The sequence below is a fragment of the Mytilus galloprovincialis genome, chromosome 10, assembly GCF_965363235.1.
Source record: "Mytilus galloprovincialis chromosome 10, xbMytGall1.hap1.1, whole genome shotgun sequence".
Lineage (NCBI taxonomy): Eukaryota > Metazoa > Mollusca > Bivalvia > Mytilida > Mytilidae > Mytilus > Mytilus galloprovincialis.
In genome coordinates this window covers 49,060,880-49,316,130 of record NC_134847.1, presented here as the reverse complement: position 1 = coordinate 49,316,130, position 255,251 = coordinate 49,060,880, and the positions used below count along the sequence as shown (strand labels likewise).

The 255,251-nt window shown below is 31.8% G+C and overlaps 2 protein-coding genes across 6 annotated transcripts; one reads left to right on the top strand and one right to left on the bottom strand.

Moving 5' to 3' along the window:
- The first annotated feature begins 37,473 nt into the window (after positions 1–37,473).
- LOC143047733 (glutamate receptor ionotropic, kainate 2-like) lies at positions 37,474–123,767 on the top strand. 2 transcript variants are annotated; one of them, XM_076220955.1, is made up of 15 exons: positions 37,474–38,921; positions 92,096–92,254; positions 94,982–95,236; positions 97,222–97,403; positions 99,278–99,331; positions 100,493–100,666; positions 102,931–103,083; positions 104,519–104,620; positions 105,559–105,654; positions 109,999–110,028; positions 113,274–113,486; positions 114,627–115,187; positions 116,470–116,695; positions 117,172–117,434; positions 121,756–123,767. In XM_076220955.1, the coding sequence occupies exons 1-15, from the start codon at positions 38,831–38,833 to the stop codon at positions 122,032–122,034; spliced, it is 2,838 nt and encodes a 945-aa protein (XP_076077070.1). In that variant the 5' UTR covers positions 37,474–38,830; the 3' UTR covers positions 122,035–123,767. The 2 variants fall into 2 exon arrangements, with proteins under 2 accessions (XP_076077070.1, XP_076077071.1); XM_076220956.1 differs by lacking the exon at positions 109,999–110,028.
- A 5,170-nt stretch (positions 123,768–128,937) lies between these two features.
- On the bottom strand, positions 128,938–233,709 carry LOC143047731 (glutamate receptor ionotropic, kainate 2-like). Of its 4 annotated transcripts, XM_076220953.1 has the most exons (17): positions 233,624–233,674; positions 183,246–183,312; positions 180,686–181,043; positions 166,052–166,207; positions 158,256–158,507; positions 157,485–157,666; positions 148,870–148,923; positions 146,790–146,957; positions 144,925–145,080; positions 142,819–142,920; positions 142,544–142,657; positions 141,204–141,413; positions 139,594–139,936; positions 138,800–139,017; positions 133,648–133,870; positions 132,621–132,886; positions 128,938–132,231 (listed from the first exon to the last, which is right to left on the bottom strand). In XM_076220953.1, the coding sequence occupies exons 3-17, from the start codon at positions 180,780–180,782 to the stop codon at positions 132,061–132,063; spliced, it is 2,712 nt and encodes a 903-aa protein (XP_076077068.1). In that variant the 5' UTR covers positions 180,783–181,043; positions 183,246–183,312; positions 233,624–233,674; the 3' UTR covers positions 128,938–132,060. The 4 variants fall into 4 exon arrangements, with proteins under 4 accessions (XP_076077068.1, XP_076077069.1, XP_076077067.1 ...); XM_076220954.1 differs by lacking the exon at positions 183,246–183,312 and having other exon boundaries at positions 233,624–233,709; XM_076220952.1 differs by lacking the exon at positions 233,624–233,674 and having other exon boundaries at positions 180,686–181,129; positions 183,246–183,318.
- Positions 233,710–255,251: the final 21,542 nt, after the last annotated feature.

Below are 255,251 nucleotides of genomic sequence, written 5' to 3'. Positions count from 1 at the left end.
TTTTAGCCATGGCGTTGTCAGTTTGTTTTAGATTTATTAGTTTGACTGTTCCTTTGGTATCCTTCGTCCCTCTTTTAAGAGAAAGTACTGCGGAAATCTTTTTTTTACTTTCATGTTTCAAGTAAGGAAATTTAAATATAATAAAAGGAAGCCTTTCATTAATTAAAAAGGGATTAGAGTAGGGAAAGGCTTAGGAAATGAATGAAAGCATAGCATCATATTATTTATACTCAACAATAGTATATCCTCTAAAACAAACAAAATCAAGCGAAACAGGACAAAAACATGAAAGAAATCAAAACAAATACATAAACGAAACAAAAGACACTAAACAAAGAAAACATTGGTTTTTTTTTTGTATAGTAAGTTAAATCTATTTATATTTTTGCCATTACAGCAAATTGAAGTCTAAAAGTACATAGAACAACAGCAATGCTCTTTAAGACTGTAAAACATGTAACATTTAAGTTATAGATATCCCTGAGTACTGTAAATGTATCGTTAGATGTCCATCAAATCAACTTCATTGATACTTAACAAAAATATATACTTTGAAAGCGCATATAAACATTAAGGTACGCAATTTGTTCTGTATTTCCGATTTACTCAAATAAAATACACTTCGGTACTATTTGTTGCGTATACTCCAGTTGATCCGGAATTGTTTCTGTGTCACTAATGCATCTGATAATGTTATACTTAAAGATTAAGACGTCTTAAACTCTTTCCAATGCCATTCATCCTTTGAAATGTAGGTTTTTGAATTTCAAAGTGTTTTCCGTTGACTATGGCTTCCTCCGTACCATTTATACAATGATTAATTATAGTTTTGTCTTTGCCATCTACTTGATTGTTTAATTCACTTAACACTTTGTGTGAGGAATGGAAATTCGCTTCCTTCTAGGCTGGAGATTTATTATATTTTCGTAGATTATACACATTAATTTTTTTTACCATTTGAAGTTAAAAAAAAAAGACAATATCGCTTCATTTTCTACGCAGTCTGGAAAATAATTCTCCCGATTTAGCAGCGAAGTTATTCTAGTAAGTAAGCATTTCAAATTGTAATCTACAAACAACACACAAAACAATTCTATAATGTGAAACAATACTCATATATAATGTGGCCTGATTATGTCTCACACACTCCAACTGTCATACAAGTGGGAGTTTTAGTTAGCTATAAAACCAGGTTCAATCCACCATTTTCTACATACGAAAATGCCTGTACTAAGGCAGGAATATGACAGTTGTTATCCACTCGCTTGATGTGTTTTAGCTTTTGATTTTGCCATTTGATTAGGGACGTTCCGTTTTGAATTTTCCTCGGAGTTCAGTATTTTTGGGATTTTACTTTTTACCGGCTATTGGTACATATATTAAGTATCAAGTAAGACATGCAGATCATACTCTGCTGTACACCATGTCAACGTCTTTGTATTGGAGACTACAAGAACCTGTTGTACACAATAGCAAAACAATTGTTTGAAATAATAATCGTAATACAGATCCTTGTATCTGTCGTAGTGGTATCCGGTAACTTGGCTGGCGGTCGCGACAACTTACTTTTAAAAAATGTTCTTTTATGAATTCAAAATTCAGAAATTTAAAAAACTAAGTTTTCAATTCCCTGAAGCAAAATTGACATTAGATGAATTTGGCTATTTATTTTAATGTCTATTTTTAGTCATAAAGCTTTTCAACATTTTCTGTTCTTTTAAACGTTCGGCTTTGATCATTTCCAATTACGGTTAATCCAGAAAAGCGCTTAGAACGCAATTGGAATTGGTATTCGTAAAGTGTTGTTTCATTTTTTCCTATGGTACAATCCTGCCTTTAACAAAATATCAGAATAGTTTAACGTAAAAACTTTTCTGACAACTTATCATAACGCATAATGTCTTTCTATAACTTTGTTTTGGGTGATAAATGATTAAGTATTTGCAATAATAAGTTTGTATCCCCAGATAATAGTCCGTACTCAAGTAATACTACTTTTTCATCATAAAAGAGATACAACTTGATTGGTGTAAAGCCCCTGGGAAATGACCCCAGTGACATATTAGATTTTCTTCGCTTATGTTTATATTTATTGACTTATGTCTAAGTTGTCTTACGTATTTTGGGGTTCATAAAAGTAAAGACTCTAAAGTGCATGTATCGTATGTCCATTTTAAAGAACGGTCATCCTTTTTCAAACCTAATATATTTCCTTAGTGGTAAGATAAAAACAATGATTTTGAATTGAATGTTATCCAAAATGTTTGCATTTTACATTTGATAGAGTAAATTTGCCTTTTTTGTTTTGAAGTTTACTTTTTAAGAAGTGTTCACATCCTACAATTCTTGTTTTGGATTAAAATGATCTGATATTTAACATGTAATACTGCTAGGAAACTTTCAAAGGGAATACAAACCAAACTTCTCAAACACATTGTTTCACTCCGAACTAACAAGCCTCTGCTTTTAACAAATGCTTATACGATCGAACATTAGCCATCCCACATATATAAGGCGAGTAGGCTATTACGGAAAAGGTTGCTCTGTTGCTTTTTTTGTTTCTGGTCGTATTTTTACTCATTGTAAATATGTACTTATTGTGATGACTGTCGTATATTTGCAAATGAATATGATCTCACAGTTCATGCGTTTTAAACGAGTTTTTTTTCAATGAAGGTCATCAGTGTGTGTCATTTGTGTGTCCTGTGTTAATTAATTAATCATAACTAAAAGACAAAGGAGCATCCCAACTTTACTGTGCATGTAAATTCATGAAGATGTGATATGAGTGCCAACTCTCCATCCAATTTCAATCCAAATTCCATTACAATTTGTAAAAAGTAAACAATTATATGTCAAAGTACTGCCTTCAACACAAAGCCTTGGCTGACACCGATCACAATCTATACAGTGCCCCATAGTGACTTTTGTAAACTAATTCAAGCAGGAAAGCCAACGTTCTAATCTACATGTTTGAAATCGTCTTTCTATTCACAGATGACCAAGTTAATTTTTCTTGCATCGTGTGAATTGTACTTTTGATAATTCATTCGTTCTTCTTAGAACCTGACAGTGCAATGACTCTTAATAAGTTAACGTCATTCATGTTTTGTTTAAATAACAATGATTTAAATCACTTAAGTAAAATTACATCGTTTTTGCCACATTAGACAAAAGATGCCGTTTACTTGTTTGCACATTGTTAAGATGATTTAAATAAGAATCGGAATTACTTCATTTGTGAGAATGTCCAGAAGAGAAAAATTACGTGTCTTGGTTCCGACGTCCTGACATAAATGTAGAAAGTAATTTTTCATCAGGTTTGAGAATGACCAGATAAGTAATTTAAGATTCCCGAACCTATATCCCAACTATATATATTACAAATCATTATATTCATCTATTGATCTGTGAAACGAAGTCTGCCTCATCTCTATTAGAAATCTGATTGAAAATCTAACAGTGCCAGCAACTATGCCAAATGTGAAAATGACTCGTTGATTATTTCTACAATAGAATAGACACAGAAGCATTGTTTATTGTTCGATCGTTTATTGCAGAGCTAATCGTCCACGTTTAACGTAGGATATCGATGAAACAGGCATATTAGACATCTCGATTAAATCGGAGCTTATGGTTCCGATAGAGATACCGTAAATTCTTCCAAAAACAAATATTCGCATGACTGTTTTAGTTCTTCTTCATTGTTAATTTGATCCTTGCAGTTTGATCTTTGATGAATACTAGTAGTTGTCTCTTATACAACAACCATATTCTAAAACTATTTCTGTTTACAGTAGTCTTTAAACATTTCTTACTAAACAATTTTAGAACTAAAAAACAGAAAACAAGCTAGAATAATAATCAAAGATTGTTTGCTTCAGTCATTTAAACTCATTCACGGTAATGGAAATTTAAGCTTGATAAAATTCGTGGACATATGGAAAATTTTCAATATCAATTTTCTGTGAATTATAAAGTTGTATTCTTTATTTCAAGGTGTTGCACTGTTGTATAGTCAGTGGTTCCCTCTACTTCTTTACTAATTATATCTGTATTTAAAATTATCACATAATGTCATAACACAGGTATTATGAGTGTTTCTTAAAGTACATGCGTTATTTACGTTCTCTTTAGACGATAAATGACTTTATAAATCATATTCTTAACACCCAGAGACTTAGGGAAATAGAAATTGGATTCATCTTAAATACATCTAAATCAATTTATTTCTGTATCCTCCAGAGTAAATTTTCTCATTCTCATTTGGGGGCTTAGCATATGAAAATCTTTTTTTTAAAAGCATTAGATATACTTATATTTTTCATCTTGCATAATGTACTGATATATTTTGAATTTTGATATGTGAATTAGTTTTAGACAAGAGCCAATAACCAATCTGCTCATGGTATGACGCCGTAGCAAAAAGTAAAATCATCAAATTACTAAACTCCGATAAATTTTCAAAAAGGAAAACCCGTAATCAAAAGACAAAATCAAAAGCTCAAACACATTAAACGATGATCTGAAATATTTTTTTACGTACATGAGCAGGATGACGGGTTCCACTTATGGAACAGGATCCACGGCTTGTAAAGGGAAAGTGCGTCTAACACGTTTTTGTGCTGTTCAATCTTTGGGTTTCTGTGTAATGTTATGTTTAGTTACTATAATATTTTTATCTTTTCTATAGCTTATAATACTACACGCCATTCTTCGTCTTACATTTTTTTTAACTTTCCTCTGGAATCTTCTAGATTCGCTTTTAAAATATTAAACACACATTTTTCATAGTAAAATGACGACTTCAATAAAATTTTTTCAATTTTAGTAACAATCATCCGTAATACTCCACACACAAATGTATTTCTTGCCGATCCCAAACAATCTAAAATTGTAATTTTCAATTATTTTTCTTTAAACTTATAATTGGGCGATCTTTGGACTATATCCATCCGAAATGTAGTAGAATGGTTCATATAATTTGCATCATACTCTTATTCATATATATAAATGTTTAAACTGGTAAAATATCATTTTTATTTATTCGGTCTCGCTCAGTCTACATTTTTGCGATTCACTATTTTTTTGTAAAATATATTATTGACTATTGAAACACACCGATAAACTTCTCTTTTATATGAAGACAGATATTTTTATACAGTCATTTGGTCACAGAAAAGATCAATGTCATATACATATTTAATAATTTAATCTATATTCAATGTCTGTGAAATTGCATGCCTTCTTGAAAATCATCTCGATGTCACAGAACTTCTGAAATATTAATGTGCTTCCTGTATTAAATGAATGGGCAACTGATATGGCACATTGTGTAAATCAATGAAATTAATATGAAAGTAATAAGGAGAAACCATACTTATAATACAATGAACCATAACAAAACCAAAAACCTGTTACCGTAATGATTCTTTGTTAACATCTCAATGGTAATAAGCCAATCGTTTAGGTTAAAAGACACGAAGACAGCGAAACATTATAGTAGTGCAATATTTTTTTGGAGAACTATACATTTGATAATAACAAGATAGTGAGCTAAATGATTGTAAAAATTAATCAAAAAGTAGGTCAGAAATACAAAATCATCAGGACGAATGTGTACTGTTGGAAATACGAAATGGATTAATTTTCGTGATGCAAATGTTTTGTCCACGCAGAATACAACAACGTTCTTGTCTGAACAAATATATAGAAACAGAGAGACACATTTCATCCTTAATTTTCAAATTAAATCACTTCGAGAGTTGAACATGAAATCTCAATTTCTGTTACAACTAAGTTGTGTTTTGTCCTTTACAATTCATTTTTGTCAATGTCTCTTGTGGTTATGCTGATCCTAGAAAATTAAATTTCGTCACGGCAAATTCGGTGAGACTTCGTCGTGCTATCCAATAAACAACCTTCAGCCAACATAATTAGTTCACTTATCTCACTGTTAAAAAGTAATTTCCCCAGCTACAAAAGGTTAAAATGACACAAACCATCTTAAATATTCTTTTAATTTGATTTCGGTAACGCGAAAAGATTATGGACTTGTTTTTCTTAGAAGAATTTTTATTTTTTATATTCTGTATCTCAGTCACATGTGTCTTTATTCGGGCTTATATGAATGCACAAGTATAGATACAACATTTTCAAGAAGGGGCAACAGTGGTATACCGCTATTCAAAAGTCATAAATCGATTGAAAGTAAAAAAAAAAATCCGGGTTACAAATTTAAACTGAGAAAAACACATCAACTATAGGAGTAAAATAACGAAGTTACAGAACACAGAAGTGCAACCAAAAACAAAACAACAATGCTCCATTCATAGAAACGAACTATGCCATAACAACTGCCATATTCCTGACTTGGTACAGGATATTTAAAGAAATAATGGTGGGTTAAACCTGGTTTTAAACCTCATTTTTAAATGGGTTTTGTACAGTTTATCTTTCCTATATATCTGTTTGTTTTGAACACACATATATAATAGAATTTTGCACGACTGTCATACAAGTCACAAGTTAAGCTAGCTATACATTAAGGTTTAATCCACGATTTTCTTCACTAGCAAATGTCTGTACCAAGTCAGGAATATGACAGTTGTTATTCATTTGTTTAATGTGTTTAAGCTTTTGATTTTGCCATTTGATGAGGGACTTTCCGTTTGAATTTTCCTTCAATTTCTGTTTTTGTTAATTTTTTCCTCGTGTCCATCGCCTGAGTGTTCTTATGGTATTGGACTGTGCTAGAGTTTGAAGTCTTTGTTAGGTTCTATCTTCTCTGATTCACACCCAGGGAACTAGAAGATATGTCGTTCACTTAGGTTTATGTGCAAAATCAACAATGGACTACCAAATTGTAGACAAATCATGTTTGTTGATCTTGTATTGATGATCGAATTGTCATTTTTTCCCTCTCTATTTTCTATCGTTCATGCTAAAATCACAAAAGAGAAAAAAAATCTTCATTTAAGAGCAATCACTCCTGTAAAGAGTGACATTCTACCAACTATTTTGGAACTTTTTTATTTGTTTGTGGATATCTCCTAGCTGCTTATTTTTGATATTCAGAGTTTCTATTTAACTATACAGTGGTTTTTGTGTAGTTGCAAATATTTAAACATAAAACATCAACGCATCCTTCCATCCTTAAAAAGCTGATATATAGGATAACATCAAATGGTATAATTCACCAAAAAACGTTACAATCTTAAATTTTAGAAGGAATCTAACAATATTTTTTTTAGATCAGAGTTTAGATTTTCATTTTCGTATTGAAATTCAACGGCGACCAAATGCATTGATTGATTAGTCATCCTTTACTAATCTCAGCATTTGGTAATTTTCACTACACAGCACAGTTAAAAGTATCATTTCGTCATTCATCACTCCATTATCACACAAATTATCATCTTGAATCAGCAGACATAAAAAGAAAGGAAATCCGTGGAATCTTTATTGTTTATGTTTCCGGACATCTATTGGACATAATCACACACCGGAAGTGAAATGATTGATTTTTGTTAGATGAAGTAATAAGAATTCCGGGGTCCGTAGCGAACTAATAAAGAAATAATGGACCAAATATAAGAATGACCACTCTTTCAAATGGATATTTTATTTTTCTAACATTTCCGAATAAATACGTTAGGTTGCATATTTCACCACTGCGTTTTCATCATAATCAGTCGATAAATGTTCCTCAAATCATAAAGATTAAGTTTTATCATGGGTGTATGTTTCATACTGAAAGAAACAATTAAACAACACCAGTACTTTATACCTATTGTATTTTCGCTTAGTATATTGTAGCCTAATAGATATAGGTGTGGTATGAGTGTCAATGAGAAAACTCTCCAACCAAGTCACAATTTATAAAAGTAAATCGTTAAAGGTTTATGATACCTTCATACGAAAAAAGTTCATAAAGTGTTTATTTGATTTACTAGCGCTTAATCAACACCACTTGTTGGTGGACTGTTAGTACCCGATAGTATCACCAGTTCAATGGACAGTGCTTCTTTATTCCATTATTTGCCATACCGTGTTGACACTGACAGGATTTATAACATATACTTATTTGAAATTTTCCATACTTCAATTAAAAATTATTAGGAAACTAAGACCCAAACTCCTTAAGATGAATTTGGCCAAAATATGTATTTGGCAATTGTGTGTATGTCCCTTTTTATCATATATTTTGCAGCTCGTAAACGCACCTGTTTTCAATAAGTTGAGTTAGAGCGTTCCTGATCAAAATCAAATTCAGAAAAGCTCCTTGACGCACGATACTTAGATTTTTTTAATTTAATTTAAACTATATAGGTTAATATAGCAAATATGTATCAGTCTCACCAAAGGTTATTTTAAATCTTTTTAACATGAATTAATGGAATAAGTATTTAAAACTATCGATCGGAAAGGTATATTTGAAAAGCGAAAGACCATAATAAAATTGAGAATGGAAATGGGGAATGTGTCAAAGAGACAACAACCCGACCAAATAAAAAACAACAGCAGAGGGTCACCAACAGGTCTTCAATGTAGCGAGAAATTCCCGCACCCGGAGGCGTCCTTCAGCTGGCCCCTAAACAAATATATACTAGTCCAGTGATAATGAACGCCATACTAATTTCCAAATTGTACACAAGAAACTAAAATTAAAATAATACAAGACTAACAAAGGCCAGAGGCTCCTGACTTGGGACAGGCGCAAAAATGCGGCGGGGTTAAACATGTTTGTGAGATCTCAACCCTCCCCCTATACCTCTAACCAATGTAGTAAAGTAAACGCATAACAATACGCACATTAAAATTCAGTTCAAGAGAAATCCGAGTCTGATGTCAGAAGATGTAACCAAAGAAAATAAACAAAATGACAAAAATACATAAATAACAACAGACTACTAGCAGTTAACTGACATGCCAGCTCCAGACTTCAATTAAACTGACTGAAAGATTATGATTTCATCATATGAACATCAGGCACAATCCTTCCCGTTAGGGGTTTAGTATCATACCATCATAACATATATGAGAAGAACATAACCCGTGTCATGCCAACAACTGTTTTTAAAAAAAAAAAAAAAATGTGTTTAGTTCCGATGCAAAGACCTTATCAGTGACTCAATATTAACGCCAAAATATGCAATCTTTAATGACTTGACAACAGTATCGTAATTATATCCCTTCTTAATAAGTCTATTCAAAGGTTTTGTAAGTTTCTGAGGTGAATACTGACACCTTTGTGCTTTATAAAGAATATTACCATAAAAAATTGGATGTGAAATACCTGAACGTATTAGAAGTCTGCATGTTGAGCTATATTTACGAATGATGTCTTTATACCGATGATAAAATTTAGTAAATGTTTTGACTAGTTTGTGATATCGAAAACCCTGGTGTAATAATTTTTCAGTAATACATAAATTTCTCTCGTTAAAATCTAAAACATTGTTACATACACGAGCGAATCGTACAAGTTGAGATATATAAACACCGTAGGATGGTGACAAGGGAACGTCACCATCTAAAAACGGATAATTAACGATAGGAAATGAAAAATCATCCCTTTTATCATAAATTTTAGTATTCAGCTTTCCATTAGTGATATAGATATCAAGATCGAGAAAAGGGCAGTGGTCATTGTTAGTATTAGCTTTATTTAAAGTAAGTTCAACAGGATAAATTTCATTAATATACATACTGAAGTCGTCATTATTGAGAGCCAAAATATCATCCAAATATCTAAAAGTATTATCAAATTTGTTTATCAGATGTTGTTTCGATGGGTCTTTGCTTATTTTTGTCATAAATTGTAACTCATAACAATACAAAAACAGGTCCGCAAAAAGTGGTGCACAGTTAGTCCCCATTGGAATTCCGATAATCTGACGATATACGGAATCCCCAAAGCGAACAAAAATGTTATCTAGTAAAAATTCAAGGGCATATATAGTATCAAAGCATGTCCAATTAACATAGTTTTTTTGTTTATTGCTACTAAAAAATGACCTAAAAGAGTTTGCACATATATATTCACATTCTGATTTTTTGAATGCCCATTTAATTAGGTGTGTGAATTTTTTCTTAATGAGAATGTGAGGCAATGTGGTATACAGGGTAGAAAAATCAAAACTTTGAACAGATTCAAAATCACCAATATAAGCATGCAATTTATCAAGTACTTCCAACGAGTTCTTGACACTCCAAAAGTAATTTATTCCACTTTTTTCGAAGGCCTTATTTGAACAATTTATTATCAGGTTTTTAATTGTACCAAGTGTGCTGGTAAGAAGAATAGACAATTTAGTAGTTGAACAATGGCTTGAAGACGAAATAAATCTATATTTGTAAGGGGTTTTGTGTAGTTTCGGAAGCCAATACATAGTTGGGACTTTCATTGTATTTGGCTCTGCTTGTAAAGCGGTGGCTAAAAGTTTATGTTTGTTACAGATTTCGTTTTCTGAAAATGGAGTCAGTTGGAATGTTGGTGAATTGGTGATTTCCTTTTTCAGAACCTCAATGTAAAATTACGTCAAACGATAATAATATTATTAGCAGCTTTATCTGCCGGGACAAAAACAAATACCTTGGCTAGTTCTTTTAGTTTATGTTTGATACGAGAAATAGGTTTATTGTGGTTATTGTTTATAGTAAAATGTTCTTCATAAGACCATAAAAACAATAAACAAGACGTTATGAATTTCATGCGTCCAAAACGCTTTCCTGGATTAACCTTCATTAGAAACGCTCTAAACTGAATATTTGAAAGGCGATGATGTATAAGAACCGAAGCAGTTGAAGAGCTATTTGACCTAAAAGGGGCCCAAAAAATTACCAAATCCATCTTAGGATCTTTGCTTAAAGGACCTGAAACCTTAGTTTCTTTATTATTTCAAATGTCTCTAAATGGATAATTTTAGAAAGGTTTGTTTTTAGTCACGCCAGTACCATATTACCGTACAAAATCAAATGTTCTGCTTTAAAAAACAGAATGGATGAAAAACAAGTACAGGTATTTTCCGTAAAAATGGTAGATTACATTTGGTTTAATAGCTAGATTAATCTCACACTTCTTCAAAATTAATAGCTACGTTATGATAATTAATCAAATTAGGTGAGCAATCAAAACATACATAAATAAAGGCAACAGTAGTAAATCGCTGTAAAAAAGGTTGATATGGCAAGAACTGGGATCCATCAGCCAAACTGTGTAAATATACAACAGACCGAAAAATTCAAACGAACATGCAATGGATTCATATTGAAATAAAAACCGTGAAAAACAAAGACGAAAAAAACTGTCGACTGAACGAATATCAGCAAAACCTTTCGGAATGTTCAGCCCTCAATGCTCTTTAACTTCGTTACGTTATTTGGCGTATTTTAGTTTTCGGATTAATGCAGTAATTATATATGACTCGGGCCATGGGTTCAACAATTTAAGATCGGTATCTATGAGTTTATTAAGCGCCAATGGGTTGAAGCTATTTCTGTTGGCGATTTCCTTCCCGAGGCTATTACTAACCAACTAGTTAGCACTTTGTTGTCATGGATTATCATTGATATGATCATAGTCATGGATTAACTTATGTCAAAATTTTAGAAACACTTGGACTTTTCTACCACAAAAAAGAATATCTGGAAACATTAGAATTCTTCTTCTAGCTAAAAAGTATAAAAAAAAGAAAAGTGAGAAGATGACATGCTTAAAGGCGTGGCAATATCTATTTGCAAGCTAGGCTATCTAAAATGTCCGATTATTGGTCAAAATTGAATTTGAATATAACACATGTTTTGATTTGAGGATAAGATGCCTTTATATTGCAAAATAAAATCTGCATGAACAATATCAATCTGAGAGAGAACTCCTCCGGGGATATTTGAATGAAAGAGAACAGAATACAGTAATTTTGTTGAAGAGATAGATTTGTTCGCAGTAGATAAGTAAGCTTAGACATTTTTGGAAGTGACATCACTCAATTATATGATAGGTGTGTGTCTGGGAAGGATACGTTTAATATAGAGACTATGGAAGTGAAAAAGAGTCAAATCATGGTTCCCAAAGGCACACCTAATATCATAGTAAAAAAGATGTAATATGTCTACTAGTTATAAGCCTTTTTCGCATTGTCATTTGTAAACATAAAGTTTAGGTAGAAGGATTGAACTCCTACTAAAAAACAACTCTAAACCAACGCTTTTGAATTTTTGAACGTTTTAAAGAGACAACAACCTGACCAATCAGAAAACAGTCTAACACCACTAATAGGTCTTCAACACAGCGAGAAAACCACGAACCAGGATGCGGGCTTCAGTTGTCCCCTTAACATAATGGAAATAACCTTAGTGTAGTAGCGACCTCATTATGATCCCGCTTTCAACATTATGTGCCTTCTTTTATATGATGTTTTATTCCAGAAGTTATCATGTTGCTGGAAAAGAGGGACGAAAGATACCAAAGGGACAGTCAAACCCATCAATCTAAAACAAACTAACAACGCCATAGCTAAAAATGAAAAAGACAAACAAACAACAGCACACATGACACAACATAGAAAACTAAAGAATAAACAACACGAACCCCACCAAAAAACTAGGGGTGATCTCAAGTGCTCCGGAAGGGTAAGCAGATCCTGCTCCACATGTGGCACCCGTCGTGGTGCTTATGTAATAAGAAATCCGGTAAATAGTCTTATTCGATAGGTCACATTCATGAAAGGGAAGGGGATTGTAGTTACGACGTATGGAACATATCTAATATCATTTGTGAAACGGTTATTCCATAACGGTCAACCAACTCGTGATGGCGTCCGTAAAATTTACAAAGGGATAATTTCAACTTCACCATTTGGAACTCTTGGTTTAATAGATTCCTTGTGAGCAGCAACCCTCTATCAAAAAAATCATGATAGGAAATGCAAGCACGGGAATATCGTATCAATTTGGAGATATATACTGCTGGAATGTTGCTACTTAGAAATGGAAAGTTCACAATTGGAAAGCTGAAATCATCTCTTTTGTCGAATAGTTTTGTTTTCAACCGACCCTCATTGTCAATTTCTAGATGTAATTCAAGATATGAGGCCGACTTAACTGTATCTGTAGTATCCTTTATCTCTAGCTCGATTGGATAGATGCGTTCCACATAGTCACCAAATTTTGAATTATTTAGTGAAAGAACATCATCTATGGAAACTGCATTTGCATGCTTTGGTCTATCTATTTTGATTTACTTTTACGACCAAACAAAAACATGTCTGCAGAGCCTTCCGGAAAACAAAAAAAAAAAAAAAAAAATACATGTCCTGTTGAGATTCACCAGTTTAACATGCGCACAAAATTACCTCTTTTTGCTAATTTAAATCGTATGTAATGAAAAATGATGTAATTAAAAAAAAACCTACAACATAGTGTTTACATTGATCGCTATCAAATAATTCGTCTCTATGTATGTTGGCGTTTGTTTTTATTGCACTTCAGTGTTTCTGTGGTTCCTTTGTTTTCCTGTTATAATGGATGTGTTGCCCTTGGTTTTAGTTTTTCATCCCGAATTTGTTTTCTCAAACTCGATTTAGGACTTTTGAACAGCGGTAGTATACTGTTGCCTTTATAACGCATTTTGTATAAAATTTTGAAATTTATATATGACTTTTCTATAACAATATTTCGAAATACATGTATATTGTCTGTCAGTTGGAATGTAAAAACATTTATTTATTGCATAAAAAAATTCTTAACCAGACTTGTTTTGCATAACTGCTTTTTAACAATAAAATCAAATTGAATTTTAGATAAGTAAGCTTTAACTGGTGTTACATCATAATAAGAAGATGCACCATGATTTAGTAATGCGAGAAAAATACTTGGCTATATTAACATTTATCATGTCGAAATCATGTTCTGAAAACGCATTTGATGCCAATCTAAAAATTACCACAAAATCATTTGCAATATAGCAAATTAATTCAAGGATCGGTATTTATCATTATTTGAAGTATGTATTACTTTTCATTTTTCTGTCTGACTTGGCATCATGTAACTAACTGTGTAATTATGAAATAAAATCTTTCAATGATCAAACGAGATTTTACAAAAATGTGCAAATAGTTTTAGATATGTAATAATATACAAATTGCTTTTGTCGAATTAAGTTTTCTGGGTGTCTTCCAATTGCTTTTAATGAAACATTAAAAGGAATAAAAAGGTAGCTGCATATCGAAATACAAATATAGTCTATGCTGTATGGTCAACATAGAATTGCTGACTACTTAAAAGTCAAATCATAAAAATACTTAACTCCGCAGAAAATTCGAAACGGAAAGTCCCTAATCAAATGGAAAAATCAAAAGCCCATACACATCAAACGAATGGTCATTGTACATGCATGCACGTAAACATCATGATCTTGAAACCTTCAGGCATTATTATAATAAGGCGAAGAACAGCAATACCAATTCTACTTTGATTTATACGTTATTGCATAGTATGCTATGAAAAAAGTAAAATCACACATACGATGGGCTAACCATGTTTTGTGAGATCTTAGCCTGATACCTCTCGGAAGGTTATCTGCCTCATGTTATGACCTATAATGATATGAAATCTCTGTCTAATGTAATTCTTACTAAAAATAAGATCTGAAACAAGAACAACTCTCCACAAGATACCGAAATGACACAGATAGTTACAACTAAAGTTCACCTTATGGCCTTCAGAAATACATAAAATACATAGCGCATAATGAGATATAAAACGCCCAGAAATTACAGTACTTAAGTTTAAACATTTCAAACAAGAAAACTAACGGCACGATTACATACAAATATGATATACTGGAACAAACAACAACCACTTAATAAAAGCCCCATGACTTACCACAGGCACATACAGAATATGGCGGGGTTAAAATAATTTGATGGCATTAACCCTCCCCTTTCTGGGACAGTGTGACATAGGATTTCAGTCTTAAAGTGAAATTTAATCTTAGTTATTCCATTGTTAAATTGTTTAACGATATTTCTTTTCTGTGCAAATCCCTTTTTTGTTCGAAATGCGATATCTTTCTGATGTATATGTATATCCTTTTCTCCACATGGGATTTCTGTTTCGAATTATTTCCTTGGATTCAATGAAATCGCTACTACGTGTTATTCTATAGGTTGACATCGGACGACTGTCTTTAACAATTACCTAGTATACTATGACATTTTTGTCTCATTATATTACCAAATATGATATTAAATTCTGTCTCATTGTATTCCCAAATATGAAATTAAATTCTTTCTCGTATTCTCGCAAATTATTAATTAAGTCACTGTTGGTTGCTCAGTCGTTTTGTAGTCTGAGTCATATCTGAAGACAGTGATAATTTTAGATTTTAGTTAAAAGACAACTGCTGAAATAAAATAAAATGTAATTATTCTCCACGTCGTTATTTAATTGCTTGATAAATGAATAAATGTCCAATGTTGAAATATAGAACATTAATGCACAATCCGTCGATTAGTCTCCAGTTTTTTCCTGCATTTGCATTTTTTCTCGCACATAAGAGTGGCAGACCACTAGTGATAATTCAAATATACTGTTTTCACCAGTTTAAGTCTCCTGGTTGCAAGTGTTTGGGTATTGGAACCTTTTTAAACCGAATAATTGAAAACGATACGATTGAGCGACATTAAGACTAATAAAAGATTCCTTAGAGCCCTATTGTATTCAATATTTACAAATACGAATATAATGTAGGCTATGATAAACAATAATTTCCTATGAGCCAAAAAATACCTTAGAGCCCGATTGCATTCAATATTTACAAATACAGATCTAATGCAGGCTATCATAAACCATGAATTCCTATGAGCCAAAAGATTTTCTAATACGGACTAATGTATTGTTACAACTGTTACATATAACAATAATAAATCAAAACAAACTAAAAGCTTTTTGTCATGGTTTAAGGCAGTTGCATAATGTCTGGAATGACGGCCATGCTAGTGGAAAGTTATGTAAATGATGCAGATCGGTGATGTTTTGTTTAATTAATTACCTACAGAACAAATATATTGTGTCAGAATTATCCCAATGTTTGTAAATATGACGGTGCAAGGTAAACACTGCATATATCTTTCAAATATCTTTGTATGTATGTCATTACACATAATTAGTTTACTAGTAAAGCACTTGCACAAACGAGGAAATACAAAATTAAAAGTCATTGTAAAGAAGTTAAAACTATAACTCTAAATCACTTAAAGAATAACCTTTTACACCCAACATCATGACAGTGGTCACAAAACAATTTGTAGAAATCAATTGTATTTGTAATATAAAGATGCAAGTACAAATATCATAAACTCAGAAACATGTACGACATACAAACAATCAAAACTGCATGATTCAAAACAGATGATAAGCATCTGTCATTCGATTCCGAGTAAAAAATGATAAGCGTCAAATGATGATTGCAGACATCATGTATTCATAACAGAATACTTTTTTTCTAGTAAACTCCATATTCAGATACTATTGTACCATATCAACCTACCAGAAACACCAATCAAGAACTCATAAAAAAGACAAGACAAACATAAGATATGATGGGTGCCACATGTGGAGCAGAATCTAACCACTTAAGACCAATACCGGTTTGTAACGGGGTTCGAGTTGCTCACTCTTTAGTTTTCTCTGTTGTGTTTTGTATACTGTGGGTTTTTTTTCTCTGGTCGAATTCCTTTTTCTTCCCATGGCAATTTCAGCTTATTTCGACGTATGAGATTGAATGTCCCTTTGCTGTGTTTCCTCTTTCTTGTATGACTACCAGACAACAATAAGGTCGAGTTTACGTCAGGAAGCCTGCGCTCTAGGTTCTTAATTTTTTTTAATCAATATAAAGATAATTTAAGAAAAATATGTTATAAATTGCTTTAGTTACATAGCAATGACGACAGTAATGACGATAACCTAGGCGTCCGAACCCATTTCTGTATATATGTTGATCAACACGTGTTTAGAAAAGATTTTCATTATAGATATCAGGCTTATAATTCGGTTCGCAGACACGTGTTTCATCTATATAACATACATCAGTGGTTCTCGAATCAAGGATTTGAAAGTCTTTTAAAATCAAGTACGTGGTTGAAGATCATTAAAAACCCGAAACGTCCGAAACACTGTTCCACATATATATTACCAAAGCTAGTTTAAAAGGAGGCGAAAAAAAAAAACATAAGATCATCGGATATTTCAACATTTTGTTTAGAGTAAATGAAAGGAAAATGACCGTAACAATTCTATTTTATGTCGACCCATATGTGCTCACGCTTGGCGGTTAATATCTTTGGGTACAAAACGTCCAACAACAGTAGTTGCTAAAATTCAATAAAGGTCACAAGCTTACTATTTGGTACATAAAAAGCGCGTTTCGTCTACAAAAGATTAATTAGTGGTACAAGAAACAAACCTGTAGAAAGACCAAATAAATACAAAGTTAAAGAACTTTGGGAATTATACATTCCGGAAAGTGATACCACTTACGAATTGAAAGAAATTGAATGTAATATTTCTGATGGTGCTTCTATTTATTGCATGCAAAACTGGTGTGAATAAGATATTGATTATGTTGTTGTTAAGAATTTCTCGTTGTTCAGAATTTGAAAGTCAACAAAGTCAGCTGAGGGCAATTGTATCTTCGACCCTGTATACAGGTAATTGTTACCCATGGAAAACAATCAGTTGACTATACAAGAACGTCTTATAAATATGAGATCTCGTAATTATGAGAAGTATTGATATAGAAAGCAAAAATCAAACACATGTCTTTAAAAATTAAATCATCAAATAATAGCGATGAGGAAACAGTTCAAACAATTAACAACACATGATTGAGAAACAATTTGAAATTATGATGTTAAAAAGACAACACTAAAAAGTAACATTAAACTGACGATACTACTCATACTGGAGTAAAACTCCTTTTTTCTTGAATGCGACCTACCAAATTATACTTATTCTAGGATTTGTACTTAAATAGTAACATGACGGGTTCCACATGTTGCTAAGAATAGTGTTACCCTTCTGATGCACCTGTCATCACCCCGATGTTTGGTCGGGTTCGTGTCGTTCAGTATTTAGTTTCGTTTTAGTGTTTTAATGGTTGTCTTTTTATCGCATTTCATTTTTCCCATGACCTTATTAGTTGTCATGAATGAATCATAAGTTTAAATATCACTTTGGTAAATTTCGCAAAAACATTTGTGCATAACAAAAATGGTCAAAAATTTATTTTCTAAATGTAAAGAACCAAGCGTAACTGCATGTGACATGTTATCTTCTGTCAAAGTGGTGTACATTTCATCCTGATGGGTCATCGTACTTAGCCATAGAGATAACTAAGTTTCGTATATGTCCATGGATAGAATCATAAAAAGAACACAATTATTATAGTAAAATGATGCTACTAGTATTAATTCAGTTTTGTCTTCTTCAGTTATTACTAATTTTCAACAAACCTATCATAGTCATACATAAACAATTTCCATTAGATATGAATTAACCAATAAATATCAATTTGTTCATGCTGTCGTTTTGACTTTAGAAATAACAATTGGGTGCTAAAGTCAATATTTATTTACAAATTGCCGCAATCTGCTTTAACATTTGCAAACATATTACTATTTTGGTATTTTAGAGATTTTTATGATGACGGTCGATATACTCACATCGGAATCATCAAAAGTTGTGCAAAATTGCAATGTAAAGAAATGCTCATTTTATCGCACTGCATGAACTAGACCATTATAATGTTACAAATTGAACTAGACATCAATTTATGATGGTCCGTTATTGTGCATACTATCCGCTTTTAATATATTCCAACAACGTTATAGACATTACCTAACAATAACAGATGACCATACACTATGTACTTTTGTTTGCACATCTTTTCTGATGTGACCTTAAGTAAAGTGTACCTTTAGATGGTTAGCTTTAGATTCACCATTAGACCATTTAAGTCCCCCTTGAATTTATAAAGGAAAGAATTGTGTAGCAGTGTCACGAAATAGAAGTAAAAAAAATCAAAAGCTCAAACAAATCAAACGAATGGAAAACAATGGTCATATTCCTGACATGGTACATGCATTTGCTATTGTAGAAAACAGTGGAATAACCCTGCTTTTATAGCTAGTTAAACCTCTCATTTTCCGTCATTCGCGTAAAATTGAATCAAAAAGTGTAAAGTTCACCGGTCAGTAGCGAAAGTAGCAATGATGCTATAGGAATACTGTTATCTTTGCGTTTATGTAGAGGGTATGTATATATATATTTTTCAGAACTTGTAATTGCACAATGTACTAAATTTAAAAATAAGAAGAAGTTCATTAAATATTTTTTTGTCATGAATTCAATTAACTGGAGATAAAGTATGATACGAAGTAAAATCACAAAAAATACTGAACTCGGAGGATAATTCAAAGCCAAAAGTCCCGTTTTAAATGGCAAAATCGAAAGCTCAAACACATCAAACGAATGGATAACAATTGTCATATTCCTGACTATATTCTTATATAGAAAATGGTCGATTCAACCTGGTTGTATATATCTAGCTTAACCTCTCACTAGTATTGCAGTCACTTCAAATTCCATTATATTGAAAAAGATGAAATGTGAGGAAAATATATAATTTTCAACACCATTGTAACAATTTGAGATTCCAATTCACTGCTACTAATGGTCTTTTGATATATGCCTCTACTATATAACTGTTGCTGGTTACATCTGTTTTCGTAATACATAACGGTTCGTGATAGATAGACACAGATACGGCACGTGAAGCTTTTGTCGATGTTATCGCATCCATTGCTACATATCTCGGTATAAATTATGTATAAATATCCCAGACAAACATTTCTATATCCATGTGTAATTATTTCATCATCAATACTTTTTATTGTGACAGATAATTCAAAGTAATTTTATAATTTTACCTAAATTCTCTGCATGTATATATCTCACCTACTGTGTGGCAAATAGAATATTAGTTCAAGCAAACTGAAATGTATTCTGAGCTCTGATAACGACAGAAACAGTACTTTCAATAGTTTAATCCAAATGAAACCACACCATTAACACGGTTGTTATAACTTTTGAGTTTGCATACGATGATTCTTTAATTAATATTCCCAGTTTGTCTTTTCATGATAGGTGATTTCTACGCATGAAGTTAGAACCTTTTTTTAATTCTTATTTCAGTTCCTGAAATGTATTTTGGTGGTTGTAAGAATACATGCATTTCTGTTGTATATTTCAAATCGATATGTATAAGTTTGTTACTTTTGTACATTATTGCGTATCAATATTTCACAATTATCTTTTCAGTGTTCAATTTTACCCTTTTAAATGCATTAAGAAATGTTTTGGCATGCATGACTGCATTTTTAAAAGATGGCAATGAATCTTGTTTGTGGTTGCATAAAAGGGGAAGTTGACAATTGGAACGTTGAATTCATAACGTCTGCATGTTACATTCTAGTTTAAAGTTGTCCATATATGTCAATATCGAGATTCAAGATATGGGGCAGACTGTCTACTTTCTCAGCACAAATAAAATTTATCAAGACATTTTGGAAAGGAATCACGAAAATATCTCACTATTTTACAGCCATCACGGATAGCACATAAATTCTTTGTACACAGTTGTTGTTTAATCAAATTACATACAGTAGTGTTACTAAAGTAGAACTCAAATCTGAACAATTGTACAATTAATGATATTTCATGCCTTTAACAGGTATAGAATATGACAGTTGTTTTCTTTTTGTTTGATGTTTTTGAGCTTTTGATTTTGTCATTTGATATTTGACATTCTATTTGAAATTTTCCTTGAATTTCGGTCTGTTTGTTATAATTTACACTTTTTTCGCATAAGATCGATATCGTCGAAATAATTGACAAGAGGAATAAGATAGATATAAACAATATTTTTCTAAAATAGTATTACTACAGGACGCAAGATTCTTTGCCGAGACGTACATTCAGACAAATCATAGAAAATCAGTACAAAATATCAAGAACAAATAATAAAACCAATTGCAATGTTGGTCATCATTTGTGATACAATAGTGACCCTGAATAAAACTTCAAACGGTCTGACCAGAATACAATAAAATGCACTTTGTAAATTAATTAAGAGCATCCTTATCTGTATCCTTTGGTTTTGATATAAACCAGACCTATTGTTACACAACATTTTTGTGCATCTATTGCACTGGTGCTAGAATTTATTGAATTAAACATTCATTGGACTGTCTGGAGTGATCCGTTGTATGACTTAGCATCTTATGATATCTAAATAGAAAAAGACAGCAACGATAATGAAAGTAAATGATGGACGCAAGTAAACAACGGCTTTCACACTTATTATTGAGGTGTTTTACGACCAAAGCGTAGTACGTCACATCCGGTTACATACGAAAAAGAGTCCAAAATATATTCCTCTGAATTTGACAGTTGAAGGAAATTAATTCTACATTTCATTGCAGTAAAAGCACAATCTGGGTCAAAAATCAAAGCATCCTTATTTTGTTTTATTTTGTGTTTCTACTTTGGAAACTTTAGCTTACATGGTTCTGGAACTGTTTTATCTTCTGCAGTTCACCTTTTTGCTGATGACAGTTTGTTAAACAAGCACATCAGGAATCAAGCAGAGTAACCTCCAACAAGACATGGCTACCATAGAGCCATGGGAACATGTATGGCCGATGAGCTTTCACCATGCTAAATGCACCGCCATCAGAGTTGGCACCAATCGAAAAAAAAACATCTTTGGGACACATTACCACCTTCATGGACACCAACTCGAAGTTGGGGACATCAGAAAATATTTTGGCGTAACTCTCAGCGAAGACTTAACTTGAAAAAGCACGCAGAGATAACTGCAGTCAAAGCCTCAAGAACTCTATGATGCTTGCGCGCAACTTCAGAGAATGTAACAGAAAAGTCAGAGAAACAACATACAGATCAAAGGTCCGATCAACATTTGAGTAAGCATTTACTGTATGGAACCGATACAAAATTGAAAATATAAACCGCCTTGACAAAGTACAAAGAAGGGGAGCCCGTTAAAACAAACAGAGATAAACAAAAAAAAAAAACAAAAAAAAAAACCTGGATGTGTCACTAACACGATGCGGCTTTTCAACTGGGAATCGCTACAAGACCGACGTAAAGACCATCGCCTGTTGATCATTAACAAGACCATCAATGGCATGATTTCCATACAAGAAACCGATAGCATCATCAAGAAAAGAGACAACCAAACTAGAGGTGCACACTAACTGAGACAGATCTACACTAAAACAGAAGTGTACAAACAATCTTTCTTTTCACGCACTATCCAGAATTAGAACCAGCTGCCAACAACGGTGATCAACTCAGCCATTCTGGACGACTCTAAGCATTGGTTGCCCTGAGAACAACCACACAAACCACCATTTGATGTAGAAATTTTTAACTGTAAATACCAATTTTTATTTGTACATATCTAAACCGGTGTGGAGAGTGGTTCCTCAGACCTACGTCTGGTCAATATTTGCAGTCGTCTACGACTCGAGACCAATATTGAAGATGATGATGATGATGATGGTTTCTAAAGGTTGTACAAGGGTACAAAAATGTGAAAATTTGATGGGTTAACTTCCAGTGATGATTATTTTCTTATATGCAAACAATGTTATGTGAAATTTTGTCTATTGTTCTGGACAGGATAGAACTTTACTCATGTCAAGTATTTATGTATTTCAAACAAAGATAATTTCTGCACAATGTTTTGAAAAGTGCAAATTTAACAAAGTCAAATAGGAGAAAATCAATGGTAGTATTACACCTTGAATTTAAATGTTCTTACTTCAAATTATTTAGATTCTCCCCCATTCTGTGTACAATTTTAAAGTAAACACATCTGAGAGTAAAAGGAACAAATAGTTTTACACAACCTTTAATAAACGTGCTATAAAAGATTGAACTCAGTGTATAACAGACAAGAGCTCACAACGTACCTGGTATAACAATTCAACAATATATGCCTCAATATCAACATCTTCAATTCAGTATTGTTACATAAAATGTGGATATCTATATCTATTTTAGATTTATCATTTTTTTTTTGTTTTCATAAAAAAACGTCATTTCTTTAAAGGAGTCGGTTTTACTATAAGACTTACGACTTAGATTGATTGTAAGTATACAGAATTGTTAATGACTTACGATTAATCTTTATTTTGATTGCGCATGACAAGATGGATGTTTGAATTTTTTCACTCGCTATGGAATATGTGAAATATGTGCAATACTGGAGTTAATTGAGTCTTTTTGGAGCACCCAACAGTATGTAGTATTTTCAGTGTTTTGGTTTTGGGTCCTAGACCTCCTGTTCCCACAGATAAGACTATTTCCATCAATTTCATCGAATGTTCTAGTTACCTGTGATCCCAGTCCGATCCGCATCGACTTATATATGAAATGAGCAAGAATTCTTGAGGGTCTAGAAGAGAGGTCAAAAAATGGGAGATAAAAAAAACAAAAAGTCGACAGCTGATATATTGCAAGAGAGTAGACATGTGCTATATGGAGATGAAGTCGAAGTGGCTACAGTCCTAGAAAATGTTTTAACACTGTTAAATAGAATGGACACTAGGCTTGTATTCATTGCGAAAAATACGAGTAAAAATACAAGTGCACTGACTCAAATGAACGATAAGTTAAACTCGTTGACAGCGAGAATTATTACTGTCGAAACCGACATAATAAATGTGAAAAGTAGGGTTTCAGATTTGGAGTCAAGTTCAGAGGGAACCGGTAATCTTTTTGATGAAGTCAAGAGTAAAACTTGTTCTTTAGAAAAAGAGATTGAACAACTTAAGAGAAATAACGCAGATGATAATGATACTCAGAGTATTAAAGACGAACTTAGAAAATTAGAAAGTTATAATGAGAAGCTGAAAGGGAAACTACTGGACATTCAATGTAGGTCTATGAAATACAATCTCATTTTCACGGGACTTCAAGAGCAAAGAGATGAAAACTGTGAAATGAAGATTAGACAGTTTATTCACAATGAAATGAAGATCACAAAACCGTTAGAAATTGGAAACATTCATAGATTTGGTAAAAGTGAGCCAGGGAAACCGAGACCAATTATTGCAAGATTTCTGTATTATTCGGACCTTGATAGGGTGAAAAAAGCAGGACGACATCTAAGAGGTACATATTACGGTGTAAATGAGCAGTTTCCACCAGAAATAGAAGAAAAACGACGTAAGCTGTACCCAATAGCGAAACAGGCGAGAAAAGAGAAATTAAAAGTTGTAATGAAAGGAGACAAACTTTACATTAACGACAAACTTGTTAAGCCAGATGAAATCGCAGACGATACCGAGCATAAAGAGCCTCAAAGATCAACCACCAGACCGAATAAACGTCCACGGGTGAACTCTACTCCTGAACGAGACGGGTCATAGGATAACCATGGAAGACATAAGTGTATTAATAAACCAATCGATATATATAATGATTTGTATAATGTAAATAAATGTTTAGTAGACAAAACAGTTATAAATATAATTAAAAACCAATTGTTCAGAGAACCATTGATGGTCTTTCCACCAGTTAAGATCTTTTTTATATAAAAATATAAAAATTTGGTTTAAAATGTCAATTTTAACGCCAAATGACAGCTTATTGAACGCTTATTCAAAAAATATATAGTTTCTATAAAAAAAATATATCGAAAAGGGAGATAATCTTTTACTTCCGGTTTAAAAAGGTTACTTCCGGTATTGTTTGATAGTTTACTTGACACTGATTCCAAAAATATATGGTTCTAAATACTGTTACATTGATTTAGTACAAAAAATAGCTACTTCCGGTTTACAAAAGGTCACTTCCGGTTGTGTTTTTTAAGGTCACATTGCTTACAACTTAATGCAAAAAGTCCCATGGCTTTATCATGTGTACATATGAGGTAAAAGCAAAGGTCAAAATCTAGAACGTTTAATTAGCATATGACCTTGAGCTCAATTTCAAGGTTATAAACCAAGGACTTCAAATCAAAAGACTCTAGTCCTCTACTTTATATTGTTAATGAGTTATATTACCATACGTATGATATTAGATATAAAAAGGGGAAAAACTCACGTCAAATGTCTACGTACCCTTTCAACTAAAATTTATGTGTTACGACATGTCGTAACTAACAATTGTGTGAAAATATTTTGTCGATATCTTGTATGATTTCTGAAAATAAGAGATAACAAGCCAAAATCAAAATTTTAATCATGACCTTGACCTTTGACCTTGACCTCATTTTCATTTTTTTGGACCAAGGACCTCAAATCAAAAGACCCTAGGCCTCTACCACTTATGGTTTTCCAGTTAAAAATGCATATCACTTATATCAAATATAAAAGGGGAAATAACTCTCATATGGAGTCTCCGGATAGCTTCGGTCAAAATGAATCAAATCATCCTGAGGATATAACGAGCAATTTGGTAAAATAAATTTGTCGGTTTCTTATACGGTTGCGAAGATTAAGCGATAACAAGAAAAACAGTGTTCGGGGAGATAACTCTTACATGGATAAGATTTTGGTTACGCGGTGTCAGTTTCAAAAGCGTATTAATTGTTCGATATCATATACCATAATATCTAAGCGACATCTTGCCAAACAAAAAAATTGCGAAGGAACAAAAAGTTGGCGGAAGAAAAAAAATAATAATTAAACTGTCAATTGTTCTTGAACAATTGAGAGGTCTTTCCTTTTGTAAGGTAAAATACATGTTCCAATAGATGTAGAATGAATTAAAAAGGTCAAGGTCAACCGGAAAAAGCTTTAAAACACACTATAAATCCATTATATGAGGTTAAAAACACTAAATTTGCTATTTGGGACATGACCTTGACCTTTGACCTTTTGACCTTTGTCAAGGTCATCAGTCCCCAATGTCATTGCCGAAGACCCCATGGGTCTAGGACCTTTGGTTATATAGTAAAAGCTGATTTTGTTTTTCCAGAAACCTAAAACAGGGGTTATGCCCCTTAAAAAAAGGTCAAATCTCTTCGGTCAAAATGTAACAAAGTTGCGCCGTAATGACCCAAACATTTTCCACTATTTAAAACTTCTGTAAGTATAATAGTTTCTGAGATTATTCCATAACAAGGTGATAGGTCAAAGGTCAAGGTCAACATACAAATTTGACCTTGAGGTATTTTTCAACAATACATCAATTGATGATCAATGGTGAAGATCCTAGGTGTCTACGACTTACAGTTTCTGAGTTTTGGTGGTCAACCGACACCGGTAAATTTTCATAGGGGCATAACCCTACCAATGAGTCGTTGAATCTTTTCGATCCCAATGTAACGAAGAACCGGGGTCTGGTCCTGAACAAATTTCACCCTTTGTTTTTTTTCTACCTATTACGGTTACGGTGTTGGAACGATAACAAGGTTTTTGGGTTTCGGAGGGATAACTCCGAACCGACAAAATATTTCGACTCACAGGGTGAGTTCCAGATAGGTATTCATGACACCGATACAAAGTGTCAACATGAAAGCGACACGTCTTACGGTTAACGCGGCTAAATTTGTCAAAGTTTGGCGGAAAAAGAATAATAATAATAATTAAACTGTCAATTGTTCTTGAACAATTGAGCGGTCTTTCCTTTTGTAATGTAAAATACATGTTCCAATAGGCGTAGAATGTATTGAAAAGCTTTAAAACACACTCAAAATCCTTTAAATAAGGTTAAAAACACTAAATTCGCTATATGGGACATGACCTTGACCTTTGACCTCTTGACCTTTGTCAAGGTCATTAGTCCCCAATGTCATTGCCGAAGACCCCATGAGTCTTGGACCTTTGGTTATATAGTAAAAGCTGATTTTGTCTTTTTAGAAATCTAAAACAAGGGTTATGCCCCTTATAGAAAGGTCAAATCTCTTCGGTCAAATGTCAAAAAGTTGCGCCTCATCCACCTCAACGCGTTTTTCACTATTTACTATTTCTGTAAGTACAATCGTTTTTGAGATATCGACTTAAAAGTGTTAAGGTCAAAGGTCAAGGTCAACCTTAAAAAGCTTTAAAACACACTGAAAATCTTTAAAACACATTGAAAATCCCTTAAATAAGGTTAAAATCACTAAATTCGCTATCTGGTACATGACCTTGACCTTTGACCTTTTGACCTTTGTCAAGGTCATTGGTCCCCAATGTCATTGCTGATGACCCCATGGGTCTAGGACCTTTGGTTATATAGTAAAAGCTGATTTTGTCTTTTCAGAAACCTAAAACAGGGGTTATGCCCCTTACAAAAAGGTAAAATCTCTTCGGTCAAAATGTAACAAAGCTGCCCCGTAATGACCCAAACATTTTCCACTATTTAAAACTTCTGTAAGTATAACGGTTTCTGAGTTGTTCTGATAACAAGGTGTTAGGTCAAAGGTCAAGGTCAACATACACATTTGACCTTGAGGTATTTTTCAAAGTCACATAAATTGATGATGAATGGTGAAGATCCTAGGTCTCTACGACTTACGGTTTCTGAGTTTTGGTTGTCCACCGACACCGGTTAATTTTCATAGGGGCATAACCCTACCAATAAGTCGTTGAATCTTTTCGATCCAAATGTAACGAAGAACCGGGGTCTGGTCCTGAACAAATTTCACCCTTCGTTTATTTTCTACCTATTACGGTTACGGTGTTGGAACGATAACAAGGTTTTTTGGTTTCGGAGGAATTACTCCGAACCGACAAAATATTTCGACTAACAGGGTGAGTTCCAGATAGGTATTCATGACACTGATACAAAGTGTGAACATGAAAGCAACACGTCTTACGGTTTAGCCTGCTAACTTCGTCAAAGTTTGGCGGAAAAAGAATAATAATAAACAGAAGAAATACAGTAAGGTCTTTCCCTTTTGTAAAAGGAAAGACCTTAATAATAAAATGTCAATTGTTCTTGAACAATTGAGAGGTCTTTCCTTTTCGAAATGTAAAGTACATGTTCCAATAGGCGTAGAATGCATTGAAAAGCTCTCAAACACACATAAAACCGCTAAAAAATGACAAAAACAATAAATTCGATAATTTGGACATGACCTTGACTTTTGACCTTGTGACCTTTGTGAAGGTCATTGGTCCACAATGTCATTGTAAAAGACCCCATGGGTCTAGGACTTTTCGTTCAAGAGTTAAAGCTAATTTTACCTTTTCAGAAACCGTTAACGGCGGTTATGCCCCTTAAGAATATGTCAAATCCTTTCGGTCAAAATGTAAAAAAGTTGTGCCTCAGTCACCTTAACATTTTTCACTGTTTACTATTTCTGTAAGATTAACCGTTTTTGAGATATCGACTAAAAAGTTGAAAGGTCAAAGGTCAAGGTCAACCTTAAAAACACTTAAAACACACTCAAAATGCTTAAAATAAGGTCAAAAACACATAATTCGCTATATGGGACATGACCTTGACCTTTGACCTTGTGACCTTTGTCAAGATCATTAGTCCCCAATGTCATTGGTGAAGACCCCACGGGTCTAGGACCTTTGGTTATATAGTAAAAGCTGATTTTGTCTTTTCAGAAACCTAAATCAGGGGTTATGCCCCTTACAGAAAGGTCAAATCTCTTCGGTCAAAATGTAACAAAGTTGCGCCATAATGACCCAAACATTTTCCACTATTTAAAACTTCTGTAAGTATAATGGTTTCTGAGATTATCCCATAACAAGGTGTTAGGTCAAAGGTCAAGGTCAACATACAAATTTGACCTTGAGGTATTTTTCAAAGATACATGAATTGATGATGAATGGTGAAGATCCTAGGTGTCTACGACTTACGGTTTCTGAGTTTTGGTGGCCAACCGACACCGGTTAATTTTCAGAGGGGCATAACCCTACCAATGAGTCGTTGAATCTTTTCGATCCAAATGTAACGAAGAACCGGGGTCTGGTCCTGAACAAATTTCACCCTTTGTTTTTTTTCTACCTATTACGGTTACGGTGTTGGAACGATAACAAGGTTTTTGGGTTTCGGAGGGATAACTCCGAACCGACAAAATATTTCGACTAACAGGGTGAGTTCCAGATAGGTATTCATGACACCGATAAAAAGTGTGAACATGAAAGCGACACGTCTTACGGTTAACGCGGCTAAATTTGTCAAAGTTTGGCGGAAAAAGAATAATAATAATAATAATAATAATAATAATAATAATAATAATAATAATAAACAGAAGAAATACAGTAAGGTCTTTCCCTTTTGTAAAAGGAAAGACCTTAATAATAATTAAACTGTCAATTGTTCTTGAACAATTGAGAGGTCTTTCCTTTTTTAATGTAAAATACATGTTCCAACAGACGTAGAATGTATTGAAAAGGTCAAGGTCAACCTTAAAAAGCTCGAAAACACACTAAAAATCCTTTAAATAAGGTTAAAAACACTAAATTCGATATCTGGGACATGACCTTGACCTTTGACCTTTTGACCTTTGTCAAGGTCATTGGTCCCCAATGCCTTTAATGAAGACCCCAAGGGTCTAGGACCTTTGGTTATATTGTAAAAGCTGATTTTGTCTTTTCAAAAACCTAAAACAGGGGTTATGCCCCTTATAGAAAGGTCAAATCTCTTTGGTCAAAATGTAACAAAGTTGCTCCATAATGACCCAAACATTTTCCACCATTTAAAACTTCTGTAAGTATAATGGTTTCTGAGATTATCCCATAACAAGGTGTTAGGTCAAAGGTCAAGGTCAACATACAAATTTGACCTTGAGGTATTTTTTAAAGATACATGAAATGATGATGATTGGTGAAGATCCTATGTGTCTATGACTTACGGTTTCTGAGTTTTGGTGGCCAACCGACACCGGTTAATTTTCATAGGGGCATAACCCTACCAATGAGTCGTTGAATCTTTTCGATCCAAATGTACAAAGAACCGGGGTCTGGTCCTGAACAAATTTCACCCTTTGTTTTTTCTCTACCTTTTACGGTTACGGTGTTGGAACGATAACAAGGTTTTTTGGTTTCGGAGGGATAACTCCGAACCGACAAAATTTTTCGACTAACAGGGTAAGTTCCGGATAGGTATTCATGACACGAATACAAAGTGTGAATATGAAAGCGACACGTCTTACGGTTACGGAGGCTAACTTCGTCAAAGTTTGGCGGAAAAAGAATAATAATAATAATTAAAATGTCAATTGTTCTTGAACAATTGAGAGGTCTTTCCTTTTGTAATGTAAAATATATGTTCCAATAGACGTAGAATGTATTGAAAAGCTTTAAAACACACTGAAAATCCCTTAAATAAGGTCAAAAACACATAATTCGCTATATGGGACATGACCTTGACCTTTGACCTTTTGACCTTTGGCAAGGTCATTAGTCCCCAATGTCATTGCTGAAGACCCCATGGGTCTAGGACCTTTGGTTATATAGTAAAAGCTGATTTTGTCTTTTCAGAAACCTAAATCAGGGGTTATGCCCCTTACAGAAAGGTCAAATCTCTTTGGTCAAAATGTAACAAAGTTGCGCCTTAATGTCCCAAACATTTTCCACTATTCAAAACTTCTGTAAGTATAATGGTTTCTGAGATTATCCCATAACAAGGTGTTAGGTCAAAGGTCAAGGTCAACATACAAATTTGACCTTGAGGTATTTTTCAAAGATACATGAATTGATGATGATTGGTGAAGATCCTAGGTGTCTATGACTTACGGTTTCTGAGTTTTGGTGGTCAACCGACACCGGTTAATTTTCATAGGGGCATAACCCTACCAATGAGTCGTTGAATCTTTTCGATCCAAATGTAATGAAGAACCGGGGTCTGGTCCTGAACAAATTTCACCCTTCGCTTTTTTTCTACCTCTTACGGTTATGGTGTTTGAACGATAACAAGGTTTTTGGGTTTCGGAGGGATTACTCCGAACCGACAAAATATTTCGACTCACAGGGTGAGTTCCGGATAGGTATTCATGACATCGATACAAAGTGTGAACATGAAAGCGACACGTCTTACGGTTATCGCGGATAAATTTGTCAAAATTTGGCGGAAGAATAATAATAATAATAAACAGAAGAAATACAGTAAGGTCTTTCCCTTTAGAAAAAGGAAAGACCTTAATAAACAGAAGAAATACAGTAAGGTCTTTCCCTTTTGTAAAAGGAAAGACCTTAATAATAATTAAACTGTCAATTGTTCTTGAACAATTGAGAGGTCTTTCCTTTTTTAATGTAAAATACATGTTCCAAGAGACGTAGAATGTATTGAAAAGGTCAAGGTCAACCTTAAAAAGCTCGAAAACACACTAAAAATCCTTTAAATAAGGTTAAAAACACTAAATTCGCTATCTGGGACATGACCTTGACCTTTGACCTTTTGACCTTTGTCAAGGTCATTGTTCCCCAATGCCATTACTGAAGACCCCAAGGGTCTAGGACCTTTGGTTATATAGTAAAAGCTGATTTTGTCTTTTCAAAAACCTAAAACAGGGGTTATGCCCCTTATAGAAAGGTCAAATCTCTTTGGTCAAAATGTAACAAAGTTGCGCCATAATGACCCAAACATTTTCCACCATTTAAAATTTCTGTAAGTATAATGGTTTCTGAGATTATCCCATAACAAGGTGTTAGGCTAAAGGTCAAGGTCAACATACAAATTTGACCTTGAGGTATTTTTCAAAGATGCATAAATTGATGATGATTGGTGAAGATCCTAGGTGTCTACGACTTACGGTTTCTGAGTTTTGGTGGTCAACCGACACCGGTTAATTTTCATAGGGGCATAACCCTACCAATGAGTCGTTGAATCTTTTCGATCCAAATGTAACGAAGAACCGGGGTCTGGTCCTGAACAAATTTCACCCTTCATTTTTTTTCTACCTATTACGGTTACGGTGTTGGAACGATAACAAGGTTTTTGGGTTTCGGAGGGATTACTCCGAACCGACAAAATATTTCGACTCACAGGGTGAGTTCCGGATAGGTATTCATGACACCGATACAAAGTGTGAACATGAAAGCGACACGTCTTACGGTTACGGAGGCTAACTTCGTCAAAGTTTGGCGGAACAAAAAGAATAATAATAATAATAATAATAATAATAATAATCAGAAGAAATACAGTAAGGTCTTTCCCTTTAGTAAAAGGAAAGACCTTAATAATAATAAACAGAAGAAATACAGTAAGGTCTTTCCCTTTTGTAAAAGGAAAGACCTTAATAATAATAATAATCAGAAGAAAACCAATAGGTCTTTCCACGGAAAAGTGGAAAGACCTAATTACCCTTAATGTTTGTGGTTTAAAGAGGCGTATACAATACCCAGAATTTTAAGAATTGATAAATGAATTTAGTATCTTGTGTTTTGTAGAAACAAAAACTGACGATTTTAGACGTTATAGAATTACCAGGTTATAAATTTGTAATGAAAAATAGATCTCACTTAAACAGAGTAAAATCAGGTGGAATTGTACTTGGTTTTAAAGAATCATTATCTGATCATATTTCTGTTGTTGAAACAGACAGTAAATATATTCTATGGTTTAAAATTGACAAACATGTAGTTAAACTACAACAAGATATTTTGTGTGGTATTGTGTATATTCCGCCTGAAAATTCTGTATATTGTGTTGGTGATCCATTTAGCGAAATTGAAAGTGAATTTTTGAATTTTAGTATAAGTCATGACAATATATGTCTTTTTGGAGATTTTAATGCTCGAACTGCAGAAGAGTCGGACTTTGACGTCGTTAATTTTGAAGAATTTTCAGAAAATGTTAGACATTGAAAATGAGGGTGTTTGTACTTTAGATGAGTTAAATATAAATCATTAAGGAAAAGTATGGATCACAAAAAAAAAAACAACTTTGGTAACTTGCTACTTGAATTTTGTAAGAATAACAATATGTTTATCCTAAATGGAAGAATGTGTGAAGACAAAGGTCTGGGTAGTTTTACATGTAAAAACACCAGTGTAGTTGATTACAATATTGCTTCCCCAAATTTTCTTAAGCTGGTTCAAAATTTTTCAGTATTAAATTCTAGCGTTTTATTTTCGGATATTCATAATCCGCTGTCGTTAAAGATTACTTGTTATGAAAAACAAAACAACGTCAGTCATGATGATGAAGTGCTTGAGGAGAAGATTAAGAGATGGGAAAATGAACAATTAGACACCTTTATTAGTAACATTGATAGACTTAAAGTAAATGAAATACTAGCTCAATTAACGGAAATGGTTATACTTAAAGTAAATGAAATACTAGCTCAATTAACGGAAATGGTTGAAAATACAAGTGAAAACTCAATTATTAATAAAGTTGTTGAGGATGTATGTCATTTACTTACAAATGCGGCAAAGTCTACATTCGGCACATTTACTAAAAGACGTAAGCATACACAAAATATAAAAAACTCAAAACCATGGTTTGATAGCGAATGTAAGGAAGCTAGAAAAAAGTTTCGGTTAGTAGACGAAAACTTAAGCGAAACCATACTGACGACAAAGTGAATGAAACAAAGAAACTAGAAAAGAGCTACAAGCGAGTAATGGATAAGAGCATTCGTAAACATAGAAAGAAAATTAGACACAAGATAGAAAACTTAAAATCGATTAACCCGAAAGAATACTGGAAAATTTTGAACGGTGGTAAAAGGGGAAACAACCCATGTGTACCTATTAATATTTTGTTTGATTATTTTAAGAATTTAAATTTAGGAAATTCTAAAGATGATGAGATTGTTTTAGAAAATCAGAACAATGTAAAAAATTTAAATGTTATATTAAACTCACCAATTACAGAAGAGGAAATTGAAAAATCTTTGAGAAAGTTAAAAAATAATAAATCCTCTGGTGATGATATGATTGTAAATGAATATTTAAAACACTCTTTTAGTGTTATGTCACAGGTGTTTGTGAAACTTTTTAATATTATATTTGACAGTGGAACTATTCCTGATAATTGGCTTTCCGGTGATAAAATACCTTTATTCAAGAATAAAGGTAACAAACACGATCCTAGCAATTTTAGACCTATAACAGTTATAAGCTGCTTTGGGAAATTATTTACTTCTATTTTGAATTCACGTTTGAATAAATTTTCTGATGATTTTTGTTTACTATGTCAGAATCAAGCTGGTTTCAGAGAAGGTTATTCTACTACAGATAATTTATTTGTTATCTACATGCTTATTAGTATCATGAAAAATAAGAAAAAGAAACTATTCTGTACATTCGTAGATTTTGCTAAAGCCTTTGACACTGTTTGGAGAAAGGGTCTTTGGCATAAATTACTTGTGAATGATATTAACGGTAAAATGTATAATGTAATTTTTAATATGTACACTGGTATTAAATCTCGTATTGTGTATAATGGTGAAATGTCAGAATACTTTTCATGCAATATCGGTGTAAGACCGTGTGAAAATATGTCTCCTTTTTTATTTTCATTGTATTTGAACGATCTTCAACAGTTTATTGAAGAAAAAAATGTATGTGGTTTAAATTGTATTACTGATGAAATAGAGAATGAGTTTGATATCTTCTTAAAACTGTTTGTGTTATTGTACGCAGATGATACAGTGTTATTTTCGGATAATGCATCCGATCTACAGTTGCAATTAGATATATTCTTTGAATATTGCAGTACCTGGAAACTAAAAGTTAACACAAGTAAAACTAAGATTATAACTTTTTCTGGTGGTAGATTACCCAAAATTATTAACTTTATATATGACGGAAATGCATTGGAGATAGTCAATGAATTGACATATCTTGGGTTGAATTTTTCAAGAACAGGTAGCTTTATGAGTGCTAAGAAAACTTTAGTTAGAAAAGCATATAAAGCAATGTATGAAGTATTGAAAAAGGGGAGGTTGCACAACTTGTCAGTGAAATCACAATATGATCTTTTTGATAAAATTGTGAAGCCAATTCTCCTGTATGGGTGTGAGATTTGGGATTTCAGTAATACTGATATTATAGAAAAAGTGCACTTAAAATTTTGTACACTATTATTAAACCTTAAGAAGTCGACACCGAATTTTATGATTTATGGTGAACTTGGTATTTATCCCATGTCTTTATATATACAGCTGCGTATGGTTAATTTTTGGTCAAAAATGGTAAATGGGGATGATAACAGGATTGCTAAAATACTATACAAATACATGTTCTTGAAAAGTTCTGACAACCAATTTAGGTCAGATTGGTTGAAATACGTTAAAGATATATTAGATAAGTGTGGATACAGCAATATATGGTTGTCACAAGGAAATTTTAATCCAAAGTGGTTGGGTATTAGTTTAAAATAAAAGTTATTTGATCAGTTTCAACAGAAATGGAGAGCTGATATTGACTTTTCGTCAAAAGGTTTGGCCTACAAATTGTATAAACAAAATTTTGAATTTGAGGAATATCTGAATATTTTGAGTGATAAAGATAGAATAACATATTGTAGATTTCGAACGGGTAACCATAAGTTACCAATCGAAACTGGTAGATGGAATAAGATTGAGCGAAACCTTAGATATTGTAACTTATGTCACTGTAACGAGATTGGTGATGAATTTCATTACACTTTGCAGTGTAGTTCTTTGGCAAATTTTCGATCCCATTATTTGGATACTTTTTTCTTGCACAGATGTAACATACTAAAATTTGAAAAACTATTTCAGTTAAAAATTAAAAATAAGTTGAAAAAGCTGTGCAAATTTATCAGGGTTATAACTTTTCAAGTGAGTCTTCCTGGTTAATCACCACTCTTCGCTACTATACTGTTTATTTTATTTTATTTGATATTTTCATCTCATCTTGTCATGTGTGTTTGTGTTATGTTATATAACTTTTGATGAACTTCTTTGTACCATTTTAATTTTATGGTGTTTGAGAAATAAAGAATCTTGAATCTTGAATCTTAGTCGTGAGTTGTTGCTGTGTAAACCCAATCCATAACCTTGTGTGAAATCATATCCGTAATATTATACCAGAGATTTTAGAAGCAAAATAAGAAAACTTCTGCTATAGCGAGCATTGTTAGACTTTGCATATATAGTTAATTACATCATGAAATGACTTTGTCACAATTTTACTTTACACATTTTAAATCTACTTCAAATAAACTGATCACATTATTGAAAGACGTGCATGAAATCAATGTTCTCGTCCCATAGTGTATTTTGATGTTTTGATGTTATGAAATATTCAGGATTGCACGTGCTCGCCATAGCTGTGTAACAGCAATACGTAGGAATATTATAAAAAAAAAACATAACCAACGAACAACTGTGATGTTAATCGATTGGGATAGAACGCATAGTTTTGTATAATTAAAGGGTTGTTAAAGTGTGTACATGCGTACATAAAATGTGCTTTAGTCACCTTTTTACAACCCTTTGAAAGTAAAACGAGAATCACTCATTTTTTAATTGTGAATTAATTTGTAATCAGGCATGTTACTTTGCAGGTTTTTGTTACATTTCAGGTGATGCAATGACGTACTTTGGCTTCATATGATCATACATCATCTTAATTATTTTGGCATTTGTAACCATTGATAGGGGTCGACACTGTATTCAAAAATAATTTTTCAATAAATACCAAATTCTTACACCCAATACCTTAAAATAATTTAGTTCATAATTATAGTTAATTAAGACCTTATCAAAATGACATCCAATTCCGTCCGATACAAATGTCATCAAGATCTCGTTATAATCTCACCACAATCTCCTGATCACGCGTATAGATACGAGTATCTGGTAACCGACTAGACCGTCAACAATGTACCTCTGGTAAAATGATACAGCCCTCTTTGAAACCAAATATCTGTTGGTTTTTGTAAAAATCATACGCAAGGTTAATCACACAAATGTTATTTACTGCCGCTTCGCGTTTGAATATACATTAGCGAAAATCAAATACGGCTTAGTTTACATCCTTGCGGGAAAATCATTATGAAACGCACACAAGGATGAGCGCTATTGTTTTTCCTTAATGTATGTTATATGTTAATTCAATTAATTAATTGACCGCATTTCATCTGCTGTTTTTTGTTCATTTTTTTTGCCAGACGAAATGTCAAAATTTTAGATCATCTTTCTTGCTAATACATATGCAATTCTTAATTGTTTCATGTTGTATAAAAATGAATGGTACATACATAATAAAAAAAAAATAGTATATATGTTGATAAATAAATAAATTTAAAATCACTTATTAAAACTGACAGCGAATATTTGTTACGATATTGTTACCAGTGATAACGCATTTGATACTTAAATAAAATTAAACATACTATAGATGTTGATAAATAAATAAATTTAAAATCACTTATTAAAAATGACAGCGAATATTTGTTATGATATTGTTACCAGTGATAACGCATTGCAAAGCCAATTTACAAATTGACTTTTACCATTTGATATTCACCATAGTTTTTACAAGCATGAAATACTTTATTGTCTGTGCACCGCCTGTATTACCAATTAGTAGGAAAAAAATTCCATGAAGATTTTGTTAGAAGGAATTCAGAAAACTCGCCTAATAGTTTCTCTGTATTAATGTCAAACGATATTGCAATCCGCGTTGAATTATCATTATTTAAAAAAAGGAAACAAAAATAGCAATTGGGATAATTCATGTTATATTTAATAATTTCCTGATATCAAAGAGAGTTACTGTACAACTAATAAAACGTATAGAGACAATTATCATCGGATTTAGTTGCTGGCTTAATCGTGTGTATTCGAATTAATAATAAAGCCTGGATCACGAAGATGAAAGAAGCATGTAAAAAGAGTTTGGAGAAATATTAGCCAGTTTCTTTTTGATATTGACATTCTAGTTTGATTTTATTCAAGAAGTATATAAAACGTTCTCATGTGTAGTTCTGGTATACATCAGGATCAATTAAACTCTTTGTCTACAGTAACTTTACTATTGGTGGAACCAGTCATGTAAAGAAATGATGGGAAAATGATTTGTACAATAGAATTCTAAAATCGGTAAATGGAGAGTGGGTGTCCCCCTCTTATATACGTCTAATACGATTTTCTCTACTCTATAATTTCATATGTTGACATATATAATTGTACATTGAAATTCGATCAATTGATTGAATATTTAGATACGATAAAAATATTAATATGTGCAACAAATTGGACAAGTAAGATCTTTAATCGCTTGTGTGATTTCAGTTCGATCTGGAGAAATTAAAGGATAACTATCCTATAACTTCAATTCCGATATTCCCATTGGTGAATGTCGCAGTTTTTGATAGCTAATTGTCAAGTTTTAGTTAATTCAATTTTGTCATTGTCTGCATCACGTTTTGGGATGTATGATGCTCTACTGGAATTCCCATGTGGAGTGTATCGTTTCAGATAACGCATAGGTAACGATCAAAGGCGTTATTGTACATTTTTTGTTGCCACGTGCTCGGAAATATATCGTTCTGGGATTCTGCATTACTTGATAAGTTAACAAATCGAATTTAATTGATCTTATATATTGGAGAAATGAACTTGATTCAACAACAAATAATCAGAAAACTTTACGGTGGAATAAAACAGCAACCAGTTAAGTAATAATAATAATATTCAAAGTACCTGAACAAAACACGTGTTAAAATAGAAGGAGGTATCGAATGACAAACAATGAGTAGTGTTTGTGGTAGAATGTGGCATTTTGCAGTTTCAAAAAGTGTATTATAAATTGGACTGTATGAGGATATTTGAAGTAAGCATTGGGGAGTATGCTACCCCTAATTCATTATGATATCACCTGAGAGGAATATTTTATGTGTTTTCCTGATCTGGTTGACATTGAGGTGTGCTAATTGTCTTCCTAAAGAAATCACTGTGGGTAAGTAATCTTGAACTTTATCTAATTTTTCTACTCTTGAACTCACTCTAATCAAAAGATCCAACTACCTTTTTGTACACTTTTATTTATATGTATGTGGTTCAGATGACAATAAATTGCAATTTGGTATGGCCCTAATCCGTATATTGTATTTTACGATGAAACAATAATTTAATCTTTTTCTTCGTCCCATTGTTACTTCTTATAATAACAGTTGTAAATATTTACACTTTTGTGTCCAAACCTAACCTAAAGCTCGTAAACCATTATTCTTCATTGGTTAAATATTTTGACTTCCACACATTTTTTGGTTTAAGGATTACAAATATAAAACAATTTCTAACAAAATCATTCTCAAAACTTTATAGAATAATAACAATAACACATTGAAACGAATTGAGATGGCCCAAAGGAAAGTACAAACGACCAGTTAACTTATAGTCAGTACATGTAGGTCACAACTGTTATTGATATGTATACATCAATTCAATCGTAGAATGTTTAGACTACAAACATGACACACTATTTCTTTTCTCTACTCCTGAAAGTTATACAAGATTCATATCGTACATTTCTCCCTTTCTCATAAATACAACATTAACAACACGGGGGATTAGATAATGTCGATTGAAATTAATGTTACTACTAGATATAAAGAAATTTCTCTTTCTTGTGGAGGCCATTAATTTTGTAAAAGAAAATCCGTACATTATTTTTCAGTTTCATAATAACAAAAATCAACAATTAAATAAAAGTTTCGTGTGGTCAACAAACGAATACTTATAGTCTTTTGAATAAAATATTTAAAAAATCTTCCTTCCTGAAGTAGAATGTACTTTTCTTATACTATACATTGTACCACACACTGACGCAGTCAATGTATTAATAGTATCGTGTTAAGAATAGGTTTTACTATTATACTCATCAAAAGTTTTGTTACTTTTACAATGTTTGCGACAAAGTGAATCCATCTATTTATCACATATCAAGATACTTTCTATCGTATCATGTAATGAAACTGTAACAAAATTTCCGGATTTGCTACTACATGTGTATTTGCTAATTGTATGTCCTTGGAATGGCCTTATTTTCCTTTAGAACATCTTAAACACATAACACTATAATAAACTAGCTCTAACCACAACCTAACCCTAACCTAGAACAAACCTAACCGTACCTTTACTATAAGAGTACCTTTTCAGTAACATCAGGGAACCTAAAGTAAGAGAAGACCATTGAAAACCAACGATGACATTGTATTACTCATTTAGCCACTATATGAAAATGCTCACACTAAAAAAACAAGAATGTGTCAAAGTACACGGATGCCCCACTCGCACTATCCTTTTCCATGTTCCATGGACCGTGAAATTGGGTAATTATCTAATTTGGCATTAAAATTAGAAAGATCATTTCATAAGCAACAAGTGTACTAAGTTTCAAGTTGATTGGACTTCAGCTTCATCAAAAACTACCTTGACCAAAAACTTTAACCTGAAACTCCCACTTTCATTTTCTATGTTCAGTGGACCGTGAAATTGGGGTCAAAAGTCTAATTTGGCTTAAAAATTAAAAAGATCATCTCATAAGCAACAAGTGTACCGAGTTTCAAGTTGATTGGACTTCAGCTTCATCAAAAACTACCTTAACCACAAACTTTAACCTAGACGGACGAACGGAACCACAGACGGACGGACGAACGGAGCCACAGACCAGAAAACATAATGCCCCTCTACTATAGTAGGTGGGGCATAATAAGGAAACCCAAGGTTGTGTGAATACTTGAATATACGCGATGAGATATAATGAACAAAACCGGGCATATGTAAAGCAACGCAAAATCCAATGAAAAGTTTAAACGAGAAGAAAATAGTACATCTCAGATTTAGATTAACTAAAGTCTATTTTCTAACTATCCACGCATGTGTCTTTCTAAAACTGAACTTCTGTCATGACTGTCGGGAATATCTGACAAATGTCAGCTCGACTTATGGATAAGAATGCGTTGATGTCAAAATAACATTCCATTTTAAGGTTAATTTTGGGTATATATTTCATTTGCATGTTTTAAATATTAAAGATGAAAATATACATCATAAAATATACCAAAAACACAATATATAATAATTCCAAAAATGTTTTACCAACATAATGACTAAAATTATAGTTATGTAAATTAATGAGGTAAAACATAGATGTGTATCTAAAGTTTAAAAAAAAAAAACAATGCACACAAGTTTATTTTGTCAAAACTATCACATTTTGGTGCTATGTTGATTGTGACTATTCCATTTTATACGTCCACAATCATTACAACTAATCAAATGTCGAGAAAGGTCTTATTAGCGACTTACTAGACATATTTATTTCAATAGGAAGTACACACAGTAGAAACTAATACAGACAATGTTAAACTTGAGGTCTATGGGGACCTCTCAAAGTTACAATCTTTTATTAACACAAAACTATCGATGGCGTTAATAATTTCAAAGAGCAAAGCTTATCAAGCGATTATATATATTAACTTTGTTCATTAACTGTGATCCATTCTTACGTATAAGAAATTTATAAATGCAGCCTTTTTAAATATTCATTTAAACTATTGTTGCTCAAGCATATTTTCCCAGACTTCAGAATCTCACGAGGGACAATACAACGTCTGTCATTTCCGATAATGTGCGAATTGTCCATCCATTCGACTGGATTCAATGTAATTTTTTACGCAACATTGTACCAGTTTTATGTAGCACTGATGAACGATGTAAGCTACAACAAAATACTGACAAATTCCAAAATTAACATTGTCATGCATTTGTTAATAGTTTCATTAGTATATAGTTGAAAGTGTATGTTTAAAATCATTAAAAAAAATTATTAAAAAATCAATTATTATTGCATTCTTCAAAATAACACCTTTTAATTCAAACATAAATTTCGTTTCGTTCACCTGATCGGCGTTTGGTCCGTTTTTGTATATAGTTATTTTGGTTTATTCGTTAACAAAGTGTGTTGATCTCTAAATATGATTATTGCCTTGACTTTTGGACCTCTGGAACTAGATTCAAACCAAGTCAAACCAAATATTTGACCATTTGTACTTGTTGTTTCTCTGATAAACATGCCACATTCAGCATTAACAAAAATAATATATTGGTTGATAAAGGTTAGAATAAGATGTTCGAGCTCGGTACATTCCTTCTTGACTTGTGGACTAGCACGTCGAAAATGCGGTCCAGAATATCGACCTAGTGCAAAGCAGGATTCATATTCACATCATATCGATATGTGCATTGTATTGGCAATGCCTGGTATGTATGTAATAATTGAACTCGGAATTTGAACATGACTCCATCTCCCGTACCATTCTCTTTTCTTCATTAAAGTAGAGACATTAGATATGCGAACTCTTCATAAGGCTTTTCAACGTAAAAAATAAAATACTTGTGTAAGAAATTTATACGTATATTTGATAATTCAAGATGCAAAGTTTTTGTGTACTTTAAAATGTTTATACAGAAAAAAACATTATCTTTCAACTTTAATCGTGTTTTTTATATTCTTAACGACCATTTATACTGTCAAAATTTGAAATCTAAGAAATGTTTAATATTATATCTGAAGATAACATAACTGCAGCATGTTGCAGCTTTAAATCAATAGTTAGTTTCTTGAACAACAAGGTCGGGTTTGCCCTCATTATCTTCTAATGTTCCAATTTTTCTTTGATATCCAAATTTATCAATTTTTCCTTTTATCATTTACGTAAATCTCTTTTAAGTATTAGTTTGAAGTAGCTTTGAATAGAATATAAATCTTTAATATTTAATTTGTATTTGAGTGGTAATCGGTAAATTTTACGATAATTTGAGCACTCTTATACAGACAAATTGAATACATATTGTTGACATTTATGTTTATATAAATGTTATTCAAACAAGTTTATGATTTAAAAGATTATAAAACAAGTCCACTTAGAATAACAGTTGTCAAATAAAATGATATTTAAACATTTTAGAAGTATTTTACGAGTAAACAATAAAGCCTGCAATTATATTTTTTGGTTTGACTAAGCATAAATCACAACATCGGATTTGTTCAAAAATTTCTTTCAATAGATACAAATAAAATCGGCAATGGAAAATGTCGAAATCTTCAAACTTCAGATAAGAAATGAACGACTTTCTTTTTCCCGTTTACAACCTATTAAATTTTCAAATTGCAAAAAAATATCTCGTTTAATTCATTCGCCAGAGGACCATTCTAAATCCGTTCAAATGCTTTAAATGTGGTAAGTTTGATATTGATTCCAAGTTTTGTTGGCGGAAAATGCATATCTGTTTAATATAGCAACAACAAACAAGAAGACCTACTATTTCTTTCATACACTACTTTTAACAATAAGAAGATGTGGTATGATTGCCAATGAGAGAACTCTCGTGAAGAAACAAAATGATATATAGAAAACCGTACAGTCTTCAACACTGAAAAGTTCATACTGCATATGATAGTCGGCCATAACAGGCAGTGAAATGACAAATGTAAAACAATTCGCTGATTTATGTATAAAATAATGAACGAAAAAAAAAAATATGTTACACAGCAACAAACAACAACCACTGAATTACAGGCTCCTGCTTGGGACAGGCTCATATAGAATTTGTGTGTGTGTGGAGGTGGAGGGGTTTAACTCGTTTGAAGGCGCGTACCCTCTCCTAACTTGGAACAAATCAAACTTTCAGTAAAGAACAAGGGTAGTACGCTTTATTTAACTTCTATAATCTGACAAATACCTGATTCGATTCTGCTACACTATCTAACTTTATATCTTGAAATTTTTGAACGCATTATTTTACTTCACCAATTTATCTTTACTAAAAAAAAGACTTCTTGCAACTTTTCGGTTCGTGTCATAGTTCATCAAGATCTTTTCATCCAAAGCTTGTATTTTTAAAATAGCTCTTGTTAAAAAAAATCGTAACACTTGCCAGGGTTGCGTTCAATTTTGGGGCGGCTACGAAGGGCTACTTAAATTTTCGTCTACTGAACGAGTAGCTATCCTAGTTGCTATCAATATCTTTTCAGCAGCTAGGCTAGTTACACGTTCAGTAGTCATAAATCTGCGTAGCCCTACAGTTGTTGCTGCTACGATATTGAACGCAACCCAGAACACTGCATGGTCAACACGTGAGTGTGTTCTGATGTTATAACATGTCGTAATGCAGACACATTCAAACAATATAAAGCCGTTTTTTTTTTAAACCAACGATTAGTGATATTAGCGGCATAGTCCATTGGTTTCGTTTGAATAGTGAAATGAAATAGTTGAAACTTATTTGGCGTAATTTGCGTACCATTCTTCTTTCAAATGATTAATTGAGAAGGTTATGCACTTTTTACTGTTACTTCAAACGAATTCTATATGCATCAATAATTAAAACATCGTTCAGGCAAGTCATTCATCTACTTAAGCGTGACTCTGGTGACATTTAATTTTGTGTAAGTTGGATTAAGCAGAAATAAATATTGAACAAGCATAAAAACTAACAGAAAAAAAAAAAGAATGGTTAATGCTTTTATTGAGACATTTTGATATTAACATTCTGTTGATGAAAGGAGTGTTGGATGTGACACAACCAATACAATTTTAACGCAACATTGAGGAATTCGCGACATAATGAAAATTGTGATTATAAGAAAATATTATAAATCGTAGACATTGAGCAGTAGTGTTAAACCGAAAACGGGGTACTGATGATAACAGGGCGTGATCTCAGGTTTAGACATTTAAATACTGGGATTTATTAGTACGTCATACAAGTTTTACTTGCGATCAACCCCTGTTAATGGTAAGGTTCGTTTTGCTAAATCTAGAGTTTTCTGTGCAGGGTTTTCGATTGTGTTTCGTTTGGCTTTTTTTCGACTGACATTTTTTATTGTCCATTTGTCTGTTTAGTCCATATGCTGATTTGTACATCCCCCCCAATATAATCGTTTCGGCCAAGGAAAAAACTCTTAGGAATGAAAAACTCATAGTTGAAGGTCGTACGGTGACCTATTGTTGCTAATCTTCTATCATTTGTTCTCTGGCGGAGAGTTTTCTCTTTGGCAATCATACCAAATGTTATGTTTATAACAATATGCACCAAACTTGAAACTCGTAGCTGAGAACCATACATTAAACAACTGGTGCTAAACTAAGAACTTGGCTTTTGAATTATCCACAAAGTTCAGTCAATTCGCTAAAATCCATCTTTAAGTACACTTTTATTTGTGATACATATGAAACTTTATGAATGGAATTAGCTGTTCAATGTAAAATCACATGTTCTGTGATATTAGATACTGTTTTATTATTTCCAGTGGATTGGAAAAAAAGATAATTTTATATTCGCTTGTAAGATTTTCTGATTGTTTGATATCAATTTTTTATCAACCGAAACTAATTATTAATACTGTCTGGAACAACATGTTTAAAGCTGATTTGTCCAGATAGTTTAAATCATTCATGGACAATGAGTTTGACGCTTATAAGGAGGTTGATGAGGGGTTATTACGGATAATACAAAGAGTAGAAGGATGGAGTAGAATATTAATTGAAACACTCATAATTTAAGCACTCTCAAATAGCAAAATCTTAATTATACTTCAAGAGTCTTCATTTGATAGTATGCCTTAATTTTTCCAACTTTTACAAGATATTTCCACAATTTATGGAAGGATTAAGAATAACTGGTGGCTACTATTAAACACTTTATAGGTTTTTGTTAACTTTTTAAGTTGAAAATCCACATAAATTTAAATATGACGTACATTTCGGTTATAATTATATATTTCTATATAGAATTTTTGATATTCTGCTTTAGGCCAAATAAAATTATACTTCGATAAATTTTCAGATCTAAATAAACTGTCAAATGACAGTACCATGCACTGATTACCATGTGAAGGCGGATTAAAGTAAGAATTACCGCGCCAGTAAAAAGTCTAGGATCTTTTAATGCGGACTTTCATTCAAATGTAAGACTGTGATGAACATCTCAATCCTAACAAAAATGTCAAAACGAAATTCTACAAATAGACCAAGAAGCAATATAATTTATCAATCGGTTCGTTGTAGGTTCTTACATATTTATTCTCAGAAGGACAACAGAAAAAACTCTTTTTTTGTCCTTTTTTTTTTGTTTTAGCTCTTCAGCGTTTATAGTGTGTTTTGCACTTTCGAATACTGTACCCTCGAACATCACCAAAGAGATATTAATAGTCAAATTGTGCATCTGGAACAATAAAAATGGTACTGTTAATGCTTTTACAGTCCGACATCAGTATACAGATACTTTATTTACAAATAACATAACTGTCATGTACGTGATATAGTTCGTACAGTAAATATCACTTTTGTCAAAAAAACCAATATGATTATAGTGCCTTTCTAATTCCCTATAAAGATGTCTACATCCAACGATAAGACAAACGGGATATAGATATGCAAAACTAGAGACTAAAATAGCCAACTTCATCCCATAAATAAACACATAACAATTGAGCAGGCAATAGATTGGCTTTAAACAATGTACCAGAAAATATCATTTGACTTAATTCATCAAAATAAAGTACCTCATCTCCGTCGACCTATCATTTTTGTCCGGCTAAACCAATTTCGGTCAGCTAATTGGTAATTGACTAAAGCAATTTTAAACATTCTGACATTTAAAGAATGTTTGTTTGTGTCTGCCGTTTAAATGTTAATAACTGGCTGTCATTTGTGTGCAGTATCGAACATAAATAAAAAGTATAAGTATTTTAAAAACTTCCAACAAGTGAGACTAAGTGACCACTGTCAATTTGACATATCACATAAGAAGTGGTATGATTATCAGATATACAGCTACATATCCTCCAGACCAAACGTGTAAAGTTGTGAATATCCGCATGTCACCTTAGTATACGCTTTTCAGCAAGGAACAAGACTAATACAATGTATATTAATATATAAAAAGGCCACAGGCTGGATGAAGAGCTCATCTAACCTTGGGCATGGTTGTTAAAGCACAACATAAGAACACAATTTACAATCGACGGGAAATGACTCGAATTATTAATTCGGAAACTAACTAAATACAAAAAAACAACAAAAAACAAAACAAAAAACGAACGATTTGACTAAACGGTGTTCGCAGTAATTAAAAGTAAGTTCAATGTCGATTTTCAACTATTTAGTAAATGAATATACGATTTCCTAGATTCAAAATGTCAATTGGATCAACTCCAACGTACTGGGTTAATTTTATAAAGCAATTGTTTCCCACTGAAATAAATATTGAAATAGCTAGGAGACAACGAAGGCGGAGATATATGATTTCAAAGTGTATCCGATGACAATTTACAAACTGGTCGTTTCCACCTCCGCAAATATAATCACGAATGATGTATTGTGCATATTCCAAAAGGAACAATTTTTCAACAAAAAGTCAAGACCGTCCGGCATTGTAAATTACATGAGACGTGACTCGTTAAGGACATCTGCACCAATCGAAAGTTCAACTTAATGTCATTTCAAATATACGACGCAATTTCAATTCGACCAATGATATCTAATTAGAATAAATTCTAATTAATAATTTGCACGATTTAGTAACTTCTATGTCATTTTAGTAGTCTAAGGAGTGAATTATACTAGATGGTTTATCCTATTCTTATTAAAACACATAAAAAAGGCACAGCATTTCAACATCATTTTACTTTGATGTCCAGATAAAGAAGGAACTTGAATGTTTACCGTTTGAGATATGTGAATACGTCTTTATTAGCTTAAACTTCATCAATTTATTCCATCACTATATAGCAAAATATCTGGAACTCCTGTCGATGAACATCTTAAATTATTAAATAAGTCCATCGATATATCATAGCCTTGTCATATCTAAACGATGTTAAAAACAATCACCACAGTTTTTAATGTGGTACATGTATACATCTTTAACTTATATCTCTATTCAAAATATTCAATTACAATTTAAATTCATTAAACAAGCTGAGAAACAATAAACATCACAGAGTTATTGACTTCCGCAAGCAAAGTAATCTTTTGTGAAATATCCCTGAAGGCAAGGAAAACCTTTGTAGGAAGAGAAACATTGGCACATATGAAGAGGCGTATGTTATAATTAATAGTATGTGAGTGCGTTATTTAGATGGTAGTGGTATTAAATTAGATAAAACAATGAAACACTCCTTCGATTTAAAAGTCATGAGCCGAAAGAGTTAGGAGTTACACATTATTGAAAAAAGTCACTGCATCGAGCTGCCATACATAGTATAATTAATCTTTCTGTTAATATATGTATGCGGTATCAATCGTGTTGTGGGTCAATGGCAATTGCAAATTGGTAAAAAGCCACATTCAATAATATAAAATGTTTAAAAGAAGAAAACGATGACTGGACTGTGTATACGACAACTGTAACGTGTCTTTTGAGTGGATATGCAAGAACTAAATACTTTTTATTATAATAGATTTGTAGGACTCGGAGGTGTGATGGGGACGCTGAAGTGCAATGGTCACGCCGAAGTGCGATGGTCTACGCCGAAGTGTGATGGTTTTCAAATACAACGTTATTACAAAATCTCTAAATTAAATGCAAGCAGGAGCAGAAGATGATTTGTAGCTGAAAATTTCATACGTTCAAAGAAACGGAAATAAAATGAAACGAACGATTCAAGTCCCAAACAGTTTTGATCATTGTGTGTGGAGGTTACCAAAATATGTAAATCAATGGGAACAAGGCGGCTAAAGGATAAGATGATCTTGGTCTCTAGATGAGCGTACCAGTGTTCGGAACTACAAACTGTATGCCGGAAAAGTTTTGTACGACAAGTAAAATGTCTTGATATTATTATTAATTTTGACTTTTTTAAAGTATCATTCAATTATAAGTATTTTTTTTCGTTATCTCAAATAGCGATAATTTTGTTTTATTCAGCGCCTTGAGATGAAACCTGCTTTGTAAAAAAAAATCACACAATCTCAGTAATTTGATTGTGCTTACAATATTAATCTTCTGGATAGGCAAAAAATAAACCCGATTGGTCCCAACTTGGTCCTGAGTGGAGAAGCAGCTAATAACCTGCTATGAGTCAATCATAAACAAACTGTTATGATATCAGATAAATGGATGACTGGGTGTTGTGAGCAATTTCTTAGACATGATATGACAAAAACAAGTTACTAGTATATTTGATCAAATAAGTTGGATCCTACTTAGTGAATCAATTTGTATAATCGCACTTCAACACGCAATATAAAGACTTATCTCGAAAACAACATCGGTGACTCCAATTTGTTTCGCTTAAAATTTCAAAATAAGTATAATCTATCTTTATGCAAAATTTCAATGATTTATTATTAGTAGACCAACTATAAATAGTGTGATTTCCCTTTAATCTCAGCCACCCAGTGTATTTTCTGATCCCATACTGCTGTCTGCTAATATAAGCGGATAATTAGCATATTAAAAATTAAAGTCTTTGGTTAAACCTGAACAGAAATAAAAACTCGATCAGTCAAATATGAGGCTAGCACGCTAACCACTACACCTCCACAAATAGGATTCCAACTTCAGACCGTCGCATTTAGCTAGAATAAACAACGTCAAAATTAGACCATCGCACTTCAGCGTACCCACAAACACACTTCAGCGTACCCACAAACACACTTCAGCGTTTCTAACAACAAGTTAGCGTCACAACGTCACAATCGCACTTCAGCGTTTTAACCAACGCACTTCAGCGTAGACCATCGCACTTCAGCGTGACCATCGCGGTTCGGAGTACCATCGCGATTCCGAGTCCTACAGATTTATTTGAATGAAAGTGCGTTGATCGACTAACAAAAAATGCGCAGTATAAACTTGAGTTTTAATACCCATACCAACACATAATGAGTAAGACCACATAAGACTATTTCATTTTATAATGTTTGATCAAATTTATCTTTACAAATTATTTCATATTGTTTGGTATTATTTTCAATTGCTATAAGTATAAAATAAATCAAATATTTAACTGATAACTCTTTATATGAATGATGTCTAGACCGGTGCTTTGCTTTTGCGACAATTGACATGAAATTTGTACTGAAATTTGACATTACAAAGCATTGGCGATCTTGTATTAATGCTAACGGAAGTTAATGCATTGGCTGGTGGTATCAACACTTTAACTGAATTATGAAAGAAAGAATACTGAATCAAAATGGATAAAGTAAATTATAAACGTGTGAAATTGGGTTATCGATATTCTCGATTGACAATTATCGTAGATCAGAAAGATACGATACAAAATTAGATAATATGAAAATATAACACAATTATAGCTGTCTAAACAAAAACATGCATGATTATTAGTTTTGACAGCTTATCAGTGAATTTCAACCTATTCGTAGCAACAAAAAAAAAAAAAAAAAAAAAAAAAAAAAAAAATCAACTTTGATTAAGAAGTCGCGTAATTGTTTGATTGAAATGACAAACATCTATAAAATGGCAGAAACAAAAATATGTACTTAAAATACATAATTCGGGCATACGATTCAGTTTTGATCCCATATTTACAGTTTGATGAAAATTTCCATATAGGCTATTTTTTGCCTGATAAAATTAGATATGTAATAAAAAAATATACCTTCATGTGCTACTTTTTGAGTTAAATGAGGTCGAAATTTTGTATATTTTCTCAAAATTCGGATTTGGGGCCGTATTTTTCCTAAACTCAAATAGTTTTTTGTTAAATAATTTGTAATTTCTGTATTTTATAAGTATCTTAAAAATATATGCACTTTTGATTCAGAAATAACTCACATTTACCGAATGGTCATGAATTGAGAAAAAAACGGGATTTTTTTTTTTTGCTGTATATTTATCAAAATTAAAAAAAAATGCACTATTTACAGTTTTATAAAATTATGTCCACATAATCTCCCTGCAAAATGAAACAAAATGTCGTTTTAAAAAATAGGGAGCCATGCACTCGTTTTCAAATTAAATCAGTTTGAATGATAAAAATTAGTCGAAAAATGCATCTCTTCCCGATATGTCACAGTTTGACGTCGCGAAAGTAACATTTAAGGAATGACTGTAATATTTTTTCTCTCTATGAAGAAATAACATAAAAAATTGGTTCACACTGAATAACGCGCGTAGCGGGTTATTCAAGGAATGACTGTAATATTTTTTCTGTCTATGAAGAAATAACATAAAAAATATGGTGCACACTGAATAACTCGCGTAGCGGGTTATTTAACAGTGTGCACCACATTTTTTATGTTCTTTTGAATAGACAGAAAAAATATTACAGTCATTTCTTATAATTTAATTCTAAATTTCATTTTAAACCGTAGAAAACCTTGAAAAAACGTTGATGACGTCACGGTCACATGACTAAATTATGTCTATGGTCTTAAAACAAAATAACGTCAGTCAATCAGAAGACGCGTTACATCCAAAATTAAATTATTTAACAGTGTGCACCACATTTTTTATGTTATTTCGAATAGACAGAAAAAATATTACAGTCATTTCTTATAATTTAATTCTAAATTCCAATTTAAACCGTAGAAAACCATGAAAAAACATTGATGACGTCACGATCACATGACTAAATTATGTCTATGGGCTCATAACAAGATAACGTCAGCCAATCAGAAGACGCGTTACATCCAAAATTAAATTATTTTACGATAGCAACGTCATTACCTTCCCATACCTTAATGTATCGTATGCCCTTGTTTGGATGTACTTAGGTGAGGTTAGGTAAAAATTAAGAAATTAAGAAATTAAAATTGATACTATAAGCTGGTAGAGCATCAATTAAGGATAAAGATAAACTAAAAATATTGATAGGTCATGGACCTCCTTTTCGAGATATTTGAGATTTAAAATATGGCGGGAAAACTTTTAGGCTGACTCGGACTTTTACCTTATATTTGCATTGGTATTATTTGGGTCTCAAAACAAAAGAAAGAAAATCAAGAATCTTCTAAAATTTTGAAAAATGACCTTTCATGAGCTATTAGGTCTTATATGAAAAAATAAATAGGTGTTATGGGGCAAAATATTTTACATTGTATTGTATGAAAAAACACCAAGGAGTCCGAACATTTGACACAGATTCCAAAACCTCGCCCAAGTACATCCTTAAGTCTAATGTAATTGGTGTGTGTCATTCCAACGTTCTTTGTAAGGTCTTTTGTCATTAGCGAACGTCATTTAAACGTTCCATGTTAAATCTTATGATATTGTTGAAGGTCCTTCCAACGTTCCATGTTAAAACTTATGTCATTAGTGAAGGTCATTCCAGCGTTCCATGTTAAATCTTATAATATTGGTGAAGATCATTCAAACGTTCCATGTTAAAACTTATGTCATTAGTGAAGGTTATTCAAACGTTCCATGTTAAATCTTATGTCATTAGTGAAGGTCCTTCCAACGTTCCATGTTAAAACTTATGTCATTAGTGAAGGTTATTCAAACGTTCCATGTTAAATCTTATGAAATTGGTGAAGATCAGTCAAACGTTCCATGTTAAAACTTATGTCATTAGTGAAGGTCATTCAGACGTTCCATGTTAAAACTTATGTCATTAGTGAAGGTCATTCAGACGTTCCATGTTAAAACTTATGTCATTAGTGAAGGTAATTCAAACGTTCCATGTTAAAATTTATGTCATTGGTGAAGGTCATTTCAAAGTTCTATGTTAAAATTTATGTCATTGGTGAAGGTCATTTCAAGTTCTTTGTTAAAACTTATGATATTGGTGAAGATTATCAAACGTTCCATGTTAAAACTAATGTCATTAGTGAAGGTCATTCAAACGTTCCATGTTAAAACTTATGTCATTGGTGAAGGTCATTTCAAAGTTCTATGTTAAAACTTATGTCATTAGTGAAGGTCATTCAAAACTTCAATGTTAAAACTTACGTCATTAGTGAAGGTCATTCAAACGTTCCATGTTAAAACTTATGTCATTGGTGAATGTCATACCAACGATCTATAATAAGTCTCATGTCATTGATGTGTGTCATTCCAACGTTCCATGCTAAAACTTATTTCATTGATGTGCGTCATTTCAACTTACCATGTTTAAACCTATGCCAATTTGTGTGCGTCATTCTTTGTTAAGACTTGTGTCATTAATATGCGTCATTCCAACGTGCTATGTTAAGTCTTATGCCATTGATATGTGTTATTATAACGTTTTATGTTAATTCTTATGTCATTGGTGTGTGTCATTCCAACGTTTTATGTTAAGGTCGATTTGTGGTATACCGCCATCTTGGATTGTACAATCACAGTAAAAAATCAGTCTAGTTATTTGCACAAATCAGCAAATTTGGAAACAGATGTGCAATTTAATGGTTAGACTGTTTATTATATAAAGAAAACTTGTTAATTTATTGTATTATACAAAATATTTTAACAAATATCAACCGTTTTGGTTTTTAAAATCATTTTTTTCAAATGAGCCATTTAAGGGGAGATAACTCTTTTAGTACAAAATTTATACTGGGCTAATAGGGAAAAATTTTATTTTTACTTGTGGCAAGAATACAAGTTCGGTGACACCATGTCTTCTTTTTATTTTCTTAAAACATATTATGAAACCTATCTTCTCACAATTTATTTCAAAATTATATCTCATAGAATTTTTTTTATGCTTTCTTATGTGTTTTTTCATGAACAAACTAACCAAATTTAGGCAATTTTCAACGACTCATAGCTTGGAAAATAGCACGGTGACCCATACTTTTTATTATATTTTTGAAAAAAAGCATAGTAAAATCTTCATTTTGGCAAATTATAAGAAAATTCTGTCTCAAAAAAATTTTTACTTATGATCTACCTTAAGTCTTATGTCATTGGTGTGTGTCATTCCAACGTTTTATGTCAAGTCTCATGTCATTGTTATGGTTCAATCTAACGTTTTATTTTAAGTCTCATTTTATTGGTGTGTGTCATTCCAATGTTTTATGTTAAGTCTCATGTCATTGGTGTGTGTCATTCCAACGTTGTTTGTTAAGTCTCATGCCATTGTTATCGGTCAATCTAACGTTTTATGTTAAGTCTTATGTCATTGTTATGGGTCAATCTAACGTTTTATGTTAAGTCTTATGTCATTGGTGTGTGTCATTCCAACGTTGTATGTTAAGTCCTTATGCCATTGTTATGGGTCATTCCAACGTTTTATGTTAAGTCTCATGTCGTTGTCATGGGTCAATCTAACGTTTTATGCTTAGCCTTATATCCTTCGGTTTCCAAATAGCTCTTTTTGGAACCGATTCCTGTCCCGCAATATATAATCGTGTGCGTCATGTCATGTTGATATGTGGTTTTATTTGATTGTGATTATTTTCTATTATATCTTTACTGATCAGTAATGAAGTTTATCTTAATTGTCACCTTTGGATTGAATGTTAGTGCATAATAGATTTATGAAATTCGATAATTTTGCTACCGACGATCACTATATTAGATAATCTTTAATGCAGTAGGTATGGAAGTGAAGTGACTTAGAATAACATGGCATAAACAAAACTGAATTCTTTAGATAGGCCCATTTTCATTGAGTTTTAATAACCGATACTTTTTTTTAATTTCTAAATGCTTCTGTATGAGTTATAACAGCATGAACTTAATTATTTCCTTATAAAAGAGTTTTCCAGGTTAATCGTCTCTAGGAATGCTTCGAGATAAAAAAAAAACAAAAAAAAAACAAAAAAAAAAACAAACAAACAAAAAAAACCAATTAAACACATTCAGAAATCCCTATTTAAGAATTATAACGACATAATAGCATTAATAAATATAACTAGAAAAATGATTAATCGTTGTTTGCTAAATTCGATTGGCAACTATTCCATGCATGTTAAAGGCGAGACCATAACTATTTCATGCATGTTAAAGGCGAGACCATAACTATGTCATGCATGTTAAAAGCGAGACCATAACTATTTCATGCATGTTCAGGACTAGACAAAAATTAGGACAATTTGTAGGTTCCGCAGTAGGGATAAGACTGATGAAGTACTGGAATGCTGCGTAACAAACATAGAAAGAGCGTAGACTCATCTTTACTCGAAGCATAGTAGCTGATGTCTCTCTTCTGGTCGGACACGGAGCTCTGCGAATTTATACATCGTAAAGAACCATTCAGCCACGTCGGCAAGTGTTTTACTACATGTAAGACAAAGACCAAGGGATCCCTAAAAATTCTCGATAACCATAGGATGCATTTTTGTGCGATTCTTCCAATTGGTATTTTTATATTACAGTTCAACCACACCGTACAACTTTTTGACTGACACGGAAAAAAGTGTTGTAAAGATTTTTGCTGATTGAAACCTGATTTTAAAGCAAAGCAAAATAAAAACCAATAAATCAAAGAATTTCAAAGACTAATATGAGAGCCGCACTTTCGTTGCTAATTCGGAATATGGATGAGCTTTTATAAAAGTTGGTTCTAGAAATGATTAAAATTACTTTGTTCGATAAAATACGTTTTTTTTCAGAAATTTCCTAATCTTTGTTAACATTGTTTTTGAAATACTCCAACATAAATATAATTGGATTTCATAAATAATGAATAAAATTTTATATGAAATGACGTAACTTATATTATCGGGGGAACTACATCATTTTGTCCATCTTACGGCAAACACGAAATATTCTATTTTTCATATTATATAATTTCAAGCAAGTTAATGTTGTAATAGGTCATATACGATACACCTACTGGGTAGAAATTTTTCTGGCATTGAATGGTGTAGTACATTCCCGAGTGGCTTTGTCCTATGATTTAGTCTTACCATACAACGCAATAATCCAATCCTATTTACTAGATTGGATTTGAACGTCCATTTTAATTGATCAGAACTGGAGAAAAAGCTGAACAAAAAGTAAAAAAAGTGGTGTTAAGTCTAAGACTTTCAAATAAGTTTTCAGATATACCTACTCCAAAATTATTTTTTTGCCAAAAGATCAATTCAAATTGCTACGTCTTTATTTTCAGACTTTTTGTTAGCCATATGTAGCTGTTATGTACCTAAGCCAAAACTATAATACTGAATTGACTTCTCATCATCGATTCAGTGGTACCAGTTTATGTTGCTCTCCTTTTAAGATTCTTTATAGTGTTTGAGAGACTTTTTGTTCGTGTTATTGCTTTTAGTCATTGGGCATGTTTCCATATTTTTTATAGACTTATGTTTTCAATTTACCTTCATTTCATCTTCTTCCATTTTTGCTATACATTTCTATTAAAAACTACTTTAGTTGTATTATTTCAAGAATAATACACATCCGACTGGCTAGTATCGTCTCCATTGATTAAGACCTATGGCTATGCCAATATCTATTTGTATAGCAATCATGAACAGATTTTCTGTGAAGTTTCACGCCAATAATTAGTTATACATCTATTTGTCAAAACTGTCTCTCTCCATAATCGGTCTCAGAAACAAATTGTCTGTAATCTAACGATAAACCACTTGTTTATCCATCTTGTAGAATTTTAAATGGAAAATAGTAAGTCTTTGATTACGTATCCAGTCCAGGAGACCAGCACAAACGTTATTTTACTGTCGGTTTGCTTCAAGCCATTTATTTGTCATTTTCAGACTAATCTTATCTCGTAGAGTTTTAAAAAAACGGTTTCTACTATAGGTAGTAATTTCTTTATGTCTGAAGTCAATGAGAAGTCAAAATTGTAAAATAATTCTCCTTTTCTTGAAAATCATGATTAAATTCATATGATTATTCTTGCGTAATGGAAATCATTTTCCCGCATAAATACACATCTCTGTTTTAATTCACAATTCAATATGTCATGTTAGAAGAATCTAGACAATGTAATAGTTGGGTGGCATTTTTAACCATAAGTTTATAGGAATATTAGAGAACTACTATATACTTAGAGTTACAACAGAGTTAGACAAATTATGAACAATTTCGATTTCTCTGTCTTTTCATATTTGCATGTTATTTCTATATTTTTTGTCCCATCATTCTGAACTTTTTTTTGCGAATCATTCTCAATTCTGTAAATTCCATCAAGATTCTTGAATAGGACTTTTCATTTATTGGTAAGTTGACCCTTAATGGAAAGTTTCTCCTTGCACCCACTTTCCCCCTCCATTTCTCCTTTTCATTAAAATTATAGGTTTCCATGTAAGGTGATATAACCTATTATGACTTTTTGTTTTGTTCGCACATTATTGTTATCAAAATAATGGAATTTTATGCGACTGTCATAAAAGTGAGAGGTTTAGCTTGCTATAAAACAGGTTTAGTCCACCATTTAGTCAACCAAGTCAGGAATATGACAGTTGATGTCCATACGTTTGATGTTTTTGAGCTTTTGATCTTGCCATTTGATAAGGGATGTTCCGTTTTAAATTGTCCTCGTAGTTAAGTATTTTTGTGAATGTTTTGTCCAAAGGAATATTTTGGCTTGTCTATTTTCAGTTCTGTCAAAATGTACAAGTAAATTGTATGTAATTATATGATTTAATGTTTTATGTAACACGTCTTCTGATTGGCTGACAGTCTTTTTTTGCCTATAAGCTCATAGCCATAGTTTTTTCATGTCACCTTGACGTCATCAACGTTTTTTTATGATTTACTCCCTAAAATGGAAGTTATAATTAAAGTTTAAGGAATGATGCAATATAATAGTAATTAGGTGTAGGAAGATGTGGTATGAGTGCTAATGAGACAACTCTCCATCCAAATAACAATTTATAAAAGTAAACAATTATAGGTCAATATACGACCTTCAACACGGAGCCTAGGCTCACACCGAACAACAAGCTATAAAGGGCCCATTGTTCATATACATGTAACAGAAAAAAATAGTATAGCATTCCTAAAATAGTCACATCAATAAAGTGATACAAAGGAATAAAAAAAGCATGCACAGTTTTCATACATTTATAAGAAGACGTCATAATCCTAGACAATCAACGGTTGACGCGTTCAAAAATTAAACTCGATTCCAAAATAGCTAATACATGAAAGAAGGATACTTAAAATATGTAACTTTGCAAATCCGGTTTTCACAATTCTCGATATATGGAATCCATGGAGCCCATGAACATGACCGTTCTATATCCATCTGCTAAATAATCATTACAACTTCGAGACTTCCGTTGGTAAAAATGACAGCGTATGTTATTTTTTTAGATGCACAGTCCGGTAAATGTGACTGGTTTATTTCCTAAGTCAAAAGATTTATCGATGAAGTAATGCAGACACCAATTGAATATTATTCAAATAAACAATAAAATTCTCAGTGGGAATTATCTGGAATAACAACACACTTCGCTATTCTTAAATACAATGGAGGTTTATACATTTTCATGCGTATTTGTTCACTACAAAATTTAACCTTTTCACTACTTGAATACAAAAAAAAGTATTTTAATTTATCAAATGGGCATTAGACATTAAATTGTCAATAAGACAGAAACCAGACGACAGAAAAAATCCAAAACAAGTCAGCAAGATCAGTCTTATATGAGAGATCATATATGTAATGTTTTTTTTTTAGATTGAAAAAATTGCGGTAGATCTTTTAGATGGAAAATTTCAATTATTCAAATGCATTTCAACATATTTAGTATTTATTGTATTAATTAATGCATGTTTTAATCTTACTATTGTTAAGGATCGTATTGTGACCTGCAGATCGATGTCGACTTTTTTCTGAAAATTTTGCTGTATATCATGGTTGTTTTTCGTTTATTGTCTTGTAATAATCATGCTTTTATGCAGTTTTGCCTATTGCTGTAGGCCGTACAATTGCAACCTTCCACGTCATTTAGATAAAAAAGTACTCATTGGCAATCATACTACATTTTCTTATTTTTATGTATATAGCAAAAAGATAAATTTTTTTGTATATCATCTATATTCCCATTATCATTTGCATTACTATATAATCATACTTGCATTCATCTCCATGTCATGTGACACATCTCCATTAATCCTTATAGGGAATGTACACGGATTCCACTGTACCCTCGCAGCAATCGAGGGGTGTTACGTTCATGGAGGGATCTTCGTACATGCATACATACATGTATATGTTCCGGACCATATGAGTATTTGGACCATACGCGTATGGTCATGACCATATGCGTATACTCATATGGTCCGACCATACGCATATGGTCCGACCGTACGCGTATGGTCGGACCATATGAGTATAATACTCGTTTGGTTATCAACGGGCCGGATCATATGAGTATTTACTCCATATATGTATTTATTTCAAATTACATTATAAACGTTTCAATAATACAAAACCTTTATCTAAAAAAACTATTATGGTAACATAACAATTTGTTAATTTTATGATTTAAAAAATACGTAAAAATCAAATATTGATACCATAGTTAGTTTTCATCTCTAGTTACATTCTTACATGTAGGCTTGGGTGACATTTACTTCCACACGGTATCATGTTTTTTTTTGCATTTGCAAGTTTTAGTTGTGCACGATCCTTTTAATGTACACCATGTACGCGTATGGTCCAAATACTCCTATGGTCCGGAACATATACATGGCTTTTAACTCTTTGATACATGTACATCAGTCGATAAGATGACATATTCAAAACCTGAAATACTCTAACTTATCTGTTGAATTGCTATGAAGTCTCGCTTTCATATTCTTACAATTGTTTTATAACATTCATATGCGCAAAAAACTTGACTTTTGCTTATACATGTATGTAACAGTTATTACAATGACATATTCAAAACCTGAAAAACTCTAACTAATCTGTTAAATTGCTATGAAGTTTCGCTTGCATATTCTCATAATTGTTTTATAACATTCATTTGCGCAAAAAAAACTTGACTTTTGCTGACAGCTATTAGAGTACAAATATATTTAATATATACTCTAACTAATCTGTTAAATTGCTATGAAGTCTTGCTTTTATATTCTTATAATTGTTTTATAACATTCATTTGCGCAAAAACATGACTTTTGCTGACAGCTATTAGAGTACAAATATATTTAACATATACTCTAACTAATCTGTTAAATTGCTATGAAGTCTTGCTTTCATATTCTTATAATTGTTTTATAACATTCATTTGCGCAAAAACATGACTTTTGCTGACAGCTATTAGAGTACAAATATATTTAACATATACTCTAACTAATCTGTTAAATTGCTATGAAGTCTTGCTTTCATATTCTTATAATTGTTTTATAACATTCATCTGCGCAAAAAACTTGACTTTTGCTTGAATTGTTGCGATGACATAATCAAAACATGAAATACTCTAATCTGTTGAATTGCTATGATATCTCGCTTTCATAGTCTTGTAATTGTTTTATATCATTCATTTGCGCAAAAAACTTTTTCTGACGGCTTTTAGTGTACAAATATATTTAATATATACTCTTACTAATCTGTTGAATTGCTGTGAAGTCTCGCTTTCATATCTTTATAATTGTTATAAAATTTATTTGCGCAGAAAAAAATTGACTTTTGCTGACAGCTATTAGAGTACAAATATATTCAATATAATTTATCAATCGACTCTGTCAAAATACAGTTAGCAATGGAAATAGACAATAACGAGGAAAAAGAATTTTAACTCTTCCTACAGATCAATGCTTGGCTGCAAATTGCACAAACCTAATAATCTGCTAAAATAATAAACTATGTATAGCTAGAATGATTGCAGTGGTTGTTCAGATTAATATTGACTATAAAACGTTACTAATATACTATCTTTAAATCATATGGCGATTTATGGTATTAGACACTTTTCATTTTGTGTTTTATCCTGCAAATCTTGTTTAGATAATTATCATGCCAAGCTTTAATAGTTTCATCCAAGACACAAAGAACATTGGATTGGTAATCACTTCCTTATATCTGTAAAAATATTTGTTCATGACATCTTCAAGGGAAAGCGATATTTGCGCCTCGTTTTGAGATCCGAATTTAGTACTGTTACAGTATCAGAAGTTAAATAATCAAATACACGACGAAAATTTTTTTTTTCATCAGATATATTACCATTTTATGGAGACAGTGAAAACTGTACCAGAACATGATCACACACCCTTCGTAAACGATTGATTTTCGTTGCATACAGAACTTGTAACAGAAGTCAGTGAATGTCAATGTCACAATTCCAGAGTTTACACATGAATTGGAAAAAATAACCACCTAATAAATGGAATGTCAGACATTAAAAAAAAAGTGTTTCAAGTTTTTTTTTGTAAATAATTTTTGTTATTGTAAGTTGCCCTGTGTTTCAGTTGCACTTCATAAAAAAGTTTTAAACTCTTTCTCTTAAATTTCCTTTTAAGGTTGTTCGCTTGTCTCGTTTTGAAATTTTCGTCAGATTTCGGAATCCTCTGGTTTTATCCATTTGAATGCCTTAAATTTTTTTGACCATTTACCTCCATTTTACTTTTTTATAAATCTTCTACATGTATAGTTATAAGCTATCTAAAATAATCTTATACAATCCTTGTTGATTTTTAATAGATTTTAAGAGCCTAAACTTGTCAATGATAAAGCTATGAAAAATCAAGAGAGGACATTTTCCCGCCACAATTGCAATGGCCCATATCTCGAAAACAAGCACATTGACCTATATTTTTTTGCTATTTTGGTTTCCTTTATTAATCCCCTATCAATATATACTAGAGTTACTTTGAAACTGAGTAGCGAACTTCCTTAACAGGATAAAGTTAGGAATATCAACATCCATCTGAGAGTCATCTGAGTCAGTGATTATATACTAGTATTCAAATTACAGATAGATTTTCTATATTTGCAGGCTGGTTGAAATATAAGTAATTTCAATGTAGAAATTTGTTCAATACAGTTTCAAAATTAAGTAGTTTCCTTATTTCAAGTGCAAAAGAACCTTGTTTTACGAAAAACACTTTCAAGACATTATTAGCTTTAAATATCTTTTGCATATTATGTTACAAGGCCACCAATCTGTCATCATTTGGTAACTCTATGAAAAGATAAACAGAAAATACGGAATTTCGTTTTGATATAATAATTCCTTCCTTGTGATTAAAATAATCATTGTTATTATATCAATTTTCAAAACATCTCTGTGATAGATTTAGAGCATGACATTTGTTTGATCGCCGTAATACCAAACTTTCTTATAGAAAATCTGCTCTAAAACAAATATTTTTATGTTCTATGTAACAACCTTGGATTAAAGATTCTCCCTATTTAACAAGGAATGCCATAAACGTCAAAAATCGTTCATATCATTATATCCTATCAAGTCGTGGCCTTATAATGATATGAACGATTTTCGAAGGGCTTACTAAATTTTTTGTTCAAAATACAAACAAGGAGGGGTGGTATGAATGCCAAAGAGACAACTTATTCCAAAGTTCAAATGAAGTGGATGTAAGCAATTATAGGCATCTGTCATCTCCTTTAACAACATTTGAGAGTATGGTCTTAAGGAAACGAAGATAGTCCGTCGGAAGGGACGATAAATGGCTGACACGTGTTAAGAGAGAGCCATATCTCTTGCACGTGAAAGACACCCTTGTAGATTTCCAAAAAGAGCAAGCTTATGCCGCTACAAGGCAGCACTCGCACCCGCAAAGTGGAAAGGGAATAATATAAGTTGAAAAACTTGTTTCCCAATCCACTATAAACAAATATGTTTAAACTAGGCATCCGTATGGCCTTCAACAATAATTAAAACATAAACTGTATATTCGGTAATGAAAGGCCCCAGCATAAAATGTATTGTTCTGGTGCCGTAGAAAGCACACAATAAACACTGAAGCGTTAAATGCCAATTCGAAGCTCCAAACTGTGCACTAAAAAGAACGCGACATTAACTCGATGAACGGTATTAAATTGTTATTTATTTTTAAGCATGCGTTTTCTGAAAAATCATGAGAGGCACACCACATGGGAACATACCTTCCACTTCATTTGAACTTTAAGTTGTCTCTTTGGCATTCATACCGCATTTTCTTATTTGTATATTTGAACAAACAATAGAGTATTAACATAAAGGCCAAGACTCATGTATTTCATTCTATGGGTACCAGTAAGACTTTGTATACTTTTTAAAAGGTTTACGAATGGTATCATGTCGTGCAGATAATTGCAAAACGCAAGGCTGTCTAAATATTCATGTTAAAGATATTCAGAAGTGTTTAAAAAATCTGCCCCCTCCAAAAAAACACCCCTGAATAAATGATCACTAAATTTCTCATTAATTAGGTCCAATGTCATCACAACACAATTTCCATTTTCTTAAATCATCTTTCTGTTCTAATCCAAACATTCAAATCAGTATTTGGTCGTTATGTTCCAATTTGATGATAAATGTCGATTCTATAAATGTCATTGTGTACGGGAAAGCAGCATTTGGAAACTTAGATCCTGTTATGGAATGGAATATTATTCATATTAAAATAATAATTGTCCAATATTAAAACGTCAAACCCTGGCATATAAAATATCGTATAGGATTGCCATATGAATTATATCAAACATTTGTATGAAATGTTGGAAAATCGCACTTGAAATGCTCCTTTATTACTATCAGAGGAAATAAACATTAAATTAGAAGAGTAGGCAATGTGCCTTCTATTTCAGCTCTAACTCAGTACACGAGTGTATATGGGTCATATCATGCGTGGTCACATTTGTAACAACAATGTATCGTGAAAATTTTAGACTGCTCATTTCAAGTACTGATTTGCCTTGAATAAGTACATAATTTATTACCCTATAAGGCTTTGTTTGGATCAATGTTATTCTTAAAATTATAGATATTTAGTTGAAAAGTAGTTTTCAATATGTAGTTCTAAACTTTCTTATTGCAATGAATTCTAAATGTAGAATAAGACGACAAGCTAACATTGAAACCATTGAAATATACGTGAAATTTTGCATGGTGTACAATTTTGAAAGATTGAAGAAAATTGAGACATATATATAATTTGATTAATAAAAGATTGCGTTGCATTAAAGACACGTTTATTTTACAGATATTATCGTTTTCTATTTTCAAGTTTGTATTGCAGTGACATTCATATCTATTGCATTTCATAAACGTAGCTCAATATATCTTAACTTCTGCATTAAAAATTGTTTTTGTACCGATTGTTTAGCATAGCTTATTACCCTTCAATTTTGTAAACAAAAGTTTATCTTTAGCTTTATCATTATCTGTTTTAACAACATTTTGTAATCCATTAATTCATTTGTTTAACTTCAACAACATTTTAGAGACATTGCATCAGTTTGACTCTGAAAGCTTTAAATTAAAATATTGCATAGAAACACGATTATAAAAGACAGGTGCGTGTTCCACCATTTGATTGTAATTAATGTAATTAACAGTTTTTATTATCATTTTGTTGAACTAGCCTACACAACATTTTGTAAGAAAGTTTTTAAAAAAAGTTTGACGGAAATTAAAATAAAAGCAGTCTGACAGTCAGTCAGTTAGTCAGTTTCTATTGTGAATTGTTAAAACTTATAGTGCTTGAGCAGTTGAATTAACTTAAAATATATAACTTATTTCATAACACAATTGTTACAATTAGTGATCAGTTATGCTCCAATGTGTCTTTATCAGTTATATCATACATTTGATTGTATTACATATTTGTCATATAATATTTCAAAACCTAGTAAATAACGACATCATCTGATTTTTAGTTACTTACCATTTATATGTCGGCTAAGAAACCGAAATAATTTTAAAAAAGTCCTTAAATAAGGTACAATTAGAAAAAACAAAACTAACAACTTTCGAATCTTTTATGATATTAATTATTATTCACATATAGATAAAATGATTGCCTAATATTAAAACTTCAAAACGTGAAGTATAACATAATGTATAGGTTTGTCATATACATCATATGAAACATTTATATGAATATTCGGAAAATTATACTTGAAATCCCCCTTTATTATCAAAAGAAGAAATTCGTATAATTTAAAGAAAAAGTAGGCAATATGCTTTCTGTAGGAGTTCTTTCTCGGTTCACAAATTAAATGTGCAAGGACAGTTAGATTTTTTTTTATGCCAGAGTCAAATTGATTAGTAAAAAGCAGTTTGAGATATATGTCTGATTGACACATAAGGCAACAGAGCAAACATTGACCATTGAAATGTACGTGGACATTTTGCATCGTGTATTACTGTGGATTTACTATTATTTATTAGATACCAATGTTCGTGGGTTTCGTGGGTACAGATGACTTCGAATTCAAATGTTCAACGAATAACTTATTTTCAATAGGCTTTGTATGCATAGATTTGCAAAACCACGCAATAAATATCCACGACTATGCAAGTTTTTAGCATTCCATGAAAATTGGTACCCACGAAAATGAATGAATCCACAGTACTTTAGATGATTGATGAAAATCGAAAATTATATATCGATTTAAAGATTGCTCGTTTATTTTAAACTGATCTCAATATGACTTATTCCTTAGATCGATTGTTTGGTTCAACGACCTTCCTTTTTAAATGGGTTTCTATCGTCAGTTTAATCATTATTTTTTTTGTCAGTGTCGTACCAAATACATTGTGAGATCAATTTCATTGTTCATTGATTTAAAAGAGGGACGAAAGATACCAGAGGGACAGTCAAACTCATAAATCGAAAATGAACTGACAACGCCATCGCTAAAAATAAAAAAGACAAACAGACAAACACTAGTACACATGACACAACATAGAAAACTAAAGAATAAGCAACACAAACCCCATTTAACTTGCAACAACATTTTCGGAGATCTAGTCATACAATGTATCAATTTGACTCTGAAGTTTTTGAAATGTGAATCACAATTTTAATAGACGTGTGCATGTTCCTTTCATTTCATTGAGCAATAATGTTATTAATTGATTTTTTTCACTTTGTTCGACCTGCCTGCACAACATTGTGTCAAGAAATTTTCAATTAATTTTCTAGAATTTGAAGGAAAACTAAATATAGCAGTAGTCTATCAGTCAATCAGTTTCCATTGTGACATTCTATTGTTTTACTCGAAACGAGCAACAACACTAACTTATAATTAATAATTTATTTTAAAGCACATTTGGTATTATAAGTTATCAGTAATGCTAAAATGTCCTAAAATTAGGTACACTTTCAAATTAAAAAAGAAAGAAAATACTTTGAACGACATAATTATTTAATATATCTTCCTGTGTGACGTTTACATTCTGACGTCAAACAAGCGACTCTATACTAGAGTTGTTGTGAACCTTGCCATTCAGTCACATGACTTCAACTATTTCAATTTATGGGTTGATTTGAAATACATATATTAGTAATAAATGTGATTGTTTAATTTGATGAATTGCATTTTGTGCTTCTTTGTTAAATATTTGTTTGTTTTTGTTCTTATTGAGATTGTGACACAGTGATGACTGCTGTTGATTTATTTTGACAATTTTACCTATTATGTCTGTTTTGTGTACACATTGTTGTAAATATAATCAAATTTGATGCGACTGTCATACAATTGAGAGGTTTGTCGCTATATATACCAGGTTCACTTCACCATTTTCTACATTTAAAAATGCCTGTACCAAGTCAAAAATATGACAGTTGTTGTCCATTCGTATGATGTGTTTTATCAGATTTTGCCATTTTATTAGGGACTTTCCGTTTTGAATTTTCATCCTAGTTCAGTATTTTTGTGATCAAAAACTTTTTATGATATGAAATACTATTCATATTAGACGCACTATGATTATCTAATATGTAAACCGTTTAAACATGGGAGTAACATAATGTAAAGGATTAGAATAGGAATTATACCAAACATATATATTAATATTTGGAAATTGTACTTAGAATCCTCTCTTATAACTATCAGAGGAAATTTGTATAATGTAAACAAAGAGTAGGCAGTATGCTTTCGATTTCAGTTCTTTCTAGGTTCACGAATGTCTATGAGCCATTTGATGTTTTTGTCATAGTCAATTTATAAGTAAAATCAGTTTTCAATATATTGCAGTAATGCTTTCGTAAGGCTATGCATTCATATTGAAAATAAGCAACAGAGCAAACATTAACCATTGAAGTTTGCGTGGAAGTTGTGCATCGTGTATAACTTTAAATGATTGATAACAATTGAGAATTATATATCGATTTAAAAATTGCGTTGTAAAAAAGACACGTTTATTTTACTGATAATATTGCTTTCTATTTTCAAGGTTACAGTTACATCCATGTACGACCTTCCTTTTTTTGTATTTCGTTTTTTGGCTTTATCATTTATTTGGCCGGTTTTAATCATTGTTTTACTGACTACTGCTTCTGAGACCATTTGATCATTCATTTGTTTAACTTGCAACACTATTTTTGGAGATCTAATCATACATCATATCAATTTGACGCTGAAATCCTTGAAATGAAAATATTTGAAAGAATTTTTTTTAATATAAGTGTGCGTGTTCCATATTTTATTGCGCAATACTATAATTAATTGAGTTTTTTTTATTTCGTGTTACAGGCCTACACAACATTATATCACTTAAGTTTCAAATTGAAAAATAAAGAAAGTTTCAATTTATTTTTCAGAAATTGAATACAAATCAGACTGAGTAGCAGTCAGTCAGCCAGTCAGTCAGTTTATATATTGAATTGTCTAACTTCTATTGCTTCACTCGAAAGCACAACAGAATTACATTAAAATACATTAAAATACATAATTTATTTCGTAGTTCAATTAGTATAATATAGTGTAATAAGTGATCAGTAATGCTAAAATGTGTTCTTATACTTATCTTATACATTTGATTGACTTCAGATTTGTTGTCTAATGTTTCAAACTTTGGATAAATATGAAATTATCTTATTTTTATTCAGCAGCCCGTCCTACCCATCCCATTCCGGCTTTGAAACCGAAATAATGTTAGGAGTAATTTGAATTCGTCCTTAAATTAGGTTCACTTACAAATAAAAAAAACCCAAAACTTTCAAACCTTTTAGGATATGAAATATTGTCATATTAGACACAATATAATTGTCCAATATCAAAACAACAAAACACGGGGATAACATGATATAAAGGATTACAATATGAATTTTGTTAAACACTGACATGAATAGTTGGGATATTTTACTTAGAATCTCTCTTATTACTATCAGAGGAAATTCGTATTATTTATAAAAAAAAAGTAGACAATATGCTTTCTATTTCAGTTCTTTCTCGGTTCACGAATGTCACGAATGTCTATGGGCCAAATGTTTTTTGTCAGAGTAAAATTTATTAGTTAAAAGCATTTTTCAAATTATAGCAGTAAGCTTTCGCAATGCTATGAACATGAATTCAAATTGAAATTTGAGTGGAAGTTTTGCATCGTGTATAACTTTAAATGATTGATGAAAATTGAGAATTATATATAGATTTGAAGATTGCGTTGGATAAAAGATACGTTTATTTTACTGATAATATTGCTTTCTATATTCAAGGTCACAGTGACATCAATATGTGTTGTTTATAAACTGAACTCAATATGACTTATTCATTAGACCGATTGGTTTAGCATTTATTTGGTTGGTTTTTATCAATGTTGTACTAACTTCTGATTGTTACATCCATATAATCGTTAATTAGTTTTAAATTGGAACAGTAGTTTCGGAGATGCAATCATAAATTCCATGTTCCCATCCTCAATTCTATGTATCAATTTGTTTCTGAAAACTTGAAATGAAAGTATCTTAAAAAACACAATTTAATAGATAGAGGCGTGTTCCACGTTTCAGTGCGACTTAAAGTAATTGATTGAATTTTTTATTTCGTATAAGCAACCTACACAACACTTTTTCAAAAAAGTTTAAAATTAAAAATAAGTTTATTTTCCAGAAGTTGAATGATAATCAAATATAAACAGCACTCAGTTTATATTGTGAATTGTTTTACTTTTATTGCCTCACTCGAAAAGGACAACAGAATTAACTTCAAATACATAATTTATTTCATCAATCAATTGTTGTAATAAGTTATCAGTAATGCTTAAGCGTGCTTGTATAACGTATATTATACATTTCTTATATAACTCATTTGTTTTTTAGTATTTCAAACCTGGCTAGTAATGACATTATTGTCTAATAATTTAACAACTCTTCCTTATCCGGCTATGAAACCGATATGATTTTTGTTGTAATTTCAAAATCGTCTTAAATTAGGTACAATTAGAAAAAAATATGCTTTTTCAAGGATGTGTGTTGAATGAAACATACAAAACCGGTTCCCAATGGAGTTCATGTGGAGGTAACGTCATTTATGGAAGTTCATTAGTTTGGAATAAGTTAATTCAATCGTAACTTTTAAATTAACAGAAAGCTGGATTGTATAAACTCCCTTAAGATTACAATAATAGCGATGCGGCATTAGATAATCAATTTCAAACTAACAAGTTAATTTCATTGTAAATGCATTACGTTTTGTATAAAATTGGGAATTTGACATCTTTAAGTATATTGTTACATTTGTTTATCAGCTTAAATAACTTAAAGGTAAAACACAATATTAAACTGTTAAACATGATAATAATTTAAAATTTAGAATGAAAACGGGGAATGTGTCAAAGAGACATCTAACCGACCAAAGAACAGAAATCAGCCCAAGGCCACCAGAGAGCAGAAAATAGTCCAAGGCAACCAAACGTTTCTCTCTGAGAAAATCCGGCACAATAATAAACGTTTTTCGCCTCATTGTTTATACCTGTCCAAACTGGGAACTGGGAACTGGGAACTCATCCGCTGTTGTCCATATTTGCTAAAAGTCTCAATGTTTTGTAATGTGCAGAATTTAGTGTTGGTTACTTACTCTCTGTTTTTCCCACATCTTTTTTAGAGCCTGATATATTCTAATGCTATCTTTTGAAGACTTCATAATATACAGAACCCTATTCATATATTTGGATTTATATTTTTCGTGGAAAGTCAAGCAATTCTTCACATAACATTATAATGTAAACAATCATAAGGGTTTTACGCAAACCTGACTGTTTAAGCAAAATATCATACACTCAAAGTGTCTCAACCGTCGACCTTAACTAACTGAACATATTTTATAAAGTTTCACTAACGTTTTGGAATCTCTAATGTATACATATTATCATTTCATCGTGCTCTCTTATAAATAAACTATTACCTCATCAGATTGAAACACTTGGATTGTACAATGATCTGGTATTGTTATCAAAGTCTTAGTAAATTATCCTATGTTATGGCAGGTTGGCATTTGTATCAAAGAGAAAGAAAAAACAATCCCAGCTAAAACCATGCATACAACTATCTACATTAAAAAGTTGCGCATGAATTCAATAGAGATACCATATGTATTTCCACTTTGCGGGTGCGAGTGCCTTGTAGCGGCATTAGCCTGCTCTTTTTCGATATCTACAAGGGTGTCTTGAACGTGCAAGAGATATGGCTCTCTCTTAACACGGGTCAGCCATTTATCGTCCCCTTCCGACGGACTATCATCGTTTCCTCAAGACAATACTCGCAAATGGTCTCAAGGGAGCGCCGAAAATTCAGTCCCTGAAATTTTGATCCCAGACGGGAATCGAACCAGGAACCTTTGTGTTAGTAGTCTGATGCACTAACCAGTACACCACGGCGGCTCTTAACCTACCAATAATAGCGTTCTTGTAGCGTATACTACTGTTGACTTTATTTATTATATTTTGATCTCATGTATATGTATAAAATCCTTAAGCTGTTAAAAGTATTTAAAATATATAATATTCAAATTACAGTACCTTTAGGGTTTATCTAATTTCTGATTTTGATCCTTTCAGTTACAAAATGGGAAAATTGGTTATACCTCTTAAAGACTCATTTTTCTATGTTAAACTATTACGTATCAACTAATAACACGTTTAACATGGCATTTAGAAAATAAGATTTATAAATTTGAGAATGGAAATGGGGAATGTGTCAAAGAGACACCAACCCGACTATAGAACAGACAACAGCAGAATGTCACCAATAGGTCTTTAATGCAGCGAGAAACTCCCGCACCCGGAGGGGTCTTTCACCTAGCCCCTTAACAAATATATATACTAGTTCCGTGATAATAGACGTCATACTAAACTCCAAATTATACACAAGAAACTAAAATCAAAAACCATACAAGACTAACAAAGGCCAGAGGCTCCTGACTTGGGACAGGCGCAAATATGCGTCGGGGTTAAACATGTTTTTTTAACATGCTTAATAAATATCATAATTCCCCGACCTTGACTCAGGTATCTTCATTGTTGTTTTGTGTAAAAAGAACATGCTTGGAATGTTGGTCTGACACGAAATGAGCAGTAACTAATTACAAAATTCTTTTGTGACTTCATGTGAAATCAAGTGAAACAGTAAAAAAAACTGACGTGTAGACTTGAGGAAGAAATCATCTGTATCTCTTGCTTTATATCAGAATTGAACAAAGTTTACTTTTGTGTTTAGTCAAAGGTAAAATGTTGAAAATAAAAGCAGATGTTCGACTTTTACCTTTTGATATTGTCTCCTTTCATCCAAAGCCAACAATAAAAAATTGTAATTTTGATGAATTTTTATCCTCTTTTAATCTCGTAGGAGAAAGCTTTATATTTGATGTTTGTTCTGGAAACAAACTTGTTATGCCAGAACAGGTTTATTTATTTCTCGAAAATCTCTAATGTAGGGTTCGAAGCTATAACACTTAGAAATTACGACAAAGGTAATACATTTCTTTGATAAAATATGTAACTCATTACTAATTATTAATTACTGAATTGTATATTTTGTCTTTAAATAAAATAAATTTATATTTTTTTTTATTAATATGCAATCATTTATGAATGAAACCAACGTAGTGCATGTATTGCATAAAGGACTTCACGCAGTATGAACATAATTTCAAAAGTAGTGCAAGTCGTCTATTTCTGAATGAAAAGTAAAATCACAAAAATACTGAACTCCGAGGAAAATTCAAAAAGGAAAGTCCCCAATCAAATGGCAAAATCAAAAGTTCAAACACATCAATCGAATTGATAACAACTGTCATATTCCTGACTTGGTACAGGCATTTTCAAATGTAAAAAAAATGTTGGTTTGAACCTGGTTTTATAGCGCTAAACCTTTCTCTTGTACGATAGTTTCATCAAATCAAATAATGTTGATAATGATGCGTGAACAAAACAAACAGACACGTTAGATAAAAATGTCACAAATAAAGGTGTAAAGTTAAATTCGGTACGTTATATTCGTGGAAAGGGAACGAGATTGTAAATACATGTGTATAGAGATGGAAATAATCCAGGGCTTAATATCATAATTGTATTTAAAGACATTTGCTGCTTACATGGAATAAAACCCAAGGGTTTACTGTGGATTCATTTATTTTCGTGATTATCAATTTTCGTGAATTGAGGAACACTTTTCGTGGTTATTTGATTTCGTGATTTTACAAATCGCTGCATACACATCCTATAGAAAAAGTGTAATTCGTTGAACATTTGAATTCGCGGTACACATGTAACTACGAAAACCACGAAAACTGGTATGACAGAATAATAATGAATCCACAGTAGTTGGATATTTTACATGATGTTTTGGTAAACTGTTTTGAATGAATGTGTACTCGATTACCATGGATCGGTTCTAGCTGTCATGACTGCATTAATTCGATATTTGCTCATTGCATCTCGAAATGTCATACATTCCTCACAATGTAACTGATTTAAACGTGTGTGTTCCTTCGGCTTAAACGTTCTATTTAATATGTTTTTCCAATGTCTATAGTGTCTCTTTTTCTGGTTGACTTGTCTATCTCTCGCTCTTAAGACTATCCGTTACCAACAATCGCTCGCCATTCAAAAATTAACAATCACATCGAAATGAAATGTTAAATTCGGGATTACACGTGCTTACACCAAAAAGTGCTCACATAAATAAAAAAAAAACTTGACAAAACTGTGATTGTAAGAAACGAATGCTTCTTTAAGTAATTTGATAGTGGTGTGAAAGTGTTGATATTTAACAAATTTTTAGAATAAAATGCTTCCCCAGAGCTTCATACAAAATGTGTTTCGGTCAAAACTATATTTTTTTAAAAACGAAGCATTAATTTCTTAAATGAAATCGTAAAATATATTCTGAAGCTACTTCCACAAAACAAACTTACTATCATATTTTACGTGCAAGGAGTGTATCAGTTTAATGCTTTGTATTATAATGATTCATAGTGGTATGTTACGTACAAGTAATGATGTATTGCTTATTCGAATACAACACAAAGTTCGTTTTGTTGATTAGTTCCAGTGATGATATTTTTGAAATTTACATTGTAACGAAAACAAATTTCACTTAAGTTTCAATATCTGTTTTTGGAAAGAACATCAATACACAAATCATAGTTAGACTAATAGAGAGTAAAGTTAATTTTTGTGGATCACATTTAAAGACAATTTTGTAAACATTGGGTTCACAGCGGTCAGTGAAAGACAATTAACTTCAACTTTTGCATTTATTGACAGTCAGTTCGAGTACTAATTGTTTTCTTGTGATTGAAATGTCAAATATCATGTTTCCAATCAAACATATTTGACAACAACTGTCTATTTTGTAGGAAAATACCGTTCCAAATAACCAGAAGACTAGAGTTAATTGTTCTCAAATTTCACATGTCATTTTCAAAAGTTTACATTTGACACCCTTCGGCAGTAAATCAGTACCTGGCTTCCGTTCAGCTCCGCAGTAAATGACTGATCGAATTTCTATTGATCGAACTTTATAGAAAAAGCAGTGTTTTCCGATGTATCTATTTGGAATACCTCCCCAAGGACTGTAATTTTACTTGTATAACTAGGTTTATGACAAGAACATAAAATTACCCTACCATAAACAGACATTATTTTTGTGAAAGAACGCAGACAACTATAAAATCAAACACTAACAGTCTACCGCATCAAAAACATAAATAAAGTTTATCATCATTTTCATTTCCCGAACGAACTGGTATTGGTTGTCTCAAAGGAGCGAAATATGTGTTTAAGTGATTCATTACCTAAGTTAACCCCAGTTAGTTACCATTAACCTTGTATACCATCTTGAAAAAACTGCACGTCAAGTTTTTATTGTAACTTAATTCAATTAGAGGAGCATGTCTTTTGGGATAACAGAAAAATATTCAAGGACAAACTTTTTTTTGGTTATACTTAATAGTGTTTTTTCCAGTTTATTCTAGTAATGGAGGTCATTCAATCATTCTTTTTCGGACCATACACACCAATCATCATGTTCAATGTAGAAATTCCATATACAGTCCAGACTTTACTATATTAAAGCAGGTTTTTTCAACCAAGAGATAGAAATTATTCAACTGTTTTGTGCTTGCCAACCGCTTTATGGTACATTTAGGTTGACTGTCATAAATCATATTCAAAATTGTTTTCCCTATCAATAAATACGATATAGCAACTAGTACCACTGCATTACAGACTCCTGACATGGATCAGGCACACCAAAATGTGGATTACCATGTTTAAGATAGCGTTACCCTGTGATAGTAATGTAAAACCATTACACACCATAAGAACACATTGTACAAATCAGTTGGAAATAGTTTGACAAATCAGATTGTCATGAAGAAAATAAAGAGATTTTTCAATTAAAAACTATTTTAGGAGAAAACAATGATAATCGAACAGCCTTAAACTTTGTGTGTGTAAAATTCGGAGAAAATCCACAATTCATAATAACACTATAAGTGGAGAATAAATATTTATAGTATATGTAGACAAGATTATATAGATATTTTTTTTTAATCTAATAACTAATGCGATAATGATTTTATTAAGAGCGTCACACCTGATGCTTAACACGACAGTTATATACGTGACAAAAATCCAAAACTAAACTGTATATTATATTTACCAAGAACATTAACGACAAGATCCGTCTATGTCGCAAGATTATCTAGTGTGTCTAAAGTTAACAATGCTTGTTGGTGCTATTGATTGAAGGAATAACGTAATATGTCACGGTCAATAACACTTATACTTATCATGTTTATAATACAAACTCATAAGTATGGCTAATAAAACATTAAATGAACAAGGTTTATATTAACATACTCTTGGCTAACAAAATAATCAATTATAATTAGGCATTTGAGGCACAGGTTTTCAGCAATTAAACTATTCTAATTATCAAATGAGGGTTCAAATAATTCATTCATTTACGTTGAAGAAATTATGTATGCATATGGGTGGATTGTTTTTTTTTTCTTAATTTTTCCTTTTCAGCTGTTAAATATATTTCTGGAATGAATACTAGCAGAAAATAGAATCTGTTTCAAACAATAATTGCCAGCCAGTGTGTAATTCATCTACAGTTTTCAGCCTCCAATTGTGTGCAGTAGCGTCTGCATTGCATATTGGGAAGAGAATATCTTTGATTCATCAATTCAATATTATGTAAAGAAATATTTAAAAGAAAAGGTCATTGCAGATCATTGAAACTATGTTTCAGAACTAGGTTTCTGCGATTGTAGAAGTATTTGAATTTTTAATGGTTAACCCGTTGCTTTATTTCTTAGGCCACACCAATTTGATTAATAGTTCTTTGGATTTTCCCGCTCCTGTTTTGGAGAAATTGACTTTTCAATAAAAAAAAAATAATCACCGCTTCCGCAAATTTTTGGGCCGCATGCCGCTCCGAATTTAGTTAATCCTTGAATTTATTTTTCCTTGTAGACGTTTTTCTTGTGCAGATATTGCTTCAATCGATTCAAACGCACGTGTAATAAATCGATTTTTTAAAAGGTCAAAAATCGGGATGCCAACATGAAGTTGTGTCAGATCATTGCAAAGAAGATAGGACAAATAGTTATTAAACACACAGTTATTTGAAATGGATTTCGTTTTATCTATGAAGTCTTGTTCTAGAAGACAAAATAAAAAATCTTTCGTTAGACCACCACGATCACAACAGTACTCGTTAGAACCATTGTCATTCCCGATCATTCGTTTCAACAGACATAGTCCGAAATTAGTCTGACGTAAAACGGTTGTTTAGCAAGACAAGATATGCTGTTGTCCAACGTCCCCAGCTTGTCAGGCAAAACAGCCGTTGTTCGTAAGAGTAATCTCGAACTACAACAGACAGAAAATTGATATTAAATTCACATTATTTAGATAAAAAATTACATATTAATCTTATTTTCAAATTGATGAAAACCAATATCCCCTTGTTAGTCTATTGACATGCACTCAGAACTCTTTTTTAATTTAAGAGTTCCAATATTCGAGACTAAAGTGGTGGTTGCCTGCTAATAATAATAACGCATGTATTATTGTTGCAATCACTTCCAGTTTGAGATACATTTAGATGTCATGGGCAAAAGGAAAATGTATTTTGCCAACTCAGAATAATGCATGTGAATTTGGTTTAAGTCTAATAAGGACATAATGTGTTTTAAGGGAATGTTTCATTACACTGAGATCAACATGCATAGCAATATAACTATTTTACTCAAGATGTTGTTGAAATATTCACCTCACTCATTATGTTCCAACTAGATGCCAAGCAGCCAATAAACAATCACGTCTATATATGAAAACAACTGTATCAAAGATATTTCATATTTTTCTAGGGCATTTTTTGGAATATATGCACATATTTTAATTGTATTCCATACAATATATTTACCTAACTTACATAATTCCTCTCGTTAAACTTTATCCGCTTTGCCTCCTTATTATATACACATGTGTGAATGTAAATAAAAATTCACACAGTAAGAGCTTATTTGACGAAAAATTATACCAAACCAAATTAAAAGCGAACCAGAAAGTTTGGTATGGTATAGACTGTACTACAGGCAAAAATACATCAAATTATATGCATAAGAGCATGTTTCTCCTCATTTTGCTTTGAAGTTACCTAGTTTTAACATGTACATAAATGTCTAAATTGCACAATTTAAAAAAAAAAATCTACCGCTCGCTCCACTTGTAGAGCACCCGCCTCAACAAAACTCATTTTCAAGAATTTTTTACAATCAAAAAAATTTCGTTCGCTCGCCCCATATTTTTTGGAGCTTTTGTCCAAAGAACTATAAATCAAATTGGTGTGGTCTTATTGTTTAAACGAACAGCCACAGAAAAGGAAAAAAGTGAAATACACATTACCAGCAAACTATCCAACAATCGAAGCATGTGTGTACATAAATCAAATTTGAAATAGAATGAGTAGAGATATATCTAATGATAATAATATGTTTAAAGATAAAATTCTAAAACTTAAATTTCTTTATGCAGCGCACATATTGTATGTATGATTTTACAAAAAAAGTAATAGTAATACACACTTGAAAGTTGAAACATTGAATACATAGCTACAACTTCGCGCTATTTTTCAAATACGAGTTGTTATATTGTACATTTACTAAATTATTCAGTTACTTCATTCAGCATTACGCTTGTAATAAATCTTAACTTTACAAAAAAAAAGAAGCAAATAATGAGAAGATCACGTGTATTATCGATAATTGGTCATGTCCGATGTCACATGCCAAAGTCGACAGTATCTAATTTCCTGAGCTAATAACGAACTGCCACAACTCCTTTTAGTCGATAAACATTCAATTCACTTTTACAGTTGTCTTCGAACACACGCAGGGAAATCAATTTAACGTTTTATAGAAGTAAAAAGGTCATCTAATAACACTTTCTGAAATAGTTAGATAAAAGGGCATGTGCAATTGGTTATTATAAAATAAATGTTGATTTCCGCAAGGATTTTAATTTTTATAATCAAAATTTCAACCGTACCGAATAAACTAAGTCAAATGAAAGAGCATTTTTGCTTGCAAACCATGCAATGCAGTGACAAAGTGGATCCCGAGGATTTTTGCCCATCTTCTTTAAAACTAAATAGACGACCGCATTTCTTTTCAAATAATTTAGTGTCGAACTTCAGTGTGAATATTACAGTTATAAATTCGTTGATAATTTCATTATTTTATTTAAAATAGGTCTCATTGGCAGATAGTGTATTGAAGGATGCACATAATTATATTAAAGGGTAATAAAGATGTAACTTATTGTGTTGTTTTAAGTACTATAATTGATGTAAGGTGATTAACCGTCATTGAAATATTTGCACCAAACTTGAAGCAACAGTTTTATGTTTGAAAAACACGCATTTTGCTAAATTTTAATAGATAATTAAATGTTGTGCATTAACTCATTAGACTTTTCTAATCGGCAGTTTTGGAAAAGGACAATTTGCATTTAAAATTCGGTCAAATGATAATGCTACTATAGAGAGCACATTTACAGTGAATCATATGAGATTTAAAGCAATCGTTGTCATTCAAAGAATTTAAATAATTTGAAAAGCTCGAGGTTTGACTAGCCGTAAAACCAGGTTTTTTTTTTTTTTTTTTTTTTTTTTTTTTTTTTTTTTTTTTTTTTTTTTTTTATCAAAATGTAGTTGTTATCTTACAGTTCTTTTCTGTGTGTATTGCATTGTCGTTTTGATTTTTTTTGTTGCACTTCAGTGTTTCTGTTGTTTCTTTGTTTTCCTCTTATATATGACGTGTTTACTTCAGTTTTAGATTGTAATCCGGATTTGTGTTCTCTCAATCGATTTATTACTTTGAACAGCGGTATATTACTGTTGCCTCTAATTAAGACATATACACCTAAAGTCCCCAAAGATACCGTGTTTATAGTTAAAGTATCCCAGTTGATGTGTTTGTCCATATAAAAGTCACCAGGGCGATGAAATCAAAACGTTGCAAGGCAAAATTAAATTTGAAGTTGAAAAGCATTGAAAATCAGAAGTTCAGGCTAAAGTCTTATTGTAGACAAATAAAAAATACACTATTTTACGAACAGTTAATTCACTGAAGATTACTGCTCATGCCATTTTACAGAAGTACTAAGTATTTGACTGGTGATACACTCGGGGTGTAAGTTTTCCACCAGGGATTTGAACCCATCGAATGTGAAATGTCATCAACGATACCAGGTTATTAGAATTTGCAAAATAGACTGACGAGCGATACTTCTATAAAAAGTAAAATAACAAACTAACCGACCTCTGAGGAAAGCCCCATATAGCAAATGGCAAAATCAAAAGCTCCAACACATCAACCGAATTGATAACAAAATATAGACAATATAAAAGACTCACCAGTTGCATTATAATTAAAACAATTGAAAGGTCAAATTTGTACGAAGAAGTACAGTTTAAGAATATATATATATATATGAAAAAAGACAAATAAAGGCAACAATATTATACTGTTGTTCAACAGTCATAATTCGATTAAGCACAAAAAAAAAAACAAAAAAACAAATGAAACGAAACACCCCCCCCCCCCCCCAAAAAAACACATTAATCTGAGAAACAGACTTAAACTGAGGTTAACAGATCAACTGTAGGAGAAAAACAACGGAACAAAAGATACGATGTACTACAACTAAAGCAAACGCCTATATATAGGAAAGGACTGTAGATAACAAGTGTCATATTAATCAAATTTTGTCAAAGTCCTTCTATTGTTATTCAAGTCCTCCTAAAACTTTTATTGTGTTTCATTCATTTAAATCTTGTTGTTTCACATTAACCTTCGTGTACCTATGTTGAGCAATTAACCTTATTGTATTCTTTAACGCGATTCAATGCTACATTTTCTCAATGTTGTTTTGTCTAATAGAATGGGTTCTAGTAAAAGCACAAAAACATTTGTATCACGTCATTCAACGGAAATATATCGCCAACACCTTCCTGAATTGATTAAAAACGTTATCTTAATAAGAAATCAGTGCAGTTTATGATTTCTGTAGCATGGACAATATTTATGAGGGAATTATTTTGACATTTCGGACGTAAAAATGCATTGTTATTGCAAAAACATATTAAAATTTATGAATATCGTGCCATTGACTTCTACAATGTATAAATATGTTGTAGCGGTTGTCCTTAGTGCAATTACTCTTACATCTTCAGATTAGATTATGGTAAATGCAGATTGAGGTTTTAAATAAAAAAGTTTTGACTCTGTTGAAAATATTGACAATGAATCAAATAAGATAAAAAGCAATTTTTTTCTTTCAAAGAAATTATATTGTGTTTATACCTATCGTAAAAGGTCAACGAAAGAAGACAAAATTAATAACGAGGGTGTGAACCATTGAAAACCAAAATTTTTGACAAATTCAATCTAGGATTGGCGTTACAAACCCATAGTGTTTTAAATGAATTTTACATTTTACGAAAGTTAATTTAGAGAATATGACCGCATCCATAACATTTCATTTGATTTCACCAAATAACTGAATATTTGACGGGTACTACACTCGAGGACTAAATCTAACAACAGGGATTTGGACTCAGCGGTAGTAATAGATCCTTGGCTAATAATTCAAGTAAACCAGACAGACGCGCATGCCGTCTACACGAATCACCAGTGACACTCGAACTAAAGCAATTACAAGGCCAGTTCTATTACAAAGTTATAAAGTAAAGACAACTAAAACTAAGATAAAATTTGCGTCATAGCTTTTCTTATATTATTCAAGCAGCAGATGAGCTCGACTCCAATATCAAAATACTAGGATTGATATTTGTTCTACCGAAGGTCGGTGGTTCTCTCCAGGTACACTGTTTTCCTCCAACAATTATAGCTTACTTCCACGATAAAGCACACTAATGCCGAAAGTTGCGTTAAACCATATCAACCAACTAATCAAGCACGTAAACAAGCAAGGTCTTCTATAATTTCACCGTGTTGTTTTAATTGAAATGTTTGTGTTTCACATTTACTTTCATATGCTTATATCCTGAGCAATCAACTATTCTTAAACGCGATTTCATGCTATATTTTGTCAATGTTGTTTCTGCTAATTGCATGGGTTCTAGAAGAAGCACGAAAACAATTGTTTTACCTCATTGAACTGAAAACTATCGCCAACACAATCCGGAAGTGATTAAGAACGTTATCTTAATTAAAAATCAGTGCAGTTTACTATTTATGGAGCGTCGGTAATAATTATGAGAGAATTATTTTGACATTTCGGATGTGAAAATACATGGTTATGGCAAAAAAATATTATATTTATTAAAATCGTGTCATTGACTTCAGCCAAGATGTTATAACTGTGTCATTTAGTGCTGTAAATCTAACATCTTCGGATAAGATTAAGGTAAATGCGTAGGGAGGTTGCAAATAAACAATTTAGACCTATTGGATATTACCATAAATTATTTTCTCATTTCTGTAAGAATTTGCTTACAGCTGTAATTTTTAAATGCACCGAAAGATTACAATATGTGTGCTTGATTAAACAAATCATTGTTCCCTTTAATAATGATGTGAATATATTCTTCAAATTTAAATACACATTTAAAAGTTGAACTTTGAAAATTATACCAATAAACTAAAATAAATATTGATAATTCCTTCTATTCGGATTCATACTTAGCCTAAGAGATGCTTTGCAACAGAAACTATAACAAAAACATATTAAGAAGTGGTTATTATTAGCCATTATACTACAGATATATGAATGTTATGCAATGAACCTGAAACTGCTGATCTTTACTTTATCTTCTTTAATAATACTATCGTGATTAGAATCAGTTACAAAGGCATCAATCAATTTTAATTAGAAAAGCATGAGTTTGTTGGTGCAGACACTGAAAAATGAATTGTAAGCAGGGGTCCATGAGCGGCTACCTCTCCCGTCCTGAAGCTGAACGATTATGTTACATGTATGTATGTTTACACAATTGTATCATTGCTGTATCTCAATTATTGCCACATTAACCATTTATATCTATTTAGGTGCTCACCAAATTTTATGAATGTAACGATAATATAAACAACTTTCATACAAGGGTTAGGTCCAGCAAATTTTATATTCAAAGGCATTTTATACAAAAGCATCTGTTTTTAATTTGTTCAGTAATTGTCAACAAAGAATGTAAAGAAATTGTCTAATTTATGAAAATATTTTAAATACGTCACAGATATGAAATGTATATGACAATCATTTGAATGACTTATACTTTGTAGTCTTGTCTCCAATTATATTTAAAATGTTATGTTATAGTTACATGTACAATGTATATCGTTAAAAGGCGGAAACGCGAAAGCGCGGAAAGGCGAAGTCGAAAACGCGAAATCGGTTTCACGCGAAATCGGTTTCGCGTTTTCGTTCTCGCGTTTTCGCCTTTTCGCGTTTTCGCGTTTTCGACTTCGTGTTTTCGCGTTTTCGACTTCGCGATTTCGCGTTTTCACCCTATAAAATATAAAAGGGGGAAAACGCGAAATGGCCTTAACCGGCCACCATACATAATTCATAACTTGTCATGGACATGAAGTTTTCAATACAATTGATTTAATGTTCGTTTGTGACACGTTATTCAACATTAGATCGACGTTTTGGATGACATGACTTATTTTAAAGCATATCCGCCGACATTTTGTATTCCTGATAAACAATCATCATATTTGTATAGGACTTTGAAATTGTCTCATAGGAGGTCAAAAAAGTATTCAACAATATCTTAATTTTTATTTATCCTGCAATCGGGTGTTCTACTATACAGATACATACAGCCTTACAGATATCGCTATGCTGTATCTGTATACTATACAGATATCGCTTCAAAGCTCCGCCGACTGCCGGACTGAGTATTGTATGAACCTGCGTGACCCCAGAATGTGTATTGCTATCGCATTCCAATGGCGATTACTTTTATACGTTCTGTCTGTTTTCAAACATTTCTTTAGAGCAATAAGAATCACACCAATTTTTTTAGAACATAAACACATGAACGGCAGTCTTTTCTATCGATTTCAAACTTGAATGTGTATGATTGTGTTACAAAAACAACCGTGTCAGTTTCACCATGCATGTTTAGTACATGTCGAGTCTGAAGCGTAGTACAACTCGTACTTTCCTGTTACAAATTGGACAATGTTTTGTAATTTGTTTTTACTGTTGAAATTAAATGTTATGTGAAAATAGATAATTATCCACCTTTAGCGATGTATTATTGTTGACCATTCGAGATTCTTTTTTTGCGAACACGTCTTCAGCAGCTGAATATGTGATTACTGTATCGTATTACTACACGGGCCTCAAGGGGTTTCAAATCGAAAATAAATGCAAAACATGTGTTTTTGTGTCTTTTAAAACACAAATAATATATAGAATCAATTGCATGATAATTAAAGACAATAACTGTTTAGTGTCTTTAAATATTAGCTGTATTTGTACTCGGCTCGAAACAGGTGTAATAGCTCGCTACTCGCATACACCTTGTTTCCTAGCCTCGTACAAATACAGCTGATATTTAAAGACACTAAACAGTTATTGTCTATATAAAAAATGATGGAAAAATCAAAAAAAGTGTGAAACAATTATATAACAATTTTGTCGACCTATTCTACCTTGGCCAATACACATCTCGTTATAAGTATGTAACGACCATACTAATGAAGATAAAATGGATACATCGACAGATAACGAAGCAAAAGATGCTAGTACAGATATCTGACATTTCGATAGTACAAATAGTTGTTATTGTTTGCCGAAATGTGTGTTAGGTATTGTCTTTCAGGGCAAACTGGTACTAAATGTCTATCAAGGCCTTGATGAAATATGCGGCTGGGAAAATGTTATATGGCAGTACACAAGATCGTTTCCGATAACACACATGGATATTCGGTCTTAAATGTCACTCCTATATTAGTTCTGGGTTGATATTGGGTTGTGAAAACACAATGACTGAATAGTGGATGGTTATTGATAAAGCACTTCAATCGTAATAAAGATTTTAGTTATTTGCATTTTATGTTGATGTCTCATTAATGTGTTCCTTATACTTTCCTTTCACAAGGAACTGAAAGAAGACGATACATTGATGATAAACATATGCAGGTCAAAATCAAAGGATCTGTATTGGGTCTGTTCTCGTGCTCATTTCTGTTACACACTTTAAAATGTCACATGGTTTTTAAGTCTCGCAAACGGTGCGTTCTCTGTCATATGTGACGATACAAATACAAGTATATATGATTTGTAAATCATGTTGTGTAGTCATGTTTTTTATGTGGATATTTTCATAGTAAGCCCCCCTATGGTTTCTTTTATACTGCTACTTGTAGTACATAAAAGGAAGAAAACGGATGAATTCAATGTAAACGATTTACTTGATTATTTGTCCTTGCGGTGGGGTCTGGAGTACTAATGGGGCGGGCGGTTTTCCTTTCAGTTTTCTTTTCTCTATTCTCTATATGTAAGCATCCCATTATTTGAATTATTTTTTTCTTTTTTATCATTATTTTCTATAGACACTCTTGGTAAAGATGTCTTATTGAGTGCATTGATTTATGTCATTCGGAAGCAGTATTTCCAAGACAAAACACCACTCCTAAAGACCATATATATAATAACAAAGAAAAGGTCTTTTCATCTGCCTCTATATTTAATTTTCTTCTTGTATTTGTATTGGTTCACTAGGGAATTATGTGTCGATTTTGCACAATTGGATGGTGGTTAAGTTCGGAAGCTGTTATTTCCCACAAGACATTTTATAGAAATAATTTTTTTACTTGAGCTTTAGTTTAAACCCCAACTTCGATTATATAATTTTGCATTCATTTCTGTATTTACATTTGTGCAATTTATTCAACATAATGCCAAATAAACGGGTTATTGTACAAACAGCTGTTCTTTGTGCTAAAGGGGATTAAATAGTATTTTAAAGAACGATAATTACTAATTTTGAATTTAAATACAATGCCCTTTTTGGAGTGCAAAGAAAGTGAAAAATTCTACGAGTAAATAGTGCATTCCTTTTTTAAAACGTATTACAAAGCTTTCTAGGTCAACCAATTCAAAAGCATAGGACGAATCGGTATCTGTTTTACTGTTTGTGAGAAAAAATCTAAATCATATGATATAATTGGAGAAACGAGATTGATGTTAGTGTAAATCAAATTATCATCCCTTAAATACGAAGAAATATTTTCAAACATAGTGATCCTAGTGCAGAAAAGTTATCAATTTAAATTTTACTTTCCACTACAGTTTTACAAAGAACATTTCACTATGTATTTAAAAAGAAAAAAACTATTGTGGAAAATGATATTGGAAATATATATCCCTTTTGAAGCTCAGACATATGAAATAGAATGAAATTCAAAACAGTGTGGCTGTGGCAATTGATTGACACATTAAATTCATCCATTGACTGGGACAATTTACGTGAACGTTTGTCTGTAACGACTACTGTTCACGACGTACCTACGATAGACATTTAAACTGTGGGGTCACCAAAGGTTTCTTAACGCCTTTAATTATAAAATAATTTGAAAAATTAATCAGGAATAACCTTTATGTTTTGACTTATATAATTGATATAAATCAAAACATCGTGTTATTTCTGATTAATTTTCGAATTACTTTATTAAGGTGTTGAGAACCTTTGGCGACTCCATAGTTTTAGTGTCTTTAAAAAGTACATAGTGAGCAGTGGTCGTTACATACAAACGTTCACCTAAATTGTCCCAGTCAATGGATGAATTTAATTTGTCAATCAATGGCCACAGCCACACTGTTTTGAATTTCATTCTATTTATTGTCATTGAATTTTTTGCTAAAAAGTCGTAACATTATTTTGCGCAATGATTTACTTATAACATATACAACTAGTACAGTCATATCACTAATATATTTTTGCACACTGAACTCTTTGGTTTGACTATCAGTTCCAATGATACAATTCAAATTGAAGCATTGGTTCAACACTAGATTCCCGATTTAAATGATACATTCTGTTTTTTAAAGATGGATTCAATAACAACATGAACTTGCTGTTTAAAAAATCAGTAACATATATACGTTCATCCCTGCATTTCGGCGTAGAACCATCGAGTTTCGACAACTGACAATCCTGGTCAATTTAGGATTAAAGTCGAACACCTGCCACGTGTGTGATTTCGAACCCAGAAACTCATGGTTGACAGGATATTGATACAGCAGAAAGACGGCTAAAACTACCGAACACCAAAGGCACAATCAGAACAGCAAAGCATATTAAAAAGTAAAATACGCCAAAGAAGGTTGTTCAGTATAGTATTTTAACCCCCCAAAAAACAGCCAGAAAATAAACTATTAGATATGTGAAATTTTAGAGAGCATAGCAAACTATTTACAATCCCTATTATGCAAAAGGGATATGATCCAAAAAAATCTTTAATAAAAAAGGATGAACCAGTAAAAACAACATGCATAACCTTCAATAACATGCATAGTTTTAGTAAATTTTCTATCTTTCTTTTATATGTTTCGTCCCACTCATGTAGTTGAGTTTTACTGGAAATAACAATAAAACAATATGCGTAACATTCAATAACATGTTTGGTGGCCTTAGAGTGTTCTGGGCTATTTGGTGATCATCTGGTTGTTGTCTCTTTGATACATTCCCTATTTCCATTCTCAATTTTAGTTTTAGTATATTTTTTAGTTGCGTGTAACTGAAATAACGATAAAAACAATATGCAAAACGTCCAATAACATGTTTAGTTTTAGTATCTTTTTTAATTGCGTGTCAATGAAACATCGATAAAACAATACGCATAACCTTTTTTAATATGCGTGTTACTGAAATAACGATAAAACAGTATGTAAAACTTCCAATAACATGCAAAGTTTTCAGTATCTTTTTAAGGTGCGTGTTACTACAAATGTCTAACATTTTGATATTGTCAAACTTTTCCAAATGAACACTATCAAAGTAGGTTAATAGATGTCTCTTCGCACTTCCATTGGATTTCAATCAACGTTTGGCAATTGAAGATATCTTCACTAGTTGTACGACACGCGATTAGTTTCGGAGAAAAAGTTTGTTGGTATCAGTCGATTAGGAACCCAGTCACAAAGAAAATGTCAAATTAGGGAAACATTACCAGAAAAAATATATAATAAATTACCATATTATTGAGTTTGTCTTTGTTAAGAATGAACACTTGTAATAATTAACATCTCCTGAGATCTATTTCAAGGCTATTTATCGATTTCTTTGGAATGATTGGTGATGGGCTGCTAATCATTCTGTAATGGGGGAGTGTAAGGTCACTCAACGGTCTAAAGTTGTCAGTGAATATGAAATATTGTTATCTTATACAAATATGGAAGTGTTAAAAGTGAAATAAGATTGTAGACATGTGAAATGTTATTTGTGTGTATTGCACTACCGCGCTGAAGTATCAATATATTTTAACTACAAAAAGTAGTAAAAAACAAGACGTAACTTATTTATAGCGGAGCGATTCAGAAACTGTTTATCTCTTATAAATAAGGTGGGATGTTTTGTGCAAAAGTCCAAAGTACATCACTCACGGTAGTCTTTAGAATTTGCACTCACAACACAGAATTTGCACCCACAACACAGAATTTGATATTTTTTACTAAACAACAGTTGCATTATTATACTTATCAAGTGATTATGTATATTCAATAATTTTTAAAGCTAATTCCTTCTCTTAGTACAACTGCTTGAATGAAACTAATTTAAACCTCTTTGCAAAGAGTCTTTATCTTTCCTTAAATTTATGTAACCTTAGGAGAGACGGAATGTATGCAAACACACGCTAATTTAATATACTAATCATTAAATTTTCTGCTTTCAAATTGTATCAATTTCTTTAAGAGAAGGAGAAAAGTGCCGACGACTTATCTTGAATTCAAACACGAAGTGCATATAAAACTTGATAAATATAGATTGGAGTCCATGCATTTGGTAGTGCAAATAGTTCGTTGGACGATATGTTATATATATATACATATATATCAATAATCTTGCATAGATAGCTGTGTTTATGTTTAGGTTTATCTACAGAAATTGTAGTTACTTCCTGTAAAATGATAAATATTTGTAATTTTTTTAGTTGTTCGAAATTGTGTTTGTCGAAAGTAATATATAAACTCGCAGTGGTTTTTGTTATCAAATGTCCAGAACAAAAAGCTAATACCTCTTGGACTCGGACGTCTTTTAAAATGAGCTTAACTGCTTTGATACTCCATTTTGAATGAATGGTAAAGGCCGGAGAGGGTTGAGATCTCACATAACATGTTTGGTCAATTCAGGTGTACCCTAGGTGTTAGTACTACAACGTTTAAACCAAATTCCTAGCATATATTTTAGTATTTTTGATAAAGATATCAGATGAAAGGTGAAGGACTGGTGATCCTTATTTTGAATGTTGTCTATCCAATGGAGTTTATTACTATTTGATAACTCATATACATGTATTACATCAACACTTTGGCGATCTTTTTGATTGGATATTGCATTTAATTTTTTTCCAGTCTTTTAATGGTGTTGTTTATGAGTATCAGATTCTACAATAAAAAAGTAGGGATACCAAGTACATTATACACAAAGATCTATATAAGGTCGTCTCATATTTCCTATAAACTAATTGAGACGTCATTTGTATTTTCCCAAAAGTAAAACAAATCTAGCCGGTCATTGACCACCTGATGTTTTACTGAAATCAAATTTTAGCAGTAGGTCAAGCTGTAATTTTTTAACAATTCAATTAAGCATTTCCCATTCTTTCTAATATCACAACTACTATCCTTGTAACTAAGAATTACTTACGAGACATTTCCAGACAAAAAAAGACGAAAGGAGCAGGTGTATCATCAATTTCTTCTAATTTTTTGTAATGGTGTTTACAATATTAAGGTACAGTGTATTTAAAGCCTGACCGTGAGTGCATGAGTTCCAGTTCTAAATTTAAAGTTTATACATGGTTTCAATCATTCTAAATCATACCTTGTTTCTTGCTTGTCTTTTATTTTTGCTATGTGCTTTGTCTGTACTTATACATTTGTACATCCTTTCATTGTGTTATTGTACTATGGTAAACTTGTGTATTCTTGTCTTTAATGTTTGCTAATATGCTTGGTCTATATGCTATTTGGTGCTTCTTTGTTACATATTTGTATTTTTTTTAGTGATTACAATTATAAAACTATGTTGACCACTGTATTTTTAACATTTTCACCTATAATGTCTGTTTGTTTTGTTCACACATCGTAATCAATATAATAAAATTTGATGCGACTGTCAAACAAGTGAGAGATTTAGCTAGCTTTAAAACCAGGTTTAATCCACCATTTTCTACATACGAAAAAGCTTGTACCAAGTCAGGAATATGACAGTTGTTAGCGTTTGATTTTGCCATTTGATTAGGAGCTTTCCGTTTTGAATTTTCCTCGGAGATTAGTATTTTTGTGATTTTACTTTTTTTCCTTTTTAAATGAGTCAGGCTGTTTGTTTTCTAATTTGAATTGCATGTTTAACAATTGTCATCCCAGAGCCTTTTATACTGTTCGAGCTTGCTATGCGGTACACGTTTTTCTCATTGTTGTGTGTCATGCTATGCGGTACGCGTTTGACTCATTGCCGTAGGCCATGCGATGACTTATAATTGCTAACAACTGGTCTCTGCTGGAGAGTTGTCTCTTTAAAAACTCATACCATTTTAATTCCATAGTGATATTTCATTCGGATTGCCTCCGAACTGTTAATTCGAATATTCATTTCAAGTCATGTCTGCACGGGTTACTTACGAAAAGAATTGCGCAACATATAGAAACACCGCACAGCCTTTTTTACTGCAGTACATCAATAATAAATGCAATAAAATTATTATATAGAAGGCTTGACATTTCATATCTGTATAACTCTCTATCTAAGGGTTTATAGGATCAATTATATAGTCTCATGTCCTGTCCCCTGAGACAAGTAATTTATATATCCCATTCTCAAATGTTGCTGACCAAGAATTTATATTCTAGTCACATGCAAATCTAGCGATGCTAAAGATAAAGTTACAGTATTAATGCATTCAATTATCAATATTACTTCCCAGATATTATTAAGAAGAAAGTATTGTAATAAGGGTTAATAATAAAATGACAATATTATATTACAACGGAAGAGCAGTAATTCTGTTTTTATTCCATTGATGAGGGTTAATGAAGGAATCTTTATTCCATGGGTTCTTCGTTCGGTTTGGTGAATATTAAAAGTAATGGAATTTTATGATGCTTGAAAGCGTTGTTATTTTGTTGTATAAATGCTGCTGGCATGTTTGAGGATGGAATTGAAATATTAATAATAAATATAGGTTGGAAGTAATTCAGTGCAGTACTAAATAAAGAATCGGATGTTAAATGTAGTTTGGGAATAACATCAGAACTAAGCTAAATATTAAATATACATTTGAAGAAAATGTAGTATACTTAAAACAAAACCTGTATGGAAACAAACACAGTATATATATATATATATATATATATATATATATATATATATATATATATATATATATATATATATATATATATATATATCATTTCTAAATGTTATTTTGAAGCAAATGATGTACAAGATAAACACTTTGTTTTGAAGCAAATGATGTACAAGATAAACACTTTGTTTTGAAGCAAATGATGTACAAGATAAACACTTTTTTTGAAGGAAATGATGTACACGATAAAAAAAATTAATATCAAATGTAGTTTTAAAGCAAAACAGCACTAGACTAAAATTAAACATGGCATATAGTTTGAAAGTAAAATTAATGCGACAGTTCTCTACAAAAAATTGAACATAAAACTGTTGTATTGAAATAACTGCAACACTAGACAAATCTAAAACATAAAAAGATGTATTGAAACAGCTAGGTTCTAGATACTACTTATTTATAGGACTTTCGCATGTACAATGTATTGTAGAAATTGCAGAAATTTTATAGTTTGATTTTAATGTGAAAATCAGATCTTTAAAGAGGGAGAAAGAGAATATTCGCAATTTAAGCGATAGAGGAGAGATGGGAGAGTATTAGTAAACATTTATTTATTTGTTGGCATGACACGGGTTTTCTTCTCATATATGTTACATGTATGACGGTATGATACTAAACCCCTAACGGGAAGGATTATCATATGATGAAGACATAATTTCAATCAGTTTACTTGAAGTCTGGAGCGGATGTCAGTTAACTGCTAGTAGTCTGTTGTTATTTATGTATTATTGTCATTTTGTTTATTTTCTTTAGTTACATCTCTTGACATCAAACTCGGACTTCTCTTGAACTGAATTTTAATGTGCGTATTGTTTATACGTTTACTTTTCTGCATTGGCTAGAGGTATAGGGGGAGGATTGAGATCTCATAAACATGTTTAACCCCGCCGCATTTTTGCGCCTGTCCCAAGTCAGGAGTCTCTGGCCTTTGTTAGTCTTGTATTATTGTTAATTTTAATTTCTTGTGTACAATTTGGAGTTTAGACTGGCATTCATTATCACTGAACTAGTATTATTAGTTACATAGTGTGCTAGTGACCTAATACGGTATATATGGGGTCACTAGCACACTATGTAACGAATTTATCTTACCGACTATCTTAATTAACATGTGAAATTTAGACCTATCAATAAGTCTTCAATACTGTTAGCATTAAGAAACTTCTTCCATTGATCCTACAAAAATAGATACCAACAACTTGTTAGGTTTAAATGTGTTTTATGAATTTATTTCAATCTTAATCATCAATTTCTTCGTCTGTTGAAACCTTTACGATTTTTTTTCTCAGTACCGTTTTGTTTTATAAAGGGACGTTACACCACTACTAACCGTGTATGAAATAAGCCCCGCCTCCCTACTACCTTATATGGGACATAAAGGGACGTAACACCATTACTAACCGTGTATGAGATAAGCCCCGCCTCCCTACTAACCTAATATCAAATATACACGGTCTCCACGAGGGCGCTTTTAACCAATCACATTCCTAGAAATGTATCGGAGGTAAGATAAATATATTTGTGTAGTGGCCAGCTGAAGGACGCTTCCGGGTGCGGGAATTTCTCGTTGCATTGAAGACCCATTGGTGGCCTACTGCTGTTGTCTCCTCTATGGTCGGGTTGTTGTCTCTTTGACACCTTCCCGATTTCCATTCTCAATTTTACTAATGCTCACGATGAATCACTAACTTAGTCAATTTACCAATACTTATTATTTTCAGGAGGTCTGTTCGGCGAGGAAGAAGACGAAAGGATACATAACGCATTTAAACACGCTGTGTATTGGATAAACCATCAACACGAGTTCTTCCGCGACAACCAACTGGTGTTCGACACTAGAATTTTACAAACTAAGGACCTGTTTAAATCTACTAAAGAAGGTAGGCATACATTTTGAGAAAGAGCTAAATAAAATGTTCCTTTCAAAAATATAATTATACTAAGATTTTGTTAAAATTATTTATTGAATATTGAAAATGCATTTGAGAACAAAGTATACAACCTAACAACATTCACAAATACTTCAACTTATTTTGATTGGTTCAGAACTAAATTCTGCTGATAAAAACGGCTTTGATTTTTTCCTTTTATATTCGCTTATACGCAAGCAGTACATGCATAAGGATTATATATACAAGTATCTAAAAAAACAAAGACCTCCACGAAATAGCACAATAGTGTTGACAGTGGCGTTAAACATCAATCAATCAGTCATTATAAAAATCTTGGAGGAAGCACTGAAGTAACTTTTTTTTAATGTCCCCATGGTACATGTAGTTCTTGCTTTTTTATCACTTATTAAAAAGAAATCATGTTTTTACTACTCCCTAAGAAATACACTTAATCTTTGGAACCATATGCGTTCATCTCCGTTTTTTTAGAGCTCGCATTGCTTAATGATTAATTTTCTTTGTAAATTCATAAGATCTTACAGCATAGTCCAATCAAATTAACGCCTTTCCAATATGGATCATTCATAATTATCATACTCCGTTTAGGGTGATACGAGAAATAACTCTCCAATCGAGCAGGATAGTTAAGGATCGATGTTCGCTGCTCAGTTTCAAAATAAGTAACTTTTCATAAAACTAGTATGTATTGATAGGGAATAAATTGAGGAATAAAAAAAGCAAAAAAAAAAAATTATAGGGGTCAATGTGCTTGTTTTCGAGATATCAGCCATTGGAATTTTGGCGGGAAAATGTTCTCTCTTGATTTTCCATAGCTTTATCATTGACCAGTTAAAGTATTCAAACACTATTAAAAAATAAATAAAATCGTATAAGACTTTTACAAATGACTTATAATTATACATATAAAAGATTAATAAGAAGAAAAATGGGGGTTCATGGGGAAATTTTTTAAGGTATTCAAATGGATAAAACCAGAGGATTCCGAAAATCTGACAAAAACTCCAAAATCATGACAAGCAGTCATCCTTAACAGGACACATTTATCAGAAAACACATCTTCAGATCCATTGGTCTCTTGTGAACAATTGTATTATTGGCATTGATCATACCAAGTCTGCATGGCATGTTCTGAAATTAATTCCGAAAGAAATCCGGGCCTGCTGTATTTCTATGTCGTAGTAGAGTTGTTTAATTTGCGATTTAGTAGTAGTAACAGACACAATTGGAAGTAATAATAAATAATTAACTATACTGATCATACTGAGTATTGTCGCCATGAATGACATATTTTGAAATTATGTATTTCATTCAGATTGGACAAGGCAAAACCTACATCAGAATTGATAAAAAAAAACCAACATAATGTTCTCGAGTTTTCGTTTGTTTCGAACTAGAGCACATAACAAGAGTAAGGTTTAATTGCAACCATGTAGGTTAATCGCCATCATAATTACATAATAATGATAATGTTTGCTGTGCAATTTGCATATAGCTGTTTGCTTCCACCCAGTGTATGAATATTTCATCAGTATAACACAAACAAGATGTCTACGGTATGCTTTTAAAACACATTAGACAAAAAAACTTGTCGTTGCTTTACTTACTATGCTAAACTGTTTTCATACATAATTCGTCTGATTAAAGCGCCTCATCCATTTATACTACAAAGATGTTTGCACATAAACGAGTAATTAACATCAAATTGTTTTATATACAACAAAATGATTTATTTTTTACGCCAACATTAATAGGTGTTTTAAGATATTAATTTTCATTATACCAATTAACTAAATACAAACAAGAGTATTGAAAGACATTTTTGACTAATTTCCTAGCGTAAGGTGCACGATACTTATCATGGGATAATGACAGGTAAGTATGTTCATATAGTATGACTAGTTGCTAAGTTATTTGTAGATGTGATTACCCTACACCATTTTTAGCTTTCAAGTTTTATTTCTTTCTTTTTTAAAAACTGAAACGTTTTTAACCCTTACCCAATCCGAACTCTAATCTATAAATCAACAGCACCAATAACGGCAATTCACAAAACGCCCCATCCTTTCACCTTCCAAAAAAATACTTTAAAAATGAAATAATGATAACTGAGATAGATGACATCCTCTTACTCTTTTTACGATAAATGTTTAATAATTATTTATTAGAGTAAACATAAATGTGGGGAAAAAGCTCATTTTATAGATGTACAGTGTTAAAAAAATATCAATACTAAATAAATTCGAGTATAACTCTTACTAGCTTACCTACGTATGCAACTACAGAAAATAAATCAAAAATAATTTTATCCAATACCAGAATTTAGACTACCCGAAAAAAGAAAACAGTACATCACATAGAATATCAATTGCTTTATTTAACACGGTTCTTTCTTCCTGTCTATATATATAGGGAAAAGTAATAGTATTTGATGTTTTGAAATGTAGTACGTATTCCCTCTAGTTATATATATTGAAAGGTGAGGTTGTAGGTATGTCACTTTAAGAGAATTACGACATACATCATTAACTAAAACAATTGGATAGCAAGCAACCAAGTCAACAAGTACCATGCTACTCTACTTTTTTGTATTTCAGATGGTTATTCTTTCTGCATGTAGATTTATAACAGTTTTTTTTTTTGTTTTTTCTTAGTTTGTTGTTCAAGATATATTATTTTTCAGTATTTGTTTTTCAGTTTGTTTACAGATGGATTTATCACCGGCAGCTTTATTTGGACCAAGATCACCAGAAATGTCTTCATACGCCAATTCCATGTGTAGATATTTACACATTCCCCATTTAGAATACCGAGAGGAACCGACTTACCGCCGTACAGCAAGTTTCTCCATCAACCTTCACCCCAGTCCGGTGGAGTTGGCTAAAGCGTATCGGGACGTTATCAACTATTATAATATGGACCATTTAATGATACTCTATGCATCTAGTAGTGGTAAGATAATAATTGAAGTAGTGAATCGGTTTTCAATCTTACAGGTTCATGTTTTTTTCTCATTTTTATTATATGAACTCGGGTTTGCACGTTTTATATTTCGTTGGCATTTAATATCACAATCAATATAGACTTTACCACTGTAACTTGTGAGAAGAAAAGAAAGAAAAAAAAACATTGTCAATTCAAAAATTTAAAACCCCCGCTTGTTGAGCTATCAACAAATTTTGATAAGTACTGTATTTTGTGCAGCTTCATTTGCATATCATTAGTTGGTTTAAACTTGCTTTCGTTTCAAATCAGAATCGGTGGGCGGAATTAAGAAGTTCAAGATATCACAATGAATTATCAGACTGTCATATCCTGCAACATCTTTGATTTGTAAAGTTTAAAAAATGTAAGCTGCCGAAAACTCCTACAACGTCTGGTAACTTTTATAAATTGTAAAGTTTCTTGTATACAAAGATGTATTGATTCAAAGATAGTAAGACTATACAAATCCTTCATTAGCTAAACTAAAGTATACTTTGTGCATAGGATGATCATGTTAACAAGTATAATAAAATATCATTCTCAGATCTAAAAGAAGCGAAACTACCTTTCAACTTCCAATTGAGTCATCTCAATGTGACTACATTTGTTATCTTTAAATACCAGGAAAGCATTGTGAAGTAGGAAATAAAAGTTATTGATTGTGTGTTTAACACTCCGTTATAATGCCTTAATTCGTACTTGTATCGGAGGATCACTCGGTCAATGCCAATTGTTACATAAATAATGTCAATCAATTCATCAGGCGAAAGAACCAGTGATTAGTGGGTAATATCTGTAAATTTCTTGATAGTCTATATTTCGTTTGATTAGAAAATCTGTTATTTTGTATTGGATCAATTGATGTATTTCGTTTGATTATAAAATCCGTGTTTTTGTACTGAATCAATTGATGTTTAGAAGATTATAATATACAGTAAATTGTTATCAGGAGTAAAAGTTAATTCGTTCAGAACAATTTCGTAATTTGATATTTAGATAAAAACACGAATAAAAGATAAGCAAAATTAACGGTAATGCACTGAAACACCTTATGCAATTCGCCGTTTCTGAAAAAAAAATTAGGGTAATTTCGTTATTTGCACTGCAAAAAAAAAAAAACAAAACCAAAACTAATGTCGTGTGATCGGTTGCGTTTTCAATGTTTCAATGGCAACGTTTTGTATTTCCAAATTTTAACGAGAATGCAGTAAAACGGTGTATTTGATATGTCGAGTTAGTTTGTGTAAATCTTCATTTGTTTGAAAAAAAAATGTAATTATTCCGTAGATTCGATTTTCCAGTTTCAATGAAAAATGACAATTTTAAAATAATTAAAAGGTGTCTTTCTTTTCAAAATGAGTATATCCTATATTATATATAAGATTATATTCTTCCAAAAGAAACAAGATTAAGTCCATTGTGTCAAATAGAATGAGATTGGTTCTCTTCTTAAAATATCAATTTTGAAAATCAATGGGTACAAATTTAACAAGTTGTAATAAAAAATGTCAAAGTGTAATACACAATTCGAAAATGTGTAAGTTAAACTATGGTTTTCTGACAAACTAATACTTGTTATTTCGTAGATTTAAAATGAGTTTCTTTTTCGAATTCTGGGGGAAAGGGGGGGGGCAAACATCTTTGCATATGCATTTTCCACCATGATCTCAATAATTTGTAATAACAGCTAAACACAAACAAATACTTTGATACTGTGAATTTAACCATATATTTTTAGATTATGAAATCTGAAAGAAATGTGAAATGAATTCAAAGAAACCTCCTTTTGAGTTAAGAAATGCTCAAGTTGCACATTGACCTTGCAATGATCATACAAATATCCAAAATACATCTATACACGAAAATTCAATGTTTGTTTTTATCATAACCAGTCATTACAGCTAGGGTTAACAAACATGTATATTTAAAATAATTGTAATCACTCATTGCAGGGTTAACAAAAATGCAAGTTATTATACAAGATATTTCTAAAGAATCTGGAAAAGCGATACATTTACGACAGGTCAGTTCAAATACCAACATGAGGGAGTTATTGATGGAGGCCAAGAGAAAGCAATGGACCAATATCTTAGCCGATCTAAATGCATCGCAGACATCTTTATTACTTAAAATGGTAAATATTCTATCTTGTCAAATAAATATAGACCGTCTTTGATTTATTACAAATGTATCACTTTATAGTGTTGTTTTTGGATTTTGTTGCTTTTTTCTACGCTGTAAAAATCCTTGAAAAAGAACGATTGGAATATTGACACACAATTGGCAGATTAAAGTATTAACCCTTTGTATACGTTTTTTATGTATTAAAAGATAGGTAACTATTTCAAAGACGATTTACAAGGTAAAAAGAGAAGACATTTGATTATAATAAATTGAAATATAAATCTTCATCGTTTAATTTGACCTGTCGAATCGAGTTTGAAATATCAAGACTGCGTTTTCAAATGAAATAAAGGGACATGCAAGTTTTATTCGATTTTTGGTATTTTTCTTCACTATTGCATTCGCATGTACATTTTATTCGTTTTTTGGTTTTGTTTTCTTCACTATTGCATTCGCATGTACATTTTATTTCTAATTTACGAAAAGTGTGACATGTCATTTAGTAAAGTCATTAATCTCAGTCTTGCATGAAAGTACAAATATATTTATTCTATCGATCGACTAATATAAACCTGTCCTCTTCAAATTTAGTCAAGGTTCACCTAGATTCCAAGATTTTCTTGATGGACATAGCATTCCTTCCGTAATTGTTTTCTTATTCCCCGTCAACGGTTATAATTAAAACGTATTGACCAATGACAGACGGGTAATAATCACATGACATTGAAATCTGTGAATAACAGAAGAAGATTGACTGAGACAAAGTGTTCTTCTAAAGCTGTTGTCTTTTTCTATAATGTACAATGTAGCTAATCCATTCATAAAAAAAGACTGTCTCACACTTTTGTATGAAAGATTAGAAGGTGTTTTTGTTCGATTGCTCTCACATTTTTGTATTAAAGGTTAGAAAGTGTTATGGTTCGATTGCTCTCACAATTTTGTGAATATAACGGAACTATAAGCAATTGTCATACACATTGAAGGTTAAGTTATAAACACTAGGTTTAATTCAACATTTTTTCTGGAAATGGCTGTACTCAGTCAGGAATATGGCAGTTGTTTTTCACTTGTTCTGTTGATTCATGACATTTGCTTTACGGTCAAATTTATGGACTTCCACTTTTTGAATTTGCTTTGGAATTCGGTATTTATGTTATACTTTTTTATAAAACATTTCGAGATAGAATAAACAAAACTCTGTCTAAAATAATCTGTTTAATGTTTGATGGAATAGAAAGGAAAAGTTATAAGCATCTATAAATGTGAATTTTATTGCAGTGTCTAAGCGTCATTGGAAATTAGACCACATAAAACAACTTTGTAAGAATGGCTGAATGATTTCAGTTTAAATAGGTTTATTAACTTATTCACATTTACATATACAATTGCACAGTGTATGCAGATTTGTCTGTCTGCACAAGAACTGCACCATGGAGTGCTTTTCAGATATGTCAGACGAATACTTCCTGTTTCCGGGTTTTTGAATTACAGGGGCGGTATGCTTATCACGACATCGTGTGCAACGTCTAGTTTTAATTCAAAATAATGATATATATGCTACAATGTAATACTGCAAATAAGACAGCTGAAGCTTTATCCATCAGAGTCCAAATGTCGAAGTTATATGAGACTCTGGAATAGGGGTCCTTCATATCTGTATTCTTCATTTTTTTGGGCCATCATTCTTATTTCTGTATATTGTAGCACCCTATTATTCTCTATTGTTTATTTTTAGCACCCAATTATTCCCTTTTCTTGTTTTTTGGCGTTAATTGCCTTTTTATTTTGTTAGACATTTATTCTCTACGTTTAACCCATTTCTCTATTCTATAAAGCCTTTCAAGACTTTCAAGTATGAGCAATCATATACTCTTCTATTTACAGGCTCTTCAACAAGGAATGATTAATCCGTATCATCATTATGTTTTAACAACATTGGTAAGTTTTTATAATAACAGTACTCACAGGGAGACTTGAATAACATATACGTATTTGTGTTACCATGTATTTGTAAAACATTGCGCCAAATTTAAAGTATGTTTGTCTAATGTTCAACGTCTTCTAATAAATAATATATATATACAAGACCTGGTTCGAAAATGGTGTTAAGTTTGTTTCAAAGAATTGGTTTTGAGTTATCTGTTATGTTAAGGTGTTATTGGCATTTATCAGCACTATCATTAAGCAAACAACAATCAATCAAACGACATATTCAGTTATCTTCAACTATAATAGAATAATTGTAACGTTCAGAATCGTCTTCAGAATGGACATGAATTGACATTGGCTATGCTATTTAAAATTCAATTATGAAGAGTTTTGTCTGGTCATAAAATGGTGCCTTTTATCGTGCTTTTATGTGAATAAAAGGAGATATGAAGAAAACTTCAATAAGACAGCAACCAAATGATAAAATTAACCAATAGACAACATACAAGACATCACGGTGTTTATGCAATGTGTGAAGCTTTAAATCTCAATATATAAACAGTGCAAAATTTGAGAATTTTGGCATCGTAGCTTGACGAAAGGGCGTTGGCAAATGCTTTTATTATTATATATCACTCATCAGAAATAGCCTGATATAAGCTTTATATTTTGAAAATTGCACAGTATTATTGTTTTATTTGTTTGAATTTATACACATGTATTATGATACAGTACCTAATTCACATCACCAGATGCGCATTTCGACAATTAACGTCTCATCAGTGATCCTTATCGATGGACAATTTGAGAATCCGAAATCTAATACCAACACTGCAGAGCTGAAATAAACTTTTTTTTACCAAATGTTACACAATTTCAATAAGACAATCCATATTTGCATGCCATGATCACTGGGCTGGTGATGCCCTCTGAGACTTACAGTTCATCAGTAGAGATATTGACCCAATTGTAGTAATAACATGATTCGGCGATACAAATTTTTTGCACCAGATGCGCATTTGTTCATTAATGCCACCTAAGTAATGTTCGAGGCCAATTTGTTTAATCAGTTCATAACCTCTGCTTTTTCTAACACTTCAGACAGCACATATGTTTTCTTTTGAATTCAACAAGGATAATCTTGTTAATGATCTTTATATATATTTACAGGATATAGAAACAATAAATTTAGATGACTACAAATATAACCACGTGAATATAACAGGATTCCGATTGGTAGATCCGAAGAACAAGTTTGCCAAGCTTATTACAGATGATATGTATATTTACCAAATGAACACTCGACTACCTCTGTTGAGTATGGAAAACCATAACACAATACCGGTAAATATAAATGGAAGTTAATTCTCAAAAAGAAGAGGTATCATATATTAAAACAAAAATAGTTACTTTTTAAGGAACTTGCATGGTGAAGCTTTATTTTGGTCCATTAATTGAATCCGCAAATTCAATAATATTATCAATTTGCACCACTTTCACGATATTCATTTTTGTCTTGCATAGTTGAGTTAGGCCTTAAAAGGAGCAAGTTGACAGCTTTATAAATTCTGTATAATTTGACTTCAGTTATAATTATACATGTAGTCAAATTCGGACATCAAATTACGTTAAAATATATGATAAATACAAAATCAATATGTGATGCATTTTTTTATGCTTCAACCGACATTGACCACATTCATGAACCACCATAATTTTTGTTATTTTGTGTATCTGAATGATATTCCTCAAAGTTTGATGTCATTGTTTTCCAGAAGGAAATATACCTTAGAAATCCATAAAAACTGTCAATCAGACTAATATCATGAACAATTTCATAGTTTTAAAGCTGTAAATAGGGTCAAAACGTAAAATGACAGAAACAAAAAGGGCTAAGTTCATAAAAATTTGCATAGTAGTAAGTTTAGACTCTAAAGCATAATTTTTAGCCAAATAGCATGTGAAAGGGCAATTGAAAGTAGTTTCACGACGGAGTTGATCTTTCACTTTAGCAATACTTTACACTGTGTGAACATCATATACCAGATGAAGTCAAATATCCAAGATATGTTTTATGTTTATTTATTGTAACCCTGTCGTGTAATGTTACCATTTTAATGTTATAATTAACACTGTCATCAAAGCGGGAGGTTTGGCATGCCACAAAACCAGGTTCAACCCACCATTTTTTCATAAAATGCTCTGTACCAAGTCAGGAAAATGGCGATTGTTACATTATAGTTCGTTTCTGTGTGTGTTACATTTCGGTGTTGTGTCGTAGTTCTCTTATTTTTGATACGTTTCCCTCAGTTTTAGTTTGTAACCCGGATTTGTTTTTTCTCTATCGATTTATGAATTTTGAACAGCGGTATACTACTGTTTCCTTTATTTGAACGCTGCTGACGTACCACAAAGAATTGCTATAGTGTGTTTAACCTTTGACAGAAAAATAAATCCGATATTATTACAGTTCTAGACTTACAATAATCCAATCTGTTCCCCGAGAGTATTTTAAGCCTAAGTCATAAATCACAAGACCTCCAATTACCAATGATTGAAGTAAGATAACTCTGATTCAGTCAATTTATTTAATAAAATTTGTCATTATTTTTCATTTATATACCCTAGACTGAAGTACAAGACGTAAGCATAAAGTTCATGGAATTAAAATGTTCTTTTTAGCTCACAATATCTGCAATCTTTGTAGCTCGCTCGTCCATTATTTAATTTAAAATTGCAAAAAATTCTTTACATTTTTTTTATCATAAAAAAACAAGTGATTTTGTACTTTAAGATTCATCAGAATCAAACAGACTGTTATCCAGTTTGGCTTTGTTTTGATCTTTTATCTTAAATATTTGCACTTTTATTTAATTTTTCTGCATATTTATGTCACAACAACTTTCACTATTTAGTTTTAAAATGTTTGATGATGATGATATAAATTGCCCCAATGACTGATATATAATTGTGACCTACTTTATGTAGCACTCTTATACGATCATTGAAAGCTTGGCATATGGTAAAGAAACTGAAGACTTTCCGGTTTATATTTTCCACAGAGTTCAGTATTTTTGCTTTTTATTCCTTAACTGTACGCTGCGTTATGTAGATGATATCCTTTCATTAAATAGTTCAACGTTTGAAGACTATGTTACACGCATCTATGTCATAGACATAATAAAAATAAAAAAGAAACCTTAGATACTGTTAAGTCTGCTTTCATATTTCAATAAAAGCGATGATTCATTTTCCCCAATTGTGAACTTTCAATTGCTATGTCGCAAATTTCAAACAGCACCTGCATATGAAGTAGATACATCAGAGTTGATCAGATAATCTAGAACTTGCGTTTCCTTGCAAGAAGTCATGGGTCGTATAGTAAATATTTAGATCTTACTAGGTTTTGAAAATCTTTCTGATTTCAATTTTATGAGTGAAACAAATAAACATTTCAGTATTTAAAGCAAGAAAAAAAGAAAATGAAAACATGAACAGCGGTGCTTCTAGTATTTATAAGAGTTCATTTAAGTGAAATACAGCATAATAATAGCAATTACATATACATTTTGTATTATAAACAGATATCCTATTTCTTTCTTTTTCAGTATGAGTCGGCTCTTTTATTTGATGCAGTTTTGTTATTTGCAAAATCAATAGAAGAACAAGCAAAATATCACATAATAAGACCGGTGAATGTATCGTGTGAAGGAGATGACGTTTGGAGATCCGGGTTAGACCTGTTTAACTACCTAAATACGGTTAGTTTAAATTTTTATGGCCCATTTATGGGCATTATCTTTTCTGGTATGTGCCTCCGTCTGTCCGTTTTAGGTTAAAATTTTGGTTAAAGTTTTTAGTCGAGGTAGTTTTTGATGAAGCTGGAGTCCGATCAATTTAAAACTTAGTAAACATGTTCCCTATGATATGATCTTTCTAATTTAAATGCCAAATTAGAGATTTTATCCCATTTTCAGGGTCCACTGAACATGAAAAATGATAGTGAAGATGGGGCATCCGTGTACTTGGGACACCTCCTTGTTTACTTAACTATTGAACACATGAATAATTATTTGCAAAAGCATAAATAATTTTTGAAGGTCGTTCGATGACATACAACTGTTAATTCATGTTTCATTTGGTCTCTTGTGGAGAGTTGTCTCATTTACAATCATACCACATCTTCTATTTTTATATGATGATGCATAAGAACATGATTGCTAGAACAACACAATGATATCAATACTAAGATATAATTTTCAATACATTTTTCAAATACACGTGAAGGTTGGCGCCTGGTAAAAAGTTCAACCCCGTTTTTGCATTTGTTTGCAACTGTCCTAAGTCAGGAACCTGTGGTTGTCGTTTGTTGGTATGGGTTATACGTTTTTAGACTGTTGGTTTTTACTGGGTGGATTTTTTTTACCCTAGTCATTTGTCGAGCCCTATATAGCTTACTGTTCGGTGTGAGCCAAGGCTCCGTATTAAATACTGTACTTTGACCTTTAATTGATTACATAAACATTTTGGATTTGAACATTCTATTTTTTGTAATATTTTTTGTTATATCTTCGTTAATCCTCAATCAAAATGGCGTCTTATGAATGCGAGACAACATTTTTTTCTTTTCCTTAGATGAATAACATGTCTCTCTATTTTTTCCTCACACTGGACACTGATTACCACGAAAACAAACAACAGATTTCGACGTTAAGGAATACTAATTAAGTTTCCTTATAGACTAGTGTCTTATTTTATGTTCATAGTTTCGAATGAAGATCATATCGCATATAGATATATTCTATTAAAGATTATCTACAAGGAAATCTATATGTTCAAAGACTGCGAAACAGAGGAGGTCGAAAAAGGGGATTTCTACACTTGAAGAGCTTGGGAAACATTATATGTTGTCTCTACTTTTCAGTAAGACAGTTAGAGATACTTCTAATAAATCATCTAAAAAATACTGACATTTGTTCTTACATTTTATAACTAACACCAACGGCCATTTTGAAATGGTTATAATGTTCTAAAAATATGAAATTAAAAGTAATGAAAGACTCTTGGATACTGTAACCCTTTAACCAAAGCGGAAGGGCCATAATAGAGAGACCATTGCTTTATATAGAAGTCTTTAAAGTAAAGCTTAATGTTCTGTGCAAGTGTCTGCCTGACAATCAGTGGTTTATTTTGCAGGTTAAAGTATCAGGATTGACAGGTGACTTATTGTTGCAACATGGAAGACGTCTACTTTTTAATCTAGACATTGTACAATTAATGAAAGAGGGACTTGAAAAAGTAGGTACGCTTTTTGTTTCACAGTCACTTTAGTTTCGGATGGTATGCAAGGCTTATTAAATGAATTTACCAGAAGTTCAGTATTTGATTTTAAGTACAATTAATCATTGATCATACACCCCAATAACATCAACATACAAAAAAAAGAAAAGAAATAATTGTGTTCTTGAAAAAATTGAGTTTGAATGTAACCTATTTTATATTTTTGCAAGGTTAATAAATTTTGACCAAATAGTACGCTCCATGTTTTTACTGGGATGCTTGAGATTGATAACTTTTGCTGTATGCCGCTAAGTTCATTTAGATGTGAGAGGGTTAAGATGTACATGCCAGCATTTCTTAAATTTCTGTTTTTTTGTAATAGACAGCTTATCATAATATTTTGTAATACGCTGATATAGCGTGCGAAGAAATAGGTGCTCTGGGTCATAATGAACAGCGATGTGTAGATTCTTGCTATATGTTCAAACCCTCACGTCAAAATGAAGAACACCAATCAACATATTGTGTTCCTTTGCTTTGGAATTCGTTTCATGGTTCATTTGGATTTATTTCTTGACTTGAATTTTTCGAAAAACTAAGGATTTTTTTATCCCAGGCATAGATTACCTTAGCCGTATTTGGCACAACTTTTTGGAATTTTGGATCTTCAATGCTCTTCAACTTTGTACTTGTTTGGCTTTATAACTATTTTGATATGAGCGTCACTGATGAGTCTTATGTAGACGAAACGCGCGTCTGGCGTACTTAATTATAATCCTGGTACCTTTGATAACTATTAATACATCTTACCTTTCCATATTCATCGATAGCAAAGCACAACAGAGAAGCTTAATTTTCAAGTTCTATTTATCAATGCTTTGCAAACGGCTGTTAAGTAGATGGAAGATCTAATGTTGTTTTTTTGCATGTTATATTACATACAGTCTGTATTTCAGACAGGTACATGGAGTTTGAACAGAGGACTGAATATAAGTTCTGAACAAAGATATATATTACTCGGAAACAAGACGTTAGTTGTTTCGTCCAACCTTGTAAGTAAAATATAGAATCTTTACATGTAATTTTATTGTCGTTCCTTGTATATAGGATGTAAACGTAGCTATAATTGTGTAATTTAGTGTCAGATGTAATATTGAAGCATATCGTTAAGATTATTCTTTTGCATAAACATTATCTCAATAAGTCTGTTGCCAAAAATTACTTTTAAAGGTTTTTTTTATCACAATTACTGAATATTAGTCTTTCAATTCTTCAACGGATTTTAGGGTTTCAATACATTAATTTTGTTTAGTTATTTACTTAGCTATTTGATTTGATTTTATTAAGGCAGAGAAACGTAACTGGTCGATATATTGGATATTCATTAACTCATGTATGCATTAAGATCTAATTAAATTTTATCTGAGTATCGAAAACGTGATACATGTTCCATTTATAAATCCAGAAATACCACTGTGGCACCGTTAAAGTCCACAATTCCTCTAAAGTCCACAACACCGCTAAAGTCCACAACAAATTTCCGCTAAAGTCCACAACGACGCTAAAGTTCACAAACTTTCCGCTAAAGTCAACAAAATTACCTCCGCTAAAGTCCACAAGAAAACGCCGTTAAAGTCCACAATAACAAGTTCCGCTAAAGTCCACAAAAAAGCACCGTTAAAGTCCACACCAATTTTTTTATTGTTAAAAACATATTATTCGTTATTTTTATCCCGTTAGTACAATACAAAGCATTGGCCTTTCTTCTCGGTAGTATTTTTTTTTTTATCAGTTTGATACATGAAAAAAGTACAGTATCGTTATATGATTTTGTTCTATCAATTTTGATCTTGATGGCCAATTTGGACATCATTTCTAAAAAGTTTGTAAATTCGTTATTTATTATTACTGCATTCAACAACTTTTGAATGGTTTTACACTTGTAATTGTTGGGGACTTTTATAGCTGGCTGTTCCGTGTGAGCCAAGGTTCCGTGTTGAAGGCCGTACCTTGACCTATAATGGTCTTTTATAAATTTTAACTTGGATAGAGAGTTGTCTTATTGGCACTGTGACTCATACCACATCTTCCTATATCGATCAAATCAGGTTTTGTTGTGACATTTTGGTAGAAACCCATTCAACGCATCGATATCTGATACTAATCGATAAAAATATAACTTTAAGCATAGAATATTTTCTTTTTTATTTGGAATTTATCATACTGGCTTCATTTTTCCGTTCTGAAAATCATAACAGAAATTAATATCTTTTTAAAAGTTTTGCGACAGGAGACCTTTGGGAATTCATAAACTTAGTATTTTTTTGTTTAATGATATAATCAAGATTGTTGCTTCTATTAGTACTAATTTTGATTAAAATCTTACATGAAATAGTTCCTAAATATTTGTTATGAAAAATACCCGTAGATTTCATGATATATATATAACAACTAATTATAGGTGACAAATACTTCTGACCATTTTACTTTACTGGCTTATCGGTTTTTGAAGTACAACATTCCTAAATGTTCTAAAAACTTATCTTCCAAAATATACATGTATGTACTTCCATAACTTCAATTGCAATTTGAGCATTTGAACTTAATTTCATACTAAAAAATGTAGCGTCACTTTTTAGCTCTTCTGGCCCGAAGGGCCAAGTGAGCTTTTCTCATCACTTTGCGTTCGGCGTCGTCCGGCGTCGTCGTCGTCGTCGTTAACTTTTACAAAAATCTTCTCTTCTGAAATTACTTAAACAAAGTGTAACTAAACTTATCCACAATCATCATAAGAGTATATAGTTTAAAAAATGTGTCCGATGACCCTGCCCGCGAACGAAGATGGCAGACATGGCTAAAAATAGTACATAGGGTAAAATCAGTTTTTGGTTTATATCTCTGAAACTGAAGCATTTAGAGCAAATCTGACGGTGGCAAAAATGTTCATCAGATTCAGATATATCTGCCCTGAAATTTTCAGACAACCAGTTGTTGGGTTGCTGCCCCTGAGTTCTTTGCTATTATCTTAGATATTATTATAGTATCTAATGATATCTTATACTATAAATTATGATTTTAACCTTATTTTACATGATTTCCAAAGGATCAGTAAATACAGGTGAGCGACACAGGCTCTTTAGAGACTCTAGTTTATTTGGTTAAAGTTTTTATTTCATTTTCTGACTCTTGATAAACTTTGTACGCGTAAGGGTTCAAATCAGATATACTCATATTGTCTGGAACATATATATACATGTAGCATTGTTGAAAAAAAAACTTATACTTGTACTCATCATGGATAATATACAATACAGAACCACATTCGCGTATAATTTATTCAATTCATCTTTCATTCTGAAACAAATTCATTTTCCTTTTTGAAAACAAAACAAACAGTTGTTTATAATGTCTGTGTCATTTTGGTCTCTTGTGGACAGTTGTCTCATTGGCAATCATACCATATCTTCTTTTTTATATGCAAACCAAAGAGTGATGGAAATCTGCTGAGCACCACAAAATGCATGAATGTGTGGTATTCTTTATCATTATTTTGATTTCAAAAAAGAACATGATGGATCCAAGTCTATTTTTGAGATTTATGGACCGTTTTGGCTGCTGTGGAACCTAACAGACACTGAATGGAAATCTTACTTATGTTTTATAGATATTGCAAAGGAAATTTAAATATCAAATATAGGCTCCAAATTATGTCTCCAGCATATACATAAAGAGAACGCTATGTGGATGAACAACTATTTACTAAAGAATAAAAACAGTATAATAGTTAGATAACTTTTCAGAAATGTTGTCTGTTTGATTGATAGAAAATCGCATAAAAATCGATAAAGCAAATACTATATTTTTTTCATTCATCAAAAATATAATTTATGCTGACAAGAAATACTTTCTAAGAACAAAAGTCCGTGCTTTCAATTAGATCTATAATATCGGGTGTAAAAAACAGAAACTTGTCTTTTGATAATGAAAAAAAATGTTTGGACTTTAACGGTGCTTTTTTGTGGACATTAGCGGAACTTGTTGTTGTGGACTTTAACGGTGTTTTCTTGTGGACTTTAGCGGAGGTCATTTTGTGGACTTTAGCGGAAATTTTGTGGACTTTAGCGGCGTTGTGGACTTTAGCGGAAAATTGTTGTGGACTTTAGCGGTGTTGTGGACTTTAGAGGAATTGTGGACTTTAACGGTGCCACATACCACCAATTCAAAGGTTACAAAAAAGGTCTACACTAGTATATTTTGGAGCCCTTTATAGCTCGTTGTTTGGTTGGAGCCTCGGCTCCGTGTTAAAGACCGTACCTTGACCTATAATGGTTAATTTTTATAAATTGTGACTTGAATGGAGAGTTGTCTCATTGGCACTCATACCACATCTTCCTATATTTCTATACATGTGTATGTGCATATAGAAAGCATTTCAAAGTTTGATTTTTTCACACATAATTTAAAATCTCGACAATTAGCTAATATAATTTTGTTTACAAACTGTATTTTATTATCATAAATATTATCTGTTTAACGAAATAAAAGGATTAGGGGTTCATCGTTTTATCTTTTTTGTCTCGATCATTTAGGAATAAGTGATGTTTTCAAAAACATCAAAAGGTCTTTAAACTTTTTACTATGACTCCGTTGCGACTTTAGGTGAATTGGTCGTCCCTTTCTTACGCTTCATATCGAAACCGAATTACTTTTATAAAAAAACACGATGTTCATTAGTATTCATATAATACAAAAGAAAATGTTGACGGCATACAGTATAATTTGTAATAAAAATCTAGCTGACGAAATTACGGGTACTCAATGCCCTTCAACTTCGTCCTTTGTTTTGCACTTTTATATTATTTCATTCGAGCTTCATTGCCGAGTCTTTTGTGGAGGAAATATGCGTTTGGTGTATTTATGACGAGTTTATTTACGAGAAAAGCAATGAACAGTGAAAAAAGTTTTTTTTTCGCTTTGTATATACATTCTATTCACCAGTAAAACTATTTACAAATCTCATTACTGTGTCTTAAAGTATAACACTTGCATATACTTTTTCCTGATCCTAAGATTCAGTTCAACAAGTTCCAAATCGTACTAAAGTTCATTAAAATCGTATATATCGCCCATATTTCGTATACTTTGCTAAAACTTAAGAAAAATCAACAAATTAAAAACACATTTTTCAAATTTTCATTCATTGAAATTGTACTAAACAACTACAACAAAACTTTTGTTTTACAGACAGACGAATTCATATTTTACGAAAAACATAATCAGCTACACATCGTTTCTTGCAATCATTTAAATAAAAAAAAAGAAATAAAATCAATTGTTTAACCAATAACACAGAATTCTAAACGTAATCGGACTCAAATTTCAATTTTTGATTTCAGAAAAAGACTTTAATTGTGAGCACTGCCCTAGTAAGTCATGTGTAGCGTAGAAACTGCTTTATGTACAAATAATAACAAATTAGTGTTGCTGTTTTATTTAGATTAATAATAAATAACCTGCACTTATTACATGTATCTGCTCTTGGCTACATGTAGATGGAACGTAACGGTTATCATGGAAACAAAACCGAGTTAAAATAAACAGCAAAGGCAGACTTACTAGATATTTTCCTTCGTTGTTGCATTTTCAATTTAAAAAAAAAAGAGGAAAAGAAATTATGTTCTTATGTTATTTTTTGTTTGTTTTTATTGCTGATACACAGATTATTTTTAATCATTCAGTTTCAAGTATCTACTATAACGTATCATTTTACATATGCGTAACAGTAGTGATACATTTGTTGTTTAACAATTGTAGTCTACTTAAGTGAAGCATTTGTAATCTTTTATAGTTTTTAATTTTTAATTGCTGCAGTTTTCCATTTGTAATCTACTGTAGTTTTCCCTTTGTAATCTACTGTAGTATTCAATTTGTAATCTACTGTTGAGTAATGTTTGTGATCTACTGTGATGTAACATTAATCTTACCGACTGCAGTGCTACATGTTGAATCTTCTGAAGTGTCACATATGTTGTGTACTATAGTAGATCATTCGTGTTAAACTGTAATCAACTAATGTGTGTGATTTTTAATCCCTGTAGTGTAACAATTATATTCTCAGTGTTCCATTTCTAAATTTAACTGTACTATAGTTTTGTATGCATGATGCTGTCCAGTTAAATGATTAAAGTATTTTTTTTTTTTATTTTAGACCAGATGATTGTACTATTTCCCAATTTATTCTTTTCTAGTTATTTTTGTGATGCTTTGCAAACTATTGAAACCTTTAATGTCAAAACTATGATAAAAAAATCTTTAATTATTGATTGAAAACAACACGCTGATTGGCAGGTAAGAATAGTAAATGCATGATCAGGACCAACTGCACTTTAAACTATGGCATACAAATTGCAACCGGAAAAGTTCTTCTCAGACAATTTAAAAGTATGAAATATTACAATTTAAATATATTCTTTTGATTCTAGTTTATGTTATTAAGACTTGTAATTTCAGTTTTCCATTATCAATCATTAGTATTAATTTTTAATGTCCTATTATATTTTAACACTAAATAAAATATCCAGTTCATTTGTACTAGCAAGGTATAGATGTTTCAGGGCATGATCAACGTATTTGTACTTCCATAATGTTGAATGTAGTAATTTAAAACACATTTTGTGGGAAAAACCTACTGTAAACAAATTTGATTTTACGAGCTCTTTTTTGCAAGATTTTTGTGAATAGAAATATTAAACAAACATAAATCTTCATTTATATGAATACACCATAAAGTAAGTAATCATTGAATGCATCCGAGTGCAGTCGCAAAGACAGTGCAACACAAAGCGAAGAAATGATGGGTTTGTTAACAGTGATTATATAACTGAACGTTTGATACAAAGCATGTCATTCCTAAATTCTGCATTCTAGATATAAATTAAAAACTTAAAGTATTATCTTTGCAGTCGAATTCTCATAATAGATACACTATAATACATGATCACATGTAGTAACATAATCTAATTAACAGCGTAACGTTCAGAATAGATATAAAATTATACCTTAACGTTCGGAATAGATATAAAATTATACCTTAACGTTCGGAATAGATATAAAATTATACCTTTTGCAACTTAACCCTCCAAATAGATGCACAATAATACCTCTTGTTACTATATGAGTGTTAAATACTAGTAGATATATAAAAAACTCATCAAAGATACCAGTCCTATAGTGTTGTACGACTGATATACATTTCAGATGTGGTAGATATATAAGATCAAGTTTTTTTTTACATTTACACAGTTTCAGAAATTATTTAACGAATATATTAACCACATATCTTTAAGATAAAGTTTGTGTATGTGTAGTGTATGGTGAATCTTAATCGAGGAAACAAACTCAAACGAGCTCAAACAAAGTCAGGAGAAAGGTGTTCAGGCCAATATAATTAAAGTGACAAGCACTAACAATGAGGTCGAAGAAATTAGATACGAAATTACATCAAATCTTTGCCAATGAAGGATAAATATATCAAACGCAAGCATACGTTTGATTGCATTGATTTTCAGTTGTATTAACCGCTTTTTATTTTTTATATGATTTAGGCATATAAATTGAATATGTCTATAGTATAGGCAAACTCTGATATAAACCTATAGAATTGTGAATCAGTATAAGATAATTGACAGCAAGAATTGTCTACTAAACAGTTGTGAAAAAACATATCACTTTATGTCTATTTGTCTCGTCTTTTTGATTTGTTTTAAACAAAGTACAAAATACAATGACAGGTCTTTAGTAAAATAATTTTGGTATACGAATAAGCTTTAATGTAAAATGTATCGTCTTACTGTTTGGTTACCTTTAAATAAGTTTTGTTGGATATTTTAGTGGAGATGGGTAACTGTCACTTCTTTCAATTAGTAGCAGACAAATAAAATGATCACACAAAACACACAAAATATAAAAAAATAAGTAAGGTCTTTTTGAAGTGAATTTTTATAAGTTTTTTGTATTGTTACGCCTCTATCCTAGGTTAGGAGGAGAGTTGGTAACTTTAATCATATTCAACTCCGCCACACTATACATATGCAAAAGTCAGGAATCTATAGTTAAGTGGTTGTCGTTGGTTCATGTCTTCCTTTTTTCTTAACTGTGTTATTATAAATTAAGCTGTCAATTTTCTCAATTGAATTGTTTCATGTTTTCAATGTAGTAGCCTTTTAACGCATACATTAAGGAACGGGATTTTTTCATTGTTGGATTGCCTACATCCAATCCATTTGAACTTATGTGAATAGTTGTTTATCATATACCACAGCTCCTTAATTTATATTCACAGTACTTAATTTGTTGATAGTTATCATGGTGTGCTACATTAAAATCTTGTTGGCTGTAGTTCAGAGTAATTTTTGGTTGCAAATTACCGAACTCAATGTATAGAATCTAATTTGGATTAACAAAAATCCATAACGTTTGAAGCCGGAAACGGCAAAGGGCTTTCAAAAATCAAATCATATTGTTCTCCATAATTGAAAAAAACAACAACAAAAGATATATGGACTGCTAATAAAGGCTGGACATATTTCTTAACCATGTAAAATGGCCATAATATTTATTTATCAACTATGATACGATCGTGACCAGCTCAGAGTGTCTTGTTTGTTTGTAGGAAGCACCTTATGTAATGTTAAAAGAAACCACTGGAAATCAACAGCTGAAAGGAAATGACAGATATGAAGGCTTCTGTGTTGATCTGTTGAAATCAATTGCAAAGAATGTTGGATTTGATTATGAAATAAAAGTTGTTCCCGACGAATTATATGGTGCTTATGATGCAAAAACAGGAGAATGGAACGGTATAATCAAAGAACTGATAGAAAAGGTATGCTTGGTTTTTATTGACCAGGTAAAAGGTAGGAGTATTGATAATTGTTTTATTTTTATTTTACCGGAAATCAGTTTATTTTAGCAGGGTTGAGGCAAGCAATAAAAAGTAAAATCGTAATTGTGAGTGTTTCACGACAACGGACACTGGATTTGTAGTGAACAGTAAAATCTTTGCGTTAGGGTAAATGCTTTCCCTTGTCATCGTCGTTAAAAAATCGATAATAAGCACAGGTGCAAAGGAAATCTGAGATGGTATTAAAGATAAACAAACGTGGAATAAAGATAATATTAATCGGTTTTTGATACACCAAATCATTCACAACTGCTATGACAAAATGTGAAGAACAACTGAAATAGCATGGAAAATATAACAAAAAAAATATTTTCGATATATCAGTATTCATATTGTTTACGTGTTGAATAATTATGTGTCGATGTTTCATAGATAGGAAACACTCGGAAAACTTTGAAACCAAATACGAAAGTTAATTAGCAGGTACAGTTTTCGTTTAACACACTCTCATATAATTAAATATTCTTTGTCGAAATACGTTATAAATTCGATATTAATATAAACTAAACAACATGTGCACCGAGGACTTAGTTTAGTATATATATATACATGTACTGGTTCAATAATTTCATTAACCTTATAATAATCTCATCATAAATACAAGGATGTCAATTTTGTGTTTGTATTTGTATTTTGAAATATAGCTTTAAAAGAGGGACGAAAGATACCAAAGGAACAGTCAAACTCATAAATCTAAAACAAACTGACAACGCCATGGTTAAAAATGTAAAATACAAACAAACAACAGCACACACGACACAGTTTAAGTTAGATATTGATAGAAGATTTATTGAGGAAAAGAATCACAAATTACCAAACCCTTCTATTATTTAAAAAGGGGAATTTCATACAAAAAATAAAAAGCCGACCGTTATCAATCAATGAAACGAGTAAAAAATAGTTAACATAGAATATGTTCAATTAAACATCTATAAAAGGACGTGATAATAAAAAGACTCCTCATTGTCATTGACATGTCATACTATGTTTTCAATAATAAATCAAGCTCTAACTTTATATTGGTAATCAAAATTGCGAATGCATTGTTTTCCTTTATTTCAGAGAGCAGACATGTCCATGGCTGCATTAACTATAAACTATGAACGTGAACAATATATAGATTTTTCCAAACCATTCCTAAATCTTGGAATCAGTATATTGTTTAGAATGCCTAAGAAAGAGAAACCCGGATTATTCTCTTTTCTAAATCCTCTTGCAATGGAGATATGGATTTATTTAATAGCCGCATATATGACTGTTAGTTTTAGTATATTCGTGCTGGCACGATTTAGTCCCTATGAATGGTATAACCCACACCCATGCATTCCAGAAACAGACTCTGTGGAGAATACGTTTAATTTATCAAACAGTTTTTGGTTTGCCATTGGAACATTAATGCAGCAAGGATCGGATGTAAATCCTAGAGCCGTGTCGACCAGAATAGTTGGCTCAACTTGGTGGTTCTTTACACTTATTATTATATCATCCTATACTGCTAACTTAGCAGCATTTTTAACTATAGAAAGACTAGTGTCGCCTATAGAAAGTGCAGAAGATTTAGCAAAACAAACTGAAATTGAATATGGAACACGCGAAAGTGGTACAACCATGTCCTTTTTTAAGGTAATAAATATTAACACTATTCTTTAAGGTTATAAACACTAGTAATTTCTCTGATCGGACTACAGTATCAGACCTAGGTAATGTCTGTTGGATTTCAAAACAGATCATATGTTTCAACTTTACTTACGAGGATCTGAAAAACACTTTCATTCTACCTCCTGTTTTAGAAACTTTTTTGGAATCCTGTGGTTTTATCCGGTTAATAAAATCCTATTTGAATTTAACATTTTATTTTCTGAGGGGTGGAAGGGGCAGAATCCTGACTGCTTTGATTCAACACATAATCTGTATAATAATCAGATGGAGGTCATGTATATATAGCAAAGCAGACCACTCTTTGTACCTTAGTCCACACCGTAAGCGTGTTGCGCAGTTTTTGCTGATGATACCCCAGGTTCAAAATAAAATGAATTTTATTGATCACATTGGTCAGTGTTCATTATAAGGCATCAATTTACAGGATTACAATCACAAGTGCTCAGGAAGGGTCAATTTCATATGTTTTCCATTCGATTTCAGGAAGAATTTATACCATTATAAAATCCTACACTGTATACATAAATAAAAATAATGGAAAATAACTGCCAAATTCCTATCTTGGTACAGGCATTTGCAAGGAAAATGGTGCATAAAACCTGATTATTTAGCTAGCTGAACATCAAACTCGAAAAACATTTGTTTATTGTTACCTTTTGCTGACAACGTTGGGTGAGCATCCCAAACATACAAAAGAGTCTAACGTGACAATAATTTGAATCCAGCCGCCATTACTGTTTGAAAATACGTCACAGACAAACAACACATCTATCAACTTCATATTAAAAATAGTTGATTTGACAAATTAGAAAAATATCTGTTTATATATAATTTTAAGATTGATTATTACTTGATTTACGTTTGACGGCAAGTATTACATGCATATTTAGAGTTAAAAAGCTGGAAGATACAAGAAAGACACCGAAAAGTCTACGATAAACGGACAACACGATTGTAAAAACGTATAAGTACCAAATTGACGAATATCTGACCACAAAACACTGAGATGAGTACTGTAGATTAGCCGTTTGTGAATCCCATAAAAAACTCAGAAGCTTCGAATTCTCGCTACTCTATTTAAATTAGGCATTATTTTATCCAATACATGTATAAATACAACATTTTCATATCAAAGTAGGAGTTGTTAAATGTAGAAAATATAAAAAGTTTGAACATGTAAAAAATATGTTAAAGACATCCATATGTTTTTGTACATAAGTTTATTAAATATATCTTGATTTTATAGAATTCACAATTTGAAATTTATCAACGAATGTGGAATTATATGAAAGGACGTGAGAAAACGGTGATGATGAAATCCGGATCAGATGGCATTGAACGTGTTAAAAAAGGAGGATATGCATTCTTTATGGAGTCTACAGGAATTGACTACATCACAAAACAAGACTGTAGATTAATGCAAGTTGGAGGTTTACTCGATTCCAAAGGTTTTGGAATGGCCACCCCTATGGGTACGTACAAATATTGAAATAATATTGCTTATCTTAGTATACGAGAAATGTTTGACAAATGTATCTAACAAAATGATGATTTAGGGATAGAAAATGTTCGCGGTTCGGATGATTCATAATTTATCAAACAGTAAACGTACAAAAAAACAACATATCGCTGATATTTTATGACATCACTAAAATGCCAACTGTTGATCTGATTATATCCTCCGGAACAACAGGTCCACTAGCAGTTGCAACGACCCAGTGGTTGTTAAAATAATTAAGATATTAGGCTTATGGATTGATACGTCAGACACATGTTGCTTCTACATAATACTTATAACCGGCGTTCGGATCAAAACAGTTAGAAGGTCAAAGAAAATAATTTGTAATGTTCATGGAATTGCAAGCTGTTTTATTTTACTATTTAAATAACAATGCTGATGTACATATGTTTTCTAACTTAAAGTTCCTGATTTTCATCAATGTTTTAGGTTCACCGCTCAGAGACAAGTTGTCTATGGCCATTTTACACTTTCAAGAAGAGGGTTTAATACAATCCTTGTACGAAAAATGGTGGAAAGGGTCAGAAAATTGTGATGCCGACGGTGGTCCTGCAGCAGGCAAAGCTAGTCCTTTAGGGGTATATAATGTCGGCGGTATATTTGTCGTTCTGATGGGTGGCCTTGCATTATCTGTGATTGTAGCAGTTTGTGAATTTGTTGTCAAATCAAGAAAGAATGCTAGAGAAGACAGGGTAATTGTTATTGATTATATACATCACTATTAAATGTATCATAGTAAAAAAAGGTAATTTTCATTTTAAAAAAACCAACACATGAACAAGTCTGAACAATAGAATATTCGGTCATTTTTCATCCAATGTTGTAAATTGTGTACTGTTCTAACAATTCGATTGCAATGACAAGATATGCTCTGTCTATGTTTTCACTGGTCATAATATTCGTTACAGAACCTTAAACATCAAAACATTACTAAAGTTGTCTGAACAGCTACTAAAAAGTCAGTGTTTTAGATATGTTTACAAGTGGACCGTTTCAGTTCAAAATTGGTTTACTTGTACCAGTTATGATATGTCTCGCAGGGAATGTTTTTCCTTTTTCTTTGATGTCGGTCTTAGATAAAACCATTATAGACACATCACAAGATATTGTTTTTCAAATTTCTGGATGATAATTTCATTATATCATACAATATTGTATATGACATTCAAAACAGAACATTCCACTCTGATTTTCATTGTAAAACTTCATTTTTGTGTGCGATGTTCCCTTCTGTCTCTTCAAGATACACCCTGTGCCATTTTTCCTTATTCAAGTATAATTTCGCTGAGATAGTTAAAAAAAAAAGTAAGGTAATATTTTTTTACACCTAAATTTGAGTTTTTTTTACGTTTTGTAAAGGTGGATGCATTCTTATTGTCACAACTATGTATAGTTTATAGTCACACCAAGAATAAATTGAAACGTATAGGAAATTGAAATTAATGAATAAGTTAACAGCTGAAATTTACCAAACATGCAATGTTATTTTCCATATCTTTAACGTGTGCTTATTTCATGTCTTTTTGGTTTTTTTTCTAATAAAACCATCAATCATTAAGAACCAGAAGAAAATTTATATCCGTTTCTCTTATTAGCTATTTGAAGCTTGTATCTGTCTTTGAAAGGCATAAATAATGGAATAAAATACAAGATTTATTGTACATTATTTATTTGTCGTAAACATATTTGTAAAAACAGGTCTAGTCTTAATAAATATAAATTCAAGACGCTGGTAAAACAATAACCTAAGGTCCTTTTAACAATTATTAATATGTCTACGGGTTATACACTGCGCGCGCACCTTCACGGATAAATCATGACCAAGATGCAGATGTCATTCTCTAAATATGTAATTGAGGCATCAAAAAGAATAGCAGTGTGTCTGAATATACAATACTGTTGGTTTATATGGTGCATTAGTTAAATTGTAGATAAGGTAATCAAGATATACTCCAAAATGTAAATATGTGGTGTCTTATTGAAGAAAGGGTAAATTTTCATGTTAAAATCCTAACTGTTTGATAGATATTGCTTAAAGGTAGAACAAACAGAATGGTGATTATTAGTTTTAGTTTAGATTTGGAAATGAAAAAAAAAAATATACTTGTAGCATTAACCTTCCTGTTTGTAAAATTTATAATATACACGCGCGTCTGGCCCAAATACAAGATTTAAATAGTATCTATTATGAGTTAATTTATTGGGAATAAATAAGGTGAATGTTCTGTGATATAATTCAGATGAAAAGTTGATTTGGGATTTGCACAAAAGTAAAACTCTTGAAAATATTCCCTCACATTTCGTTTTGTCTTGGACATATGGTCTTCTTTTTTTTGAATTTTTCAAGAGAGATGATTCTATGCTTAGACTTTCAACAAAATAAATGCATTCATTAGTGTGTATTGTGTTAAAAATAACTCCATAGTCGATGCCATAAATTGGTACAGTTAAATATGTAGTTTAAGGAACTGTAAGAGCGGAGGCATTCATTAATACCAAGTCCGCATATTTAAGATACTTAGTTTGGCATTTAATTTTCTGTGTGATTCGGGACTGATTACTAGAAAAAAAAACCCGTTATAGATTGATAAGTTAACAACACAAATGATTCAGACTATTAAGACGGATTACTTGACTTTTTCCTGACATATGTGCCAATACTCAGTAACGTCTTGTATATTTTAACATCAAAAAGTTTGATTAAAGTTTGGTCAGACATTTAAAAAAAAGTGACATGCAATTACTTATTGACATTTCCAAGAAACTTTTTCCAAGCGCTAGAAAAACTGACACAAAGTACACATTTTTCTGATTGTGGTCAAATTTTGACGTCTTATTTGTCAGCTAGGGAATTGATTTATATATTATATCTCTAGACGATTACTTTAAGAAAAACATATTTGTTAGAGGGTTATAGTATCGTTTTTATTGATAAGAGTAACATATCAATACATATTTAAATATATAATGACTTTGCTGACATTGTATTGAGGCACATCCCGCATCGTTCTTTATATTCGTATTCACATAGAATAAACAAGACTTAGAACAAGCTTAACATATGTCATAATTTGAACCGAAATTGATAAAAGTAACAAATCTTTAAACTGTTGGTCCAGATTGAAACTGTCCGTCAGATCAAGAAAGGTTAGATTTGACATGTGCTCATACCATATGAGAAATAATTCTTTTATCATATATTCAAAAACAAATGAGGAAAAATTAATAAGATATATATTTAAATTATAGTTGTCTTAATATAAAGTGATTTAAGTCATAATGCATTATACAGGGGTTTATATTATGCAACATATAATATTGGCCATTATTCGTCCTTTCCAATTTGTATATTTTTCATTTTTACCGTAACCTATGTGCATGCTTTTTGACATGAAAAATACATGCACATGGAATCAAACTATACCAATGAAAAGTTTAATAGTAAATTATTCCAGTATCATATTTATAAAGTAAATAGTCCATTTATTTTTCAAGAATAACAACTTTTAAAATTAGGGGTGGTGATGTAAAATTATCACACAAGTAATACATTATTCCACCTATGTCACAACTAATTATGTAAGTGTTGTTTTTGTCTTTTGGTGTTAATACAGTTTCACTTGGGATATAAAAGATACAATGTATGTACAAAAAATTAAGTTGAACAAGGATGTACACATGTGTGTCCTTTAACAAATATCAGAACTTTTATATGTATAAATCTTTTGAATCGATGTGTTACCTAAATGAATCTAAAGCTTTACAGGAAGAATAATTAGTTAACAACAAATATAGTATTACCTCTGCCGACAGGGAGCAACACTCCATGGTCCTGTAGGATCTTCCTACTTTGCTGGCTGTTAACTCCTCTGAATGTGCGTCCTTTCCCATTGTGATGTGGAAGGGTACATACTTTTGTTTGTTTGAATGCAATTCCAAGTTTGACACGGTGAAGTGGGCACAGAGAAAAAAAATAATTAATGAAAAGCCCAACACGACGTCACAACAAGTCTACCTCACACAAAATGTCATGATGAACTTTAAATCCTCTTTCAGTACTACCAACAAAATTAAGTGTTCTGAAATTGTTAAAAATGTCTCTGTTGCAATCTACTAGTTTAACTGGTTGGTAATCAAGTGGGAATCTATTATAAATTCCGCATAATTCAGAGTTGTGAATAGCAAAACTACAACGAATGGACATTTCACTTCCAAAATTGTGAAAGGACCTGCCTTTGTGTAAAGCTATTAAAAATATCTTCACATTGTGTTCAATGTCTTATCAAACACTTAAAATGGAAACTTGTGTAAAATCCAACAAACCCAGCAGACGGGAATCTTTTAAAAGAAGAAGTGAGTCAATGTAAACATTACAGTTCAGGGCTGAATGAGGGAAAAATAATCGGTTTTTTTATTATTTACACCTTTTCATTGAACATAAACCACTCAGTATGTATATAAAGTAAGACAGAAAATGGTACAAAATATGTGTATATTCTTAAATCAATTAAATTGAATGTTTTTCTGTCACATGGCAACTGTTGGAAGTTATCTTTCTCAAAAAGAGTTATCTCCCTTAGACCATTTTGAATAAAAAAGAAATCAAATTTACTCAAAATCAGTACTAGGCTATATATTTTATTTTTTGATAAGTTTTAAAGAAAATTATCCCCTTTAAATTAGTTTGCATATAACCATTTTCCTTAAAGCATCCGGTCTTGGGAGAAAAAAAGTGAAATTCTTACACTGGAATAATTGGGGAAAGTTCATATTTTCCCAATATTTAATAAAGCACCAAGAAAAATGTACTGTGTTTAATGGTTTGATATTTTAAATTTAGTACTAACTTCACAAGACCTATCAACACAAAAAGGTCTTGATTTCTGTGATACAGTGTGTATCACTATTTCATCATTTTTCATGATTCCTAGCCAGACTGCTACTTAAGTAGGTATAATGTATGTTTTGTTTTCATTGGAATTTTTCAAAAAAAACAAATACTCTTTGTTTCAGGAATCTGTATGTTCAGAAATGGCGAAAGAACTTAGATTTGCTGTACGGTGCCATGGGTCTTCAAAGAAAATCAACAAGTCGTTATGCAACAAATGTAACGACAGACATGCGCGCTCAATTCCATGCGCACTAGACGAATCAATTGACACTCTTCCAAATGGTGTGATTCGATTACACGATATGAGAAAATCACCCTATCATTCTCGAAAAGAGTTGAATAATCGGTATAAAGACAGCGGTTACTTACATGTAGATTATAGTGATACAGACACGATGTAAACTTGCATGTCTTTAAACGTGAAGTATGGTAACTATTGCTATGTATTTGGAATATACTTTGTTTATTTTTTGAATTATAGGTATATTTATTGAGAGCATGTAAATATTTCATTAATTTCATAATTTTTACGAATTCACTTCTATGTTTTGGTGTGAATATTCCGTAAGAGTATGTGGCATTGTTTTGGTAGATATAAATATTGACTTTTTCAGCTGGCCTGAGATAAACCAAAAAAGATTGTGTGTTGTGGTTTTAAATACCTTTATAAAGAGTTCGGTTTATTGTTTGTAATTTAGCCTTACATGTATGTATATATCGCTTTAATCGTGTATCAATTTAAATTCTCGATTGTGCTTTTTTTGGAAGTTTAACTGTAAGATAACGTAGTGTTGACTACACATTTACAATCTGGCACAATATGAATAAACAAAAAAATCTTAAAAGGCAAAAAATATCATTAGTCGAATAAAATACTCCAGTTTAATTTGAAATTCATTATGTAAGTGCCTTTCACTATCTTTTCCATACAATTGCGGGTATGTGTATTGTCCGCTTTGCTCGTAGTATTTACAACGACATGTAATTTATCAAATTTGTTATTTTAATAATTATAAATGTTGTAAAAAATTGAATCACTGAAACGTTGTGTTGTTTAAAATATTAGACGATTTTTATCGACAGTTTATCAAAATTATAGTAAAAAAAATCAGTCGTGGTCATATTTTAACTTCGTTCTTTTCCTTAAAAAAACCTTTTTCCTTCCCAAAATGCGAAATGTTCAAAAGAACATTCATTCTAAAAACATATATAAGAAAGATAATCCATAAAGGTAACCTAGCTTAGTTGCCGTTTTTTTTTAGTTCATTCGGTTAGAGCGCTGCCTTTATATTCCATGATTGAGGGTTCATTCATTTATTTCAAAATAAAATCATGTCGTATGAACTATTGTCTCGTACTTAAAAAAAGAATATTATCATCTAGTGTTTAAAATTTAAGCACTAATTATTTTCATATCCATACATTAAATGAATCAAAGAATGTCTGATAATGTTTAAATAATTGACACGTAAATTAATTTCTTATTTTTTGTATGACAGAATTGTAATTTATTTGACTTTCTTGTGTACAAAACATTTAAATGTAAAAATATGCACTTACTAGCTGTTGTTTTGTTTTTGTTAGGAATAAAAGGGAGAGAGCATACATACACAATATAAAAATATCCATTATTCTCTCATACTTTTCTTAAATATGATTTGATGTATGTTCAATATGCAACAGATTTATTGCATTAAGTTATTATACATCCGATAGAGAAGTATTATGGAAAACCAAAAATCTGTCATTCCATCCTGTCCATGTCAAAAATTCTTACAATGATCCAAATGGTCTAAGATCATGAAATGTTCTGCCATTTTTCATTTTGATTATGCAAGTACCTTGCGTACTGTGTGTAATCAGTAACATGTATCATACGAAACAAAAGGCAAAGTTTCATTCCTTAAATCATGTCCTAATAGGAAAAAGCAATTTTGAAAAATGTTCTTCAGTTTCTGAATTATGCACAGAAATTGATAAAATAGAGTATGATATAGTTGTTTGAGAGCTACATATGTATATCAAAAATTTAAACAGCGAATTAGAAAGACTGTTAAAATCTGTTTGACATTTGATTATAAACTTTGTTTACAATGTTGACTAACTAAACTATTACAATAAATGTAATTTTATATACTCTTGTTTGTATGGCCAAAACATTACGAATAAATAGCATTTTTTTTCATGGTGACCTTGAAAGGAATTTCCTTATTACAAGTTGAAATTATCTATGCATAAAGATGTGGTGTAAATAAAGGCAACAGTAGTATAGTGCTGGGTTAACGTCACCAAGAAGGCAAGTTATCTACAAAAACTACAGTAGTATAGTTCTGGGTTAACGTCACCAAGAAGGCAAGTATCGGCAAAAAAGGCAACAGTAGTATAGTGCTGGGTTAACGTCACCAAGAAGGCAAGTTATCGACCAACCAGGTGCTCCGCAGGGCGCAGCTTTATACGACCGCAGAGGTCGAACCCTGAACAGTTGGGGCAAGAATGGACAAAACATTCAAGCGTGCTACAGCTCTGAATTTGGATTGTGATCAAATTTTTGACATTACATGGGGTTTTTTTTTTACACAAAACAAATGTCAAGATTTTACAAATCAATTAAAGATTTCTTCTTCAAACTTTTTAAATCTAAAATTAAATAGTTGACACAGCATAGGTTTCTGACACAGAATGAATGTGGTCTAATGAACTTAAAAGATTTTTTTTTGCCTTTGAGCAATTCACTATGCTGTTGAATATTAATCCTCTCAAAAATATGTTTGAAGAAATTTTCTTTTTATTTATGAAATCTGAAATGAGAAAAATTTAAACCCCCCCCTTTTTTTTCACATCCCAGTTTCCCTTTTTCCAAAACTGATATCAATTCAAATTTCTAATGGAGTTTGCAACAATAACTACTCTTTTAAATACATCATAAAATATTAAAATGTAAAATAAAGTGCTTGTTATCACTGAATGGTAAAGATTGGTTGGTAGTAAAAGTGAATATACATTGTTTATTGTATAAAACAATAAAAAAACTTCATCAGCAACATTTTATATTGGCAAATTTCCAATGAAGTTATTTACATAAAGTTATTGGCAAATAAAAATAGAAAATGACATCATAGTCATGTCTGGCAAATGTCCAACATACATTATCTAAAAAAATTTTAGATAAGATAAGGAAAAAAAGCTTCATCAGCAACATTTTATATTGGCAAATTTCCAATGAAGTTATTTACATAAAGTTATTGGCAAATAAAAATAGAAAATGACATCATAGTCATGTCTGGCAAATTTCCAACATATATTATCAACTACTATTCTATACAAAGAAAGATAACTCCAATTGAAAATTAATTGCTATTGCACAATATTGTGCAATTAGATATTTCTTGCTATTGTGCAATACTGTGCAATTGAAAATTTCTTGCTATTGCACAATACTTGATATGGAATCCTGATTTGGACCAACTTGAAAACTGGGCCCATAATCAAAAATCAAAGTACATATTTAGACAAAGCATATCAAATAAGCCCAAGAATTTAATTTTTGTTAAAATCAAACTTAGTTTAATTTTGGACCCTTTGGACCTTAATGTAGACCAATTTGAAAACTGGACCAAAAATTAAGAATCTACATACACAGTTAGATTTGGCATATCAAAGAACCCATTTATTCAATTTTTGATGAAATCAAACAAAGTTTAATTTTGGACCCCCATTTGGACCAACTTGAAAACTAGGCCAATAATTAAAAATCTAAGTACATTTTTAAATTCAGCATATCAAAGAACCCCAAGGATTCAATTTTTGTTAAAATCAAACTAAGTTTAATTTTGGACCCTTTGGACCTTAATGTAGACCAATTTGAAAACGGGACCAAAAATTAAGAATCTACATACATAGTTACATTCGGCATATCAAAGAACCCCAATTATTCAATGTTTGATGAAATCACACAAAGTTCAATTTTGGACCCTTTGGGCCCCTTATTCCTAAACTGTTAGGACCAAAACTCCCAAAATCAAACCCAACCTTCCTTTTATGGTCATAAACCTTGTGTTTAAATTTCATAGATTTCTATTTACTTATACTTAAGTTATGGTGCAAAAACCAAAAATAATGTTTATTTGGGCCCTTCTTTGGCCCTTAATTCCTAAACTGTTAGAACTAAAACTCCCAAAATCAATCCCAACCTTCCTTTTGTGGTCATAAACCTTGTGTCAAAATTTCATTGATTTCTATTCACTTAAACTAAAGTTATAGTGCGAAAACCAAGAAAATGCTTATTTGGGCCCTTTTTGGCCCCTAATTCCTAAAATGTTGGGACCAAAACTCCCAAAATCAATTCCAACCTTCCTTTTGTGGTCATAAACCTTGTGTTAAAATTTCATTGATTTCTATTCACTATTACTAAAGTTAGAGTGCGAAAACTAAAAGTATTCGGACGACGACGACGACGACGACGACGCAGGACGACGACGCCAACGTGATAGCAATATACGACCAAAAAATTAAAATTTTTGCGGTCGTATAAAAAAGGCAACAGTAGTATAGTGCTGGGTTTACGTCACCAAGAAGGCAAGTTATCGACAAAAAAGGCAACAGTAGTATAGTGCTGGGTTAATGTCACCAAGAAGGCAAGTTATCGACAAAAAAAAGGTAACAGTAGTATAGTGCTGGGTTAACGTCACCAAGAAGGCAAGTTATCGACAAAAAATACAGGAAGACAATTATAAACCAGCATATTCAACAATGCAGAAGTGTCAACTGAGTATGTCTCGATTATTATTTAAAACGTAACAAAATCATTAGTAATGATGATCTATAAGTTTGTCTGAGAATCGTTGTCTCTTTTAAAAATCAGGTTTCCCTATATCTAAATCAGTGATTACAACATGTAAGGCAATTGGGGAAAGGCAGTGAAAGAGTCTGAAAAAAATAATGTATGTTCAATGTATTTGACATTTATTAAAAAGTCTTGGAAGTTTAATTATCAAAAAACTAGAAAAATATTTCTGAAGTGTGCGTTTGATTTTTTACTTTTTCCAGTTTTGATTATGATCCCCTTTTCCTCTTAGTTTGTTTTTGAGCATATGTACACATCTGCTTTTAAATCATATTTTGCAACTTATGATGATGGAATAAATTATTCACTGCATTTTTTGAATGGTACATGAAGGAGTCATAGTCAATAGAATAAAAAAAAAAAATACCTTAGGGATATTCAAACACATACCTGGAAAACGTACTGACTATGCCATGGCGACAAACCAGAATACGACAACAACAAAAAACAACGGTAGCAAACTAAAGAAGTAAAAAAAAAAAACAAAAATACGAAACTCCAAGTAATATTAAAAATGGAAAGTCTCTATCAAATAGCAAAATAAAAAGCTCTTTAAACCTAATATTACTTAAAACACTAATGATCGAATAGCAAGCCCCCCATAAAATAGTGATGTGCTTTGGAGGCATCCTTCCTTTTAGTCATATGAAAACAAACCTGACGATATGTTAAATTCGGTATGTCATACTCTAAGAAAAACCAGAACCACGGGATTGGGCTTTCGACACTTGGAGCATATCCGTCATCATACATGTATATTTAAGGTGTATTTTATAACAATTGACCAACATTCGATGTTATCAAAATGTTCGAACGGATGATTTCAACTTCACCACCTTAATCTCGTTGATTAGGATTTCATAGAAAAATAAAAAACAAGAATGTGTCCAAAGTACACGGATGCCCCACTCCCACTATCATTTTCCATGTTCAATGGACCGTGAAATTGGATAAAAAATATAATTAGGCTTTACATTAGAAAGATAATATCAAAGGGAACATTTGTACTAAGTTTCAAGTTGATTGGACTTCAACTTCATCAAAAACTACCTTGACCAAAAACTTTAACCTGAAACATGCACTTTCATTTTCTATGTTCAGTGGACCGTGAAATTGGGGTCAAAAGTTTAATTTGGCTTTAAAATTAGAAAGATCATATCATAAGGAACATGTGTATTAAGTTTCAAGTTGATTGGACTTCAACTTCATCAAAAACTACCTTGACCAAAAACTTTAACCTGAAACATGCACTTTCATTTTCTATGTTCAGTGGACCGTGAAATTGGGGTCAAAAGTTTAATTTGGCTTTAAAATTAGAAAGATCATATCATAAGGAACATGTGTACTAAGTTTCAAGTTGATTGGACTTCAACTTCATCAAAAACTACCTTGACCAAAAACTTTAACCTGAAGCGGAACAGACGGACGAACGAACAGACGAACGAACGAACAGACGGACGGACGAACGAACGAACGGACGCACAGACCAGAAAACATAATGCCCCTCTACTATCGTAGGTGGGGCATAAAAATATAATCTTAACAGTTCTGAGGTAGTATCAAACTGTTTCTTATTTTGGGCACTTTATTTCTAGCTGTTCGATGTGAGCCAAGTACTTTGACCTATAATAATTTTCTTTTTACACATTGTTACAAAATGCTCAATGTTATAACTGTTGATAACAATGGATTTTTGTCACATCTGCAACATACAGAATAAAACAAAGTCTGGCGAAGTATTTTAATTCCACTTTCAGATATATGATAATGTCCTGTCATTCAGTAGCCCACATTCTATTATATACATTTAATTCATTTAACCCAGCGAAACTGAGAGTAAGGATACTGTATACATTTTTTATCGTTATCTTGTTATCGTTATCAATACTGATTGACTACCCCGAAATAGAATGTACAATAAATAGGAGAATTTGGCCTGAAAAATATCCATTTTAAATTTCTAAGTGACTTCATAATTCTATCCATCGTATACATTTTCATATCTCAATTGATACGTTACGTTCGTGTTTGTTCAAAATTTACGGACTACATTAACGTGTTTGTGATCCTTATACAAAACTGAACCCATGGCGGGTAGGTAAAATGACTAAATTGGCACTTATTAAGTTGTACGAGCTTGCTGGTGCGACTGGGGCCTGTTTCATACAAACAAGACTTATCATTGACATTTCATTCAGGTAGTTTCAAGGTCAAATCTATAATTATCTAAGGGAGCACAGAAAATAAAATAAAACCCCAAAAATCAATAACTGTTTTAACTTGTATTAGTATGATTACGACATTCATATTACGATAAAATGCCGTAAACGTAGTAGTGTCTGTTGCCAGAAACATGATATGTTTGTCATAAAGTTGGTAAATAAGTGTTGTATCACATGCCATTACCATCTTGTTTCATTTGTATACCTTGTGTGTTATTTAAAAAAGAAAAAGGCTTAAATTCTAAAAAATATTTTATTCCTTCAGAGATATGTACATTTTGACATCATAACTAGTGATACAATGATTAAATATAAATGATAGTGACAATCAAAAATAAAGATGAATAATCTACCAACGTTTTCATCTAATTAATTATCAAAGTTTAAGTTTTTAAAATCAACTTGAACTTCTAATATAACTTTAATGTGATCATAAACATTATCTTTTCCATATTTTACATTTTTATGCATGAGATAAAAGTGCTGATCTAAACGTTTTCAGTAGTATTTTAGGCACTCTTACCACTTTTTATGATCAGAGGGTAAAAATCCTAAACACAGAATATTTTGCCAGTATATGATAATATTTTCAACTCGTGTATTTACATTTATGTGTGCAACGGCACTATAGTTTCGACTGTGATACTTATAAGAACTACCTTATTAAAAAAAGAACTCAATATACATTCGACGAATATATAATACACAGGTACCCCACTGCAGGTTCATGTAAGTATGGTAAATGTATTTTTAAACTTAAATGGAAGACACAATTACATGACATAGTGACGTTAACATGATAAATTTTTTCAGTATAACGTTAATTACTCCGTTTGTATCACTATAAATTATTTTGTTTATTTTTCATAACAATACAGTTGGCACAAAACCATTATGTTTTTTTATTTAATTCTTATAAAGACTAGTTTCAATGTTCATGACGTCATTTAAATTACCTTTCAACTGCATTATAGTATCTTTCCGTTTCAATGCAAACTTTCTTATTTTGTACCATTTCTTTCTCTTTCTAATACTGTTACAATAATACTGCACAATTCTTTTAATCATAAGTTTTAAATGACAAAATAGATGAATAAAATACATAATCAGTACATTATTGCAATTAAGATGACGATTTATAATAAAAGATCACACAATGAAAATATATACAAATGTTAATGTACCATACTTATATGACAAATCATGTGATGTTCATGACAATTGTTTGTTCTCATCAACATTTGTATCTACAAACGGCATACAAAGATGTGAACATATTTATCATGAACATGTATTTATGGACGGATGATATTGCTCTGGACATGTTATATCAAAGATCTTTTGTTTACATCACATATATTATATTTTAGAAAGGAGGTAAAACCAATAATATGCGTGGTATATTTGAATAACGTTAAGGTATTGTCTTAGAATATCATAATTTGGAGAAAGTGTAATCTATAAATGGAAAGGTACATTTGAAGTAAGTTGTAGTTCTAATTTAGAATGAATAGTGTATTTTTTTAATTTCTTAATACCTATATACAAATGAAATTGATTCCTTATGTTTGAATAAAATAAAATTCAATAGTGAAAGTAGAAAATAAATAAGCATTGTCAACATGGTAAAAAGCGGGAAGATAATACATATCAAACTTTCATATAAGGATTTATGCTGTTGATAATGCTGGAAATATATTAGAATTTCTCCTGAATATCTACGTCTTGTCAGTTGTGTTGTCGCAGAAAACATGTTTCAAACCTTTAAACTCCCCTCCCCCTAATAAAAAGACTAATTTAAAAGAAATACCCTTATTGTGAAAAAATTAATCAATAAAGTCGGAATACACAATGAAATCATTAATTTGGTGTTGTCCTTTCTCATCAAAAATTTAACGCTATTTTTTTTAGTATGTAACAAAAGATCATTTTTGTAAGAATAATTGATTAAAAGCAATTATAGTTTCATCCATTCAAATAGCATGACACACAAACATTTAAAACAAACATGGATATATATATACAAATGGCACATAACCTTTATTGATTTCACATTGTTAAAGGTCAAATCAACAATATGGTAAATATTCAAAATATACACATCATATTGCATAACTTAACATTAAGACTTAAGATCAATATTCAATAGAACACATTTAAAAGTTTTATTATTGCAAGAGACATGAATGCAAAATTAAACTAATTATGAAATGAATTGGTCAACTTGATCTGAACAGCTTTACTGTAGTAATTCTCTTGCAGCCAATTAAGATCTGTCCATACTATGTTCAGACTGTTCAATATTCTTTTTTTTAACCTAAAAAATACCAACTACTGATTTGTTTTGAACAGAGCATAACAATAATGGATTGACTGCAAGGAAAATGTGTTAAAAGTACTTTGTTTAAAACAGGAAAAATGGTTGTAAAATATATTAAACTCTAAGCCGTACTTCATATGTTAGTTTTCAGATGATGTTATGGTCGAAATGGCAGTTTAAGACTAAACTTCTTCTACGAAGATTAAATTGGTAGTTACATTTTATGTTATTGTCCATAACTTCGATTGTTTGAAACATGAGCCACATTCCGGATTTGCCTAGTAAAATGCGATACATTTTTTCCTCATCAGTATAACTTTATCTTTGGTTTGATCAGACTTTTGACAACACTCACAAAAGCTAAATATGTCCTACATTGGAACATGCAGTTTATTCGTAAAGCATATTTTATTTACATATCACAAAGGCACTTTTTTCAAAACTAACGTTAAATATTATAATCATTTAGAAGTATAATGCGAAACGCATTTCTTCTCACACAATAAAAGTTATACATAGCATTAGTTTTCATCGCGACATAAATACAAAGAAAAATCATTTTTATGTAGATAGATTTTTGACATGCTCACTAGACATTAAAAAACAAGATACCCTGCTGATTAGTATGTTTATCGTCTTGATAAATCTTAAAGAAATTTAGAGTGATTATTTTTTTTATCAATAAAAATTATCACTCAACAGTGTTTGATTGACGATGTGAAGACTTAACTAGGTTAAATTCTAAAATTAACACACACCACGTAAGTTGTCGCCTTTAAAGCACAATACCAGTTAAAATACTGATTGATTTATATCAACCATCGAAACTGCTATTTATAATACCTAACATTAAAATATGTCTCCTGATTTAGTACATTCACCTGTTAGTCATCGTTTCAGAATCTATATCATTGTTTTTTCACAAGTATAAAGTAACGTCACATAATTAGCTGTATAGCTATTGCTGAGGACACTTCAAATGAATCATGTCTTGGTGTACGTTTTCTTCCAAAACGTATTAGATTCTGAAACATTGTATCTATCACGCATAATATTCTTTTGAACCCCCATAGTTATTACTAAGCATTGGTGCTGTCTGTATAATTCCATTATCTGTTATTTCTAAACTGCTTTTTCTGTTAGTTGGTTTTGTAGATCCATAACAAGTCAAAGCAAACCGGAACTCTTCGGACATCTCAGAACACAATGTTTGCTGAAACAAAATTATGAACGTTGTAGCATCTCTAGTGTTATAAACAAGCCATGACTTTAGGTCTGACGTTATTGCAACAAAGCTTGAAATACTAATAGATTAATCAATTAATTGTATGCATGGCTCTCGTGTCTGAATATATATGATATCATGTGAAGTCCATTAAATGATTTTGTCATTTTCTGCAGTACTTCTCCGACCCTTGCGCTTATAATTTGTGTCGCTAATTTCGTCTACAAAATAATCATTCGTCAGCTCTTATCAAAATAGTATATTGGCCAAGAACAGTAGAAGGTTGAAGAGTATGGTTGAGGACCAGAAATTCAAGTGCCATCGTTTTCTTGATTTGTGATGTATTCACAGTTAAATGAAGAAACATATATATTTACCTTATCTTCTTTTGCATTTTTCCTGGCTTTCCATACAAATTCACACATTGATATGAAAAACCCTCCGATTACTCCTCCAGCTAACACAACAAATACACCTCCGACATTTTTAATTGACAATGCTTTAGTTGTACTCTTTTTAACCTCTGCACAAACTCCACCTTGAACGCGCTCTTTTTTCCACCACTTGACCTTAAGTTCAGCTATCTTCTGCTGTTCTTGCAAATTTAAAATTTCATCAGAAAGAGCGTCTCGATATGGCGAACCTATAACATAAATGAAAGCTGCATCCTGTGGACAAACAAAACAAGACAAAAACTATCGTTATTCAATGAAAATAACTAATGAATTCAAACTCAAAGAAGAGAAAGGACAAGGAAGATGGATGAACAAAATCATCTTTTATACAAGTCATACTCCTAGCCAAGAACTTTGTTCAAACGCACAAAACAATAAGCCAATATTAAATATTATTTGAAAGACAAGAGTCTCAAGCAAGAAATGATATATTATTTATTGTAACTATGCGATATCAACAGTTCCAACAAAGCCCGAGCAACAAAGACTGTCGCCGTACAGTTCAATGCATTTTGTTTGTTAATTGAATGGAGTCATGTTTTGTTAGTAAACATTTTTTACATTTACATGTACATGGATTTCGATCTTTTATACGTGTGAAATTGTCTGATTCACATTTGTCCTAGCTAATGAAAATGACAATAAAAATAGAGAATCGCCAAAGGATGAAAATCCACTGCTTAGCTAGGAAGTTTGTCACGTTTTGTTTTTTATCCTGGAAATAATAAGTTCTGCAAACAACTGTCATGTTTTATAGTAAAGGTAGGAAGAAATTCTAAAACAGTCATCAGCGTTGTTCGAATGAAACTATAAATGTGAAAATTAAAATCACAAAAATAGCGAAAACCGAGGAAATTCAAAACGGACAGTCCCTTATCAATACTTTTAATATTAATACTGCGAATGTGTATTATAATAGAAAATATAATTTCATATAAGTATGACTTACCTACGGGCAAGCCAATCCCATATCCTTTTGAATCAAGCAGACCACCAATCTGCATTAATTCACATTTTCTGGCAATCACGTATTCAATATAAGTAGATTCAGCAAAATATGCATAATTGCCATTTTCAACTTTTCCCATTCCTTCAACATTACTACCAACAAAGTTATTTGGATCACTATCCATTACCGTCCACATTTGTTGAAAAGTTGGAAAGACTGAGCCCTGTATAATAATAACAAAGCAAATTCTTGATTCAGAATAAACTCATCAGAGATACCAAGATCAAAATTATATATTTACGCCAGACGCGCGTTTCGTCTAAAAAAGACTCTTCAGTGACGCTCGAATCAAAAAATGTTTAAAAGGCCAAATAGAGTACAAAGTTGAAGAGCATTTTATTGTGTGCATTTATTATTGCGATTTTGACCTTTTGGATTAAAATGGACTAAAATCCCGTCCTTGCATTGCCTATCATGATTTTCTTCATAGAGGGTTGCTGCTCACAAGGAAGCTACTAAACCAAGAGTTCCAAATGGTGAAGTTGAAATCATCCCGGCCTTCGTAAATTTTACGGACGCCATCACTAGTTGGTTGACCGTTATTGAATAACCGTTTCACAAATGATATCAAATATGTTTCTTACGTCGTAACTACAATCCCCTTCCCTTTCATGAATGTGACCTACCGAATTAGACTATTTACCGGATTTGTTATCACATAAGCAACACGACGGGTGCCACATGTGGAGTAGGATCTGCTTACCCTTCCGGAGCACCTGAGATAACCACTAGTTTTTGGTGTGGTTCGTGTTGTTTTTTCTTTAGTTTTCTATGTTGTGTAATGTGTACTATTGTTTGTCTGTTTGTCTTTTTAATTTGTAGCCATGGCGTTGTCGGTTTGTTTTCGATTTATGAGTTTGGCTGTCCCTTTGGTATCTTTCGTCCCTCTTTTTAGCAATTTAAGACAAAATCATGTTTAATTCATATTAAAAAATCAAAGTAAAAGTTATAATATTATTGCGATCATAACACTGTAGGATTTTTTTGCAATAATAAAAACAACGCAATAATTCAGTTATAAAAGGTGATAAATGAGTAAAACATTTCCTTCGATTTTCTGGTATTTTTATTATGGAATATACAAGTAGCGTTTGAAACATATTTATTCAAAACAAATTATTCAGACAGATTTTGACTGTCTGTCAGCTGAAAGAATATTTCTTTCTAACTACTGTCATGAAATTATCCCAATCCCTTGTCTAACAAAATAAACGTGATAAACACATGACCGGTTTTCAAAAAAATATCTTTGAAGTGTAAAATGGATTACTGTAGTGGTATCTTTTATGAATTTGATAATTAGTTTTGACGTTTATCATAACCCTCAAAAATACCGAACATTATTTTTAACAAGTAGATAACTAAAAAAACAGATGCTCTGCAGGGCGCAGCTAGATACGAACGCAGAGGTCGAACCAGAAACAGTTGGGGCAAGTATGGACACAAAATTTAATCTTGATACAGCTCTGAATTTAGATTGTGATTAAATAGTTGACACAGAATAGGTTTCTGACACAGAATGAATGTGGTATAAGAACTTAAAAATTTAATTTACCTATTATAGTCCATTATTCAAAATCTAAATACATGGTTAAATTCAGCATATCAAAGAACCCCAAGAATTCAGATTTTGATGAAAACAAATAAAGTTCAATTTTTGAACCTTAATAAAAATTATAATATTAATTCTTTATTTAAAGAGGGTTACACAGTTAGCTTTAAAACTAATTTTCCCTGAGGCCCTCAATGAAATATAACAAACAATTACAAAATATCAAACAAACACACATACATGAAAAATGAAACTCAATGTGAACTAATTTGATAAAGGGGCCCAAATATCAAAAATCTAAATACATTGTTTATAGATTCGGCATATCAAAGAACCCTTTATATTAATTTTTTGTTGAAATCAAACAAAATTTAATTTTGGACCCCGATTTGGACCAACTTGAAAACTGGGCCCATAGTCAAAAGTATAAGTACATGTTTAGATTCAGCATATCAAAGAACCCCAAGATTTCAATTAAAATGTTAAAATCTAACTATTAAAGTTTAATTTTGGACTCTTTGGAACATAATGTAGACCAATTTGAAAACTGGACTAACCAGATGCTCCGCAGGGCGCAGCTTTATACGACCGCAGAGGTTGAACCCTGAACGGTTGGGGCAAGTATGGACACAACATTCAAGCTGGATTCAGCTCTAAATTTGGATTGTGATTAAATAGTTGACACAGCATAGGTTTCTGACACAGAATGAATGTGGTCTAATGAACTTAAAATTTTTGTTTTGCCTTTGAGCAATTCACTATGCTGTTGAATATTAATCCTCTCAAAAAAATGTTTGAAGAAATTTTCTTTTTATTTATGAAATCTGAAATGAGAAAGATTGAATCCCCCCCCTCCCATTTTTTTTCACATCCCCCATTCCTTTATTCCAAAACCAATCTCAATTCAAATTTCTAATGGAGTTTGCAACAATAACTACTCATTTAAATACATCATAAAATATTAAAATGTAAAAAAGTGCCTGTTATCACTGAATGGGCCCATAATAAAAAAATCTAAGTACATGTTTAGATTCAGCATATCAAAGAAGCCGAAAAATTCAATTTTTGTTAAAATCAAACTAAGTTTAATTTTGGACCCTTTGGACTTTAATGTAGACCAATTTGAAAACTGGACTAACCAGATGCTCCGCAGGGCGAAGCTTTATACGACCGCAGAGGTTGAACCCTGAACGGTTGGGGCAAGTATGGACACAACATTCAAGCTGGATTCAGCTCTAAATTTGGATTGTGATTAAATAGTTGACACAGCATAGGTTTCTGACACAGAATGAATGTGGTCTAATGAACTTAAAATTTTTGTTTTGCCTTTGAGCAATTCACTATGCTGTTGAATATTAATCCTCTCAAAAAAATGTCTGAAGAAATTTTCTTTTTATTTATGAAATCTGAAATGAGAAAGATTGAATCCCCCCCTCCCATTTTTTTCACATCCCCCATTCCTTTATTCCAAAACCAATCTCAATTCAAATTTCTAATGGAGTTTGCAACAATAACTACTCATTTAAATACATCATAAAATATTAAAATGTAAAAAAGTGCCTGTTATCACTGAATGGGCCCATAATAAAAAAAATCTAAGTACATGTTTAGATTCAGCATATCAAAGAAGCCGAAAAATTCAATTTTTGTTAAAATCAAACTAAGTTTAATTTTGGACCCTTTGGACTTTAATGTAGACCAATTTGAAAACAGGACCAAAAATTAAGAATCTACATACACAGTTAGAGTCGGCATATCAAAGAACCCCAATTATTCAATTTTTGATGAAATCAAACAAAGTTTAATTTTGGACCCCGATTTGGACCAATTTATTGTGCGAAAACCAAGAATAATGCTTATTTGAGCCCTTTTTTGGCCCCTAATTCCTGTACTGTTGGAACCAAAACTCCCAAAATCAATCCCAACCTTTCTTTTGTTGTCATAAACCTTGTGTCAAAATTTCATAGATTTCTATTTACTTTAACTAAAGTTATAGTGCGAAAACCAAGAAAATGCTTTTTTGGGCCCTTTTTGGCCCCTAATTCCTAAACTGTTTGGATCAAAACTCCAAAAATCAATCCCAACTTTCCTTTTGTGGTCATAAACCTTGTGTTTAAATTTCATAGATTTCTATTTATTCATACTAAAGTTATTATCCGGAAATCATCCGTCTTCGGACGACGCTAACGACGACGACGACGCAGACGAACAACACATTTTTTTATTTTTGCGGTCGTATGAAAACAGAGTGTTGGTATTAACAAATTATCTTTACTTTTTGTTATTATCTTTATATATTCTAACCAAAATATTTTGAGGAAGAGAAAATAAAAATCACAAAAATTCTGAACTCCAAAGAAAATTCAAAAAGGACTAATCAAATAGCAAAATCAAAAGCTAAAACACATCAAACAAATGAATAACAACTATCATATTCCTGACTGTGTACAGGCATTTTCTTATGTGGAAATTGTGAATTAAACAAGGTTTTAAAGCTACCTTAACTTCTCACTTGAATGAATCCCAATCTCATCAGATTCCAATATATTGAAAACGATGTGAAAAACATTGATTAGTGGCATTTTTATTTATAATGACTATATCAAGTGAGCCCGCTTGGGCGAGCTGATATTCGAGCTGATGAAGTCAGTTTAAAAAATAAAATGCCATTAGTCTGTTTATCGGCAAGATGATATAAGTGTATTTTTGTTGTTGTTGAGTATGAGAAGTAAGATTTAAGTTTGTACAAGACTTTTACGCGTCAAAAACGTTGGGATAGTTGTTCGGTTATACTGTGGATTCATTAATATTCGTTGGATACTAATTTTCGTGGATTTCGTGGGTACAGGGGAACCACGAATTTAAATGTTCAACGAAATACATATTTTCTAAGGGAATTAATGCAAACTTTGTCAAAACCACGAATTTATATATCCACGATTATGCAAGTTTTCCTCAATCCACGAAAATTGGTACCCACGAAAATAAATGAATCCACAGTATATGAATGAAGTCGTGTGCATTTCATTAATTAGAAGATGCAGATGGACTAATTTTATGCATTTGACATCGCTGTACTGATACATGACGTCATTGCCAAAATTTTCGAGTATATAATCCTGTCCATGATATATCTGCAAAATATTAGGCAGCAAAATCAGATTGAAATTATAATGCAACATCGTAACGTTCATTTTGATTCAATGATGCAATGAAAACATACGTGCAAGCATAGACGACGTTTGATAGATTTTAAGTGTATGATTTGACATTGTTTTCTGTAAGTTTCATGAGAATGGATATGATAATATTGTATTTTAAGCTCCGAAGGCATAAATTGTTGATTTGATAGTCGCAAATACCTGTTTACTGGCTACGCTAACGCGTCACAAGAAAACTCAAATTGCGAACATCAAATCACCTATTGATACTGTCGGAGCTTAAAATTACAGTTATCTCCTAAATGGACAAATTGCGGACAAACCATGATATCTATTTTAAAGAAATATATATATATATATGCAAATCAAATGCTCATACCGAAAAGAACTTTGCTGTGCTACCAGTTTTTTGAGTACCATATTTTATAACACTTTGCTTTGCCAAATCCTCAGCTCCCTCTATTGGTGATACCATTCTTTCGACTGTTAAGAAAGCAGCTAAATTGGCAGTGTAAGACGATATTATTATAAGGGTAAAAAACCACCAGCAACATGCCACCAATCTTGTTGAAATTGCTCTAGGTGCTACCTCAGATCCTGCAAACAGTGAATTATTTGCTTAATATTCATTTGGCAAAGATAATTTATAAACAATCATTAAAATAGAGACATGTCTTGATAGGATTTGGTAAAGTTCACATTGCACGTTTTGTATGTCTCTCAGAAAATACAATTTAAATATATGGCCTATTTTGGGTCATAAACGGCTAGACAAAGATTCGATGGTCTGGCAAATTTGGCATGCAATGCAGGATATCAGTAATTTTCCAGGGCACCTACTAGAAAAATAGGATTATCTTTTTTTTCTATGATAATGTTATTTCCTTGTTTGTCCTTCCAGCTAGTTTATTTTGAATTGATTTAACCCTCCTTCAACAGGATGGATAAACTATGACAAACACCGGCAAGGACATATATGTCTATGTTTTAATTTATGCAAGCTTCTCATCATTGCTGTATCTCTTTCAAATAATAAATAACAAAACGTGAATTGTATATATAATGTTGGCAACATATTTCGTTAATTTATTAGCACATTATATTGATTTTTTTCTAAATTTAATCATACAATTCTAAATTTGGAATATTTTAAATTTGAATCTGAATGAATACCTTGTTGCATGAGAGCTCCTATTGAAAACCAAAGACTATTTAAGATTGAAAACTGGTTTTCGACAACGTCTGTTTCTGGATTGCAAGGATGTGGGTTGCACCATTCGTATGGCGTAAACCTGGCTATCACAAACAACATAAAACTAACACACATAAATGCCGCCAATAAATAAATCCACACATCTGTTGATAAAGGGTCTAAAAACGAAAAGAGTTTTGGAGGTGCCGGTTCCGGTTTCTTGAAGAGGATAGATATTCCTAGATTAATGAATGGCTTTGTGAAATCAATGTATTTTTCTCTATCGTATGTAATTGTCATTCCAGCAACTGCAAGATCTGCTTTCTGAAATAGAAATAAAAATGTATGATTCGTTTACAGAACCTAAATTAGATAGAGGTTCTAGTATTTTACATTAAAGGTTTTAAATGCTTTAGTCATTAATTTTTTTTTTTTGAACAAAGTTAAAATCCTTGTTTTGAATTTCAATAAAATAATACATGTATTTCAAAACTAAATCTTAAAGGGGCACTAGCTGACAAATTCATGTTCAGAGATTCTAATCAAATTCTCATATTTGATTTATAACAATGTAAAACATTTATCCAAACGATTAAAAGTCTAAATAAAACAATAAACAAGGCACAGGCATGAAAATACGTAGCTTCGTTTCGTGTGTATTTGAGTCTAGACGCCATCTAATTATTTATCGAGTTGACCTCTATAGTCATCCGATGACCATATAAGCGATGTAAACATAAATATAAATATAAATAGATTGAGCAAACACGTGCTGTTGAATTATTCTAGGTCTATTTAATTTCATATTACAGAGAAAAAATAAATGTTTATCATCTTTTTTACCTGTTTTAGAATGTTTATTTGTGGATTGAATCAGTCAATCAAATGATTAACCTTTGTTTTACTTTCAATGTTGAAATTCTCTTCCTTTAAATAACTTTACACATACAATTCACATGTTATCCGTCTCAAGCTAAGGGGTTACATTAAAGTTAAAAAAAACCAATACGGATTCAATGAGGTCGAATTATTCACTTACAAGTGAATAATTCATAATCAATGTTTTTTAGCTTATTTTGACAAAATTGATTTTATTGGCTACTAAAAAGGAATTATATGTTCACTATTTGTATTTCATTACTGATTGAGCCAAAAAAAAAATATATTAGGTTTTTCTTATATCTCGTAGCTAGTGCCCCTTTAAATGAATATTATTTCATGAAAACACTTTTACAGTTATATTAGAATGAGGAATGGAAACGGTGTATTTGTCAAAGAGACAACATTTGGACTATTGAGCAGAATGTCCACCGAGTCGACAACGCAGCGAAGAAATGCCGCACTCGGGAATGTTTGTCAGCTGCTCCCTAAACAATAGTGTAAACTAGTCCATCGAAAATGAGTCACACTACAATTGTAACATCGAAACATGCAAACGAACCATTTCATTTTTAAAAAGTCGACAAAACCAACAAGACTAGAGATTCCTGACTTGGGACGGGCGTAAAAATGCGTCGTGTTTTGTGAGATCTCAACACTCCTTATACATCTGGTAAATGTAGAATAAACACACACATATTAGTATACTAACCCCTTCTACAAGTTCTTTCATCATACCATCACACTTAATTTTCTTAGTCTGACTGTCCTCCTTACAACTACCATAACCATCAGCAGCTTCAATTGTGTAGTTGAATTTTAATTTTTTCTTCAACAATTCAAGAACGTCTATTACAAATCCCTCAAATTTGGGAGCACCTGGTTTTGCCTCTCCTTCAGGACGCATTACGTATGGTGGATCCTAAAAAGTAGACACATATTAATTCAAAATCAAACATCCTGCATCTATTTTCTTAGATTCCTCGATATGCAAGAAAGATAGGTACCGCATGGAGACCGTGTACTAGTACATTCCAGATAGGTACCGCATGGAGACCGTGTACTAGTATATTCCAGATAGGTACCGCGTGGAGACCGTGTACAAGTATATTACAGATAGGTACCGCGTGGAGACCGTGTACTAGTATAGTCCAGATAGGTACCGCGTGGAGACTGTGTACTAGTACATTCCATATTAGGTTAGGAGGGAGGCGGGGCTTATCTAAATAAACGGTTACAAGTGGAAATACGACTTTGGCACTAATTGATTATTTAAATGTATTGAAAGTTCTGTTTTATATTGGTATATCAAGGTAGTTGATATTAAATTATTATTGTTGATAATAGGTTTTTTTTCTGCAGACCAATTGAAGTTGGTTCTTAAAATTGAACACTTGAACACTTTAATATAAAATTAAGAAAATGTGGTTTGATTGCAAATGAGACAACTCTAGTCTAAATTCAACAAATAAAGATAGTTGGTAAGATGAATTCGTCACATACTGTGTTGGTGACCTAATTCAATATATACGGGTTCAGTAAAATCTATATGGGGTTCAAGCTTCGATTTCATCCTATATGGAATTTACTGACCCCGTGTATGTCGTACTAGGTCACTAACACACTATGTAACTATATTATCGTACGCTTAGCAAGGCGCTGGTATTAAAAGAAAAGTGAAAAATACCAAAACAGCTAACGAAGTTGAAGAGCATTGAGAACTCAAAGTTTCTAAAGGTTTCCGCCAAATGCAGCTTTTGTAATCTATTCCTGGGGTAGAAAATCCTTATCATTTGAAAAATAATCCGGTTTATTTTGAAATGACCCTTTCAATAATTCATGTCAGCACAAAAGTGCTGGACTGGTGACCAAGTCCTTATATTTGTGAAATTAGTATGTAAAGCAATGGATTCATTCTAATTATGACAACACAATATTTGATGTATCAATGTTTACCAAAACATATGCAATACTTTAATAGTTGTTTATAGGACAGCCTTATTTGGTGTATATATCTTTAGATCTTACACAAATCGTTTCCTTTTTTCCTACCTCTTTTGTTGTAATTCTCAACACCTTTTTGCTTAAATCTTTCTCAACTTCTATTTTTCTTTCTTTTTCTGATTTTGTTATATTTACTCCTGGTTTCGGACTCCATGTACCAATCTGAAATATAACAAGTAATTATGTGTTATGGTAGAAGAGTCTACAAATCTGCATAATATGATTGAGTGAATCTTATGAATGATTTATTTAAATTTTATTTAGAACGAAAAATATTCACACAGACTGGTAGCTGATAAAATAATAGATTATGATCATTTTACCTTTTTAAGTCCAGTTCTAGAAAGTTCTACAACATCCAAATTAAAATTTCTGCGTTCACCATTTTCAAATTGAACTCTTCCAGTCAAACTTTGAAAATCCATCTACAAAGAGATCAAAGGAAGAAAATGTACACAGATATAAATGCAGGTTACCATACGACCTTCAAACAATGAACAAAAACCCGGGCACGACCTTCATGGATAGTCAAGGTCGTTAAAAACATAAAAAGTTACCAATTTAACTAAGTTATGAAGATCTGTCACTGGCGTCTATTAAAAAATCCTTATTCCAAGTAAAGTCAGACAACCAACCAAACAAGACAACTGCTTGTTTATCTTAAAATACGGACTGTACACAGCTTTGGTTATTTCTGATAGTCTTCACGTTTTATGTATTTCAGTCACATTATTTCATCCTGTCTTCTGTTTACTTTAGTTTGGTACAGTTATTCCTTCTGATTCACCTGAGCTTATGACTTTTGATGGTATTCGTGTAGCTTAAACTTTAGTTTCAATGTGTAGTTTAGTGTTTGTTATAGTTATTTTGCTTTGAAAAGGGACATATCCGCTGTTATAACATAAACGTCAATAGTGGCATTGGTAAACGTTCAAAAGATATTTCTTAAAGGAATAGGTCCAGTAAGACCCCTTTTTGGCCTCAAAATATAGCAGTTTTACAAAATTGTTCAAATGTAAACTTTTAGTTGTTTATTGGAAAGTATAATGCTTCTGTAACATAATTATGGGCTGTTTTTGACTATACAATGCACATATATCGGGTACTAGCATCATAAGGTTATGCCAAATTTCTGAATTCTTCACAACTTTGCCAAAATATGTCCCTTTTCAGATGGTTTTTGTCAAAAATTAAAGTGGCCGCATTTGTCTTCATTCTTCATATTGAAGTGTTAGTTGTATTTGATAATAATTAATACATAACATATATAAAGGTTGAGGATGAACACGGATGCGGCCACTTTCATTTTTTATAAAAAAAAACATCTGAAAAGGGACATATTTTGGCAAATTTGATAGATTTTTTAACTTTAAGCTTGAACCGGAGCGTTTTTAATGACTAAATCAGTTACAATCTTTCACATAAACTAATTGAATCAACTGAAATAGACACTTAACTGTTTCGTCAGATGGACATGAAATCTGAGGCCAAAACCGGCTCTTACCGGCCCTACTCCTTTTATTTTTAAGGATTTGCTCAGAAGCTACGGTATATACAGTAACCCTTCATCGATAAAATCAAGAAAGGATATAAAAGTGTTGTAAAAAGTAAAATCACAAAAATTACTGAAATTCGAGGAAAATCAAATCGAAAAGTCCCTAATCACATGGCAAATTCAAATGACAAAACACATCAAAATCGAATGGACAACAACTGTCATACTGCTGACTTGGTACAGGCATTTCAAATGTAGCAAATGGTGGATTGAAACCGCACAAAATAAGAGATCCATAGTGAACGTTGCGGGTGCTATTAGATGACTAGAAACTGAAAGAAAATAATATCAGAATAAGACAAACAAAAAACCAGATGGACTGTGTGTATAAAATTGATAACATGATTTCATGCCTCCGAAGCGATTTCTGTATTTATCTTCACCATGAAGATTCAACGCCAAATATCTAAAAGGAAAGGAAAATCGAAACATTTAAAGAGTCATACGATAAAACGGAACTTAAAATAGTAGGCAAATCCATCTATTGTCAATTTTACCTAGTGGAATTAAACCCATTGCTACTAAATAAATTCTAAATCTATGAAAGTACAGTTTTAGGATGTTTTTTGTTACTCATATAAACACCGAAGTTTAGCCGGGTGATACCTCAAGGACTGATTGTTCACCAAGAGTAGTATTGACCAAATACTGTAAAAAGTTAAATTTACACTTTACAAATTTCAAACATCCAAAGTGCTTTTCTGGATCTTACACTAATTAGATTTGTTTTATATATAAACAAAACCAAACGGAGGAAAATTTGAAATAGTACTCAGAAATGAAATTACCTAAAGAATGAATGTATAGTAACCTAAAAAATATGAGAGCATCCTAATTACGCACGTGTTCGGTTTCTATGGTTTCAACTACTTACAGTTTTCATGTAATTTAATACACTAAGACCATCAGCCCATGATTTCGACTTTGAACATGATAATTCTTTGTCAGTGGATATTTGTTTGGCCTTGCCCACTTCATCGAGAGCATGAGCTGCTAAAAACACTCCATCATACATTAAGGCTACATCAGTCTGTAATATAACAAGGACAATGATTACTAAGGTAATATACCGACCATCTTCAAAAGACGCACATCTGGGTCTTCACATGTATTAAAGTTGAATGTATTTGAAGAAGTATTTCGCAATTCGCAATGTTATTATGAGTTTAATTTAAACTCATGAGTTTTAATATATCCCTTTGGTTTCTTTCGCCTCTTTTTCAATGCATTTCATTAATAGTGAAATGTGATGATTGTGTGTCGTAAGAATAACTGATACTGATACAGCACGTGTTTAGCCCTGAAATTCCTATTTTTAAAAACTTCATAACAAGAATGTGTCCCAAGTACACGGATGCCCCATCCGCACTATCATTTTCTATGTTCAGTGGAATGTGAAAATAGGGGGAAATCTCTAATTTGGCATTAAAATTAAAAAGATCATATAATAGGGAACACGTGTACTAAGTTTCAAGTTGATTAGACTTCAACTTCATCAAAAACTACCTCGACCAAAAACTTTAACCTGAAGCGGTACGAACGAATGTATTACATGTACCCCTTTCTGCAAGGTTATATTTTCAATCCTTTGTTACTTTAAAACAATATGGATTAAAAATAGATCAGTTTGATGGTCCATCTTGTTTATATGGTTATTACATGCTGAAACATATTTTAATTTAATGGCAGATTTCTGAATTTTATAAACTAACAGTAATTTCTGAATATATGTGTTTATTTTGCCATCAATAACGTGTACCTAATACTGGTTGTTATGAAAGTTAACGACAAACAATTAAAAAAAAAGAATAAAAATAAGTTTAGTTAAAATTTTATGTACGAATAGGCAAGCCCTGTTTGTCTCATACAGTCATTAAGAATTATTACAAGTGTAGCGCTGAAGGTGAAAAGTACAAAGTCAAATTCATGAGATTTAAAGTCCAGCGCTTTAATTAAGATCTGCACAGAAAGTAGACAGGGTTCTCTAGTAAGACATGTTTTACCCAACCCCAACCTCTGGTTCCTTTACAAGTGAATACAACAATAATACAACACATAGACTATACCTCCATTGCATTTGTAGTGTTATATAAGCTAAGAAAGCTGGACTGTATCCATTAAGCAGCATAAAGGTAATAAATAAATCAGTCAAAATGACAACAAAATTAGGCATTATAATTATAGAATTAGACCATACTCTTAAAATTACATTTAATTTACTTATGATTGATGAATTAGTTATTGTTTTGTTTTACACACATTTTTTAAGATTTGTTTCTTCTTTCTGGGGTTGTCATTTTTGAGAGGTCCATGACTTCCCCGAGTCAAATGGCTTTAATTCATTGAAGTGCTTTTTTAATCATGGCATTAAAAAGTTCCTTAAAAACATTAGCTTCATGAATTTTTATTTTGCACTTTACACTGCAATTTAACTGGTTAGATTTCAAGTTATGGTAGAAATGGTGGAAATCATGAATCAAGATACGAGTTTATCCTAGTTTCAAAATTGGATTTTATAATCTTTGAATGATAGTAAGTTACGTTGCGTTCAGTACTATTATTAGTGACTGATTGAAGTTTTTTTGTTAAGGACAAAAATACATATTAAAAATGTGGATCTAACACAACACATTCGATGCTTTTTCATTTTAATTAACCGAAATCAATGAGTGCATATGTTAACTTCTATATTTCCGTTTATGGTACTTTGTGGTACATTGTCTTTTTTAAAATAGTTACCGGTATCATTCGTTGACCTTGCAATGGCGATTCTCTGTTATTCAACTCTTCAAACACCCAGTCTTCATTGACCGCTACAACTTTAGGATTTTTAGGATCTACTAATCTGAATGCTGTTATATTTGCTCCACCAAAGGAATATTGGTCTAAATCAAGTAATCCCAAGTCCTGCAAAAAGGAAGATGTAATGATGAGCATGGCTTGAAAAAATATTATCTTTAAAAAAGGCTTTATAGTTTATTTTCCTGAAGTAGCCGCTGCGAAAAGTTTTACAATGTGTACCTGTCTTGGGCTATTATACTAACTAATAAATATAATAGCCCCAGTTACCTGTGTAGCAATGTCTCACAATTTCAGTGCAAATCAAATAAGAGGAAAGAAATTATTAATGGTTCATTGTTTCTACCTATCGTTTGAATCAAATAGATCAACAGTGTAAATAGAAGTGCGGTCAACCATTGTGATCCAAGCTACCTAATCTAACAATATATTAATAAATGTATTTAGGACAAAATTAAATTCAAAACAATACATAAAGCAAGGAGCAGACATTTAAAATATGTTATGCTGTGGTACACGTAGTACACACTGTCCTACTCTATGTTAAACAATTTTCTATGTTGTGTGATGATGTCATTTTTTGCCACAAAACCAGGTTCAACCCACCATTTTTTTCTTAAAATGTCCTGTACCAAATCAGGCAAATGGCCATTGTTATGTAATGGTTCGTTTCTGTGTGTGCTACATTTTAATGTTGTGTTTCTGTTGTGTCGTTGTTCTCCTCTTATATTCGATGCATTTCTCTCAATTTTGGTTTGTAACCCGGATTTGTTTTTTTTTCTCAATCGATTTATGAGTTTCAAACAGCGGCATACTACTGTTGCCTTTATTTATATTATTTTTTCGATTCCAGTAACTCTTGATCCTGCTGTACAAAATATTTTTAGATTCAGAACTGGGCTTCAGCGAGCTAGCTCAATTACTGCTACCTCAACTATGAAAATTGCTTCTACAGAATTCAAATGAAGTGTTGTATACTAATTATTTTTCTGAAAAACCAATTTGTGTTTAAATCAAATGAAGACTGAAAACGACTTAATCATTTCTTTATCTTCAGAGTTTTAAAATTGCTTCATTCAGAACAAAATGACCATTTCCGTTCAAATTTCCGTTTCTAGTAATTATGCCTTAGATTATTTTTTCGGTAAAGAAATCGCTTATATGTTTAATCTATGAATGCTTTGCAATGCGTTTAACTCCTATACCAGTACTTAGTGTGTATACAATAACTTTCAACCGTTCAGTTATGTATACATTTGTCAAACTTTTTTTTCTGTATCTCCGATTCTCTTCAGTTTATAACTATCATACGAGCATTCTAGTTGGAATGAACAACAATATGTGGATTGGTTCTTGCACAATAAACATCACATTTAATAGATCTGTATGAAAATCCTTTTGAAGAATCGTAAAAAAAACAAAAACACAAATCACGCTTCTTGCATATTTTAAAAATCTCAGAGAGAAACATTTTACCGGATTTGTTATAACATGAGCAACACGACGGGTTCCACATGTGGAACAGGATCTGCTTACCCTTCCGGAACACCTGAGATCACCCCTATTTTTTGGTGGGGTTTGTGTTGCTTATTCTTCAGTTTTCTATGTTGTGTCATGTGTACTAGCGTTTGTTTGTCTTTTTCATTTTATAGCCATTGCGTTGTCAGTTTATTTTCGATTTATGAGTTTGACTGTCCCTCTGGTATCTTTCGTCCCTCTTTTACTGAAGAATATATAATTTACGAGGGTCTAGATTAGCATCTTCATGACTGTAATCTGCAAGCCGTTTTTCTTCTTCTCTATACTTTTAGCCAATTGTTTTCTTTTGCTTTATTCAAGCATGCATACTCTCTTGTCTTTATTTTCTTTGTCTATTTTCTCTGTTCTTTATCATTTTGGCCAATGACTCTCTATTCTAAAAACTCTATCCAGATCCTCATTCAATAGAGATCAGAAGAAACTGATTGCCAAGCGTTCTTGTAATTTATATATATGATATTCAGTATATTATTAAACTTACCAAAGTTGTAAACATGAAGTGATAGTACTCATTTACAATGCTGACAAGACTAGCCTACAAATAGAAAATAAAATACGTAGAAGTAAAAATTAAATTAGGAAATAAAAAAGCTAGGAAATGTATCATATTCAGTTTCATATCACAAGTGTTTGAATGCTTAATTTGGACTATTTAAAAACTAAAATGTTTGAACAGTAGCTCCGTATTTGGGTTATTATAAAAAAAAAACATGCAAAACTATGTTATTTGGTATGTTTAAGTCAAAAGACATGAAAATATATAAAAATGTATCAAAATAATACTTGCATATGTTAGATATGAATGTTTTGTGATACACTATATACAGTTTACAATATGAAATGTAATAAAAACATCCTTAATGTTTACTTAAACCCTTGGATGTAACCAGAATCAACTGTTATTTTTTACTATAAATCCTTTCAGACCTGAAATAGGACTATTATTTATACCATATGTTATTAGGATTTATCACTTTTTATTGCATTTTGATACATACAAACATTTTTAATGATTTGGGAGGTGTATGTTGGTTTTATAATAAAAAAAATACCAAAAGGAAAAGTCTCATTTTTAAAGTCTATGGTGTAACCAAAAGACAAATTGGTAGGGTAAGAGTTATCTTTCTCAAGATATCAGCAGTTGCAATAGTTTCTCCCTTAGCAATGTTACCTGTAAGCATGTTATGCAAAAGAAAACAAACATTTATGTTGAAAAATTAGTAAAAAAATCTGAAAAGTAAGTAAAAGCTATATTATTACGAAAAGCTATATTTTACGAAAAACTTAAGGATTTTCTTATCCCAGGCATAGATTACCTTAGCCGTATTTGGCACCACTTTTTGGAATTTTGGCGTACTAAATTATAATCCTGGTACCTTTGATAACTATTTACACCACTGGGTCGATGCCACTGCTGGTGGACGTTTCGTCCCCGAGGGTATCACCGGCCCAATAGTTTTAACATTTCGGTGTTGACATGAATATCAATAATGTGATCAATTTTATAAATTTCCTGTTTACAAAACTTTGAATTTTACGAAAAACTTAAGGATTTTCTTATCCCAGGCATAGATTACCTTAGCCGTATTTGGCACCACTTTTTGGAATTTTGGATCCTCAATGCTCTTCAACTTTGTTCTTGTTTGGCTTTATAAATATTTTGATATGAGCGTCACTGATGAGTCTGATGTAGACGAAACGCGGGTCTGGCGTACTAAATTATAATCCTGGTACCTTTGATAACTATTTACACCACTGGGTCGATGCCACTGCTGGTGGACGTTTCGTACCCGAGGGTATCACCAGCCCAATAGTTTTAACATTTCGGTGTTGACATGAATATCAATAATGTGATCAATTTTATAAATTTCCTGTTTACAAAACTTTGAATTTTATGAAAAACTTAAGGATTTTTTTATCCCAGGCATAGATTACCTTAGCCGTATTTGGCACCACTTTTTGGAATTTTGGATCATCAACGCTCTTCAACTTTGTTCTTGTTTGGCTTTATAAATATTTTGATATGAGCGTCACTGATGAGTCTGATGTAGACGAAACGCGCGTCTGGCGTACTAAATTATAATCCTGTTACCTTTGATAACTATTAACTATGGAGCACTTATTTCGTAACTAAATCTTAAAATACACCTTAAATCATTGGCGTTACTGTCAATGGTGAGACCATTTTGATAAAATAACACCATTGACCAGTTTAGTAACACCACTGAATATATCATGACAATCAGCATTGTTTTGTGTTTCTTTCATGCTTAACAAGCGAAACATCATATTATTTATGAACCAGATGAGCTTTATACGACCTCAGAGGTTGAACCCTGAACGGTTGGGGCAAGTATGGACACAACATTCAAGCTGGATTCAGCTCTAAATTTGGATTGTTATTAAATAGTTGACACAGCATAGGTTTCGGACACAGAATGAATGTGGTCTAATGAACTTAAAATATTTTTGTTTGCCTTTGAGCAATTCACTATGCTGTTGAATATTAATCCTCTCAAAAAAAATGTTTGAAGAAATTTTCTTTTTATTTATGAAATCTGAAATGAGAAAAATTTAACCCCCGTCCCCCATTTTTTTTTCACACCCCCCTTTCCCTTTTTCCAAAACTGATCTCAATTCAAATTTCTAATGGAGTTTGCAACAATAACTACTCATTTAAATACATCATAAAATATTAAAATGTAACAAAAGGTGCTTGTTATCACTGAATGGTAAAAGATTGTTTTAATTTATCAGTTGGTAGTAAAAGTGAATACATTGTATATTGTATAAAACAATGATTTAAGTTGATTCAACTACTATTCTGGACAAAGAAAGATAACTTCAATCAATTGAAAATTTCTTGCTATTGCACAATATTGTGCAATTAGATATTTCTTGCTATTGCGCAATACTGTGCAATTGAAAATATTTGCTATTGCACAATACTGTGCAATTGAAGATTTCTTGCTATTGCGCAATACTGTGCAATTGAAAATTTCTTGCTATTGCACAGTACTGTGCAGTTGATGATTTCTTGCTATTGCTGAATACTGTGCAATTGAAAATTTCTTGCTATTGCACAATACTTAATATAATAATTTTGGATCCTGATTTGAACCAACTTTAAAACTGGGCAAATTCAAAAAATAATAAAAAAATAAGTACATTTTTAGATTCAGCATATCAAAGAACCCCAAGGATTCAATTTTTGTTAAAATCAAACTTAGTTTAATTTTGGACCCTTTGGACCTTAATGTAGACCAATTTGAATACGGACCAAAACTTAAGTATCTACATACACAGTTGGATTCGGCATATCAAAGAACCCTAATTATTCAATTTTTGATGAAATCAAACAAAGTTTAATTTTGGACCCTTATTCCTAAACTGTTGGGACCAAAACTCCCAAAGTCAAACCCATCTTCCTTTAGTGGTCATAAACCTTGTGTTTAAATTTCATAGATTTCTATTTACTTATACTAAAGTTATGGTGCGAAAACCAAGAATAATGCTTACTTGGGCCCTTTTTTAGCCCCTAATTCCTAAACTGTTCAGACCTCAACTCCCAAAATCAATCCCAACCTGCCTTTTGTGGTCATAAACCTTGTGTTTAAATTTCATTGATTTCTATTTTCTTATACTAAAGAAATTGTGCGAAAACCAAGAATAATGCTTTTGGGCCCTTTTTTGGGCTCTAATTCCTAAACTGTTTGAACTAAAACTCCCAAAATCAATCCCAACCTTCCTTTTGTGGTCATATACCTTGTGTAAAAATTTCATAGATTTCTATTTACTTAAACTAAAGATATAGTGCGAAAACCAAGAAAATGCTCATTTGGGCCCTTTTTGGCCCCTTATTCCTAAAAACTCCCAAAATCAATCCCAACCTTCCTTTTGTGGTTATAAACCTTGTGATAAAATTTCATAAATTTCTATTCACTTTTACTAAAGTTAGAGTGCGAAAACTAAAAGTTTTCGGACGACGACGACGACGACACAGACGACGACGCCAACGTCATACCAATGTACGACCAAAACATTTTTGCGGTCGTATAAAAACAATACTTATTTAACAACCTTTTAACAATATCATGTATTACATATACAAAGTTTTCACAAACTGATGTATGCTGGTAACGCCAATGACACTATATTTAGTAACACTATCTCACAAACATGTTTAACCCCGTCGCAGTTTTGCGCCTGTCCCAAGTCAGGAGCCTCTGGCCTTTGTTAGTCTTGTATTATTTTAACTTTTAGTTTCTTGTTTACAATTTGGAGTTTAGTATGGCGTTCATTATCACTGAACTAGTATATATATTTGTTTAGAGGCCAGCTGAAGGACGCCTCCGGGTGCGGGAATTTCTCGCTGCATTGAAGACCTGTTGGAAGACCTGTTGGTGACCTTCTGCTGTTGTCTGCTCTATGGTCGGGTTGTTGTCTCTTTGACACATTCCCCATTTCCATTCTCAGTTTTATTTACATTTTTTAGTTATAATATTGATGTTATGTTTGATAATTTGAGATTTTTTAGCCTAAGAATTGTTTGTTCATCTTTTATTTTGCTCGGTGTTCTTTGTATTCAGTACTTAATAAACATTTGAAATGGGATGTCAATGGTGATACTTTTGTGTCATTGGAGTTACTGAAGGGTCAGTGGTGTTACTATATAAAAATGCGACATTTTGTTATTTTTATTCATAAATGAAAGTGTTTTAATGTCGTTTACGAAGGATTAGGTATATTATTATCATTTAATCTTGTACATTTTACATATATTAAGTTTTATTGTATTTTTTAGTATTCACAACGGCAATGATTAGGACAGGCAACTTGTTTACGACAATGCATTCTGAAATTTATGTTTAAACAGAATGCACAGCTTCATGTATATGAATAATGTCAATAAGTCGTAATTTAAACCTAAACAACAAATTGCAACAGTTGTTTGATGTTAAACAATAATATTTAGTTCCAGTAATGTATGTTTTAAATTGGTAACACCATTGAAACGATTATATCAAAGCCTTTGAAAGGATGACCTAAAATTGTTAAAATTGAAGGAACTCTTCATTTTTCTCATATTGCATATTTCTGAATATCGTTGCTACCATACTATAGAATAGAGGGACACATTTAAATGTTTTAAACAATGACATCATTTTTCAAAATATTGCCTCGTCGAAATTTTCACTTTTTTTATAATGACCCATTTAAGTTTCAATCTGAGACAACATTACAGAAAATTTAAACAATCATATGGTTTTGTTAGAATCCAACAATTGACTGTCTATTTATGGTTATTTTATTTGATGTTCACCTCGTTTCTTCTTCAAACAATAACAACTTAATTGATTTGCCCATTCAGATGTTTAATCAAAATAACTGTTTATGTCTATTTTTTGTTGTTTTAAGTTGCATGCCTGTTTGTTAATGTGAGACGAAGATGGCCGATCCTTAATTTGCTTCCGGTTTTGTCAACAGTGTGTAAGGATCTTATGTCAACAAGTTTGTCCATCTTTTCCACTCTGTTTACTGTTTTACATGTTTTATCTTTATTGTTTATGACTCAAGAGATGTCCAATTAAAGAAGAACAGCCTTCTCATATCTTTTTTACAAAGTATATCCATTACTTAAAACACTATCATAATAGTCTCTAACGATTTTATTATTCTCCTGTTGTCTTGAAGACTTACATCAAAATGTGCATATCTAAATGAGGGTCTGGATGGGGTGTCCACTATTTATTTGTAAGAAGTTCACTTTCCTCCATTCTTTATATTTTTGCACATCATTTATATTCTTTATATTAAAGCACCCCATTTATATTAATTTCATGTGCCTATTTTTCTCTATTTCTTATCTTTTATTCGCTAATTTTTCCGCAGTTTTTGCCTAATGTTCTCTATTCTGTAAATCCCATTTATACCCCTCTGAATAGAGGGTGTATAGCGAAGATGTATTGCAATTCTTTCTGAAAACTGCATGAAATGTAATACAATAAAAGCAATAAAAAGGAATGGTTTAATTCAAATTTATTTTGTATCTGAGGCACCGTAATGGAATTAAATTGGACTTTAAACAGTAAAGTACAATGCATAATTTGTTTTATGAATGGCTTGCTGTGCATAGACATGATAGACGAATTATGAGAAACATTCCTTAAGCAATGCTGAATATACAGTTTAAGTGATGCCGTTTTCCCTATTAATCTTCACCAAGGACGACTTGGTCGACTATAATTTATGTTCCATTCAAATAAAAAAAGGAACTCCCGCGAGTTTGGACTCAGAATTAAATTTACTTACATTTTTGTAATACTTGAACATTTATACTTCCAGAAAATACCTCGCACAGTGACGAAGAGTTTTTTTTTTTATTCAAGATCCTTTTATATAGCATGACTATTTTCATTTTGCGTGGCAGATTGGTCTTAAATGCGGAACTAGGATTTTGAAAAAGGGGAAGCTCTAGTAGGAATACGTTTGGCAAGATGTTGATAAAATGTCAATGCTTTATCATATATGAAGCTCTATATTGACTATAAGAGGTTGCCCTGACTCCTCTTAAATTCAACTCTGGGTCTGATAGTTTATTTAAGTTAATACTAAACTTACGAAGAATGCCTTCTACTTTCGATGCATTGCATTCTACAAATGTATATTCATTCACTTATCGTGTTTGTCACGTGACAGTTGGGTATAGTAGTCTATTTTACTTAAACGGATAGTAGCTACGAATTTCACTAAAATATCATGGCTTACACTAACCAGGTGCTCCGCAGGGCGCAGCTTTATACGACCGCAGAGGTCGAACCCTGAACAGTTGGGGCAAGTATGGACAAAACATTCAAGCATGATACAGCTCTGAATTTGGATTGTGATCAAATTTTTGACATTACATGTTTTTTTTTTACACAAAACAAATGCCAAGATTTTACAAATCAATTAAAGATTTCTTCTTCAAACTTTTTAAATCTAAAATTAAATAGTTGACACAGCATAGGTTTCTGACACAGAATGAATGTGGTCTAATGAACTTAAAAGGTTTTTTTTGCCTTTGAGCAATTCACTATGCTGTTGAATATTAATCCTCTCAAAAAAATGTTTGAAGAAATTTTCTTTTTATTTATGAAATCTGAAATGAGAAAAATTTAACCCCCCCCCTTTTTTTCACATCCCCGTTTCCCTTTTTCAAAACTGATATCAATTCAAATTTCTAATGGAGTTTGCAACAATAACTACTCATTTAAATACATCATAAAATATTAAGATGTAAAAAAACTGCTTGTTATCACTGAATGGTAAAGATTATTTAAATTTATCAGTTGGTAGTAAAAAGTGTATATACATTGTATATTGTATATAACAAAGATTTAAGTTGATTCTGGACAAAGAAAGATAACTCCAATTAAAAAAAAATTCTTGCTATTGCACAATATTGTGCAATAGGATATTTCTTGCTTACTATTCTGGACAAAGAAAGATAACTCTAATTAAAAAAAAATTGCTATTTCACAATATTGTGCAATTAGATATTTCTTGCCATTGCACAATACTGTGCAATTGAAAAGACTTGCTATTGCACAATACTTAATGTAATAATTTTAGATCCTGATTTGGACCAACTTGAAAACTGGGCCCATAATCAAAAATCTAAGTACATGTTTAGATTCAGCATATCAAAGAGGCCCAAGAATTCAATTTTTGTTAAAATCAAACTTAGTTTAATTTTGGACCCTTTGGACTTTAATGTAGAATTTGAAATTTGAAAACAGGACCAAAAATGAAGAATCTACATACACAGTTAGATTTGGCATATCAAAGAACCCCAAGGATTCAATTTTTGATGAAATCAAACAAAGTTTAATTTTGGACCCTTTGGACCTTAATGTAGACCAATTTGAAAACTGGACCAAAAAACTTCAATAATCAAGAATCTAAGTACATTTTTAGATTCAACATATCAAAGAACCCAACCGATTCATTTTTTGTCAAAATCAAACTAAGTTTAATTTTGGACCCTTTGGACCTTAATGTAGACCAATTTGAAAACGGGACCAAAAGTTGAGAATCTACATATACAGTTAGATTCGGCATATCAAAGAACCCCAATTATTCAATTTTGATGAAATCAAACAAAGTTTAATTTTGGACCCTTTGGGGCCCCTTTTTCCTAAACTGTTGGGACCAAAACTCCCAAAATCAATACCAACCTTCCTTTTATGGTCATAAGCCTTGTGTTTAAATTTCATAGATTTGTATTTACTTATACTAACGTTATGGTGCAAAAACCAAGAAAAATGCTTATTTGGGTCCCTTTTTGGCCCCTAATTCCTAAACTGTTGGGTCCTAAACTCCCAAAATCAATACCAACCTTCCTTTTGTGGTCATAAACATTGTGTTTAAATTTCATAGATTTCTATTTACTTAACCTAAGGTTATTGTGCAAAAACCAAGAAAAATGCTTATTTGGGCCCTTTATTGGCCCCTTATTCCTAAACTATTGAAACCAAAACTCCCAAAATCAATCCCAATCTTTCTTTTGTGGTCATAAACCTTGTGTCAAAATTTCATAGATTTCTATTAACTTAAACTAAAGTTATGGTGCGAAAACCAAGAAAATGCTTATTTGGGCCCTTTTTGGCCCCTAATTCCTAAAATGTTGTGACCAAAACTACCAAAATCAATACCAACCTTCCTTTTATGGTCATAAACCTTGTGTTAAAATTTCATAGATTTCTATTCACTTTTACTACAGTTAGAGTGCGAAAACTAAAAGTATTCGGACGCCGGACGACGACGACGACGACGACGACGACGACGACGCCAACGTGATAGCAATATACGACGAAAATTTTTTCAAAATTTGCGGTCGTATAAAAATGCCGAATTTTAAACAAATATAAAGAATAAATAGGATATTTTGTATTCCCTTTGTCATTTCATAAGGTTTAAAGAAGATTTTAAAAGAGTTTTAACCTCTTAAATGAATTATTATCTATAGATAATATACATATCGCTGTTAGGACCGCCTTTATTCATACGACCTATAGTTGACCTGTGTTCGACAATCCAAATGCGCATGCCTACCTTATGAAGAACGCTTTCTACTTTCTTTACATCGCAATCTATGATCATTCTCTTCTCTTGCTTGTCAATCATTTCTTTGAACATGTATACCCAATTTGTTGGATCATCATCTAGTTTTCGGACTGTAACCTTCACATTAGCACCTTTTGAAAATTTTAATACCTCCTCTAATCGAATTAATCCTGTTTAAAGAAAACATAATTATCATTCGTATCTTTTAAAAATGTCAATTTCCTTGGTATATCAATTAGTTTTAGGTGGGTGTTCTCAAGTTAATCCGGGTCGAAATTCATTATTATTTTATATATAAACCCTTGTTATAATCAAAACACACTTTGAAATTTCTTTGCAAAAAAAAAGTTTAACATGTTTTTTTTCAATCATTGCTTTGCACATAGATCATGACATGTTTTCTCGTTAGAATTGTTTTACATCTTTTTATATCTCATTGATGAAGGCTTTATCATATGATGACCTATAGTTGTTAACTTCTACTTCATTTGGTTACTGGTGGAGAGGTTTCTCATTGGCAATCATACCCAATCTACTTATTTATATTTTATAGGTTTTCTTCTAGAAAAAAAAACACTATGTTAAAGGCCGTACGGTGACCTATAGTTGTTAATTTCTGTGTCAGTTTGGTCTCTTGTGGAGAGTTGTCTCATTGGCTATCATACCACGTCTTCTTTTTTATATATACTAACATAGTAATCATCATGATCATAGAATATACATATTTTCTGTCTTTTACTTGCACATGTACACACTTACCATCGTTATCTTCATATAAAATTGTAAATGTATTCCACTGCCAATATTTGATAAGATCTACATAAGCTTTTCCTAATACTTCATAATGTGGATATAAACTTATTGAAAAATAGTCTCTATCTACACGTGCATCCCAGTGTGTTTGTATGTGTGGAATGGATAATGTATTACATATAGACTGTACATGACCAGACGATATCTGTGATGATGGACCAAATATGGCAGCGACACCGTCCTTTATCATTTTACAAACTGAAATGTAATAAAAAAAATGCAATTGTGAATTTGTAAAATTAAGTTAACCATTTATCATTTTACAAACTGAAATGTAGAAAAAAAAATCAATTGCGAATTTGTAAAATTAAGTTAATCATTTACGAGATTGTTTGAGTCATGCAAATTGAATTATCATAAATAAAAGAGTCTCCTCATGTGGTTTATAATATGGCCTCATATTATGACAGTAACCATGGTAATTCATTTTTTTTTTATAAACTGTACATAACGACATGTTAAAAACAAATTGTAAATTATGCGTTATCTTCTTCATACAAAAGAGTGGTTAAGCTAGCTATAAAACCAGGTTTACACCACAATTTTTTACGTACGGAATTGCCTGTACCAATTCAGGATCAATAAGAGGTGTTTTTCAAGTTTGATGCGCTTTTTTCTTCCGTAATTATGACCCTTAAAACAATAATTATATTCATTCATCGTCTTAATGAGGGTCTGGAACGAGGGGAGGGGGTAGGTGGTCCTTCATTTTTCTATTCTTTTATTTCCGATCGGATGCATGTTTTCTCTATTCTTCATATTTGTTTTTATTTCTTTATATTTTAGCACCCCATTATTCTTTATACTTTTTTACCACTATTCGTAACACTTTTTGCCCTTAATTCGGCTCTTTTCCTCTATAATGGTCTATTCTGTAAATCCCATTTAGCAACATCGATCTTTGCAAATACACCGTAAAGATGAACTTATTGCTTTTTGAAGTCTAATGCTTTATAATCTTGAGGAACGCACACGGCAGGTTTGATTCAAATTTACCTTGTCCTTTCACCTCTATTATGATTTTAAAATGGAATCTACGAAGTAATTTGCAATGCATTAAGGTTAACATGGCTAACTGTATAGACGCATTAAAGGACGGAGATCTCCATTACTTGTAACACTAAAATCTAATGACATCAGGAATATGTGGCATGTTATATTTCCTGAGAAGGAAGTTTGATGCAATCTTATAGCATAATCAAACTTTTGAAGTTCCATATTGATCCAAAGAGATTAAAAAAGAATCGAAGCAAACAAAAGGCAAATCATCCATGTCTTTTTAAAGCTATAATTAGGTTCATTTGTCAAAATAGAGTCACGATCGGTGGGGAAACTATCCCAACTGGCATATAATTTGCATCATGTGTGACTCAAAACAGATCTTAACTAGTATATTAACTTGCCTCAAGCCCTTTCTTTTAAATTCCCGAGTTATTTGTTTATTTAATGCAACCGAAGTTGTCAATTTATCTCTCAATTATTTTTTGTCCCGAAATGTAAATATCATGGTCATGTTGAAACATACATTTTGTATGATTGATTGGTTATTGGTTGCTTAACATACAGTGGCAAATATTTCATGAATGTTCAGGACATGATGGATGCTGTTAAAAATCAAAATTGGACGCTGTTAATTAAGCGAAAATAGCTATGCTGAAAGCTATTAGAGAAAGAAATATATGATTATCTTAAAGCTAAGAGAGTAATGGTATTTGCGTTTTATCTAAAATAAACCGCAAATACTGATAATATCAGATGATATTGACCAGTCAATATTTTTTTTATGAGCGATATTGTCAATTTACTAGAGTCAATGAAACAAGGCATCATTCCGTTAAGTCGCTTATCTATAATTGTTTGTTTTCTAAACAAGATATAATCAACCGCAAAGATTACAAATTTATCGTTTTTCAATTACAGAAATGCGACTTTGTGAACCGCAATCTCCAGAAGTCGACTAAGTAATGAATTATACTACGGAAGAATAGCGAAATAGTATGGCTGTGTATGAGTGTCATAAACACAGACTTCTCGAGTGTCTTTAACATTATTGCCCCTATTGATTTCCATAAAGAGCTAAAAAGCAATTTGTATGTATAAGAGTCATTTGTCTAGCAGACATCTTCTTCCTGTCAAAGGTTAATGGAAAAGAAAAATATCTTGTAGAATATTTTAGTAAGTAAGTCAGTAAATTGTTCTGAAAGATCAAATTAATAGCTTGTCCTCTCGTGTTCGGTTATTTATACGGTTATACCTCGGCCACAATGATGGGCTAATGGCAAGAAAATAGCGTAATAATTCACGCAAATAGTCTTTCATCAAGACAAAAATGCAATATGATGCTGACGTTCTTATCTGTCTTGGACATTCGATTATCAATGATATGAGTTATTATGAATTAGAATCTTAAGTGCCAAGGATGTTGAGATTCAAAACTTGTTTATACTGACAAGTAAAATATGGTGGAAGTGTGTGTGTGGCTTATTACCTTTAAACATCATTTTATTAAAAAAAAAAACATCTGACAGAAAATAAATTATTTATCCTTTAAAACTAATTAATTTTAACTTTTTCCAATAACTATTTATTCTCTAATTAATTTCAAGACAAAAGTGCTGATCCGGAAAAAAAATTGTTCAATGGAATGATAGGAAGATGGGCTTTTCTGTTTTTCTTTCTGAGTGTTCCGCATAGTGGAAACTAATCCAGATTTAATTTACCTTATAAATACCAAAAAATGGAAACACTGATCCATACATAATATTTGCATTCGAAAAAGCCGATCCGAAAATATGCCTTAATTTTTATCATTAATTGAAAATTTACATAAAGAATAGACTTAAGAATGAATTATTTCACTTTTTGTATACCATTATCAAACCCTTTCTTTTAGGTAAGCAAATAACTTGAGTAGAAACCCGTCTTGAAGTCTTCCTGGTTAATCATATATTAGACACGTTGGATATTTTTTTAAAGAAGAAGTTACACATGTGATGCAGGATCTGTTAGACTTCCAGAGGACCGGAGCACCTGATATCACCCCATTTTTTTAGGGGTTCGTGTTGCTTAGACTTTAATTTTCTATGTTGTGTCGTGTGTATTATTATTTGTCTGTTTGTCTTTTTCTGTTTTAGCCATGGCGTTGTCAGAATATTTTCGGTATATGAGTTTGAATGTCCCTCAGGTATCTTCCACCCCTGTTTCAAATACATTTTCCACTAATGCCAATTGTGTATACGTCCGGAGGAATTGGGTCTTGATGGTGATTTGTCGATCTGTACATGTAGTGTCCAACATTTTGGGATATCTTGTCTACACATCAGAGGCGGGTGTAGAGAGGTTTTCAGGGGACCCCACCTCCCTTTCTGGGAATAAAATGGTTGATTATTTAGGGAATCACTGTAGCATGACTGGTGCAGGCAGTCAATGGGCACCCACTTATGAAAATTTCTGGATCCGCCACTACACATTTTGTGTCGAAGTGTTTGAGCATGTCTGCATGTTATTAAGTAAAATCTGTTATGTCGACATTAATAGGGATATTTATACAGTACTTATAAGTGTCAAAACGGAGATTACTATTAGTGTAATAGTATTTCAAGTGTAAGTACAGCTGCCACACGTGGAACATCTTTAGTCAGTAAACAAGATACAGTTATATCGCACAAGCAGATTATTTGCATGTTATAATGATTTTGTCTGTGTAAATTGCTTTTACAAACATACATTGACGTCGATAAAACATCAAGCTCGTTTGATGAAGATATAATTTATAAAAAGTATTCAAGTCTTGTTATTGTTTATTCGATTTACGTCCCCCAAGGGACATAACTTGTTACTGTTCAGCAGTAAATTATCATTCGGAAGCATATAACATTGGCAAGTGTATGTATGTGCTAATAATATTCAGATGTTTAGGTGGCGTGTCTAAGAGCTTTTTCATCTCTGCAAAAGACACTGGAATGTTATTCTGGGGAGATGACTTCTATTCTTAAAATAAACCTATTTGTTAATCATACTTTTCTTTGCTTGACGTAATTTGTGCTAATGGGTAACAGCATAACTTTGAAGACATAGAATCAGAATAAGAAAAACAAAACACCGATGTGTATTGCGCTTTGTCATCGTTCAAATATTAAACATATTGGAGATGCACATGCGCAGGATATGTCTCTTAGTTCATCTGAGTGTAGATTGGGAACAAACTTAACGTCCCCCTCAATAAAAGTGGACCTAAAGACATAAACTCTTAGACGTCAATGATGAGCAATGAGCAAATAAAAAAGTCTTTCGAAGGTCTGCCATTAGCACAAATTCCCCAACAGCCCAAAACTTTAAGATATGACAAACATTACAAAAGAAAATCACTGACCATCATGTTCATCTAAAAGTTAGTGCATATAGCTTTGATTTACCATTTTTAAGAACAATTTTTCGAATCTTTTCCATCAGTTTGTAAGGAAAATCATATTACGAGAAACCTAACAAACAGACAAACAATAGATTTATAAATATTGAGCAATGGAAAAAATCCAATGCATGAATGGATCATAAAATGGTCGGATAATATTTCAAGAAAAGCTTGGTTAAACTCTTAATTTAATGGTTGCAACATAAACATGTGACTAATGGGTAATTAGCACATTTGAATCGAATGCTACTTTGCCTAATTTTAAAGAGATGTCAATGTGTTTCATACAACATGATTTCCTTTACATCCTAATAAAATTACAAAAGGAAGGATGTAGTTTTTAATCAAAATTAATGGTCAAATTATAAAGATTTCAGTTCGATTTTTTTTTGTTAAAAATTCTTCTTCTGAAATGGTACGAGTCTTAACTTATATTCCCGATGGTATATATATAATTGTAAGAAATTTCAAAAGTGACAGAAGTTGAATATGTATATAACTGTATTATCAATAAAGAGATTTGGTATAATTGCCAATAACACAACTCTTCACGATATCTGTTCTAAACACTCAATGATACATCCAAGTTAATAATTACATGACATGTTTTGTTTCCTCTTTTCATAAAAAAGGGATGCTTAAATAAATCGTTTCAATCTCAGTGCATTTTTTCAAAATGATTAAGGTATAAAATCGTTGCAGCTATTGGAAAGTTGTTATTTTACAAATATTTAATAGGTTCGACACCAAGATGTCTTTAAGTGTTTGTTTGTAAAATTGCGATAATCGATCAACTAAGGCAGTATATATTTAATGGGTATACCACTTTTAATTGAGTTTTAAATTGTATGTATGTTAAAGAATCACCATTAAACATGTTGCATGATATTCGAAGAGAGACATTACAACAACTAAGGTGGAAACAATCCTTTAAATTACTCCTAAGAGGAACACTTATACCAAAGATGTTTCATGCTCCTAATTCATGCCAATTGATGTAATTTTTGTAACATATTATAGTGATTTATATAATTGATTGAGTGAATGGTGGTGTTTAACACCACTTTTAGCACTCTTTTTAATTTTCAGCTTTATAATTGGCGGAAACAAGAAGCCGGGTGGCAGGAGAGAAGCATAACCTTCCGCGGAAAAAACTAGCAATCCCAGATAATTCCAATTAAAATCGAACGCACATACCAAATACATATTCGGACTCCAAAGCCCAGTGTTGAAAAGCTTGTGATCCTGTAGATGAACTGATTAGACCATTCCGCTATCATGCCCCTCTTCGAAGGCTTTTTGGGAACAGATTTATTAACGTATTTGTCAGACGGCGTGCATGGCATTCAACAAGTAAGTTGAAGTAAGAAGTAATTTATTGAATACAATCGGTCGTATTTATGTACTTTGGCATCTTGTAAAATCAAAAGGGAGTCCCCTTCCCCTTCTTACGTGTCTTGCTATTGAATGAAAGAAACTGTGAGCGCATTTGTTTCTAACCTAAACGATGTAAACGACTACGCGCGTAGTCGTTTAATCCATTTGTTTCTGACATTTTTTGGTCAACGTTGACATCGTTCACATAAACGATGTACGCGCAAAATAGTCGCGTAGTCGTTGATCGTTTATCGTTGAGACGTGTAAACGATAAATTTGTTTCTGCATCTGTCGTTTAAATAATTACGAGCACGTGTTGTTTTCGCAAAGTCCTGGTTATTTATTTCCCGCACTTTTACCTGTTTGTTTACAGTGCGTGAGTGTAATCTATTTTTGTCTGACAACGTGGGGTCGATAAAGTTTATTAAACGATGTATTTGTTTCTAGCAGCTTAACGTTTACTAAACGATAGTCATCGATGACAAAATTTCGGGTTAGAAACAAATGCACTCTGTAATATACCAATATCTGTATTTATCTGAAACCGGTTACCATATTGTATACATGTAATAACAATGCCCACCAAAGCTGTATGCATGAATTACGAGAATCGCTAAACATCTGGCAATAAAGTATTGTATGCAAAGATCACTCGGTACATACAACATGTACAGTCACATGCTTTAAGTGTTGAGTAGGAGATAAGATTGTATCTGCAATCTATCTGCATCTAAAGACGAAACAAAGCCAATTGTATATTTCAACGACATATTTCTCCGAAACTAACGCTTCAAAAAATTTCTTACAAGTAATTGAACTGACTTGCAATGCTATAATTCGAAAACTGGAAGTCTTAGTCTAATTCTGAAAAATGCAGAATATGCATTCAGCTGTCTTAAAGCTTCAACTTGAAGCATATCCAACTGGCTTTGTTTGCTGTGAGAAAAACTTATAATCATATTACTTTCTTCCATTTGAATGATAATGTCACTTTATATTTGAGTAGGAAACTTTTACTTCATGGTCTACCGGGAATGGCATTCTGTTTCAACAATAACTGATGGGTACAACTCATTCATAAAGAACTATACGCAAATAACTTGCTTTAATTGTGAAAAGATAACTAGTTTTATTTTTTGTTTCCTTTGAGTTTCTCATTTCTTATCTTTATTCATAGTTGGTATTTTATAAAGACAATATAATTGCTTTTGACAAGACTAAATAGTAATTCATGGATACGAAGAGCATGGACACAAAAACAGATAAAGACAATTTGTTTAAGAAAGAATACGGACTTCTGGGAATTTACGTTTCTAAAATATAGCATATTACATAGCATGAAGTATTTCTTATTCATTTAAATACAATCCCAAGATTGAATGGAAGACGGCGTACAAACTAACCTAGAAACTATTGATACAAATTAAAACAAGATTGTCTTATATTTTTTGTCTTTAACGAATATGCCTCTCTTTTCTCGATATCATAGGACCGTTAAACTATTTAAGAGACACGATGATTTCAGTTTTTCGATAGTGAATTTCTCTTTTGTGAGAAGTAGCTAATTGTATATTCCTGCTTATCCTGCGTTTATAATTTTTCGGGCCCTCCATAGCTTGCTGTTCGTTGTGAGCCAAGGCTCCGTGTAAAAGTCCGTACTTTGACCTATAATGGTTTACTTTTATAAATTGTCATGTGACTTGGATGGAGAGTTGTCTCATTGGCACTCATAACACATCTTCCTATATATATTGGCATGTCAATAATTATTCTTTATCGGTGTGGTAACTATAGTGCCTAAACCTTGAACAAGAACGATCCATTTAACATATACCGCTTGTGCAATGTATAAATATTCAAACTTCTTATTATACTTATACTCGTCAATGTCAATATATTCTCAATCTCGTCTTTTCTACCGTTTATGGGATATATAAAAATATACAAATAATACCTTTTTTCGATGACTCGAAACTATCATCTTGACTAACTGGTGCAATGTTATAAATGAGCAATGATTTTCCTAACACATCCCCTCTTAAATTTATTTTCTCCGTCGTGTGGCGGAAGGCTATCTCAACACCCTTATTTCTGTCTTCGAATAAGCCACCTGAAATTCAAAACATAGAAAAAATAAACAAATGCGTAGCTAGATTTTCAAATCAATTTGTTACATATCAAAATGTAAATATATATAGAAAGTTTGATAAAGTGTTAAGAGGGAGAAAAAGAGAAAGAAAGATAGAGAGATAGAATATACAACCGGACGTTGAATGTATATCATATCTGAAAATATATACAGTATGTAAATATATATTATTTTTCATGTCAGCTTTGACAGAATAAAAATTAAGGAAGCCACTTAAGATTTTAGATTTTATCGTGACATTCATCGATATACTAAAACTGTAGAACATTTATCATGTTTATATAAGAAACGTATACACCATTAAATTGTTTTGGAATTTGAGTAAAGTTTTCAACATTTCAGGAAAAGTATTACTTTTTACCCTTTGGGAGTACATCATAATGTGACAGTACTGGTAATAAACACCAGTTCACTAATGCGACAAAAAAAAATAATTCAAGGAAATCTACGGGTATTTTCACATCTTTTGAAAAAATGGAATATAGAGTTTGAATTATTTATTGCGTTAATTAAAGAAAACATGATTGTCTGTATTTCTATATAATGATTACTTAAATAGTAGTGATATTTGGTGTGTTGCCAATGAAACACATATCCACCAAATTTCAAATGGAGTCAATCGTGGGCCTTCAATAATGAGCAAAGCTCCATACAGTCAAGTCAGTTATTAAAGGCCCGCCATGAAATAAGGATGAAACAATTCAAACAAACAACAAAACCCGCGACCTGATTAAGGCCCGTATAGTTCAATGTATTTAATACATAATACATGTATAGGGCGAAACATAATACGATGATACGGACCTTTTAATTACGAAATTAATTATTGAAGACTTATAAATACGTGTTAAAATGTATATATCTGTTTTAAGAACTAGATTAAAATCTTCAGCAGTGCCCTTTCTTTTTAATTAAAATATAAGTAGTTTTATTTTGATATAAACTAGTGGATAGATTACATAAGATCACGCTGTCAAAATAACTAATACGAAAAAAAATCCGAGTTGCATGTTATACAAACGTTTATATTTACACATATAATTAAATGTACTGTAAAAATACATCTGATAGGGCAAAAAAAATCCGAACTCATTTAAGACATGCCTATTAAAGTAAAATTTCGTTTTCAATCATTGTTTAATTTGTTTTTGGAATTGACGTTGCATAAGCATGTCTAAAAGTATTTCATTGAATAATTATGCATGCTACCCACCTATCGCTGACTAAGTTAAAAGAGGAGATGTGGCACGCTTTTCAATTAGACAAATATCTATCAGAGTTTAAATTGCATGGAAATGTTATCGGCATGTGTACGGCCTTCAGAACCGTACGTTAAGCAAAAAATGAAAAACTTCAAACGAAAAAATCAACGGTCTGATTAATAAAAAATGTTTAATAAAGAATAGATAAGACTAACTCTAACCAGTGACTACGATAACCTTAACTAGAAATGGACGCAATTTAGTCTTTTTTTATTAGCCCTTTTCCTGTGAGATGTGCCGAAATTATCCCCCCTCCCCCAATAGGAATGTTCATTTGTTGTATCCCAATGGTTCTCTTGTAATTTTTTATAATTTTTTTAAATGTCTCTATTATTCATATATACCATGATATACACATAAGATCGAACGTACATATTTGTTTTTAACAAATATCGTATAACAAATACTTCTTATTTTACCAAAAATTCGGTTTATTTATATTTTTTGACTTGTTTGTTTGTTTGTTTATAAGTGTGTTGGAATTGTAATTAGTTTTGCTTTATTTTGAAAAATTGGTGCTACAAAGTTATGGAGATTTTGGAATCCTTTGATTTTGAAAGATATTGTAAAATAAATGAAAATTGTCTTGATAGTTATAGTATATATCTCAGTTAGAAGAGAAAATGTTTGATAAATATAAAAAAGACTGGTGTACAAGAATTTTTTCATATAGTACCGGTTGTAAATTGAGAACATATAATATTTTTAAACATACTTATAACACCGAGCAATATTTGCTACAGAAAATGTGGTGTAGCACCATTAAAAATTGAAACTGGTCGATATGAAGAAAAAAAATCTAGACAAAAGAGTCTGTTTTAACTGCAATATTTTAGAGGATGAAAAACATGTACTTTTAAATTGTCCGTTGTATGAAGATCTAAGACATGCTCTTTTTATTGATATATTGTGTCATAATGATATGTTTTTCAAATTGTCTGATGAAGAAAAATTTATATATATGTTTAAAATACCAATATTTGTAATATTGTTGCCAAAACCTGCAAAAACATTTTAACAAGGAGAAACAGTATTTTATATCATTAAGTATTGTATTTGTAGTATTTTATGAAATGAATAAGTATTATATGTATTTTAATAGTCTCTCATAATTCTTTTAAGAATGACACATACATATATTTAATTGTTTTAACTATGTTTGCTGTATAATTAATTTTATAATTGTATCTTGTTTTAATCATGTTGTATGTGGTGAGACTTTAATAAACTATTGAATCTGAATCTGCTTTATTTTGTTATATTTGTATAATTTAACAATTTGTTTGTTTGTTTTTGGTTTGTTTTTGGTTTGTTTTTTGGTTTGTTTTGTGGGAGTTGGTACACGTCTGCATATTATCCTTTACCTTTGCCATGTTTACGTATATAACTCAATTATCAAAGATGATTACATTATCAGCATAATTTATATTAATCATTAGTAAAAAGCATTGTCGAAAAAAAACACCCAACACCAACATAGATCTGATTTTGCCTTTCAAAAAACATAATGCCAAAGTACTATCCAGTTGTACAAATGTTAATCTTTGAAAGAGTTCCATATTTCAAAAAAACAATGTCTAAATGTTTGGTTTCATGATGTAAAACGTATCGACATCTAGTCAAAATTAATTACTTTTCTAATTTGCAATGATTTTCAAATATCTGCTGAGTCTGATTGATATGTTCCCAGAGGTTTGCTATAATGTAAACATGTTTAATATACTTAATAATGTATTATATATATGAAATCTGATGCACATGTACAGAATAATGCATTGACTCAGTACAATAACGTTGTCAAAATATAGTTCTTTAAAAGAGTTCCATATATTACAAAAATGGCTATATGACCAAAATTGATTACTTTTCTAATTTGCTATGATTTTCAAATTTCTGCAGTCTGGTTAATCTGTTCCCAAAGGTTTACTATAATGTAGAATGTAGTCAGTGTACGGATAGTAAAATGTTTAAATTACGTATATTATATATGCATTCTGGTGCACATGTATTATGCATTGACTAAGAGTTCTTTATGATAAAGATGGTATATTGTAATTTATATAAATTTTAGCAAAATATGCATAAACACTGTGATGTGTTTTTTTTCTGAAACGGCTTTAAACACTCAAATTGATAAAATTTAATATAATGAGAAAACCAGAAGGAGGAGAACCCAGAAGATCATACGCTTTATATCAACGTTTATTTTATGGTTTATAGGTCAGATGAACGTACACGCAAAGGCGGATTAAAACAAACATCTGTCTGCATGCTTCACGTACGTAAGCACGGCCGAGTTGTCTACATCTGGTTGTAAGCTTTGCAATTCATTTGATCTGTTTTACCTGTAATTTATCAAGTAAAATGATAAATGATTGATGCAATATCAAGGATGAATGATATTACACCTGTCAAGGATCTAACTCTCGTCTAACTCTCGTCCATCAGCCAATACATCATCTCACAGAAAGATAGAATACATCCGGCACACATCTGTATATATGTGGCATTTACTATGAAAAATAAATATATCTACAAACAAATAGATAGGAGAAACATATAAATCGAGATGATATCCGAAGTTTAACATCTTGAATACGCGTATATCAATTTATCAACGTAAACTGTATTTCAAGCATCCATTATTTTTCAATCGTTAAAGTGCTTGTGATAATTGCAACTGAATAAACCATTGAGAATTCAACCTTCTTGCAGAACTGATAAATATCCAATTCTTTAGTTTGTATCACTATCTAATTCAATACGAATGTTTCAATGTTGGGCGCAAAATTGAAAACGTAAGAAACACTTAGTGTGAGAATTTAAAATATAGCTTCTGCATATAGCTTCCTATTTGCAAAGGAGTCTGCTAGTTAGCGACAATCTCTTACACAGTTCTCGACCACAGAAAGGCACATGAACATGCAGCAAGACTAGCTTTTTTTTAATCTTTTACTCTCTCTTTATTTATAAAGCTCTACTGATGGAATAAAATATATAGAAAGAAAAACATCAATACAAAGTTTTCGGGAAAAGCACTGCATGAACTCTTATGATACGTATATATGATAGATAGAAAAATAACTCAGATACCACAGACGTTATAAATAATACCGTAACAAATATCGTGGAGACATCACTGAGAGAACAGTCAATGAATCATACCGCCATACACTATATAGAATTGGCGCCTGTACTTTGAAGCAGTTTATTTTACCGTACCGTCATGAACAGTAGAGAAAGCAAACTTCCAAAATCTTGAAAATGCTTTGTAAAGAAAAGAGAGAAACTATACGATTAGTATATCATGAAAAGTCCATAAGAATCGTTCTATAGTTTTTTGTGATCAAAAATTGAAGCGAATCCTCAATATATCCAATCAATCACATCATGCTTTGCGTGTGAACTGAAAACGGAAAAATATGTTTTTCTTCTGCATATGACAAGAAACCGGAAGCAGATGCTTTTTATTTCAAATAAGGATGAATCAAGAATATGTAATAAAATGTCCCCAAGTATATTTCAATATGTCTCATTCAACAATTTCTCATTATGTTTGATTGTTTGTCTATTGAAAATTTTCAAAACATACCATTATGTGATGACATAGATTACCATTGATATAATAACGAGTTGCAAAATTTTGAATTTTCCGAACTGCAGATGATGGTCTACCCTAGTCCGAATAAATTATCTTAACTGTATTTAGCAAAGCCTTTCGGAATTTTTGGGTCACCAATGCTCTTCAACTTCCTACTTTCATGACTTTATTTATATTTCTAAACTTTTTTTATTCGAGTGTCACTGGTGAGTAGCAGATAAAATACAAAAGACATCTTAACAACTGAATAATTAAAATTAGTTTGTTAATGTCAGGATGCACATATGACAGACATATTCGATTCAAAACTTGGAACTTCCGTACACGTGGTTCAGTGCAAAACAAATATACATGTATTCTATGTGTGATACCGCCGATAAATGGCGTCGTTCGTAGTATTATTGTTATGTACAATAAAGCCTGTTCTGTATCGAGTTTTTCTTATGGACCCCGCTTAAACATGTACGCAATCAATGATGCCAAATCTTTGTGTCAGACAAATATCTTATATAACAGCAAAACAAAAATAATAAAACAATCAAAACCCGACTGAAACTGACACTTCCGTCAATATTCAGGATTCTCAAAGCCACATTACCAAGATGACTAGTACTTCTGTACATACGTTGCGATTAATTGGTGTATTGGGATATTGAAACAAGTCTTTGCTCAAAGTTTATTCAATAAAATACATATGAATGATCAGGAATAAAGTGGTTATATTGTCGTTTTTATTCAACCGTTTTTCACTTACACGTTTATTGCTTATTGTTTTTTAATAGGAAAATGCTTTAATCAAATTTTAAGAATCGTTTTATGCATGTATATTACCGGGGTTTTGTCACATAGTTATTTTAATGTGACAGAAACTAACCCTATTACTTCATTGCTTCACAGTTGTGGCGTGTCGTGAATGTATCAAGTTTGTCAAGAACTCTGCTCAAACTAGTGCTAGGACCGTCTAAAACTTGCAGTGGTGTGATAGATTTTTTTTTCGTGTTGAAAGCCTCGCTGTGACTTTGAGATGAAGAATAACAATAAAAGCACTGTTCTCTGGCTGTCTGTGTTTTTGCGGTGCATGGTCTGTTTTTGTGTTATGGATAGATACCCCATATCGTTTCTTTCTATTATATTATGCTCTTTATCCAAAGATATATCCAATGGACAGAGTATCTATAACATATATCATGCCATCATGGGGAGTTACGCTACACAATGATATAAACTAGAGTATCTATAACATATATTATGCCATCATGGGGAGTTACGCTACACAATTATATAAACTAGAGTATCTATAACATATATTATGCCATCATGGGGAGTTACGCTACACAATTATATAAACTAGAGTATCTATATTTAACATATATTAATTATGCCATCATGGGGAGTGACGCTAAACAATTATAAAACTAAAAAGACAAATTTAAGTTGAATCACTTGTACTTGTATAAAAGACAAAAACACAAGCAAAAAATCATAACAAAAAAAAAAAAAACGAAAACAAACAAACAAAGGTATGCACAACTTTTAAAGAAACGGATCTTTCAATCTTCAACCGGCTTACAAAATACTTTCATTCTAAATATCATTAAGAAATTCAGTGGATATATGTTTTGTAGCTCTTATTTTCATGTTTTTTATTATATGATAAGAATGTTCTCACAAATTCCTATTTAGCAATCACTTTAATGCATATTTGATTTCATATGACCTATCCTGGTGTTAAGAAAAAGATTTGTAACGACGTTTGTCTGCAAGTTATCTTAAAAGACTATAAATACTTCAGGGAAACGTTATAATTACTTTATGTATTAGCTATTTCCTATTGTTATCTCAACTCAGTCAATTAGCGTATAATTGACTAATGGCTGTCTTCAAGAATCACTCTCTCCAACTTGTAAAAAGAGATGGAATTTGAAAATCTATCATGTCTATACAGGAACCATTTTCTCTGTGTTATCCAACTATCCTTCAGATTGTTGATGATTACTAACTGCTAATTAGGATCGAATTTTTCTGAAACTTTTCTTCGTCATGTTCATAATTATAAGAATTGAAGGATATTCTGTATCTTTATTTTTGATTTTGAAAATCTCTATTTTTTTTTTATCTGGACTGTGTTAAAGATTGGCTATAACTAGTACATGTAGAACATCGTCTATATTAAAGATGTCAACGGTTTATTGTTAAAGATTGGCTATAACTAGTACATGTAGTACATCGTCATGATCGTGTATAGTATGTATACTTTCTTGAACACAGTGAATAACAATAATTTTACAAAATGAATTAAAGGTTTAGGGTTGTAATAATATTTACATTACAATCATAATAATAATCCCTTCAAAATTACATATTTTCATGGCGGTTTTTCTTTGCTGTTTTATAGATTTGTTGTAAGAAAATCATAATGGTTATAGAACTATAATTATATTCCTGATTGTAAGGTGTTAATTTATGGACGTCCAGCGGTTGATATTTATACATGCATTTAAAATTCGTAAACCGACACACTATCGACATAAAATATTGAACATAGCTTTCATCTCAGCATGCTCAATGATTCTATAATATTTACCAGAAATAGAATAAGCCTTTCTCGTGTTCATGGCGAGAACAAATATATGTTATAGTTTCTGACAATAACCACTTGAAGCTGAATCCTGACTAGGACTATATTTAGTATTATAGTCCCAGATCCTGATAAACATGATAAATGCTGTAGACCATAAAACAAAAAAGAGAGGCGTGCTGTAGACCATAAAACTAAATAGAGAGGCGTGCTGTAGACCATAAAACTAAATAGAGAGGCGTGCTGTAGACCATACAACTAAATAGAGAGGCGTGCTGTAGACCATAAAACTAAATAGAGAGGCGTGCTGTAGACCATAAAACTAAAAAGAGAGGCGTGCTGTAGACCATAAAACTAAATAGAGAGGCGTGCTGTAGACCATACAACTAAAAAGAGAGGCGTGCTGTAGACCATAAAACTAAATAGAGAGGCGTGCTGTAGACCATACAACTAAATAGAGAGGCGTGCTGTAGACCATAAAACTAAAAAGAGAGGCGTGCTGTAGACCATAAAACTAAATAGAGAGGCGTGCTGTAGACCATACAACTAAATAGAGAGGCGTGCTGTAGACCATAAAACTAAATAGAGAGGCGTGCTGTAGACCATAAAACTAAATAGAGAGGCGTGCTGTATACCATACAACTAAATAGAGAGGCGAAATATACTAAAGAAATGTGCAAACTCATAAATAAATGACAATATGACAACACCATGGCAAACACAAACCAAATTTTAAAACTTAAAGGCAAACAACAGTCTATAAAACACAACATCAAAAACTAACGACTGAACAACAAGAACAATACAAAAAACGGGGGTTGATCCCGGGTGCTCCGAAAGGGTAAAACATTTTAATTTTCACATCGAAGTTAACGCGGAATAGTAGACACATCAGATACGGATTATGAAGAGGGCATCACTGAAACTGTTCAGGGAAAATGGTAGTATTTAATTTTCCCAGCATTAGGTTGGCCTTTTGTGTACCCAAGGCAGGTGAAGGAAGTCAAATTAGGAGCGCTGTGATTGGATGTAAGGGTACAATATATTTTTTATTTATCTATGAATAACTGCAGTGTGTATATTTACAATATAAATTTTGAAACCTATTGAAATATTTTCTAGAGAATTATTCGAAAAGACTTGCAAAATTTCATAAATTTGGTGCAAAATGACGGTGGGCATGGATAACATAAACAATCTCCGTTGGAAGTGGGTCATGATACTATTTGGCTTTAATTTTTAAAACACAATAATAAAGTACTAACACAACCTATAGCTTTTTTATCCAGGTTTTTATCTTAAAAAGTGGTAAATTTAGAAAATGTTAACATTGTCGCCTATGGCAGAATAAATAGTACCCTGTCCTCCTTCACTTATAACAGAACTTTGATACTAAAGGACAAAACTAGTGTACAGTCTATTTACCAAAATGTATCGAAGATATCATATACCGAAATGGACCGAAATCGATAAATATGGACAAAAATGAACCAAAATTGAGAAATAATCAACCACATTATCATGATTATACGATTACTGACTGCATAAGCTTACTACATGCACCTTAATTTAGTGTCTAGTAACAGTCAGGGGACTTACTTAAATGAGTGATTTTCTAAATCACTGATTCAAGTAACATTATTTCCATAAAGGTTGAAAGTAAGAGTTGTCTTTCTTTGATAATCACCTATTTAAGTAGTACAAAATAATCACTAGAAGAAGTGATTTAATTTTACTGTAGCTTTAAATATCGAATACTAATGATCCAGGGACTAATTATGTTTCTAAACTTATCAGAACCAACATCTGTGTTGTCTAGGATGACCAGGTCATTTCAGGTGATGACCTTGTACTGAATCTAGGATGATGACATAAAAATCACTTGTTTAAGTATCATACCTCAATTTCTTTCCCAAAAATCACTTCTTTAAGTATCATTATTTTAATAACCCCCACTAATTTCAACAACCCCGAACAGTGAAATTTTTATCACGAACAGTAGAATTTTATAACATAATCTGAAAGATGAAACCTTGAACTTTACAGGAAAAATACTCCCACTGCTGGGAAAAATCTGTTAAGAAAGTATCAGTTCATTATGTAAAGCCATTATTATAGCATTTTTTCAACTAAAATAAAATTTGCAGCTAAATGAAAGCATCAAAGGCATAAACCTTGATACTTAAAAGAAGCAAAAAAAATATTTTTTTCAATTTTACTAATGAAAAGATATTTTTTAAACCTATGTGTTTAAAATTTTGGTAAAACTACAAAATCACAATTTGTGACAAAATTTCGAATTTGCTACTCAAATAAGTGATTTAAAAATCACTTATTTCAGTAAGTCCCCTGACTGAGTAAAATAGGCTGATTGCGAATAAATTGAAATTTTGTCTCGCTTGTATTCACCTCGTATCATCTGTAATCATTTGAAAAAGAAAACGCCTTTTTTATAGGCGTTTTCGTGACACCTACAACAATGGACAATAGGATGTTGTCATGTGCATATCAAATGTGGTTATACATATCATCTGTATTTACATATTGGTATAAGAAGAGAAAACTCTAAGCATTTTTGTCATTTTAAAAATTCGAATCCTTTCTTAGTACTAAAATGTCACTGATCTTTTATCTTGCATATGTGTCCGTCAATATTATAACCATAAGAAGACGAGAAGGAAAAAAACTGTTACAGTTCACATAAGCATGATAAGAAAGAAACAAATACACACAAAGATATAACACTAAGAAACATTATCGAATTGAATTTAGCGTGAAGTTTCTTAGGAGCAGGAACTGCCTTATAAGCAGTTTTCGTCGTCTTTTTCAGGACAAAACAAATCCGTTAATAAATCACATAAATGATCACCATGATAACAAGAGTACAGGATTGTGTTTTTATTTTCCATTTTTCATCTAAATTTTAGTCAGGTCAATTTTTCAGGAATATTTCTGGTGCAGCAATCAATGGAAACTATTTATTGTTGCAGTAGTTTTATACGTTTGCAGTATATGATTGTAATTATTTCTGTCATGCCTGTCGGAGGAGATTGTTTACAAGTCATTTACACAATGTTTATAGGAATGGTTTACAGTTCATCCTGCCAACCCTTTAATGATGCATTGCAGGGTTTCCGCTGGCGGTCGCCATTTTCGCAATTTGCGAAAAAATAATAATTGTGGCGATAAAAATTCGTCATTTGCGAAAGAATTTGGCGAAAGAAATATATAAACCGATTTATTTTCCTCCATCTTGTTTATTTACTTTTTTTTCGAGTTTCTCGGACTTTACCTGATCAGACAATACTCGGAATTCATCTTGACCTCATTAAGATTTAGACAGAAAATCAATAATCAGCTGATTGCATTTTATAGCTATCGACAACAAAGGACTAATTAATAAAGGTGTTGATTGAATTGTTTCACAAAATGATATGGTCAAATGGCTTCCGCTATAAATGTCACATACAGAATTTATTTACATCTTTGCGACGCACGTGTTTGAAGCAAACTTTTGACATCTCTCCCTTTAAAGATAGTTTTGAAAAGAAAGCTGTTGTTGTGACGAAAATTGTTCAAAAGCAAGAAAAATCTCCGATTTAAAACTTTAATTCTTTTATCCTTTGACTTTAATAAAGTCGTTTGAGTGACACATGCACGTGTTTCAAGCATAGTTGTACATCTCAACTTTTTCATTTACGATGGTGAAGAAAAGAAAACTGTCGTTATGAAAAAATCTATCCAAAAGGCTGTGAACAACCCCTCGAATGAGAGTAACCCTTCAATGTAATGACTACACATGAAATGAGGGATCAATTTCATGTGATAAAAGCTTTTGTTTTGTTGTAAAAATTACTTCTTAGTACAAAAGGGCACAACAGGAAAAATATCTTTATGTTACTTGGCGAAAAAAATAATAAAGTGGCGAAAAATATATTGTTTTGGCGAAAGAGGTGGCGAAAAAAATAATTGACCCAGGGGAAACCCTGTGCATTGTTTATTCTACAACCACGCGAACTGACCCTAAGGTACATGTACTTATGGTCAAGGTCAACGACTGGTTCTTTACGAAACAGAAACAGAGGTTATGTTGTGCACAACTTTTGTATGAACTTGTCGCTCCACTAACCTTCGGTACGAAGATTTTAATGGAATGGTAGACCAGTTTAGTTGTTTCTGTACAAATAAATGCTAAAATATTTTAATTTGTGGTCCCGTAACGGCATATATTTTACTCAACCGGGCAAGTGATGAGTTTAGAGACTAAAACATTATGGGGTTTCATCACAGGTAATGACTTTCGTGTATTGATTTCAATTTAAGTAATGATATTCTTGCTCTTCGATAAAAGTTTATACCATACATGCCATAGTCTGATAGTAGTATGTAAATAATTCAAGTATAAATAGATATACTGGTCGGCTTACTTTATGTCATGTATGTAACGTCCAAGTTCAAAATCAAATTATAAATTTTCGTAAAGAATGAATACCAAATGTCTTTGTATTTGCGTTTCGTCTGTCCTGTCTTAGTGTCAACATCTAGCTTTAGCATGGAAGTATTATATTGACAGGAACTACTACGACCCGACTTCAAACGTTTCATCTGCATGGCAATAGAACACTCTCGTGGTTTTATCCTGTTTGCTATCATATTGTCCATTTGTACACTTGTATGGGGTTAGGTTTACATGGGTTACGAATTAAATCACGAATCTTGTTCTTCATGTTGCTCTTGGAGTCAGTGACATTCAGATAACAATTAGTACATGTATATTTGTTTACTAAGAACCACGTGCTCGATCAGTCACTAAAACTTACATTCACAAATTATATATGTTCAGTAAAATTTTCCAAAAAAATATGTTTAGCAACGTTCGTCATTTGACGTTAGTCCTCCAAATGCACGACCAAAATCTTAAAAAAGCCAAAGGTATTACATTTATTATGCTAATCAAAATACATTTGTTTTTAATCACGGTGAAGAATTCGTTTGATCGAGAATATATCATGTATAATATTATAGGGTGCAAGTCTTAAAGTGAGAAGTATAAATATCAGATTCAAAATTGTAGATTGCAGAATAATTCACTTTGTCCTGTATTTTGGTACTTTAGATGTCATTACTATCGAATATTTATCACCATTGGACGATGATTCATTCATCAAAACAAAGAGATGTAGTTTCAGGAACTGAATTTTCGGCTCTCCCTTGACACCATTTGCGAGTATGGTCTCGAGGAAACGATGATAGTCCGTCGGAAGGGGACGATAAATGGCTGACCCGTGTTAAGAGAGAGCCATATCTCTTGCACGTTAAAGACACCCTTGTAGATTTCGAAAAAAAGCAGGCTAATGCCGCTACAAGGCAGCACTCGCATCCGCAAAGTGGAAAGGGATTAATATAAGTTGCAAAACTTGTTTCCCAATCCACTATAAATAAATATGTATAAACTAAAGAAATGTAAATGATATTTGAATCCGATGACATTTTTTGAAGGACAATGAGAAATATTTGCGACTAGAGTACGTTGATTATTGAACCAGTACTAATTTATGTCCATTTAATCACGAGATTAAACATTGTTTAGAGAAATACGAAACCTACATATATTTTATAATAGATTGAAAATTTGAATTAATAGAATTAACCTTGATATTACATTCATAATATATAATGTTTTGAAATTATTATACAATAATTTATGTTTTTAATTCCAACTTTCACTGTTTGGTGTTTATGTGTTTTATCACGTAATGTGACGTCACATGTTTTCCTATCCGCGAATTAAACAAGCAGACTGGTTTGACGAAAAATAATTGTGTAATATCATGTAGCCCTTTTGTTCAGGGGTGTAAAGTGTAAAAAATAAAATGCCTTATTTAAATGCGACTAGTCGATTAAAATTCGAATATTAATTTAAAAAGAGTCATACATTTCAATTTCACGTATATACCTTTGATAGTATGGAACTTCTTTCTTTATTTTTTTTCAATTTAAAAGAAATTAAATGCTTCATATTTCATGATGGTTTCCAAATAACAATTAATCATAATTATATTAAATAAATCATAAATTCAAAAGTTTCAAAGTTTGTCGTAAAATAACGAAACATTTTATACTCCGAAAAGTACTCTGAGAAGGCCCCCCTCTTGTTAAATCTCTCAGTCATCTGACATCCTCAGAAGATAGAACGCTAATTAGATTATACACATCCCGGTAATTAACAAAAGTACAAACAGACTTTATCATGTGGTTATCACAGGGCGACAGAGAGTCTTTGATATGACCCACGTTGTTATCAAATTTGATGAAGATAGCCTGCTGTGTGGCATTTATGCACTCGAGTTTATGTACACATTTACCATTGTGAAATTGCAAGGACAATTTGGGGACACGTGTTCCTTCTGAACGTAAAAATCTGCTATGCAATGGTGAGCAATTGGACAAGTATCAAATAATCGAGGATTTATTATGATAAATCAAAGCACAGGAGTGTTGATAAAGATACATGTACATGTATTCAGTTTCACATTTTCATAAATAAATTCCCAATTTTTATCTAATTAAAATTTTCATGAAATTCAACAGCAACTCGGATTTTAGTGATCAAATGGGGAAAACTTGAATATAATTATTATGATTGATTTTTATTATAGTTATTATATATAAGTAAAACGTGTATATATAAATAAAAACGCCACTCAACATAATTTATCTATCAAATTTTAAACTGAGAAACATTTAAACTGTGCATCTAATATATATCTAGTTACAAAAATCTTACACATAGTATGAGTTTAATTTAATAAAAACATAAATTTTAAACCAGCTACAAGTTGTATGCATAGAAGTATTAAAATAGCCCGTTTACATCCTCAGCTGTAATTGAAAACCAAATGAAACAAAGGAAAGATAAAACTGCAATATATTAAATCTTATAAATAGAATTTTACTACAGTAACTGATAATAATGTCCAATTTACAATTTTACTTACCAATGATAATAGTATCCGGCAATGCTGAGGATAGAACAATGGTGAAATATTGGTAGTAAATCCATACAAAAGACAGAAATAAATTCCTGATATCCATTTTCCCACAACAACTAATTACTCCATCAAATTCTGTCGCACTAATCACAATTACAGTGAAATCAACAACACCCTATCTTTAATCACTTCTCTTTAATAAGATAACTGATGTATTGTACACTTTTCACGCCGTAACACTGTGTACTTCAAATCGACTCCTAAAATTGATTTCCAAAATGACACAAAATTCTTCTAACTTGATGAAACTTCTTTCAGTATGTGCTTTCTCTTAGCGTAAAAAGTTTTCTCTCTGATCTGGTATCTGCAACGGATTAAAACAAACTTGACGATGTGTAGTTAATCAGTTCTGGCGGGGGATCAGATTACAACCAGGCACACATGGCACTGCTGTGAGAAAAAGATGTCTTACTGTTAATTATTTATCGCCTACCCCCTTAATTTTACATCACATACGAACTAACCAACCATAACCTTAATTTAAATACAACAATTAATACATAGTGGAGAAAGACGTATATAAATATGAGGCGATTTATTAAAGTAAACGATATGGAATATAATAGTTTGAAATGAGCAATACTTATCGCTGTTTGTACACGCTTTATTGAATTTAATTGTAGTTTTTCCAACATAGGTATTTTATACCTATAAATCTAAAGGTAAATTTGATTCTGTTTTGATTTTTAAGTTAATCTGATTTTAACCGCGTCTTTTGTGAGAAATTAATCGACAAGAAAATATTACTTGATGATCAGATGTTTTACAAAATTTGCGAAACAAAATACGTAATGTTGAAATTGTAATATACGATAGCAAATTTTACTGTAGGTGTCAATGAATTGAATTATATATAATAAATATGCTTTTTTAATTGAAAGGTAGGTGCAACACGTTTTGCGCAAGTGTAAAGTCATCAATAATACAGTGATCTTATCGCACGAGTACAAACCCATTATCATTAATTACCCGTTATTCGATGAAATTTTAACTAGGTGCACAATGTACCAATTTATAAATAAACATTTATTATAACTAAAAAAAAATATAAAGTGTATAAGTAACACAAAATACATTGTAAAACTTTGTGGAATATGCTGTTTCACATTCTAATTTGCTAACGGTATCTTTTTAAAGCGTACACCACTTACACGAAACAGTGGGTACCGAACCAAGGGCGAAGTGCTGTTTTCAGGAACAGACGACACATTTACCGCAGTATTACAATTGTCGTCTGGTTTTATCCCCAAGTACATACACCCGGTATCCGGTCCGGTGGATACGGTGACTGGAAGTTACCCAATATTGTATAACATGTCACATGATATTTTTCTCAGTATAAAAATTAGACGCATCTAGTGAAAAATAGATAAACAAACAAACAAATGATAGCATATTTTTAATTTATTCAATTTATTGAATTTAATTATTACAAGAATGACATATTTCATCTGTAATCGTAAGTTGTATAGTCTTTAGTAACTTTATGTAGTTAACATTCTAAATAATCAAATTAATGTAATTTTAAACATTTGCTAACAAAACAAAGCGGCGGCTACTCAAACAAAAAATGTTTTATTTAATTTATTTGATTTGTTTTTATTAGTTTAAAAGAGAATGACAAATGAATGACCAAGAGACTACTCAAACATTCTTCACAAGACAGTAAAAGCCCTTTATTTAAATGACATAATCAGTACGGAGCTGCCATTTTTCTACTCATCGAGTTTTTCCCAAGTCCACCTTTCAATTAAAATTAAAAGATTTCATTGTAGACAAAATGGTTACTTATATACCACATAAGAGGTCTTATTCAAACATAGAATTCTATAAGCAATATTATGAGCATTTACTGCGAGGTGTTGAAATTAAGATTCTAACTAAAATCAAACACAGTCCGTTAAATACAAACAAAACTTTCAAAAGTTTTAAACTTTCTCCCTAGCTTGTGTATTTATACATACTTATCAAAAGTTACTATTATTCTTGAAGTTTTAAAACATATACTAACCATGGTATATCAACATTGCTAAACGTTCTTTTATGACCCTTCATAGTACTATGGACTAAGGTTTTAGTATTCATTGTCAAGAATTGCATTGATCATATAAAAATAGTAATCTGTTAAGACTGTGTTGATAAACATATTTGAATCGACAAGGAAGAGTTAAGAATCAACTTAATTCCGAAGTGTATTTTAAAAAAAAATGTCCATTAACTGCAGTTTATTTTTCTTCAGATCACATCGAATGACCCCTGACGGCTTGCTGTCAAACCTGGACTTCATACATCAAACGATACTAGCAGGGTTTACTAAATCGTTTACTAAATCAGGTTTCGTGACGCACCAGAGTCGGACTTCATGGGCACCGGGGAGGCCCTTTTGTCGGAAATTAATGATTAATAAGGGAATCACTGAAGCATGACTTGAGTGGACCCCTTTTACACAGTCACTGCACATCCCCCCTTTATTTTTAAATTCATGGATCCGCCACTAAAGACTTACCTCAAACCCTCTTTTTGTGTGATTGGTTGTTCTCTCCTGCTTCCTCCAAGGAAAACTGATCATCACACTACAACCAAAAGAGCCGATAAAAGGAGTTAAACTCAAACAAACAATTAATTAACCAATTTATGCAATTGTATGATCTTAGATAAAATAGGCATGGTATGACAAAGCAACTCATCAGTTATTATATTTGGTAAAATCCCAGAAATAACCGAATATATGAGTGATTCGAGTAGGCGAGAGACTGATTCTAATGAATAAACTGGCTGTTATCGGGGACTATTATCTAGATTATGGTCGCAGCTGTTAAATATAAATCCGATTTTGGAAAAATAATAATGTTATAGCTGTCTGCTGACTGTAGGTCTATCATTTTTATTTCATTTTAAAGAGTACATAAATACGCAATGAACTTTTTTTATATCAATATATATAAAAAAAATCAAGCTTACAAATACCAGATATATATATTTTATAATATTTAACCGTTAGTGTACTTTTGCATAAGCGTAAGATGTAACAGAACAATGCAAAACTATGATTAATCGAGTGTTGGTTGCTTAACGTCCAGTGTCAAATATTTCATGTATTATACAGGACGACAGAAATAAGAAAATCAGCTGATCAATATCACTTTGCTTAAAACGGTCCCGGATAAAAAAAAAATCTTAATTATAACCTTTTTATGTCCTATATAGATATATAACTCGGGGATTTACCGGTATATATTGTATATTTTTATGAAACCAGACACTGGGTATTCAATAATTTTATAATACAAAGAATTGAGATAAAAATGCCTGATAATTAAATGTTTACAGAATGTTTTGATGAAAATGATGTTCATTTAATTTCATTGTATAATAAAATGCTCATTTAACTGTAAATATAAGAAAGAACGTCTTCTCAATAAAACGTCTTACTTGAATAAGTCAAAAGTGTATGTATACAAACGCTTTATTGATTTGAATCAATAAGTTTATTCAATGGGTAAAATATGGGCGTGTAATACGGCTTTATGGGGTATTTAATGTAAAAATTATGTTTACTTCTTAAGACGAAATACATGTACATGTACTATATAAATTCTTGATATAATCTACATGATAATCCTGAGATTAAGGACTAGTCTTATACATGTAATTTTGAACGGTTACATGTGTTTATACATTTTAGGTCAGTTTTGTCCGATTAGTAATTCGCAGCTCAGTGTGAAAGAAGACTTCCCGAGCGGATTTTTCGAGCTTGGAAAATAAGTACACGGTGAATATAAACATTATTATTGTAAACGTAATCCAACACCGGTTCGCAAGCGACATATAACGAATAACAAGGTTAAACATATATTTAATTAAACATAAGCAAAGATTTGTTTTTCTTTCTCTCCCTATGTTTCTACGTCAATATGATGAAAGGTGTTTATCAACATAAGATATACTGTATTTATAATAGAAAAAATTAAAAACGAAACCTACGTGTAAATAAAAACGAAGAAAAAGAGAGTGGACGGTTAAATGTTTATTATATACATTGGTATTTTAATTTCTTATAATGAGCTTATAATGAGATTATTTTTCAAATACTTTTCTGTCTCCTTAATTTTGAACATTAAACACCAACTTCATTCAAAAATAGGGAGAAGTTGTATGATTGCCAATGAGACAAATTTCAATCTCAAACGAATAGTTATGCCTTCAATCGCCTCCAGCACGTCAGTCACTATACGTATAGTCATTGCATACGTATAATGTTGATCAACGGACAATGAATGAGATACGAGTTCGGACTAAGTAAACAATATTCAACCTATCTACTGACGAAGAAATTATGATCTAACAGCCACCTTTTTAGTGTTTGTTTGTGCTCAATATTTCATGCAAAATCACTTATTGTGAATGTCAAAGCTATAAATCAGAGAACGACAGACAATGCCATGCATGCATGGCTAGGAGAAAAAAAAAACAATAGCACATTAAAAATGTTAATAATAAAAGATAGTACAGCACAAACCCGGCCCTAACAATTAACATACGCACAACATACGAGTTGAAATTGAGTGGTCCGGAATGTTAAACCGCAGTTCATACTCAAATTGTAGCAACCTCCTTGATGCGCATGTAAATTTTAAATGCAAGAAAAGCATTCGGTAATTTCACCATACTTTTAGCAAAGGATATTTTGATCTCTGTTTAATGTTATTATATATACCAACATAGACAAACATTCCAGGGTTTTATTCAATTTAATACAGCCATAATTCATAAAACGGCACAATCAGATATACCTTTAAACTTTAATTCCTAGGAATTGGCACAATCTATTAAATTGTTGCACCTGCATTTATCATTCCCCTCAAACGTTTTTACCATATTTATGGCTTTAGTGTTGACTGTACTGACATGTAAATGGCAGCTCCAGAAAAACGCGTTGTCTGCATATAGAAATTTATGTCACACGTTTTTTCGTTGCATGTGATTTAAAGATAGATATATAGATAGTTTATTAACGTCTCACCATTAATATACACAATACAATATTTACATATATCATAAACATAAATATATATTAATGCCATTCTTAAAAGAATTATGAGAGACAAAAAGTAAAATTTCATCAAACAATAAAAGGACTTTATAAAACTATGTACATGTACTTATTAAAATTTCTAAAACAAATTACAAAAACTTTACAGTCTAAAAATTATCGATATAAAAAAACGTCTCCTTCTGTCTAAAATAGATTTGCAGGTTTTGGCACATTTGTAAATAACATTAATGTTTTGGCATCCCAACACAAAAGACAGTTTCTCACGGTTCGTAAACATGTTAAATTTCTCATCTACACTGTTTATATATTCATAAAGTTCGTTCCTTAAATCGTCATAAAGCGGACATTTAATTAGTAAATGCTCCTCAGTTTCAGTTTTATTTTCACACATAAAGCAAGTCCGTTCATGCATTGGTAAACGTTCGAAGCGCCCGGTTTCGATTCGTATAGGTGCAACCCCACATCTGAATTGCGAATATGCTCTACGTTGAGGAGGAGATAATAGTGTTTTTAAATAAAGTTCACAACTAATTTCGGTTTTAAATGTTCTATTTGTCCTTAATTTGTTACCACCATGCACCATCCATACGTCTTGCAGAAACTCTATGGATATCTTCCGTCCACTTAATTTTAAAATCGGTTAAAATTTTATCTTTTATTTTGGCTCAAACTGTAGATTTGTGAATTTTCATGTCATTATACCAGTCACTAATATTACACGATTCAAACTGCTGATACAGTCTATAATTTGAATTTTTACATGCTTTAAAACGCCTAAAACTATTTTCCGCCCAGATATGAATTCTTTTATTAAGTCGATCAGTGTTCATATAACTTAAACGATTCCAATGATTTATAACAGTTCGCCACTGCCTTACACAAGATGGTTTCCAGGCTAAATCTCCATTATGCTACATTATGTGTATACCGTCCGACTCCCATATAAAAACGAATTGCCTTATTTTGTATCGAATTTATACATGATCTCCCAACACTGCCGCTCCGTAGCTGATTGTACTCCAACAATCGAGTCATATAATTTTGTGAAAGATACAAACCGTAGTCCTCCAAAGGATTTATATTTAGATATCACTAATCCCAAGGCACGGTTGGCGGATGTTGCTACGTGTTTCGTCATAATTTGATAGTCCAAATGCTCCGTTAACACTAAACCTAGGTACGTATATTTCTCCATCACATTTATGTCAAGGTCGCCACATTTAAAACTGATTATTGGGGTCGAATTTGGTCGGAAATGAACAACGTTTGACTTGTTATGGTTTATTGTCATCTTATTCTCCCCACACCAGAGCTGAAGTCCATCTAACAAAACTTGAAAGTCTGATTCCGAGCCAGCTAACAATACAAGGTCATCAGCGTAAAGTAGAATCGACACATTTTCCTCGTCAATGTTTATTCCAACATTTAATGAACATATATACGTAACAAGACCGTTCACATACACATTAAAAAGTAATGGTGAAAGCAAACAACCTTGTTTTAAACCACATTGAACATCGAACCAGTCCGTTAATTGTCCATTTATCCGAACACAGCACTCTACTGACTTATATAACGACACGATAGCATTATACATATTCCTGCATATTCCTATATCAAGCAATTTCTGACATAACAGATTACGGTCTATCCCATCATACGCCTTTCGGAAGTCTATAAAAGCTGTGAAAGTCGCCAAACGTTTTAGCTTTCTTGTTTCAATAATTGACGATAATGACTTTATATGGTCAATTGTACTACGTCCCTTCCGGAAACCATTTTGACAATCATCTAAAATATTATTTTCCTTCTCCCATTCGAGCAATCGGTTATTCAATATGTGACAGTACAGCTTGTAGCAAACAGGAACAAGTGTTAAACCGCGGTAACACATTGGGTCTTTTGGATTCGACGTCGACGACTTAGGTATTGGATTAATATTTCCTTTTCGCCAGATAGTTGGAATTGTACCACTGAAGAAACATTTATTAAACAAACTTAGTAGGAAGTTCAACAAACACGGATTCTTGAGGACTTCCGATGGAATTTCATCTACACCAACAGCTTTCAAACTGATTACTGCTCGTTTAACTTCCTCATGAGTAATGTCACAATTCATCGTAGCACCATTATCAGTACTTGTGTCCGTTGGAAGATTATCAATACTACCTTCTGGGTTCAACAAACTACAGAAAGATCGTTTCCATTCATTCATGACAGCGTCTCGATCATGTGAAATACTACCATCCGGTAGTTGCACAGACATAGGTATAGCTTTCCTTCTCTCCTCGCCTACTCCGACACGTCCGATCTTTTTTCTAAAATTCAGTTTGATTTTTTGATTCCAAATTGTCCATTTCATTTAATTGGTCTCTTCAGTAACGTCATTTCGAAAAACACCAAAAAGGAAAATATCAAAACGAGGCCATCTATATTCAGTTATTAAATATGTAAGGAACCATGTAGCCTGAAGGTACGGGGCGCTGAATGGGACTCTTGTGATTTCGTACTCGAAATTCAATTTTGTACGGACAAAAGTGATTTTTGTTCAACAAAAATGAGTTCAGTTTAACAAAATTTGTAGCATACTATAAATTTAAAATTTTGTCATACAAAGTTATCTTTCAGTGGACAAAAGTTGTCATCACAAAATTCATTTTTGTAACACAGACTTTACTTTTGTTACCAAATTTGAAAATTGGGCGACAAACGTCAATTTTGTATGCAAATTAGTTTAGTTTGGATTCTGTGAACCAATTTGCATACAAAATCGACTTTTGTGAGACAAAATTGACTTTTGTGAGACAAAATTAACTAAAAAAAGTCAAAAGTCAATTTTGTCTCACAAAATTAATTTTTGTATTCACAAAATTGAATCTTGTCTCACACAATTGACTTTTGAGTTTTAATTTCCATACCAGATAATAAAAGTCAATTTTGTATGCAAATAAGGTTATATTTGCATACCTTTTTGACAAAATTGACTTTTGTCATGACAAAAATGAATTTTGTCTACATGACAAAAATGAATTTTGTCTACAAAAATGAATTTTGTCATCACTGAATTTAAGTTCTCATAAAACAAGTTTGTATCACATAGTTTTGAAAGACAAAAATGATTTTGTTATGACAGAATTGATTTTTTTACAAAACCACAAGAGTCCCATTCGGCGCCCCGTAGAAGGATTCACTTTTTTGAAAATTATAATAATCTTAGGTTAACTGGATTGAATTTAGAAATGACGGACCATCCATGCAGCCTGACGGGTGCAAGTATATCATTCTATAATAACTGTATTATTTACCATCAGATTAAAATTATAGATTATAAAATTAAAATTATGATATACTCAGATAATTGAAAATAATGATAGGTATAGCGTCAGTGGTCAGGCACTGATTCAGACGGGATGCACTCGGCACCCACTGAAAAAAAGAAAACAAATGTAATTTATAGGTAAAATCAAAGACAATTGTTGTAAAAATATGGCCCTCTTACTCTATATTTTCAGGAGGGCACCCCCTTGTTACAAAACCTGGATCCACTCCCAGTTTTCATTGTCGCTGATAAAATAAAGGATGAGGGACAATCCAGACTGAAGGATACAAATATTTTTAATACATTGAAGTACTTTTATGAACAGTTTGTAGCTCATACAATATATTAGTATACATGTTGATAACTTTCGGAATGTCAGAATGCCATTCTAATTTAGAAGTAATTATATGGCGATTAAAAACACAGACATGCATGTAAGCATATTGCCAGAGAAAATTTCGTCAATGTAGTATTATTCCGCATGATATTTCCTTGTGCCAAGAACCATTATCGATATGGTTCAGGATAGTAGTTTTGTACAGTACATTTTTTTGCTCTCTGTACTTGCAATTGCATGTTACAGGACAGTTGATGTTGTTACTTGTTAACTATACGTCTGTGAAACTGATAAAGTCTAACAAACTAAATTAAATACTTACAATACCGATACGAAAAAATATAACATACGAATCGAATTATGTAAAAGCAACTTATTAAGTAATTTAATGTTTCAACAAAGGATAGTCGCCATTCATTAGTCTGTATTCCACTGTCGTAGAAACATAAGTCTCTTGTAAAAAATTGCAGATTTAATTGAAACATATATTGCTTATACGTGAAAGAGACAGCAATAAATATAGAAAGACACAAAGATTCCTGCAAATTATTACCAGTGGTCAAGAAACATTCCTGGCAATAGTTAAACAATTACTTGTATGAAAGAATGAAAAAGTAAAAGACGAAATACTCGAAATTGAATGATTTCTGTCACGTAAAAACACACAGAATTACATGAGGGGTTGATTAACTTTTGTATATATTTTAAGCTATTTGTGAGACTCGTCAACAATCGGCAATCTTCGGGTGACTCCGCTTTTCTCATTCTAAGTACGGAATCGGCCGAGTTGTGACGAATGTCGTCAACACATAATCGTAGTCTTTTATTGTTAGATCTGCAAGCAAATGCAAAATATAACTGAAGCATGGCAACACTAAATATAAATATCATTCCAAAGGAGTGACGCTCAAAACTATTATATCTTTTTAAATTAACAAATCTACAGAGGGTTTCTTTAAAATATTGCTTAACACATTCTTAAACTATAATTAGCTTTCAGTTGCTTTGTCTTGTTCAAGTGAGTATCATGGCATCTGTTACAGCGTAGATGTAATACCAATGGGTATTATGTGCATATATAGAAATAAGTACATATAAGGCAGCTATGGCGTTCTATAGTTACAGGTTAGTTTCATGACATCTACATGTATATCTACGTGCAAGATCGACGTTTGTTCAATCATTCCTTAATCGAGTTGACCCTTCTTGACATACTTGACTGTTCGGGATTTCCATGTCAAACATAACAGAAGCATGACAACGCTAAATATAATTACAGAATCTACGCCTTAAACTATCATTATATCTTTTCAACTTATTCGACGAGTTTCATTACATCTGAACTTTCAATTGCTTTTTCTTGTTCAAGTGAGTTTCATGACATCTGTATATTTACCTATGTACACGATATCGACGTTCAATCATTCCTTAATCGAGTTGACCCTTCTTGAGTAAGGGATATATGTTAATTTTAGTTAATTTACAAACAAAGGAAGTGAACCCAGTATGTTGCTGAGTGCTCGCTGTCACGATTAAACATAAACAGATCTGTATATTTTCAGATAATGCATTTGCCACGTGCCGATTAGATTTGTAACTAATTAAGTTAATAGACACAGAGTTTATATCTACATTCTCACCAGGGGGCGTACCAATTATATAAACACACTTTTAACTATATTATATATTATTATTATTTTTGTCTTAACAACGCTAATTTAAAGATTTTCTCCGGAATTCCAAAGTCATTCAATGCCATTTACTCGGTGTTTGGGATATGACTTATTCAAAATAGAAGATTCTTGTCTGTCATCTACAAAGAGAAGTTTTTGAATCATCTGATATTCTGCCAATTAGCAAAACTGTGACCTTGTTTGCAATAACACGTCATTCTGTAGCGATGACTTTAGAAAAATAAAAGAAACGGAAATAATATGTTAAAATATCTTGGTACTGGCATAGAAGTAGCTTGATTATATTTTCAGAAATTAAAGTTTCATAAACTTCTTTTGGGTTTCATGAACATGTACTTATTAACAATGTTTAGGATTTACCGCATGGTATTGTCTAGTTGGTGTCTCGTTTGTTTTATAACTGATATCAAGCCGTTTTTTGTAGTTGGAATCTAGTTTGAAAAAAAAATCTTTTTAAAACTATTTTTTTGGCAACAAATTAATTTTTTGGTATTACACAACATTGTTTCATAGAAAACAAGTATGAAACCTTCCCCTTCGAACAGTCAGCAATATTAGAGCATGTCGGCAAGTTAAGTGTGATTTTTTAATTTTTTTTTATATTTTTATTTAAAGTTCTTATATGTGTACCTTTTATTCGAAATTTGAGTCAAAGTTATTTCATTTTTGTCGCCATGTTGAAGGTCAACGTGCACAAATGTTTCATACATCAGGAAAATGCAACTAGTTAAACTGAACGCTAGAACCATCATAAGCTTGTCTGACATTGACTAAAGACTGCTTAGTGTATAGACTCCAATGTGACAAACAAGTTCAGGGATGGAGTTTAGAAAGTGTTTTAGTTTATTGAATGCATTAAGATGTTGAAATAATGGTACATAGTCTTTTAGATAAGCAAAAAGATTAGAACGTTACGCATTGATCAATCTTACTAAAATAAGTTCTCATCACTTGCTCCGGCGACATATAAAAAATCGAGGAGCAAGTGATGAGAACTTATTTTAATAAGATTGCGCATTGATATGTTAATGTCACAATACAAAAAGAAATGAAATTCGTCATCTAGGACTCCTCATTTTTTACATAATCTTTGTGCTCTTTGAATAATTATACTGTACCATTCTAATTCAATGCCTAGGGAATGATCACTTAGTCTAAATTTTGATATATGAGAAGATGTAGTATGATTGCCAATGAGACAACTCTCTATCCCAAGTCATAATTAGTAAAAGTAAACCATTATAGTTCAAACTGCTGTCTTATAATAATAGCTTAGTTTGATTTCAAAACCTGAGAATAAAAAAAAATGTAAAATACCCTAAATTGTATTTTCTTGTCTTACTATAGATACAATCGATGAAAGTAATTCTGATTCGAATTATAGGGAAAACAAACTACGTATATATTACGAACCATAATTCGTATGATTCAAGCTAGCAACTTTCGAGTTGATCAATAGCAGGTGGCATTTAACGACTGGATTATTCGGGTTGAGGAAAGCATTGCAAAATGAATCAGTTTTACACCGGAAGCTTAACTGTATTTTTTATTACGTGGATCACTTAATTCTCTAATCTCTGATCACCGTGCGAATGAAAGTTGATTTTTAATTCACTTTTAATCTATTTTACAAATGGTTTATCATACTCATCTTACAATTGCAAGATGTTTTTTGAAATGTGACTGTATTCATTGAGCGCTCCTTTATGTACAAATGTATTTAGCACGGTATATCAACTGTCCGCCCATACCATGCTTCGATTTGAGTTTTGAAATGTAATTTTATTAAATATTATAATCCAGATACATTGTACCAACATGTATTTTCAATAAAGATTCACAAATTAAAACTTTTTTCAAGCGTCACTTTTAAATGCATAGCTATAACAACCTTGATTACAACCTTCAGGGTGGGGCCGCGTGTCGTTCCTCTGTGCGGACATGTCGATATAAAATTAGAAATTAGCCAACTATCAACCAGAAACAAAAGGCGAGGATGTTAAATACTGACTTTACTTGAGGGTGTTAAATCCAAGACCGGTATTATAAATGTAAAGATCAATTTAAGTTTGTTCCTTCTTCACCATTCATGCATATAGACGATAACTGCTTAGTGTCTTTAAATATCAGCTATATTTGTACGAGGCTAAGAAACAGGTGTAATGCGAGCTTTAGCGAGCTATTACTCCTGTTTCGAGCCGAGTACAAATACAGCTGATATTTAAAGACACTAAACAGTTATTGTCTTTATCATGCAATTAGTTCTGTATATTGTTCCTGCTTTGAAAGACACAAAAATTTACATTTTTTGCATTTATTTTCGATTTAAAATCCCATGAGGCCCGCGTAGTTGTATTAAAATCACACATTCAGCTGAAGACCGGTTCGCAAAAAAAGTATCTCGAATAGTCAACAATAAATACATCGCTCAAGGTGAATAATTATCTATTTTAACATAACAATTAATGTCAACATTAAAAACAAATAACAAAACATTGTCCAATTTGATACAGAAGTGTACGGGTTGTCCTACGCTTCAGAATTTTGAACTTGGCATTCGCCTAACACATGCATGCTGAAATTGAAATGGTTGATTTTGTTACACATGTAAACATTTAAGTTTTGAAATCGATGATTTCGTCGTAGAAAATACTGCTCTTCATGTTGTTTTTTTTTTGTTTTTTTGTTTTGTTTTATAGATTATCGTTGATCATCTCCACGAGATTGATTTTCTCGCTTGAGTCGGGACGGTGAAAGCGAGAAAAGCAATCGAGTTGAGATTACCAATGATAATCTGTTTATCGCTATTTTACCTATGACGACGTTGTCAATTTCATGTTAATTTCGTTAGCAACGCCACGTGCATCCTTAGTTACTAGCGATAATTTTCCATCTCAGGCGAGTAGCATGATATGAAAAATTATCATAAAAAAGATCAAAGGCAAAATGCACAAAATAGTGATAATGTCTGTTATCATAAAATGGTTGAAATCTTATTGCTCAAAAGAAATGTTTAAAAAAAAACCAAAACAAACAGAACATATAGTATAACAGTAATCGTGAATTCGTATAAGGTCAAACAATACGTCATTGGAATGCGACTGCAATACACATTTTGAGGTCACACAGGTTCATACAAAACTCGTCAAACGTAGCCCGGAAGTGGGCGGAGCTTTAAAGCGATATCTGTAAAGTATACATATATACAGCATAGCGATATCTGTAGGGCTGTCTCGTATAGTAAGACACTCAATTGCAGGATAAGCATTTGTATTTGGGACTTAACATAATTACATTTATATAATTTAGGTTTAGTTGGATTTGAAAAGTATACTGACTAGCGAATGCTAGTAAAATACAAAATGGCTGTTTACCCTGGGATATTTAAGACAGTCATTAATGATATAATGTACAAAGAGGAAACGATGTATATGGCAAAAAGATAACAATGACTAGTATATACATTCTACATCTCTTTTCCTTGTTCCTATGTGGAAAAAAGCCAAGAGGGGCAACATATGTAAATTATTTTTTTTTTCCATATGAATAGGAGCAGGAACTAAATAAATAAGTGAAAAGTTTGAAAAATAAAAAAAAAAAAAACAACATTAAAATACAAAAAAAAAACAAAACAAAACAAAAACCAAAAGATGAAGGGGTGTGTATGCCCCAGGAACCTATTTCTACATGTATGACCTATGCATTTCTTTTAAGACTGATTGTCTGAGACAAGCACACATGCCGTATGGGCTGTATTATAGATAATAAGGAAACCATAAAAAAAAATGATCTGAAGGAACTATAATTTTCAAAATAAGACAACTAATAAATAAAACTTGAAATTATATATTGTCAGCTCAAAATATCCGATTATTTAACACTGAAAGTGTCAAAATTACACAAAACATGCAAGTTGTGTTCTTTTAAAATAACTATAATACTTTGCAACAATAAATCTTAACAAATGCTCTTCATTATTGGAGGTAAAAAAATATAAACCATTAGGTTGATTACAGATGGCGGATATTTCTTACAAAAGATTATGTAATACAGTCGTTAGTTTAATGAGGACATGCTGTTTTCATGTAACGAGTTTTTCATTTTAATGTAAAGTGCTTTTATTTAAATGTAGTGCTTCTCAAATTTCATAAAAAACTTAGCTGTCCTGAAAGACAATTATTCTGCTCAAAATAAAATTTCATTAAAACATAAATATATGCAATTTCAATCCACCCTTTGTTGATGACCGAATTACATGAAGATTAACTCGCACTTTTAAATTACAACGCTGTTTTTCATATCCATGTTTGAGTTTATACACCGATTATCTTGGAAAATGATTTAGTTTACTTATTCCATTCGTGAAACATGTTCGGGATGAAAATAAATGCTTTGATTTACTTTATTAACGCAGGGTATTATACAGGGTAAACGGTTTTATCCTACTATAACTTACATATCCAACTATAGCAGTCATCACGTGACTTTGGCGACGTCACACATCACCCGTATCATGCCCAAGTAAAATATATAGCAATTCACAGGGGCTTTCGGCAATCGATTAAATAAATTACTTTTAGATCATGATACAAAAAGTGTGGACATATATAGTAATTCTTCATATATTTAGAAAAAATGGTTTGAAAATTAGCTATTATTTTTCAAGATGGCGACCACATTTACAGCGTGGGGCAACTTGGTAAAAAAAATATTTTGTAAGATTGTTACACTGAAAATATAATAACTGTTGGATGCTCGTGTTTTCAGTCATTGTCTTACCTTAATAAAGCACCATAGAATCAAACATTGGTTCCTTTTGATAAAGCTGATACATGCTGTTGGGTTTGGTTTTTTTATAAAATTTTGAAAAAATGGCGACCAAATAATTTTCAAACGTAGAAGATGTTCGACACTTATTTTGTCCATGCAAATAATTCAATTCAATTTCAGTGTTTTCATTGCAATTAAATATGACACGTTATTAGCACTATAATGATAGCCAAGGACAAAGGTAGATTAAGTCATAACATCAACGTGATCAAAGAAAACAAACATGGCACCTAAATTATCGCGATTTAAGTTTTGACAATGCCTATGTAGATGTAAGTAAGGAAATCACTGAAGTATGACTAGAGCGGTCGGGGCTCCTCTGAGGCAGTGAATGCTCCCACCCATATTAAAAATTTCTTTTCTGCCACTAATCTTCCTTTAACTTTCACAAAACTCTTCTCCTCTTAACCTTTACTGGGCTACTTATTGGAATCAATTAAACCTGGTTTACAAAATTTATCGTATGATTCGACAGACACCCAAAATCGCCTTCATGGCTGACAATAGATCGTAGGGCCAGAAGCGATAAGAGAAAAATATTTACAATATATAAATACACAATTTAAAGTGTATCTGTTGGTATATTGCAAAGAACAATATTAAACTGTTTGCAACCTCCACATAAAAAAATAATCTAAATGATAGTTCATAGTTGTTTTTTTTTATATTCTATTCACAAGTACATGTATATATGGTACCAGTAAAACAATTGTTAAGTAGTTTGTGAAAAGTATATGGTGGTTTTGTGCTTCTAATTCTCGTTGATATTTTAAGTTCGTTTTTTTTTCAAATGGTGTATTTAAACTGTTTGTAAGTTACCCAAAATGAACATTTTATTTACATTATAAAAATACACCAAGTCATTAATAGCGCTAGCAAAAAGCAATCTTGTTCATTCTATTCAAATTTCAGGTGATTTGTCAAATATAGAAGAAATCAAATTTATTACAACAATTTACCATTTTTCATCTGACGCCGCATGCGCAAAATTGACGCAATAAGATGTCACGAGCTTAACTTAAATTACTCAGGGAAAAAATATTTAATTCATTCCACATGAGAAATCATATAATGTTTTAAAAGCTCTCTATTGAAGAAGGAACGTGTTTCATCTCTCCTGTTATGTTGTAAGCTGCCTTACTCTTACAAGATCAAAGATTGTCACACTTTGTAATACTATGTTATCCGATCAATTAAGTATGAATATTAGCTATAGTTATAAAGTACTTAAAGACTATTTACTGACACAAACTTATAAACATAGATATATATATATGTTGTGATATAGTATAATGTTTGATGTTTTGTATAATATTAACGTGCTATTTCTGTACCGTTAGTTGTAGTACAGAGTGTTTTTCTGTCTGACAGTGCTTGACTACGAGATCGATGTTTAGGAAATTGCTTCCATGTCAGCTCATACTTCTTATCCTATACGAAGTGAATTCATAAATATATTATTCCTTTGCATATCCTAATATGGATGCAATAATTTTTAAATTAATGACGAAAGATTAAATTTCTTTAAATAAAAAAGTTTCAAGGAATATTTAAGGCTAGTACGATCGAAAGACGGACGGTAAGTGGTGAATTATATGTACAGAAGATGACTTACAAATTTTAAAGGGCGTATAAAAACGAAAAGCAAATGATACTAAAGAGATAAACAGCAGTCAATCACGATATAACAAGGTCATAGCAAACAACGTACAACGACAAAAAGACAAATAAAAGTATACAAAACAGAACATAGAAAACTAAATAATGAGCAACACGAACCCAACCAAAAAACGGGCATGATGGCCGGTGCTCCTGAAGGATAAGACGATTCTGCTTTAATAATGTGAAATTTTTCACTGGAGTTTTTAACTAGACGCTCTAAGGAGCCTGTGTCGCTCACCTTGGCCTATGTGAATATTAAACAAAGGAAGCAGGTGGATTCATGACAAAATTGTGTTTTGATGATGGTGATGTGTTTTTAAATCTTACTTTACTGAACATTCTTGCTGCTTGCAATTATCTCTATCTATAATGAACTTGGCCCTATAGTTTCAGTGGAAAATGTTGGTAAAAATTTACAAATTTTATGAAAATTTAAAAAAATGGACTATAGAGGACAATAACTCCTTAGGGGGTCAATTGACCATTTTGGTCAGTTGACTTAATTTTAGGTCTTACTTTGCCGTACATTATTGCTGTTTACAGTTTATCTCTTAAACGTCGCACGATACTGGTGTCACCTAACGTTACACACTTGAAGACGTTAGCCAAAATAAAAACGTTAGAATCCACGTTTTTCAGATGGCTTTCTTAAATAAATTAACGGATTTTAGGAACTTTAGATTCATGTTTTCTTAGATAATATACTAAGCTTTTTATAAACAAATTCAAAATAAAAGAACATAAATTGAATTGAAACTATTTGTTTAATAAACATTTTAATTACAAAAGCAATCGAATACACTACGCTCTGCTAATGCACTCATTTATACACTGCAGAATGTCGAGGCGAATGGACTACGGTATATCTAGCATGACAGTGCCATTAAGTTTTGCACAAATATATACAAAGGAATCAGCGGGGACAATAGCTGTTTTCTTTTTTATGATTTTGTATTGTAGCGGATCGGCCTGTCGATCATTATAAATTCCGGAAACACTTCAGTTCCGCGAGGAAATATTGCTCCCTCCCATGAATCGGTATAGAGCTTTTACCTAAACATTTGATGTTTTCTCAGCAAGCAACAAAAATTACCCGTATTCTGAAAAGTCTGTGAAAACCGCAATAATTACAATTTGACGTAACTTTTGTATATCAGTTTTGTTGCATAACGTTAAAATCGTATGTGGGGACATTGTATCGGACATTATAGTTTTATTCAATATCTCGCATTTTAGATTAAATTTATAAGAATTTACTATCAAAGTAGAGATAACTTTTTGTACTTTTTTCCCTTATATTTTGTTTTATGTAGCGAATAGCACTGTATCAAATAAATATCATGAAAATACAGAAAAACGTAACCCTACGTCAATTTGGCTTGAAGGGGACAAAATGTCGGACAATGTTATTCGACTCGAATAAAAAGAATTCGTTATTAAAATCCATGATTATTATATGAGGCGAAAGTGTGGGCTTTGTACAAAATACTAGTATAAAAATTATTTACTTACGACATGGTGATTGCTCTGGTATTTCATTTTTTGGGGACAATTTAGAAAAATGACGGCAATTTTTCGTGCATGGGACACATAATTTATATTATCTAAATCCTTTTTTCTCGAAATTCCGTCTTTTCAAAGAAAAAACCGACATTACATCATCGACCTATTATGATGTGCTTGTTCTAGACAGAATTTTATATCGTTTGGTGGAATATTTTATATGCTTTTTACAATATTCCGAAAACCCCAAAACTTAAAGTGTAACGCGGGACAAGGAAATAATATTAAAAAATGAAGGATTAATTGATTTTCACTTAATGAAAAAAGTCTGTTACATATACAAAATTGCAATATTCTGTAACTAGAATTTAAAAGCTTTAAAATGATAAATAACATTTTAGAATATCACTTTTAATGTTTAATAATTAATGACTTGAATGTGTCTTGTCCGCGATTTCACTAAAATAACACCAGCATCGTGCGACGTTTCTCAGATATAAAAATATTCAAGATAATAACAAAAAACTGCAAAATTTCCTTAAAATTATCAATTTAGGGGCTGCAACTAACAACCGGTTGTCCAATCCAACTGAAAATTTTAGGGCAGATAGATCTTGACCTGATAAACAAATTAACCCCCATGTCAGATTTGCTCTTAATGCTTTGGTTTTTGAGCTATATAGCTCATGAAAGGTCATTTACCAAAATTTTAGAAGATTCTTGATTTTTTTCTTTTGTTTTGAGACCCAAATAATACCAATGCAAATGTAAGGTAAAAGTCTGAGTCAGCCTTTTCCCGCCATATAAAATATAAAATCTCAAATATCTAGAAAAGGAGGTTCATGACCTATCATTATTTTAAGCTTATTTATATCCCTAATGAATGCTGAAAGTATCAATTTTAAATTCTTGTTTTTTTTTAATTTTTTACCTAACCTCACCTAAGTACATCCTTAAAGGTTGTTTTCGGAATGATCTTAATTTCTGATTCACTACTGACTACGATCTTTTCAGACTTGTTTGTACCACACGTTTTAAATTTGTTTTTAATTACAAAACAACTAACCATTCATACCTTAGAAATGGCGACAAAGACTTAGAAATGGGGACATAGAGAAGTAAAAGCTGCTGCTCAACGACGTTCGCCTAATCCGAGAATTCTCATTTTATTCATAGTCATAAATAATCTTTATTGCAAAATTACACCCATATTGGTCAAGCAATACAATCAAACAATTTTATACAATACAGTTCAATACAATGTAATACAATACAATATATAGAATAATAGATAAATTTATGTAAAAACACCATCATAAGCTTGTCTGACATTGACTAAAGACTGCTTAGTGTATAGACTCCAATAGGACAAACAAGTTAAGGGATGGAGTTTAGAAAGTGTTTTAGTTTATTGAATGCATCAAGATGTTGAAATAATGGTACATAGTCTTTTAGATAAGCAAAAAGATTAGAACGTTACGCATGGATCAATCTTACTAAAATAAGTTCTCATCACTTGCTCCGGCGACATATAAAAATCGAGGATCAAGTGATGAGAACTTATTTTAATAAGATTGCGCATTGATATGTTAATGTCACAATACAAAAAGAAATGAAATTCGTCATCTAGGACTCCTCATTTTTTACATAATCTTTGTGCTCTTTGAATAATACTGTACCATTCTAATTCAATGCCTAGGGAATGATCACTTAGTCTAAATTTCAGATATAAGAAGATGTAGTATGATTGCCAATGAGACAACTCTCCATCCCAAGTCATAATTAGTAAAAGTAAACCATTATAGTTCAAACTGCTGTCTTATAATAATAGCTTAGTTTGATTTCAAAACCTGAGAATAAACAAAAATGTAAAATACTCTAAATTGTATTTTCTTGTCTTACTATAGATACAATCGATGAAAGTAATTCTGATTCTAATTATAGGGAAAACAAACTACGTATATATTACGAACCATAATTCGTATGATTCAAGCTAGCAACTTTCGAGTTGATCAATAGCAGGTGGCATTTAACGACTGGATTATTCGGGTTGAGAATGAATCAGTTTTACACCGGAAGCTTAACTGTATTTTTTATTACGTGGATCACTTAATTCTCTAATCTCTGATCACCGTGCGAATGAAAGTTGATTTTCAATTCACTTTTAATCTATTTTACAAATGGTTTATCATACTCATCTTACAATCGCAAGATGTTTTTTTGAAATGTGACTGTATATAATTCATTGAGCGCTCCTTTATGTACAAATGTATTTAGCACGGTATATAAACTGTCCGCCCATATCATGCTTCGATTTGAGTTTTGAAATGTAATTTTATTAAATATTATAATCCAGATACATTGTACCAACATGTATTTTCAATAAAGATTCGCAGATTAAAACTTTCTTTAAGCGTCACTTTTAAATGTATAGCTATAGCAGCCTTGACTACAACCTTCAGGGTTGGGCCGCGTGTCGTTCCTCTGTGCGGTCATGTCGATATAAAATTAGCAATTAGCCAACTATCAACCAGAAACAAAAGGCGAGGATGTTGAAAATACTGACTTTACTTGAGGGTGTTAAATCCAAGACCGGTATTAAAGATCAATTTAAGTTTGTTCATTCTTCACCGTTCATGCATATAGCTCACTAAAGCTCGCATTACACCTGTTTCTTATCCTCGTACAAATACAGCTGATATTTAAAGACACTAAACAGTTTTTGTCTTTATCCTGCAATTAATTCTGTATATTGTTTGTGCTTACAAACATTTACATTTTTTGCATTTATTTTCGATTTAAAATCCTTTGAGGCCCGCGAAGTAATATTAAAATCACACATTCAGCTGAAGACGGGTTCGCTAAAAAAGAATCTCGAATAGTAAACAAAAAATACATCGCTCAAGGTAAATAATTATCTATTTTAACATAACAATTAATGTCAACATTAAAAACAAATAACAAAACATTGTCCAATTTGAAACAGAAGTGTACGGCTTGTCCTACGCTTCAGAATTTTGAACTTGGCATTCGCCTAACATGCATGCTGAAATTGACATGGTTGATTTTGTTACACATGTAAACATTCAAGTTTTGAAATCGATGATTGTCGTCGAAGAAAATACTGCTCTTTATGTTTTGTTTTTTTTTAAAGATTATCGTTGATCATCTCCACGAGATTAATTGATAAAAGCAATCGAGTTGAGATGACCAATGATAATCTGTTTATCGCTATTTTACCTATGACGACGTTTTCAATTTCATGTTAATTTCGTTAGCAACGCCACGTGCCTCCTTAATTTCTAGCGATAATTTTCCATCTCAGGCGAGTAGCATGATATGAAAAATTATCATAAAAAAGATCAAAGGTAAAATGCACCAAATAGTGATAATGTCTGTTATCAGAAAATGGTTGAATTATTATTGCTCAAAAGAAATGTTTAAAAAAAACAAAAAGAACGTATAACAGTAATCGTGAATTCGTATAAGGTCAAACAATACGTCTTTGGAATGCGACTGCAATACACATTTTGAGGTCACACAGGTTCATACAAAACTCGTCAAACGTAGCCCGGCAGTGGGAGGAGCTTTAAAGCGATATCAGGGTTGAGTTCAATATCGTAGCAGCTACGTAGCCGCTACGTAGCTGCTATCAATATCTATGTAACGACTAGTCTATAGCTACACGTTCAATAGTCAAAATCTACGTAGCACTACGTAGCTGCTACGATATTGAACGCAGCCCAGGTATAGTATACATATACAGCATAGCGATATCTGTAAGACACCCAATTGCAGGATAAGCATTTGTATTTGGGACTTAACATAATTACATTTATATCATTTAGGTTTGGTTGGATTTGAAAAGTATACTGACTAGCGAATGCTAGTAAAATACAAAATGGCTGTTTATCCTGGGATATTTAAGACAGTCATTAATGATACAATTTAAATGAATAAACGTCAAAGAGGAAACGATGTATATGGCAAAAAGATAACAATGACTAGCATTGTAGCGTTGTCGTTTTTGTATGGATTCGTGTTTGTCGATGTGTTATTTTGGTAGCGTAAATTACGTAAAATCCATATTCAAATGGCACAAAGAAAACAAACCACAACACAAAGTTTCAAATCAAATCACTATGTAATCTGTTAAATGTATATCAGTTTGACATAATAAAACAGTTGAACAATAATCCTAATTCACTAAAACAATTATATTACTCTCAACACTTCTAACTAACAATCTCAATTATATCTCTTACTCTTTCTATTACACTCTGATCTCTCTCGCATCCCCTTATATACATATTTATAGGCGGTACCCCGACGGTTCCAAAGATGGGGTACCGGGCGGTTCTATAGATACCGGGCGGTACCTCAACGGTTCTAAAGATTGGCTACCGGGCGGTACCCTGACAGTTTTAAAGATGGGGTTACCGGACGGTACCCCGACGGTTCTCAAGATGGGTTACCGGGCGGTTCTTAAGATACCGGGCGGTGAATTTAAATGATATAGAAACCGTTCAAATAAATAAAAATACTGGGCATTGCCCTGTAGAAATGTAATTTAACCCAAACGTATTTAAAAGAAAGACATCTTACATAATAATTATTTATACAGTCAAACTAAAATCGCTACAATCCCCCCAACTAGCAATTGAAATTCCTATTTCAATGTCGTATTAAACAAAACTAGGCTTCTCACTGTACAGCTACATATATATCCAAAAACATAATCAATATAGTTCAACTCAATGTTATATGTTTACTTCAACATGCATTATAACCTAGTTATGATAGCAGTTCCTAACTTCACTTTCAAATCACCAACATTAGCTGTGACGAACCTTGTATTCAATGCTTTATTAAAACAATTTCCAAGACTTTCCAATGTTTGTTTGTTTTAAGAATTGTCTGGTAGTTCCAATATTTTTTCCTTAAAATTGTCAGGCGGTTCCAATGTTTTATTCATAAAAAATGTTCAGCGGTCCCAATGATTTATCCAAAGAATGGTCCTACAGTTTTTTTGATTCGTATCTGTTTCTCCGGTATGATTTCATGCATTCCCAACAATATATGTCCAGTTTCTCCATCAGGGTCAGCAAACACACAACAATTTTGCAGCAATACCCTTTTAAATTCATCGGCTTCTTTAATTGAAAGATTCTGTATACCGCTTTGGTACATCTTTTCCATATATTGAGGAAACAAACTATTAGACGAATTACGATGCTCAACAATACCACAAACATCTTCATTTTCATCTTCTACCTCACAGAATTGCCGATATTCAAAACTGGTACAAACACAGCAATATGTGTTCTTTTGAACAACATAATATCTTTACTGGTTGGGTAAAACAAACTTACATGTACCATACCTTGAGAAGAATTAAGATACTAGTAGTCCATATTTTGTCATGAAATGGAATATTTCTGCCTCATATTTCTAAAAATAAAAAATTCCAGTCCCTTTGACATCGAATGGATTGGATAATACTTTCACCAAGTAAATGATTTATTACTCCTGAAACAATAATTGAAAATTGAACACAATATTCATCACATGATAACGTCAAAACAGCAGTTCCTAGCACTTTTAAATCACCACCAATAGTTGTGATGAACCTGATATCTAATGGTCCTAGCATAGGTCTACTATCAGACAAAATATTTCGGTAGCTGTCTTTTGTTATGAAAGTATGCCTTGCACCGGTATTGATCTTGCAAGTAATTGCTGGTCCTTCTATTTACTTTCTACCATCATACCGACCTTTCCTTATATTTTCGTTAACACAGCTACGTACGTCATTTTGTCCAATATTATCTGACAATAATTCGTTGTCTATGTGTTCCTCTCGCAGATAACAAACGCACCATCACTCAACCGCTTAGGTGTTATGTGATACTCTGGAGTTAAATCTTGGTCTAATAAGTGATCCAAGTCAATCTCCATATCACCCCTTTTAGTTTGAGTGGAACGTGACGTCCTATGTTTACCCAAGGTACACTCCTTTAAACTTCTGCTAGGCCACCAGTTACCGTCGGTCGGAGCAGGGCCTATTGCTCCGACCGGTTGTTGTTTAACTGCTGGACGGTACCACTGCTATTCTGGGCGGTGTCTTCCTCTGGTACCGTCTGATTTGAAATGTTCTGATCGTTTGAATGTGTCCTACTCCAACAGAACTCTCTTGTGTGTCCTCTTTTTCTACAATTCGTACACTGTCTATATCTCTTATTTTTATATCTTCGGTTGTTCATAGGAACGTCTGAATAATTGTTTTTCTTTGAATTCAGTTCATGAACATCACTTCCTTTTTCCGCTGTATTTACATTATTTCTCCTGTCAACCTTGGTCACATTCCCTTCATTCATTCGATTACATTCTTCTTGCATGGCACTTGCAATAGCTTTCTGGAGTGTCCTAGGCTTAGTTCGCCTTATAAGCATGCGGAACTCCTCCGACTCATCGCAAGCGTCAAGAAACGATCTGATACCGTTTTCTTGGACAAGTTCTGGCTGAGATGGGTATGCACGCCTGTACAAATCTTCAATAGATTGCCCCAAATCTCTAAACGATTCACCAGGTCTCCTTCTCCTTAGTTTTGCCTCTGCAAGATAGCTTTCTTTCATGTTTGAATGTCCAAAACGTAACTCCATCTTATCTATTAAACTTTCCTTTCTCATTTGGGTATTTGAAGACAGTCCGTGCACGTATGTTTCTTCCTGTCCTCTTGAGGTAGTAAAGAACATCAACATGTATCCAAATAGTAAGTCTCACTGATATTCCAACCATTCTCTTCATTATGAATTTAAAACTTCGTGTATGGCTATCCCACCGCTGTTGCCATTTGTAACTTTGTCGTTTTTGTATGGATTCGTGTTTGTCGATGTGTTATTTTGGTAGCATAAATTACGTAAAATCCATACTCAAATGGCACAAAGAAAACAAACCACAACACAAAGTTTCAAATCAAATCACTATGTAATCTGTTAAATGTATATCAGTTTGACATAATAAAACAGTTGAACAATAATCCTAATTCACTAAAACAATATTACTCTCAACACTTCTAACTAACAATCTCAATTATATCTCTTACTCTTTCTATTACACTCTGATCTCTCTCGCATCCCCTTATATACATATTTACAGGCGGTACCCCGACGGTTCCAAAGATGGGGTACCGGGCGGTTCTATAGATACCGGGCGGTACCTCAACGGTTCTAAAGATTGGCTACCGGGCGGTACCCTGACAGTTTTAAAGATGGGGTTACCGGACGGTACCCCGACAGTTCCAAAGATGGAGTACCGGGCGGTTCTTAAGATACCGGGCGGTGAATTTAAATGATATAGAAACCGTTCAAATAAATAAAAATACTGGGCATTGCCCTGTAGAAATGTAATTTAACCCAAACGTATTTAAAAGAAAGACATCTTACATAATAACTATTTATACAGTCAAACTAAGATCGCTACAGTATATACATTCTACCTCTCTTTTCCTTGTTCCTATGTGGAAAAAAAGCCAAGAGGGGCAACATATGTAAACTAAAATTGTAATATCATATGGATAAGAGCAGGAACTAAATAAATAAGTGAAAAGTTAAAGAAATTAAAAAAAAAAAACCCATTAAAATACAAAAAAAAACCAACCAAAAGATGAAAGGGTGTGTATGCCCCAAGAGCCTATGACTACATGTATGACCTATGCATTTCTTTAAAGACTGATTGTCTGAGACAAGCACACATACCGTATGGGCTGTACTATAGATAATAAGGAAACCATCAAAAAAGTGATCTGAAGAAACTATGATTTACAAAATAAGACAAATGATAAATTAAAACTTGAAATTATTGTATGCAACGTCAGCTCAAAATATCTGATTATTTAACACTGAAAGTGTCAAAATTACACAAAACATGTGTTCTTTTAAAATAACTATAATACTTTGCAACAATAAATCTTAACAAATGCTCTTCATTATTGGAGGTAAAAAAGATATAAACCATTACGCTTACAGGAGATTATGTAATACAGTCGTTAGTTTAATGAGGACATGCCGTTTTCATATAACGGGTTTTTCATTTTAATGTAAAGTGTTTTTATTTAAATGTATTGCTTCTTAAATTTCATAAAAACTTAGCTGTCTTGAAAGACATTTTATTCTGCTCAAAATAAAATTTCATTAAAACATGATTATATGCAATTTCAATCAACCCTTTGTTAATGACCGAGTTACATGAAGATTAACTCGCACTTTTAAATTACTACGCTGTTTTTCATATCCATGTTTGAGTTTATACACCGATTATCTTGGAAAATGATTTATTTTACTTATTCCACTCGTGAAACATGTTCGGAATGAAAATAAATGCTGTGATTGACTTTTATTTACGCAGGGTATTATACAGGGTAAACGGTTTTATCCTACTATAACTTACATATCCAACTATAGCAGTCATCAGGTGATTTGTGAAATATAGAAGAAATCAAATTTATTACAACAATTAACCATTTTTCTTCTGACGCCACATGCGCAAAATTGACGCAATAATATGTCACGAGCTTATTAACTTCAATTACTCAGGAAAAAAATATTTAATTCATTCCACATGAGAAATGATATAATGTTTTAAAAGCGGAACGTGTTTCATCTCTCCTGTTATGTTGTAAGCTGTCTTACTCTTACAAGATCAAAGATTGTCACACTTTGTAATACTATGTTATCCTATCAATTAAGTATGCATATTAGCTATAGTTATAAAGTACTTAAAGACTATTTACTGAAACAAACTCATAAACATAGATATATATATATATATATATACATGTTGTGATATAGTAAATGTTTGATGTTTAATTTGTATAATAGTAACGTACTATTTCTGTACCGTTAGTTGTAGTACAGAGTGTTTTTCTGTCTGACAGTGCTTGACTACGAGATCGATGTTTATAAATTGCTTCTATGTCAGCTCATACTTCATATCCTATACGAAGTGAATTCATAAATATATTATTTTGCATCCTAATATGGATGCAATAATTTTTAAATGAAGGACGAATGATTAAATTTCTTTAAATACAAAAAGTTTCAAGGAATATTTAAGGCTAATACGATCGAAAGACGGACGCTAAGTGGTGAATTATATGTACAGAAGATGCCTAACAAATTTTAAAGGGCGTATAAAAACGAAAAGCAAATGATACTAAAGAGATAAACAGCAGTCAATCACGATATAACAATGTCATAGCAAACAACGTACAACGTACAATGTCATAACAAACAACGTACAACGACAAAAAGACAAACAAAAGTCTACAAAACAGAACATACAAAACTAAATAATGAGCAACACGAACCCAACCCATTCGGCAATCCTCGGTAGAATCCGCTACTCCCCTTCTATCGTTAGATAAGGGTACGGAATCGGCCGAGTTGAGACGAATGGAGCCCAACCAAAAACGGGCATGATGGCCGGTGCTCCTGAAGGATAAGACGATACTGCTTTAATAATGTGAAGTTTTGCACTGGATTTTTCAAAAAAGGGATACACAAATGATAAAAATCTAAACATTCATGATTTATTCTGTCTGCATAATATGTTTATAAGATTATAAGTACATTTCAAGTCCTGGATTTCAAGTGCAGAATACATTATTTTGTTCTTACATCATAGCTGAAGATAAAGGGACCAATTAATTAAGATAATTAGATTGTGTTTTTCTAGTTTAATATGGGTCCGCAGGTGGCTTGTTGCAAGGCTAAATATCTGTCCCATGGCATTTTCCCACGACAGTCCAAATTTTCCCGACCTGCAACCCTTATGCAGTTGACCTCTATGATGGGACCTACAAATCATGTGTATTGTTAATTTGTTATAGGCCTGATCATGCATGGAACATTTGCCACTGGACTTTAAGCAACCAACAATCAATCAATCAAACTATTTTAATTACAGAATTAAAGCTGTGACAAATCCTCGGGTTTTTACTATGTATGATGCATCATCAATTTTAAAAAATCAATTAAGTTTTTGTTGAATTACTAGTATAAGATTTTGTTTGAGATCTTTTTTTGCAAAATTCCTTATCAAATTAGATATGAGTGTAAAGTATCTTTGTCGTATCTTTTACAAATTTATTTTAAATTGAATTTAAAAAAGTGTAATTTCCATATAGTTTGCGGTAAAATGAATCACACCCCTTAGAAATGCCTAGTGCCAGGATGTATACGGACAAGTCTGTAACCATATCCAAATTACACAATGCAATCGTTTCAAGGAGTGTGATCGTTCTAGACATTCTATTTATAAAGTAAACGAATCTTGATCACTTCGAAATAAATATTTTATTGTGAACCATTTTGATTCCTCAAATGTGTTTGAGAAAACTAAAACATTGTCTTCTATTATCTAAGAGCTTTGCTGATATCTTTTTATCCAATGTATAATACCACCATTTACATAGAGATCAACGTGAACTTAAGTGCCACTTAATTTAACACAGTTACACGACTAATGTCTTAATTGAAAGTATCAATTTTATAAATTGCCACTTTATCCATGAAATTACCACATTAAACCCTCCCTAATACCACGGAAGTCGTTTCACAAACAAGACTATTGGTACAGCAATGATATTAACGTCTTTTTACAAATTAAAACTTTGAATGACAATGATTATAGCAAACATACATTAGATGAGTCAAAGTTAATGTAATTTTTAATTCAAATATAATTATTACTACAAAATAGAATGTAGTAACTTAAATGTCGGTCATTTTATTATAGTAAATCAATCTTAAAAGGGACATGTAGTTCTTATTTTGATAATATTTTATTTTGAATGAAGGCAACTATGGAGAATTTGATTAAACGCCTTATACCTCGACATTAGCGACATTAGAGAGAGAGAGATGGGTACATTTTAAAGGGAGAAGATAGAAACCTAACCAGTAATTTAGAGAGAGAGAAAAGTTTTTGTGTAAAAATAATCCACTATTCATTCAGTAACCACTATTGAATTTGTGCTACGAGGTTTGGCTGTTGTTTCAACATCAATGTAATATTTGATACTGAACATTAAGTATATATTTATCAAAACAAATATTATAAATATATAAATAATATGAGCTATACTTGGGATATGAATTATTTTGAAAATTCATATATCAAATACTAATAATATGCTGAATTAGATAAAAAAAAAAAAAAAAAAAAAAAACATGCGTTTTTCAATAGTATACACAGATGAATCTCTGCTTCACTTTAACAAAGCGCGAAATAATAGTCATGCTTATTATAACTCAGCACGAATAGAAACACACAACGTTGTACAAAAGCCAATGTTTAAACAAACAAAGTGAACAGTTGTATACTGTGCCATCAGGATAACTCATTGCGCAAGAAGTCAACAATCAGCATGATTGACTGGCGATACAGGAGTAGGCCCATATTTAGCCAAAAGTTTTAGTGCAAATTTAAAAATCATGATGCATTATAATTATGCTTGAATTTGTCTTAAGTTACAAGGTATTCAGAAAAAAAAAGAAAGTTAACGTTCGCATTTAACTAGTAAGCATGGCAAAAAGCATGACAAAATTTGTTTTGTATATTTTTAAAATTTTCAATTTTCACAAAGAAAACATGCCTCTGGCCTTTGTTAGTCTTGTATTATTTTAATTTTAGTTTCTTGTGTACAATTTGGAAATTAGTATGGCGTTCATTATCACTGAACTAGTATATATTTGTTTAGGGGCCAGCTGAAGGACGCCTCCGGGTGCGGGAATTTCTCGCTACATTGAAGACCTATTGTTGACCTTCTGCTGTTGTTTTTTTCTATGGTCGGGTTGTTGTCTCTTTGACACATTCCCCATTTCCATTCTCAATTTTATGATTCTGTAGTTTTCTTCTTTTTCATATAAAGGTACACATAATGACGAAACAGTGACTTCATCAGATAAATTGAATCCAAACAATGAGCAAATTTGAAATGGTTCTCAAAAACTTATCTTTCTTAGCCATAATCGGGCCTAAATTTCCGTTCTCCCTTTTCATGCATAATTAAAACGGCGTGGTTGTGTATTTATACATCCCGTTAAGCCAAACGAAGTTCACGAATGGGTCTTATTGACAGACTTCGGAAGCCCTGTCCAAAGTATATTATTATCATTACCAACCGTTAGCGGATAATGAGGAGTATTATGAAACAATATGCACTCAAGGATTTAGAAAAAAAAAACGAAATTTATATTTATCTTACATGAATAATATATTTACGAGTTCAAAGAAATAACGAAAGTTTTCTATCGCTTTATATATATTCTTCAAGTTTTTTTTTATCAAATCATTGTAACCAAGGAAATAGAATATATTGAAAATGTTTTAAGATAAGTAGAATAACAGGTTAATCCGGTTGGTTAACAAACGGATCATTTCAATGATATTCATTTCATATTCATATTCTTAAATTATCATCGTGTTATATATCTATACTAAAAATAGTCTTGCTTGTCATATCGACTAACGTTAATATAAACTTATTTTACAATGAAGCTTTACTGTACATCTTTTATCTATCATCATGTATATATATATATATTATATTACAAATTCTAAACAGGTCAGTTGAGTTGCTAAATGATGGTTAAAAATTTAACGATTTCATGTTACTTGTGTTATTTAAAAATCAAATTTTAATTATTATAGATGTTTTGTACTGTTGTTCCTTAAATGCAATAAATTTTAAGCAAAAATGTATACGACAAAATTAGAATATATTAGTAACGTTTTCGTTACATTAGATTTTTATCCTGGACAAAGCACCAATACACAACATTGAAAATTCTACAAAAATGAAAAACAAAATGTAACCTTATAAGAAAAATAATAAAATTATAATAAAAAATATGTGGTATGAGTACCAATGAGACCACCTTCCATCCAAGTCACAATGTGTGAAAAGTAAAAAAATATATAGATCAAAGTACAGCTTCAACACGGAGTCTTGACTCACACCAACGAACCAATGGTCTTATTATTACAAAAAACGAAAAACAATGGGAAAAGTTAAATTACTGCGATATCACAAAACGCATCAGCGAAGCTCGAATAAAAAGTATAAACGGATAAAATGTTGATCCTGGTATCTATGAGGAGTTTATTTGCAACATCTTAACTAATGATATTTTAACTTAACATCGGTATATTACAAAAAACAAATGATACACACACATTGAAGCTCAATGTGTAAATGATGGTTTGGCCTATCAGTATGCACTATGATCCATTTTGTAGTTTGTGAACCTGTCCTTTCAAATGTGTAAATACTGTCCTCAGTTAATGTCTCATTTAAAGATGATTAACTATCTCTGTTGTTATGTGTCCACATTTCCAAGACAGTACTCCTCTAGCAGTCTATTATAGGATAACTAATATATATTGACAGACTGGCATAACATCAAACTGTCCTCCACTGGGACAAAAATGTAGTGTTGACGTATAAGGAATTCTAGTACACAATGTCAGAAAGATAAGTTAAAGTTCTGAAGACCTTCAAGTTTTTTCTAGGTCAAAATGTTTTTTTTCTATTACGCAGTATTTTACCCCCTTTTCGTACAAAAAAAAAACGGTTAAATCTGTCGTTAAAATGTCAATTGACTATTCTTATCAAAATGAACGTTACACGTTGGATAACGTCATCAATTTTCAAGGCATCATCGCAAACTGACTTTACTCCCCAGTAAGCTTAATTTGCGACCATCAAATTACCAATTAATGCCGCCCGAGCTTAAAATACATTACAGCTATCTCCTAAATACTCAACAGTAAAACGATGTAACAAAACATTTATCCTGAATGACAAATATAAAGTGCCTCTGAGGAGCATAAGTGAAGTATTCTCTTTTTGTATTTCATCAAATGAAAACATGCCAAAATACGCAAACAAACCCGAATAACATTGATATACATACAATATACATTCAATCCATATCGCATGGGCTTAGCATGTAGTGGTCGATTTGTAGTATTGAATAGATATACATGTAAGGTATAATTGTATAATTTTGAAGAAAAATTATTCTCTAATTTTTAACTATACAGTCTCTTAGACTACTTTGTTTTTCAAATTATCAAACAATCAAAGTAACAGACACTTTGATAACTATTTCTTACATGGGCACTGCGAAGGTTATTTTTCCAATAATCAGTACATTCAATAAATATTCCGTAGAGACATTTGCAAAAAAATAATACTTAACCTATTTCCTTTTTATATTTAGACATAAAGGGAACAATAAACGTCAATAAGTATCAAAAGAACAAATGGGATCAATGCCCGATATAAACACCAAAATGCTTGTGTTCGTATATAACCAAAGAGTAAAAAGTACTTCTGTGTTATATTATATCTCATGATATTATATACATGAAATTAAACGCAAAAGAAAAATTAAAAATAAACCAATAAGGCATAGTGTGTAAGAAATCATTTTTTTTTCAATTTCATTGCTGCTAATAATAAAAACACGAAAAAGAGAAATAAAGACAACAGTAGTATACCGGTGTTTGAAATTCACAAATCGATTGTGAAAAACAAATCCGGGTACAATCCAAAACCGAGGGAAACACATCAACTATAAGAGGAAAACAAAGGAACAACAGGAATCTCGACAGGAACACCGAAGTGCACCAACACAAAAAAACCCCGCCATATTCCTGACTTAGTACAGGACAAACTCAATATTAACAGTAGCAAAAATGTCCAAAATTACCATGAGATTCCTATAAAACGCGATTGTTATGCTGGAGGAAATGATGCCAGATCCGTATTATGACCGATCACATACTTACAACTTCTGACATTCTTGCTATTACGCGTGTATGACGAATTTAAAGAAAACATTTGTTTAATGGTGATGGATTTTACAGAATAATTATTTTAAAATTGAATTACGCTCTAGACATTTGTATAAATTACAAAAAAAGACGCCATTTAATGTTAGAACGATATATTTGAAGTGAACTTCACACAAAATTCCATAAATCTGATAAATTACATATGCACAAAGAACAGTAAAATCGCGGAGTACTTGAACGCTCGATACACGCCTCTGTACACTTCTCGTATGCTCAATACACGCTTAAAGCTCGTTATACACACGGCACAGATATGATTGACAAGTTGAATGCATCCAAAATTACTAGCGTATTTGCAACGTACATGATTTTTACCACGCCCGTCGTACGTCGCAGATATACCCTGATGAGTGACGCTGGTATACATCCTTTATGTTTTTATTACCATGTATTGTAACTTCATACAAAATATACTTCGGTCAATAATTTTACACCCCAATGAATTAACAAAAAGAAGCATTCAAATCTTAACTGAGACCAACATATCAGTAAATCCAAAACCGTATACGGACGTTGAAAAGCTAGTATAACAAAAACTGAAATATAAATATACCGAAACTACGCCGTTAATTTAAACATTGAAGACACATACTTTTAGGTTGAAAAATCTCAATATGTATATATATATTTGGTTTGATAGTAAGTGAGATGAAAATACTTCAATATACAACTTTGACAGTTTGTTTCTACGTAAATTCACGGTTGTCACTCTCAGATTATATTTGCATTTTTTTTAAAAGAAAATCGTGTCTATGATTTTGAATTTAACTTTCAAATCGTATTATAAGGTAAGTTACATCTCTTTTAAAAGCTAATGTATTGATTCTATACAGTAAAGAGCTACAGCCATCAGGGAATGCAATTTTGGAGTTATGATTATTGCATACTATACACTCACCAAAGACGCCAAGATTAATATTTTGTATGACAGATGCGCGTTTTTAGGATACAAAAATGTTCTTACAAGAAAGAGTTAATAGCATCAGTTTATAATGACAGAATTTGCCTAAATTAAAATCATATTAATATAGTATGACTGTCCCTCTGATATATCTCTCCCTTCTCTTCAGACAAAGGTTGTTATTGATTGGAGTTATGCTATCGTGAAATCAAAGAAAGTTTGAACAAACACAGCAAAAAATAAATATAAATATATATGTAATGAAACGGTCGACCAATGCTCTGGCACCAGCATGACTTTAGATCCAAATAAAAATGGTTACTCATCATGTAATAACTCGTTTCCAAAGTGATAAATCATGTTCTTTTTATGGCAGTTATTGTCACTTAGTATCAAAAGAATTATCCTGCTAAATGTCATATCCGAAGTAAACGTTATTGTTTAAATGAAATATTTCGATAGTTGGGATGCCTGAAAGTTTTTCTTTCCAACTCATACCAACTTGTTACACGATACAAAGACGAGCCTTATTGTAAAATTAAGAACAATTCAAAATACCCCTAGATTAGTAGAATATGATTTGTTATTGTTAGAATTTGTTGCGTTAGTCCCTTACTGATACTCAAAATGTTTTGATACTCACTACCGACGCAACAATATTTGAAAAATATGCATACCATGTTGACGAAACAAATGAAATTTGTTTTTCAAGTTGAAATTTGTTTATTTCTTTAATAATTTCTAATGAAAATTCCATATCATTTAAGCCAAGTACATCTTAATTTCATTCTTTTTGTAAAATCTGCAAAATTTCACACTTAACAGTAATCACCCGCTTTATGAATCTTTATATGAATTAATGTCTTTAATCAGCATATACAATAAGAATATAAACTAAATAAAATTATTTCTCGCACTCTTTATTTTATCAGAAGTAAATCCTGATTTTATAATTAGTTATCAAAGACACCAGGATTATAATTTAATACGCCAGACGCAAGTTTCGTCTGCATAAGACTCATCAGTGACGCGCAGATCAGATTAGTAATAAAAACCAAACAAATACATAGTTGAAAAGCATTGAGGACCCAAAATTCCAAAAAGTTGTGCCAAATACGGCTAAGGTAATATATTCCTGGGATAAGAAAATCCTTAGTTTTTCGAAAAATTCAATGTTTTGAAATAGGAAATTTATAAAAAAAAAAATAACATTCGCCAGGTTGATAATTGTTGCTGGAAGTTGTAAGAAACAAGATTTTCAATGTAACATTCGTTGTACATGCAAATTTTAAAATACAAGTATGTTTAACATGCATAATTGCTGTTTTCCCCTAACCTAGATGAAAGAAAACCACATTTCACGATATAAGTGATTTTACTAGATTAAAGACTATTACTATCTATGAAATCGTTAACCCTTAGACATATGTGTAGTGATTTGCTCTGTTCACAGACTATCGTGTAGATATAAGCTATGCATGATTGTCTCTGTTATTATGTAATAACATGATAAAGGCTGTAAAATAAAGAACCATGATATTGACCTCATTGAAATCAAACTGAGTCACCGTGCCTCTTTAATTGAAAATTTATAAAGCAACGTTTCACCTAAAGTTCGGTAAGACAAACATAAAATGTTTAAAACCATTTTTTTTTATCGAAGATTCCAGGCTGAACATTGTAACGACAGAAGCGTTTTTCGTCTTCATACAAAAGTGGCAATCGAATCGTAGTAGTAATAGTTCAAAAGGCGAATCAAAAACAGAGTTATCATGCACGGGGAACAAATTCTAGCAGTTACATAAAATGTTATCAAAGGTACCAGGCTTATGATTTGTAAAGCGAGTGTCTTCTACATAAGACTCCTCAGTGGTGTTCGAATAAAACTATTGTTAGAAGTTTAAATTAAATACGATGTTGAAGAATATTGACATGGGTTCCCAACCAAAAGTAAAAGGGAGAGGGGTTTCCAACTATATGTTCCCATTCAAATGCATTGATCGTCCCAAAAAGGGTGGTTCCAACTCTCGGACCCCCCCTTGGATCCGCCAATGAACAGTTATATGAAATAAAACTTTGACAGTTCAAGTTTTATGAGTTTCCAACAATACAATTCTTTATAAACAGGTAATTTTTAGTAATAAAAAATGAAAATGACCGTACAACACAAATGTTCTTATTATTATTATTATTTTTATTATTATTATTATTATTATTATTATTATTATTATTATTATTATTATTATTATTATTTTGTTGGTTATACCCACGGAGACCAAACATCCACCATCAAGGTTATTGACACAGTGTTTGTAAGAACTCATCAAAGATACCAAGCGCCTCTTTTGTACTCGCGTTAAATATTCAGAACAAAATATGTCATAGACAGATCATACTAAATATGGTCTACTAAAAGAGGGGCGAAAGATACCAGATGGACAGTAAACTTCATAGATTAAAAAAAAAAAAAAAAACTGACAACGCGATGTCTTAAAAATAAAAAGACAAGCATACATATTATAGTACACAAGACACAATACTTAGTTTTATAAATCAGTTTGATAAAGATAATATGATACATAAACAAAAAACATTAGTCAAAAGCATAATTATAACCAAGTCAGAACCGAAGGACTGGATATATATCCGAAAATTTCAACAACGGTTGACCGACAAAATCCTCAATACAGACTCGGTGGTAGGGCATGTAAACGTACGATGCGATATCATTGGCTGCTGAAACATCATGTCTCGTTAGATTAGAAGTTCTCGACTGATTTTCCTGACAGGTTCTCTTTTTCAGATAAAGTGAATCAGAATGCATAAAAAGAGTCCTTTGTTTCGAGCTTCAATAGGATAGTCAAAGTTTTTCATTGAAACGATATCATATTCTCTATGTTTTATTTACAAACCCGTCTGCGTTGAGGAACAAGTAGTAGTAAAAGAAAATGCTAATAGACTGAAACTGAGATGATCAGAGACAAAAAGACTAAAACTGAGTTTTTCATATGAACTGATATGTAAAGAAGAAATAAAAACTAAAATACTATACAGTTTTGGTATTAAGTCACTTTGCATAAATGTCATCCGTGACAAAACCATATACTAATACTTCGCGTGTAATCAGTTAAGTTCTAAACAACTAAAGATAAGTTGTGATCCAGACTTGGAAATTAATATCCAAAGATATTCTATTATGAAAATGTTTAAACATTTTACTTCTCTTCATTTACATAAATATTCCTCACCCTAAACTGAAAAAAGATTAAATAAAATAGATCAGCTTAATTCTATAAAGAAAATGTTCAAGGATGGTACGAAAAATGTAAAATCACAAAAATACTGAACTCCGAGGAAAATTTAAAACGGAAAGTCCCTAATCAAATGGCAAAATCAAAAGCTCAAACAAATCAAACGAATGGATAACAACTGTCATATTCCTAAATTGGTACAGGCGTTTTCTTATGTAGAACATGGTAGATTACACCTGGTTTATAGCAAGCTAAACCTCTCACTTGTATGACAGAGGCATAACGTTCCATTGACCTCATTGAAATCAAACTGAGTCACCGTGCCTCTTTAATTGAAAATTTATAAAGCAACGTTTCACCTAAAGTTCGGTAAGGCAAACATAAAATGTTTAAAACCATTTTTTTTATCGAAGATTCCAGGCTGAACATTGTAACGACAGAAGCGTTTTTCGTCTTCATACAAAAGTGGCAATCGAATCGTAGTAGTAATAGTTCAAAAGGCGAATCAAAAACAGAGTTATCATGCACGGGGAACAAATTCTAGCAGTTACATAAAATGTTATCAAAGGTACCAGGCTTATGATTTGTAAAGCGAGTGTCTTCTACATAAGACTCCTCAGTGGTGTTCGAATAAAACTATTGTTAGAAGTTTAAATTAAATACGATGTTGAAGAATATTGACATGGGTTCCCAACCAAAAGTAAAAGGGAGAGGGGTTTCCAACTATATGTTCCCATTCAAATGCATTGATCGTCCCAAAAAGGGTGGTTCCAACTCCCGGACCCCCCCTTGGATCCGCCAATGAACAGTTATATGAAATAAAACTTTGACAGTTCAAGTTTTATGAGTTTCCAACAATACAATTCTTTATAAACAGGTAATTTTTAGTAATAAAAAATGAAAATGACCGTACAACACAAATGTTATTATTATTATTATTATTATTATTATTATTATTATTATTATTATTATTATTATTTTGTTGGTTATACCCACGGAGACCAAACATCCACCATCAAGGTTATTGACACAGTGTTTGTAAGAACTCATCAAAGATACCAAGCGCCTCTTTTGTACTCGCGTTAAATATTCAGAACAAAATATGTCATAGACAGATCATACTAAATATGGTCTACTAAAAGAGGGGCGAAAGATACCAGATGGACAGTAAACTTCATAGATTAAAAAAAAAAACTGACAACGCGATGTCTTAAAAATAAAAAGACAAGCATACATATTATAGTACACAAGACACAATACTTAGTTTTATAAATCAGTTTGATAAAGATAATATGATACATAAACAAAAAACATTAGTTAAAAGCATAATTATAACCAAGTCAGAACCGAAGGACTGGATATATATCCGAAAATTTCAACAACGGTTGACCGACAAAATCCTCAATACAGACTCGGTGGTAGGGCATGTAAACGTACGATGCGATATCATTGGCTGCTGAAACATCATGTCTCGTTAGATTAGAAGTTCTCGACTGATTTTCCTGACAGGTTCTCTTTTTCAGATAAAGTGAATCAGAATGCATAAAAAGAGTCCTTTGTTTCGAGCTTCAATAGGATAGTCAAAGTTTTTCATTGAAACGATATCATATTCTCTATGTTTTATTTACAAACCCGTCTGCGTTGAGGAACAAGTAATAGTAAAAGAAAATGCTAATAGACTGAAACTGAGATGATCAGAGACAAAAAGACTAAAACTGAGTTTTTCATATGAACTGATATGTAAAGAAGAAATAAAAACTAAAATACTATACAGTTTTGGTATTAAGTCACTTTGCATAAATGTCATCCGTGACAAAACCATATACTAATACTTCGCGTGTAATCAGTTAAGTTCTAAACAACTAAAGATAAGTTGTGATCCAGACTTGGAAATTAATATCCAAAGATATTCTATTGTGAAAATGTTTAAACATTTTACTTCTCTTCATTTACATAAATATTCCTCACCCTAAACTGAAAAAAGATTAAATAAAATAGATCAGCTTAATTCTATAAAGAAAATGTTCAAGGATGGTACGAAAAATGTAAAATCACAAAAATACTGAACTCCGAGGAAAATTTAAAACGGAAAGTCCCTAATCAAATGGCAAAATCAAAAGCTCAAACATATCAAACGAATGGATAACAACTGTCATATTCCTAAATTGGTACAGGCGTTTTCTTATGTAGAACATGGTAGATTACACCTGGTTTATAGCAAGCTAAACCTCTCACTTGTATGACAGAGGCATAACGTTCCATTATATTGACAAAATGTATATCTTGTTATGAATAGTAAATGAAAATAAACACGTTATAAAATTCCTGCGTCTAGAGACCTTTTCTTGATAGACCTCCATCAGGAACGCTGAACAACAAACTTTTGTAAGCTAAAGATTTATAAATGAATAGATATATTTTTGGCTATCAGACCAACAACGGATATGTAAATCATATCCTATATCATCTTGCTACACTTTGCTTAAGGTTATTGGAATATTAATTTTGTAGCAAATTTCATCTTTTTAACAGGGAATAAAAAACAAAAATCATGAAAACTGAGCTGAATATACCGTCAGGAACTAAATGTCCACTAGCAGTGGTATCGTTTGCGTACTAATAAATGAAATTAACACTTCGTATATAGATGGCATTATTTCGAACAAGAAAGGCGAACACGACAAACTCAAAACACATGCAACTGCAATGACAATCTTGATCGATGATAGATAAACAAGAATGATCAGCATATATTGTGTTACATGTTACCTTGTCATGATGTCCAAGTTTAGATGATATAACAGGAAGTTGTGTTTCCACACTACTACTATGTTAATATTACGAGATATGTGTCTTTTGTTTAAAATATCAAATGTCTGTTCATAATTAAGCGCAAAAACTGAAAAAAAATTGTCGCAATGAATGTATGAAGCTCAAATACGTAAGCAGTTCTTGTACTAAAATGACTGCAGATATAACCAAATTCAAGGAATTCAACGTTGAATATATAAATTAGAAATTAAAACCGATTTTAGAAGAAAAAAAAGCTATATAAGTTTAACAAGGATTTATTTAATCAGATAGAAACATAGTTATGTCGCATAAAAGGATACATGAGATGATAATATAGTAAATGCAGTGGTACGAATCGTAATTTTCAATTTTATCATCAATACTGTGGACGATGTTTTTTCATTTCGACATTTTCTGAAAGTTATATTACTGTTCTATTTATAAAATTGGATTGATATTTGTGCCAATAACCCATGAAACAATTAAGTTATTCTGCACAAGTCTCCTTTCAACATCTGCCGATTGTTACATCATAAGCCAATTAAATTGTCAAAACAGAAACATACAAGTTCATAAAAAACGTCTAACTTTACTGTCGTTGAATATTCGGTTTCTTGTCTAAACGTTGATAGGGAGGTCTTCTCATGTAATATTGAACTAGAAATTATAAAGACTTTTAAGGGTAAATGCAAGAGATGCGAAATGAACGAAAAAAGTAAAAGAACTTTGATTCAAACAGGTTTTGGGTCTTCAATGGTCTTCAACTTTGTACTTGTGTGTTTATAACGTTTCGTCCCCGAGAGTTTCACCAGCCCAGTAGTCAGAAGTTCGGTATTGGTATGAACATTAATTATATGGTCATTTATATAAATTTCCTTTTTACAAGATATGGTTTTTTTCTAAATACTATGGATATTCTTATCCCAATTTGTTTTGCTTCATAACTTTTTTTTACCTGAGCGTCACTGATGAGTTTTATGGAATCGAAACGCGCGTCTAGCGTATAAAATGAGGCGAATGATACCAAATGGACATTTGAACTCATTAGTAAAATGTTAACATACAACGCCAGTTCTAATATAGAAATAAATAAACAAACAACGGTACACAAAAAATAACATAGAAATCCAAAGACTGTGCGACACAAACCCAACCAAAAACGTCGGAGAATATCTCAGGTGCCGGAGGGCTAAGCAGATCTTGATCAACATAAACCATTGAATACATCTGTATAAGATGTACTGCTCTGAAGGATTGTCAAGTATTGTGAAATATTGCGTTTTGACCGATTTTAAATTTATCATTTAACTAATATCAAACCTATTCGATCCACTACAGTTAAATTTGATTTTCAAACATTTAACGACCTTGCAGAAAGAGGTACAACATTCGAGCACAACATATACATCGAAAAACAGAATAAGAAATTTTATACTGTTAAGTCTTCTATTCCATTAAACGATTAACGACAACCAGGTTTTGTTCGGGTTCGTGTTGCTAATTTAAATTTTTCTTTATGTTGTATTTGGAAGTCTGTTGCTTGTCGTTTGGTAGCTTTTCGTTTTTTGTAATGGCGATATCAGTTTGTCCTTGACAAATGGGTTTTAATGTCTCAATGGTATCAATCGCTGATTTATTAATCTAAAACGATAAAGATTATATCCTAATAATAACACCAATATGTTCTGATTGGTTAAGAGCGGTGCTATAATCAAAGATACTTTAGAGTCTGAAGCGGCAAATAAATATACATAAACAGCTATTTGTACCGCCAGATAATTGCAATCTTGCTACGTTTCAACCGATTATTTTTACAGTTAATCTGTAAACATCTTTAAAGACATTTTGTTGAAATAAAACACCATAATTACAATAGAAACCAACCAATTACCTTTTCAAAATCGGTTGTAACTACTTATGAAAAGTGAAATCACAAGCAATTAGACTTTTAAAACAACATGTTTATGTAAAAGGTATCTTGACAATTGGTGTTCAGTTATAGTTAGATTGCTATAAATACAAGTAGGTATAATATGTTCTTCTTGCAATCTGGTATTTTGAAATGTTTAAAAGTACTTTCATATGTTTATACGAAACAAAAATGCTTTGTCAATAAGTATTCTCAATAAGCATTCTGTTTAAATTGTAAAACCACTACATATATCAACAAAAATCAATTCAGAAAAAAAATGAATAGTTTCAACTAGCTTTTCGTTTAAATTTTAATACACTGAAATAACACCCAAAAAAATCTTGATAAAGTTGATGCAATGCAATGTTGAGCAGAATTCTCTTCATATTTGAAGTTTTCTGGGTTTTTTTTCTAATAAACTGTATTTTCCCCCAGTAGTTTCATCTTCCATCAGTTATGCGTCCTGAAATTGATTACGACATAACCATCCATACCAAAGAAACAGACAACACACAATTCTGATTGAATTTGATTTCTAATTATCTATAGTTGTCTCTGCAGATATCCTCTATCATGGAAGGGTTAAAATTGTTTATTGGGGCTAATTTTTTATATACTTGATCTGATAGATGTTGTTTGACTACTGAGGGGAATTTTGATTGATCTAATTTTAGAACTGGTGTCAACGACAGCAGTAAGTAATTATATTAATCTTTTAAGCACGCTATGCATGACATAAATGGCTTCCAATATACGTATCTTATATTCTCTTGGGTTATATTTTTTTGTGAAAGTAAATAACAACAAAGATGGGATATTCTATATTTAACATTAAGGTGGAAAAGAGCATTGTCGTGTAACAACCGACATCTAGAAAAAAAAACATATCACTAAAGGTTTATTTACTAATTACCATTTAAGGGACATGATTTTACCCTCCTCAGTGTGGCGAATATTATGAAAATGGTTAGCACCACAGCTTTATAACACACGTTGCTACGTATAACATTACAGGAGTCAATTCTTCGTTTTTGACATAGGTTTGGCCTTGATTATGAAACTCTTCTAGGAATTAGGGTGCAAGACTTAGTACACACAATTGACGTTACGCAGACGCTTATTTCTGTTCCATTGCAATCGTTTTTGATCGACATATATATTCTCAAAAGTTTAAAATTTGTTTTGTCTTAATACGAGTTGTGCCATACGCTAGTTTTATGCCATCTCTCATTTCCACATTTATATAACATTCCGTATCATTATGTGAGACTGTAGACTTTATCTTGTAAAAGAACAAATTTATTCAATATTATGTCTGTATGTTTTGCTCACACATTGTTGTCAATTTATTAAAATTCTATAAACCCAGGTTTAATCCATCAATTTCTACAGAAGGAAATGCCTCCACCAAGTAAGGAATATGGCAATTGTTTTAAATTCGTTTGGTGTGTTTCAGGTTTTGATTTTGACATTTAAGGAAGGACTTTCCGTTTTGACTTCGGTATTTTTACTTTTTTTACATCTAAATATAAACGACATATGATACACGATATTTAAGTACAATAATATATATATCGAATCATATAAATCATATATATCCAAAGGTCTCTCAGAACAAGTATGTTAATATAACAAATTACATTTTTTTTATTCATTGTCAATCAACATGTCAATAGCTCTAGACCTAAGGAACAGTCCGCAAAAGTTTACAGTATAATACATAGGTTAAAGGGAGTTAAGTCATTCAGTACAAATTCGACTATTTAGATTTATATTATTTTATCATTTTATCCTCTTTTATGTCATATTACACATATGGTTAGATATTTGACAGTCTCTGAGATAATTACAGTGCAATAAAGAGTTTAAAAGTAGTTAATTAATTAAGTGAAAATTCAACAATTCAAATGGATAATATTTTATTATTTTATCTTCTTTTGTGTCATATTACACAAAGGGTTAGATGTTTTACAGTCTCTTATATAATGATATGGAATTTGATTACAGTTATACGATCTTTAATCGCATCCTGGCTGGTACAAACATAACAATTTCAAACATTAGGTTAGATCAGTCAATGAAATTTTGTTTATCCTATTTCTTAAAAAAAGAATTTCTTTAGAATTTCAAAAATCTAAATTAGTGTTTCAATTAAAAAAAAAAGATATAACAAAAAAAGAAAAGAAAAGAAAAAGAATCAACTCTAAGTTTTCATCAGTCCATCAATAGCTTGCATTGATTGATTGATTGATTTACTGATTGATTTGTTGATTCATTCGTGATTTCTTGATTAATATGTCGATTAACTGATTATATCGACTGGTAGTGAACTTGTAAAATGGAAATTATATAAATTACAACATTATTTCTTTTTAGCCCTAAAACAAATATGTCAGATTCTAGATTTTTATCTACTTGTCTCGTGTTTTCTTATAATATACCTAATAGCTATCTTATGTTTTGCATTCTGAAAAAATTAAACGATCAAATCAAATAAGTTTAAGAATATTTTGTTTAATATTGTCAATAACAGAATGAATAGTCTTATCAGTACGGTAGATTCTTAAATATTAATTTTACTGACGTCATGACGAGTTGGTTGACCGTTATGGAATAACCGTTCCACAGATAATATCGGATATGTTTATTACGTCGTTACTACAATACCCTTCCCTTTAATTTTCATGAATGTGACCTAACGAATTAGACTTTTTACCGGGTTTGTAATAACATGGGAAACACGACGGGAGCACCTGAGACCACCCCAGTGTTTTGGTGGGGTTCGTGTTGCCCAGTCTTTAGATTTCTATGTTGTTTCTTGTGTACTATTATTTGTCTTTTTGTCTTTTTCATTTTTAGCCATGGAATTGTCAGTTTATTTTCTGTTTATGAGTCTGACTGTTCCTCTAGTATCTTTCGTATTTGGCACAACTTTTAGGGTCATCAATGCTCTTCAACTTTATACTTGTTTGGCTTTATAACTATTTTGATCTGAGCATCAATGCTCTTCAACTTTATACTTGTTTGGCTTTATAACTATTTTGATCTGAGCGTCACCGATGAGTCTTATGTAGTCGAAACGCGCGTCTGGCGTATTAAATTATAACCCTGGTACCTTTTATAACTATATTCGCCCCTCTTTCAAATCAATAATTTGGTTTATATATTATTGAAGTAAACAGTGTGTTATTTGATAATTTTCAACATGACTTTGGATTTCCTTAGTTAGAACCAGTATACTCTTATTTAGTTAATGGTCTATAAGGTCCATAAATGAATCGTTGTATATAGTTATGATAGATTAAATTCCAATACAATTGAGAATGGAAATGGTGAATAAGTCAAAGAGACAACAACCCAACCAAAGAGCAGATGACAGCCGAAGACCAACCATTGGTCTTCAACGCGGCGAGAAAATCCCGCACCCGGATATTAGAGATAATAAGTCTATTTTCATAGCTAATTAGATAGAAGTAAAGGTTACAGAAGATGCCAAAATCACGGTAGGTATAGTGTCCGGCTAGGATCGTGGTTTTTCGAGTGGATATGATAAAAAATGTAAACAAACAGACTTCTTTTCTAAAAAGACTTGATATAGAAGCTTGAGTTTGATATACAAGGTTATACATGGTATGTTAGTATTTGAGATATAAAAATATTATCATTTTGACATCGCTTTTCGTTAAAAAAGTTAAATTAAGCCTTATAATGCTTTTATTTCAAAATACCGAATAAAGCCATTTTCATACACATACCAATGCAAATATCGACGGAAATGCATACATGGAATCTATATGTCCTTCGATATACAAACACTTTACAAAAACTATTGTTATTTCATTGAAAACAACATTTTGAGACTAAATATATTTTTTCATGTCCGGGTTTTTTCTAGAGCAGTCCGGGCTTTTTCGAGTGTGTCCTTTTTTTATCGAGTGTTTGTACACATTTCTTATAGCTAAACATGCTATGTGTTGGTTAATTAACGTTTAAAAACATTAAAACAAAGGCTCACATTAAGTACTTTCAAGGCACATGGTGTATTAACACTTGCATTTTATAAACAAGTATCGTTCATTTGTATATATTCTTTTTCTCACATCTTATAAATCGCATGTATAGTATATATTCGTGATGTCAACAATCTAATGTAAGTGTTCCGGACCATATATATATTTGAACCATACGCGTATGGACAGAAAACAGATACACCCAGATTAAGGCCATTGATTGAAAGACAATGGTTTTCGACTTGTAACTTGAGCTATTTTGGGTAGCCTTTGAATTAAAAGATTAATAATATATTTCATGTAACTGTCTTTGTTATATACAAATTTATTGTTTTATTGAATCGTTTCTAATATATACCTATATGGTTCAAATACTCATATGGTTTGGTCAGTTAATAACCAAATGAGTATATACTCATATAGTCCTATCATATGCGTACAGTCGGACCATACGCGTATGGTCGGACCATATGAGTATACATCCGAGATATTTCATTAACTAATTGTCTTGTATTTTGTATTATTTATTTTATTGTTTAAGAAATGGAAACTGAAAATTTCTAAATGCTACTACTGTGAGGAGGAGTCTGAATATGCATATGTAATAATTGGTCATACAACAACTAAACACCATGAGAACTTCCTTTAAAGAAAAGAAAAGTGCCTAAAAAAAGGAAAACAAGACCCTGGTGTCGTCCGAAGCACTGGACAATAGAGCTGGTGTTAGCATATAATATACACCTTTTATATTTTTCTATCATTTCTGAAGGATCATATTTAGGCTAATGAACTATTCATTTCATTGTTGATAATAAATGAAATTTTATAAAAATGTTGTGTTCAATGGCATTAAAAATGAGGTGGATAAACATGTGTGTTTTTTTTTTTTGTTTTTTTTTATTAATGGATTTTTTTTATGGGGTGGGGGCAGGCCTCTTTTCGTAGTATATCTTTTACTACACAGCATGTTTCGGACGATTTCACAGTTGCTCTCGAAAAAAAAACGGACAATAAAAAACACTGAATTCTTTGGTTAAATACAAAGAAATTCGGCATCTTTGTTGATAAAAACATTGAAGTATCATGTTTTATCACTCGAAAAAGCCCGAACTACACTCGAAAAAAAATGGACCGATTCACTCGAAAAACCACGGACACTATACCTACCGTGAAAATGACAATGATTATCAAAGAAAAGGAAAGACAGACAACACTATGGCCAAAATATCAAACAGACAAACATGCAGAAAATAGCAGTCATCAAACTCATAAAATACTAAACCAAAATCTCATAAAATACTGTACCGAGAACTGACGATTAATCAACTTCTACAGTAATTTTCAATAGGAATACTCATTTCAAGATCTCTCCAGTGGATACTTATATCAAATAATCCCCGACGAAGGTATTAATTTTGTACAATGAAAAACATTGTAGAAGATTAGATGAGAGGTGAAGTCCAACTCGAAAAACCTTTAATAAAAATACGTATATATTGCACTGATCAATATTCATTGATACATCATTTGACACAACATCAATACTTTAATGATACGCCTTGTTGAAGTAAAATGTAACATACGGTGTACTCGATTCGCAAATTAATCAATCTTTTATCTAAACATACAATCGACATAGAAATAATTAGTTATGATTTATATTAGAATAAAAAGACACTTCTTTATTAAAAATGTCTACATTTCAATAATTCGATGAATGTCTATTGTGAAATACGATTCGATAGTAACATCTGTTAACCAGCGTAATAAAAGGTTTGTTCAATACAATATTTAAAATTCGTTTGAAATAATGTTAAAACAAGCGAACATAATGAAACTATGTTTAAGAAAAAATGGAAATCACAGCTGTACTAACAACGTCACATTGAAGGCGGGAAATGTTTATTGGATCGAAATTGTTTAAATTAAAAAATCAAAATATAAAATTTACGAGACCAACCAAAAACAGTAGCAGCTCCTACCAATTCTTAAAATATTAAAAATAAAATGCCAAAAAAAAAGAGACATTAAAAAAGAGATAAATGAGCAGAACAGTGCGTCTCGAATTAAAACAGTGCGTCTCAATTAAATGACCTAATGGCGTTGTCGTCTGTAATTAAAACCATCGAATTCAGCCATGTGATGCTTGGATATAATCTGAAAAACTATTTAATCTCGTCCCATGTTTATGTACATGTGCCAAATCCGGAACCGTTGAAAATTGTCTTGCTTGTTTGTTTTATCGGTCTTTTTTTTGTCTGTTATGGAATTGTTGATTATATTATGTAGGGGTTTATTCTCATCCAGTCTAGACTATAGGCATATGGTATCGATGCTTGTCAATTGAGTTCACCTGTAGATATCGTGTTTATTTTTTTTGGAGGGAGCTGAATCCTGTTAATTTCCTGAATAACTGAATTCTGCGTTTAATTGTAATAAAAAAAGACGGCAACTATAACTAAAAACAAATTAAAAAATCGAAAGTTCATGAAATACAAGGTGCAATAGGATGTTAGGGGAAAACCGTTAAAACATTTTGGGGGTGGGGAGAAATGGTGGTATAAGGGGTATGGGATATCATAACATTGCCTGGTAAAAGCGAAAAAACAATCTTACCAGAATAGATAGACGAGAGGATGAAAATGGAGAACATGTAAGTGTGTAATATATTAAAACTAAACTTTGAAATAAATGAAAGTAAAAAACACTAAAAAGTGGGTTATAACATAGAATATTTTAGTTTAAATGCATATTTGTGAACGAAAACTTCCTACCAAGCTTGCCCAAATTGGTGGTCATCATGTTGGTAGATCGAATAAAAACAAGATGAAAAGTATAAATAAAGTACGATGTTGAAGGGCATTGAGTACCAAAAGTTCCTAACGAGTTTACTAAATAAAGCTTAGGTTATCTATTCATGGGGTAGAAAATCACGAGTTTTTCGGGACAATTTAGAGTTTTGTCGATAGTTAAATAACAAGGATGGCCATATAAATGATAATTCATGTCGAAACTAAAATGCTAACAAGTGTAGAAATATTGAGAATATGTTAATCAACTTTCTGCATCAACAATATGTCTTCTTAATCAAAACTGTTTCTAAATATTTTTTCCCCTTTGCTCAACTTTGATTTAAGCATACAGTATACTGCTGAGATTAAATAAAATCGAAGTAATTGAAACGATGAGAAACAAACGCAAATATATTCTAAGTCCTTCAAAAAGAGACAATTCTCTGCTTTTAATTTACTTATTTTTCTAAATGCTCATTACACATTGTAAATGAAATCACCAACACTCATGCAGATGAAATGTATCACAGAGAAAACCTAATTTTACAGGTTACTGATTAGGATCATTTTAGAACGTTTTGATAATTGAGTGGTGATTAATTTCAGGTTTGCTGCAAAATGGCACACGTGCCATTAATCTAAAATGCAATTTCAATTACACGTGCAAAGGAAATGAGAAACAATGTGCAATATCTATCTGTAAACATAAAACAAAAATCTTTAGATCTTCATGATGATGGTTTTGAAAATATTTCGTTTTGGAGATAACAACTTTAACAAAAAGAATGGAAAATTCTGATTTGAATAGTTGTTCATTTCATAGACCATTCAATTCAAAATTGATGCATTGCAGTTAATCAATCTTTCATGTCAGATTGTTTGGGGAAATTTTGACAACAACATGCATCAATATGAATGCAATAATCGTTATTTTCTTAAATGTTCTTTCGGTTACTAGTTAGGACGATAAAGTGTGTTTTCGATGCAATAAATAGAAGACTATTTGGCATCAGTTTCTAATAATTGAACTGCACCAATACGACGGATCATGTGATTATAACGAAAACATATTTACAGAATTAACCTATACGCAACGGACACTCTGCCAGAATTTGAATGTCACATATTTAACATGAACAGCTACATTATTAATGTAAGTGTATGTGTTTCGTTTTCAACTTCGTAGACCTTTCAGGCTTAATTTCATCGGGTGGCCTAAATGGCAGAAAAAGAAAAAGCAGTATCAAATAATGTATGACTTATAAATATATAATTTGCTTTATGATACTTTACATATTTCAAGATGATGATGAGGGATTAATGACATTTTTGAACCATCAAGTATAATTTATGCCAGTATTTGAAGTCTTTAATAAAAAACTCCATCATAGAGGCCAAGATTAATATATTGTACATGTTCATCTATGTCTATTATCACTATATCTAAATTTTTGAATTTTTTTATTTAAAGTAAGCATTTTTCTGCAACCATTTTGAAAATAAATGCTTAATTTTTACATTGTTGACTTCAATTTGTGCAGAATGTTTTTAAAGGTATTGCTTAAACCATGTGTACTTCTCACTCAATCGTTCTCGGTACCAGTGGTCATTCGTTTCGCAGAGTCTTACAAAATGTTCCTTATTTTACAATATCTAACTTACATACAAACAATTAATGTCTTTTAAAGATTTGCAACTTTGAATTAAGAAGTTGTAATCTTTTAAATTATAAAAGGTAAAACACACCTGATTTTAATTATATTTCTGCATTTGTATTAATTAATGCAATTTAAATTATTATGGCGGTTGTTTTTCAATTGTTTCATTGTTTAGTATCGTTTGATTTTGCTTCTTTTTTTCTTCTCCGTTTTGAATTTGGAGATCGGTATATTTGTTATACTTTTTTTATCATTTAAATGTACTTCATAATTCTGAGAAAACGATATACCGCAGCTATGGTTATATTGCTCTCGATAGATCGAGGAGTTATGGAATCCATTAATGATTCTAAAAAGCTTCAAAACACAATCAAATACTTTTATTACTATATACAAAGGTGTGAAGTTCCTGGAGGAAAATGTACTTAATATTACAGCAAACTAAAATTCCCGAAGGAATTAACTAAGTATTTAATGGTAAACTCGAGGTATGGACTAACGTAGCGACACTTATCATCTTTTGTTATATGTTTATTACAATATTATTTACATACTGCAAATACCTTTTCTCTATATGACAGATTTGAACAATATCGGATTTGATGTTTGTTGTATCAAAAGATAGAAATAAAGCTAAAACTGTTAAGAATAGTCAAGCAAATAAAAATAGTGAACTAAATGATGTGGAATTGTGACAAATAGACGATAGACATCTATTGTATGTTTGTGTCTTTCAACTTTAGTTCATTCATATGTTTCAATCTACTATTGTCTACATAAGAAAACGTATGTATCCAGTCAGTAATACGATAGATGTTATCCATTCGTTTGATTTGTTTGAGCTTTTGATTTTGCCATTTCAGGAATGAATGTCATATTTTTTCTGTCTATGAAGAAATAACATAAAACATTTGTCACATGACTAAATTATGTCTATGGGCTGATTACAAAATAACGTAAGCCAATCAAAAGACGCGTTACATCCAAAATTAAATTATTTGATTAGGGACTTTTCGTTTAGATTTTCCTCGGAGTTCAGAAGTTTTGTGATTTTACTTTTTGCAGTGTTAGTGGTACGTCCATTTTCACTAATCTAGTACACGTTTTTGTTCAGGGCCACATCCAAATAAAATATGACATGTACAGGTCATCTTCTTTTTTTTTTTAGAAGATTTGAACGTTTGTTGGTAGTTAAAATGGTCTGTTGAACTGTCCTATATTTTTGGTAATTTTGATACATGTATCCTTGGATACTTGTATTGTTTATGAGTTACCATGGTATGAAAAGGTTAGCTATGCATCATTATCAATTATGATTAGGCCAGTTTAGAAATTGTTATTTTTTTTGACAATTCTAACATTGTGTTAGAGTTTTCTTTTAAATGTAAAAGTCCTTCTATAAACTTTTATCTAATTTAACATTAAACTTTTATCACATAGTACTATGGTTTAGGTTTGTGTCTTTTATTTGGTTTGGAGTGTCCATATCCATTTGCACTTTTGTTTGTTTTTGTGTCCTGTGGAAATTATATATATTATTGCAACAATCCTAGAAGAAAATATTCCCTGCAAAAACATTGATAAACAATACAAAGTCAAAGTCGACAATTGTTCACTCGAGGGATGACAATTTGCTTTATCATCTTCTTAACTATGGTTATTTCATTAATTGTACTAGATGTTCTGTTATGATTAATGTTTAGTTAGACTACCGACTTAAACCTATAATCATAATATATATGACGTGTTTAACCCCTCAGAACATTGCGTATTGATATTTTTTGAAAGATTAACATTTAAAAATATGATAGCCGCCGAGTTAAATTTTAAATAATAAAGTCATCTGCTTAACAAACGAAAAACTGTTATTCGAAGTATCATAACAACAAATAACATACTAAATCTGCCATATGTATATTTCAAATCAACACGAAACCACGTTCCAACATATCCCCAGTGTATATACCTCCTAGATATTAGAAGTCACTAATATTTCCGATAATACAACTTTCCTTAATATTTGATATAAACGTACTAAATGAAATCGACAACTTTGCCAATATCATCTTTAACTAATCAAAATCTCTAGAATAGTTTCTTCTCTAGCTAAATCGATGTCGATATTACGTATCTTTATATAACAGCTACACAAATCTATCTTTAAACCACAAACTATAAAATATCTGACATGTGCTATTCAATGCAAAAATATGAAAAATGATAATAAACAACAATACTTACATACAAAACATTAGTAATCTCCTCCGTGTTAACTAAGCCGGACATCTTTTTAATGATGAAGCTCTACCGTAAGTATGATTAACGACATTACCACATGTCTGTACGCTCGTCAGTGTTTATATTTATAAATATATATTTGCAGTGTGCAACACGTTGCAGTCAGTACTATCAATAAATTGTTGAAAGAAACTTCACAAAAGTAACAAAAAACTGATTGATTTTTAATTCATCGTAAAATGGATTTCTTTATTTTGTCAAATTGCAGCCGTCATTTGTTGTGTATTGATTGGTCAGAATCGTTTGAGTTCTTTTTACACTCATTGCTAAGTAATTTTCCAGATAAGGTTGTAGGTTATTACAATCTATATCAACAGACGGGGGATGGTTAAAGATTTTTTAACACTTTTATGCTTAATAATTGCAAACAATCAAGTGAACTTGCCAAAGGTTAACCAAGCGTGGAAAAATCAACAAAATATAAATATTCTCTTTCTTTTATTAATTGGTACCTCAGAAGGGAATATTTGGAAATAGTTGAAGATGTTTTTTTTTAAACGGATGGAGCAGTGTATGGCCATATCATAACAAACTCAGCATTGATAATAGAATTTAAATTGAGTTCGCCAACCTGCGTTTCTTCTATAAAAGACATAAATAAAAAATAAATAAAAAAAAGATAAAAAGGTCAAGTAAGGAACGAAGTTGAAGTCAAGTATTTGTAATGAATATGGGGACAATTATCAAGAGATAGTATAACATGATAATCCGACACATGATGTTTGCAGTACTTTTAAGCATTACTCATTATCGAGAACGTCCACGGTAATAAAATGTTTAAAATACGACGGATGGTAAATAATGAAGCCATGCCTAACGCAGTCCACACAACACCTATCTATCAATGTTAAAAGGGGAGATCAACGGAATGTAAGTTTTTTTTACCCCACAACTCGAATATGGTATTCAGAACAGAATCTTGTATGGCGTCTGATTGGGTGATACAGTATTGACATTAATTTCAATTGAAAGCTAATACATTTAGGTTAAAAATTCCAGAAAAATTGAATTCATATTTTACAAAGTAAATAGAAAATATGTATTTAATTTTTCTGCACAAAGGAGCCATTGAAGAATTATATCCTATCAAGCATTGTCTTCAACGGCATTGTAAGTCATTATTTTGCCGCACAATAATATTTACATACTTTTTGCTTTTATTCAACTTTAGCATTTCTAGTAACAGTAACTGCTTTCCATTTTGTACTAGTTGTTGTAGTCTTAAAAATAATAAATATGGAACACCACCAGTACATGTACAATATAGAAGATGCATTACGAATCATTTCGCTTACTCTGAATTTGTCATAGTGACTACAGAAGTAGGCAACCATGCCTGAGTACGTCACATAGACAAACACATCTTTTTGCAGATTATTAGATAAAACGATTCAGAGTGTCTTCATTATCGTTTAAAAATCATTAAGTAACCTTTCCATCAACGATAATGTTTTAGTTATGTTATGTTTACTTGGAATATAGAACATGTCCGAAAAAAGTTTTGATGACGTTGCCTCATTTTGTTTTTCTCAACTGATACTTGTGAATATTGACAAACACAGAGATTCTGTCAAATTCATTATCTATATAGTATCAATGATATACGTCTATTCCATAGTACAGTGTACATAGCTGGGAAAAACTTCACATATTGTTGTTATTTCAAGTTAGTCTACTGTTTGAATATTTATTGGTAACGACAAAACTCAATGAGAAACATGAGATAAACACTTTTCCTTCGTCTTTATATGACGAGATCTTAAACTAGCATTTTTCCATTTCAGTTTTTGAGATTGAAATGCAAGTAAATTGATCAACCACGAATGCAAAGAAAATAAACACATTTTCGTTGGAAGTATTGTCAATTTGTTATTTGAGAACCTTTTATAGTTTCCTTTGCGGTATTGGATATGTTCATTAAAAGCTGTGCAAGAACCTTTATGTACCAACGTCTCCATTTGGTTATATTTCTTTGGTGGATAGTTGTCTCATTGGCAATCATAACACACACTCTTATTAATATATTACCTTTGAAATGAAAAATCCAGCTTTTTTATATTCTTTCAAATTTGGGTTGGGGGATGGGTGGGCTTTGTAAATACAATTGTACAACTATTTGACATATGATATTTATTTGTAGACGTTCAATTTATGAATATTCAATTAAATCATAAGTATCATTGACGGAGAACTAAATCATTTATTTTTGCTGCTTCATCACAACTATCTTTATTTTTTTTTAAGGACAATTCCCACTTGCGCTATTAGTCTGAAATAAATCTATTTCGTAAATGAAAATCCTACTTTGCCTTCGGACTTAAGCGATCACAATTTACAAAACCATTTATTTCATGTAATGAATGAATAAAAGTCATTATATTCTATTTGTGGTTTAAAGGCAACAAAGCAAACTAGTCCATTGAAGTGTTCATTGATAGAATATTGACGTTTAAGATATTGTGTAATAGTTAAAACAGTGTATGAGCCAATCTGAACTGAGCATATCGGATGAAAAGGATTATTATTTCACTACTCATTTTCACAGAATTTCTTCATTTAGATAATAACATATATCTCGTGGGATTTTGTCTGATGTTTGGTCCGTTTCTGTGTGTGTTATATTGTAGTGTTGTGTCGTTGTTCTCCTCTTATATTTATGCGTTTCCCTTAGTTTTAGTTTGTTACCCCGATTTTGTTTTTTGTCCATGGATTTATGAGTTTGAACAGCGGTATACTACTGTTGCCTTTATATAGCAGTATTTACATAATATTTACACTTTGAAAAGATCTTTTAAAGTGTCCAATTGAATAAAACATTATGCTTTTATTTAAGAAGGAAAACGAGGGGCAAAATATACCGGCGGGACATTCAAACTCATTGATTGAAAATAAACTGACAACGCCTTGGCTAAAAAAGAAAAAAAAGACAAACAGACAAACAATAGTACACAAGACACAACATAAAGAATAAGCAACACAAACCCCACCAAAAACTGGAGGTGATCTCCGGTGCCTCTGAAGGGTAAGGTGAATTTGAAAGGTTACTGCAAACATACTCATATAGAACCTACAGGAAAAATATACACAGCAATATCAACTGCGCATCGCCATAATTAATGAAAAATTGTAAACGGGGATGGCCGTCTTATTGTCTCAACTATGAAACTTCGGAAGATAACAAGCCTGAGGAAGAATTCTGCAATCAAAGTCTAAAAAAAGATTACTTGTTTCTATCAACGTTACAGGTTTTGTTTAAGTTGCGTTAGATACATTTATATGCATTTATTGAAAAATAATCTTGATTCAATTATAAATTCAAAGATATAAATGTGGACAATACAGCTGCATATTTGACCGGATATGTAACAACTGGACTTTGAATTTACTAATACATCTTAATGATTAACCACATTTCAGTCTAACCTTTAGATTAATGTTCTCTGCTGAAAACATGTACAGTCTTAGCGATACTTCACATGAAAGTTTCAAGTTTGATAAGCCTGACCTAATAACATATATAGTTTGGCCGAATTCGAGATGAGAAATGAGGCAACAAGAAGTTATGGTCCACAGACGTAAATCGTAACTGTTCAATCTTCAGCGACTTTTGAAACTGAGACAATATTTATCATTATACCTAAAATAAAACCAACCACGTCTGATCAGAAAATTGGATAAAAGTCTATTTACTACATGTGCGATAATTGAATGTATGGGGATGGCAATCCATTGTGACATATCGACTGTAATAAACCCCTGAAGGTCGTCATTATATCATTGTTTCTGTGAATGAATGTCGCCATGATTTATAACTTACAAGGAGCAGCTGCTCGGATACAAGCTATAAAGAAGATAGGATCTAGTTATTTTTGTGTATCAATATAAAAAACTAAGACGAATGTCAGACATTAATAAGTTAAATATATGCATCTAGCGTACAATATTATAATCCGGGTATCTTAGATGAGTTTTTTTGAATATTAGTATTTTTTTAAAACAACAAAATCTGTAATATCAATAACTGATGTTTCTCTATGAGACTCTTAAATGAGACCATGGTTGAAGATTGACAGTGTTAACGCTTGCAATTATATATATACGATATAAAGGTAAATATTTGTGATATTAAAGCGACTTTGAAATAATACTATTGAAGGAGTTCTACAAGAAGAAGAAAACTCAGAAAGACCAAATAAAAAAAACCTGGCGCAAACAATATAAGTGTTCTTTGAAAATATCACACTTCTCAGATATATATATATATATATATATATATATATATATATATATATATATATATATATATATATATATACTAAAATTGAACTCTGTGTCCACACTAGTAAAAATATAAATAAAATTAAATTTCAAAATGCTCTTAAAGTCCTTTTATTCTCTACATTTTTCTCCAACCGGTTTTACATCTTTGTGATAATCATGGATGAATGTAACTAACGGTAACGTAACGTCACGATAATATGTCTGTAACAATGCATTAAAGGGACGTAACCCTTACAAAAGTAACGTCTTGTCTGTTTAGGCTTGGTTTGTACTTTTGTATAAACATATTTTCTTTATTAATCCTCATTTCTTCGGTGAATTGGTCGTCATATTGGTAAAATGGGAAAACATTGTATTTGGGTGATTTGGTACTAGCGCATGAATCCAGGTGTTCACTTACGTTAATCATCCTAATTTCTTTATGTCGGATTTGTTGACGGTGAACAGTAAATCTTTTCCGTAAAGTGTTTCCTGTTTGTCCAATATAATCCTGTTTACACCCACCAATTCACCGAAGAAATGAGGTTTAATAAAGAAAATATGTTTATACAAAAGAAAAACCAAGCCTAAACAGATAAGACGTTACTTTTGTAAGGGTTACGTCCCTTTAATGCATTGTTACAGACTTATTATCGTGACGTTACGTTACCGTTAGTTACATTCATCCATGATTATCACAAAGATTTGAAACCGGTTGGAGAAAAATGTAGAGAATAAAAGGACTTTAAGAGCATTTTGAAATTTAATTTTATTTATATATATATATATATATATATATATATATATATATATACGGGTGCCACAGCTAACGTAACCATATTAAGCAGATTCGATATCAATTTCCGTTCATGTATCTTTTACAATTGTTGGAAGGAAAATACCAAGAAATTTCAGAATCAACGTACGAATAAAATCAAAACCAGAATCCTGCAAAAAAAAAAAAAAAAAAGGCTTTTCTATTCACTCTCTGATTATTATTTTTTATTTTTTCATAATGCTTTTATACCTTATGCATGTTATAGGTTAATATATTAAGTTACATCCTCACCGAATGTTTTTTTTTAGAATTGAGCGCCTATTGTGCTATGGTAAATTTTTGCTTAAGTGCTTTGTCAGTATTTGTGTTTCTTTGTTGACTAATTGTTTGTTTTTAAATTGAGTAAGATTATAAGGCATTGTTGACAGCTGTACCTCTTTTTTTTAAAGGTTTACCTAAGATGTCCGTTTGTTTTGTTGACACATCTTAATCACTTTTGAAAGGAAACAATATTCGTTGCTGTGTATGTTACATTTTAATGTTGTGTCGTTGTTCCCTTATATTTGATGCGTTTCCCTCAGTTTTAGTTTATAACCCGGATTTGTGTTTTTTTTTCTATTGGCGTATGAGTTTTGAACAGCGGTATGTTACTGTTGCCTTTATTTCTCAAAAAGCATAAAAAATATATAGACAAGGCTGATTATAAAAAGACTACAAAACATTACTATATCAAAATAACTTAGTGACGGGAAGTATAAGTACCGAGTCGCATCAAATAGACTTAACAATATTATAGAAATAATTTACAAAGACAAATTAATCAAAAAAAGAACAAGTCATTTAGATTATTAACAACGTCAGTACTTAGAAACTATGCTTGAAGGTCATCGTGTTTTATTTGTAAAGTTGATACGTATCTTTTTGTCTAGGTATCTTTCGATGAACTTTAGAAAAAGGACGAGGCGTTCTTGACATACTCCTGGTTCATCATCAATTTCTGCTCAGACACTGACAATATTTATGTGCTTTGTCTATAGGACTTTTTGTTTTTATTTGTTGTCATATATCTGTGTTTTTAAAGTGATTAAAATTATAAACATATGTTGTACATGTTTCCGAATGTTGAACTTCAATATGTTACACCAAAATGCAACAGTCACAGCATTCCAGGGCTTGTATTTCTTTCCTCACTTTCTTGATAGAGGGTTGCTGCTCACAAGTAAGCTATACATCTTAAAAACAGAGTTCCAAGTGGTGATGATGATCATCGCATTGTACGTTTTACGAACGCCATCACGGGCTGATTGACCTTGATGGATTATCCATTTCAAAGGATATGTTCTTTAATGCCATTAATACAATCCTGTTCACTTTCCCGGAATGTGACCTACGAATTTAGACTTATTACCGGGTTTGTACTAACATGACCAGACGACAGGTGCCACATGTAGAGCAGGAGGAAATTGTATACCTTTCCAGAGCATCTGAGATCAGCCGAAGTTTCTAGTGGGGTTCATGTTGCACAGTCATTTTAGTTTTCTATGTTGTATATTGTATACTAATGTTTGTCTTATGGTCTTTTTTTAGCTAATCTGTTTAATTAGTTTATTTTCACAAATGAGTTTGCATGTCCCTCGATATCTTTCGCCTCTGTTTTAATAACATTTGACTAAATAAAGTATACAACAAAAGATTAAATATATTTTTGCAAGATTTATTGACAAAGATCTTGAAGTTTTCAAATACATATATATCGTAAAATCCAATCAAATTTATATCTTAGCGTGTTTAAAGTGTTGGACTAGCTAGCCATAGAAACAATGATGTTGCTTCTTATTCAATATTGGTCTTTTTTTTTGTAAACGTATCTAGATAGGAAAATATTCTTGGTATGGAAACAGTTTATTTACTGTACAGAATACAATGTACAATGTAATCTGGCTAATATTTACAAAAGCGTACATTAACACATAATGATTTCACTGAATCTGCTGTTAAACACTTATCAATTAGTTAATCAAACAAACACGAAATTCTTGGTCTTGGTTGCTTAGTGTTCTAGATTCTACAGTTAAAGCAATCACGTGTAGAATGTCAACGCTGATGGTTTGCAGCTTTCAAACGCCGCATGTGGCAGGTTCTTCGATTCCGATTATAATTGAATAAGATAATTTTCCTGTCTTATGTAGCTGGTTATTTCCAGTCAATACTACTTCCTCAACCAATTATAACTTAACGTCACGATATTTCTATAATGAATAAAATTGGCGTTTAACACCTACCACAATCAATCCAGTAATCAATCTAAAACAACTTGTGTCCATCCAACCGTGTTAAGCTATTTCTAATTGATGTACGCGCACCTAGTTTACCCGCAAATTTATAGGTAGCCCAACACATTACTTTTTGCCTCTGTCATTTTATATCCATCACATTGGAAATCCTCCCGCGTCTCTTTTACTGACCTCTTAATTTAATATTGCCGGACTCGTTTGTTTACAACCTTTATCTGGATTCATACTATTGAACACACTAGTGATTAATAGAATCACTACATCAAAGAAAGTCAACGGCATATGTATGTGAAGTTTCATCATTCATTTTGAAAACTTTAAACCAGGATGTACGTATATTTTTCAAATTTTCAGACGACACTTCAGACACAGCCTTCTGTTATATATTTTTGACTTTATTTACGTGAAACATTGCAATAAACTTTGCATTTCATCGAGTCACATTCTTATAGATTACACAGATCACTAGTTATCAAACTCATGGAAATGCTTCCATATTCGTCATAGAGTTCTGAATATTGCTTATCTCAACCAACAAAATCGAATTCAAAATCTCAGACGAACACGTTTCTTAATTAGTCATATTCAATTTGTTTTGCGAAACTATGGATGTTCATGAATAATATGTTGTACGTGAATGCGAATGTTTAACTTCAATATGGAATTCCTTTTAAATAACAGAAAAATTCTAGGCACTGGACAAGTAAAATAAAAAAAAAACAACCCTAATTTAAAACATTTTTCAAGATGTCATGACCAGCATCTACTATGTTTAAAATTTATATATATTGTAAAATAGAATCGAATCAATATACAGACGAAGTAATCAGACTATGTGTAATCAGTTGGACTAGCGTTTCATAGAACATACGTGTTTTTAATCACTATTATTTTTTTCTTAACCTAGCTAGATATCATTTTGCATTTAGTTCTTTTTTGGAACTACTAAGGATTTTCAACCATGAATATATTTTTTAGCTGAATTTGACAAAACCTTTCCGAACGTTTTTGGTTTCCCTTACTCTTTAACTTCGTACTTTATCTGGCCATTTTGATTCGGTCGTCAATGATGAGTCTTTTGTAAACAAAAACAAACCAAACTTCAAGGAAAATTCAAAGCGGAGAGTCCCTCATCAAATAGCAAAATCAAAAGCCCGAACACATCAAACGAAATCAGCTGTAAATTTCGGGACTCATTACAGAATATTTTTGCATATATAGAAAATGATTAAATAAAACAACCGCGTTTTGTTTACAAAGTTGTAATAGAAGTTTTCAACAAATTGTTACAACTGACGGTGAAAAATCCAATGTATTCTTGGGAATATATTGAATGGAGTATACACAAAGACATTATGATTGGCTACCGCTTGTAACTCTGTATGACAAGTTCGTACTGTGCTCATTCATAATTTTGACCCCAGTAGTGATTGATAGATTCTCTGCATCAAAGAAAGTCAATGGCATATGCTACTGACGTTCCATTATACATTTTCAGAACATCTAACCAGGATGTACATTGTGTAAACAGTGAATTACACTGCAGCGTATCATATTGAGATGAATTTTCATACGACACTTCAGACACAGACAGATCACAGCCGTCTTTTATATTTTTGTCTTTATTTAAATAACAAATTAATATAAGCTTCGGTTCCTACAATCTAAAACATTGCACACATTATCAGCCAATATTCTCGATGAAATGCTCATATATTCGTCATTAAGTTTTGCATTATCGCTTATCTCAACAAGCAAAATGTAATTCATAATCTTTGCTTCTTCATTGGCCGGATTCAATTTCTATGCATAGAGGTTCATGAAATATATGTTGCACATGATAGCGAGTTTTGAACTTCAATATGGAATTCCCTTTAAATAACAAAAACATACAAAGCACTGGTAATGTTAGTAAAAACAAACAACCCCAACTTATAATATTTTTCAAGAATGGCACGACCAGCATCAACTATATATATATATATATATTTATTAATAGTATCGGAAGCACATGTCTGTGTTTGTTTATGTTAAACACGTGTTGATGAGCACATGGTTGCATACCTGGTTTGTTATTGTATGATTTGATTGGCTATTGTATGTCGCAATGCAGGTATTCTACCCGTTTGTACGAGGGTAGGATCGTGATTCTCGTGCAGAATCTCATTATAAATATAAGATGTTTTTATAACCAGTTATTCGACGTTCTGTCTTTACCGAGTAGCATACCTTCCGTTTCGTTATACACATAATGACCGAAAACCACTCAGACGACGAGGACACATTGCTTTTGCACGAGACACCAGTACATTCAGGTGCCAAGTCTAGTTCTGTACCACAGATAAGTGATCAAACTTTTGAACTTTTTACTTCTTATTTTGATAGTAAGATTTCTTCTCTGAAGAACGAGTTAGTCTCCGGGAACGACTCCCTAGCTAAGAAGCTCAAGAAGGAGGTGTCCGTTAAGCTTAAGGGGAAGGGAATCAGATTCAATACTCCTTCAACTCAGATATTGTTTTCGAATTGCAAAAACTTCAGAAGCGTACATCCGCGGAAGATTCCGTTAGCACCAATTTGATATCGGGCCTTATTCTTAAAATCAACAGGAGGAATAAATTGATTCGAATTGCCGACAAGTCGCCAGCAGGCTGGTCCACAGTCAGATAATACGAAAGTGATGACCTGGCATCAGACTCAGAAGATGAAAAACGTTTACGGCAAGCAGAAAGCAGGGCCCTCAAGACCATCAAAGAAAAGAAAACCCGTGGAAAACCGTACTCAAAACCGTCCGCCACCGTTTCTAGACCTGCCAACTCTACTGATACTAGTAACAGTTACTATCAGCCTTACAACGCTACTCAGCAGCCCTTTCCGAGGTTCCGTCGCCGTGAGGCGACCCCATACGACACCTGTTATGAGTGTCATCAAACTGGCCACTTCAAGAGGAACTGCCCAAAAGCTGCAAACAAACCAACCTTTGGAAACTTGTCAAAGTGAAAAGATACAAGATGAGTATATTACTTTTGTTGACAATTTAATGCTATTTGGTCATATTAATGTTCTCTTTCAACATGTTAAATATTTTAATATAGATTTTTCAAAAATCGCTCAAGGAGCAAAATGAAGCTTATTTAAACATATAGAGTTTTGGAAACACATTGGGGCCAACAAATTTGTGTTGGACACCATTGAAAAGGGTTATATAATTCCATTTATGAAACAACCCCCTCCAATGAAATTTCGGAATAATAAATCTGCCTTAAAAAATAGTTTGTTTGTAAATGAACCGGTAACTGAGCTAATTAGCAATGGCTGTATTCTAGAAGTACCATTTCAACCATTCGTCGTTAATCCTCTCAGTGTTGCTACACAAAAGACTGGTAACAAGCGTTTGATTTTAGATTTAAGTGAATTGAATTTCTATGTTTTGAAAAACAAGGTAAAATTTGAAGATTGGAAAATTGCAATGGAATTTTTCCAAAAAGATCATTTTCTAATTAAGTTTAATTTAAAATCAGGATATTTTCATTTGGACATCTGTAAAGAACAACAAACATATTTAGGTTTTTCCTGGAATAACAAGTTTTACTGTTTTTCTGTATTAGCTTTTGGTTTAAGTAGCGCCCCCTATATATTCACTAAATGTTTGAGACCAATGGTAAAGTATTGGCGAGAAAATGGTGTTAATATTGTTCTTTATCTTGACGATGGATTAGGCATGGAAGAAGGTTATAAAAATTGTAAAGATACTTCTGAATTTGTAAAGTCATCACTTAAACTGGCTGGATTTATTGTCAATGAAGAAAAATCAATTTTTGAACCAGTTCAGTGTTTAAAATGGTTAGGATTGATTTGGGATTCAAAAGATTTTACTTTAAAGGTGCCAGAGCGCAGAATTAAAGACACTAAAGATTCTCTTGATATTATACTAAAATCATTTTCAAATTTGAACGCACGTATGCTGGCTCAATTTGCCGGAAGAATTATATCAAGGTCACCAGTTATGGTTAATGTCACAAATTTAATGACGAGGCATACAAATGTATATATTTCGCGATAGAAAACAGAAAAACGTGGGATTCAAAACTATATTTAGTATATGAAATATGTGTATTAGCTGAATTGAAATTTTGCCAGGAAAACTTGTTGGAGTTTAATGAGAAACGTTTATTGAATGATTCTTTACCGAGAATTATGATATATTCAGATGCAAGTTATGTAGCTTTAGGTGCATATACTGTTGAATCAATTGAAAAGATTTTTCATTGTATGTTGAATGAAAATGAGAAAAAATTGAGTTCCACTTGGCGTGAACTCAGGGCTATATATTCAGTTATCGTTGAATTCGTTTGAACCCGATCTGAAATGTAAAATAGTTAAATGGCATACAGACAACCAAAATTGTGTAAATATAATCAATAAAGGCAGTACAAAGTTGCATTTACAACATTTAGCTTATGATATTTTTAGAATATGTACAAGGTCGGGTATCACGTTGTGTCCTACTTGGATACCTCGGTGTGAAAATGTCAAAGCTGATTTCATATCTAAAATGGTTGATATTGATGACTGGCAAACCTCGTTTCAGTTTTTTACTTTCATGAATGAAATTTGGGGTCCTTACACAATCGATAGATTTGCCAATTTTCATAATACAAAACTGAAAAGGTTCAACTCAAAATTTTGGAATCCAGGAAGCACTGCTATTGACGCTTTCGCTCAAAATTGGACAATGGAAAATAATTGGATGGTTCCTCCGATAAGTTTAGTGGCTAAAAGCATTAAACACCTCATTCTCTGTAGAGCTGAGGGAACATTGATCGTTCCAAAATGGCCATCATCGGCATTTTGGTCTTTGATTTTTAATAGAAGATTGGAATTTCAACCTTACGTTATAGAAGTTCTTGATTTTTCATCAGGTCAAAATATATTTATTTAAGGACAGAATAAAAACTCCATTTTTGGTACCAAGCATTTTAACTCTGATATACTGGCAATAAAGATGAAAGCGACTTAATGATGTTCGAGTTTATTTGTACATATTGTTAAATGTTTACAATATGTGAAATTTGCATTGTATTGCAAATTTGGTTCTGACACGGCTATGTATGTTGATATAGCAAGGTCTAGTGAATAGTACGATGTATATGAGATATTAAAAGAAAAAAAAAAGTTTTATAATATTATTATTTGTTTATTTTATTTATACGTTTTGCAGATGTTTTTAGTACTGGTCGTTGGTCTAAAGATAAAATACCACAGAATGAAGCTCTTAGCAATCTTGCAAAATGTCTTCCAGATTATTGTTTAAATTCTAGAGCTGACAATACTAGAAAGAAATACAGGTATGCATTTAATAGCTTTTGTAAATGGTGTAATTTATTTAATATAAAGCCTTTACCGGCATCAGATTATAATGTCTCATTATATTTGATTCACTTACGAAAAAATCATAATTCTTCTGCAAAGATAGATGAAGCATATTATGCCATTCAATGGACACACAAATTAGCTGGATATGTAAATCCATGTGATTCTTTTCTTTGTACTTCCGTAAAAGAAGGTACACAAAGGTCAATCGGTCATCACATTGTAAATAAGAAGGAACCAATAACTCCTCATATTCTTAATCAACTGGTTTTGAAATATGGCAATACAAATAGTACTTTAAACCATAGAAGAATATCATGTATGTGTCTCGTTAGCTATGCCGGATTTTTAAGATTTTCAGAATTAGTTAATTTAAAAAGGTCAGATGTTTCATTTCATTCATTATATATGTCTTTATTTATCGAAAAAAGCAAAACGGACCAACAAAGAGCAGGAATTCATGTTTTTATTTCCAAAACATATTCGGTTACCTGTCCAGTCCAAATGTTAGAGACATACTTGAACCAAGCGAACATTAAACACGATTCTATAGAATTCATATTTAGATCAGTTGTATATCGTAAAAAGACTAACACGTACGTGCTAAGGGGTCATGCGCTTTGTCTTATACAAGAGCCAGAGAAGTACTGTTAGAGGCTTTAGTATCTTTGGGATTAGACAAATCAAAATTTGATTTGCATAGTTTAAGAGCAGGTGGAGCAACAGCTGCGGCTGCTACTGGTATTCAAGATAGAATATTCAAGAAACACGGTAGATGGTCTTCAGATACAGCAAAAGACGGATATGTGCGTGAAAACATTTCTGAAAAACTACTCGTTACTAAGAATCTTGGCTTGTAATTTTCATACCCGTTTTTTCTTATCTACTTTGTCATTTCGAAAGTGTGCTACTCACAAGGAGAGTTCATTCCTATTGTATACATGTGTTGAGTTTTATTGACTAAATAATTTATGTTCGGTTAAGCTTGGCGAATTAGAACATAAATATATTTATTAATAGTATCGGAAGCACATGTCTGTGTTTGTTTATGTTAAACACGTGTTGATGAGCACATGGTTGCATACCTGGTTTGTTATTGTATGATTTGATTGGCTATTGTATGTCGCAATGCAGGTATTCTACCCGTTTGTACGAGGGTAGGATCGTGATTCTCGTGCAGAATCTCATTATAAATATAAGATATTTTTATAACCAGTTATTCGACGTTCTGCCTTTACCGAGTAGCATACCTTCCGTTTCGTTATACATATCCCCCACCCACCCCACCCATTTTGATAGATTTGAGTTAGACAGTTTAATGATGTGACAAGATAATTTGTAATAATAATATATTTATTGTGTTTTGTAGATTGTTGTTGATTTTGATTTTTAGTGGGTTGGAGTCCCGATACGGTGTTTTGTTGTATTGAGAAAATTGTGTGATTTGCTTGGATGAGTAATTTGATGCAGATGGACGTTTAAATGAATATTGAAATATGAATATATATGAAATGGTTTTGATGTTTGAAGAAAAAGAAAAAAATAAAGTATTAGTGTGCTACTCACAAGGAGAGTTCATTCCTATTGTATACATGTGTTGAGTTTTATTGACTAAATAATTTATGTTCGGTTAAGCTTGGCGAATTAGAACATAATTTAAATATATATATTGTAAACTACAAATTAATATATAGGCGGAGTAATTAGACTACTATACGTGTAATCAGTTGAAATAGTGATTCATAGAAAATACGTGTTTTCAATCATTATTCTTTTTTTTTTTTTTTTAACTAAGCTTGATATCAGCTTGCATTTAGTTAATTTTTCGAACTACTAAGGATTTTCAACCACATTTATAGATTGTTCCAGCTTTAATGGGCAAAATCATTCGGAACTTTTTGGGTTTTAAGGTGGTACCTAACACTACAGGGAGATAACTCTGTAAAATCAGCAGAACGTTTTAATGACGTTGTGTTCTTAAGGGAATATTAAGCTTCTCAATGAGCAAAATAAGTGTTTGTCAAACTGCTATATAACCAGTGTAATTTTTCTGATTTAACGGTTGGTTCAATATTTTTGATATTTTTATATTTTTGTCAAAGGGTCAAAGTAAATAATTTGTCAAAATTTTAAGACAATTAAAGCAGCCAAATTAATTTTAGTTCAGGTGTTAGGTACCACCTTAAATGATCTTCATCTTCGTACTCTAGCTGGCCTTTTAAACGAAATGATTCGAATGTCTTTCATGAGTCTTTTGTTAACAAACAAAAAAATACCGAACGCCAAGGAAAAATCATAGCGTAAAGTCCTTTATTAAATGGCAAAATCAAAGGTCCAAACACACACAAAAAATGAGATCAACTGTAATATTCCTGACACGGTACAGAAAATGTAGACAATTGTGGATTCAACATTAAAACCGTGTTTGGTTTATAAAATTTTAATAGAAGATGTTTCTCAAATCGTTACAATTTTCCGTCCAGAATCCAATGTATTCTGGGTAGTATTTCCAAAAGCTTGCACTAAGATTTTATAATTGGCTAGTGGCTATTTAACTGGTATCTATCTTTTATACTACAGGATTATAAAATTGATTGATAAAATTTATGCATCAAAGAAAGACAACGGCATATATAATCGACGTTTCATTATTTATTTTGAGACCATTAAACAAGGTTGTTTTGTGTATATAGTAAATTACACTGCAATGTATCGTATCGAGGAGAATTTTCAAATATTCAAACGACCCTTCTAACACAGATAGATTACTGCCTTCTTTTAGATATTGTTTTCTTAATTTACATAACAAATTAATAGAAACTTATCATATCATTGAGTCATTTCCTAAAATATTGCACACATTTCCGGTCAACATTTCAGTGAAAAGTTGCTTTTCTTCTAATGAGTAGCAACATATATATATATATATATTTCTGTTTAGTATTAAATTTATATTAAGATTCATTTTGTTACATCTTGTGATCAATTCTATTTGGCAATTGCCAATGGCAGTCAGCAGGGTTAAAGAACATCAGTTGTTCGACCTGTAAGTCAAATGCGTTTTGTTTAAATATACTTTTTCACATTTTTGGTCTTTTGGAAAATGTTGTTTATGCTGTTTTTAGACCCTTCTACAACGAAGTTTGTTTTACATGCACACGTATAAAAATTGCAGTTTTTATCCAATGCAATCATAGGTTTGAACATAGTTTTCAATTTAGACTCGTTTATATACATAATTTGTCAGTATAAAATCTAACTCTAACACTGTTTGGTGTAATTTTCAGACTTATATATATGTATATATATATATTTAATATTTGTTATCCAACATATATTTAATACTTGGATAGTGCGGGTCGTTTAATTACAGAACTTCATGTCAAACAGGTTGATTAAATTGACTTATTGACTATATATCTGTAATTAGGTGCACTTTTACAGGGCTCGCGTTACGTCATGATTTCATTGACAAAATATTACTGTTACAGGGAAGTTAACTACCTAAATAGGTACAGTTAAAAAAAAAAATACCAAACTTCGATGAAAATGCAAAACAGACAGTCCCTTAACAAATGCAAAAAGAGAAAAGCTGAAACACATCGAACGAAAGGATAACATCTGCCATATTCCAGATTAGTCTTATGTAGAAAATGGTGGATTAAACCTGGTTTTATAGCTAGCGAAACCTCTCATTTGTGAAAGTCGCAAACATAAGGGCTCTAAACAATGACATTAAAGACAGTTATGCGGACCTCATCATGAATGATGATCGTGAAAGACTTCTGTGGTAATCATTGATATATACAATGTGTTGTACCGATACCCATATGTTCTATGCTTCGTTTGGGAATCATTGATACAATTGGTGAATATATAATGGGTTATTTTGTGACTACCAAATGTCATTTCTACTTTGTGTGAAAATTTCAGGTTTTTTTTTTCAAACCATTAACTATACAAAATCAACCTATATGATATAATGTTTAGGTGTTTTAGTCCTGCACATGCACATATAGTTGTTGCTAAATATTAAACAAAACATGGAAAAGTTTCCAAACACTTATCCTACCTTCATGAAAAATATGATCTGTTCTATGCTCCTTTGGAATTTCAACAAAAGATGATGAACTAGATCTTCCATCACTGTGTTGGATACCTAACCTGCATAAGTGTCCTTACAAACAACGGTATATTGCTGGGTCTTCCAACTGCTCCAAGAAACCTCTTTCTAAATTATCAACATCTATTTTATCAGAAATCAAAGACGGGCTGAAACTGACATTATCAATATGCTTGATTTCTTGTTTGACAACATATTTGTTACTTTCGGAGGACGTGTTTTCAACAGACTACCGGCATTCAAATGGGAACGAATTATGCCCCTCTTCTTGTCGACTTGTTTCCTTATTTTAAAATATGAGACTGACTTCATACAAAAACTTCTTAGGAAGAAAGATAAGAAGTTAGCAATATCCTATAACTCTACTTTCCTCTATATAGATGATGTTCTTTCACTAAATAATTCAAAATTTGGTGACTATGTCGAATGCATCTATCCCATTGAACTAGATATAAAGGATATAACAGATACAGTTAAGTCGGCTTCATATCTTGACTTAGATCTAGAAAATGACAATTAGGGTCAGCTTTCCAATTGTGACATTTCCATTTCTAAGTAGCAAAATTCCAGCAGCACCTGCATACGGTGTATATATCTCCCAATTGATACAATATTCCCGTGCTTGCATTTCCTATCATGATTTTCTTTATAGATGGTTGTTGCTCACAAGGAAGGTATTAAATCAAGAGTTCCAAATGGTGAAGTTGAAATCATCTCTTCGTAAATTTTATAGACACCATCGCGAGTTGGTTGAGCGTTATGGAATATCCGTTTCTCAAATGATATCGGATATGTTCCTTACGTCGTAACTACAATCACCTTTCCTTTCATGAATGTGACCTACCGAATTATACTATTTACCGGATTTTTTCTATAACATAAGCAACACGACGGGTGCCACATGTGGAGCAGGATCTGCTTACCCTTTCAGAGCACCTGAGATCACCCCTAGTTTTTGATGGGGGTTCGTGTTTTTTATTCTTTAGTTTTGTATGTTGTGTCATGTGTACTGTTGTTTGTCTGTTTGTCATTTTCATTTTTAGCCATGGCGTTGTCAGTTTATTTTCGATTTATGAGTTTGACTGTCCCTCTGGTATCTTTCGTCCCTCTTTTAAATGACATCAAAACTAAAAAAAAAAAATACTTTATGTGGTTTCCTGAAAACAAAATCCCCTCTAATTGGCGTCGGATATGATTTTTACTTAATTGTCAGCGAAATGCGCGTTTTGTTTACACAATTGATAAGTCTGGTATCTTTCTTAAGGAATCATATTTTGAGAATATTTAAAAAAAACTAGTTTCAACCAGGTTCAACCCACCACTTTTATTCCCCCTTAAAAGTGTCCTGTACCAAGTCAGGAAGATGGCCATTGTTATATTATTGTTCGTTTCTGTGTGTGTTGCATTTTAACGTTGAGTCGTTTGTATTTTCTCTTATTTTTGAGATATTGAGATCAGACGTGGCACAGTACTTGTCTATCCCTAATTCATGTATTTGGTTTTCATGTTATATTTGTTATTCTCGTGGTGTTTTGTCTGATGCTTGGTCCGTTTCTGTGTGTGTTACGTTTCGGTGTTATGTCGTTGTTCTCCTCTTATATTTAATGCGTTTCCCTCGGTTTTAGTTTGTTACCCCGATTTAGTTTTTTGTCCCTGGATTTATGAGTTTTGAACAGCGGTATACTACTGTTGCCTTTATTTAATCCGATTAAAAATTCAATTCATGATCTTCGTGGACTTTTTTTTATCGGAAAGTGTATGGTATCGTAAAATTTTATTCAAAATCTGTCTTCTCTAATGCGATTAAGTAGTCGTCATTATTTGGATATGGCTGTTAGTTCGCCGTAAATTAAAGTCCGAATTACAACCCTTATATTTCTACCTTTTAGCGAAGATGGTCCTGTTTTTTTTTTAAGTTTACCACAGGCAATCTTTTTAGATTAGAAATCTTAATGAAGGTTGGTAATGTGATAAAATGTGTGCACAACTGCTTCATCAGAACACTTATTACCTTATTTTATTTCAAAAAGCTAATTTGCGGTGTTGAGAGTTCCTGATGATATAGGGTTGTTTTAATTTTTTAACATATAAACAAATAAGAAAAAACTAAAGATAATTTAAAACTGTAATTCCGTAAAATTGTAAGTATATATCTATTCATGTGCACGAATTATATTCTAAATCAAAAACCAACATTCTATTTAAAATAAACAGATGTATAAAATTTTGTTGAAAAACTAAACGGAAATGTAGTATTTCATTTTAAATTGTTACAATTCAGATTGAGTAATAAAAAGTTGCAACAACTTTCGGATTATTATTGTGAGATTGTAGCTGATATATGGGAAATTGGCCATACCTCCGTTGAACTTAAACAATATAAGGAATAGAACAGGCGGAGTTGAGTGTAGTTTATTTTTAAAGTATATTTTGTTAATTTTTTCCATAGACCAATATAAGTTGTAATACATGACATGACATGATATTTAGGCTATGGAATAATTCGCCTTTTTAGAATCTAAGGAAAACATTCAGCAAATGAGTCCTTATCGTACATTCAATCTATATAAAATTGAGAATGGAAATGGGGAATGTGCCAAAGAGACAACAACCCGACCATAGAAAAAAACAACAGCAGAAGGTCACCAACAGGTCTTCAATGTAGCGAGAAATACCCGCACCCGGAGGCGTCCTTCAGCTGGCCCCTAAACAATTATATATTAGTTCAGTGATAATGAACGCCATACTAATTTCCAAATTGTGCACAAGAAATTAAAATTAAAATAATACAAGACTAACAAAGGCCAGAGGCTCCTGACTTGGGACAGGCTATATGTATGCTGGATTCCATAAATAGTAATGTTTGAGGAGTTTTTTCATCATGTTTTAAATTGGTCGTCTGGTGAAAAAATTAGCTATTTATTCTTTCTCTACACCTCAAAGAAAACTTTGGTAAACACCTAAATTAAAGTAGAAAATACAGTCGAACTGACTGCAATTATTTTGGGGGTAAACTTTTTAGTTTTCAGATTACTTATAAAAGTATACTGTGCATAATTGAATAACAGAAATGCGATTTTGATCGCAGAGAAGTTTTATTTTTGATTGGGGAAACTGGTCTAACGACATTGTTATTGTTATAATAAGACAGCATACGTCTTCATTTTATCGTTGAACAGGTCATGTATCTGTCTCTTGATCTTAACGATGTATATTGTATTGTTTCTTTTAAGGAATCATTGGTTTGTCGTTACAAATGGGCAATGATGGTTATGATACTCGATATCGAAATATTGCTTTTATGGCTTAAGATCCTTATACGAACTGAAATTTGTAGTTGATGGGTCTTCAAAGTCACATTTTGATACAGAAAAGTAATAAGCCTCTAACTAAATTATTGTTTTGTCTAGACAATGATTTGACAAATAGTTCAGACTTATACTACACTAAGTTTTATAAGGGCAGAACACAGACTTGATGGATCTTAATTGAAAAAAAAAACGCGATAAAAAAGTGCATACTTTGCTTTGGATGCACCCGAACCTGCTAGATATTTTTAGTTCTCAAAGATAAAAAGTTGGCTATTATTTTAAATCTGTGTTAAGGGTATGTCGTTTCTACGTATATATACATTTTCATACATCCTTGGTTTTGAAATTTCTAAGTTTGAACAGCCCTTCGTTGCTTCAGAAGCATGATTTAATAAAAGGTTAGTATGACATAGTCAATACATGTTATTGATAGAACTATTGGTATGACCCACCTAGGGAAATTCCGATCTGTGCATCCGTTTGTTTGATGAAGTTAGTCCAATCAATTTGAAAATTACTGCATGTGTTGCTTTTGCTATTATCTCTTTCTGATGTTAAGGCCAAAATTGAGTTTTGAGCCCAATTTTACTGTCAACTGAATACAGAAAATGGTAGTGCGAGTGGGGCATCGGTGTACTATGGACACATTCTTGTTATTGAATATTTAAAAAAAAAATTAACAGATGAGTTGTCTTATTTTCTTAATTATCTTATTTCGTTTTTATACACAAGATGTATGGATATGACACACATGAAGATTTTTTTCATGATAAAGTTTAAGGAGGCGACCATTTGATATTCGAGTGGTGAGGAAATGATGATTTATTATGCGGAATGAATATATTTTCTTTTTCTTCTGCTGGCATTCGTGCTTTCCGAGATATTCTATATTTACCATTGAACATAATCTGTTTTCGTGCATTTATCTTGCATTCTTAGTTGCAAAATAATCCTTTTCTTTTTATATTTTGCAATAATATTCCATTTTCAGCTTTTACCACGGTAGGATATTTATTTTTTTCTCCCTCCAAGAAGAAAACCACTTTAAAGTGTCGCCAACAACACCACACATCATAGTTCAAATATATCATTCAAAAGATATACCAGCAACTTCAAATATAAAGATGTTCTATGAACATTCATTTCATCAATACATGTACTTAATTGGAATTTTCATATGATTATTAAAATTGCTATAAACATCTAAAATATATATACATACCTGTGCATACTTGTCAAATGAATGGAAAATATTGTTTTGTCTAGACAATGATTTGACAAATAGTTCAGACTTATACTACACTAAGTTTTATAAGGGCAGAACACAGACTTGATGGATCTTAATTGAAAAAAAAACGCGATAAAAAAGTGCATACTTTGCTTTGGATGCACCCGAACCTGCTAGATATTTTTAGTTCTCAAAGATAAAAAGTTG

What these genes read in the sequence shown, in the direction of transcription:
- LOC143047733 (XM_076220955.1), top strand. Translation starts at nt 38,831, where the DNA reads ATGATATCACCTGAGAGGAATATTTTATGTGTTTTCCTGATCTGGTTG. An exon ending in CAACCATGTCCTTTTTTAAG is followed by an intron (nt 115,188 to 116,469) that starts GTAATAAATATT and finishes TTGATTTTATAG; the next exon opens with AATTCACAATTTGAAATTTA. An exon ending in AGAATGCTAGAGAAGACAGG is followed by an intron (nt 117,435 to 121,755) that starts GTAATTGTTATT and finishes TCTTTGTTTCAG; the next exon opens with GAATCTGTATGTTCAGAAAT.
- LOC143047731 (XM_076220954.1), bottom strand. Translation starts at nt 180,782, where the DNA reads ATGGATATCAGGAATTTATTTCTGTCTTTTGTATGGATTTACTACCAA. An exon ending in GCCGGATACTATTATCATTG is followed by an intron (nt 166,208 to 180,685) that starts GTAAGTAAAATT and finishes TTTGAATTTCAG; the next exon opens with GTGGCTTATTCGAAGACAGA. An exon ending in AAGGTCAACGAATGATACCG is followed by an intron (nt 145,081 to 146,789) that starts GTAACTATTTTA and finishes GTTATATTACAG; the next exon opens with ACTGATGTAGCCTTAATGTA.